This window comes from Antechinus flavipes, chromosome 4 (assembly GCF_016432865.1).
Source record: "Antechinus flavipes isolate AdamAnt ecotype Samford, QLD, Australia chromosome 4, AdamAnt_v2, whole genome shotgun sequence".
Taxonomy (NCBI): domain Eukaryota; kingdom Metazoa; phylum Chordata; class Mammalia; order Dasyuromorphia; family Dasyuridae; genus Antechinus; species Antechinus flavipes.
Window position 1 is genome coordinate 461,405,934 of NC_067401.1, and position 280,733 is coordinate 461,686,666.

Below are 280,733 nucleotides of genomic sequence, written 5' to 3' on the forward strand. Positions count from 1 at the left end.
ACTCTTCTTACTCAGGTTCAGATCCAGCCTCAGACACTCCCTAGCTCTGTGATCCTAGGCAAGGTATTTAACCCTGTTGGCTCAGTTTTCTCATTTATAAAATGAGCCAGAGAAGGGAATGGAAAACTGCTCCAGTATCTTTGCCAAGAAAAGCCCAGATGGGGTCATGAAGAGTTGGACATGGCCACAAGGCCTGAACAACACGTGCCAGGTACTATATTAACTGTGGGTCAAAGTAACACCTCGTGGGGGCTGGCTGAGTGACTATGTTTTTACCACCTTGCCAATATTTCATTGCAGAGGAGGAGGAGCCCTCTAAAGTCACCTAGGACAACTCATCCCTGGCAAAGAAGCCCTTCTTTGTTCCTTAGACTTGGAGACCTCCCATGAAAGGCAGGTCACTACATTTTGAGACAGACTGTGCCATTTTGGGGTCACTCTAATCCTTGGAAATTTTCCCCTTACATCAAACCTAAAGGACTCTTTCTGCAGAGCTTAATTCCAAAATGTCCCAAAGTGTAGCCAAGCAAAGAGATTCTAATCTCTCTTCTGCCTAATAGAAGCAATCTCTATTCAGATGTTTTAATTCAGTGATGGTGAAGGCCCTACCTCTTTTCTCCATCAGTCCAATAGAGCATCCTAGAGCATGTGACCAAATAATAGGTCTTCACCATCCTGGCTGCTTTCCTCTAGATGTTTTTTCAATATATATGTCTTTCCTAAAATGAAAAAACTGTCCCAAATATGTTAGAACATTAGAGGAAATTGAGGGAATATTTTCTTTTGCTTACCCTCTGAAAGCTGCAAAGTGTTGTACCTATTTGAGTATACAGTCAAAGAATAATTCTATTTATTTCTCTTTTCACTTGCACATTTTTTTTCTTGTTTAATATATTTGCTATTTAATCTGTGTCTTGTATAATTTACAAATCGAGAGATTTGCATTCTGGGATCTTGAGCCTAATTGTAGGTCCAAAGCATCCATAGTGAACCCATAACATGTACCAAGGGGATCCAGATTCCAAATTCAAAGAAACATCAGAGACTCTGCTGTTAAACCAGCATATGAAAATCTGAAGCAAAGAAAGACAATGGATTCTGCTGTATTGAAGGCTCCATGACAAATAGAATGCTTTCCTAAGGTATTCCAAAGTGGTTCAATTTTTTAAAGTGCATTATTTGTGGATAAAATAGAGATGGACTAGACAAAGGTCCCCTTAGGTGGAGTTTGAACAGATTGACTAGACAGACCAAAAGAAGAGTAATTAATGGTTTGATATCAACTTGGACAAAGATGTCTAGATCAAATGAGAGCATATTTGTAAAGTACTCAGCACAGCGCCTTCATAAATGCTTTTTCCTTTTCTCTCTTTAGGGGAATGACTTAGAAATCCAGGCTGTTTAACATTTTTATTAATGACTTGGATAAAAGTAGAGATAATATGTTTATGTTTATTAAACTTGCAGATGGCACAAAGCTGGTTGGGACACTAGATGACAGATTCGGAATCCAAAAACATTGTACAGGCCAAAACACTCACTAGGTCTACGTAAATATAATGAAATTTAATAGGGATAAATGCAAAATCTTATACTTGGGTTCAAAAACATCAACTTCAAAAGTATAAAATGGGGACAGCATGGATAGAGAGAAGTCTGACAGAGATCAATTGGAATCTTTATTCTAACTTTTAATATGTCACTTATCCCTCCCAATTTTGTACCATCTGCTGATTTTCTAAGGATAGCTCATGATAAAATGTGGCTTAGCAAGGGTCAAAGACAAAGCCTTTCACATTTCTCTCTATGGACACTTTTCCCGTTTCGTTGTAAGTGACCCTAAAGCTTCTCTTTCATATATACTGTTCTCTCCCAGACTGTGTGATTTCTCCTCATTTTTCTTTGCTGATCATCATCTATCCAAAGGCTATGAACTGGGACTTTGTCTTCTTTCTCTACATTTTCTCTTTTGACAATCACATTTGCTTCCATAGGTTTAACCACCATTTCTACATAGATGGTTCCCATATCTATATACATAGATATCACCTATGATTCTATTTCATAGATAGACAATTATTATTCCAAATGGCACTATCAACTGCTTGGTGGACACCTCTACCTGGATGTCCCATTAGCATCTCCAATTCAATGTATCCAAAATGAAACTCACCATCATCTCAAACCTGTTTCCATCCAGAAAACTTGTGATTGTTCATTGTTCCAGAATGGGAAAGGAAGGGGAAAATGGGAACAAAGCTATAACATGGTTGGCAACAGACTACGCAATGAAGGGAAGCAGAGGTTGAACTTTCCTGCAATGGTGGTCCCAGACAGTGGCTACCATACAGAACAGCAGGAAAACTAGAAGGGACTTGGGATCATGTAGTCCAACACCTTCATTTTACAGGTGAGGAAGCCAAGACTGCCATATATTAATTGACTTAAGCATGTCACACAGCTAGTAAATGATAGAGATGGAATTTGTACCCAGATCTTCTGACTCCAAATCAGTATTTAAGCCACTTAGTTGTCTCTGAGTCAAAAAAGAAAGAAATCCACCCATCAATCCATCCATTCTTTGTGTTGCATCCCAATACCAGGGATACATGTGATCTGGATCCAGTTGTTTAATGAGGATTACAACTGTCTCCCATTACAAAGATCTAAGTTTGTTTTCTAGCCAGTGCCTCAAACTTTAAAAGGAGTAGGAAGGGAAAAGAGGGGAGAAATATTGGGAGAACTACTAGGGATAAAAGGAAGGGAGATGAGCTAAGCCCAAGAGAAATCAAAGGAAGTAGAGATAAGGAGACCAGATGGGATTCAAGGTCACGGTGACCTAAAAAGACTTTGAGACAAAAATGTGAAAAAGACAAAGTGATCATCTGCTCTCCAGATGAACAAGGAGGGATGGTCTAAGAGAATCCAAGGGTCAAGCTAACAATTTTAATGACTAGCAATTGTCCTGTTATACATGTAAGTCGGCATGGAAACCTATTATCAGAGACCTTAGCAGCATCAGAGACTTCAAGCTACAGGTGAGGACTCAGGAGCACATAAGGTTGGGCACAAAAAGGTCACACAGTTGGCAAGTCTACTTCCAAGCCTAAGGTAGGACTTCCTGACTTCCAGTTCAGCTTTCATGCCATCCATCTAACTGCCTCAGTATTAGTAATTAGCAAAGACACTGTCCAAGGGATCCTGTGGCAATTAGAAGCTAAAGAGAAAATGGAATCTCACACATTTGTTTCTAATTACCAAAGTGAACATAGCTGAAGACAAAACAACTAAAAGGATCCTTTCTCTATCTCTGTAAGGTTTGCAAACAACCCTCCTCACCACAATCCAGTAATAAAGACAATGGTGTCCATTTTTATTATTTCCCTATTAGAGATGAAAAAAAATTAAGGCGTGGATAGCTTATTTAAGTTTCTTGGGACACCCATCCAATGGGCAATGAGTCCAGGATTTGAACAATAAATATAATGCAAGGTAAGAAGTAAAATAGAGACAAAGGAAAGATTAGGTAAAGTATTGAGAAAGATGAGAATATATTTTCCATTGGAGAATTAGAGTCTCATCTGAAGAAATACCGCCCCCTTCACACATGCACACGCTCGTGCGCACACACACACGCACACACACACACACACACACACACACACACAAACACAAACACACTTCTAACAGAAGGTCATTTGGCCTTTTTCTGGAAGATTTCCAGGGAAGATGAATTAGACCTAAGTGGTGTCTACATTTTCATTCACCTACCCAGGATGGATTATCAGAGTTTTACTAATGATCGGGTCCTTCTTGAGCTAGTTTTCTTTTAAGGGGCAATATGATCACACTTACCATTGTCCTGAACTTTCTAAACTCAGGCTTCTGAGAGTTTGGGTAATGTTACTATTCCTACTACACCTCTCTGAGTACAGTTATGATTACCTCTCAATTTCCTGAATGTGAAGCAATGGAAAATTTAAAACTGGAGTTAGGGGATCTTGTCAAATCCCAAATCTATTTGTTCATGAGCCAGGAATTTAGCCTTCTTTGACTTTAGTGTCTTTATCTGTGAAATGGGGACAATCATATTGTACTACCATCTGTCTTAAAAGACTTCTGTGAGAAAAGTGAATTGTAAATTTTAAAGCACTATAGAAATATTGTGTTCCAATAGCCATATTTTGCTGACCACATGGTCAGAATAATAACCACTATAGTAATTCTCTTTTTTTGTTTTCTCTACAAAAAAAGACAATAATTTAATTGTTAAAATCAATGGGGAAACTGAGGCCCAGGAAATTTAGACAACTTAATAGTAACAAGATACCAGTAGTAACATAACCAAGATTTGAAAGTAGGTCTTCTAACTCCAAATGCAGTACTCTTCCCAATGTATGAGTCATTAAGGTAAGTCAAAAAAGTCGTCAGATTCTGAAGTGAAACTTACATCAATCAGTCAACAAACTTAGGTGCTTATTATATGCCAGGTATCCAATTAAGCACTGGAGATACAAAAAAAGCAAACAAAAGCCAGTCCCTTCCCTCAAGGAACTCATTTGCAGATGTTCCAATAGTTGACAGCCCTAGGTCTAGTACATGTGCCAGTTTGTAGATTTTTTTTCCCTTAGAATGACATCATCCATCTTTTTCATACGACTGGGTCACCTTCATTCAGAATCTGTCCTCTGTGATGTCATTTCCTTTTTGTTCCTTTTTTCTTGCATCTTCATCTAAAGACCATACTTTCACCCTCAGGATCATTGACTTAATTCTTGACATTAAATAACATAAACGGGCTACACCTTCCCATCCATATCCATTTCTTTTGAGCAAGATAGACCCTTTCATCAGTCATGAGTACCCCCATGAAATCCCATTAGAGCTTCTTTTAGGAAGGAACTGTCTTTTACCTTCCCCAGCACTTATCACAGTTCCTAGTACATGGTGGTACATAATAAATGTTTATGACTGACTGGGTGCTCTTGCACCAAGCTGTACCTATAAATATGTACTTACCTCTTGGAAGCACAATTGCAGTTTTACTTTATTACCCATCCTCTGTGCATTGGTGTAAGTAATAATTCTTTGAGTGTTTACCCCTTCCCTACTAAGAGAGTGAATGCTATTACAGAAAATCCTCTTCTTTGGCTTCATTTGGCACTAAGATGATCCATTAGCTTTTAAACTATCAGCCCACTGGCAAATTAATTATTTGTTAACTAATGCCCCAACCCACCTATTAAAAAAAAACTACTAATTGGCTCAATCTTTTGCTTTATTTTTTGGATCAGACTCCACAGTGGAATATTTATTCACAAAGAAAAAAAAGTTTTACTATGTTATTAAATTTCATAACAAAATCTGGGATGGTTGTGCAGGCAGAATTTCAAACAGATGCTAAGACCAAATCTGACATCAAGAGTTTGGAAAGCTTTTTGATATTTTACTGAGAATTTTGGGAGATGAAATGTTCTTATTTGTATCTCTCCCTTGAAAGTCTTTTTGGACGTCCTATAATTGATGACATTTTCTCATTTTCTAAGCTCATTGACTATTAAAGGATTATTTCCACATCAAAACTGAAAAGTATCCCAATACAATTTGACAATCCAATTCAACACACATGTCTTATGTATCATTTCTGTGTCAGGAATTGTGCGAGGTGTTGGGGTTATGGAGACAAAAATAAAATAATCTTTGATCTCAAGGAGTATCTGGTCTGTAGAAAGGCTGGCAAATAGTATGTGTTTAATAAATGTTTGGTACTTGTGTAGAGGATAGATTACAAGGGGGTAAAGCACTAGTCCAGAGAAGAGGTTATGAGGGCTTGATCTTGGGTGGTGACAATGTGACTGGTGAGAAGGAATTGTATATAACAGAGGTTGTAGAGGTAGGAATGACAAGATTGGGTGGCCAGTTGGGGTGAGTATTCCACAAGGCAGAGTGTATTAAAGAGATACAGATGAAATGTTCTGGGAAAATTCATATTCAAGTCATATTGATACTCAAATTATATCAGATATTATTGTTCCTATGATTTAAAGCTGAGAAAAGTGTTGAATTTTGAACACTGCGATATTCCTTCCAAAAACTCTATTTTCCCACTACATTTAATTTTGGCTTTATGTTGGCATTTTGTTTGTGCACTGATCTTTTAAAAACAGGATTCTGTTTATCTATCAATGACTTGACCAAAGTTCTTTCCTAAAGTTTATCAAACACAGATCCTCTTTAGGAGATCAGGAGGCAAAGGTATTCATTCACAAAGTTCATTCCAGAGGGACAAAGGTTATATAGGTTCTATTCTGGCCTCATCCAAATAATCCCAACCTGTGCACAAGAGTTATTTCTAAATACCCAATCCATATATACCCTAATAATCGGGGAACCCCAATGTTTTTGTAAGTAAGCAAAGCTTTTATATATATATATATACACATATATGTTATATATGGATCTATATGCAAATTATTGAGATACCCAAATAAATATTCCAGTATCACAGTAACAAAAAGATTATGTGATGATCAACTATGATGGACTTGGTGATACTGTGATTCAAGACAAGTCTGATAGATTTGGGATGAAAAATGCCATCTGCATCTAGAGAAGGAATTGTAGACTAAATGCAGAATGAAAGATAGTATTTTCACCTTTTTTGTTTGTTTGTTTTCTTGTGTCATTTTTTCTCTTTTGATCTTATTTTTCTTACATGACAAATACAAAAATAGGTTTAAAAGGAATGTGCATATTGAAATTATATCAGATTACTTCCCGTCTTGGGGAGAATGGAGATAGGGGAGAAAAAAAATTGGAATATAAAGTTTTACAAAAGATGAATGTTGACAGCTATCTTTACATATATTGGGAAAATAGAATACTATTGAGAAAAAACTAATAATTTTTTATTATAACTTTTTATTGACAGAACATATGCCTGGGTAATTTTTTACATTATCCCTGGCACTCACTTCTGTTCCGACTTTTGCCTTCCCTCCCTCCACTCCCTCCTCTAGATGGCAAGCAGTCTTATACATGTTAAATATATTATAGTATATCCTAGACACAATATATATGTGCAGAACCAAACAGTTCTCTTGTTACACAGGGAGAAATAGATTCAGAAGGTAAAAATAACCTGGGAAGAAAAACAAAAATGCAGTTTACACTCATTTAAACTAATAATATTTTAAATAAATAAATATTTCCATACTTCGAGGAGCTATGATCTCTGTTCAATTTGATAAGATAAACATCTGTGATACATCTACCAGTTCTGGCTACTGTATGTTTGGAAGTACATTGACAAAGATTCAGCAAAGCATTAATCTTATGATGAAGGAACAAGAAACCAAATACATGAAAATCCATATCCCCAATACCTGGCATGATCCCTGACACAGAAATGTTGTGCATTGGAAAGAGCATTCACACTAAAAGCAGACAATCTGAGGTTAAATCCCAAGTCTAATGTTACATTAGGTTTAGAACTTTGAACAAGTCATTATTTTTCTACACCTGAGATTCCTAATCTACAAAATGAGGAAACTGAACTAAACGACCTCTGAGATTTCTTTTACCTCTAGTTTATGTTTGAACTTACTCTTTCTCCCCTTTCACTTAAGTAGCGCTACCTTAGAAGCTCACTGCCATCTAGAAATGAGGCTTTTTCACTTTCTGAGAGAATATTCTCTCTTCTCCTTTGGAGGAATTGCTTTTTTTGCAAAGGCTGATGCAGCAAAAAGCTGCCACCAAGAAGATAACAAGGAAAGAAAAGAGCTTTGTTTTGTTCTTTTTGTGGCATACTATACTTACCTGCTTCCAATTGGATTTCAAGATTTTTATGGATACTGATCACTGCCAGGCTTGAAACAGTTCAATACTGATCACCCACTTTGCCAAACTATCCTGAATAAGTTCCATTTTCTGACAGCAATGGTTATATGTGTACACTTCTACTGATACCACGCTGATTTAGAATATCTGACCTTGACCGATTAAAATCTAATTAACTGGATTTTGCAATTTTTACTGGTTGTCTTTCCAATGAGTCCTGGATAGCTATCATACATAATGTTTCATTGCTCTCCTTTATTTTGTTTTTAACTTCAAATTTTTAAAAATGGATTTTACAGAAAAGTGGGGGGAAAGTACAGCTCTTAAAGGGCATACTTCAATGTTTTTTTTACAGATAATGCAATAACATTTCCTTGGTGCAAGGAAATCAAAGGTTCCAAAAATCATTTAAGTTTCCAGTTTTTAAAAAAATGATAAATCAAAACAAAACACAGAGAAATGAGTCTTTAAAAAAAACTGTGCCAAGAACTGGCCAACTAATGCTGCAGAACAATCTAATTAATCCACAGAAAATGACCATCTCCACTAAGGACATAAGAGCTAGTGGGGCTATTATTGATTCCTCTACAATGCAGCATAGGGTCCTTGAACTTAGAATAATGGCAAAGACAAGGGGAAAAAAACTGTTAACCATTTCTAAGAAGAAAAATACACTTGCTATGGACAATGCAATTCAAAGACTAGAGTACTGAATTTTGGGAGGAAAAAGTCATTCATATTGATGAAACTCACTTTTTCAAGATAATACTATTGTCATAAAAGGACCAGGTGAGCTTATAAAATATGGATATCTTTCTCAAACTGGAAAACTTCAATTTTCAAAAATGCTTAATATTTTACTACTAATGCATCTGGGGCCTTGTTTCCATTAAGGGAACAAACTAATAAATGTATTAAAAAACTGAAAAGCAGAGTTATTAAAGAGTTTCAGATATTTTCCACATAGAACTAGAATAAACTATTCATATACCCTGGCAAGATGACATGAAAGATTCAAAACTTACCTAAGAGACAGAAATAAATATGCTTTAGTGACCCGGGAACTCATCAGATATAAACCATATTGAAAACTTATTGGCCATAATCACAACTAGATTTGAAAAGATGAATTGCTCATCAAGGGCACATTTAACATTCAGTGTGATTTGTGATTTCATGATATTTTTAAATATGTATCAAAATCTTATGAGCTCAATTACAAATCTTATAAAACAAATGATTGGAACAAAAGGACATAATGAATTTTTAATTCCGTAAATGTGAGTGTATGGAATAATTTTATGCATATACGTATGTATATACATACACATATGGTTGGTTGTTGTCCTTTATTCTCAAAGAGTATTAAAATGTCATTGTTATGTTAGAGTTGAGTTTCAGTGTGTCTGAATATGTTCAGAACAATATGAACTTGAATGTTCTGCCCCAAGTCAGACACAAATAGTCCCTGTGAACGTTTGGGTTGGACTCTAATTTTGCACATCTCATGTTTCTTCTGCTTTGCTCATCATAGAGCCCAGCACTTTCTCTGATGAGGGCCTGCCATGTTGGGTGGCACTGGGCCAAGGTTTCCGATATCATACCATCGATTCTTAAGTTCTTAAGAGAGATTGTGGAGTGTCCTTGTATCACTGTTCCTGATCACCCTATGAGTGCTTGTCCTGAGTGAGTTCTCCATAAAAGAGTCTTTTTGGCAATCATACATTTGGTATTCCAACGATGTGGCCAGCCCAATGGAGTTACGCTCTTTGCAGTAGAGTTGGAATGCTTGGAAATTTAGTTCAAGAAAGGACCTCAGTATCTGATGGTGATCTTCAGGATCTTCCTAAGACAATTCAAATGGAAGAGATGCAGTTTCTTGGCATGGCATTGGTGGAATGTCTTGGGTTCACAGATATATGATGATGCGGTCAGCACCACGGCTCTGTCGACCTTCAGTTTGATAGTGGGTCTAATACCTACCTTCTCCCATGCTTTCTTCTGGAGCCTGTCAAACATTGAGCCAGCTCTGAAAATGCGTGTGTGTGAACTTCATCATCAATGTGGACATCCCTGGAAAGTACATTGCTAAGGTAAGCGAACTCATCCACAGCTGGCTGATGGAGGACCTGGGTTTTCTTGGTATTTATTATTCGCATAAGCAGCAGAGAACTGATCCCCACTTTGAAGTATCTCACCTGCAGAAGCTACATTGAGCGCACAATGATCTGCAAACCAACAATCAGCCATCGAAGCTCCTTCTGCTTTCACTTTGGCTCGTAGCATTTTCAAGTTGGAGAATTTACCATCAGTGCAGTAGCTGACTTTGATTCCAAGTTTGTCTTCACTAACTTTAACATCATGGCTATGTATGATATGCACACACACACATACTTACTTACACCCATTTGTGTCCAATGGTAACCATCTCTAGAGCAGGAAGAAGAAAGAAGAATGAACAAAGAACTTCCCAAGATAATTTTGTTGTGTTTTTGACATGAATCATGAGTTGTCCATAGTAGACTTGAACTTCCCTGTAATTTCATCCTTTTTATTGTGCTGTTATGAAAATGCTGTTTTATTCCATAAATTACAATAAAATAAAAAGAATGGAAGACAACAACAAAAAACAAACTGACCAGTTTATTATGTGAATCATTTTATTTGATGTTTTACCCTGTTCCCAAATAATTTGGACATCTTTATACAGGCAAGAATAAAAGAATGGAGGGAGGGAGGATGGGAAGAAAAACATAGATGATAATTAGATGCATAGGCAGATTGACAGAGAAAGATATTTATGTACATACTTTTTGTTGCTGATGTTATTGTTTAGTCGTGTTCTATTCCTTGTGACCCTATTTGGGGTTTCTTTGCCAAGACAATGGAATGGTTCACCCATTTCCTTCTCCATTGAATTTTACAAATTAGGAAACTGAATCAAAAAGATAAGGTGACCTACTCAGCATCACACAGCTAGTAATTGTCCAAGGCTGGATTTGAACTCAGGTCTTCCTGATTCCAGAACTGGTGCTCTATCCACTGTGACACCTGCCTACACCTTGTATATATTATCTGTAATATTATCTGTCAAAGTCCTTATCCATGGTAGGGATATGATCCTGGACTGTTGATGGCTATACCAGAGAAGTATAACATTTACATGGGACATCAGAGAATAGACTTTTCTATTCTAAAGAAAGAAAGAGCAGGGGCTGACTACTAAGTGATTATTTATTTAGCTATAGAAATTCTAGAAGTTAGTCTTTTAAAACCTAAAGGGATTATACTTGCCTTGGTGGAATAAATATCCATATTTAAGAAAAAAATCATAGATTCTTAATATTACAATAAGGAATGAGGCGGTCAATAGGATAATGCAATGAGTTGGTAATGGTTTCATGTCTGATAAGCTATTCAGTGTATGGGCCAGGAGAATCTCTAACCAGGATTTCTCTTTCTAATTGTGGTCTAGCCAGTGGCAAGGCAGTGTGGCTCTGTGGAAGCAGTCCTGGAAATGGTGTGAGAAGGTGTGAGCCTCAAGATTCTGCTACTGTTTTTTATGTGATCTTGGAATTCAGTTCTTTGACCCTTAGGTCCTTTATCCTTAAAATAAGGGGCTTGAAATGATCTATAACTATACACTATACGTTTTTCCTTTTTATGTTTTGCTGATATCTTTTATTTTGCTAATCAACATTTTCACGTAGGGTTCAAAGTTTCAGATTCTATCCCTCCTCTTCCCACTCTGTGAAATGATAAGCAATTAGATATAAATTGTACTTGTGTTAATATGTAAAAATTTCCATATTAATCATTTTATACAAGAAGACTCAAAATAAAAATGAATAAAAAATGAAAAAAAAAACATCATCTTTTAATCTGTATTCAATCAATATTTGTTCTTCCTCTGGAGGCAGATAGTATGCCTCATCATTAACCTTTTGGAACTATCCTGGATCATTATATTGATAGCTAAGTTTTTCACAGTTCCTCATTGCTGTTACTGTGTACAATATTCTCCTGGTTCTGTTCACTTCACTTTGAATCAGTTCATCCAAGTCTTTCCAGGTTTTTCTGAAATCATCTTGTTTGTCATTTCTTATAACACAATAATATTCCATTATGATAATAAATCACAGCTTGTTTAGCTATTCCCCAATTGATGGGCAACCCTTTGATTTCCAATGGTATCTTTTAATTTTTTATCACAAATATTTCCTAAGGAGTCTTCTCCTTACTTCTTCCCCACCCCATAACATGCACATGTGTGTGCGCGCGCGCACACACACACACACACACACACACACACACACTCTTCCTATTTTTGCAAGTAAAATGAGCATATTGATAGAATCTGATGGTGTTTGTCCTATTCCACACCCAAAGTCCCCAGGACTTTTCCAGGACCAATATCTCCATCAGTTCTAGGTTTATGTTGTTCATGGTTGAGTCATAAAGGGATTCCCACAAACCCTATAAACTATATCCTCAAGCCTTGCCAAGTCTCTCGTTTGTGACCTCCCTGCACAGCTGCTCCAATTTCTCTTGGCCTGAAAAACCTCCAAACACAAGTCTCAAGAACCTAAAGTATGCAGCATTTGTTTAGGGGAGGAGACTCAATGAGACCAGAAACAATGAAATTTCTGGGTGGGCTAAAGTAAAGTGCTGACTGTCACCCAAAGCAAAAGGCCAGCTAAGGATAGCTGAGGAGAGGGGGATCACGGCCCTCCCAAGTGGAGCCTAAAATGTGGGGTTACTCCATAAGTGTATGGGTGTGTGTAGTGAGGGAACCATTCTCCCATAGGGATGTGCTTCCTTTTGTCCTTGTACTGAGGGCAGAAGAATTCTCTGGTTTGTCTAAGCTACTTTCCCAGAACAGGCACAGTTCAGTTTCTCAATCTATATACCCTGGGATCTTTGAAATAAACCCTTGGGAGTAAATAAGTCTCTAGAAAAGAGTTTATAAGATAATCACAGACAAGTTTTATAGAATTGGTGAGCTTGAATGGGAAGGGAAAAAAATCTTTATTTTCACTAAAAGCATTTTTTACTAGTTTTACTAACTGAAATTTGAGATTTCCTTCCCTTTTAAAAAATATTATTCTAAGAAGGGACCCATAAATTTCCTCAAGCTGCCAAGGGCATCCAAGATACACACAGACCCAAAAAAGATTAACAATCCTTGCTCTAAGACATAAATGAGAAGAAAGAATGCCAGGTTTGCTTGGGTTTGTAAAGTTAGGGAATATTTGCTGAAGGCCCATATGGCCTTTGTTGGCAACAATCCAGAAAAACAGAGCATAGCCTATGATGTTAGGCCATAGAATCACAGGATTTTAGCATTGAAAGGTACCTCATATCATATTGCTTGCTTTTTTCAATGTGCAAGGCAAAGGGCTAGAAGGAGAGAGAGAATTTGGAACTAAAAAATTAATGTTTAACAAAATAAATTGTATATTTGGAAAGAAAAAAAGATAAGTAGAAACAGAGAGAGTAAGAGAGAAAAAAAAGAGATAGAGACAGAGAGACAGAAACAGAGCCTTAGCCTGCCCAAAAGCCCTCTCCCATTCACTCCAACATATGTACCCAGGCTGCTCTCTTCCACTGCCCAAATAGTGAGTTAGAAAGATCATTGGACTGGGAGTAAGGATCTGAATTCTAAACTTCCCTCTTCTTATTTACTACCTAAATTATCTTGAACCAAGAGGGGTAAATGACATAAGTTTCTCAGTGATCCCAGGCAATTCTCTAAGACTAGAAATTGTGTGTGGATCCGTTTTGATGGAGGGTATTTCCTCGAGGCCAATTGTCAATCATAGGCCTAGTGCCTTAAGGAAATAAAAATAAAATAAAACTATGGGCCAATCACTTCAACTCTTTAGGCTTAAGTTTTCTTACCTGTAAAGATCACTTTGAGCTTCAAAGCCTAAACTACTTCAGTTTAAATAATAGCCTGAAACATTATGCAAAATGTCTTATAAAAGAGGAGATGCTATCTTGTCAAATGAATGGGGATGGAAACTCAAAATCTATTGAGTTCCAGAGCTGTCTGTGCCCTTTATGTTAAAACACCAACTCTCTTACATTAGGAATATATATATATATATATATATATGCATGAATAAATGAAACAATGAATGAAATATTAAGTACTTACTGTGTGCAATAGTAAAATGAGCTGGAAAAGAAAATGGCAAAGCATGTCAATATCTTAGCCAAGAAAACCCCAATAGAATCACAAAGAATCAGATAGAGCCGAAATGACTAAACAACGAAACTATGGGCTTCGCACTGTGCTAAGTGCTAAGAATCAAAAGGAAGAAGTTAGATCGTCCCTGCTCATATTCTAGTGAGGGAAAGAACGCATATGGAAGATTTCATCTGCAAGTCGGAGAAAAAAGTCTCATGATCCTTCGGGCACAACAGCAAAGAAGAATTTTAATGTCATTCCCTATGATAAAGTCATATTGACTCCTGATATTTAAGTATTTGATATTGCCAAAGACTTTGGTGGCAAAAACTTCCCTTTCTGTGTCTTCAGGACATAGGAAGGTATAGTCCACGTAACTTCTCCTTGGTCAAACCAAATATGGAACATTGAGTTCTGGACACCATATTTTAAGAATGAAATTAACCGCCTTTTAAAGGAGAGACCCCAGGAAAGTCAGAGAGTTTAGAAACCAAGCTATTTGAATATCCATTGAAAAAAAAAAAAAACAAGGTGTCTCTAGCCTGAAGAAAAGGAAATTTAATTACTTCAAAGGTTATAACATTGAAAAGCAATCATAGATGCATATACATCTAGAAGAGACCTTAAAAACCATTTAGCACAACTCATTCATTTTATAGGTAAATAAGCTGAGGTATAAGGAACTTAAATGTCCAAGGTCACACAGATGGTCAAAGTCACATCAACATTCAAATCTAGTTCCACTAACTTCAAATCCAGAGCTCTTTCTAATATACTATATTTCCTTTGATTCTGGGCACCATGGCTTAGGAAGAATATTAGTAACCTTTCAGAAGAAAAGTCCCAGAGTCAATCTAGAAACTAATTACTTGAACTAGGATTCTTTCATCTGAAGAAAAGGAGATTGAATTGAGACCTAAAATTTTAGTTCCTTAATATTGATGAGCCCTCATTAGTGTGTTTCCAATACCATTTAACCAGCTATCATCTCTCCAGTATCAATTAGCTTTTAAAAGGATTATTTACTGAGAAGCCATAGCAAAGATCAAAGTAGAACAATGTTCCCCCAAATAGGAGTTGCATTCTCCTTTCTATATATTTACCAAGTCTCTAGAGAAAGGGCACTCAAAGTTAAAGTGGTTGCTACCAAGTCACTCCCTTACTGGCCAATCTGAGAAGTCCCTGGTCCTTTGACTCTTTTTCTGCTTTTTAGAGGTCCCATCAAGTTTACTTCTGAGAGTAAGATAGCCAGTATTTGAGTTGGTCCTTTTTTTTAGCTGAGCTGGTTCCTTGTTAGGCTAAGTCAAGAAGGATCCTGCTCAGTCTCCTCACTGGACTCAGCTACAGTTGCATTAGCTCCAGAGATCTGGCTATTAATTTGGATCTTAGATGGGATTGGTGGACCATGAAATCATTCTGGTCACTTATGTACTCTCCCTGAGGGATCCCCTGAATTCACTGGTTGCTTGACCACTATGATCCTAGAATTTTCATTAGCCTAAGATCAGTCAAGAAAAGTATGCTAAGAAAGGATATACCATGGTTCATGGGCACATGACAGCTGGGTAGGGAGACAAAGCAGCCAAGTTTTCTTCCTCTTCTGCCCAGTAATGCAACAATTTCTTTCTCTCAAAAGCCATAAGGGAAGAATTAAACTGACAACCAACCGAGGAAAGAACATTTCAATTCTTTTCATAAGAACCCAGTTCCAGCTCAGCAAGCAATTAAAAGACTTTCAGGGATTACGTAGAAAGCTGGCAAGAAACAGTTAGAGGATGGCTGAGTGTGCTCCAAAGTTTGGGGGGAAGCTCCCTCCACTTGTGAGAAGCTTCTCTAAGTCTTCACATGGATTAGAGGAAGTAGAGTAATACTGCACTTGCTCAAAGGGTGGGACCCTCACTCACAAATTCAAGAAGTAAGAATCATGAATGAAAAATGCTCTCCCAGCTCATCCTCACTTCAGGGGCCCTTTTATATCACGGGCAGTAACTAGAATAGAACCGAACATAACATGTTGAGTCAGAGCACACCTCTGACCCTCGAGTCCCTGTCGCATCAAGGAAATCCACAGGAGAAAACCCTGACAATGGAAGGAAATTGCAATCACTCCTACACAGGATGGAGGAGGAAGCTTAAGACTATCCCTAGAACATAAGCTCCCCTATAGACCTTGTCCCAAGCTTTCTGAAAAGATAAACCCACTGCCAGCATCCAAAACAATCAGTCTCTGAGAAGAAGCTTGATTGAAAAATAGGGCTGTGGCAATTCTAATAGTCTTGTGATGGAGAAAGTCCCACATCCAGACAGAGGATTATGGAGACTAAATGTGAAAAACAGCATTGTCTTTTCACTTTTTTGTTGTTGTTCTATTTGCTTGCTTGTTTTTTTCTTTCTTATTTCCCCCTTTTCATCTGATTTTTCTTGAGCAGTATAATAAATGTGAAAATGTTTAGAAGAATTGCACATGTTTAACCTATATTGAATTACTTGCAGTCTAGGGCTGAAGGTAGGTGAGAAGGGAGGGATAAAAATTTGGAACACAAGATTTTCCAAGGGTCCATGTTAAAAACTATCTTTGCATGTATTTTGAAAAATAAAAAGCTATTATTATTTGGAAGGAAGGAAGGAAGGTAAGAAGGAAGGTAGGAAGGAAGGAAGGAAGGAAGGAAGGAAGGAAGGAAGGAAGGAAGGAAGGAAGGAAGGAAGGAAGGAAGGTAGGAAGGAAGATAGAAAGGAAGGAAGGAAGGAAGGAAGGAAGGAGGAAGGAAGGAAGGAAGGAAGGAAGGAAGGAAGAAGGAAGGAAGGAAGGAAGGAAGGAAGGAAGGAAGGAAGGAAGGAAGGAAGGAAGGAAGGAAGGAAGGAAGGAAGGAAGGTAGGAAGGAAGGAGGGAAGGAAGGTAGGTAGGAAGGAAGGAAGGAAGGAAGAAAAAAGAAGAAACAAAGAAAGAGAGATAGGAGAAGGAGACAGGAACAGGGAGAGGGAGAGGGAAAAAAGAAGAGAGTCATGGAAAGGCAGAAAGAAAGAATGAGTGAATTTCACCCTAGATTAGCATTCAGAAAGACTAGAGTGCAAATCTCACTTCATATACTTACTAGTCTAATATCTCTGAGCCTCAGTTTCCTCATTTGTAAAATGGGGCTTAATAATGGGCCTTACATCACCTGAGTGTTGCGAGCATTAAATAAGAAGTTAGATACAAACTCTAAAGGACTACATTAGTGTTCATTATTTTTATCATGCTTCAGAAGTATTTGAGTCAGTCTGATAATCATTAGCATTAGACCTGGATCAGTAATTGCCTTACAGAACTCAGTCCTTAGTGTTAATGATAGGGAGTAATTAACAATAACTGCCAGCACTTGAACACCCATTCCAGGACACTAGCCTTTCAATGGTTCTTTGTACATCGGGGTTTCCAGTTTGCCAGTTGAATTACTCTCTATTGGGTAGTGTTATGTTCTCATGAATAACAAGCAGGCGAATACTGTGTGCACTTTACATTACCCCCAATCCCCTTTGCACTTGTCCTGTCTATTATCTCCAAGGGATGGCTTCCCTTTTCATCACTCCCACCATTCCTCCTTGCCTTCCTCTCTTGGTAAGATTCCTCACAGAACCTCTGAACAACTATCTACTAATGTCTCTTTTGGTCACTGGTAATAGGAATAAAATAAGCCCAAAGCCCTTTCTCCATCTTTTCTCCCTTTAGTATAACTTCAATACAAATACATTCTGTCCTAACAAATCAGAAACTTTTGCCCAAAATCTGAGGGAAAAAAAAAAAACACTCTCCAGATAATGTGATTACAGAAGGTGCTTCAAGAAAACAGGCATTGATTGGTCTTGATAATGAGTTTACCCTGAGACTTCCTCATTACCTCCACATTATAAGAGACCTTAAAAAGGAGAATAAAATAAGAGTCAATAAAGTCTAATGCCTTATACCACACTTAGTGTGGACATGAGCAACAAAATATATTAGGGACCAGGAGAGCAAATGGAAGAGAGACAGTAGCCCATGGGGTCACTTTGAACCCACCAAGATCTCAAAGGCAAATAAGAATTTATCAGTGGGGGAGGGAGAGTTTAACCTTGGACAGCAAGGAGAAAGTTTAACTGAGAATTAGTACATAACCTATGGATGAGTTCAAAACTGTGCATCTTTTTTTTTTCATTTTCTTTGCTTCTCTGGCACCTATCAGTATATCTCACACATAGCACATGCTGAATTGGTTTCTTGAATTGAAACAAAGCAAAAGCAATAAAGCTTCAGTTATCTCTGTAATATTCTGTCTTCAAATTGCTTTGTACAGCTGTATAGAATATAGGCTCCTGAGGGAAGAAGCTGCTTAGTTTTACTCTTTATGTCTCAGTACCTAGATTGGTTCCATCCACAAATGTGAATAGATCTGTGATGGCATCAGGACGAGCAGATATTTCTTTCAATGATCTAGTTACCAACCAATCCAACTCAACTGCCCCAAATGAAGCTCTTCCATAACAGATGGGTCAGATTTTGGCCTGAATCAAGCCAGTCCTTGGTAGTTTTGAAGTGAGTTGTGGTCCCTTTAAGAAACTAGTCCTTTCAGATTGATTTATTCCTTTCTGATTCCCAACCCCCTTAGCTGATGCATTATCAGTTCAAGAAGCTAGCACCTTTGATTTACAAATCCTGGTCAAAAGCACCCCTTTTTAATTCCAATAGGAGATCTGGGACTATCCCAGCCCCCACCAGATCTGAGCCAACTTGAGACTCCACCCACAGGTCCTTTTAGCTAAATCTTCTATTATAAAAGAGCCAAGCTGGAGTCCTCTTTTGGCAGAGGGTCGAAACATGCCAGCACCATGCCTGGCACCAAGGACTCTCTGCCCACTGGAATACTGTTTCCGGTGTCCTCTTCTCTTTACTTAACACCTTTTACTAACTAGACTTGAACCTTACTTCTAATCCCCATCATAAACCTCTCTTATCAATCTAGGTTTTTGGGTCTGTAAATTCCTTTACAGAGGACTCTCGCGCTGCTTAGACCTCATTTAACTCCCTATCCTTGCGCCGAATCCAAAAGGGTTGCAGGGGAGCTCTATTTGACTCCCTGTACCCCAGACCTGCCATTAGACCTCATTTTCATTTGGGTACCCCAAATCTAGACTCAGCAGTTTCAGTCTAAAAATGGATTCAAATGAGGCTGTCATAAGCCATCTAATATGAGGATCCTCAGGGTTTTTGGTGTAATGGGCTCCTGTAGCAGTATAGCTACAGACCCTTTCTCAGAATCATGTTTTTTTTTTTAATTTATAATTGAAAGAAATATTCAATTTCAATTTGTGGTGAATGAAAATAATGATGGAATTTTTTTTCTCCCCCCAAATTCACAAATCCCCTTGAAATCAATAAATGGAATCTATAGAGACCTATTGATTCCAACCCAAGAAACCTTACTCTCACTGATAACAAAAAGAGGTTTACCTAAGGGCAGGAAGAAAAGGATGTTCAAAGTTGAGAAAGGAACTGAGGCAGAATAAGGCATTTATTCAGTGGGGCACAGCTTCCCAACCTTGTTTGTACCAAGGTTTTACGGTCCATAGCTTCAGGGTAGGTGCTGGCCCTTCCTGATCTGGGTCTTTTTTACTCTAGTATTTAGGAAATTATATCAATGGGCAGAGCTTTAACTCAATAGAACCAATCAAATGTCAAGAGCAGATTCAATTCTTTTAAGGAAACAACAATTTGCTTACTGAGAGGAAGGAGATTAGGATATAATTCTTAAACTGACTCACCATACAATATCTCTTAGGGTTACTCTGAAACCTCATATGACCATATGCACCCAGACAGCTGAATGGGAATCCCAGACACTATGTGTGGCTATTTACATCTAAGTAGGTTAATTAAATGACTTTACCAGAATCACACAGATATCAAGCATTAGAGGTATAATTTGAACTCATATCTTCTGACTCTAGAGGAAGCTCTAATTCCACTATATTATGCTTTTGGTCATTGTGAAGAGAATGCTGGAGTAATGAGGAACTGAGTTTGAATTCTCTCTCAGAAACTTATTTGAAGCATAATCCTGGACAAGACATTTCATCTCTGATTGCCTCCATTGCCTACAAAATGGGATTAATAATAGTACCTGCCTCCAGGGTTGTTGTACAGATCAAATGGGTTAATATATACAAAATGCTTTGCAAACAAACCTTAAAGCCTTATTTTAATGTTCATTACCCTTATAATGAAGCTAGTGATGAATCTTTTTGCACTTAGAGAGGCTGGTTCTTGGACAAAGACTTAAGCTTCCTCCAACTTGGTAAAATATGCCAAGCTTGCATTATGTTTAACTGTAGAAAGTTTCTATAGTGAGAGAGAAGATCAATTATAAACTTAAGACAATAGTTACTATATGGGAAGGCTCAAAGAAAAATATAATTTAGTCTTAGATCCAAAAGAATTCCTTGAAGAGTTCTTTTATTAAAAATAATTTTAAAAAGCAAATTAGAGAAGTAGAAGAAAAATTGTGAAAAGAAATGAGAGTAGAGCAAGAGAATCATGAAAAAGAGTCAATGGCATAGGAAAATTACACAAAAATTTACTAAGGAAAGTAACACCTTAAAAATAGAATTGACCAAATGGGAAAAAAATGCAAAAATATACCAAAGAAAACAATTCCTTAAAAATTAGAATTAAACAAGTGAAATTATTGACTCTGAAACATCAACATACATAAAAAATTAAAAAGTTAAAAAAACCAGAAGAAAATGTGAAATTTCATAGGTAAAAACAATTGACTTAGAAAATAGATGCAGGAGAGATATTATAAGAATTACTGTACTACCATGATCAAAAATAAATAAATAAAAGCCTGGACAACATCTTTCAAGAAATTATCAAACTGCCTGAATATAGTAGAGCAAAGGGAAAAATAGATATTGAAATAATCCATTGATCACTATCTGAAAGTAATTTTCACCAAAGTGAAAATTCCCAGAACAATAAATTCCAGACTTCACAGATCAAGGAGAAAGTTTTGCATGCAAGCAAAAAAAGAAACAATTCAAGTATTACAGAGCTTTACTTAGGATTACACAGTATTCAGCCACTTCCACATTAAAGAAACACAGAGCTTAGAATATGATATATCAGAAGGCAAAGTAGTTAGGATTACAACCCCAGATCAATTATCCAGTAAAACTGAATACAATCTTTCAGGGGAAAATGAAGATTTAATGAAATAAATGACTTTCCAATTTCTAATAAATGACATTTCTAATTAAAAGATCAGAGATTAATAAAAAAAAATTGACTTCCAATTACAAGACTCAAAAGAAACATTAAAAAGGCCAAAAAGAAATAAGGAGAAAAAAAATAAGAAATTTAATAAGGTGAAACTATGTTTCTAAATGGCAAGAAAATATTTGTGACTCTTGACATCTTTATTAATTTAAGAACAATTAGAATACACATAAATAAAGGATATAGGTGTGGCATGAATACGATGGAATAATATCCAAATAAATAAATAAGGGATGAGAAAATTGCACTGGAAGAATAGTGTTGGGGGCGGGGATTGAATTGAATAAATTTTCCCACATAAAAGTAGCATGAAATAATTATTATAAAGAAGTAAAATTTAGGTTGGGAGAGTGGTGGGAAAAACTTAAACCTTAGTCTGATCAAAACTGTTTCAAAGAGTGAATAATGTACACATTCATTGAATATAAAAATCTATCTTAGAAGTAAACAAATGAAAAAATAGCATGGAGAGAAATACACAATTAGTTATCACAAGTATAACTATGAATGGGATGAATTCACCCATAAAATAGAAGTGGATAGCAGAATGGATTAAAAATCAGAATCTTACAATATGTTGTTGATAAGAAGTTTATAAGAAACACATTTGAAGCAAAAAGATATATAAAAGGTAAAGATAAGGGATTGGAACAGGATCAATTATGCTTCATTTGAAGCAAAGAAAGCATGGTTAGCAATCATGATCTCAAACAAAGCAAAAACAAAAATTAGATGTAATTAAAACAGGTAAAGAAGGGGAAATTAGGTGGTATAGTGGATAGAGCACTAGTCCTGAAGTCAGGAGGACCTGTGAGTTCAAATCTGGTCTCAGACACTTAACACTTCCTAGTTGTGTGACCCTGGGCAAGTCACTTGACCCCAATTGCCTCAGGAAAAAAATTATAAAAGAGGTAAAGAAGGAAACAATACCTTTCTGAAAGGTATCATAAACAATGAAGTTATATCAATATTAAATATATGTATAGATAGTATGGCATCTAAATTTTTGAAGAAGTTGAATGAATTATAGGAGGAAATAGATAATAAAACTATGCTAACGGGGCATCTCAGAATTATATGGCTCTAACCAAAAAATAAATAGCAAAAATAATAATCTAATCCAAAAAACAAATGGGTCAAAGAAAAAAGTCATAGAAATAATCATTCCATTAAAGAAAATGACAACAATGAGAAAACGTAACAAAATTTATAGGTTGCAACTAAAACAGAATTTAGAGGAAAATTCATATTTCTAATTGCTTGCATAAATAAAATAGAGGAAAAAGCAAATCAATGAATTATAATGCAACTAAAACAACTAAAAAAGGAACAAATTAAAAATCCACAATTAAACACCCAAATTCTGAAAAAATCGAAGGAGAGATTAATAAAATTGAAAATAAGAAAACCATTGAGCTAATAAATAAAAGTAGAAGCTGGTTTTATGAAAAAACAGTAAAATATATAAGCCATTCATTAATTTGATTTTTCAAAGGAAAGAAGAAAATAAAATTACTAATATCAAAAATAAAAGGATGAATTCACCAACAATGAAGAGAAAATTAAAACAAATGTTAGTTGCTAATATATTAATAAATTTAACAATCTAAAGGAAATGGATTAATATCCACAAAAACATAAATTACCTAGATTAACAGAAGAAATAAAATGCTAACAAAACTCAATCTTAGAAAAAGAAATCAAACAAGCTATCAATAAATTTCCTAAGAAAAAATCCTCAGGAACAGATTGGTTCACAAGCATATTTTACACAAATGTTTAAAGAACAGTTAATCCTAATGCAATATAAACTATTACGGAAAATAGGCAAAGAAAGTATCCTACCAAATTCCTTTTATGATATAAATATGGTGCTGATAGCCAAATCAGAAAGATCCAAAACAGAGAAAGAAATTCCCTAATGAGTATTGATATAAAAATTTTAAATAAAATATCATCAAAGAGATTACAGTTAATATATCACTATGACTAAATGGGATTTATACAGGGAATGCAGGACAGGTTCAGAATTATGAAAATTATCATTGCAATTGAACATAAAAATAACAAAACCAACCGAAATCATATGATTATCTCAATAGATGAACAAAAAACCTTTAACAAAATACCATACTCATTCCTATTAAAAAAAAAAAAAAAAAAACCTAGGGAGCATAGGAATGCTTAAATGCTTAAAATAATAAGTAAAATATATGTATCTAAAAACTATCAGCAATCATCATATGAAATGGGGATAAGCTAGTAGCTTTCCCAATACAATTAGCAAGAATTCCCATTATCACCTCTATCATTTAATATTGTATTAGAAATGTTAGTTATAGCAGTAAGGGAAAAAATTAAAAGAATTAGAATAGGTAATAAGAAACAAAACTATCAAATAAGATGTTATATTTAAAATCCTAGAGAATCAATAAAAATATAGAAATATTCAAGATTTATGTGGGTTTATTTTGTATTTGCAATTTTGCAAAAGTTGTTAATTTCAAAGAGATTTTCACTGATTCTCTAGGATTTGATAAATTTTTGATCTTTTGGCATAGTAGAAAAAGAACAAAAAAATCAATTTAAAATAACTGTAGAAAAAAAATTTTTAAATGCTTGAAAGTTAACATACCTATGTGGCTATAAAACATTTTTCACACAAATGAGATTAAGATCTAAACACCTGGAAAATAGTAATTGATCAGGGGTATTCAAGTAAATATAATAAAAATGACAATTCTACCTAAATCAATCTATTTATTTAATGCCATGCCAAATGATCAAAAATGTCTTATATAGCTGGGAAAAAATAATAACAAAATTCATCTAGAAGAACAAAAGTTCAAGGATATCAAAGGAATCAATGAGAAAAAAAATGCTAAAGATGTGTTCTAGCTATACTAGATCTCAAATTGTATTATAAGGAAGTAATTATCAAAAACAATCTGGAACTGCCTAAGAAATGGAATGGTGGATCAGTGGAATAAATTAGGTCCAAATTATATTATAGAAAATTATCATAGTAATCTAGTATATGGTAAACCCAAAGATCTAAGTTTTTGGAACAAAAACTCATTATTCAACAAAAACTGAAAAAAACTGAAAACAGTATGATAGAAACTAGATATAGACTCAGGAGTGTATGAAGTAAGCTGGTTTATTTACGATTCTTATAAAAATAGCATATCAACCTGGAGCAGTCCCTGGGCAGATAGGTAATTTTAGACTGGAAAATGAGTTTTATTTCTCATCTGAAGTGTAAGTTGTTTCAATCATCCATTCCCCCTAGTCCCAATTGACTGGGACTGATGAAATTAACAGATTTCTTGATTGTCCCATTGCATGTTCCTCCTTGACATGTACCCCCCTCCCTCATTTTATAAACCATGTTCAAAAATGACAAACTCCTCTTCTGGGGAAAAGTTAATGTTAATTAACTCATTAAGTATGCACACTCAGTACTTGCAGTTACCTTTAACCCATTTTTTTTTGTTTTGGGGTGATTTTTATTAGTTTATCAATTCAGCAGCTCAATATTTTGTTTTGTACAACTAACTTAGTCAGCTGAATGACCTTTCTCTAAATCCTTTTCTTTATATGAAATATAATTCTGTGGGTTGCTCACTCTGAACCTGAAACAAAGGATGCTTACAAGTTACTAAGTGGAGTTGAGGAGACTACAGGCCAGAACTCTGAACTTGAAACAAAGGATGCTTACAAGGTACTAAGTGGAATTGATAGAGACAATAGTTATTTAATTTAGCATCATTCAGTATGATTGATTTAATCCTACAACAAATAATGGTTTCCTAGTAATATAATATTTGGTGTACACTCAGTACAGAGCATATAGGCTAAGAGCCTCAGCTAGGTAGATTCAGAGACATTCGGAGAGAAGGAGAAGTGCTGGCGGCAGGAGCTTAAGCTCTCGGAACCAAGGGTAGAAATTCAATTCCATCTTTGATCTTCCTGGTGGCTGCCCTGGACTCATGCACTTCCTCCACTAAGACCAAGGCCACACTGAAAGGGTCTCCAGAAAGCTGCCCAGACCTAGGAATGAGATAACAAGGGATCTGGACTATAAGAAAACTAACCAAGCCGCAGGAAAGGAGACAAGACTTGGAAAGAGACAATAAAGGATTTGGGTCTTAAGCCCTGGCTGCACTTGTGGTGATTACTGAACTGAAACAAAGGCTGCTCTCAGAAATCCCAAGAAAACCTCAACAGAGAACATTACATTTTAGAGAGAACATTACAGCTCACAATAAGCCAGATGATTTCAAAAAATCCTGGAAAGACTTACATAAATTGAGGCCTCAGGATGTGAACAAAACCAGAAGAATGTTGTATATGGGAACAATACTATTCAATGAAGAATTGTGAACTATTTAGCTATTCTCAGCAATACGATGATCCAAAACACTGCCAATGGATTCTAACTCCAAAAAAAGAATCGATATTGATTGACTACAGATTGAAGTATGCCATTTTTCACTTTATTTCTTTACTTTCTCTTATTTGTCTTCTTATACAAAAATTTTAATATGGAATTTTTTTTACATCATTGCATATGTATAATCTATATTTGATAGTTTATCTCAGGGATGGGGGACTAGAAGAAGGAAAGGATAAAATTTGAAACTAAAAAAAAATTTAAATACAAATGTTTTTAAAAATACAAAAAATAGATGCTTGTCTATTTGCCATTAAAATTTTCTCCCACTACCATCATTGAACAAATTTCATTGGCTCACTATTATATTTAGATCAAATATAAACACTTTAACATTTAAAGCTTGTCCCTTTCCATCTTTCCAGTCTTTTGATATATTATTCTTTCCCCTCACTCTGGTCCAGTCAAATTGATCTACTTGTTTTCCTCACATAGGTGTCTCAAATGAACTGTCCACTAGGACTGACACACCTTCCCCTCATCTCTGACTTTTGGAATCCTTTGTTCCCCTCCACAGCTCAATTCATGTACCATTACATACATCCAAATTGCCTTCTCCTTAACACAAGCTCCTTGGGGATAGGGTCTATTTAATCTTTGTCTTTGTGTCCCTAGAATCAAGCCCAGTGCCTAGGATAGCACTTAGTAGGTTTATTGATTAATTGATTCCAATAATTGATTAATTTCATGGTTTCCTGTGAGAGGTATGCTGGAGAGAATAGTGGGCTCAGACTCAAGGTTCAATTCTTTCTGTGGTACATTTTTAATATTTGATCTTAGGTAAGTCACTTGGCTGCTCCCTGGTCCCAGGTAGTTCTCCAAGAGGTCAGTTTGCTGATGAATCACTGATCTACATTGGCAGAGTCCCAGCACCAATGAAATCACAGATTCAGATTGCCTTCCTTTACACACACACACACACACACACACACACACACACACACACACACGGGGGGGGGGGGGGGGGGGGGCGGGGGGCAGAGAGAGAGAGAAAGAGAGAGAGAGCACTCCAAAAAGGCATACCTAAGTTCTATTTCTAAAGAGTTTTACTATTGAGAATAGTAATTTCCACAATGTCCTTTATGTAAATAAGGCCTTCCTAGAATGACAATTTCTGAAATCAGAGCCACCCTCCCTCCTTTTCCTTCCTCCTTTCCTCCCTTCCACTCTGCCACCTTTCTTCCCTCCCATTCTCTCTTCCTTTCTTCCTTCTTTCCTTCCTCCCTCCCTCTCCCCATGTTTCTTTTTCTTTCTTTCTTTTTCCCTTCCTTCCTCCCTCTCTCCCTTCCTCCCTCCTTTTCTTCATTTTTCTTTTTTTTTAATAACTGGTTCTTTTTTTTTCTTTCACTCCAAAGGAAGAACAACTTTATTCAGCTCATGAAAGAATCATTGATTACAGTATTCTTTTTCTAGAGAGAACTGGGGTAACCTTGAAAACAATTTGCAGAATGATTTGATAATAAGCAAACACTTCTTGAGTGCAAAACATAGTAATCAGCAAGACAAGTTTAATTAAAGGCAACTCTCCCCAGCCTGTTCACAACCTCTAGTCGAAGTCTACAGTCCCCATTAAATGCAACTCAGGTTCTTTAGAGCAGGGCACAGGTGTAGCTCGCATACATATGCTCACGTACTACAGCCTGTCAAATCCAAATCCCTCTCATCTGTGGCTCCCATGAAGCACATACTTTATCCAGCTGCATTTTTTAATTAGCTGGAAAGAAACAGGTAGCTTAAAGTCCTGATGGAGTTACATTCTCAAATTTAAGAATTATTTTCTTCTTATTAATAAATTTAATTCCTAATTTCCTCCAAGTCTCAACTAAGCTATAACATTCTTTGGGAAATTCATCTTGATTCCCTTGATTATTGGAGTTTTCTCCCTCCTCAAGTCATCTGGTAGTCACTTCTGTGTGGTTGTTATTGGATTTTCCCCAGTGGTTTGTAAGCTCCCAGAGGCTCAAATTGCCTCACTGGGAATTTTAAATGAAAAGTTTTAGCAAGTTCCTGGCAAACAGTAGCCACTTAAAACATCTTTTTAATTCACTTTTCAAATCCAAATGATAATGCTTTGCAGTGATCAGATTTAAAAAATTGCTTGCTGAAATTACTAAAAAAGGCTGTGGGCTTAGAATCTGTAGCAAAGAATTCATACTAACACCTTGAACCTAAAGCTACTTCTCTGAAACTTCTGTCCCTTTTTCCTTGTTCTACTTTCTTGGGCTGAATGGAATCCACTTAAACCAATTTCCACATGATAGTCCTTAAATACTTGAGTCAGTCAACATACCCAACAACACTACCTTTCTTCAGTTCAAACATTCTCATTTTCTTCCTTTGCTCTTCAAGGAATTCTAGGTGGGCGTTTAGAAACTGCAGCCAATTGCTGAGGTAAAGACTCCCTGCCAGGAGATCAGATCTGGCCAAAAAGGACACTTTCCATCTTTTGTGGTAATCCATGAAACCATCAGCTTGATGTTTTTAAAGCATAATTCTGACCACGTCCCTCCACTGCTCATGAAATGTCAATGGCTCCCTCTTGTCTCTGAGGTAAATGATAAACTATTTTGTTTAGCTCATAAAGTTTCTTACAATCTGACTCCTTATCATGTTTATTTCATTTGATGTTCTAGTCAAGCTAGCTCATATGCCGTTTTCTCAAACTCTCCATTTTAATGCCCTTGCCCAGTCTGAGCCTTATCACCCCATGAAGGCTCTTCCTCCTGATTTTCATGTCATTGAATCCCAACTTCCCTCCAAGTAAAGTCCAGATGCCATCTCCTATATAAAGAGTTTCTGGATCTTTCAGTAGTCAGTGCTTCCTGCCCTCCCAAAATTATTTTGTATTTTACTCAGTATATTCATTCTTTCTAAAGGCAACAAAGTGCAATGGCCAGACAGCTGGGCTCAGAATTAAGCTTATGTGTTCAAGCCTGTCTCTAACATGCTGGAAGATGATGCTTGAATAGACATTTAACGTTCTTTTTAATTTTTTTCCAATTACATATAAAGATAGTTTTCCAAATTAATTTTTTATAAAATTTTGAGTTTTGTTTTCCCTTCCTCTTATCTCCTTTCTCCAAGACAGCAAGCAATCTGATAGCATTTTACATGTGTGCAATCATATAAACTTATTTCCACATTAATCATGTTCTGAAAGGAAAAAAAAAGAACAAAAGTGAAAACCCACAAAGAAACTTGAAAATAGTCTATTTCTATCTGCATTCAGACCCCATACTTCTTTCTCTGAATATGGATAGCACTTTCAACCATGAGTCTTTTAGAATTGTCTTAATCATTGCATTGCTGAGAAAAGCTAAGTCCATTATAATTGATCATCACATAGTTTTATTGTTACTGTGTACAATGTTCTCCTGGTTCTGCTCACTTCACTTAGCATCAGTTCATCTAAGTCTTTCCAGGCTTTTCTGAAATCTGCCTGCTCATCATTTCTTATAGCATAGTCATATTCCTTTACATTCAAATAGCATAAGTTTTCAGGTATTCCTCAATTGATGAACATCTCTTAATTTCCAATTCTTTGCCACTACAGAAAGAACTGCTATAATATATATTTATATATTTATTATATATATATTATATATTTATATATATATATATATTTATTATATATAAAATATATTACATATATTATATAATATATAATAATATAGATCCTTTCCCATTTTTTATGATTTCTTTCAGATATAAACCTAGATCAAAAGCTATACACAGTTTGATTGCCTTTTGGGTATAGTTCCAATTTTCTCTCCAGAATGTTTGATTCAGTCTACAAGTCCACCACCAATGCATTAGTATTCCAATTTCCCCATCTTCTCCAGCATTTATTAGTTTCTTTTTCTGTCATATTAGCCAATCTGAAAGGTGGGAGGTGGTACCTCAGATTTGTTTTAATTTGCATTTCTCTAATCAAAAGTGATTTAAAGCATTTTTTTAATATGGCTATAGATAGTTAAATTTCTTCATCTGAAATCTGCTTTCATATTCTTTAACAATTTATCAGTTAGGGAATGACTTGTATTCTTATAAATTTAACTCAGTTCTCAATATATTTGAGAAATGATGCCTTTATCAGATATAGTTGCTATAAAAATTATTTTCCATCTTCCTTTTTTCTTTCTAAATTCATTTTGTTTGTGTAAAAAAAATTAATTTAACATAATCAAAATTACCCATTTCGCATTTCACAAGTTTCTTATTTGGTTATAAATTCTTCCCTTCTCCATAGGAGACCAGGAAAACTATTCCTTACTCTTCTAATTTGATCATGGTATCACTCTGTGTATCTAAATCACATATCCATTTTTGATCTTATCTTGGTATATGATGTGAGATGCTGAAGACATTTGACTTTTCAATAATTCAGGCAACACGAATATAAAAAAAAAAGTTTCAGGAAACATACCAGTCTATACTGATAGGTGTCTCTCCTTGGAATGACTTGTGGTTATAAAATCAGAGGGCCAGTTTAAAAAACAACAATTACAATCACCTCCCATCCTCCATTCATATCTTTCTTTGTTGGTTGTCTTTCATTCTAAAAGAAAGATCAAAATGACATCACTATGTTAGACTAGAGTACAGTGTGTCCAGATGTGGCTGATCAGACTAATAGGAGTTCAGAATACTCTGCTCGAGTTGGGCACAAATAGTTCTAAGAACTTTTGGGGTGGATTCTCTAACTTTGTGCATCTTGTGATTCTTCTGAGCTAATTCAATTCTGCTGTGCTCATAGTGAACAGCACCTACTCTGATGAGGACATATCATGCTGGATAGTCCTGTGCCAGTGTTACCCCATAATTATCTATCTATCTAATCATCTACCCATCCATTCATTTCCTTATCTATCCTTCTATTGTTTTATTCATTCATCTGGCTATTATCCATCCATCCATTTATCTAGCTAGTTAACTTACCTATGTAGAGGCTACTCAGCCCTATGAGAATATAAACTCCCTGAGGGTAGAGGTTATTTTCATTAACTTGTAATTCCAGTGACTAGCACAATAATTTGTCCATAGTAGATGCTCAGTAAATATTTCAAATCATTTATTTTGAATTGCATTGCATTGAATTTTTCCTTCTCAATGCTCCCATTCAAGTGGAATTACCAGCCAAGGACATGGGTTCCCAAAGATGCCCATTATTGAAAATTACTTTGGCTTTTTCACATCACACGTTTCACAGGTTGCTGAAAACATGTTTTTATGAAGGAAAACTGAGCATGAGCTAAATTTATCTGTGCGGAGTTTAAAAACATAGACTAATTAATTAGGGATCTGGTCATTTCCTGAGTCCTTCTGTTCAGCAATGACTCTACAGCTTGGTGAGTCAGCCCCATTAGCATCAGTCACCCAGGCCAAATATTGTTCTAAAGCCCAGCCCTGTACTAGCACCATTTGTTTCTCCTTTTCCTGGGTTCGACTTCTGTTTTCTTCATCCATGTTATGTAAACGTTAAGCATTTGTCTATTTTTGGTCCCAACCTCTGATTTCATCCTTCTGGATAACTCTAAATGTGGAAACTTTCTCTACCAAGGCATGAAGGAAGTTGTTCTGTAATCTACAACCTTGAAAAGGTACCTGGAGAAATTCAGATATTAAGTTTCCATTTGAACTCAGGTCTTCCTAAGTTCAAAGATAGCTCTTTATCCATTATGTCAACCGTATCTTATTTAATACTATATAATAACACAGGGATAGAAAGTAGGTAGGAATAGAACTTGTGTTTAGATTGGTGTAGAGAACCTTTAAGTGATATACCAATATAGTATGGTACCTTCTTTGTAACTTAGTGTTTTTTATTTTATTTTTTTTTGTTAAATTTTGAATTTCCAGTTTTCTCCCTCTCTTTCCTAACTCCACATTAGAAAAGACTAACATTTGATGTAGAAATATATGTGAAACCATACAATACAAATTTTTATATATCAATCAGTTCTTTCTCTGGAGATGAATAGCATCTTTTTTCTTAAGTCCTTGGTAGTTGATTTGAATGTTCACATGACTCAGAATAGTTTAGTCTCACAATTACTCTTCAAACAATATTGCTGTTACTATATACAACATTCTCTTGGTTTTGCTTATTTCATTCTTTATTATTTTATGCAAGTCTTTCCATGTATATTTGTTTTTCTAAAAATCAACCTGCTCATCATTTTTTACACCGAATTAGTATACCATCACAATCATATGCTCCAACACATTCAGTCAATTCCCAATTAATAGGTATTCTATACTTTCTAATTTTTAACCATCCAAAAGAGAGCTTTTATAAGTATTTTATAATTTATAGGGTTTTTTCCCTTTTTCCCTGAACAACTTGGGAAACAGATCTAACAGTGATGTTGCTAGATCAGAGGATATAAATAGTTTTATTACTTTGGGGATAATTCAAAATGTTCTCCAGAATGGTTCGATCAGTTCACAATTGCACCAAGTGTCCCAGTTTTTCTATATTCTCTTCAACATTTGTTTCCCTTTTTATAATTTTAGCCAAACTGATAGATAAGAGTTGGTACTTCAGAGTTGTTTTAATTTGCTTTTCTTTAATCAATGATAATTTAGAACATTTTTCATTATTATATATAGCTTTGATTTGTTTTTTAAAAGATACCTGTTCATATCCTTTAACCATTTATCAATTAGGGAATGACATATTTTTTTTTTTATAAATTTGACTTGGTTCTCCATATATTTGAGATATGAGGCCTTTATCTGAGAAACTGGGGCCCACCATTTTTCCCCTTCTTTCTAATATTGGTGACTTTGGTTTTATTTGTACAAATACTTTTTTAAAAATTGACATTATTGAAATTATCCATTATATATTCTACAATACTCACTCTTACTTATTCATAAATTCTTACTTTATCCATAAATCTGGTAGATAATATATTATATTCCCCATTATATCTTGGCCATGTGTCCCCTTGGAGCTTATCTTGGCAAATGGCATAACATGTTGGCCTATATTCTGCCAGACTGCTTTTTGGTTTTCTCAGCAATTTTTACGAAAGAGTGAATTCTTATCCCAAAAGTTGAGGTCTTTGTCCTTATTAAATATAAGGTAATTATAGTAATTTACTATAGTAATCTTGAAACTGTATTCTCTGTCTACTTTACTCCACCAATCCTCCATTCTATTTCTTAACTAATACCAGGTAGTTTTGATCATTACCATCCTATAGTAATGTTTAAGATCTGGTACTTCTAGACCTCTCTCCTTTACATTTTTTGTGTTTTTTTGGGGAGGTGATTTTCTTTTTATTATTATTATAGCTTTTTATTTACACATATATGCATAGATAATTTTTCAGCATTGACAGTTGCAAATCCTTTTATTCCAACTTTTTCCCTCCTTCCCCTTACCCCTCACCCCAGATGGCAGGTTGACCAATACATGTTAAATATGTTAAAGTATAAGTTAAATACAATATATGTATACATTTCCATACAGTTATTTTGCTGTATAAAAAGAGTTGGACTTTGAAATAGTGTACAAATTAGCCTGTGAAGGAAATAAAAAATGGAGGCAGACAAAAATAGAGGGATTGGGAATTCTATATCGTGGTTCATATTCATTTCCCAGAGTTCTTTCCCTGGGTGTAGCTGGTATATTTTTGTTAATTAGTTCTTTTGATATGTTTGATCTTTTGTTCTGCCAAAAGAATTTTGTTATTACTTTTTCTATATCAATAAAATAAAAATTTGATAGATTAATTGGGATGTCATTGAATTAGTAAATTAGCAAATTAGTTTAGATTAAATTGTCATTTTTTTTGTTATATTGGCTTGGCCCACCCATAGGCAATTAATATTTCTCCAATTATTTAAATCTGACTTTATTTGTAGGAAAAAATATTTTGCAATTATATTCACATAATTCCTAGGATTGTTTTGGCAGGTATACTCCCAGGTATTTTACACTGTCTGCAATTGTTTTAAAAGAAAATATCTCTTACTATCTCTTTTTGCAGGCCTTTTTGGTGACATGAAGAAACCCTAATGATTTATTTGGGTTTATTTTACATCCTGCTACTTTGCTAAAATTACTAATTGTTTCAACTAATTTTTCAGCTGAATTGCTAGGATTTTCCAAATATACCATCATATCATATGTAAATAGCATTAGTTTTTTTTTTTCTTCACTGTCCATTCTCATTCCTTCAATTTCTTTTTCTTCTCTTTTTGCTATCACTAGTATTTTTAGTATTACATCAAATAATATTGGTGATAATAGGCATGCTTGCTTCACTCAGTCTTATTGTGAATACTTTTAGCTTATGCTCATTATGGATAATGCTCACTGATAATGTTTTCAAAATGTTTTTCATCCATTCTAAAGAAAAATCCATTTTGCTTCTGTTTTCATATGTTTTTAATAGAAATGAGTGCTCTATTTTGTCAAAAGCTTTTTTCTGCACTTATGAATAATCATGGTTTTTTTTAGTTTTGTTATTGATAAAATCAATGAATAGTTTTCCTTATACTGAATCAGTCCTGAATTTCCTGCCTCATTTCATTTGACCGTAATGTATCATCATTGTCCTATATTGCTATAACCTCTGGGCTAGTGTTTTAGTTAATATTTTCACATCAATATTCATTGGTGAAATTGCCTATAATCTTCTTTCTCTGCTCTTCTTGATTTAGGTATCTGTGCCATATTCATTTCATAAAAAGAATTTTGTAGGACTCCACCTGTTATTCCAAATAATATATTTAATATAGGAATTAATTGATCTTTAAATATTTGTCAGAATTCCCTTGTAAATCCATCTGATTCTGATGCTTTTTCCTTAGGAAGCTCATTTATAGCCTGTTCAATTTTATTTTTTTCTAAAATAGATTTGTCTAGATATTTTATTTCCTCTTCTATTAATCTGGGTAAATCTTTTTTTTTGTAAATATCCTTCCATTTCACTTAAATTGTTCAATTTATTAGCAGGTTACTGGGCAAAATAATACCTAATAATTATTTAATTCTATCTTCAATAGCAATATATTCAGCTGTCTTCATTTTTAATACTAGGGTCTGGGTTAACCAATTCATCTATGTTATTGGTTTTCTTACAAAACCAATTCTTATATTATTGTTCTGTAAGGAATGACCAGCAGGATGAATACAGAGAGGACTGGAGAGACCTACATGAACTGATGCTAAGTGAAATGAGCAGAACCAGGAGATCATTATATACCTCAACAATGATATTGTTTGAGGATGTATTCTGATGGAAGTGGATCGCTTCGATAAAAAGAGCTAATTCAGTTTCAATTGATCAAAGATGGGCAGAAGCAGCTATACCCAAAGAAAGAACACTGGGAGATGAATATAAACTGCTTGCATTTTTGTTTTTCTTCCCGGATTATTTATACTTTCTAAATTCAATTCTCCCTGTGCAACAAGAAAACTGTTCAGTTCTGCACACATATATTGTATCCAGGATATACTGTAACCTATTCAACATGTAAAGGATTGCTTGCCATCTGGGGAGGGGAGGGAGGGAGGGAGGGGAAAAATCAGAACAGAAGTGAATACAAGGGATAATGCTGTAAAAAATTACCCTAGCATGAGTTCTATCAATAAAAAGTTATTTTAAAAAATTCTTAGTTTCATTTATTAATTAAATGATTTTCTTTTATCCACTTTTATTAATCTCATCTTTAATTTTCAGGATTTCAAATTTGGTGTTTAATTGAGGGTTTAAATTTATTCTTTTGGGAAGTTTTCTAAGTAGCGTACCCAATTCATTAATCTGCTTTTTCTTTATTTTATTGATGTAAGCATTTGAAGATACACTTTTTTTCTCTGTTACTGTTTTTGCTGTATCTCATAGTTTTGGGCATGTTGTGTCATTATAATCATTCCCTTGAATAAAATTATTATTTCCATGATTTGTTCTTTGACTGACTTATTCTTTAAGATTAGATTATTTAGTTCCCAATTAATTTAATCCGTTTTCATGGTCTTCTATTAAATCTTATTTTTCTTTCATTATGATTTGAAAGTAATACATTTACTATTTCTGTTTTTCTGCACTTGACTACAAAATTGAATACCTCAATATATGACCAGTTTTTGTTAAGATATACTGTGCCTCTGGGGGAATATCACCTTGGAGATTCAAGTTTGGTTCCAGACCACCACAACAAAGGAAATATCACAAATAAATCAGGTCACATGATTTTTTTGTTATAAAAGTGCATATAAAAGTTATGGTTATACAATACTATAGTCAGTTAAGTGTGCAATAGTGTTATGTCTCAAAAATGTATTGTTTAGTAATTTTCAGTTATGTTAGACTTTCTTCATGACCCCGTTTGGAGTTTTCTTAGCAAAAAAAAAAAAAAATGGAGTGGGTTGCCAGTTTTCTCCAGCTTATGTTACAGATGAGAAAACAGACAAACAAGGCTACATGAATTACCCATCTAGTAAATGTCTGGGGCAGATTTGAACTAAGAAACAGAGGTCTTCCTAACTCCAGGCCCAATATTTTATCCATTGTATAACCTAGCTGGCCCCTCTCTAAAAATGTGGATACCTTAATTAAAAACATATATTGCTAAAAATGCAAACCACCATTGAGTTTTAAAAGGTTAAACTCTTTTTGACTTTGACAAGACCCAAGAAAAAAGGTCTTGCCTTGAGGTTTCTGGTTGCTGTCTGATCAGGGTAGTGATTGCTGAAAGTTGAGGTGGCTACAGTAATTTCTTAAAATAATACAAGTATCCCGTCTTATGTGTAACATCAAAGACCAATGACCACAGATTGCCATAAGATACAATAATAATGAAAAAGTTTGAAACATTGTAAGAATTACCACAATGTGACACAAAGACACGATGTGAACATCTTCTGTTGGAAAAATAGTACCAATAAACTTACTTGACACAGGGCTGCAATCAACCTTTAATTTAAAAAAAAAAAAGGATTATGTATGAAGTGTAATAAAGTAAAACAAAATAAAACAAGGCATTCCTTTCTATTCCCATTAAATTCTCTCCAGATATCTGTCATGTCTAGTTTATCTAAGATTCTATTCATCTCCTTGACTTCTTTTTTTAAATTTTTTTTAGTTAGGTTTATCTAGTTCTGAAAGGGGTAAATTGAAATATCTGATTATTTCTAATTTTGTTATTTTGTTATCAGTTTCCACCTGCAATTCATTTAGAATTTTTTGTAATATATTTAGTATTGATTTTATATCATTATCTATGGTATCTTTTGATAAAGTATAATTTTCTTGTATACTTTTAATTGGTGTATTTTAATTTTAAACTTTGTTTGAGATCATGATTGCTACCCTTGCCTTTTTATATCAGGTGAAGCATAATAAATTTTATTCCAACACTCTTGTTTTTATTCTGTTTCTCATTTAATTTTTTTTTAAAAAAAACAATACATTGTCAGGTTTAGGGTTTTTATCCATTCTGCTAGTTCCACTATATGGATGAGATCATCCCATTCATTTTTAGAGTTATAATTACTAGTTCTATATTTCCCTTTATACTATATTCCATTAACTATTTATCCTTCTCTCTCACTTCTTATCTCTCAGAAATCTAAAGTACTTCTGATTACTGTCTAATTCAGAAGTCCTTCTAAAAGTCCTTTCTTATTCTATCTCTTTGCTCTCTTATTTCTCTGAAGTTTAGAAAACTTTTATGCCCAACTAAATATATGGCTATTCCCTCTTTAATCCATTTCTAATAAAAATAAGGTTCTTACCCTATCCACTCCCACCCCATTCTTTCCTCCATTGTAAAAACATTCAATTCAACCATCAAGAGATGTATGAGAATTTCCTTCGTTTTACCTCTCCCTACCCAATTTTAATTTTTAGGAACATTTCATCATCATCAAGTCAATCCCAAACTCTCTGTATACTTTTTCTAACTCCCTCATAATGATAACATCCTCATGAGGTACAATATAAATTTCTTTTATAAATAGTAAACAGTTCAACCTTTATAAATCCTTTATGATTAGTCTTTCATGTTCACTTTCTTATGTTTCTCCTGATTCTTTTATTAAACATGAAATTTTCTGTTCAATGCTTATCTTTTCCTCAAGAGTGTCTGAAAGTCTAAGAGATACAGAGCAAAGTCTGGAGCAGAATATATTATATTTCAGCTGAAGTTATTAAAAAACTAGGGTAACAAACACAATCTCAGACAAAACAAAAATAGATCTAATTAGAAGAGTTAAGTAAGGAAATGGCATCTTGCTGAAAAATACCACATACAATGAAGTAATGTAAATATTAAATATATATGTACCAAATGGTATAGCATCCAATCTCTAAAAAAGTTAAATGATTTCTAGGAGGACAAGACAACAAAATATACCAGTGGGGCCCTTAACTTTCTCCTCTCAGATCTAGGATAAATCTAACCACAAAATAAACAGAAAAGAGGTTAAGAAGGTGAATAGAATTTTAGAAAAGTTAGACATAATATACCTCTGGAGAAAAATGAATGAGGATAATGTTTAATTGAAATTGAGCACTTTTTTCCATTATGAATCTAGGCAGCAAACCACAGTAGTTTTCTAAGTACCTATGATTTATGTGACCAGAAATCACGAATCTTTTCACTTCACATTAGTCATGATAGATAGCTTGATATTGCATTTATAATAATCAGGACTGCAAAATTACAGTAATCACATGTAAAAAGGCTTCCTCTCTACACTCTGTATTTTAATATATTTATTTCTTTTGTAATCTTATGCATGTAAAAACATCATTCTGAAGAGTCCATAGGCCTTACCATATTGGCAAAAGGATCTGTAATACAAGCAAGGTCTCAGGTAAACAGGCAAAAAAGTAGACAACAGGACTAGATAATCTTGAAAGTCCCTTCAGCCCTAGAGCTTTAATTTCATGATTTTATTATTTTCTAGTCTATCCATATATTATATTTATTTCTTCTAACCTCTCCAGATCTCTTCCCAATAGAGTAATTTTTAAACTGTTTGCAGGTAGTTTATTCATAGCCAGTCATTAATCAATGGAAATAGCAAAATGTTAGACCCACAATCCAAAAGGCTTCAGTTCAAATCTAGTCTCAGATACTGACAACCAAATTCTCTGCTACCTCAGTTTTCTTCTCTGTAAAATGAAGATAATAACAGCACATAACAGCACATACCTCTTAGGATTGTTGGGAGACAAAGCACTCAGCAAGTCTTAAAGTACTTAAAGCATTACATAAATAGAATAATAATTATTAGCTCATGTTATGTTCATCACAAACTGCGTGATTCCTGCTACCTTAGACCACTCATATACCATCTTCTGCAGTTCCCTGGGTGCGTCTTTAGGTTGAGTGAACTTTAGTAATTAGTATCAAGAAGAAAGTATATATCTAGCCTATCCAGATGTCGTATCCTTTAAAATGTTAAAGACCATTCCTAAGTCAAATAGAAGAGATTTGCAGATCATCTTGCTGCCTTCTTCACCATAGCATGGTTGGTGGAAAGTTGCCCATAATTCTTGGAAAATGTACTTGTTATGGGACAGTACTTGAAACAAGTTCTAAGTCAGTGGAATTGATAGAGACAATGGTTATTTAGTTGGATGCTTAACAGTTCCCTAGTTCAGTACATGTACTTAGTACTTACTATAGTTCTACAAGATTCATACCTTTGATAAGAGAGCATATAAGCTGAGAGCAAACTCAGCCAGAAGGAGAACTAAGGAAGACAGAAAAGTGGTGGCAGGCTCTCCTCCTTCGCTTCTCCATTGAAACCAAGACTCCGGAAGGCCTCCAGAAAAACTAGCCAAGCCCCAGGAAAAGAGACAAGACTTTGAAGGAGACAATAAAGAATTTGGACTTTAACCCCTGGCTACTTGTGTGATGATTACTGAACTGACATGAAGGCTGCTCCCAGAGACCCTAAGAAAACCTCAATAGAGAACATTACATTTTAGAGATAATACTACATGTACTCCAGAGATTTTGCAAATGGCAAACCATCCAAGGCAGAACATTGATAGAATCTTGGAACGATCAACGCAGGGATCCACATCACACAATGGTGAGGAATCACAGGGACAACATTCCCTAGTCATGACCTGATAAGCCCGCTTGGAAACCAGTGAATAGTTAGAATTATTTCTTGGCAAAGTAATAGGAGGTGTGTGACTCTCAGGAGTGCGTAACTGGCAGATCTTCCACCAAAATTATATGATAACAGTAATGTCATATTCCCAAACAAATTCAAGCTAATTGGTTTTTCCTAAGGATTGTTGGCTGGATGAGACCTAAAAGTTCATCCTGTCCAGCTCCAACATGTCAGAGGAGTCAGCAAAGGAGGCTTGATCAAATTCACACAAGTCAATAGGTCAGAGGATTCAAAGTGAGGAACAATGATGGTGAATTTTATTACATATTGGACAATGTTCATCGTAGTGGACCTTGAGAAGGATTGAATGATAGCAGTCTTCATATAGATAGATGTAGATATAGCCATGAATAATAATTTAGATAGAGATATATGATAGAATGATTGAGATCAATATAATATATACATATATTACATCGATACTGTAGTTTGGAATGCATGTAAATACATACAAACATATTATATATATATATATATATATATATATATATATATATATATATATATATATATATGTGTGTGTGTGTGTGTGTGTGTGTGTATATATATATATATATATGGTGTGTATGTATGTTATTCCAAAAGCAAAGAATATATATAGTAGAGTGATTGGGACTTTCACACATGTGCACAAACACACGTTTGTGTACACATACACACATACGTATCTATACATACCTGTCAAAATGTATGTGTATGTTCAAACAGGCAGACTTTCAGAAACTATGTATGCTGTATATAGAAACATATATGTATGTATAGATGAGGTTTATGTAGATATACAGGAGAATGGGATTTTTCTAACTATAGTATATAATACAATGATTGGGGTCTTCCTATGTGTGTCTATGAAGATGCTAAGTTAATTTATATATGTGAATATTGCATGTTTGTATTCATGCATATATGTACATGTGTGTATGTACATTCACATATATTTACCTTTTACAAATGGGATATGCTTATTATATTAATAATATAAGCTCCTTAAAAACAAGAATTTTTTGGGTTGTCTTTTTATTCTAGTGTCTTGCACATAGTAGGTGCTTAACAAATTCATATTAGATTGAATTCCACCCCAAGAAATCAATGAGTAATGAAAGTCCAGAAGACCAAATTGAATGTTCAACTTACAAGCAGTTTTTACTTTACAAATAGCACACATTTATGTAGTTCCTTGAGCTCTCTCTCCCAATCTCCACTTATACTGGCAGCTCAGGACTCTGGTGTGAGACTTACTATTCTTCTCCTTAGGATTCCAAGGGAAACACAGAAAGGTTGAGATTTCCAATATTATTGTACATAGATCTCCATCTGCTGTGATCCTCCCAATATTGATCAATTATGTTTGATATTGATATTGATATTTGATATTATATTGATATCAGTTGTTATCAATTAGTTTTCCCAAAAGGACATTTACCAAGAAAGCATAGCAAGGAAAGGTTTGTTTTGTGGCTGTTGTTGCCAATTCTCCAACTCTCCTCTTGGGAGAGCAGGCTCAAATTCAAAGCCCAAAGAGCTTTGAGAGGTATATGCTGCCTTCTGGTTCCAAATGCCCTTTTTTACATTCTATGAGTTCCCACCAAATTCATTTTGGGATATAGTGTCTCCCCTCGTGGCTCAATACACTCCTGGACCAAGGAAGAGAGGGAGATGACCAAGCTTTTACATGCACACTGAGGGCCAGCTTTTCAGAGAAAAGATTCTTATTTCTATAGTATCAGCCTTACTTATTCATGGCCAGAAATAGGCTCCATCCATTGCACTGAAACCAGTCAGGAAATCTAGTGCTTACTGTGTGTGACCCACAAGGAAAGACAAATCTATATGTATTCTAAGGGCCACGGCACCATTGGCCATACCAAAAGTTGTCCCTCACCCTACTTTCACTATTCCCCAGTTCTCATCCCTAATCAACCTTGAGATCTCACTATTACATGAACACTATAATTCTTTGGGGGAAAGCAAAACATCATGTTTTGTGAGCATCTCTGCGTTCAGAAACAGAGGAAGAGAAGAACCTATGAAAAACTGGAACACCTGCTCACCCATCTGCCTAAATCCCTGACCAAAAATGTCTTTTCCCTACTCTATTTGAAAGGTTGTTTTTGGAGGGGTCACATTTTTATGTGGCCTAATGAATAAAGACCCTTCCATAAAATTGCAAATTGTGCAAATACCTTGTATTAATGATTTCCTAATTGTCAAACCTGATGGCCTTTCTCAATCCTCATTCTTTTTTGCGTTTTCTGCAGCTTTTGAAACTGTTAATTACCCTTTCCTTCCTGAAATTCTCCTCTCCATTTTCAGGACACTGATTTCTCCTGATTCTCCCTTCCTACCTTTCTGATTATTCCTTTTCAAACTCTTTAGTTGGAACACCGACAAACAGCTCCTTGGAAATTTTACCTGGAGTCGGTCCTATGATGAGAAGGGGAGAGAAATGCTGTTCCTCTTCTTCTGTTCACCAGAATTTGGACCAGTGCTATTTATACTGTGATCCGATTATCCAAGAACAGCATTCCATGGGCTAGCCTGGGAATCTACACCTTATCTGTAACAAGGTCCCTTCCCTCATTCCCTTATCTCCACATCACTGATCTCCTCAAGTTCTGTCCCTGATTATTACCACCACCTGTCTCCTCTGCTCCTCCTCGTGCTGGTGAATGAGGCTATACTGACCAGGGCCAACCCTCACCTCAATCAGGCTACTCATTATTTCACTGTGTTTGATTTCTTACCCTGTTCTGAACAGCTAATCTTTCTGTCCTTCAGTCTCTTATCCCTTCCTTTCCCTCTATTCTCTCAATTGAAACCTTGCCTTTTTTTAACTGACAAAATTGGAGCCATTCCCTGTGAACTTTCACTTTTCATCTCAGAATCCCCTGTCATCATTCCTCTTCCTTTCCTCCAGACTCCATAGTATGGCCCCTCTCCCAAACAAGGCCAGCCCTCCACGCACACTTGGATCCTTGAGCCATGGCCTGTCTATCTTTTTCAGCAAATTGCTTCATTTTCCCCTAATTATCAAACTGCCTCCATCTATTGGTCCCCAAACCTTCTCTAGACCCTATCATCCCTTAAGCTATCATCCTCTATCCATCCTCTCCTCAGCCTCCTGCACTCATCATTTCCACTTTCTCTCTGCTCCCTCTATTCTTAAGCCTCTTCAGTCTGCCTTCCAACTACATTTATGAGCTAAACCTGTTTTCTCCAAAGAGCCAATAATCTCTTAAAGGGGATGGTCTTTTCTCAAACCCTATTTCCTTGAACTCTACACTTTTGACAACTGTCTCTTCCTACTTACTCATTCCCCCTCATTTATAAATTGAAATTATATTAATATCTTTGGTTTTTATATCCCTTATATTATCCTTATCCTACCATTTCCATAGCTTATGATAGACAGAAAAAGGAATTTAAAAAAGATTCAGCAAAACTAACCAACAAATTGAAAAATCTATTGTCTGCAGATTGCCACACCCATCGTTCTTAACGATGAACATGAAGTTTATATTTTTTATGCTCATATGGATCTAACCTTTGTAATTATAATGTTGAAGTTCAGTTTTGATTATGTTCTTCCTGTTTACTTTGTTAATTTTTATGTGTATTATTTTCCTCCTTCAGCTTAACTTACTTTGTATTAATTCATGTCTTCCCATGCTTCTCTGAATTTATCATTTTAATAACCATTTATGACACAATAACATTTCATTAAATCATGCTCAACTTCCTTAGTCATTTCTAAATTAATGGGCATATAATTTGTTTCCAATTCTTTGATTGCATAAAAACATCCTGCTATAAGTATTTTTGTATTTAGGGGACGTTCTCTTTGTCATTGATCTTCTTGGGCTACGATGTGAAAACGATATAAATGTTCACCCCGTGAGACAAATGAAAACATTTAGATCAAACTCTCCTTAGTGGGACAGCTAGGTGGCGCAGTGGATAGAGCACCACTCCTGAAGTCAGGGGGACCTGAGTTGAAATCTGACCTTGGACATTTAACACTTCCTAGCTGTGACCCTGGGCAAGTCATTTAATGAATGAGGCTATACTGACCAGGGCCAACCTTTACCTCAGTCAGGCTCCCCATTATTTCACTGTGCTTGATTTCTTATCCTGTTCTGAACAGCTAATCTTTCTGTCCTTCAGTCTCTTACCCCTTCCTTTCCCTCTACTCTCTCAACTGAGAGAAATTGCCTCAGCAAAAAAAAAAGAAAAAAAGAAAGAAAAAGAAAGAAAAGAAAAGAAAAGAAAAAGGAAGGAAGGAAGGAAAAGAAAAAGGAAAAGGAAAAGGAAAAGGAAAAGGAAAAGGAAAAGGAAAGGAAAGGAAAGGAAAGGAAAGGAAAATATATTTCAAACTCTTCAATTATTGACTCTATGAAATGATTGTTAGTATGTATAGCATAAGGAGTTCTAAAAATCAGAAGCAACTATTTCACTGTTCATTCAAATATAGTTGGGGGAATAAGAGAAAGTGGCTTATAGCTCTCCTCAAAGTTTTGGGTGGAGTAGAACAGATCAATTCTTTTCTTAGGCAAAAATAACCTAAGAAAAAGCACAATCTCCAGTCTCAGAAATATTAGTCCTGTGTGTTTAGAGCCCCAAACATATGGTTTTCAAGTATGTCTTTTGCCAAGCAGAAAAGGTGCAACTTACGGACTCGAACATCTCTGAGTATTAAGCCAATAAGATCATTCAGAGCTCTTGGAGGGCTTCCTACTCACCCAGAGGCACCCATGATGCCATCCTTCATTTAGAATTCTGTAGCTATAACAGGGATGTGTTTGGCTTCCTTAAAAAGGTGAGGCCTTTAAGGCTTGACAGCAATCTGTTACAAATTCCTGTCCACATCAAAGCATGAGGCTGTATTACCCCAGGGACGACAGCGCTCCCCCTGCCAGAGTGCCACATCTGGATGCATATCTCAAAGGCTGCATCCATACTATCACTGGGGAATATCCTAAGTCTGCCCTTTTCAGAGGCAGGTGACTGACATTGTGACACAGTCAGCCTCCAAACAAACCCATCTCAATAGCGAGTTTTATGAGCACATTTTCTTGGGAAAACATCATGAAATGTGTATGCTATGATTAAAGGGCAAATATTTAAATATTAAACATGACAACGTGCTTGTACATACCATGTTCTAAAAAAAAAAGCTATTTTGCTGTTGATTTAAATACACTGAAAACAAAGTAGAAAATTATATACCATTACACAGAGAGACCTCTACCTTCAAAGTTAGCCATTAAAAAAGGTAGGACTTTTGTGTCCAGTGCTGGCATCTTGTTGGAATCTAAAAGTTATGTGATGCTTTTTAGGAATTATGAATCGTAATATGGAGATTTTAGTGTATAAGGTAAAGTCAGTTAACACACGTCAATAAGGTTTTTTAAAAAAAATGCTTATATTTCATTCAGAATGATATACATACAAAGAAAAATAAGTCAGTTGATTATATCAAAAATATCATATTTTACAGGAATTGATAAAGGTGTCATTTCCACAGACAGATTTTACAAAGCACAAAGGCTGTTCAAGTCCAACAGGCACTTTGGTGAAATGAAGAAGCAATTTGTCCAGCCAGACTCAGACCTCCTTTTCCTCACTGTTCTACTGGAGAAAGGGACAAGGTGTGGAGGAATAATTAGAAAGAAGAAGATGATCACAAAAGGAAAAGTTGTAGGAAAGAAAGAATCCCTGCTTAACTCCGCCCAATAACCCTGCTCACAAGGGAAAACCAAGACAAGTAGTCAGAAGAAAATGGAAGAATTGTAGTTGATCAGAATCCCTGCTCAATTCTGCCCAATGACCCTGCTAATAATAAGGGAGGACAAGAGACAAAAGGGGAGTGAGAGGAAGAAAAGAAGAGTCATTCTCCAGCACCGGGACTCACTCCAGACTGCTTCTCATGGCTCCATGATGACCCTGGTGGGTTCTAACCTGTGTCCTCACAGCCTCTACCATGGCTTGTGTGAGAATGATCGATGTTCCTAAGGTATAGATTAGAGACTTAAAGCTGGAAGAAGTCTTAAAGGTCATGTAATCTGACACCTTCATCTTTACAGAGAAGAAAACTGAGGCATAAGGGAGAGGGAATGATCTGCATGAGGTCATGCAAGGAGGATAAAAGAGCTCATATTAGATCCAAGGTGTAATGACTGAGGGAAGGAGGGGAAACTGGGAACTTCCTTTACCAAGAGTAACATGGGAGTCAAAAATCATCACAAATCATAGATCCGGAAGGAATCCCATGAGAAGCACACGGTTTGCTGCCTGCTATAGAAGCATTAGCCCCACTTCACAGGGAATCCAATTGAGAACCCAAGTCACCTGCTTCCCAGTACCATCCTTTAAACAATTTTGTGGGGGTATCCCACAACCTTGAGAAAAGTACCCAGTGAAATTTCCTTCTACTGATACAAATGCAATTTACCTCCAAATTGTTTTCAAGAGAATTGCCAGGGTGAAGGCTGAGAAGTGAAGAGATCTACTCAGGGTCCCCCAGCTAGATTGTATCCAGAAAGACCAGAGCCCAGGTTCCTCAACACAAAGCCTGCTCCATGATCTACTTCACTCCACTGTCTTTCTAAAGCAGGGCTTCTCAACCCCATTGTCATGGGCCTTACTCTCTGCCATCTGGCAAAGCCTTGGGATCCTTTCTCAGAATCAAATAAAATACATCAAGTTACAAAGAAAATCAAAGAAGGTTAGTGGGAATGAAGACCCATTTTTTTTTCCATCTACGTTCCCAGATCCCCCAAAATCTATCTTCAGCCTTTTGTGGACACAGGTTAAATACCCCTGCTCTAAAGAATTTGCCACCTCCATATTTCATGCCTGGACAGGACAAATGACTTTAGCGATTTAATTGATAGTGATAAAGCACCTATTATGCGGCAAGGATTTTACTCTGGAAGAGCCAACTCCCATCATTCCACTCCACCAATATGGCGCTCCCAAGCAGCTTCTGTCTTTGACTCAAGGGTCAACTGCAATGTCCCTAGATGTACATGTTCAGTACATGGTGAGTAGTAATGGACTGCAAAGTTGTCTTAAGTAATTACACACACACACACGTGCACAACCAAGCTTGGAAAATAGTGGAAACAAAAGGAAGCTAAACAGTATAACTCATAAATATGAATATGCGGACAGAACTATCTGCTGATAATGGAATCGTTACTCTAAGTGCTGGTACTTTCCCTTAATAAAATGTATGACACAGAAACAATGCGGGAAGGTGACACAACATCACCTCACACGCTTCCACCAAGAGGAACTCATGGAGTCTGAGTGATCAGGACAAAGTCCAAAGTGGCGGCCCACTGACGTCCTGCCCCTGCTACCAGCTGAAGTCGTCCCCTCTACCAAATACAAAGAAGGCGGCTTGAAAGGTGACAAAAATGACCACGTTGCCCGCTAACATCAGGCCACAGGCTCCCCACTTGATCTGAAATACAAGAGAAGAAAGACCATTACGTCAGCCTTGATTATCTTCGCAGGCCATTATTTACAAAATCTTTATGATTTTTACTCATTAAGAATGCCAAACAAAATACCACACGCAGATGCTAAAAGGCTTAATAAGGCAATCGGCTGAAGTCGGGAGCCGTTAGACTAATTACTGCGGGAATAGCTGCTAATTAAGCCCGATACCAGCCTCGATGTTTTCCCCATTAGGCACATTACTCTGATCTACTTTTCTCCCCCACTGGAGAGGATTGGACTGACTTAACAAAATGCAACAAAAAAACAATAAATGAGGCTGTCACCGAGCTCTGTACTCAAAGCTCTGAACAGGGCCAGGGATTTTGCAAGAAACCATGTCATCAAGACTCATTTGTTACAGGCAAATGGCTTTCTGGAATTGGGGAGTCTTAGACCTTAGATGGAGACAGATTGTCTCATCCCAAGGCACACAGAGAGATGGGAGAGCCCTCTAGTGGACAGCGGTGTTTTAGCCACTAGAGTGATGAAGGCTATGGCTTCAGGATGCTCTTCATCAGTTACTCCATCTCTCTCTCCAATCCCCCTTTTCCTACTTCCATTATTATGCTGCCTTTCCCTTTCTCCATTAGATTATAAACTCCTAAGGGTAGTGCTCCTTCCTTTTATTAATTGTATCCCTCTTCTCAGAATCTTATTCCTAAATGCATTAAAAAATAAAATTCAGAGGTTTGCAAAGAAAGCCAAGTATGATGAAATATAGATAACAAAAAAAAAAAATGTTCAGTTCTTGCACACCAAGTTAAAGATCCCTTCCTTAGAGACATGGATAATTTGTCTCCGAGGCAATCAATGCAATTTAAAGATAGAGGAAAGCTCTGAGGCTCTGAGGCTCCAGGCAGTTCATTCAACAAACATATATTAAGCACCTGCTGCATGCCAGGCACAATTATAAGCACTGTATATGCAAGGGGAAAAAAAACACAGATTGTTTTCTGTCCTCAAGGGATTTGTATTTTGTGCACGTCCCATTTTGTTGTTATTTTTAGTCAGGTCTCGCTCTTCATGACCCCATTTGGAGTCTTCTTGGCAAAGATACTCAAGTGCTTTGCCATGTCCTTCTCCAACTCATTTTACAGATGAGGAAACTGAGAAAAACAGGGTGAAGTGATTTGCCTGGGGTTACATGGTCGGTAAGTGTTTGAAGTCAGATTTGAACTCTGGAAAGTGAGTCTTCCTGACTTAAAGCCCAGCACTATGGTCACTGCCACAGATGAGTGGCACATAACACATGATACTCAGAGACCTCTCCACCTGATTTTCTCAAAGTCACACACACAGTAAATCATAGAAATGGGACTCTGACTCCAAATCTAAAGGTCTTTCCCCCATACCATACTAAAGATCACAAGACATAATACAGTGTTCACTGTAAGAAGATGGAAAAGGGAAATTTAAGAAAAGGTGATAATGGCTTCCTCTTCACTAAAGCTCCTTAAGAACACTGACCGGCTATTATTTATTAAGGATGATACCCTCCTCTGCGGATTTCAACTCCGAGAATCAAGATATCTCTCCCAGGTTAAGCTCATCAATTCCAATCTCAGCATCAATATCTTCCGTTGTTTTTATTTTTTTGTTGTTATCACCTAGGGGGATGTCTGGACTCATGCGTGGATTGGATTAAAGTGAGGGAGAGTGGTACAAAGTCAGCCTCACTCTCTTCCAAGGTCATCCAAGACCAGTAAGAAGCCAAAAAATCAAGACAACCAATGATGGCCTGGGATGCAGGGCATGACCGTGGCATCTTCCTTGTCTGATCAAGCTCTGAGGACTCCATAGAAACTACTTTAGTTCATTCTGCCAAGGGGAAGTCTCTGCATGCTTGGGGCAGACTCCCAACTCACTGATGAGTGTGAGGTCCATCAGTTACCCTCAACATAGTTTACTCCAGCTGTTGAGATGGTTTCCTGCTCATGCTACAGCTTCTTGGAGCCACAGGTGAGCGCTGCCTGACAGGTAGATGCTGCCAGATGAACTGCAGCTTGGAAGAAGGCTTGGCAAGCCCTTACACAAGAGGTTCCAGGGCTCCCACACTCAACTCAATACACAATATAACTCAGTCTCCTCTTTTTTCTTATTGAAGAGCTAGAGTTCTAACTCCTTCCAATGCCTTCCTTTATAGAGGGCAGGAACTGGACTCTCAGATCACTCCAGTCTGCATCTACTGTTTGACCTGGCTTTAGGATGCCTCTTTATCAGGTACCCCTCACTCCAACTCCCCCTTTTCCTATTCCTTTACTATGTTGTTTTTCTCCCTACCCATCAGATTATAAACTCCCTGAGAACTGGGTTGGTCTTTCTTTTTATTGTCTCCCTAGAATTTAGCATAGTAACTGACACACAAAAAGGTGCTTAATAAATGTCTCTTGGATTGGCTTGGTGTCTATGCTGTCTTAGAAAGGAATGGATTGATTCTATGATTATCTCTTTTCTAAGATAAAGAGAATCCTTGTTGTACTAGATCCCTCAATAGTTTGTGATCAATTTTACAAAAAATTATTTATTAAGATAGATTGTTTAACTCAGGAGCCCAGAGTTCTAGAGCAGGGAGGGTTCTCAGCAGATATCAAGTCCAATCCATAGCAAGAAGGAATGCCTACAGTGAAGGGGAAGAGAAAAAAGAAACGGAGAAACAAAGAAATGGAGCAAATGGGTAATCACTTGTCAAATTTAAAATGTGCTGGGGGAAGAGAGGAGGAAAAGCCTGGATGCTGATCCCAGGATCAGAAATTCAGAGTCAGAAGGAATCCAAAAGCCCTGAAGGCCAACTCCTTCATTTACAGATGAGGAAACTGAGGCCCAAGTGGCAAAACAACAGTTTAGACCCTTTTGCAAATTTCTTTTTTTATTCTTTGTATTTTAAAATGTTTTCGTTTATTGTTGACTACATTAACAATTAAAAAGAAAATTTAAAACTATGTATTTTATAAGAAAGCCACTTAACCTTTTGGTCTGCTTCAAAGGTTTTACCTCCAAAATGAGGCTAACTATAGAGAGTTGGGAGAATAAATGGGAGAAGGTTTATAAAGCAGTATGTAATCTCTAAAGAACTCTACAGATATGATCTAGGATTTCCTTATTGCGGTACAGTGGAAATGGGGCTAGATCTGAAATCAGGCGACCTGAGTTCAAATCTTGATTCTTGATGCTTAATTCCCTTTGTGATCTTGGGGAGGTTACCCTTGGCCTCAGTTTCCTTACCTGTAAATGAGGAGTTGACCTAGATGACCTCTGAGATTCCTTCCTCTTCTAAATTTATGATCCTACAATCTGTCTACTATTATTTTTTAAATTCAAATAGGAAATAATGTGGAATAACTAAAAACTACAAGAGAAGCAAGGTTAAGGTCAAGTAGCATTCTGGGGGTGTCTTGGATAGGCTGAGTTACAAAGAATAAGGAATAAACTATGGATGAATGGGGAGATAGACTCAACAGATATGGAGAGAAAGACGGATGGATGGATGGATGGATGGATGGAGAAATGTTTATCAATAGATGAAAGCACGCAAATAGACTGGATGGATATGGAAAGAGAGAGAGAAGAGAGACAGACACAGACTGATGGATGGTTTTGGATATGGATAGATTAATGGATGGATGGAAGGACAGAGGGATGGATAAATGCATATCAACAGAGAGAAAGAGGTAGACAGATAGATTGGATGGATATGAAGAGAAAGAGAGAGAGAGAGAGACAGAGAGACAGAGACAGAGACTAATGGATGGTTTGGGATATGGATGGATGGATGGATAGATGGATGTATGGAAGGATAAAGGGACAGACAAATATGTATATCAATAGATAGTGGTACACAGATAGGTTGGATGGATATGAAGAGAAAAGTAGAGACAGAGACTGGTGGATGATTTTGGATAGGGATAGACTCATGGATGGATAGATGGATAGATGAATGGAGGGAGAGGTGGATAGATAGATGAATGGAGGGATGTATGGATAGATAAATGCAAATTAATAGATGAAGGTACACAGATAAACTAGATGGTTATGGAGAGAGAGACAGAGAAAGAAACTGATAAAAGGATATGAATATGGATAGACTGATGGAGAGATTCATGGAGGGAAGGAAAGAGAGAGTGATGGATGGATGGATGGATGGATGCATATCAATAATAGATGGATGTACAAGAATAGATACGCAGACAGACAGACAGATACATCTGGTTCTAAGAATTAAAGCAAAGACCCAAATGAAGGACTGAAAATGAAGTTCATGGATGACATATTCACGGACCTATGGTTAGCCATCCCCGAGGCCTTTTGATCCAACTTTCTCATGCTACAGATGAGAACCTTGGCAAGGTCTTTTTATTTTATACATGGGTTTAAGTGGCAGAATTGCACCCTGGCTCCCCTTACACCAATCTCCCAGTCCCAGGCTGGGTACAAGCTCCCACATAGCCAAGCTATTTCTTACCAGAGAAACCCGTGCAAGGACGATGGGAAGGGCGAAGGCGGACACAACGATCCCTGTGGTGAAAAAGTACGCCAGCTCCTGGCAGGCGCTGGTCGAGGCGTCCGGGTCATCCAAGAGTCTCTTGGCAATGAAGAAAGGGATGGGGCAGAGCACGTAGAATATCAGCACCAACAGAGACCAGTAGGTTCTGTCAGGGAAGGCAGAAGGAGAACAACAGTCACGACTGGCGCTGAGGAAACCAGCGGTGTCCCAGATCCTCAGTATGTCTCAACGGGGGGGGGAGGATCTTGCCAGATAAAATGGTGAAGAGGAGGCCAAGTTAGTGGAAGGCAGCCCAGACTTGGTCTTAGCTCTCAAATTAATTAGTTCTTTGAGAAGCTCCCTTCTCTGACAGGAAGCCTTCACTACTTTCTGGCCTCTTCCTACTTATGCCAGCCCAGGGAAGTTATTTAACCTTCATCTGCCTCAGTTTCCTCTTCTGGGATAACAACATCATCCTCATGGGGTGTTGTGAATGCAAATGAAATACTGCATGGAGAGCACTGAACAAATGGTTACGGGCTCCACAAATATGAGACCTTTCCAAAGCGATCACCCAAGACGTGTGACCATGTTACTCCAAACTTAATAAACTCAAGGGCTGCCAATTTCCTTTAGGATCCAAGGCAGCCTCCTCTGTCTAACCCTGTGTTTCAGCCTTCATTTTTATATTGTCTTCCCCTATTAAAGTATAAGCTCCTTGAGGGCAGGACTGCCTTTTTTATCCCCCAGGGCTTAGCACAGCACATAGTAGGCCCTTAATGGAGGTTTATTGAATTGAGTAACATCACATACGACTGGAAAGGAAGGCTGAAGGCTGATTATACAGGAGCTCTTCATGAGCAAGCCCTAGCCGCCTCCACTCATTTAACAATGAGTTTTCTCATACACGATAGGTCATCTCCCACCTCCATGGTCGTTAATAGCTGGGAGACTCTCCCAGCCTTTGCTTCGTAAAACCCCAACTTCCCATCAAAGCTTTTCCCAGGCTCGGAGATCTCTGGGCGTCCTTTCCGATCCCCTCCAGTTCCTGCAGAAATGACCTCACGGATTCTGTGGGAACTTAGCCGGGCACCCGAGGTCTCCTTTGTCGGCATGTTAACTGTTTCCCTTTTGTCTCTGTGTCCTCGGGAACTGGGACAGCCTCTGCCTGTTCTTAAAAGGCAACAAGGTTCCATTCCCCATGTTGTTACTTCAGTAACAATGACTCTTCAATCTATCGTTTATTAAGCTACTTTGTAGAAAACCCCAAGTTCTAGGGAGCAAAACATGAAATAAGTCCTGCCTTCTGGAACGGAGATTCTCCTGGAGGCTAAACCCTATTGGGATAAGTAAAGACAAAGAACTCCAAAAAGGGAGCAGGTATTAACTGCTGAAAGAATACAGAAAGACTTCAAGGTTTGAGCAGCCGAAATTTCACCATAGAGCACAATGACCCCTCTGGATGCTCTACAGCCTTCTCAGCTGCCTCTGATTGAAGGAGTGAGAGACCACAAGAGACTCCACTGAAACCTTCCTTTATGCAATCAGGCCACATTTGAACTCAGGTCCTCCCAATTTCAGGGCACAAGCCTAGATACTGTCTTGAATGTAAGTTGCCTGAGGGCAGAGGTCTGTATTTCTTTGATATTTGTTTCTCCAGCACACTGCACAGCAAATCCGCAATAAATCTGTCATTCATTCATTTTCACTCATTCATTCATTCATTAATTCCTGTCCGCAAAGCCTGCTCTCTAGCCCTGACAGCATGCTGCCTTAACAATTATTAATTAATTGCAATAATTATATATAATTATAATAATAATTAAATATGTTAATATAATTATAAGGTGTAATAGAATACACTACAAACCACTCCCCAAACCTCAAGCATTCTTCCTAAGTGAGGACTGCACTCTGAATCAGACGCAGAAAGTCCATTTTAAGAAGCAGTGACGGCTTATCTTTGGTACCCAGTTTTTATTTACTAGGGTGGGGGGGCTGCAATGCTCAGGGCACCCCATGAGGTCCCTTGACTATCAATCTTTTGTGAGACGGCGTCTCTGGCTCAGGAGGCCTGCAAGCAGCAGATCGCTGTGGCCTTTCCCCTGAGGGACTGAACGGCTACCCCCTCCTCCTCTCATGTGGCAGACAGAATCAAACTTTCTCTTATGGGAAGCTAACAGGCCTGGGTGAAGTCGTACACACACTCAGACACACACTCACACAGACACACACACACACATACATAGAGACACAGATACAGACATAGACACACACAGACACACACACTCACACAAGCAGACACACACATAAACACACACAGACATAGACATACACACTCAGACACACACTCACACAGACACACACGCTCACACACACACACACACACACACACACACACACACACACACTCTCACACACACCCATGGATGATGAGCAGGAGCAATAGTGTGAGTTAGAGCCAGAGGACCAGAAGCAGTTCCAAGTCTGACCCTCATGGAGCCTGACCTACATGGAGCATTGCACATAAAAGCCCGTCTCAGGCCCGACCTTTGCACTGCCTGCCACCCAGGGCTGGAAATCTTCTCTCCTGACCTCCAAGCGTCGGTTTTCTTCCAACCCACCTCTTGCAGGCAGCCTTTCCTGGGCCCCGGCTTGATGCGTCTCCCTCGGACAACCTTCCACCTAGTGTGGGTATATTTTCTTTATACTGAGTTATTCACATGTTACTTTCCTCACAGCTCCTTGAAGAAAGAGTCTGGTATATAGTAAACACTTAATAAATGCTTATTTGATAACTAACTAACCTCCAATGTCTTCCATTACCAGTGAGCAGAGGGAGGGAGAACAGGCTGAATCCTGGGATCCCCTTGACTCTAAAGTCCAAGATCTTAGACACAAACGGTAGTCATAACCTTGGTCAATTGGGCAACTGAGAGTGGTCTGGAGAACAGATGAGAAAGCTTTCTGATGGACAGAGACAACTTACCCATCAGCCTGCAGGGCACATCCCGACACGAGCAAAATCAGTCCGATGACTGCACTGAAGGACAAAACAAGTATAGCTGTAGGGAGAGCAAGGGGTCAGAGGTAAGTTTGCAAGGCTCTAAGTGATTTTGTGTTTCATTATTTTAGGATTTTCTATTCAAAACTATCCTATTTGCTGTTTCTTATCAACAGCATAGGTTTCTAACACTGATCTAGAACTGGGCAGAAACTCAACAGCCATTTAGTCCAATCCTTTCTCTTGACAGATGGGGAAAATGAGGATGCAGGTTCAGCCAATTGCCCCAAGATTTCCCCATTCATAGAAAACTCTCCTTCCTTATAAACACCCAAGAGCTATCTAAAAATGAAACAGAGTCCTATAGGATCAGTTCGCCATCCCTGGAGGTCTTCCCCAGCTAGGGAGGTTGCAGGAGGATGCACCAACACCGCCTTTGCTTCTGAGCTATGTATTTCTTAATAGATTTTCTAAGCTATCACCTCTCGGTCTTTCTAGCTGTAAAATGGGAATAATATTTCTACTACCTGACAGGTGGGCATGAGGATCGCATATAGAGACAGAATGAGTCTACTTCTCATTGAGGTCTTGGTCAGACTGGAGGATGACCTTTAAAAGCTCTACATTTCCATGTCTTGGTTTCCCTGACCGTAAAATGAGGGGCTGACTGATGTAATGGAGAGATGCTGAATTTTATGAGTCCTGGTTTAGTCAGTCACTCACTAGCTGTGATCCTGGGCAAACATTTCTCCTTTTACAAATCTGCTTCCTCATCTGTAAAATGGGAATAGCTACTTCCTCCCAGGATTATCAAGAGGATCAAAAAAAAAAAAAAAAAAAAAAAAAACTAGTTCCTGCAAAAAGCTCTGCCAACTCTAAAGAGCTAGCTAATCCTAGCTCTTCTTATTAGATCCTTTTTAGCTCTAGATCAATGATCCCAGGGTATACTGATTACAGCAAGTGAATTAGATAGATGCAGGATCTCCACGACCTCTCCTCTTCATCTCCCGCCCAAAAGTGACCCTGGCTAGTCTCACTCCACCCCCTAGTCTCTCCTATGATTCTCTGTATACACCAATTATCGAGCCAGCACAGAATAGTGGGAAGGGCCATTTTCCAAGCTTATGCTTACAGAGTATTGGCCAATTGGTAATTAGCCTTAAGTGCTCGGCTATCCAGCCTCAGTGCATCAACTCAAGAGTGTTAGCCCTTTACAGACAATGATTTGAGAATGATTAATTTATCAGTTAGGTTAGCAGTAACGAATACATCGAATCAATTGTTGTCATTTTAATCATGGCCAACTCTTTGTGACGCCATCCAAGGTTTTCTTGGTAAAGATAAGAGAGTGGCTTGCCATTTTCTTCTCCAAAAACTGACTTAACAGTCTCTCTCAATGACTAAAAACCCTAAGGTAGAATTCCCAGAATTCACAGTTTTAGAAGTCCAAGAGAATCAAGAACAGGAGGTTATATGAACGCGAATGGTTACAAAGTCCAAAGGATCACAGATAATGGAAAACAATATGATTGGATGGAAGTCAAGAACATAGAACTAGCAACACTCCCTCTTTCTATCTCTTTGCTAGGCAAAGCTCATTCACGGGTTCACCACGTGGATAACATCCCCAACTTTTTGAATACAGAAAGTCTTGCAGAGAAAGTCCTGGTATCCACCTGCACCTTGCAAGGCTTGTTGGTGAGACAGGTCACTCTTCAATGTGCATAGATAATAAGACGTACAGGGATAAAATATTACCTTGAATTGGGGTGGTTTATGAGACAATTTAACTCAGAGAGGAAAGCTGAACTTCTGAAATTAACTCATAGGCAACGAAACATGGCTTGGGCAAATTTTCAAAATCTAGCGGGTGATCCAGAATAGAATCAATTCCAAAATGGAATCAGAATCAACAGGATTTTCTCACTAGCATCAGATAAGTAGTGTAGGGGCAAAGAGGATGGCAATCTTGTCTCCAAGAACAGCCCTCTTTTACCACATCATGTCTATCTCTATATTTTCATATTCTGAGGCTCTCTGACTCTCTCTATTTGGGAGCCACCTGTAGGCCTCTGAAGGTTCAGAACCCCCGATGCTCTAACAATTCTGGTGGCTAAAACTCAACCCAAACAAAATTCCCCCATGGCCAATGTTGGCCAAGATGCTTAATTTAACTCGGCTAGTCTTTCAGTGGCCACCATTAGCATGGTCCAATAGAAATCATGCTGGATTCAAAGTCAGACTTGGGTTTAAACCCAGTTCAAAATCAATGATCTGGTCAGTACAGATGAGAAGCCATCTTGGTTTTAACTTCACAGAGAAATGGAGGCCATCTCCCTGTCCTAATCCTAAGAATTAGAAATGGGAAGAGCCCAAAGAGATACCCTCGTTCAGCCCTCTCATTTCATAGATGAGAACACCAAGGCTAAAAACTCTGTTCTGTGAATAACCTTAGAGTTCCTGTTTCTGGTTATTTTTAGATCTGGTTATTAGGAATTTTGGATTATTATTTCTAGTCAAAGAAGCTGGGTAGAAAAAGACAGACTTGGTGCAGATTCTCTTCTCCATCTTATAGGGAAGCCTCCACTAGCTTAGACTTCAGCTCCTACCAAGGCATTGAGATTAACAGATCTCTTCAACTCTACCAAGATCAGATCAAAATAACTCCAGGGAAACATCTCTCTAGGACACTATGATTAACAAGTTACATCAATGTTAAGACATTCTCTTCCCCCCCCCAACAAATTACCAGGCATCCTGTTCTTTTTTATTACTCAATCACCTAAATCTGGAAAGTGGTCAAGAAACCTCACCCAACCAGCTCATTGCTTCTTGTCCCAAAGTTGTGAAAACCCTAATAATATAATTCTTCCTTTTGTTCTAGAGTGTTCCAAACCATCAGTCAACTCCTAACTTTTAGACTTGTCTTTTCCCAACCCCCTTAATCCCAGTGATTTTCCTTCTTAATGATTTCCTATTTATCCCACATATAACTTACTTTGCATATATTTGCTAGCATGTCATTGTCTCCCCTGTTAGATTATAGCTTCCTGGAGAGCAGGAATTGTCCTTTGCTTCTTCTGGCATTCCCAACACTTGGCATGAAGCTTGGAACACACTAAGTGTCTAATAAATGCTCACTGACTAACCATATGATCCCCCAGAGAAAGGGCCTTCGGGAGGAATTACTCTCCAGGAGGATCTTGGCTCCTCTGGGTTGAGAAATTCCCCCCAAAATTCAACCCTCTCATTTCTTAGATGAGTCTAAACCCAGCAGGTCTGATTCTAAGCCATCGGCTTCTCCTACTACTCCATGTTGCTGATCACATGTTCTCACCAATGTCATTTAAGGCTTAAAGTGCCCATTAAATGGTTTTAAAAATTGACAATAAAGGGTATAGTCACAATATAACAAAGTGTGTTGTGTGTGTTTCAAAATAAAAATCAAGGAAAAGACTCTCAAAGAACTATCTAGAAAGTCACTGAAGACTATTATCAATCAACAAATATTTGCCTACTGAGTGCCAGACACTGTATGCCCATTTAAAACAAACAAGGGGGCGGCATATTAACCCAATAGTCTTCAAATGTGGAGCCCCCTACAAACACATTGAGTGAAGAGGGGAAAGTTCCCAGCAGATGAAAACCCAGATCTAGGTTCCCCCAGAGAGAAGACGGAGCTTGAGTTCTAAATCAATGTCACAGCTAGTAATGATACACATGTTACTTTCCACTGATAAGCAATGGTACAGCGGGAAGTACACAAGCTCAGGAGTTCAAGGGCTAGGATTCAAATGCTACTCGATTGTTACTTTTGAGCCGTGGGACCCTGGACGAGTCACCCCTGGTTCAAATCTATGATCCCTACCGTCTATTCCCTCTAGGACCTCTTTGGGATTCAAATTTCTAATCTGTAAAATGAGAGACTTAGACTAGATGGTCCCCTCAGCTCCAGACGTAAGAGCCAATGGCAGGAAGGCACAATTTACACAGAAGGACAAGTGCCCCTTCTCATGGCTCATCTTTTTGTGGCTCTCCCACCTTCAGGAAACCTTTCCCAGTCGAACCACTCCCGAGACTTGTCAAGCCTCCTTCTCCTTTCTTCCCACTGCCCACTAGGATTGATGGCTCTTCCTGTTCCCGAGCTCCCTGGACATCCATGATTAAGAGCTCCACAGCTAGAAGGGAAGGAGCTGGAACAAGATTCTTATTTCTGTGGCAGTTAATTCTGGCTCACATTTGACACTGAAAGCAGTCCAAGAACACAATGCTGATAAACTGATATTAAAAATGAAAAACAACCCAGAAGATGCTGTTTTCTAGTGGAACCCAACCCAAAGGCTGCTGCCTAAGGACAAGCAGGCTTCATGGGTAAGCAAAACCTTCATTTTCTATCTCCTTTCAGTTCAAACAGTCCCTCCACCAGCCCAGATAGCAGGTCTCACCTGTTGTGAGAGCTATAGTGCCAAAACTCATTGCCCTGCAGTAAGCTTGGTGGTAAGCTTCTCGGAACTTAGCTCAGGGGGTCTGTGGACAGCGGCCCATGGCCCATTAACAGTCTCATATTGATGATAATGTGTGTAAAGTTTATATAAATCTAAAATGCCATGTAAAAAGAGTTGTCAATATTATCATATTGTGCAATTTTGTGTTTAGGAGTCGGATGTGGCCTCAAGTTCCATCAAAAAACTGTGGTTGAGTCTTCAATTGGGTCCAACTCTTCACCATTCCATTGGGAGTTTTCTTGTCAAAGATACAGGAGTGGTAGTTTGCTATTTCTTCTCCAACTCATTCTACAGATGAGGAAACTGAGGTAAGCCGACTTGCCCAGGCTTACACTGCCTGTAATCGGCTGGATTTGACCTCAGGAAGAGGGGTCCTTCTGGCATCAGGTCTGGCTTTCTATCCACTGAGCCCCCCCCCAACCCCACAAAGACCTGAGTTCATACCCAGTCCCAGATACTGTGTGACCAAATAGGTCACTTAATACTGTTTGCCTCAGTCTCCTCAACAGTAAAATGAGCTGGAGAAGTAAATGGCAAATCACTCCAGTAATCTTTGCCAAGAAATCCCCAAACAGGGTCAAGAAGAGTGGCCCGTGACAAGACGGCTGAAGCAAAGTTTGTGGCCACCTACCCGGCACCTCTAAGCGCTCCCTAAAACTGCAAATAGGCAAGCGGGTGAGTTTCTGCATTAGTGAAGGGGTTTTTGCTTAGCAAGAGCTCCTTCTATCAGGGAAACCCCAGGTCCGGGCCCTAACCCATAGAACCACAGGCAGCCAACCAACTGGAGGTGACCTTAGAAGCTATACCGTCTAATCCCTCTTTTACAGACAAGGGAACTGAGGCCGTGGGAAGTGGCCTGCACGCTCGAGGTCCCACGGGCTCTAGCAAGCGGAGCCGGGGACGGAACCCAGGTGCTCTAGCTCCCAATCCAGCTAGCGTTCCCGCACCACCCCCAGGAGGCTGAGGCTAGGGGCACCGAGCATCTTGCCCAGCGTCACGGACTCCCTAGCTCCTCTGGTTCCCCTCCTTCCCAGGTTTTCTCCCCCGCACCTCTCCAGGGCTCTCGGGGAAGGAGTTGCCCGGCTAGCGGAATGTGTCCCGGTGGCAGGACGTGGAAAAGAAAAGAATGGGGGGGGGGGGGGCGGAGAGGAAGGGGAAAGGAAGGAAGGACCCTCCGCGGGGGCGAGAAGCAGAAGTGTCTGGTCCCGCGGCTCAGGGAAGGCTCCCCCGGCCAGACGCCCCCTCGACTGGCCCGATGCCCCCAGCCGCTGAGTCCGGCCCCAGCAGGGATGGTCCTGGGGAGGGGGGAGTACCTTTAATCCCGGCCATATCTGGGAGCGGGAGCCCGAGCTTCCGGCTTCCTGCTGCAGTCCAGGGCCGTCCCGCCTCGTCTGAACTAGTGCCTGGCCCGGCCAGCCCGGCCCGCCCCGCTCGGGCTCCCCCGCTCAGCCCCGAGAGAGCCAGATCCCGCCCCCAAGCCGAATCCCGCGCTCTCCGATCCCCTTCTCCCCCATGTCCTAGAAGGGCCCCGCCCTCCGACCCGCTAACTGCCCGGCCACGCCACGCAGCAGCCCCACACAAGCACTTCCCCTTCCAGTAAGGGGCCCATGGCCCCCCAGCGCCGCCAAACCCTCACTTCTGTGGAGGAGGACCCCGGCCCAAGGAAGGAACGTCCCTCATTTCGAAGCCTCCTTACTCCCCCCTCCCAATCTGGCCACGCCCGGCAGCATCCCGAACAAAACTTCGCCAGCTTCCCCCTCTGCCCCCCAAGCCAGCAATTGCCCCAATCTCCCAGAGACCCGCCTGGCCACACCCCTTCCCCCCATTTCATTTGGGGCGAAGTTCCCCGCCAGCTCCAGAGCCAGCCCCTCCCATCCTCGGTGGGCCGCCTTCAGCCTGACCACACCCCGCAGCATCCCTCTGAGGGCAACATTCACTCCACAGCCCACCTAGCACCCCGACCGGGAGTCTCCTCGGGGTCGCCCTCCATACTCCCAGCGCCAGCTACCCCAACTCCTCCATCTCGACTCCAGCGCCGCCCGGGGGGCAGCGGCCGCCCACCAGAGCCTCCATCCTGACCCGCCTTGCTTCCAGCACGGAACCCTCCTCTTCCGCCCACCCCTCCCTCTCCTCGGCCAGTAAGCCCAAGCAATCGCCAAGCCCAGGTCTCCACCACCCCCATCTTCTGGCCCCTCAGAACTTGCTTAATACCTGCTCAGACCCCCGAGCCCTCCGCTGAGCCCCGCTGTCAGCGCCCGGGCCTTCATCCTCCTTCCTCATACTGCAGCTCGCCCACTCCCCACCTCATCTGAGCCCCCTAGAGAGCCAGGAGCCAGGAGCAGGCCCCAGCTTCTGCCGGCCGCACGGAACCGAGCCACCCCCCTCCCCAAAGCCATCCCACTGTGGGCTCCCCATCCCTAGGCGGCCCAATCAGAGCCCAGCCTTGCCTGTAAGCCTCCTCCCCACCCCAGCCCACCCCCGACCCGGGCCGGGAAGGGAAGATTGGGAGCGGGCTCGGACCCTGCTGTGGGGAGCGGAACGACCAGATACTCAAAGATGGGACCCCCCTCCCCCCAGGAAAAAATAACGGATTTGTGGCTGAGAAAGGAAAGTACAGCAGCGAACTTTGGGCTGCTCCTTAGCCACGCCCCCACGCATCTTTCTTGACCACTGAGTCCGGCCCGTGTAATGGAGAGCGGACTCGCAGTGGCCAAGAGAACGGGGCTTGCGCTCCCCCTCCCACACTCCCCGGGCGAGAGGTTTAAACTTCCCGGGATCTTGGCCCCAGCTCGGGAGGGGGGCGGATCGGCGTCGGGGGAAGCGTTCCAGCACTGGGAGCTCTCTACGGTTACAATCTCATCACAACTCAGGGAAGCCCGACTCCAAATTCATTCCATGGGATCGCGGATCTAGAAGATGAAGAAATGGGGTCACAAAGAACTGGACAGATTTGCCTAGGATCATGGAACTCATGATAGGCAGAGGCAGCATTTGAACTCAGAACCTAGTACCCAGGGGTCAGCGGCAGCTTTTCCTCAGGCCGCCTTTCTATGCCCTTCCCAGAACACTCTGCAGTTTGTCACTGGGGTCGATGAAAAGAGCTGGGGGAAACCAATTCTTTTGAGCTTTTGGGGGGCAGAGGCTTTTCTCTGAGCTCTACGCAGCCCTTTCAGCACCAGAACACAAGTTTTCTTCAAAATAAAAGACTGGCTCGTCTTCCACTTCATAACTTTCTTCTTATTTCCTCTCTCCCTCCCTCCCTTTTCCTTTTTTCTCCCCTTCCCTCCTCTCTGTCTCTCTCTGCGTGTCTCTCTCTCCTTCCCTCTCTCTTTCTCCCCCTCCCCCCTCTCTGTCTCTCTCTGTGTCTCTCTGACTCTGTCTCCCTCTCTCCATTTGCAAGTAACCCCAATCATGTCGTGTAAACTTTCATCGAAGACCCTTGGAATCTTCTAAACACTTGTTGAGTCGTGCCCTACTCTTTCTGATCCCATTTGGCAATTTTTTTTCTTGGCAAAAATACTGGAATGGACTGCAATTTTCTTTTCCAGTTCGCTTTACATGTGAGGAAACTGAGGCAGAATTAAGTGATTTGCCCAGGGTCAAACTGTTGAGTGTTTTGGACTAGGTCTTTCCAATTCCAGGCCTAGAAAACTCTACCCACTGAACCCTTTAGCTGCCCCAAGGCATTTTGTCCCTTGGGATTCCCTCGGGAGCCAAGAAATTCCCTAAACCCAAAGGCTCTGGTAAAAAGCTTTATTGTTAAAGAAACACCAAGAGGGATTCTCTTGGCCTGCACATCATTCTAAAGAAAGAAGAGATCTGCAAAGAGTCATTTCTGAAGACTCATTTTATGCATGGGTCTAAGGGAAATCTCAGGTGAAAGTGAAACCTTGCCTGGAGTTGTGACTTCCCCCAAGAAAGCTTATCTTGCTTGGAGAGGATGCAAGACCATTTGGGTCTGCAAATCAAAGGAGACATTTTGTGGGTGATTTGACATAGTTTTGCAGGGCTCACTCAGGTCAAACGGAGTTTTACTCTCATCGCTAGTATATTGAATTTGTCAGGCTTTAACTTGGGTGGATTTGTGCCCTCATGAATGAAGGGGCCCTCTCCCCATCTCTGCCAATGGAAGTCCAACCGTGTCTTCCCATTCTTCTTGATTCAAATCCATGTTTTCTGGAAGATTTCTTGCTCCTTGTGGGTGCCCCAGAAAGGAGCTACCCAAAATACTTCCTCCATGATTTTACATTTCCTAGGCACCAGTGAAGCATTCTGGGTTTTCCTCCCTTTGTTCTTTGCTCTGGCTATACCTCCTTTACCACTTGAACTTATACTTAATGATAACAGATAGTAAGACAACTTATCTGGGGAGAAGTGATGGAAAAAAGCAACTGGGGGTGTGTCTGAATAGATATAAGAGTTGAGCCCAGGAGACCAAAAGAGATCACTAAGAGAAAAAGTAAGGAGAAAAAAGGGGGATTCAGGATACAGCCCGGGGCTATAAAATTCCTGAGGATGTTGATCTAGCAAAGGACATTAACCAGGTAACAACAAAACAAGCAACCAGCAGTCGGGAAAATCTGAGGATGAAGGAATATCCCGGATGTAAGGGCGAACAACTGTTGAATGCTAAATACTCACTGAGAAAGGGTGGGCTGAGAACACGTGGGTCGGTTTGGTCATTATGAGCTGAGTGACAAGACCGGCAGTTAGTCACATTGCTAGATAATGAAAAGGGAAAGGAGAACGTGGGAGTTCGTTTCTAGTTTCTAGTCTGGAGGGGATGGGAGAAATAGGAGGATAGCTTGAGGATCTGGTATTTTGAGGTATCTTTGTATCCTAGCACTTTGCACTTAGTTACACATAGTAAGAGCTTAATAAATGCTTGTTGGTTGGAGCACAGAGGAGATTGCCCAGTTGGACAGTAAGGTCAAGACTGAAAAAGGAGAAAGGTAAATCCAAAGCTAGGGGAATGGTGTCTGGTGAGAACTATCAAGGGACCAAGGGGAGACCAAGATTGAGGAAGAATGAAGCACAAGGAGAGGCGGATCTCATTGATTGTCAGTGTCTGGCCCAGACTTGTTCAGTTATATTTGTTGACTCTTCTCATCCAAGGGACAATAGGCGCTCTGATGGCCCATCTTTCCTTGCAGCATTAGTCACAATTTCCAGAGTCGCTTCTTCTAAAACAAGAGCTTTCTCTCTTTGATTGCCCCAAGCAAAAAAAAAAAAAAAAAAAAAAAAAACCCTGCTCCTATCGTTCTGAAATTGATAATCCTACAGTAGTGCCCCGTTGCCTCAAGCACTGGGTAGTTAAGGCTTCTGTCCATGGTCATAGAGCCAGCAGATGGCAGAGGATGGGGTCTGCACCCAAGTCTTCATGACTCTGAAGCTGGCTAGCTACCCACTAAGCAAGACTGCCTTTCTGCTTCATGGTCCCTTATGCTCAGTGGTCCTTCTTTTCTTCCTTGTCTATGTGACATTCTCCCAGTCTCTGTATCTTTTTTACTTCCTACACAGACGGACACCCCACCCCCATCTAGGAAGCACTCCTACCATTCTCCTTGGGAAAATCCACAATTTCTCCAGAGCATCCCTCAGGGGCCACCTCCTCCCAGAGATCTCTGCAGATCTCAGCTATTGTTACTCCTCTCCTTTATGTTAATTCGCACTACTTTATATATTCTATAAACATTTAACAAGTATTCTCTCAATCCAATTGAATCCTCACTCTGCCAGCTTTTTAGAAGACAAGATTTACTTCTGCCTTCAGTGCCTTCAGTGCCTATCAAATAAGAGTTCAATCGCTAATCCTGGCCTTCTCCACTATCTGGTGGCAACTAACTCCCCCAACTCCCCTACATTCTTGTCAGATGAGACTTCTCACCATTCCATTTTCAACTTGTCTTAGACCAATCTCGTGCCTTTGGAAAAGGGAAGACAAGCGACAAACCATTAATATGAGCCTTTAAATATAAAGCACTTTACAAATACTACCTCCTTTAGCCTTCACAACTACCTTGAGGGGTAGGCAAGTGTTCTTAGTATCCCATTTTATAGCCGAGGAAACAGGTGAAGGATATGACAAATGTTATCTTAAGTATATATATCTACCTGTCTCTGTGTCTTCAGGATCATAGTCATTAAGTGAGGGATTCTCCTGAGAAAAAGGTGATTTGCAGTTTCCCTTCAATGACACTGCTGTCTCCCCGGGCTTTGCCCAGGCTGTCCCCTTCACCTGGCGTGTACTCCCCCTCACCTGGGTCCGCTAGAATTCCAACTTCCTTTTTGGAGGTGCCAGTGTTGGAGTGTGTTTTGCTTGCCCATAAAGATTTGCTACAATCTTTTTTTCTTCTTAGGGATGGGAGGGGACGAAGGAGAGGGAAGTGAAAGGGATTTTTCAAAATTCTCATTAATCGAAAATCATTTTTAAAAACTCACTTCAAATGCTACCTCCAAGAAAAGGTCTGTTCTGATCCTTTCAGTGCCTCCTCTGTTCTCTCTCCCTCCAGAAATCATCTTGTTTTCAAAATGCTCAGTTTCAGCCAGAATGGAATTCAGAGGCCATCAAGTCCAACTCATTTTACAAATGAGGGAAACTAAAGCTTGTGACGTACATGTCGTTCCACCCAATACAAGATCAGCATTTTCAAGGTAAAGAAGATTCTGGCTTTTCTTTCTGAATCCCCCGTAGTTAATACAGGGTCCGTCACATAGTAATGAAGATTGATAAATGTTTGTTATATGAATAGTTGACAGCATTAGTTTGGCACCCAACATTTGATGGGGTCACCGATAATGTCTTTAAAAGAAACTACAGCAGGAGATCCCATCATTCATTGGGTGCCATGCCAACTCACAAAGGGGCCCAGAAATCATCTTCGTCCAACTTCTGTCATCTCACAAGGGAACAGACTGGGGTCTGAAGAGGAAAAATGTCCCAACATTATTACTTCAAAGGCTCACTCCATTACATCATTAACTGTCCAGTAAATCTCCTACTTCCTAGATGAAGGGGATGCAGTTTCATGACTTGTCCAGAGCATACCATGATCCAAAGGCCCAGAGGTGCCAGCTAATGTTCCCAATGCTCCAATATAGGGAATGTTATTTTTAAATCTCTGAGACAGGGGTTCTTGACCTTTTGCGGCATCTATACTTTATTAGTGATCAGTTTGCTGAAGTCCATAGACTCCTTCTCAGAATCCTTTTGTTAAGTGTATAAATTAAATGCATAGTATAACAAGTAGCACTAATTAAACTGAAATGTAAATGTAATTTTTCCTTATCCAAATTTATGGGGTTTCTGAAATCCATCCAACTAAACTCCTAGAGGTCTGTGGACCCCAATATAAGACCTCCTTCCTTAATTCTATCTGCTATTGACTCTGTACATGTAGCTATTTCTCCCAGAGGGCATTGCATTTGCCTTTTCTTTGTATACTCAATGCTTAGCACAATGTCTGATACAATTAACCAATCATTTTTCATTATGTGATCTCCTTTGGGGTTTTCTCAGCAAGGATACCGGAGTATTTTGTCACTTCTTTTTCTAGTTCATTTTACAGATGAGGAAACCAAGGTCAAGGGACTTGCTGAGAGTCACACAGTTTGTATCTGAAGCCTCATCTGATTCTGGGCTCAGCTCTCTATCCACTGCACCACTTACCCGCCCATATCTGATTTAGAGATAGAATTTAATAAATGCTTATCCACTGACAATTTACCTGGAGTGAACGTACCTGTCCTGGGTGGAAGGGGAAGACTTGACAAACTCAAGGATCCCATAAAAGGTCCCATTTTTTTTTTTGTATAAACAGGTCTCCTCCCCCTCATTTTTCCAACGGAGCTCCAGCCAGCTCTAACTAGCTTTCATCCCTTCACCTCCACAAGCACAAAACATACTTTGAGTTTATAACAAATACTGTTTGAGCTTTTTAATAGATATATATTACAAACGTCTGAGACCAATCACACATTTCATTGTGTAGAGTATATTTACAAAAAAATATATATTACAATATTTTTTTCCTTAGTGAACAGTTGACCTGAACATCAGCAAGCTGTCGCTACCAAATGTTTAAAAGGAATGCAAAAACCTCTTGTTCCATGTAAGTTAAGAGTTTCGAGATCAGCCGGGGGTCCAAAATCTTAATGCATCCAGGAAGCAAACATGGCGGCGGGGAACCCAAACGTTTCAGGTCGGGAAAGAGCCTCTCTCTCTTTGCTGAGTACATAAAGGTAATGGAGCTATGGACACTGGTGGGTTATCCCATACATGATACAAAGCTAATAGACTTCTATCATTTCAAAATGTACATTACATCCACAGGAGATCCTTTTTCTTTTATTAGTAGTAATATTATATAGGCGTCGGTCACACGATATCTACAAGATGGGGATGAGAACAAAACAATTCACAGGACCGTGGCTCACATTTCAGTTTCAAAGAGGACAAGCACAGATTAGACCAAAACATTATTTCTGAATGGGTTAATAAATAACATCCAGTTGGTTATGGTTACCCCGGATGCTTTATGTTTGTATAGAAGGGAAGGTGGGAATAACATCATGTGCAGGTTTCACATCATCAGTCAATGGCAGTAAATAAATATGGACCCTATACACCAGAAGGAGGAAGGGGAGGGAACCCACTGATGAAGAGGAAGAAGAGGAAGAGCGATGTTCTATCAAACAGGATGTATTTCGACATGCTGCTTTTTCAGTATTTTGAGTGCTGGAAGGAAATTAAAAATGGGCAAAGAAATGATTGTCTTTAAAAACACCAACTTGAGAAATATTTTCATGATCTTTGAGATGGAATTTTCCCTACAAACCGATCCCAAAAATCTTCTTGTCTGTCTGCTGGACTTACTTTATCAATGAAGTAAAGAAAGAGGAGGTGAGACTGGGTTGACCCAGGACTTTTTTGTTTGTTTGTTTGTTCTGTTTTTTTCTGAGAAAACCAACTGTTCTTAATGCTGTGCTGAACTCCAGCTGGAGGGAGGGCGAGGCAGCTTCTGTGGGTTGCTTTCCTGTGCAAAAGCACATGAACGTTCCTGTTTTGGAGCATCCTATTCTTTTCGTACCAATTAATCCTCTGGAAGGAGCTATGGAGGGGAAGGGTCTAGATTCTCCCCAGGTGAATAAGAAGCAAGGAAACACTGACAAGTCATTTGACTTGGTCTGGAAGTAAACTAAAATTTTCTAAGTAATGCTTGGTAAGTACTGACCCTTCACATCCTTTATTTCCCAGACCCTTAAGGACCTATCAGAGGCAGAGTTTCTTCTGAATGCAAATTCTGATAATTAGGAGACAAGGCCAATTCCTTCAGAAGCTATTTCTAGCCAAGGACAACATATGTGTCTGGGGGAAAAATGATTAGAATAAAAAACTGGCAGTAGACCAGCCCACCACCATTACCACCCCAGTTTAAATGAGAAAGTTCCTCTTAATCTGGCATTAAATTAGTCAACTGTAGGCTTCTCAAACGATTATTAACCACAGCTTAAACAAAAGAAATGAAGCTGAAGACTCTAAGCCTCTTTATAGGTACAGGAACCTTTGAGGTGTTGTTCTTTTACTTTAATTTGCCCAGTCAAATCAAGTGACAGTCGGGTGCTATTAGAAGGGAGCTAAATCTTTTCCCCAAGTTTTCCATTAAATTTCAAGTAGGCCACAAAAGGCTTATGGGCCATTATAACTATAAAGAATGATGCTCTAGGCAGAAGTAGATATCCAAACTGTTTTGTTCTAAGTCTGTCTGACCCAGTGATATGGAAGACAATTTGTGAGGCGATCTAAAAACCAAACTCTGACAAAATCCAATATTCCATCTTACCCAATATTTGCTCCTTATCCCTAACGTGTAAAAATTCTATCCCTAATTATCGAGCATAGAGATGAAGGTCATACCTGGTTGGGTAGATATCATCTCCTTTCCCCACCACCTCCCCCTACATCAAAACTCTCTGTTCAATATAGAGGACTTCAGTTTTCATAGGGCGATAGAGTATGGTCATTGGATCTCCAATGTCACTCACACGCCAATAACATTCGAGAAGGTTTACGGTGATACCATCTAGAATCCTAGCCTCCTTTTTCTTTATTCATCAGGGAAGGGACGGGCAGAGGATTTAACTGTTTGCTGTTGGGGGATATCTCATTTGGGTTCATCTGTGAAAATCTCCATCGGGACAAGAGAAAGAAGCATTAGCCTGGGTCTGTAGTGGAGACTGAGGAAAGAGCAGCTTAATACAAAGGCTTTTGGCCTTGATTTTCAAATTCTGACCAGGCATCATTCAGCTCCATGAAGATCATCTTGGCGTATTGTTCATACGGCTGCCCAGTAGCCTGGAAGGACAGAAGAGAAGTAGACAGTTGATTATAAACCAAGGATCTCAGGTCAGTTTCTGAGAAAACTTGTGTTCTCAATAAGGGAGCTTTTAAGGAAGAAAAACTGCTAAATTTCCTCATGAAACCTTTGCTTTCTTTTTTTGAAAAGCAGCTGGGTAGGTAAAAAGATATGAGTTCAAATCCTAATCCCCACAGTAGCTGTTGTGATACCAATAATATTATATGGCCTCTCTTAGCCCCAGCTTCTTCATTTGTAAAATGGGAGTGATAAAAACATCTGTCACACAGGGTTGTTGAGAGAATCAGATGAAGTGAGGATGGGAGAAAAAAGAAATTTACATGATAACTTCATTGTATATTTAAAAGGAATAGCAAGTAGATAGTAGATGTGCTATGTACAATCATCTTTGTTATTTTACTATGTTATAGAAATGCTTGTTTTATTCCATGAATTAAAAAAAAACTTTAAAGGGCAGTATAATTATCAGCATTATTGTTGAGATAATATATTATTGATGCTAATATTGATTCCTAAACCTAAATGTGCATCCCTTTAGAAGAATTCCCAACTATAGAGAATAATAGGACAAAGATAACTTTAGAGTTTTGATCTTCATATTCAGGGCAATTCAATTCAATTCAATTCAATTCAATTTATTCAATTGAAGTAGTCAGTACTTAAGCCTGCCAGAAATTATGCTTGGTATTAGAGATACAAAGAAAAAAAAATCCCAAAGCCCCCGCCTTCATTGTGCTTACCCTCTTGTTGAGAGGGGTGCAAGCAACATTAAGAATTAAGAAACATTTATTTCACTGGGGGTGTGAGGAGAATAGAATCCCCAGAACATCATAACGGTGTTCCTGGAGAGATTGTAAGAATGGGATGGGATGTTGGAGAAGCTGGGGAGTAGAGGGAGGGGAAGAAGAAGCATCTGAATTGGAAGCAACCACTCTCAAGGAGTGGGGAAGATGCTGCTTGGTACTTTCTATTTTTTCTAAATTTATTTCCAATTCGTGATTCTCTCACTCTAGGGATCTAATGCAGACAGAATTGCCTTGAACACGAAGGGATGGAGTGATCTGCCCAGAATTACAAAGACAATAAATATCAGAGGCAGAACTTAGAACCAAGTTTTCCTACCTGCAAGACTCCATCCATCATGTCCTACTACTTCAGCAGCAGTTTGCTGTTACAAATTATCTTTATTAACTAGGCACAACATACAGTAGTTGGCGTGTTACCGTGGAACTGGAAGTGTTTTTCCATACTCCTTGAAATTTTGGTGAACTAGACTCAAAGCCCTGGTCTTTCCCTTTCTCCCCATTACAACCACAAAGAAAGCAAATTTGGTCATAATAGAAAACTGATCAATTCCCTCCTATTTCCACCCCACCCTCTGGTTTCTAAAAAACAGTATGTCACCTTCCTGACATCATGAACTACTCCTGTGTTTCTATTTCCAGTGTATCTCCAGCGCTTGGTACATAATAAATACTTAATCAATGTTCCTTGATCGGTTGATTCATTAATAAAGAAGTGGGTATCCACCAAAAAAGATTCATGGTACCTTCTTTCTCCCTAATCACTCATGGTTTCCAATTCCCATATTCCCTTTTCTAAAGAGCATTCTCAATTTTTCATAACAGTGAGAGAAAAATCGTTCAATAATCATCTCTCAAGCTTTTTATACTTAACAATGAGCTTCTCAGAAGACAAGATTCAGAACCTGCTTTTCCTGACTAAAAGTTTCCATTCATCGTGTCATACAGCTTCCTGGTAGCTTCTTCTTATAACTAATTATCCTGACTAATTAGGAGCTACAAGAAGTAGCTTGTAGGCAGATTGAAAGCAGATAGCAGTGGATAGCATCCTGGACTTGGAGAGTCAGTAAAATTTGAATTCAGATTCAATGCTTTTTCAGGCAACTCTCTGAGACGAGAAGATGCAGACTCCATTTGAATCCTGGGTCAATCCATTTTCCCATATCTGAACATATTTCCAGATCCCTATATCTGAACAAGGCAGCTGTCAACATGCACATGTGGACAAATCAATGAGAAGCTGACCTTTGTAAGCCTTTTGAGTTCTGCTTTGCCCATTGCCCAATGCAGCAGCTTGCACATGGTAGGTCTTTGAGAAATGTTGGTTGACTGAATGACAATTATTTTTCAATTATTAAAGTCTTTTTTTTAAGTTATGAATTTGATTTCACTATAATTTGGAGAAGTCAATCAATTCATGTTGATTAAACACGAGCCAGTTACTAGATGTTGTGATAGATGCTAAGGGTATAAAGGAAAAACAATACAGCCCCTGCCCTCTTACATTCTCCAGAAAAATACATGATATATACACTTGAATACATACGAAATATAAGCAAGATACCAGGTGCTGCGGGAAGGGAGGAAAAGGGAAGGAATATGAATTTATTAAGTACTTAACTGAGTGCCAGGCACTGTGCTAAGCAACTTACAAATAACATCTCATAGATAAGATTATGGAGCCTATCTTCTTTGGCTCTGTCTTCTATTCTTCCATATTAGAGAATGTACTATGGAAGATTTAACCCTTTCAGCTCTGGAGCTCATTCCTTGGAGCTCGTGCTACCTTGGCTGATAATCAGTCTTTTTTGACTCTATCCCAGTCAGCCCACTCCCCCATATCTAGGCGTCATCTATTATATTATAAGCTCCATAAGGACAGGAACTGATTTATTTTTGTATTTTTATCTCTAGACTTGGTATACGGTAAACATTTAATAATGTTTTTTTGATTTCTTTATTTATTCATTATGTCATTCTTTCTTTTATTAATCAAAATGTACAGGGTAGAGTATTAGAGACCATGAGACAATGAGAAAACCTGTGGTTTATGACAACAAAAATGCATGAGGGTACAAAGCCAGCTAGGACATGGGCACATTCTTGGAATAGCGGGCAACCCGTTTCCAGCATCCTCCAGTTCTACTCACTTTGTCTGGATGTACCACGAGCACGGCCCGCCTGTAGACCTTCTTCACCTGCTCAGGAGTGACCAGGTCAGCCATACCCACGGGCTTCCATTTGGTCTCCCCTGCCCACAGCACCGTGTGCATGGTGGATAGCAATGCCCTAATGTTCCTCTCCTTTCCTTCTATCCATTCCAGGATCTGTGAATGAAGAAAAAGAAATCAGCACCCATCCATTCAACAACCAGGATCATTGGACTACACAGGACGGAGCTAAGTGTCAGCATAATATATATATTAGACCTATATAGAATTACTGTAGCGAGATATACATTAAACATATATAAAATTAATATATAAAACTATATTAGATATAAATATAGAGATTATATGGATACATATATAATACACATGTTATATAGATACATATTATAGATATATACATAGATACATATAAATCTATATATAAATACATATATTTAAACACACATATAGAATTAATATATAGATTCATATATTATATATAGAATATCTATAGATCAAGTAAATTGCTCAAGGCCATACAGGCAGAATATATCAGAGATGGACCTGAACCCAGACTCTTGACTCTAGAGCTGGGTTTATTTCCACAATATCATACCGCTATAATCAGCGTAAGTCACAGAATCAGACCAAGAACAACTTCAGGGGTCATGAATCTAATCCATATTCCATTCCAAACTCTTGATAGGCGGCCACCCAGCCTTTCCTTGAAGCATTCTAAACTAACTAGCTCATTCCACTCTGGGAACAGACACTCTACCAATGCTGCTATATTCTGTGAGTCAGGGAGCAAAACCATCTCTGAGAAATTACAAGTGGTAAATATTGCTTAGAGAGCAATCTGTAGTGGGTGTGAATTCATTACAACATCCTACAAATAAGAAACTACAAGACACTGGAATAAGGGATGAAAAGAAATGGATGCTCGAAAAAAGATGGGTTGGCCATAAGATGAGTATGAGGATATAATGGATCATCAGCTTAAGTTCTCCATCAAGCTCCTTCTCTCATCAAGAACGAGAATGATAGGTCCCTGGCACATCAGATGGACTCCCCAGTGGAGGATTCATGGAGGAAAATGGCTGAGAATTCCAGGAGATGGACTGTGAGCTCCATGCCTGAGGGGACTATCCAAAGAATCCATTTGAAGAGCAGAGTTTTTTCTCATTTAATTCTAGTTCTCACTTCTGGAACCTAGAAGACCAAGGAGAGCTCCACTATGATGGGAAGATACCAGAGCTTGCAGGGGTGAAATCCCAGGGCAAAGTAGAATTGAGGGGCTTTTTGTCTTGCTCTCCTCACTATCTGCATGATATCAAAATCATTTTCTCAAGACTTTGCAATCTCTTTCTCTTAAGTGACCTGGAAGCATGAGATGCTTGTCACTCATTCACAGTGTCACCCTTGCAAATCATTTAATCTTCTAAGACCTTCAATTTCTCCCTCTGTCAAGAGAAGATTATAGTCCTTGTGCGTTTGATAACTGAGCTAAGAGTCCGTAATCAAAGGGTAATATTCCCAGGGCAGAATTAGCCTTTTCCTGAGCAATTTTCCTCGCTGAAACCCAAAATTGAGCTGTCACCTCTCACCATGGCCTAAGCGGGAAAAGAGGGAAGTTAGAATCTGAGACTTACAGCCAAAGAACATGGGAATCTGGTTACAGGTAAATCAGAAGGATTTCGAATAAAATTCTCCCAACATTTCTCTCCAAACAAATTTAAAATAAGACCTCAAATAGGAATTTGGAGCAATGGAACCAACAAAAGACCGGGGTGAGATGTATTTCCAACGTAAGACAAATTAGGAGGTCGGCAGGAAAGGTCTGTGACGTTAGGGTGGGAGCTAGTCTGGAGTACACATGGAGTAGGCCTTGGCAATGATCACTATAGCAGGCAGTAAGATATAGCAGTGTCGGGAGCTTCCAGACCAGAGAGATTGTCAGAGAGACTAGAAGGGACCTATTGCTGGCACTGGGTGTACCTGGTGCTGATGGACAGCTCTACTGACAAAACACTTGTCTGGGTCACAGTTCTAGGATGGAGAGGAACAATGGGGATCAGGCACAAAGAAGCAGGGGCCCTAGTCCCATTCTAAGGCAAAGAACTAATAATTACAACTGCAGCAAAGCATTGGAACCTGGGTAAAGACTAGAACACAGATGCAGAAAGGATTATGACCTCTTCCCAGGCACACCAGTTTGGAAGCACCATAAAGTTGCAGGTCCCAGAACTAGCTGTGAAACAGAAGCACAAAAAGGCCTGAAACTTAGGACAATGTTTCCTCTCCCACAGGTGAACACACCCAACTTTAATGTAAAGTTCAAAGTTAAGATATAGTCTGGGAAAATGAGCAAACAAAAAAATTGACCATGTTGACATGGAAGATGAAGATACAAACTCAGAAGACAATAATATGAAACTAGCCACAACCAAAGCCTTAGAGGAAAATGCAGATTAAATCTAAGACCAACAAGAATTCCTAGAAGAATTACAAAATCAAATAAGAAGAGGTGGGGGGAGGAATAAGGAAAGAAATGAGAGAGATTTAAGAAAACTATGAAAAGAGAATTAATCAACATGGTAAAAGAGCAAAAAGAAAAATACTGAAGAAAATAACACCTAAAGAAAACACCAGAATTTGTCTAACGATAAAAGTAGCACAAAATTCCACACCAAAAAAAAATTCCTCAAAAAGCACCATACGGCAAATGAAAAAAGAGGTGTAGAATCTCATTGAAGAAGATAAGCATGGAGTACTGGAAGCTAATGCCTCCATGAGATATCAACAAACAATAAAACAAAAACAAAATAAAAAAAAAGAAAAGAAAAGGAAAGGAAAAGAAAAGGTGAAGTATCTCACTGGGAAGATTGCTGACCTAAAAAATAGATTGAGAAGAGATAATTTAAGAATTATCAGACTACTTGAAAGCCATGACCAAAAGGAATCTAAACAGCAAGAAATTATCACAAAAAAAAAGAAAAAAATTGGAAGCAAGCAATCCAATATAGATTAAATGTGCAATTTTTCTAGGCATATTTTCATATTCATCATGCAAAAAAAAAAAAATCAGATCAAAAGGTGAAAGGAAAAAATGAGGAAAAACAAGCAAGCAGCAACAACAACAAAAAGTAAAAATACTGTGATCAGATTCACATTCAGTTTCCGTAACTCTGTCTCTGGATACGGATGGTTTTTTTTTGTTTTTTTTTTTTCCCAATCACAAATCTATTGGGATCTCTCTGAATCACATTATTGTTGAAAAGAGCCAAATCGATCACAGTTGATCACCATCACATAATCTTCTTGTTGCTGTGTTCAATGTTTTCTTGGTTCTACTCACTTCACTTAGTATTGATCCATGCAAGTCTTTCCAGGACTTTTTGAAATCAGCCTGCTAATCATTTCTTATAAAACAAAAATATTCTTTTACATTCATATACCATAGTTTGTTCAGCCATTCCTCTACTGAGGGGCATCCACTCAGTGTCCAGTTCCTTGCCACTTCAAAAAGGCTGCCACAAATATTTTTGCACATGTGGGTCCTTTTCCTTTTTTAATGATCTCCTTGGGATAAAGACCTACTAGAAACACTGCTGGGTCAAAGGGTATGGAGCATCTTACTTCTCCATGAACCAGTTATAAGCAGTGAGATAGTATTGGACAGTGGTATCAGATTCAAATGGAAACTGATTCCTGCTAGCTGCATATTGACTCGAAAATCACAAAATAACACTATCTATGTTGGGATGTATTCTTATTTCTTTTGATAAATATCACCCAATTATATTTTAATTCATGACAATGGAGAGAAAGACACCTCTGGTGTTGGGTGTAGAGTTCTGAACATGGAATCAGGAAGATCTGAGTTCAAATTCTGCTGGAGATACTGACTGACCTTTAGAGAATCACTTGATTACTCTCAGACTCAATATCCTTATCTGTCAAACAAGAATAATAATAGCACCTTTCACACTTCACAGAATTGTCATGAGACTCACATGAAATAACAGGCAAACTACTTCATAAGTAAGAGTAAAATACTCTTACTATATAAACATTAATTCATAGTAATGGTGATAGTGGCAATAGTAGGAATATTAGCAATAATAAAAACAGAGATAACATCTCTAGCCTGTCCCACAGAGTAACAGAGACTTGAATTCATGCCCTTTCTTCTCCAAATCGAGTTACTTTTTTTTTTTAATACTAACTCACACTGGCAACTTTAGGCTTGATAGACATATGGGGGGCAAGATGCAACTACCCAATAATTTTTAGCTACATCCTCACCTTCAGTTTCTCAGGGTCCATTTCTTTTGCCATTTCTTCCTTTCTCATTTCAGCGATTGTTCTGGGACCCTTTTTATCTTTGTGAGCATTGAAACCTTGACTGGACAGAAGGTCTTCAAAATCAGCTGCTTTTGATTTCCCCTCTATGAAATAAGAAAGTGATAATTCAAATTCAATTATTTCCATCATTGCAGCATTCCCTAACTAAGAAACACACATACATTCACAAAGAATATTCTTTCTAAATTAGGGATTTTGATATATTTTGTATAAGGCACAAAACAACTATACCTACACAAGATGAGATTGTTATTATGTCTTAATCTTATGTCTCAGAATCATGGAATTGACATTCTCTCAAGCTAATGTTTATATCTTTTCCTCTCCTTAGCTAAGCTCCATTTTTCATTGTTTTCTGTTTTCATTGCCTCTCCTTCCATATTGCCTATTCACTTCTCATCAAGAATGCTTGAAAATACTATATTTAATTAAAGATCTTAGTCATTAGCTTTTATTTGGTAAATTCTGATTTTGGTAAGTTTTTTCTTAAGTACCTCTTCTTCCAAGATATCCTCTTTTCACATCTTTCTTCCATAACTTTCCATTGGTTTTCAAAATCATTTTGCTCTTAAAAAAACCCAAAAACTTGTACTTAACTTTTCCAAGAATTCTAGTTGGACTTGCATCTAAACTGCGTTTTTCTTTTAGACTTTACTTATAAATATTTGTTAGTCATTCTCTTCTTCCGAGTTTATGCTTCCAGCTTCCCTGTCATCATAAAAGCTCTTTATGATAGCATCCTTCCTTTGTTTGTTTGTGGATTCTTCTATTCTACTTCTGGACTTTGGACAATATGTTAACCATGAGTTCTGGGCACTTAAGGAAAGAATGTCTGGCCCAAGTACCTGTCTTTCTGCTGCTTTCACGATTCAGGATGAAAGCTTGCAGAATTTCATTGCTCCCAAAATGATGGGATCCTGAAAAATTCAGGCTGCTGCTCTCCTGGTCTAAGTTTGCAAGTTCTTAATTGATATTTGAGGCTTACAAAGTGTTTTCTGTGTACTGCCTCATTTGTTCCTCACAATAACCCTGAGAGATAGGTGATCCTGGTATTAGTTTATAGATCTGAATCCCTTTCTTTCTGACTCTATAATATTTAGCATGCTATCTACATTATGATATAACTATTTTGATATCCCCTCCTTTCATACTTCATTGGGAGTTATCTGAGTTCCTATATTGGGCCATTTTGATCTACAGTTGCAGGTCCATTTATATGCTTTCAAATGCCTATTGTATCATTTTAAGAAACTTTCCAAAGGCCCCCAATAGACCTCAATATCGAAAGATAAAAATGGCCAAAAGAAAAGACATACATGGACTTTTAATTCAGAAACAAATCCACATTATTTTGAAGTCCCCAACTCTCTCAAGTCTCTGTCTTCCCAAAAGAATAATCAAGTGATCCTTAAAAGCACAGAAATTAAATAACTTTCTTTTTGCTGTTTTTTCCCAATTTCTCATCCTTAACACTTTCTCCTCTGTCTCTCCTTTCTCCCCTTTTCCCTCAAGCAATTCCTACACACATTCATTTTGAACACTAGAACACAACACATGCACTCTAACATCAAGTCCATTTGAATGATTTTACCCAAATTAGAAGGTCCTTTTCCACGGTCGTTCTGACCACTTGGCATTGATGAGAAGCTTACATTGTAGTTCGGTCTGTTCTGGGGAGAGGCATGGGGCATGCTGGGCTGTGACTTGGATTGAGTTTGTTGCCATGAGTAGCCAGACCCCTGCTGCCATCCCCCACCCATTGGCTGGGGAGATGGCTTCTGTGGTGAGCTAAGAGGGGGGAATCCTCCACCTAACCCAGTTGGCGTGGTGGGCTTGCTGGCAAATGAAGAACTACCTGCAACAAAAAGAAAATGCGTACATTTTGGCCATCTCTTGACTATTTTTGCAACTCACCTATTCATATCAAGTCACAATTTTAGTGGTGATTATCTTGGTTAAAGGAGGTTCAAAGAGGGAAAAATAGGAAATCTGTTCCTGTATCCCACTTAAACTTGTTATCATAGAAAATTGTAGAATTATAGAATGAGAGGAAATTTAGAATCTGTCTGGTCTACCCCTTATTTTATACATAAGGAATGAAACCAAGAAATATATTAACAATGTCTCCAAGTCACACGAAGCATGTGGTATTGTGGGGATTTGAACCCTGATTCTATCTCCAAATCCATAATTTAATAGTACTTGTTCATTTCTTTTCAATGAATACAAACTAATCCCATTTGTATCCTTGAATCAATGAAATCTTTTAAATATGTGAATTACATGCTTGTGAGTAAAAATATCAATGTGAAGATTGTCCTTAGGAGTCATGTTTTTCATACAGTTACATCAATTCGTAGAACAGCTTTCTTGATTCCCAAGTGGCTCTTGATATGATATTTTATTTATTTTCTGTGTATGTTCTCTCTCTCTCTCTCTCTCTCTCTCTCTCTGTGTGTGTGTGTGTGTGTGTATGTACATCTGGGTTGTCTCTTTTCACAGAATATAAACCGTCAAGGGGAGGGATTGTCTTAGCACCCCATTCTATCTTTGCATCCCCAGGAGAGTGCCTGGCTCAGATATAAAGTCTGAGTGCCATCAGTTCTCAATCAATGGAGTACCAACTGGACACTAGGGTGGATACAGTAAGGACTCAAAGGCAGCCAATATTCAAAGTCATCTAACCCAATCACTACTTCTAAAATGAACAAAGTGAGAAGCTAAAAGAGGTTTGTTAATGGCAGAGAGAGGATTTGAACACAGATCAATTGATTCCCAATTTAGCCTCTTGTTTTCAGTCCTCTCTCCCCACCCCCATCACATCAGACCTTTTATTTATATTCTCATGTTATCATAGCAATAACCAGAAGGATGAGGGAGGAAGCCTCCTTGTCATACATAGGCCCAACAAATTCCCACCTACTTCTCCTTACCTTCAAACCCAAGATAGGCAACTGGGCAACAATGATAGAGAGCCAGACCTCAAACCAGAAGGGCATGGATTCAACTGGTTCACTTAACCTCTAAAGGCCTTCGGTAGATCTCAGAGAATTACTGCTCAGATAGGGGAAGTTTCTCTATCAACAAAATCATAGTCCCTCACCGTCTCCTTCCAAATGATCTTTCAGGGTTAATTTGACCCATCAAATCACTGGCTAGATGCTTTCTAAAAAAGTCCACCTGATTTGCAAACAATACAAATCAGAGGCCTGTAAAAGATTTATCAACCTATTCTTTCTCAAGAAGAAATGAAGGGGGTATTTTTCCTAAATAAACTCCCACTTCTCAGTAGCAAAGATTGTGGGGCTAGAAGTTTTTTTATGAAGTTTTTTTATGACTGGGAATCTCTCCTCAAAAGCCTCAGGCATTATGCCCTGGAAATACACAAATTTCTGCTCTTACATAATGTAAGACACACTTTTCATCCATAAAAAGTGATTATTTTGACCTTAACCTGCTAAATTTGCCCCAAGTGTGCCAAGGTCAGCAAACGGGTCCAGAGACTGTGGTTTGTTCTGATGCGTTGGGGTGTTGTGCATCGAGCCCGTGGGACTGGTGGCCGCAGACTTGCTTCCCATTCCAAATCCACCTGAAGAGGAAAGTAGAGACATCAAACTTAACCACGCAACAGTTGGGATTTGCAGTCTCAAGCCCCACAGAGTACCTCTGTCCCCAAGAAGTGTAGTCATCCCCATGACCTTGTAGGAGAATCACAAATGTGATTCGATGACCTCGTAGAAGGTCACTGAACAAACACGTTGAATGATTTTCTTAAGTGAGTTGTTAAATTGCCTTTCTGTCTTTCCGGCATGTGGAGAAAGGGGGAAGGAATATTCTCCCATGTTTTCCTCCAGATTTTTCAGACAGATGCACGTGGCCTAATCTCTAGTTGCCATGACCCAATTTATCAATATTCTTTCAAATATACAGTAGCTAGAACTGAATTCAATAACTTTTCTGCTAATGGAGAATACAGTGAGCTTGTAACATCCCTAGTCATGGACATTATGCATTTCTTGCTTCAATCTATAGTCATTTCTTAGTTTTTTCTTAGTTCCACTGTCAAACTGTTGACTCGTATAAAGTTTAAGGAACTCTACGATCACCATTCTATCTCATGGACTATTGTGCAACCACATGTTTCTCCTATATGTTGGTGCAGCTGATTTTTGGAACTCAATTGCAAGACTTTACATTTGCCTCCATTGAACATTACATAATTAGATTCATCTGACCATTCTATCTTATATCTATCTAATTCACTAGATCAATCCTGACTGTCATGCATGGTGGTATCTACTGATCCCAAGCTGGTATGCTTCAGAGAAAATTCAGCTCGATCTATCTATAAGGGCCCATTTTTACACATTAGAAGCACTTCCTTTCTCTTTTGGACATCATTTCAAAAATCAAACAGGAACCGACTGCTAAATCTGGGGATGATCACCTGGTTTACTGGGCCAGTCCCAACCTCCTGAAACATCTGGCTGGATGGAGACAGTGGGAGTGCTGGAAGCTGCCAAGTGAAACAACACAACACATCATTATTCCCTTATCTAACATGTTTAAAAGTCCATGATCAGTACAAGAACTAAAAATTTATCAATTCACTCCGCCTTCCTTTGCCTTAAGAAATGGGCCAGGCCCATGAGCACATGAGACTCCAGGTGTTGGTTTAGCCTTAAGCATGATTGAACCAGGGCCCGGCTCAGGTGCCAAGCCTTTGAAACAGACGCACCCAGAGGAGTAAAGAAAAGAGGTCCAAAAGAAGATCCACAATATGGATAAGGCCTAAAACTGTTTAAATGAAGACAACTTAAAATGGCAGCAAAAATCAGATCAAAAGGTCCATCCATGAGCATCGAACTAACTCATTAAAGATAAAGGAGACTTTGAGGAGAAAACTACTCTAGTGTAAGACTGCCTCCATTCCTCATGAGTTCATACATATAAAGTCAATATAGAATCAAGGTTTATAAAATGCACATTAATGTACGTAAAGTATTCTATAACTTAATAGGTGATATTACTCCTATTGCTATCATCAATTTTGTGGTGTTTAGTTTAATTATTTTGAGGATTATATTTCAGGAAGGATTTTAATGATGATGATAATAATATGGGTATTACATTTTATGGAAAGTTTTAATGATGATAATAATAATATGAGTATTATAATTTATGGAGGATTTTAGTAACAACAATAATGAGGATTATATCTTATAGAGGGTTTTAGTGATAATAATGATGATAATAAAATAGTAATACCAATAACATCAAGTCTTATCTACATACTACTTTCTGATTTTTCCAAACATTTTCTACAAATCATCTCATTTGATCCTTACAACAACCCTGTGAGGTATAAGTATTATAACTGTTCTCATTTAGAAGAAGTAATTGAGGCAGAAAAGTGATTTGCCCAGGATGTTGATGATGATGAATATAATGATGATATTAATTTGGCATTTAAAAGCTCTGCAAAGTGCTTTACATGTGATTTCATCTGATCTTCACTACCACCTTAGGAGGTAACATTTTACAGATGAGGAGACTGAGGTCTAGATGGATTAAATTCTTGGTCCCCAGTCACAAAGGCAAGATTGTAACCTAGCTCTTTTTGAGTCCACATTCATTATGTATTTTATCACACTGTCTCTCCACATTTGGGTGTGCATGTGGTGAAACACAATTTAATAAACAGACAAACAGAGATGGATAAATATATAGATAGACAGGATAGATAGAGATGACAGATAGATGGATAGACACACAGGGTAGAGAGATAGGTAGATAGAGAGATAGATTATCCATTTCAACATGGAACAGAGCATTTTAACAAAGAATATTGCCCTCCCCCCCCCCGTTCCACCTGTGGAACTGGGCTGAAACAGCCCTCCCGACAATGTGGGGCATCTTTAATTTTCAAAATATTCTTATTTCTTTGAGAACATTTTAGGGAAAATCTTTTTCTGGCTCAGCTTGGGGTTGTGACTTCACTTCATTGTCTAGACTCTTTCCTCAATAGTGACCTTGGTTTGCTCTTGTATTACTCTGGAGCTATTTTTACACACACACACACACACACACACACACACACACACACACACACACACACTGTCTCTATCCAATGTCTCTCCTTAACAAACTGGGCTTTTGATGTTTACTTGTGGATCTGTAGCTCCTGGCACACAGCAGGTGCTTAATAAATATGAGATTAATTAATTGGAAAATAAAAACATTTAAGACCTATGTGACTTTAAAGATTGTTTTCCTTCTCTAACTCATCAAGATCCTCATACTGTAATACACTTTAATATAAACATGGCCACATCTCTTCTTTAACTCCATCATATCCATCATATTAAAAACATTTATTAAGCACCTACTATGTGTCAAATGCTCTGCAGAGAACAAAACAAAAGTGAAACAGTATCAGCCTCAAGAAGCTTAGCAAGGGAAGATGATATGTCCATACATTGTTATACCAAACGAATACAATGTAATGGGGAGCAATAAAGAGTGGTACTATTGAGTGCTCCTGAAACTTCCCCGATCAATAGATGGAGCCAAAGACTTATCTTCCTAAGTTCAAATCCAGCCTCAGACATTTACTAGCCATGTGATGCTGAGGAAGTCATTTTACCCTATTTACCTCTGTTTCCTCATCTGTAAAATGGGTTAGAGAAGGAAATGATAAACCATTCTAGTGTCTTTGCCAAGAAACCCCCAAATGGAGTCACAAAGTCAGACTGAACAACAAGAAAACAATTACCTGTAGAAGCTGCTTTCTCTTTCTTTTGGGGTAGCGGCAATGGCTCACGGTTTTTATGGCCAAAGGCTTGCAAATTGCTTTACACAAATGGCCTCATTTGAGTCTTATAAGGCAGACCACAGATGATGAGAAACTGAGGCTCAGAAATGAATCGACTTATTCACAAGCTACGTTACTAATACATAACTGCCGATTAATTTTTCTATGGGTGCCTTTCCCAGTTCAAGGATATAGAGTTGGTGAGGACCTTAGAGACCCACTGAATCCTTTTCTCTTTACTTTGCAGATGAGGAAACTGAGCCACAGTGAGGTTAAGTGAATTGTTCTGGAGCTTACGAAAGTGAGCAACCCAGGTGGGGTTTGTGTTACATCCTATCCACTCTACCATCTTCTACTCCCTCTGGGAGGCTAATCATCATCGATAATACACTGCAAGCTATCGTATGTCTCTCAACTGATAAATAAAGATAAATTCAAATTAAAATCTTGAAAGGCTCTGATGGGCCTGGAGGTCCCTAGCAACAACAATTCCCATCAGAATTTTTGTGAGAAATGAAAACAATGATTAATAAAATGCTTAGAGAGCTGGAAAGGCCACGGAAACGTTCATCATGGTGGCTTGAACTACAACAGTGATTATGTGGGAGGAGATCCATGAACTCTTGCGTACTCTGGTCATTGAGATACCAATCCCCACTTTAGAAAAGAAGACGTCCCTGGCATAGTTATCTCAGGAAAGAAATAAACCCCATTTAGGAACAGGAAAGAGAAATAAGATAGGAAAGAGAATAGGCTTGAAGTCAGAACACTCTGGTTGAAAACCTTCTTTGCTAATTCTTTCTTTAAAGCATCAATCAAGTCACTCAAGTTCTCAGCCTCAGTTTCCCCCAAGTACAATGAAGGCTTTGGACTACATGACCTTCAAGGTCAAGGTCACTTCCAGTGCCATCATTTAGCTTAGCTGGGAGGAAGGAGGTACAACGGACAGAAGAGTAGTAGCAGTAAGAATCTGGGAATAATTCAAGCTGGCCAGCAGGTCATGGGCCCCACTGCCTCCTGGATGTCTTCAGGTGAAGGCGGCTTAAGCACTTCACCAGAAGGGGAGGTCCGTTTTGTCAGCTCTTCTTTGTAATCAACATTCTATGTTCTGATATTCTATGTGCTAGGTCTCAAGGTTCCACCCAGATCCAATATTTTATGTCCCAAGATGCTGGCTCTCAAAGATTCCTCCCAATTCTAATGTTCTATTCAAACATGCTAGTTCTCAAGATTCCCTCCAAGCTCCCACATTTCTATATCCTAATATGCTAGGTCTCAATGTTCCTCCCAGTTCTAATATTCTATACTCTTTTTTTTTTTTTACTTTTTTATTTTCAAAACATATGCATGGACAACTTTCCAGCATTGACCCTTGTAAAACCTTGTGTTCCAAATTTTCCTTCTTTCCTCCCATCCCCTCCCCTAAATGGCAAGTAATCCAATATATAACATTCTATGTTCAAACATAATAGGATCAAGATTCTCTCCCAGCTCTAATGTTCTGTGACCTAACATGCTAGATCTCAAGGTTCCTCCCAACGCTAACGTTCTATTCAAACATGGTAGTGAAGTGCCCATGTGAGAGAAAATACAGGACAGCCAAAATAATGAAAAATTAAGAGCGTTTATTGCTAGCTAGCGACTGAACCCCACCAGTCAGCGAATGAGGGTCTCAGGGCCACATGTTTATAGAAAGAAGAGGGAGACATCAAAATGTTTCTTGATACATCTGTCATAATAAAAGGAATTTCTATTCTAGACAGAAGGTAAAGGTTATCACACACAGGGCACCATTCCCAGACGGCAAGAAGACAGTATTTCTTTATGTTTATCAAGTTGTCAAGGTCAGGGTTTTTTTAGGGCAGCACGTCTGGGGGTGTAAAAAATACTATCTGCATTAGGGCGTGAAGAGCTAGTAACAAACTCCTAACTACAGAGTTTCAAGATTATGTTTCTCACGGCCCCATCTGGGCTGCTTTTCCACTTCATTAGGTCTCAAGATTCCCTCTAACCTTTTCACCTTCTATGTTCTAACATGCTAGGTGTCAAGGTTCCTCCCAGCTCTAACATTCTATGTTTTTTTTTTATTTTTATTAGAGCTTTTAGTTTTCAAAAATGTACATGGATAATTTTCCAACATTGACCCCTGCAAAACCTTGTATTCCAAATTTTCCTCTCCTTCCCCCTCATCCCATCCCCTAGATGACAAGATGAACATTCTATGTTCAAATATGCTAGGTCGCAAGGTTCCTCCCAGCTTTAATGTTCTATGGCCTAACATGCTGGGTCTCAAGGTTCTGCCCAGCTTTATGTTCTATGCCTAATAAGCTGGGTCTCAAGGTTCCGCCCAGCTTTATGTTCTATGCCTAATAGCTGGGTCTCAAGGTTCCTCCCAGCTTTATGTTCTATGGCCTAACATGCTGGGTCTCAAAGTCACTTCCAGCTCTCACGTTCTTTTCTCTATCTCAAAATCATCCTACAAAAGAACTCCAACTACACATTTGCCTTCCTTCTACTTCTTAAAACTCTTATGCTTGAAAGAAAACGGAGAGAAAAAAAACACGATCTCTTCTATCTCAATGATTTTCTCTGCAGAAATAATTGTGCAACTTCCCCAACCAAACATGTCTGACTATCGTTAAAGAGCTTGTCAAGCTTTCCGAGTCACTGGATCAGCGAGCGTGACAACGTAAAATGCAAGGGGGTGTCGGGACTGCGTTTATGTGAAAATTTACAGATGTTGAGGATGTCATGCTGGGATACGATAAATTTCAGAAATGGTCAGTTGGTGCTTCTGCTTAATCAGCAGAAAAATCTCCCATCAACTTGCAGCACTCAGGTCCTTATTAGCTCTCCCTCTCCTGAAAAAAGGGCATTATAAACGTGTAAACTGATCCCCTTGATCAGGGTTTTAATAGAGTCATTTTATTAGATGCTGAAAACCCCTCTATTGGCCTTTGGATCTTAAGACTAAGGAACTAGGGCAGCTGCTGATAAAAAGAGCAAAGATAACTATATTATTACATACTTGCCATGTGAGAAACTGGACTTAGATTTCAATTCAGCCAGTTTCTTAAACTATAGGTCATGACCCCATATAGGGTCTCATAGCTAAACGTGACAGTCATAAAATTATGAGTTATGATCATTAAATGTTTGATTTGCAGACTTATTTTATATACCTAGGATTCATGTACAAATTTCTCAGGAAAAAAAAAGGAATTGTGAGGAGAAAAAGCTTAAGGAACCCTGCAATAGAGTCTGCCACTTGAGATGCATGAGATGGAGAGAAAATAGATTGAATGTTATAAATGATAATAATTTCTCACATTTTTATGGACTTATTTGATAGGATCATAGCTCAAAGTGCATCTCATTCAACCTGCATTTCAACGAGACTTGCCTTTAGGGCAGCCCTGAAAAGCAGTCATCCATGCTCTGCTTGAAGGCCTCCATTAATGAAGGACCACGGCCTCCAAACTACATCACCAGCTAATTTGTAATAGCCTCAAATGTTGGGAAATTTTTTAAGAAGTCTACAAATCGGTCTCTAACTTGAACTCTGTGGTCTTCGGCTTGTCCCCTGGAGTTTGGTGGAAGAAACCTAATCCAGCTTCCTTACCACAGCCCTTCAAAGAGCTGAGCTCAATCTCCACATCTTCTCTTCTTCAGACTAAATCTCCCCTCTTGTTTCAACCAACCTTCTTATGACCTGAATGTCAGTCTCTCCATCCTCCTCCTCACTCACCTGTATATGCTCTATTTTGGCAACATCCCCCCCGCCCCAACGGAGTCTAGTGTCCAGAAGGAAGACACTAAAAATCCAGAGGGAGCCTGCCTAAGGCCCAGGACCAAAGCTCCTTCATCCATCTAAATTAGCTTAAGGTCCACAGATTTTTAAAACAATTCTGGTAATGAAATCAACCTAACCTGTTTCATTTCTAATCTTCTCTGATTTATTTTACTCATTTACAATCATTATTATTAGAAGGAGTTCATAGATTTCTCCAAATTACCAAAGGGGTTCCCAATACAAGAACAATTTTATGAATTCCTCCTCTTGACAGTGCATTTTATTATGGAGCCACTAGGTGGCGCGATGTAGAGCATGAATTCTGGATTGTGGAAGTTGTTATTGAGTCATTTTTCAGTGGTCTGCAACTCTCCATGGCTCCATGAAGTTTTCTTGTGGAAGATAATGGAGTGATTTGTCATTTCTTTCTCCTGTCCATTTTACAGATAAGGAAACTGAGGCAAGCAGGATAAAGTGATTTGCCCAGTGTCACACAGCTAACAATTGTCTGAAGTCATATTTGAACTCAGGAATATTGAATCTCATTACAAGCCTGGTGGTTCAAATAGCTGTGTGATCCTGGGCAAGTCACTTACCTGCTGTCTGCCTCAGTTTTCTCATCTGTAAAGCAGTCAATAATAGCACCTCCCTTCTAGGATTATTGTGAGGCTCAAATGAAATAACTGCAAAGCACTTAGCACAGGGCTTGGCATATAGTAAGTGCAATATAAATGTTAGCTATTATTTTAATTCATTTTCCCTAAAAAAGCCTTTTTTTTCTGAACTCCTGCCCTTGAAATGAGCAACAAGATGGAAATGCCATTAGGTTCTATAAACTTTTATTTACTTTTTGTTTTGTTTTGTTAAGGACTTTTTAACCCACACAAAGCCTTTTAAAATGATGGAAACTTCTTGCAGAGTAGAACTTGTAAATATATTATATATATATATGTAAATATATAAATGTATATTATTATTCCCATTTTATAGACAAGGAAACTGAGGTTCTGAGATATTTACTAACTTGCTAGTATTACCAAAAAATGAACCAGTTCCAAAGATTCTATATAAGTGAATGAATAATATTAGATAGACATGTAGACAACCCCGATTCCATGAGGACAATTCCCTTTTACCAACTATGCTGGTGTTCCACATTTGACTATTAGCTTCATTTTCCCCAAATACTGAGCAAACATCCTCAGCTCTAGGGTTAGTTCTACTGCAGGAAAGCAGAAGAGTGAGACATCCATGTTTTAACACTCTCTGGTTTAGAAATTTAACAGAAAAAGTTGGGGAAAGAATGAAAAAAAAATAACATCTGGATGATTTACTTTAAACTGAAAGATAGATGAGATACTAATTAGTATCTGGGTTCAAAATCAAAATCAAAATCAAAACTTGACCTTCAGCATCTCAACCTATTTGAATCTATTGTTGCTGTTTTCAGCTTTTACAGAATCTTCCAGATAGTAGATACTTTATAAATGTTCTTTAAATTTAATTGGATGAATGATGATTCAATCTCTGATGTTGGTCTAGTGATTTAGCACCATGATCAGCACCATGTTCTAGTCTCCTGATCCCAGAGTCATTAAGCTCAGCCCACAGATGTACTCTCTAAACTCATGCCCACAGGAAAAAGCTATGTGGATGGAAAAGGAGTCAAAGCAATTCCTAAAGACTCTTGATAGAAAATGGCATCCACATCCAGAAAAGATAATAATGGCGTCTGAATGCGGATCAAAGCAGACGATTTTCATTTTCTTTGCTTCTTTTTCATGGTTTTCCCCATTTATTTTTCTTTCACAACATGATTAATGGGGAGCTACGTCTAGGATGATTGCACCTGTCTAACCCATTTCAGTTTGCTTGCCATCTTGGGGAGGGAAATGGGAAGAAGGAAGGGAGAAAAATTTGGAACACAAAATCTTATAAAAAGCAAATGTTGAAAAAAAAAAGTACGCAAGGATATGAAAAGGCAGTTTTCGATTGAAGGAAGGCAAGCGATCAAAGCATAAAGTAATAAGAATTTAAAGAGAGCTCTAAGGTTTTACCTCATACCAAATTGACAAGGAGGATAAAAGGGGGAAGAGGACATGTTGGAGGGGCTGTGGGAAGGAAGGCATGTGGGAAACTGATGGTGGGGCTCAGAATTAGTCCATCCTTCCTGGAGAACAACTGGAAACTACACTCCAGAAATCACAAAACTTCATAACTAATGAGATTACTATTATATCAGACTTATACTTCAAAATAGTCCAAGAAAGGGAAAACATTCATACATAAAAAAGTATTTCCAGCCTCATTCTACTGCTGCAAAGAACTAGAAACAAAGTTTACGTCCAACAACTAAGGAATAGTTGAATGCAAAGTGTCATGGGATTATAAATGAATATTATGAATAAGAGATTTAAAGATGTCTCAAAGATTTGCATTTCTGTCCCTATGTTTTCCATTTGTAACTAAGACCATCAGAGGCAGTGATGCAGTGAATCGATAGCTGCCCACAGAATTGTGAAGACCTATATTTGATTCCTGCCTGTGGTACATCCTGTGTTATCAAAAGCAAGATACCTGACAAGCTTCTCTCTAGAACTCTTGAGTTGCTTAAAGAGCACATTATTTGCATGTAATTTAGGCTGGGTGCTCACTTTAGGAAGCCCTTTTATACAGGTAGAGTCTTTGGTGAGAGTTCACTTAGCAGCCAGACACAGTTTCCAGTGAATCTTGTGTGTACTGTCCAACAAATTCAGCTTAAGGCATTTCCCTCTACATTTTTATTAAGACTTTTGATTGCTTTTTTTTTTCTTGAATACCATAGTTAATTGTTATAATATCATCCCCATAGTGAATATTCACGGGCACCAGAGAAAAATAGTTAAATAAAAGTCAATTGAGTCAATTAGTGTATTACATTCCACAATTATAATGCCCAATCATGGGGATGTATGTAATATCCTTTATTCTCAGGAACCAAGAAGGATCATTAATCCGAGTCCAGTTGCCTTTTGGAATCGTCTTAATTTATGTTATGATGAATATTATATTTATCGTTCTTTTGATTCTGCTTTCCTCACTCATTCCAATGCTTCTCTGAATTGTTAAAACTCAACATTTCTTATATAGTATATATATAATATATATATGTATATACATATAAAGCATATATTCTATATACATGTATATAGAATATAGCTATATTCAATTATAATCAGTTTAGTTATCCCCCAGTGGATGAGTACCTACTTCATTTCAGATTTCTTGTTTTGTGTTTTTTGCCATGGAAACTACTGTGCTGAATAGTTCATAATATAACTAACTTTTCTTTGTAAAGATAAGAAAAGAAAATGGTCCCAACAATAATGATGATTGCTCATCTAATGGCCTTCCGGCCACCCACTTCCAGCTCTATTCTGTTAAGTCAGTGTCCTATTTGCAGTATACATCCATTTATAAGATCACTGAGTCAATGGAAATGAATTCATCAGTGGTTTTTCTTGCATAGTTACAAATTATTTTTCAGAATCATTGATCCAATTCACAGATTGACCAACACTATATTAGGCCTTTCCAATATACATCAGAATAGAAATCATAGTCAAAAATTCATAAAGGTAGGGTAGTTGTTAGTTACTTTACAACTCTCCCAATGTTCCTTTGTTAATGACCTACCATTAGACAAGGAAAATTCAGATATAATCTTACTCATCCAGTTGGTATAAGCTTCTCTTAATGAAATCACCAAAGTCAATATAATATAGAACATTTATAATGGGGCATCAAAATCATGAGTGAGGTACCATGCTCTAGTGGAGAAAAGTGTTTTAGTGTAAAAGGTATTCTCCCCTTTCCAGCAGAAAGCTCTGGTTTTAAATGGTGTTGAACAAATATATATATATATTTCATAAATGCAAATGGAGAAGATCCCCAATCTTCTCACTCAATATTCAAAAAGAAGTAGAAAAATGCTTTATTTCTTACCTAAATTAAAGGGGTCGCTATGAACTGTGGGTGAAGGACTTCTGGCCTGAAGAAAGGGATCACTAGCGGCATTTGATGTGCTCAGAAAAGAACCCAGTAAATCTGGACCAGATGGTTTGGAAGGAGCTCCAAATGGGTCAAAGGTTGCAGCTGGAAGGGAAAAAAGAAAAGATAATTGGCTTTTTTTGTGGAATAAGATCATTTTTTTCTTCCAATGTTGGTGACAACATATAATAGAGCAGAGGCAAGACCCACAAATCTGATATCTTGAGCAAAAACTACATATGAACTTTGGATGAGTGAATCTGGAGACAGAATCAAGATTAATAAAGTACATCGAGAAAGACCCCAGGATTATCCTCCAAGGTGACAGAAAGACAGAGACTTGGGAACCTGATCCCTGTGGAGAACAGAGAGGAAAATAGTCTCACTGAGGAAAATCCCAAGACACCATGAAATTACTGTTGTCAAGGCTACTACTGGAGTCAGGGCTGTGAGAATTGGAGGACATGGAAAAAACAGGGTAAGACCAACTCAAAAACCAGAGAGGAAATCCCCCTCTGGTTACTTTCTCTTTTAGTTAGTTATTCTCAGTAAATTAGATGTTAAACTAATTGTTTCTACCTGCTGGAGGAGTTAAAGACTGTCAGTAGCTACACCATTTTGGCCCACCCTTCTTGAGTAAAGATCAAATTGTGTATAGGGGAAGAATGACTTGGTGCAATGGAAAATGTGCTACATATAGTTAGAGGACCCAGGTTCAAATTCTGTTTCTCCCCTTCACTACACTCATGGGACTTTGGGAGTTACTTATAAGCCTCAGGTTCATCATCTACAAAATAAGATCACTCAGTCAACAAAGAACTTCTATTTCCATTGGTAAGATAAGATTGGCTCATGCCCATGAACCCCAGCTTCTGGGCTGACTTTGCTTTAGCATCATTGATTTCAAACTGCATAGAATCTTTGGAGTTTATCTAATCTGAGGTTTTTGTAACCTGAGAACAGGGAACTATTCATTCACTCACCCTTTCACTCATCAATTATTGATCATTGCTTTTCCACATACCGGACTCTCTTCATAATCTGGTGATTTTATTTTATGAAGTTTAAAAACATGATTCTAAGCTGCCCAAGGGATCCAGGATATACACCCACAAAAAGTTAAGAAACACAGATCTAGTACATCCTTTCATTTTACAGATGAAGAAACTGAGGCCCTGAGAAGGTAAATGTCTTCACTAAAGTCAAACAGCAATTAAATAGCAGAGCTGTAAGAGGAATCCAGACTGTGCTCAAAAAGTTATCAAACTGTGCATACCCTTTTGATCCAGCAGTGTTTCTACTGGCTTATACCCCAAAGAGATACGAAAGAAGGGAAAGGGACCTGTATGTGCCAAAATGTTTGTGGCAGCCCTGTTTGTGGTGGCTAGAAGCTGGAAAATGAATGGATGCCCATCAATTGGAGAATGGTTGAGTAAATTGTGGTCTATGAATGTTATGGAATATTATTGTTCTGTAAGAAATGACCAGCGGGATGAATACAGAGAGGACTGGCGAGACTTACATGAACTGATGCTGAGTGAAATGAGCAGAACCAGGAAATCATTATATACCTCAACAATGATACTGTTTGAGGATGTATTCTGATGGAAGTGGATTGCTTCAATAAAGAGAACTAATTCAGTTTCAATTGATCAAGGATGGACAGAAGCAGCGACACCCAAAGAAAGAACACTGAGAAATGAATATAAACTGCTTGCATTTTTGTTTTTCTTCCCGGGTTATTTCTACCTTCTGAATCCAATTCTCCCTGTGCAACAAGAGAACTGTTCGGTTCTGCAAACATATATTGTATCCAGGATATACTGTAACCTATTTAACATATAAAGGACTGCTTGCCATCTGGGGGAAGGGGTGGAGGAAGGGAGGGGAAAAATCGGAACAGAAGTGAGTACAAGGGATAATGCTGTAAAAAATTACCTTAGCATGGGTTCTATCAATAAAAAGTTATTTAAAAAAAAAAAAGAATTAGAGTGAAAAGTTTAAAAAAAAAAAAAAGGAATCCAGGTTTTTCAGACTCCAAGTCAGGTTTCTTTCTAACATAACTCAGTGACTTTCTATATTGGGGGAAAACAGAAAAGAAAAAAGAAAATAGAATGATCAGATTTTTTTGAATGATCTCCATCCTATCCCTTATTGATGTACATAGATAGAATAATTTATAGATAAAATAGGAAATACAATTCCTATCAAGAGAAAACTTGCTATCTCAAAGCACTTGGGCACCTTCCTTTAAAAAATGCTATAAAATACAGGAGCCCAAGGTAAGGAAACTTTTCTAGGATTTTATATTGATTTTTCTTGTTGAAGTTGATCTATCTATTCTTGACATCTTCTAGTTAGAGAATTCCTGGTGTATAAATTCCCTTCACTCATGCAAATCAGGAACTATAACTTAACAAGTTTACAAAGTAGCACAGGACTCAGGTTGAAAACTGGCCTTGTTAGTATGTATCTACCACACCATACTGCCTCCTCCAAGTCCAAAGACAGAACTAGAACAGATCTTCGAGACCATTTACTGTAATTTCCTCATTTTACAGATAATGAAACAATAATGAAAATATCTCTAGCTCATATGGACAAGACACTTTAACCTTTTTAGAGCCCTTTACATGCCCTGTATTATTTGATCCTTGTGAGCACCCTCAAAAAGGTGGGTACCCTTATCCCCATTTTGCAAATAAGAACTTGAGGCTGATGGATATTACGAGGTTTGCCCAACGATCATCCAGCAAGGAAGTGACAAAGACCAGATTTGAACCCAGATTTCATCCAGAGAGTCCCTCACTCATCCCATTACCCGTGTGGTACCTCTAAAGGCAATCTGTTCCTAAAGAGACCCAAAGGTCCCACACACAGTAGGTACAAGTGTTGGGATGTGAACCCAGGCCTCCAACTGCAAATCCACCACTCTTCCATCACCCCATCGTCCCTCCTTCTAATTGTTTCAAAAGACAAAGGGATCAACTATGATAATGAAACAGAAAGTAGATGGGTATGACTGTGCAATATGGCGGAAAACTCCCTGGAGCAGGACTAGACAGTCAGGTTCTCTAATCTAAACTTGAGCTCTACTGACTAAATGAATGAGCTTGGGTAAGAACTTTTACCATTCACTTCCTTCACTTCTTTGTCAGCACAATAATGGAACTGAATTGGATCTCTAGAAAAGGTTCTACCATTAGGAAAGAAAGATGCTGGATTTTGAGTCTGAAGACTTGTGTCCAAATCTCAGATCATCGTCATTTTCTGACTTTGGGACATTAAATAAGTTATCTAACTTTGGAGCGGGGCTCAACTTCCATATATAAAATGAGGAGTAAAGTTTTAAATGGTCCAGCTCAAGCTTATAATCAAAGATACAACCAGCTGTAACTTTGGTGAAGCTATAAATCCTTTCCTCTGGTACGATCCCTTCCAAACATAGCTCAGTTACAAAGTCCTTTGCTAGCTCTTTCCTGATCTCCCAGAACATTACCATTCTTTCCTTCTGAAATTGCTTTGTAGTTATTTATGTGTATACATGTTGCATTCCCTTGATAGAATGTAAGCTCATTGAGGACATGGTCTATTTGATTTTTATGTGCCTAACACAGTGTTTTATACATAATGGGGCTTAAGTATTTATTAAGTGGAATTTAATATTTTGGGCATTAAGTTTTTCAATTGTACAGTGAAAGACCGAGTCTGAGTGATCTTAAGGTTCAAGTTGGAATGGATCAAGCACTGAGAAGGGATTTGTTCCAACTGAGTCACAACATAAAACTTAATTTCTACGTCCAAGGAGGGCAAAGAACACACTTTCTGAGATTAAACATTACCTATTCCTGTTTGTATAATCGTACAATGAGTTAAAGCCATTTGAGATTATGTGAGCATCAAGACCATATAACAGGTGCCATCCTAACACTAGAACTTAGAAACTTTTCTGCAAAGAAGTTACTTTATCTCGGTGAGCTGAAGCTGGCTAGCATGGGAGTGGGAGGCAGTCTGGCAGAGCATCCAATACCTTGTCTTGGAGTTAAAAGACCTTGCTTTAAATCTCAGGACTAGCTCTGCTTCTTACAGGCTGTGTGACCTTAGTGCAGATTTGAATTACATCCCTACTAAGTTTCCTTCTATCTTTAAAAGCATAAAATTCTGCCACTCCAAGGCTCACTTTGTGCTCTGATTGTTGTCAGACTGAGCTGCTCTGGACCAAGGTCTAGCCCATAACAGTTCATCAGCCATGCTATAAATGTTAGAGGGAAGAAGATGGCTTGGGTGATTAAACAGCTCATATAACTCAAGCAGTAGTCATGTCAGCAAGCCACTATGCTTACAAGGCTATTTTCAAGGATTGTAAGCCTTGGATTTGGCATTAATTTATTGATAAAATCAATATAAAACAAGGCTCACAGCTCTAGATCAAAACTGCAGACATTTGGAGAGTGTGATTCATGCTCATGATTAGTGCTGGAAACTTGAATGAGGAACAACTGGAAGCATTGTGATATCATGGAAGAGCATTCAATGACCAAGAGACCCAATCATGAGCACTAACCAGCAATGTGACTTAAAGCAAATCCTTGACTCGTCTCTAGTTTCACCCTTAAAACAAAGGGGTTGGACCAACAAACCTGGTCCAGCTCACATTGTTTACTCTTCTCCGTTTCTCCTTGATTTTACCTGTGTGTGCACTTTCCCCTTGTCTGACTGGTTTTCTTCCTTCCTTCCTTCTTTCCTTCCTTTTTCTCTTCCTTCCTTCCTTCTTTCCTTTTTCTTTCTTCCTTCCCTCCTTCCTTCCTTCTTTCCTTTTTCTTTTTCTTTCTTCCCTCCTTCCTTCCTTCCCTCCTTCCCTCCCTCTTTTCTTCCTTCCTTGCTTTGTTCTTTCTTTCTTCCTTACTTACTTCCTTCCTCCCTCCCTCTATCTCTTTCTTCCTTTTTTCTATCTTTCTTGCTTTTTTTCGTATCTCTTTCTTTTTCTATGTTTCTTGCTTTTTCTGTCTTTCTTGCTTGCTTTTTCTTTCTTTCTTCCTTCTTCCTTTTCTCCTTCCCTCCTCCCTTCCTTCCTCTCTCTCTCTCTCTCTCTTTTTCTTTCCCCCCCATGTCTTTTTAATCATCTATTCTGGAAGTTCTCCATAAATCTAAGACAAGAATTCACTATCTATAGTTTGCAGATAGTTCTGCTCTCATTTCTTTTCTGATATTTCCCCCTCTCTAGGCCTGTAATCCATGAGCCTTCAAAAATCTTTGAAAGGTATCATGTCTGCCAGTTCTCTCAGTAACTGAGAATGGAGCTCATCCTTTTCTTCAATTTTAGAATCTGGTTTCTTCAAAACATCAATTATGGGAAGATAACAGAAAGAGGATGAGTTGTCAGAGTCTCCTAAATCCTGAATCACTTGTCATTGGAATAATCTTTGGCTTCCCATTTTCTTGTATCTACTTTACACTGACCTATTTGTGTATATGCTCTCTTACCCTTCAATAGAAGGGACTCTCCTTGGGGGCAAGATCTGTTTAATTTTGGTCTTTATATTACCAGAATCTGTCAGTACCAGACATACAATAGGTGCTTAATAAATGTCTGACAATGGATTTGCCTATTCCTACAGATGCCACAGATCAGGGAAGAAGAAAGCCTGTTGGATTTAGAGTAAAAAGACCTGGATTTAAATCTCAGCCTTGATCCTTATTAAGACTGAGCCTGTGAAAGTCATTTTTATATTTGTATCTTAGTTTTCCTTCTCTTTAAAATGGAGATTACAATACTTCACTACCTGCCTGAGGGGGTTATGGTAAGAAAAGTATTGTGCAAATAGGACTACACTGTGATAATCTAAGTTATGATTGCTGTTGCTGTTATTATCAGCAGCAATAGCTAAAGAAGTCAGGCTGTTACATTCTGGAAGGAAAAAAAGCATGGTGAATGAAAGCATTCATGTCTCCCATGCTGTGTGTGTCTTGAAAAATGACCCCCCACTAATTACTCTTTCTAGGACCTCTTGGGATGTTAGCCTCCAAATCATGAAAACAGTACAACTGGGTCAGGACCAGCACCATGGATCTGCCTTAAGCTGGAGGATGCTACATAGAGAGAGTTACCTTCTCCCACTCTCGAGGAGGGGGACGGCGAGCCAGAAGCGGCGGATCGTCGGGGCGTTGAGTGGGCTGATCCCGGGCCGCTCGGATGGAACACATCCTCCACCCCTGGAGGTCCAGCCTGAGTGGGCGCTGTTGTGCCTCCGCCCCCAAACAGGTCACTCAACAAGTCTGAATTGGTGGGGGGAGCCATAGGCTGTGAAGAGAAAGTCTTGCTGGGACTTCCCTCGAGCCCCAGAAGGTCCACATCTTCAGGGGGCGGAGGGGGAGGCGCCTCCTGCGGCTTCTTATGTTTCGATGCAGCAGGAGGTTTGTCCCCACTGGCGTTACTGTGCTGGCTTGAGAGAGAGAGGAGCTCATCGTCTGATTGTTCGCTCTCCTCGTGAACGAGGGCCGCCCGGTCTTCGGAGGTGGGGTGGCTGCTGGCCTTGTCAGATTTCTGATCTGAGGAATTCCAAATAACTAGTTAGTTTCTTGGCTAAAGAAACACAATTTTCAACATTTGAGTCAGAAGAGACAGAGCGGCCATCTCGTACAATCATCCTCGGACCAACCTTCTACCACTTCTAATGAGTGACCATTCAGTCTTAGCTTGACAGTCTCCAGAGAAGGAGAAGGGGAGCCCACCCCCTCCTGAAGCAGCCCTCTCCACTTCTGGCAGCTCCAATTCATTGATGGGAAGTTTTTTTCTGATATCTAACCTCTCTCTCTTTTTGCAATTTCTACCCTTTAAGAGGATTCTACCTACTAGGATCGAGAATCTCATCTACTCACTCTTCCAAGTGATAAACTGGGATATTTGAAAATATCTACCCAAGTTCCCTTTGAGTCTTCCTTCCCCAAGACTACTCCCAGATCTTTCAATGATCTTCCTATGCCCTGAGCTCCAAGCCCTTCACTTTGCTGGCTAGTCACCTTCCAAAGCAACTTGGAGTTTTTAACACTCTCAAGCACAAATAATTCCAGGAGAGAAGAGGGAGCCAGGCACTGAGGGGACTGGATTAAGCAGAACAGCCTGTTCTTTACTGACATCCCTCACTAGTGGTCCTCAAGGGAGGCTTTTGAAAAGAAAACCCTAAATCATCTTTCCAGCCGTGGGGAAGAAGAAACCAGGAAACGGGGAGAGCTCAGAGGAAGCTTGTGTTCTGTGTTAGCCTGGGAGGCCAGCGGGCTTTCTCTCAGATGGAAAGGGAAGGAAGGAAACCTCTCAAATAGGGAATCGACAGGATCCACATCAGCCCCAAGTCGGCAAAGGCCATCCTTTTGTTTCACATCAGACACAACTACCAGTTAATTTCAAGAATGAAAAGGGATCCAGTGCCAAAAAAAGAGCAAGTAATGTAATGCTCCTCAGTCCCTCCTAGGATTAAAAGCAGCCATCTCCAGGATGGTGACGCAGGAAAGGTCCCTTCTTCTGAATGCTTCCTACCTCTGCTAACTAATCTTGGAAAACCCTACTCTGGAAGCAAATTCAAAAACACTGAGATTGGTACATATAGTTCAAAAATATCTCGAGACAACAATTAAATTGTGGATAGCGAGCATCCTGGCTCTGGAAACATTAGCTCTGATCTCACCTCTGATGCTTTACATCTTGAACAAGTCACTTTTCTGACCTCAGTTTCCTCATCTGTAAAATGAAGGGCTTGGACTTGACGGTCCCTCTTATTGCCTCCATCTTTCCATACATAATAATAATTAAAACCATGGCTCGCTTTAGTGGAGTAACTCCCTTTATATATGAGACTTCCCCTGGTTCTGGACCCCCACCCCAGTGGCTACTGCCATTCTTTCCCCAAATTAACTTGTTTTTATTTTCCATCTGTTTTCAATTGACTTACCTATGTGCATTTTGTTTCACATAATAGAATGAACGCAGGCTCTCTGTAAGCTGAGGCTGATTTGCTTTTGATACTGTATCTTCAATGCCTAATATAATGTCTCATACAATAGGTGCCTAATAAATGTTTTGGATGAATGTGTGAAGTAACTTTTCTTTTTTTTTAATAAGATGGGAGAGAGAAGAGACTGAAAATAGATTCCTGTTTGATTTCATTTTTTTAGAGAATTAGGGGATGTTGAATGTTATATATACTTTCAAATGAGGTCACTGAATTATTCATTTTATTTAACTTTTCCCTGTTATAAAAGACGTCTCACAAAGTGAGAATAATATTTAAATATTTATTATATGAAAACAGAAGACATCAATAAAACTTAAAAAGAAAAAAGGAAAAAAAGTAATGAACATATGCAAAAAAATAAATGGAAACAACTCCAAGTGCTGACTACTAAGTTGGCTGCCAAGGTCTCTACCAGAAGATCTTTGAGATTGTACCAAACCAAGGCTCAACAGGTATGGACAAACCAGTGTCCCTGGGAGTGGCAACCTTTGCAAGGTGAGAAATCTCATTTCCCTACACAGTGCTCAAGAAGGTTAAACTGTCCTGATGGCAGCACCAAGTCACAGGAAGAAAAGCTAGAAAGGATCTTCCTCTCCTCACTTCTTTACAAAGATGGCGGACTATGGGTGAGGAACTTCACATATACTGTCTTTGGGGATGTGTTTTGTTAAATTGGTGGCCCTATCCTCACCCCCTTTCTTATTCTTTGCGATGAGGGATTGTTCTTTGAAATGAAGGGGGATATTGGGGAACATACAATGTTAAATGTTAAAAACAAACCAAAACCCACTATATTTAAATTGCAAAAGCTATAATAAAAAATGAGAGTACCTTGCCAGTTGAGAGATGAAAAGAAAGCCCCTTGACCAGCATGCTTTGGGTTGTCTTGAGAAACATCCGCCGAGGCTCTACCTACAACATGAAGATAGGAGTGTTTGCCCACAACTGGAAGCTCCCCTCTGCTCATTTAGGCTGCATGCACTCACTAGCCCTATGAAAGCCCAGCTTAGGGGCTGCCTCCTACCTGAGATTTTGCTCATTTATTCCCCCGGGCAGGAGAGCTCCTCCCAAAACGTTTTGTGTTTCTTATATTAACCTTTCTTTGGATACATGGTTGCCCCTCAGTTCTCAAGGGCAGACCTGGTTTATTTTTTTGCCCTTGTATATCCAGCACCTCCGGGAAGGGCATGAAGTGAATGGGGGAATCTTACCTGCTGAGGCCAGAGTGTCCTGCTGCTCCTGGTGAGAGGAGAAGAGGATGCTGGGACTAATGTCTTTTGTGGAGAAATTTTCCCAGGGGGGAGTTAAATCTGTCTGTCTGTCATTAGGTTCAATTTCGATCTCCAAGATCACATGGAACAGCTGGGGGTATTTTTCTGGAGAGTCACACGCGTCCAGCTCAGGCCTAGACAGAGAGGTTGGGGGTTTGGAGTTATTTTTCAGAGGGCGATGGGAAAGCCATGACTATTTTGCTTAAAACAAATCCGCAAAGCTACAGGCTGGCCCCAGCTAAGGCTCCTCCCTAGAGATTCTGGTATTTTCATAAAGGGGGAAATATCTTCAAGGAAGTCCCAGAGATAGACTCAAAAATAAACATTAGGAGAAAAAACTGAAAACAAAATTAAGTATTTGAAGAGCAGTCATAGGGAAAGGGATTATGGTCTCCAAATGAAGAAACTGCTGCTGCCGATAGAGGAGCAAAGGAAAACTTTCTAATTATTACAGCTTGGCCAAAGTGGACCACGCTGCCTCAAGAGGTGGGGAATCTTCCATCATTTGAATTTTTAAAAAGTCTGAAAGACATCACCCAGGAGGATATAGTGTAAAGAGAAATGGCTTTGGAGTTGGGGACACGAGTTTGAAATCTGGCTCAGTCACTTGCTGATGATGTGACTATAGGTAAGTGATTTAAGTTTTCTAGGCCTCAGTTTCCTTATCTGTAAAAAGAGAGGGTTGGACAAGATGATCTCTAAATCCCTTTTAGTTCTCTGACCCTACATTCAGCTTACTCATCTGTAAAATGAGGAATCAAGCAAGGTCAGGAGAACCGGAGTTCAGATATAGTCTCTGATATTTCTTAAATGTGTGACCACGGGCAAGTCACTTCATCTTGTCTGCCTCAGTTTCCTCATCTAGCTGGAGAAGGAAATGGCTCTCCAGAATCTCTATCAAGAAAATCCCAAATGGAATCATTTGGGCAGGACTGAAAAATGACTCAACAACCAAACCTGAGGCATTGGGCTCCATGGTCTCTGACATCCCTTCTCATGGGCTCAGGGCGACAATGTATCGTAATCCCTAACCATCACATGTAGACTGCATCCTGAAAATGGCCCCCAAGGCTGGGCTCTTCAGACTCACGTCATACTTACTTGGTGAATTTCAACACTGTTGTGCCCAGGGGTACAAATCCCGTGTGGAACTGAATCTGGAATATCTGAGTATTGGTCATCTAATGGGAAAAGAGAAACAAATGTAATATGCTTCTGGATGAAGGGTTTGACTGATTCCCCAAAGCAGAGCCAGAAAGTCACCTTTCCTAGCTTTCTGTGACAGTGTGGATGACCCCAAGGTCTTCTTGTACTCTCATCAGCCTTCCACTTAAAACAACTGTGATCCCTGTTCTGCTAATGGTTAACTCTATGATCATGGCCAAGTCATTGACTTTCTCTGAGGTTCAGTCTCTTCATCTATAAAATGGGCGTTGTGATGGAGAGTCCCCTCCCTACATCGTGGGGCTATTGATGTTGGGGATCAAACAAAGCGATGATGGAAAATTCATCACTGATGGAAATTTCTATCCAGACTTGGGTCTACAAAGGGTACTTCTTATAGATTGGAGCTCAGTTCTGGAGGGTTCCTTTGATGCCATCTCCCATTCTGCGCTAATACGCTGAGGAACACAACAGCAGTGGAGGCAAAGGAGTGAAGTGTTCTGCCTGGGACGTCAAGGCAAGAACAAGCAATACAAGATGAGAGGCAGCAGACGCAGGAGCACAACAGAAAAGATGGATGAATTGGAAGTTGGGAAGAACTGGGTCAAACGATCCCATACTGATCCTGAGGGGCTGAGCTTTAAAATGGGTATAACAACAACCTCAGGATCAGTCTCTCAGAATTCTGATAAGCAACAAGGGAGATCATGGCCAGGAAGCACCTTGCCAGTTTCTAATGCTATGTAACTGTCAATCATCATCATGATAAAAAGTTATCAAGAAGGCTCTGTGTACATTCCAACTAAGGAATAGCGGCAGCCAATCCAGAGTCTCTTAAAGGAAGTTTCCTGATCCTCCAGAACTAGGTTGAATCATCCTATTACACTCAACTAACTTCATTTTACCTATCTAGGAAAAGTCCCAGATCTAGGATCAGAGGACTTAGATTTTAGGAGATTATTTAACTGACTATTCAACCATAACCGAGTAATCTAAACTATCTTGCTTCAGTTTCCCCATTTATAAAATGACAAGGTAGATTGGACGATCTCCAAGGTGTCTTCTAAGCCTAAATCTATGACTCTGTATCTGTCTCCTAGATTTCTGGAACAGAAGGAGATGGGAAGAATAATCTCTAATGAGCTTCAAGAAACTCAGCCATGAATTGATGATTTCTATCTAGCCTATATGTTTTAATAAACAAATGAAATAATATCTGTATTATTCTTGGCCAATGATGAAGTTTACAGATCAAATAAAGATCAACTCTGACTGTCACAAGTATTATCACCCCAGGATTGTTGTTTGGTTCCAGTGGCCAAAGGTGGGTCTGGAATCAAGAAGACTCATAGAGGTTCAGTTTCCTCACCTCTAAAATGGGGATAATAGTGGCACCCACCTCCCCAGACTGTTGTGAGAACCAAATGAGGTAATATATGGAAAGTGCTCTGCAAATCCTCAAATGCTGCATGAGTGTTAGCTATTATTATTAGTGTTGCCATACTATAAGGTCTTATGGAGATAACTACTCTCGGGCTCCATTAGCAGCATGGAAACACTCAGATAGGATAGAGGAGAGACCATCCCTTCCCTTCCTTCTGCCCAAGCCCATACTTTAGCCTGCAACCGTCCCCCGATGGTCGATCTCATGTGGTAAACCGACACCACCACGTCACCGTGAGCCGTGACCCCCAGTGGAATGACAACCTTCCCTTCCTGGACCCGAAATTCTCTTTAAAGAAAGAAGACAAACACAGAGAGAGGGAAGGAGGGAGGGAAAGATGGAGAGAGGAAGGGAGAGATGGAAGGAAAAAAGAGAGGAAGGGAGGGAGGGGAAGAAAAAAGAAGGGAGGGAAGGAGAGGAAGGGGGAAGAGAGAGAAAGGGAAAAAGAAAGAGAGAAAGAGAGAGAGAAGGGAGAGGGAGGAAAGAAAAGAGAGAGGAGGGGGAGGAGGGAAAAGGAGACGGGAATGAGGGAGGGAGGGAGTGTGTTAATTAAGTTAATGATACCAGTTGCCACACCATTTTAACCTTTACAGGGATACTGAAAGCAGGAACAACCAAGGGGAACACGGGGGCTCTGACCCAGCGAATGGCTTGGTCCGGCCTCAGCTCGAACCTCCAATCCCATTGTTCTGCCCTCCTCCTGCCAGAACAATGTCTGGTTTTCAGCCAGCACTGGCAAGAACAAGCTGGTGCCACAAGGCAAGGACACCGCCACAGACATGGGGACACTGTGCTAGTGCCAGACCTCCTCCCCATCCATCTGTCTCAGCAAATAACACGGCTCATCCCCGCTCTACAGAGCTGTTCATTTTCTCAGATGTTTATCAGCAACCTCAATAATCTATTGGACTGCTCTGCTTCCTTAAGATAATCATTTAAAATTAAATTGTGTTGTTTTTTCTTGCACTTAAAAAGAAAGTCCAACTATGTAGTTTGTATATTGTAGCAAACAATGGGCTCAAAGCAGGAAGATCTGAATTTGAAGCTGAGCCCTGAGCCCTCTTGGGGTACAGGGTACAGAATGCTCTTTTTGGACTCAGGAAATCTCATCTGCATTCAAGTCTGCTCTCAGATAGTCACTGAGCTGTGGGATGCTGGGTTTGCCTCGGCTTCCTCATCTGAAAAACGAGCTGGAGAAGGAAATATCAAACCCCTCTGGCCTCTTTGCCAAAAAGGCCCCATATGGCATCGCAGAGAGTCAGACATGACTGAAAAACAGCAATTCTGCCCTCTTACTGTATGGCCTTGGGTAGTTATGGTGCAGTGGAAAAGGGTTTCAAGTGCATAACAAATTAATGCAAAAGGCATGTAGGTGCGGGCTACGTAGGGGACAGAGAGCGGCCCTTATTGGCCCTCTAACTGTGTAGCTCTGGGAAAGCCACTTAATCTCTCATGGTCAAAAGAAACTCTCTAAGACCCCTGAAGACAGGTAATTCTCTTCACAAATGAAAGCCCAGGTCCAATAAAAACAAGCAAACCAAACAAGATGGAACCCATCTCTCGTGCCTCTGATTCTATAATTAAGTAGCAATAGAGAGATCCATGGTGAATCTCCTACATGGAAATTCTGACTCAACTGGGAAGAGGAACAAGTGAAAAGGGGGAAAGAACCAGAACTCACTTCATTCTTTCATAATCCAAGGAAGTTGTGAATATTTTGGTTTCTCCAATGAGTACGTCACAAAATGGACGGCATCCATTCCTCTGTTTGTTGAAACAAGGGACAGGACTGAGAGTGACTGACTTAACTGTGAGAGGTTTGCAGTGGGGAATGACGGGTTTGTCAGCTATGAGATCACAAATATATCCTATGTATCTGAAACAGAAGAAAAGGACTCTATCGGTTTTCATCATACCACGGAAAGCCATTCTTTTATTCCCCCTAAGAATCCCAGACATGTAAAATGAAATCCAGCTCATTCAGCTTCCCTAATAGAGCTTCATAATCAATAATTCAAGGCTCTGAAATTAGGAATCTCTGGATATTCCCTCCAACAGTGCAGAAAGTGTGCTCTCCGGGGCTTTGGAAATTACGGGGGCTGAAAGATTCATTATTTCTGGCCAATCTGGTTTCGAGTCTTCCCCAATTCAGCTTGGCCAGGTCTTAGGCAAGAGACAAACAATCTATCAGTGGGCCCTTACTCAGAGCCTTTGCAGTCTGATAGACTTGTGTGCCATTGGCCTAGCCAAGGTCAATTCTAAACTAAAATGGCGCACTGAAGGAGGAGATACCAATGAGCCTAAAGAAATGAAGGCAGAAAACCACTTAACTGCTTAACCTGCTGTATATCTCCCCAAACTCCTGCCAACCTGTGACCTTGCTGATGTAATGTACCCACCAAGCAATAAAGCCTTTATTAAATGCTTACTCTTGAGCACGGATTATGCTAAGTGGTGAGAATACAAAGAAAAGGCAAAAACCCAGCCCTACGCTCAAATGCTTAAGTTCTAACAAGGAATTATACAGAATTATACATGTTAAATCGAATCTTTCCTCATCCCCATATTGGAGTGATATGCAAAAACCTATTGAAGATTTTGCTCTTCTACTTGTGGCCGGGCAGTATCTTCCATTGGTGGGGTCCCAACCAACAGTATGACCAATTACAAGCATCATCGTCTACACTGGGGCAATTTCATTCCCACTCGTTGTTCACTGGATGTTCCGAAGACACCCCATGCCCAGAACTTTAATTAACACAGAACTGTGCCTCCCGGAGCCCAAGCCAGCTCTCTGGGACCAATTCGAACCAGGAAAGGCCCAAGGGCTGGTAGTTTCAAACAGCGCACAAGACAAGTTACCACGTTCTAGCCAAGCTCGTAACCGGCATACTCTACCTCCTATGGGACGGCCAAAGTCCGATTCCAGGTCGCTTTGCATTTAGCAACTGAATAGCAGGGACTGGATTAGAGAAGAGGTGACAGAAACAAAACATTGCACTAACCAGAACTGCCGACGCGGCACGTCCATCCTGCCAAACAAAAGGCAAAAACGAGTCGTCAGTGAACAGGGCTGGACCAACTCCCCGCCTCATTAACACCTTGTCTGGCATTTTGTCCTGAAATGCTGAGACTGTGACATGGGTACTAGAAGCCAAACTCTCAGTGGTAGTATTGCCTAGTGGGTAGGGGGCTGCTCTTGGGAGCCTTGAAGGCTGGTTTTCAAAACCTTCCTCTGACACTTCTCAGCTATAAGATTATGGACAAATCGTTTAATTTTTCCGAGTCTGCTCCCTTAGCTTAAAACGGGATGGTCACAATGTATGTCAAGATCTTGGAAAACTTGGAAATATCATCACTATCATCCTCATCATTATTTTATTTCATCCTTAAAAGGCGGTCTACCAACCTAGGCTTGAATCCTTCTGAATGAAAAGGAGCTCACTCTCTACAAGAGCAGACCATTTTTTAGACAGCCCCGGTTACAAGTTCTTTAATACATAACTTAAACATACTGGTCTTTGTCCTGACCTCTGGAACATCACACAGTAACACTTAATGCCCTCTCAGTGTCTTTCACCTCCCTCATTCTGGGCAATATTAGGAGAAATTAAGCATAAGGGGGCATTTTTGTATCCTCATTGTGCTAACCAACCAATACTTAATGAGTGCCAGGCACTATGCTAAGTTTTGGGAGTTAAAAACAAAAGGAGGCAAAAGCCAGCGCTTGCCCTAAGAAAGCTCACAATTTAATGAATTGAAGGTTAAATTAATGGATTGTAAATCAATTTTTTAATGTTGTTTCTCTCTCCCAAATAAACTAGGATCCAGACCCTTCTCATCTTTACTTTTCCAGTTGTTTTTTTGGGGGGGATTTAAGAGGTAGCTCCTGATAAGTTCAGTATTGTTAAAGGGCCCCGGGGCGTGCCAGAGCGCACAGAGTGCTCAGCCTAGTGTCAGAAAATGTGAGTTCAAATCTGACTCAATGGAATCTTGATCCATTAACCCAAATCTTCATGTAGAGTCTCTCCATTGACTATGAGTTCAGCTACCCACACTGCCGTCACAGGCAGATCTCTTCATTTTCTCCCCACGGATATGAGAGTATCTGTCAGCTCTCCTGCTATCTCCAAATAGGGATGGCTAATTCCCCTGGTCAACTGTTATGATTAGAAGTCAATATCTAAGCACTCGTAGGCACCCAAGACTTAGAAGTGGCAGAGAAATGCATGATGGAGTTTCCCATAATTATGGACCTCTCCATCATCAACAAGATTTAGGGTTAGTTTGGGCTTAGCTTATTAGCAAACCCCTAATGGTCACATATGGCTTTACTAAGTGATTATAATTCGTCTACTTCTGATCTGTCCTGAAGGTTTGTTGGGGATCAACAGCCAATTCACTGGTAACTAGGGATTTGTGCATCCTGAACAAACAGAAGGCTGGTGTGGGATGAGACAAAGACCAGGAAACACCAGCATGATGTCTTTGCTTTTGTGGCAGGTATGGAGAGAAAGATGGAAAACAGAACAGAGAACGGAAGGAGCTCACCTTGCAAAGGCAATCAGAACCTTGTAAATTTGGCACCCTGGAATAACACCCCATCTTCCTACCTTAGTTAAAGCTTGGATCAGAATATAAGTTCATGTCTATTCTCTAAAACTCATTTTCCTTTGGATTCTTCCAAGGGATCGATGGTCATTTTAGAATCACATCTGCCAGTTATTTCAGGATGATGGGATATATAACTCATCTGGGTCTAGAGCCTTAAGCTGGTTCTCTCTTAATGCTCTTCTCATCTGACTCAGTTGAGAATCATATTTAGGAGACAGTGTGACACAGTGATGTCGCCCTCCTTCCATTTTAAGCAACAACATTTGTGTTCATTAAGGGATCTAGGATAAAATCCGCAAGGATGTGGGTGGATTAAGACTCAGAAGAATTGGCTTCAAATTCTGGTCCTGCCACTTAGTACCTGCTGGCAATGAGCAGGCTACCTCCTCCTTAGGGACTTCTCAAACCACTCTGCCTTTATCTCATGCCTTTAAGATGGAACATTGTGCCATTCAGCTAATTTCTATTTGTATCTAGGTGATATACTGAATACAGTGCTGGAACTGAATTCAAATCTAGCTTCAGACACTTAGTATCTGTGTTATCCCAGGCAAGTCAATAACTGCTTCCTGCCTCAGTTTCCTAATCTGTAAAATGGAAATGATAGCACCTCCCTTGCAGGGCTGACAGGTAAAGATCAAATGCTCTAATTAAACACTTTGCAAAACACTATGTTAGTTATTATAATAATTTCCCATCTTGACTATAATCTCCATAAAGAAAGGAAACATGTTTCATCTAATAAATTATATAGCTCTTTCAGATTTGACATGATCTCATTTTTTTCTTATAGCAAACCTAGAAGGTAGCTGCTATTATTATCCTCATTTATAAAATTTATAAAATAAAAATTTATAAAAATCCTCATTTATTAAAATATATATATTATCCCCATTTTATAAATGAGGAAACTGGGGAAGAAAGAGACTAAGTCATTTGCCCAGGGTCACACAGCAAGTAAGTGTCTGAGGCAGAATTTGAACTCTGGTCTCCTTACTCCAACCCTAATACTCAACCCTTAACCCACCTGACTGCCTTCATGATAATAAGAGGAAAGAAAAAGGCTCAAGATGACAAATTTGAGTGAACAGAAGGATGATCATGTCCCTTTCAAGAAAAAAAAGGAATTTAGAAGGGAAACTATAATCAATTCTATTTAATTCTTTCCAGAGGCAGTTGATAACTGGCATTGGGAATTCAGGAGTGGTACCGGGGAGCTGGATACACAGATCTGGCAGCCATGGGCAAACAGATGTTAATTAACTCAGGGTCTTGTCACTCTTCAGGATTTGCCTGTGGCTAACCGGTCCTTCTTTGATCTTGTGGATTTGCTCTTTGTAAACACATCCTTGTCAGAGAGTACCCCAAGCTCAAGCTCCTCTTATTGTATAATTCCCTTTTATTTCCTCACTAGACTTTCTAAAAAGAAAGATGATTCTAGAGAGGTGAAAGGCTCTCAAATATGAAAGTCAGTCAGATTTTGAAGTATAATAGGTTGGGAAATAATTTTCAGATCTGATGAATTTTTCCATTTAGCCCCTAAAGACGAGCTCTTGAGACGTACAAACTAGTCTTTCTAAGGAAGCAAACTCCTTTGGATTTTATCATTGAGACCTAATGAAATGTCAAATGCTGTTGCTTTAATAATGGGAGTTTTGAAAAGTGAGAGAGAGGGAGATACAAGAGCAAATATTCTTTTTTTTTCTCCTATTCCAGTTACCAAAACCTATATCTCATCTCCTCCCCTGTCCAAAGTGTTAAGTAGAATAATGATGAACTTACTTCAAAATAATCTAGCTGATTTTGCTATAGCACTGTCAGTGTTACAAAATGCAAGATCATGTGGGCCTTGAAATATTCTTGTTTTCCAGAGAAGGAAATTTCAAAGTTTCTTTGACCAATAAAAGCATAAATCTATTTTTAAAAGAGAATTTCTTTTCTAATAAGAGTAAATTAAGATTCTGACCAGGACACAGTCAATATTCCAGGTCTAGCTGAACCAGGATGGAGCCCCATGGAATCAGGGCTTGGAATAGATTAAGCTTCTCTCAAGACTGAATTCTCACTTTTCAGGTGCCAGGATCATTCAGTAACAAAGCCAAGACTTGAACCCAAGGCTCAGTAATGAGCTTCCCCTCAGACGTGGCAACACACTTTGTTTTACAACTCACTACTGAACTTTTTATGAGATAAAACATTAAAGTGCTTGTGTCTGTTGGCAGCTAGAGGATACAGTGGATAGAGCACTGGACCAAGAATCAAGAAGACCTGAGTTCAAATTCATGTCCAAGTACCCCATTCTATAGTGAAAGAAATGGAAGATTAGAGAGATTTACCTCCAAGATGCTGAGGTTGCAAGGGACAGAATTGAGATTGGAACTAAGATTTACTAGATAAGCAGAAAAAATAGTGAATCTGGAGTCTAAGGCTCTGAGTTCAAATCCTATGTTTGTAACTTACTTCCTGTGTGACTTTCAGCAAGACAATTAACCTCTCTGGGTCTCAGGTTCCTGATCTGTAAATATCCATAGATTGAATGAGGTGAACTTTTAAAGGTCCCCCTCACCAGGTTTAAAATCTGTGGTCCATCTGAATTGTTTGGATTTCATTAAATCTCAAAAATATTATGCTCAAATTAATTTGTAATTTAATAACATCACTGTCTCTGAAGAGTATTGTTGACTGATTCTATTCCCTAGTATTAATAATAACTGGTTCTACTCTCTAGTATTACTAACAATTGGTTCTAATCCTTAGTATTAATAACTGGTTCTATTTCCCAGTATTAATAACAACTGGTTCTATTCCCTAGTATTAATAACCGGATCTATTCTCTAGTATTAATAACAACTGATTCTATTCCCTAGTATTAATAACTGGATCTAATCCCTAGTATTAATAACAATTGGTTTTATTCCTTAGTATTAATAACTGGATCTAATCCCTAGTATTAATAACAACTGGTTCTATTTCCCAGTATTAATAACAACTGGTTCTATTCCCTGGCCTTAATAACTAGTTCAATTCCCTAGTATTAACAACAACTGGTTCTATTCCCTAGTATTAATAACAATTGGTTTTATTCCTTAGTATTAATAACTGGATCTAATCCCTAGTATTAATAACAACTGGTTCTATTCCCTAGTATTAATAACTGATTCTGCCCATTGGGGAGAGGGAGAGAGAGCGAAGGAAAACTCCAGTAACCTCTGCACACCCGTGAGCACCTGCCGACACGGTTCTCCGCCATGTTAGGGAGTTGTGACTTTAGAAATCCCTAAGGACGGGCATCCGGGCCAGCTGGAGGTGGGAAGCCCAAAGACAAGGGAGGCTGGGTCAGATCTAGCCATCGATAAGCACTAATGAACTGCTTACTCCACGCATCCTTCTAAGCACTGCAGGTGCAAAGTGGGAGGGAGGGGCAGTCTGGGTACCCAGAGAAGTGTCAAGGGTGCCCAGAGTGAAGGAGCGGGGAGGCCCCAAGGCTGGGGACCCAGGCTGAGCTTCTTCCAGAGGGCCCCAGAGAAGCTCTCACTTCCGGGGCTCACTTACCATGCAGTGGATGACGCAAACGTTCTTGGGGTTCTGCTGAAGCCAGTTGTGCATGTTCTTGCACACAGCATAGAGATTGTGCAGGCTCGGGGCTTGTCGCATGGGCCAGCTGCACTCGGAGACCTGGGGACCACGACAAAGACATAAGTGTTGCTCCTGGCTCGATGGCCTGCTCAGAGGGACACGGGGGCGGGGGGTGCTACACACACAAGTACTTCTTCTAATAGTCAAGAGAAGGGGATCAGAGGAAATAAAAAATAACGAAAAGAGGGATGTAAGAATGAGGGGGAGGGAAGAGGACAGGAAAAGACAGGGGAAAGGGAGGGGAAGGAGAGAGAGCTGGGGGATCGTTCTCTTCCGTGCTAATTGTGGACAGCATAGTACATAGAGCTATGAAGGAAGATAAAGCGCTTATTCAGTGCCTACTATATGCCAGGCACTGCACCCCAGAAGGGCAAAATCATGGTGTTGGGGCTTGTTTTGAACCCAAGCCTTCTTCGCTCTAAACTCACCACTTATACCATGAATGTATATTACCTTATTCTAACAACATCTTTTTTTCTAACAGCATCTCATTCAATTTTCTTTTTACATGTTTTATGAATGCTTTTTTTTCTTTTCAAAACATACGTCTGGATAAATTTTCAACCTTGACCTTTACAAAACCTTGCGTTCCAAATTTCCCCTCCTTCCCCTACCCCCTCCCTGAATGGCAAGTAATCCAATATATGTTAAACATGTTCAGATATGTGGTTTTCAATTAAGATCGACCAATTGAGAGTTCCCCAAATAAGCTGTAATGGAGGCGGTATTCTCGCAAATCAAATCGTCATTCAAAAATCGGGTGGATCTTGCAGGGACCCACAGGAGTTCCAGAATGTTCTTCCCTAACAATCATCATACTATCTCTAATATCCAGAGTACATGGAACGAAACATCCTCAAAATACAGACACTGAGCAGATGAAAGAGAAGTCATCTGAGCGTAGGGTGCAGCGCCTCTCATGTCCATCCTCCTGGCACCGGACCTGTCCTGAAAGGGCTTCTGGGAAGCTGGACCCCAGTACTTTGATTCAATAACAAAAAGCAATTCTTTTTCTCCAGGTTCCATTGTTCCCAGATACCTATGAGCAATATAGAAGAGAAGGGCAGCGGGATGGCCACTGGTCCCAGGCGTCTCTAGAAGGAAAAAGCTGAGAAGGCAATGAAGACGATAAGAACTGATGTGTAGAAGGTCTTTTCAAGTGTCCGCCCAGGCTTTGAGGAGAAAGAGACAACGCATCTGTAGGTGTGTCCAGGGGCTGCAAACAAAGCGTGCTGATGACAGGCAAATGTGTTCAGAGCAATTGTTCCGCTTCAACTTCCAGCTCATATAAGGGAGGAAGGAATACGGTGGGGACCGCTGGCTGAAAAGCTTCCAGATTTCAGGGAAGAAGGCCTGGGTTCCAGTCTCAGCTCTGCTACTGACTAGCACAGAAGGTGCTTGTATCTCCTAAATGAGACCAATAATAACACGGAATCACCACCCCCAGGCTCTGGTGTGGAAACCTAGAGTTCAATGGCCAAAACGCTATTGCAAGGTTTCCTTCTCGGACAACAAAGATGAGGATGAAGGTAACTAACATTATTTATTATCATCGCTTTTTATTGACAAAACATATGCAAGGGTAATTTTTCAACACTGACCCTTGCAAAAACTTCTGTCCCAACTTTTCTCCTCCTTCCTCCCACCCCCCCCCCAGATGTCAGGCAGTCCAATACATGTTAAATATGTTAAAGGATATGAATATGGATAACTAGCATTAATATAGTCTCCTCTGATGTGAGTCACTGTGGCTCCCCGCTGCCCAGGACAATTAGGAACTGGTTTTAATCAGAATCCTTTCCTCCCCCTACAGCTGGAGGTCAGCGATGGCCTTTATCCCACAAGGCACAAATACATCTTATTGGCCAGGTAAAGCACCTTTAGCGAAGGGAGGTTTGCCATCAAAAATAGCAGGCGTCGTCCAACCGGATGTTACCGATTCTTCATGCTTGCTCAAGCGATCCAAGACCGCCTTACGATGTGCCCTAACTGCGCTATGGAGGGTTCATACGCTGGGACCTTGCGTTCTCTCGGTGCTAATGGACAGTGCAGGTAACTCACTACTTGTTAAAGAACAAATGCTCTGAGAGTTTCCTAAGGAAGCAAGACTAGATCATTCATTGTGTGTGTTTAATTTAGACTGGAGCAGGGAGCGGGGCGAGGGGGGCATATTAAACCGCAAACGCTTTCCGGCTGGAAGGGACCTGTTTTTGTCGTATGGTTCCTTTCTCGAATGGTATCCGTTCTGGGAAAAAGATACCCTAGAGATAAAAAATGGAAAAGATCTCTAAAGATTTTTATGATGTTCTTTTCGCCATAAAAGACAGTGGAATGACCCATTCTGTCGTAGTACTCAATACTGTGGGAACTACCCAGAGGCAATGAGATAGCAGAGTGGATAGAACTTGGCCTGGAAGTCAAGAAAATCTGAGTTCAAATCTGGCCCTGGACATTTACTGTATGACCTAGGACAGTTCCTAAACTTCAATCTGACTTCATATTTTCGCTGTAAAACAGAAATCATAACAGTGCCTACCCCAAAGGATTGTTGTGGAGATGACACAAGAACATATCTGTTAAGCTCTTAGCACTGAGCCCAGCACATAGCAGGAACTTTAGAAATGCCTATTCTCTCCCTTGCCCCCACCCCCAATTTTGAATTCTGACATCATCGTACTAGATGTGGTTTTTGATAAAGTCAGGAAAATAAAGATGGGAAATAATGACCAGACCAAATACGGAGAAACTCTGCCCCTTGCTATCAGCTCTCCCAAAAGGAACCATAAAAATAGCAAATACCTTCCTCTCCATGCAAATCCAAGAGACCTGGGATTCTCCAGTTTTAAGTTTTTTTTCCCACTGTGCTTTGCTAAATTGTGTACAGGTGAGAGAGAAAGGGATTGTGACAAAGACATAGGGAGACACTTTAAAAATAACTAAAATTTGTTTTCCTCATAATTTTTATTGAAATATCCATGATTAGCAAGAAAGAAAAAAAAAAAAAAACATTCCACTGAGGAAGAGAGGATTTGGGCCGGGGGACTAGCTCTGTCACTAATTAACAATCTGAACCTGAACAAGTGATTCCCCCTCTCTGGGATTTAGTTTCCTCCTTTACAAAAATAGGGATTTAGCCTAAGTAGCTATTAAGGTTTCTTCTAGCTCTGATATCTTTCATTTTATTTCACTCCTCCAAAAAATAGCTTGAAGGGCCTTCAGCTGCAATGCCCAACTGATAAATGATCTCGGGGCCAAAAATTGGGCAAGTCATGCTTGGTTAAATATACTAACAGCTCCCAAGTCACTAATTTAATCAAGTAAACAATAAGCACTTCAAGTCATCTATAATTATATATTTACTTGACGCATAATTACATACCATTAAATAAACATGTAATTAGGAATTTTTAAGCATGCATATAATCTAAAAAAATACCATAAAGGCATTGCTAAAAGGGAAATTTCAATCAAAGGAAGCTATTTTTGTTCGCTAGGGTTTTCAACTCCACACAATAAATGTTTCCGCATAAGACTTCACAGTAACTTCTCTAATATCCTTACCCAGCTCTGATAAGGATCTGCTCATCAAGATTTAAAGGGAAGTATCAAAAATATGGAAAATTAAGAAGGGAATTCTCTAATGGGATAAGTATTGGGTAGACGTAAAAAGTTCAGGAAAACCGCAAATCACTAAAACTCTATGAAATAATGCTCCAAAATGGTAGGAACAAGAGAAATACTTTTTAAAAAAAGTATGGTTGTGCTAACGCCAAGAAAATTGTGAAAAATGTATATATGAGAGACAGAGATGGAGAGAGAAAAAAGAGTTGATATGGAAGGGGCTTGTTAGGAAAAATAAAAGCACACTAATGCATTGTTGGTATGTAACGTTTGGGCTGGCTTTCTGGAGGTCCTTCGGATGGGCCTTGGGCTCAGCAGTATAGTCACCACGAGAATGGTCAAGAACAGAGTCTAGAGTCTTCATTCTGGCCCAGTTTTGCTCTTAGTGCAGGAGGCAGGAGAGTTACCACGAGGCTGGTCAAAGATGGAAGATCTCTCTTCCAGTCCTTCTTAGCCCTTATATACCTTATTGTAATTACAGCACACTGAGCATGTGTGAACTAGAGAACCATGGCATCACCATGCTAAGTTCTAAGTATATCTGGGAACTAGAGAACCATTGTCTCATCAGTTCCACCGAGTTAACACCTTGTGGCAAGTAGACTTCTCCAGAGTTCCGGCCCTTTACATGGGTAGACCTGAATATCGATCCAAACATACTGGAAGGCAATTCGGAATGAAGATAGGAGAGTGACAAACATGGCTGGAAAGAACAACAAAACTGAATCCTTCCTGCCTGATTTTATCCACCCTGCTCAGACCTAAGGAAAAGATAAGAAAATCTACCTGTTTTGTTTTTTTTTTTGTTTTTTTTGCAGAGGTGGGGGACTCCAGGTATAAGAAATTGCCAAAACCATCATACTCAGTTGATATGTTAATGACTTTTGCTCAAATGCTCCACCCCCTCTATATCTTTTTTTTTTAATTCTGAGTTGTAAGGGATGACTGGTTGAATTGAGGAAGGAAAAGAATATATTTGAAAATAATAATAACAGAAAAACAAAAAAATCAATCAAAATGAAAAAAGAAAACAGCAATAAAAAAAGCCATTTTTGTAACTCTTTGGAGTTCTCAGTCCCACCAAATAAACAGAAACATTAAGTCTAGGACTGTCCAGTGCTTTCCCCAGGCCCTGGGCCACACCCTGTTAACTCCAGGTCATAAAACATGGTGCTGATGAGTCAAATTCATATTCTCATCCCAGAGCAAGGGGACAGAACGTTACTTGGGCTCGATCCAATGTCGCCCTCTCCTCTCCTTCTTCCCCAAGAACAAGGTGTCCCAGATGGGTTGCAGAACTTCATTTGCTGAGGGTAGTAGCAAAAGCTGCTAAAGTCAGAAGAAAACTGAGATGCTTTTTCCCAATGTCCTAAAGTTCTCCAGGTCCCGAGAGGGAAGGGTTTGGCTGCCTAGTCAGTGGTTTTCTTCAGTCATTATGGTTGTGTCTGAGTCTCTTTGACCCCTTTTTTTTTTGTTTTCTTGGCAAAGATACAGGAATGCTTTGCCATTTCATTCTCCAGCCCATTTTATAAATGAGGAAACTGAGGCAGTCAAGTGACTTGTCCAGGGTCACACGGGAAGAAACCCAGAGTCTTGTGCTATGACAAAGCTTCTTAAACTGTGGGTTGCAACCTCATGGGGGGGAGGGGGGTATCATAATTGAATATAGAGTCACAAAAGTATTTGGCAACAGTTTCTGAATGCAACAACTGAGAATTAATTGCAAATTCTCTGGGTGACGAATCCTAGGTGTTTCCGGCTGCGCTTGCCCACCAGCCTGAGCTCCGGTCACACAACGTGCGCACGAGCACGCACAAACGCAGCAGAAGTAAAAACTTCTCGGGCAAAAAGGGACTGGGAGAGGAAACAGGTTGGTCACCCCTGCCTTGTGGCCCCACGGTGCCATCTAGCTGCCAACTCACCAGCTAAACTTGGGCATCTTTTCTGGAATTACTAGTCATGTACTTAAGTCAATTAAGCTAACAGCAATAGCAATTACAATAACTACAGAATAATATAATTCCTATGAAGAAAGGATGTGCGATATAGTGGATAGGGTTCGAGTCCTGCCTCTTACTGACATACAAACTTGGACAAGTCACCTAACTTCCCATGGCCCAGGTAACTTTCTAACTACAACTACAGTTATATAAACTATACATTATTAACTATATTAAACTGTATATTATGTCCATCCTATATATAATATATAGTTATGGTTTCCTAACTTTATAACTGCAGAGGAGGCGTTGAACAGGATTGGTGGAGGGAATTCTCTTACGTGGGAGTTCCCGTTGCCAGTGAAATCAGAGATCTGGAAATCGATCTTCGCACTCACAAGCAGCGTCATTAACGTGAGATTCCCCAGAATCTCACATCATCGGCCTGAATCCTCACGGGGACCCAGAGGGGGAGTGAGTGTTATTGTTAAGACGAGGCTCAGAGAGCCCCAGTTATGGGGAGTCTACGTTATGCAAAGCCCCGTGCTGGGGAGCTGGGGACAAGATGGCCCCACTCGGGGGGCAGCTGGGCAACAGCCTCATCGCAATAAGGGGACAGCCTCCGGCTCTGGAATCTCATCCGTACGGGGATCTCCGAAGAGTTGGGGTGATCTCGGAGCTTCTGGAGGGCAGGGACCGTCTTTTGTCCCTTTCTGTATCCCCAGGGTAGCACAATGCCCGGCACTTGATAGGTGGTTGGTTTTTTATTGGGTTTTTAATTGATTGATTGTCTTAGAAGATCACGTCTCAGGGGATCCAATGACTCCTGCAGGTTTTGAAATCCTGTAACATCTCATGAGCAGTTTTTGTTGTTCGTTGGCACATGTCAACAGAGACGGAAGCATCTTGGGTCTTTTCCTTTGTTTCAAGGGTCTCCTCCGTCTCTCTCCGATGGACAAGGCCAATGTGTTCTAGTAAGTGCTAGGGAGCTGTCTGATAAAAGAATGGATCCTCCGGCCTTCAAGAAAAGCACCGTGTCTAGCACCCCCCCCACTAGTGTTCAGAGGCTGAAATATAGAAAATAAAAAGTGAAGAATGAAAGGTCCGATTGGACCCATTCCAGGAGGGCTTTGCCAATCAGAAGCCTCAAAGCTCTCAGAAGAGGGAGGGGCTAGATTGACTTTGCAACAGATTGCGGGAGCCGCAATGTCGGAGACAGATCACAGAGGGTCTAGACGAGGCCGAAAGGTGGATTCTGTCGGACCGGAGCAGGAGAGAAGAGCTGAGGGCTTGAATTTCGGCTCTTACGCTGGACGGGAGCATCCAGAGACCAGGCACACGGCCAAGACAAAATGCTGGCGCTCCTTCGTTGGATGAACATCAAGGCCATGAGCTTCGGCAACCAGGAGGAGACAGGGACCGGTAACAGAAAGCCTGAGAAAAGGGGAGGAGCTCTGGAAACTCTCACCCTTGGTATACGATGACCTGGCAGGTGGGAACATGGGACCGATGCTCCGGGCAGAAGTCCAGGGGTGGAGGAAAGAATATCGAGCATCGTTTGCGGAGGCGTGATCCCTGAAGTCCCAGGAGCGGATGAGAAGCCGTGAGGGCCAATTCTGTTTTAAAAGGACTTTGACAATGAAGAGAAGGCTAATATTTTGGGGGAATATCAGGATCAAGGAAAGCTGTTTTTTTCTTCCAGATATTAGAAACCTGAGTATGTTTATAAACTGGAATAAAGGGCCTAGTAGAGGAAGAGAAAGTCAGGAGGTGTTTCAGGTCACAAATAGCTTTGCATTGATAGTTTCCTAAGGTAAATACAATCCCATTTTCCAGATGAGAAAACTGATGCTCATAAAAGGCATGTGAGCAGCCCAGAGTCCCAGGGCTACTCAGGAGGAGGAGTTTCCCTGGATTTCAGGATCCACGCTCTTCCCATCATGCTCCACACTTTATACGGGGAGGTGATAAGTGGTTTCCCACAGGCAGGAAAAGGTTAAGACTCACGTCAAGGGCCCCTGCTTGGGGATGGAAACAGAAGGAACAGTCGCCCTCCAAAGAGGCTCTCGGGCACCCCTGGGACCCTGCGGTACCGCAGCCACACCCACGAGCGACTGAGGTTCTCGGCACGAGGTCCCGGAGTTTGCCAAACAGAGTTCTGACGCAAGAATCAGCTTCCCCCGAAGCGCAGGGAAGGGGGCCCAGGGCAGGCTTTGTTCTGCCTTTAAAGTCCCTTTCTGGAGGCTGGAGGCAGCGGCCCGGGCTCACGGGGTCTGAAACGGAGGCTTGTCTATTTTACAGAGGACACGGAGACCCAGAAGGGAAGCTCCCACGGTCACACTAAGCAACTAAGTCACAGAATCAGGACTTGAACCCAGACCTTCATTCTCCCAACTCTACAAAATGGCCCTGGGTTATCCCAGAAATGCCCCACGGGCTCAGACTCATCGTCTGCCGCCTTCCACTCCCACCCTGACGGAGGCACCACAGGATGATCTGTTGTGTCCTACGGGCAGCGGCCAGACCACCGGACCTGCGGTCAGGACCTGAGTTCAAATCTAGCCTCGGATACGTGGGAGCTGTGGGACCCTAGCAAGTCACTTAACCCTGATACACTTAATCCCCTGCAGAAGACAAGCAGGGACTGAGGGTGCCTCCAATTACAAGCCCAGCGCTGTCTCCGCTGTGTCACCTCCCGGGAGAAAGTCTCAGCCTTAGGGAACATGAGTGCTGGAAGGGACCGCCAACGTGCGCTAAGCCGAGTCCGGAGCCCCTGGCAGCCGTGGGGAGCCCAGGAACCGCTTCTCCCGGTGCTGGTCATGTGTCTAACGCCTACTCAAAGGAAACGGCCGCCTCTGAGGCAGAGGCTCCTGGAAATAGAGCTGCGGGATTGTTCGCCCCCTCCCCAGCCCTCCAAACCACCAACGGCCAGCTGACCTCGCGTTCAAAATCTAGCTCTAATCCAAACTCCTCGTCCCCATTTCCAAGATGAGAAAATGGAGGCTCACTGGAAAAGGATTTGACGTGGTTTTTAAACGCTCCCACAGAGCCATACCTAGGAGTTTCGCACCTGGGCCAAGCGGGGCAAGTATTACGAACCAGGTTCTCCCTTGACTTGTAACTGGGGAAAGGGACGGGACTCCGGGCCTGTGCACAAGGTCACAGCTGAGGGAGAGGGGAGAGAGGTAGGGGACAGGCTCCCCCACCACCAGATGGTGGCTTCCTATTTTTACTAATCTTGCTAATGAAGCGCTAAGCTCTGGGTTTCTACGCTGAAGAAGGAGGACGGATGCAGGGAACGTCCTCTAAGTCTGGGGCCTTTCCACGCCCAGGACCCGGGACCAGATGGATGGCTCGGTCCGTCCTCAGGCGGATTCACCGCCGTTTTCTCCTGCCCAAGCCCCGGGGTGCCCCGGAGCCCACAATCTCACCGGATGGGAGGGAGAAAGGGGACGTGGAACGTTCCGTGGACTGAAGCCGTGATATTCTTACCGAAGGTGACGTAGCTGAACTCTGGGTGTGACAGATACAGAAACACAGAGACAGACCAACGAGACTAAACCAGCCAGAGACAGAGAGAAACACAGAATCACAGAAGGGAGAGGAGGACAGAAGAGGGAAAGAGGGGAGGGGAAGGAAGGCTAAGGGAACACAGAGGAGAGAAGGCAAAAAGAAGGAAGGGAGGAGAGGAAAGGAGTGGGGAAGACAGGGGAATGGAGGAGAGGAAAGGGAAGGGGAGAGAAGGGGAGAAAAGAGAAAGAGGGGAGAAAGGAGGGGAAGGGAGGAGAAGAGAAGAAAGGGAAGAGGAAGAGAAAGGAGGGAAGGAGAGGAGAGCTGAGGAGAAAGGAAGAAGAGGGGAAAAAAGGGAGGGGAAAGGAAGACAGGGGAAGGGAGGAGGGGAGAAGCGAATGAAGAAAAGGGAGAAAAAGTAAAAAAGAGAGGAGGAGAGGGGAGAGAAAAGGGGAAAGAAGGAGAAAAGAAGACAGGGGAGAGGAGGAAAATAGAGGGAAGGGAAAAGGAAGGGAGGGGAGGGAAGAAGAGAAAAAGAGAGGGGAGAAGAAAGGAAGAGGAGGGAAAAAGAAAGGAAGGGAAGAGAAGGGAGGGGAGAGGAGGGTTCATGAGGGGAGTGTTGGAGAAAAGAGAAAGAGAAGATTAAAGAGGATCAAAGCATAAGATCATAGCTCTAGAGTTTAAAGAATCTGAGGCCTTTTAGTGCAGCCACCTCGTTTTACAGAAAAGAAAACTGAGGCACAAGGCAGTTAAAATACTTATCCAGGGTTGTCTAAGTAATCCATGATAGAGGAGGAATTTGCATGGAAGCTGGGGATGGGAAGCCGGAAGGGGCCTTGGCCAAGGTCACACAGGCCGTAAATGACCCTGATGGGATGAAGACTCAGTTTCTTTGCTTCCAGTCCCTGGTCCCACCAGCACAGCTGCTCAGCTCAGCCCGAATCACGGCAGCCGCCAAGGGCCTGCACATTAACTCGCTCCCAAACACTCGGCTACATCATTATCTCATGGAGCCCCTGCCAGACCACGTGGTCTCTCAGCATAATTAAATCCTAATGAAGTCACCCATTAAAAACCAGCAGCAGGAGAAAACTCTTCAGGGAAGTCATTTCTAAGCAGGAGCTAAAGCAAGTCTGAGTCCAGAGTGTAAAGCGAACGCCTGGCTGGGCGCCTCTCGACACAGATTCCCCACTTCAGCTAACCCGCACAAGTCTGGGCCCGTGTTCCCGGGCACCTGCGGTTCCCCAGCCCGGAACGCCCTCACTCAGTGCTGAATTCCCACCGGTTTCCAAAGACCAGCCAATGCCAGGGCCTTCGCTGGGAGAATTGGGTGATCCACTGGTCTCGCCTCTGTGGGGAGAACTGGACCGAGAGGCTCAGACGTGGTGACTGGGAGCTTCCCATGAGCAAACAGAAGGCTACAAAATCTGGTGGTCAGTCTGTCGGTTGTCCCTCCGACCTATATTGGGCACCCTGGACCAGGGCTGGGCACTGGGCATGAAAAGTATGGCTTTTCCCCTTCGTTAGTTTAAAATTAGAATGGGAAAGAAAATACACATGGGGTGAGCAGAAAAGCATGCTGGGTCAACAAAGGAGGTGGTGGGATAACATGAAAAATAACATTTGGGGTATTGATTAAGCAGCCAATAACGCCAGGCACTGCAGTGGGTATCAGAGGCACAAATGCCAAAGTGACACAATTTCCCTCAAGAAACTTATGTTTTATTAATGGAAACATGTTCACAGACACATAGTGAATATATGGTCCAAATAGGTCAAAATAAAAATGAAATGTCTAGGAGGAGACATTACTACAGAACTTTTTATCCAGAGTTCTTAGCACAGGGATTTGCATACAGCAAGCGCTCATTAAATGAGCACTTGTTCATTTAAATGTTCACATGTTCATTAAATGATTGAAAAAGAAGTGATATCTATACTAATCATGCATTTGGAAAGACACGGAGAGTGACAGTCTAGATTAGGGCACCAAAGTTGAATCAGGAAGACTTTGGCTCAAATTTCACCCAGGATTCTTATGACCTTTGTGACTCATTTAACCTGGATAGACCTAAATGTCCTCATTCATAAAATCTGGCTGTTGGACTCAATCACTTCCAAAGTCCCTTTTTCAGCTCTAAATCAATGAGTCTCTGATCCTATAGTTTGATATCTGATGTGGTAACACTATACTAATGTAAAGGAAAGAACCCTGGGTTTGAAATCAAAAAAACCTGGGGCAGACTTCATGTGATCTTTGTAAAATAGGGATATCGATGCTCACCCAGTTTGCTCAGTAGGTATGTTGTAAGGTAAGAGGAGAACGCGCCCATAAAGTGAGTGCTAGAATGTCAGCCATTGTTATTGTTAACAAAAGGAGGAAGAATGCCGAGTGTAAACAAACATATTTGTGTGTGTGAGTGTGTGTGTGTGTGAGTGTGTGAGTGTGAGTGTGTGAGTGTGTATGTGCGAGTGTGAGTGTGTGTGTGTGTGAGTGTGTGAGTGTGAGTGTGTGTGTGTGTGAGTGTGTGTGTGCGAGTGTGTGTGTGCGAGTGTGAGTGTGTGTGTGTGTGTGAGTGTGAGTGTGTGTGTGTGTGTGAGTGTGAGTGTGTGTGTGTGAGTGTGTGTGTGTGTGAGTGTGTGTGTGTGAGTGTGTGAGTGTGAGTGTGTGAGTGTGTGAGTGTGTGTGTGTGAGTGTGAGTGTGTGTGTGTGTGAGTGTGTGAGTGTGAGTGTGTGTGTGTGAGTGTGTGTGTGTGAGTGTGAGTGTGTGTGTGCGAGTGTGAGTGTGTGTGTGTGAGTGTGTATGTGAGTGTGAGTGTGAGTGCGAGTGTGAGTGTGTGTGAGTGTGTGAGTGCGAGTGTGAGTGTGTGTGTGTGTGAGTGTGTGTGAGTGTGTGTGTGAGTGTGTGTGAACTGGGTGACGCCTGATAAAGCAATCCAGCCACTGCTAGAAGGGGTGCTCTCAGACAGCTCCTGCAGAGGCTGGGAAAGAGACCGCACTGACCACGTTTGTGACATGAATGCCGGCGACAATAATGAAGCTGTCGCATTTTCGGTGGAGATGGACATCACCCCGGTCCCTTCTCTTTGTCTCCTCCCCTCCTATCCACGTCCCCCGCAGCCAGCAAGACTCAGCTGTCCTCCCTCCCTGGCTATTCCAGACCGCACTGCCCTCTACCAGCCCAGAAACCACATAACATTTATTCTCCGTGAGTCCCCAGCACTTAACACTTCCTCAGGGCTCGCTGGTGGGCTCTGGGTAATTTTGGTCATCTTCGGATCGATTCAATGTGACCACTGCCGTTAATATTAAGAGCAGGATTATTTGGAAAGTACCCTAACATCAACCTCAATTGCTCGTGTCTTTGTTCCTCCCTATTCCCCAAACACCTTCCATTCATTGTTTGCTGTTCAAGTCATTTTCATCACATCCGATTCTTGGAGACCCTATATGGAGTTTTCTTGGCAAAAATCCTGGAATGGTTTGCCATTTCCTTCTTCAGCTCATTTTATAGATGAGGAAACAGAAACAAATGGGTGAAGTGACTTGCCCAGGATCACCCAGCTAACAAGGGTCTGAGGCTGGATTTGAGCTCAGGAAAACGAGGACTCCTGATTCCAGGTCTAGCATAGTCTGCACAGTGCTCACTTAGCCTTCACTAGGACCACACTCTAATTATTTGCATTTGTTCGCTTTTATTTTATCTATCTATATTTCAACAGATAATTATCTCTCCCGGTAGAACGTGAACCCTGTGAGTATAAATAGTGTTTCATTCTTTACTTTTGTATTCCTGTAGCCTCACACAAAATCTGACCCAAAGGAAAAGCTTGATGAATGTGTAGGGGTCAAAATCCCTGAGACCCAAGGCTCATCACCCTAAACAGCTTTAGTACGAAGACTAAAAACATGGCCAAGAAGGAACAATCCAGCTGATCTATCTGGCTGCTTCCTAAGACAGGATAAACAGGCAAAAATTGGCTAACTACTCTTGCAATAGTCGTCATCTCATTGATCAACATCAAAACCCCAAAACATACTATATGGTTCATGAAATGTAACCAGAAAGTCATTGACTTCCAGATAATGCCCATAAAACAGCTGTTTCTCAGAAAGGATCTCATCCAGTGTCATAATTGCAAGAGATAAATTCTATTGTTATACTTCCTTTACAGATGTGACCCTAGGAAAGGGTCACATAACTACTAAGTGCCTGAGTCAGAATTCAAACCCAGGGCTTTTCTGACTCCAAGCCAGATGCTCTCCTATATCAAATTATACCAAATTCCTACTATGTGCAAAGCAGTAAGTATTGGGAATATACACACACACACACACACACAAAGAAAAGAATAAATAAATAAATGAGCAAACAAACAAATAGATAAAAAGAGAAATAAATAAATGGATGAATGAATGAATAAACAAATAAATAAATAAATAGCCCCTGCCTCCAAAGGGAGGGAAGAGTTTGTGACTTAGGAAACTTAGATATAAATCCAAAACATATTCAAAGTAATTTCAGAAGGGAAGAGAGAGAACAAAAGCACCTGGGAGTGAAAGCGGTCCGGATGGGGGGATCAGGGACCCCCTATGGAAGGACTGCTTAACCCAAGCTCAATCTTACAGAAGCTGTTCTCAAACCCCGCAGGCTCAGAGCCTCTTTATACTCTTGAAAATCCCCAAGGACTCCCCAAACACCTTTGGTTTATATGGATTTTATCGATCTGCATTTATGAAAAACATCCTAGTATTATGACAGTACCTACTGCCACGCTATCTCCCAAATAACAAATCAGAAATGGAAAGCAGTTCCTAAACTTTTCTGTGTGGTCTAAACTTCTAGGCCTACGGAAGCCATCTCAGAATGGTGAGTTGTTTGTTTCTCAATTTATACTTAAAGGAAATGCTAAGTTTCATTTAGATTTCAGGCAAAATAAAGAAATCATTTTTTTTCCTTTCTAAATCAGAGATTTCCTGAAATCTGCTCTTAGACCCTGGTTAAGACCCAAGTCCTGTCTCCCCACAAAAGACCAGGCAGGATGGTTCTCAGAGAAAGCATCAAACATAAAAGGGCAGTTTGAAAGGTTTATTTATACCAACCGTTTTTAACCTGGAGTCTGGGAACTTATTTTGAGAATTGTATTTCAATTTAACTGGTTTCCTGTAATGACTGTGTATTTAAAATCAGCCAGAGTCAGGAATTCAGGTTAAGGGAAAAATCTTCAATATTTATTGAAGTGAAGAGGTGAATAAAGATTGTGATAGCAAATATAGGCAAGAAAGGTTGAGATAGCAATATGGACAGTTGTGACAGGAAGCCAGCTAACAGAGAGAGATGTGAGCTGAGCAAACCGTGGCAAGGCAATCCCAAAAGTCTCTCCTTCCCCTTCCTTTTCCACTCCCCTGCCTCCACCCACCAAAATCGTCATTTCCTATATAACACATCAGGACTTGCACAAAGAGTGGGCGGGGCCATTCTTTCTCCAAGCTTATATATAAATAGAATATGGTCCAATTACTATTTAGCCTCATGTGCTTGGGACCTCAGTGCATCAACTCAAGCCTCAGCCCATTACAATTTCCTTCAAAATTTTTTAATTTTAAGCATTCCGACAAGGGGGCCATAGACTTTACCGGATGATTGAAAAATGGATCCAATCCATGACCCCAAAATGGCTTACAGCTCCTGGTTAACATCATACTTTGGTTTTGGGATTTTTTAAGTGAAAAAAAGCATCATCCAGCTCATTTTCAGGATGGTGTTATTCACATGCCTTAGATCTAATAATAAAGGTAACAGAAGCATCAAAAAAAAATATTTTACTTGGTGGGTTATTCAAATGGCTACATTTTAATGTCATTTAAAAAAAATTTTTTAATGTACTCTGGCAAGTGCTACCTATTTCTTGTTCCCGGAGGATCCAGATGCTAGTATGAAGAACTTTGACAGGAGAGAATTCATTGCTTCCTGGGTGATTTCATGAGCCCAGAGATCATCATCATAATAAATAACATTTATAAAGCATTGTAAGATTGACAAAATATTTGCAAATTTCCCTTCACAACAGATGCTATTATCATGCTCATTTTACAGATGAGAAAAGTAAGACTGAAGGAGCGTCACACAGCTAGTAAGAGTCTGAAACTAGATTTGAACTGTCCAGCACTGTGGACAGAGCATTGGGCTGGAGTCAGGAGTCAGGAAGAGCCGAGTTCAAATCCTGTCTCAGACACTTTATCAGCCATATGATCTTGAGCAAATCCCTCAACCTCTTTTTCAGTTCCCTCATCTACAAAATAGGGGTAGTAGTAGCACTTAATTCCAGGGTTGTTGGGAGGATAAAATGTAATAGAATACATAAGGACTTAGCACAGGACCTGACACAGAACAGACACTTAAGAAAGGATTGTTTCCTTCCTTCCAGATAGAATAAATCTATTCCTTCTTCCACAGGACGCTTCAAATGGACACAGTTATCAGGGACTCCGAGTTATTTCTTTACTTCCATTTTATCATTTGGAAAATGAGGGGATAGAACAAGATAGTTTGCCTTTCTTCGTAGCCCTGGAACTTGGCAAATATGAAACACACGGTAAATGTTTTTTGACTTGACTGAATTGAGTGAACAAATGAATGAATAAAGGAATGAATTCTCAAGTCTCTTCTTGTTCTGAACCTCTAATTCCTATAGAATCCGACTGGCCTCTTTGGGATGAGAACCTTCGACGTGGCCTTCGTTAACATTAGCCCACTGAGCTAACCAACCACGGAATATTTTTCACCCTAAATTAAAAAGTGTGAATGTCAATGCAATTATGGTGACAGCTGATTCCTTCCTGCATATATTTTCACCCACGAAACTTTTCAGGATCTCTGAAAAACACCTAATAAATGCTGAATGAGATAAATCCTCCAAAGGTGACATCCTTCATGCCTTCTGCATCCAGAGGAAAAGGCATCCGAAACAGCCCCTGAGCTAGATCCCAGCTGTGACCCCAGATCAAGAAGCACTCACCCTGTTGTGAAACTTGGCACTGCGATAGGATTTGGGTGACAGATTGAACACTGTGTAATGGTCAGGATGCCTGGAATCCAAGAAGGTTCGGACATCTTCGATCTGATTCCTGAATCCTAGCTCAACTCCTTCTGCGGGGAAGGACATCACTAAGAGGGAAGAAGAAAAAATTCTGATAAACAGGACCATCCATCACGACTGGCAGCAGGTCAAAGCTACGTCCTTGCGGTCATAGGAAAATGAGAAACTCACCGATGATTCTGGAGGTAATGTAGGAAATGTCTAGTTCTCCCTTAGTATAACTAAGGACAAGAAAGAGAAAGATACCGTTAATAACTGGTCCAAAATTCACTAAAATAATCCACTTAGATTCTGCCTTCAAATCATTTGTCTCTGATAAAAGAATATCGAAAACAATCCCGAGAGACCCACTACACTTCCTTTCAACCTGCAGATGGATTTTGACCACCTTGACACATTTTCTCCGCCAAAGGAATCGTCCTTCTGCTGTCAACATCGATTCACTGAATAATCCTTTTTCCATAAGTGTCCCATCTACAATGCCCCAAAGCTAGCTCCTCATTTCCCTTTTAGATGTCACTCCACAAACACGTGATATTCCAGAAGAGAGAAGAGTTGAATACTCATTAGGAACCATGTTCCAGTCTCACAATCTGGACAGAAATAACTCAAGATGGCGAGCCCCGAGAAATGGCAGACTTGGAACAGAAAGGTACATTTGGACCTAATGGCAAGTACACTCGACTCCAGTCGTGTCAAAAGAGCTGTACTATCTCCCTCCCACCTGCCTTCAACTCTCCCCACTCACATCCCTCCACATTCCCTAACAGGGCTGCATGGCTCCACACAGGGGCAGCTAGCTTACAGAGTCCCATCCCTTTTGTTCAGGGCGGTTATTTCTGTTTCTATCCCCTCCCTCTCCCAACCGAACTTGAAGTTCGATTTTTGGGTGGGGAAGGATCGTGGCTTCAATTTCCTGTGAAGATACACAAATCAACCCCAATAGCTCTGTGAGTGTTAATAAGTCATTTGACTCATCTGGACTTGATTTCCTCATCTATGAAATGAAGAGCTTATAAAATTCAATGGTCTCAGAGGTCTCCTTCCAGCCTGACACACCAAAAGGACTGGGAGTGTGCCAAATGAGGAAACTTTCCACCAATCTGGGTCATCATTTTCTCTGTAACTGATCATCTCAGAGAGTTTTTATGATGTGTTTTTCATCACTAACTTTTTTTGTTATTTGAGTTGCTTTTATTATAAAGTATTTAAACAAAATAAGTTTTTTTTTGTGTTGTTTGTTTGTTTTGGCTTTTATTTTTTTTGACACTAACTTATTTACAAGGCACTTAAGCTAAGCCCTGGAAATACAAAGAAAAAGTCAAAACCAGTTCTTTCCCTCAAGGAGCTTTCACGCTAATGGTAAAAATCACATATATATTAACTAAATGCATACAAGATACACAGAGAGTAGAAAAAGGAACCTCATGGAGGCAGCTACCAGCAAGAAAAGACCCAAAGACAGGCCTGAATAGAACAGACACTATTTAACCTGCCAAGATTAAGCCTGGTCCACTCTTACTTCACTTTTACTCCTGAGTTCTCTAGCTCTCTGACACGGTCCATCAGTCTTTTCGCAGTAAGTTTCTCCCAGACGGAGCCACATGTTATCTCATTTTCTCTGCCCCAACAATGGCGCCCTTCGATCTTGTTTGGGAAGTTTCTACTTTGTATTCAGTCTACTCAGCGGCGATGGTCTTCACACTTCAGTCTTCCCCTTTGATGTTTTCCCCAAAGAGATACTGCCCATGCTTATCTATCTGATCATTATCTTATTTCTTTCTTTTTTCCACAGACATCATTTCAAATCTCGATCTCTATTTCCTCCTCATGAGGCTCACATTTCCCACTGCCTAATAAGTCTGTTTTACTTTCCCATCAAGTTCAAGGAACTTCCCATCAAGATTCTCTTCCAATATGAGGATTTTTTAAAAATTACCTCATTGACAACAAAGCTCATTCTTCCATACCAAAGTTTCTTAAACTATGAGTTTTGACCCCACGTGGGATTATATAACTGAATGTTGGAGTCACAAAAATGTGGCAATGGTAAAAGATATCCCATATTCCACCAAGATTTAATTCTTTATGTAAATACAAAAAAAGCCTATCTATCTCATTAGTATGTAAATTTGATTTCATCTTTAAAATAAATGATAAAATTATATGTATACCAAAGAATTGTTTTAAAATCAATTTCTTTATGACTCGTTATCAGTAGATATTTGATTTGCTTACCTATTTTATGTATCTATATAGCTGAGGTCCAGTAAAAATGTTTCAGGTGAAAAGGGATCAGGAGTGGAAAAAATTTAAGAAGTCCTGCTCTAAACAATTCTGATAAGTCTTTTTCGTTGTTCAATCATTTCAGTCACGTTAGCTCTTTGATGGCCTTTGGGGATTTGTTGGCAAAGGCATTGGAGTGGTTCCTTTTCCAGCTCATTTTACAAATGAGGTAATGGAGACAAATAGGACTAAGTGACTTGCTCGGGGTCACACGGCTAATAAATGTCTCAGACCCTATTTGAACTCAGTTCTTTCTGACTCCAGGTGATGTTCTATCCACTATGTTGCCCCTGGGGAGTCATCAAGTCTATCCAAACTATCAGTACTTGAGCTTTACTTTTTAACAAAAAGATCCCATTAAGCATCTAGTATGATTTCTTAACATAATTCCATATGTGCTTATGGACTGAGTGCATGATGAAAATCACAGAATAATGGATAGGATGCTGGTCTTGGAGTTAAGGAGACTAGGAATAAAATTCCACTACAGGAATTTCTTAGCTGTGTGACCCTGGGCAAGTCACTTAAAATATTTCTGAAGTTTTTATTTACTTATCTGTAAAGTGGGGAGCTTAGAGTCAATAATCTCTAAGGTCCCTTTTGAGCCCGGCACACAGAAGGGATAGGGACAAGTTCTGGGATTTCACTGGCATATGAAATTCCCTGGGGAAGAAAATCCCTTCATTTCCTTCAATGTAACTTGGAATCTTAGAGCATTATCTAGAACCCAGCTTCTTAAGCTGTGGGTTGTTATCTCATATGGGGGTCTTGTCATTAAAGGTGGGGTTGTGAAATTACAATTTGTTATTAGTAAATGTTTGTTTTGTATACCTATGTTATATGCCTACGTAAAAATTTCTTGGGTGAAAAGGGATTGTGTATGGAAAAAGTTTAAGAAGCCTTGGTCTATTTGCCAGAAACAGCCCTCAGTCTGTTCTCAATAAATGCTTGTTGTTTCATCAAAAACTACCTCCAAATGCCAAAGCCCAGATCTCCCCTGCTGTTCCTAATAATGTCTGTTACTGCTCTAGAGAAAAATGTCGCTAAAAATCACTAACAAATGAAATGAGTTTGCCTTCGAACCAAAAAGTGGCTAAAACTCCCCTACGGAAAAGGATCAAGAAGGCATAATGGCAAAAAACCAAGAAGGGGAACATAAGCCAGGTCCACCTCAAATAGAACTGGAGACCCCAACAATTGCTCACTGACTTAGCCAATCACAGATTAACATTATCTAGTCTTATTTGGGGAAATTTTGGGGGGAAACTGTTATTTTGGGAAATATTTCCCAAGTCGATTTTAATTGAATTTGGCACTCGGGAGTCTCACAAGCCCTCTAGTCGATGTTTCAGATTTGATACTGTTAAAGTAGACAATGGGGAAAACTACAAAGAATGCTCATTCCTTCCTTCCTTCATTCATTTATTTATCTATTTGTCTGTCTGTGTGTTTATTTGTTTGTTTGTTTGTTTAGCTAAGACAACTGGGGTAAGTGACTTTCTGGGGATCACACAGCTAGGAAGTGTTCAATGTCTGAGGGAAGATTTGAATTCAGGTCCTCCTGACTTCAGGGTTGATGCTCTAATCACTGAGCCACCCAGCTGCCCCAAGAATGCTCCTTCTTATTCTGCAGAAGAACATGTCAGTCAGTGACTTTCTTCCCCTTTGTCCAAACCTAAAAATTCATCGAATATGATCTAACGCAGTGAGGAAATTCCCTATGACAATGTGGATTTGGAGACTTAGAGTCTTGGAGAGCCAGTGGAGACACCAAGAATTTCAACGAGATGACCAGGCACTTGGAGCCAGGTCTTCCCGAGTCTCCCTCGGGGTATCCAGTCACGTTGCCATTTCAAACCTGACATCACTCAGCAGGAAAGGTTCTTGGCCACTGATCCCTTGTAACCGTACCATAAATGCAGCTGTCTTTGAGCAAAACAAACGCTAAGAGGTTTTGTTTTAGTTACCCGCCTCACGACCCAGAAAGGTTTGTTTAAGTACAGAAAAGACAAGGTTCGTACCTGGCAACGGACTGCATGACTTTGGAAGACGTGTCCTTGATGGTGTCTTTGAGGTTGTCCTTTAGGTTGCTAAAGAGTCGTCCCGCACCTCCTTTGACCATGTCAAGCAGACCTCCACCATAATTGGATTCCATGTCTGGAGATGAGGCACCTGGGAAAGGGAAAACAGAAAAGGAAATCAAATTGAGTTCAAAACAAGACAAAACCAAGCCAGACATTCAGATTGGGACTCCGTCTTCTTTGTTTCAGGAAGAACCTATTACAGCTGACCCTATAAGAAGCATGCTTAAAGATATAGCACCAGGAGGATATCCTAGCGACTGCTGCACTAAGTGTCCCTATCGAGTGCCAAACCACGCACTCCACTGCTATATGTTGCTGGAGACATTGCTCCTGCCAGAAGCCTCCAGTGGGTTTAAAGAGGGACTGGAGATCATGGGAAAGTACAAAGGACAGTATTGCTCTAGCACTGATCCCACCAGGTGCTCACGCCCTTACCCTAGTTATAAGGACAGAACTACTTCTTCCCTGAAATAGCAACTTCCAGCACCCACAGTCTGCTTTCAGTCAGTCCTAGAAAGAACAAGAATAAAAGTCCCCACTCACACTATTCTCCTAACCTTTTTTCACCTCATTGCACTGAGCTGGGGTTTTTCCGATGTCTCCACCAAACCCCCAAAATCTAATTCCTGGAAAATCTTCTTCATCCTTCAAGATCACCTGTGATCTATCACTAGCCTCTCTCCCTCTCATTGGAAAATGGGACCACCAGCCCCCAATCTCTATAAAGGAAGGAGTTCAACTCAGATATCTTCTCATTTCTTACTTGAATGTCCTGCTCTGGGATTTCTCTGACTTCTCCCACCATGCAAAGTCAGATTGTCTTTGAAGATAGGGGTTTGCCTTTTGGTGGAGGGGGAGGACGCTATTAGTATCCCCGGCACAATACCTTGCACATAGTAAGTGCTTAATAAATGTTTATTGACTGAGAGACTATTACCCTGACTGCTACCCAACACTCCCCACTCATCCCTTCTCATTTATTGCTCTCTTCCACTGTTACCATAGAAAGACGCACTCATAAATCATGTTCACAGATCCCAGCCATCATTAGATTCAATAGGTAGCCAAGCCCAGGTTCATAGAGTCACCCTCCCTTCACAACTCTGATTAAACTATCATAAAACCGGTGTGAGAAAGTGCAAGAGGATATAAATAGGTTTAGCTCAATAAGAGTGGAGAGAATGATTCCGAGATTTGTTCTCATGGGATGTGATATATTGCTATAATCGTGTCAAAATTATTCCCAAGTCGGAAGGCAAATTTGGTCATCATTTCTAATATGGTGATTACTAAATCTGGGCATGGGGAGGGGAAACAGGGAGAGCTATTTTGCACTTGCTCATCTCCAACAAAAGTCCCATTTCCAATTAGGACTCCCTCCCCAATAGCATTGTTCTAAAGCTGACACCAGATTGATGATCTAGGGTGCTTTCCTCTTCTCTATTACATTTCAGAATAGAATTTTAAGGCAGAGAACTATTAAAAGACATAAATATCTCCGGTGATCTATAAATCAAATGCTTGCATCCCTCAAACTGAACTGAGGCCATTAGAGCTCCTGTTGGATTTGAAATGACCACCAGAATCCATTTGTTATCTTGATATGGTCGAATTATAGAAAATGGATTAGGACACAAAGTATAATAAGAATGTTGTTATATTTTTGAACTAATGTTTTTTTTTAAAATGGGCACGCATACTGTTCCAGATCAGATCCATGAAAAGAAAAACAGCTAGAAGTGTGTGTTTTAAAGCCAGTCTTGCTGTGCAAATAGAGTGAGGAAAAATTTTTTTAAATAATAGATTTTAATTTTCAAAAACATACTTTTCAACATTCGCCCTTGTAAAACTTTGTACTCCAAAATTTTCTCCCTCCTTTCCCCCCACTCCCTCCCCAAGACAGCAAATAATCCAATATATGCTAAACATGTGCAATTCTTCTATACATATTTCCACATTTACCATGCTGCACAAGAAAAATCACATCAAAAAGAAAAAAAATTGAGAAAGAAAGAAAGACAAATTTCCATAAAGGGATACAGAATTTTTAAAATACATGTAAGTAAAAACAAGAACTGTGTTCTCAGTTTGCCTGGGAAAAGCTTCGCCTAAACTGGTAGAGGCTGTATTTTCATGTAAATATATTTACTTCCTAAATGCTTTGACAAAGCTAAATCAGACCTGCAGTAGTGCTGAGAATGTGGAATGATCAATATGCTCACTAGATACACTCCTTTTCCCATCATGAGTTTGAATTAATACAGGGCAAAAGGCACAAATAGGTCACTTTCCAAAGAAGAGATGCAACCCATCAACAACCATATAAAAATGATCTACATCACTGCCCATAAAAATGCTAATTACAACTTTGAGGTATATCCTCTCATCATCAGATTGAAAAAAGATGAGAAAACAGGAGAGTGGCAATTATTGAAAAGACAGGTATGCTAATATCCTGGATCTGTTTTGTTTTTTCTGGCTAATTTGTTACAGGTAATGAGGGCTTCTATTAGGGAGGGAGAGTTGGGGAAGGAGAATGGATGAATGATAATAGTGATATTAAAAAAATAAGAGAGAGAAAGAGAGTCAGTCATGAAACATTCTGAAATGTACACAAGACAAGAGGAGGCAGTTCAGAATGGGAGAGAACCAAGCACGGTAGTAATGCTGTTACTACCATGTTCAATAATAAGAACTTTGGGGGGAAAAAACCTGCCTATGATAAACACTGTCAATTTCATTTATAATCCCGGGTTTTTGGTATCCTTTGTATATTGAAATGTTTATTTTTATTTTTATTTTTAAAAAGAAAATGCTTACTGGTGGAGTTGTGAAATGATCTGACCAATTTGGAGAGGAATTTGGAGCTATGCCCAAAGGACTATCAAGCTGTACACCCTTTGATCCAGCAGTGTCTCTACTGGATCTGTATCCCAAAGGGATCAGAAAAAAGGGAGAAGGTCCTATGTGTGCAGAAATGCTTGTAGCGGCCTTTTTGTTGTAGTAAGGAACTGGAAACTCAGTTGGAGAATGGCTAAGTTATGGTATATGAATGTTGTGGAATATTGTTGTTCTTTAAGAAATGACAAGCTGGCTGATTTCAGAAAAGCCTGAAAAGACTTACAGGAACTGATACTAAGTGAAGTGAGCAGAACCAAGAGAACATCATACACAGTAACAACCTTATGTGATGATCAACTGTGGTGGGCGTGGCTCTTCTCAACAATTCAGTGATTCAAGGCAATTCCTATAGATTCAGGATAGAAATATCATCTATATGCAGAGAGAGAGAACTATGGAGACTGAACATGGATCAAACTATAATATTTGCACCTTTGTTTGTTTCCTTCTTTCTCGTGTTTTTTTTTCCTTTTTGATCTGATTTTTCTTGCACAATATGACAAATATGAAAATGTTTAAAAGAACTGTACCTATTTATCCTTTATCAGATTGCTTGCTGTCTTAGGGAAGGAGGAGGTAGGGGAGAGAGGAAGAAAAATTTGCAACACAGTCTTACAAAAATCAATGTTGAAAATTAGATGTATTTGGAAAAATAAAATATTATTAATTTTTTTTAAAAAGAAAATATTAATGAGGGGGAAAATAGATGTTCTAAATATCTACAATGAAGAAAGTTCAGTGACATTATCCCTTAAGGCAAATATCTGTATCCCTTGTCAACTAATCTTATCAATTTGAGTTCTAAGACAGAAGAGAGCAATTTCAGAAAGCTGTCCCAGACATTTACCCCCATTAACTAAAGGTTCCCTCATATCCTTGTTTTCCTCTAACGAGAAAATATCTCACCCCTTTGTTTCCCCTGCAACTGGAACTCCAGAAGACTGAAAGGCAGTATACATATCAAACACAGGACACTGAATTCTGAGTATGAAGGATCTAAATTACAAGGTCCTGATCCGATGTCTTGACCTCTCTGAATTTCAGTATCCTCATTTGTAAGATGTAAAGATTAAAGTTGGTGACTTTTTAAGATTCCATCTCTAGACCAATAACTTTATAATTTCCTTCATCCCTTGTTCAGTTCATCTAAATGTCCATCCAGCCCCAGATGATAGATCAATCAATAAGTATTTGTTACGGTCTTAGGACATTAAGTGCTGGGGATACAAAGAAAGGCAAAACTTGGTTGCTGCCTTTAAAGAGTTTACATTCTAATAATTTGCAAATAATTAGGGATATACAAGACAATGTCAGAGGACATTAGAAAGGTGGGGAGGAATGACCTTCTGGAAAGTGGATTTACGCTGAATCTTGAAGCCAGGGTACTAAGAGGTAGAGGTGAAGAAGTGAAGTATTCCAAGCTGGCATAAAGACACAGAGATGAGAGACAGGATGCCAGAACAGCAGGGAAGGCAGTGCAGCTGGATCATATAATATGTGAAAAAGTGCAAAATATATTGAAAAAGTAGAGGAAGAACTTTAAGAGCCAAACTGAGACATTTATATTTGATCTTGGAGAAAATAAAGAGTCCTTTTTTGTCATATTAGCCACACTGATAGGCTTGAATTGGTTTCTCAGGGTTATTTTAATTTGTATTTTCTCTGAGCAAGAATAAGTTAGAATTTTTTATATGACTATAGATAACTTTGATTTCTTTGAAAACAAGTTGTTCATATCCTTTGATCATTCCTTTCAATTTTCCGCTTTCATTGTAATTTTGGTTGCATTGTTTTGTTGGTGAAAAAATTTTAAATTTTATATAATCAAAATCATTTATTTTATAATGCCCTCTAGATATTCTTTGGTCTTAATTCTTGCCTTATCCATTAATTGAAAGGTAAACTATTCCATGCGCTCTTAATTTGCTGATGGTGTCATTATTTATGGATAAATAATACACTCATTTTGACCTTAACTTGGTATATGATAAGGTGTTGGTCAGACCTACATTTTAAAAAAATTACATTGACAGTTGAGTGGAGATGGAATTAGACTGAGAAGAGATTTAATAGAGAGAGAAGGGTTAAAGAGTCCAATAAGAGGTGATTGAGGTCTGGACTATTTTTGTGTGAGTGAAAAATTGTGAATACATAAGAAAGAAATCATAAAGGCAAAAAGAACAAAATTTTGCCTTATAGATGATGTGTAGTTTAATGTGACTGAGTAGAGGAGACTTGAGACTATAAATCCAAGTGACTAGGAGAACGTAGGTACCCTGGACAGCAACAGGACACTTGAAAGCAGGAGAGTAGGATGGAAAAGATGAGCTCTGTTTTGAGGATTTTTATTTTGAGCTGCTCACAGGGCAACATTTTTTGAGAAGTATAAAAGACAGTTGATAATGTACATCTGGAGTTCATAAAGGAGTCAGGGCTGAATATACAGATGTGGGAATCATCTCCATAGATAACTAAATCCTTGGGAGCTGATGAGATCACCAAGAAAGGGGGGGGAGGGGAAAGGCAGTCTAGGAAAGAGTCATGAGGAACCCCCACAGTTCCTGAAAAGCCCACAAATAGAACCCAGAAAGCGTATCCTAATGGATAAAAACAAACAGGGGAGAGCAATGTCATAAAAACCTAAAATGGAACGAGAATTCAGGAGGAGATAGTAATCATCAATGTCATAGTCTGCAAGGAGGTCAAGATGGATGAAGACTGTGAAAAGAACATTAGGTTAACAATGAGGAGAACACTGTGGACTTTGGAGAGGGAAATTTCAATTGAATGATGAGGACAGAAGCCCAGCTGCAGAGGAATCAGAAGCAAGTAAGAGATGAAGAAATGAATGCATCAATTGTAGACATCTTTCCCAAAGATTTTTGCCGAGAAGAAGAAAACAATTTGACTACAGCTAACAGGGACAATCAGATCAGGCAAAAATTTTTTCAAAGCATGGAGGAGAAGAGGAAGGTAGGTAAGTAGCAAGGAAGAAATCCATAGAAAGGGAGAGATTAAAAATTAGAAAGAGCAGAGATAATAAGAGAAATCTGTTGGAGTGGATGGAATGAAGTGAGACCGAGGATATTTGTAGAGAGATTTACTGTGACAAAGAGAAGGACAACCTCTTAATCAAAGGCCAAGAGGAGGTCAAGATGGAGTGTAAATATGGCTGAGTAACATGAAATGAAAAGAGGAGAAGTTTTAGGCAAATGGACTTCATTTGGGGGGAAGAAGGTAAAAGATGAGGCAAGACTCTTAGCTGGAGGGTGAGGAGAGAATGCTGGAGGAAGCATGAGGGAAAAAAATGGTTGAAATAGCTATAATGGTGAGATAAATAATATATTCATTAGGGAAGGGTAAAAAAGATTACTTGGGTGTAATGAACTTAAATTTGTACTGAACCCAAATGGTGCAATTTCATGATTTTCTATAAATCATACAGGTTTTACCTTCATGCAATCAATTAGAAGGCATGACTTCGATCCCCTTCTCAGAAGAAGCAACCCCTTAAAGTCAAGCCCACTGAAGTATGGGGTGGGAGAGACTAATGAGAAAAATAGAAGGAAAGGATAAGAGAGACATAACCATAATGGCTCTTCAAGAACTGCCTTTGAAAACAAAAACTGCCTTTGAGAGCACTTGCTTACTTGGTATTTTCTCTGGTCCAGTTTCAACCTTCCCCTAGCCCCATTGCCAAAATCACCTCTACCTTCCCTTACCATGAGAACGTTTGCTTTGTGATTGGTTCATTTCAGCCCCATACTCTCCATTTACCAAATCTATTCTTTGTCCATTGGTCTAACCAGCTGTAATTAGCTAGTTTACTTCTACCTGTCAGCTAGGGGGCTCTAACATGTCAAGGCAAAGTCAATCTACCCTAAGTAACTGCTGATTTAAAAATAAACAGCCTACACTCACACTATACATTTAGTGTCTAAAAGCATCAGCCTAAGGTCCCCAGATCAGAGATGATTTTTATCTGTACTTTGAAAGAGATGATTTCCATGCTTGGAATGTTCTTCATCACCTCCACCTCCAGGTTTCCTCCAAGCCTCAGCTCACATCCCACCTTCTTTCCCAGTACTGACTTGTTTACTCCCCAACCAGATTGCGAGCAGCACGAGGACAACCTTTGCCTTTCTTTGGATATACCTCCATGCTTAGTACAAAACACTTAAAAATGCTTTTTGAATGACTGACATCCAGAGGAGCAAAAAAATTGGTATATATCAGAAAAGAAATCTGATCTCGAGCTTGGTAGGATAAACATCAATAGCCTTTTTGGAGCTCTTTTTAAGTGCTGTCTAATGCAATGACTTTCCATCTTAATACAGCTTAGAAATTGTTCTTTGTCCAATGAACTTCTGATCTGACCTTAACTGGACTCATATGACTAGGCTGGGACAAATTAGATTGGCTCCATTTCAAATAGATCACCATCAGCTTTTATGTCTACAGAACTTCAGTAAGCAATATAGGGGAAATAAACAAACAAAAAAGGGATAACACATTATTGCCCCTGATCTCTTCTCACAGATATAGGTCCCTCAATCAGGAAGTAATTATGAAGCGCCTACTATGGCTTAGGCACTGTGCCTCAGTTCCTGACCACTCAGACAATACATAAAAATAATATACAAGGATAAATATAGTGAGAGGGAATCATAGGTATATTTAAAGTATCATTCAATGACTTAGGAATAGTTCTTTTGAGACAGAACTTTCAGAATCAGAAAGGATCTCAATACAAAGTAGATTTTTAAAAAGCATCATTACAACTTTAACATATTTAACATATATTGGTCTGCCTGCCATCTGGGGGAGAAGGTGGGGCAAAGGAGGGGAAAAATTGGATCAAAAGGTTTTACAATTGTCAACGCTGAAAAATTACCCATCATATATCTTGTAAATAAAAAGCTATAATAAAAAAGCATCATTGCATAAGAAGCATGATATGAAGGAAAGAGCACTGACCGAGAGAAGACTGGGTTCAGATATAATCTCTGATATATCTGTGACCCCTGACAATCACCTACTCAGGACTCAGTTCCCTCATTTGTAAAACTGAGAATGAGTAAAGAGATGGGACCCGAGGTCTCTTTTCAACTGTCAATCTATGATTTATGATGTTCTATCCTACAATATAATACAATATAATGTGATATGATATAAACTTTATTTGAGGGTTTCCATTGAAAGGAAATTCACAATGTAAGGAAGCAAATCACTCTATTTTAGGGCAGCTCTTATTGTCAGAAAGTTTTTTCTTAAATCAAGTCTTAATTTGTCTCTTTACCATTTCCATAGATTGCTTCTAGATCTGGAATAAGAAAAGCTCCTCTAACCTATTTTTCAAATGATAGTCCTTCAAATTCTCACCAACATCAAGTTCTAGTGCCTCAATTCTCCTTTAAGATAGATATCTCTCTGAGTCCACATGTTCTCCAGATTCTCCTAACCTTCTTGAAATGCAGCACGACTTAGAGAATAACAGCATCCCCCAAAAAGCAGACTAAACAAAGAGGACTTAAATATTGTGCTTTCCCTTGACCCAGCATTCACTAACTTCTGGTTTCCTTGGCTCCAGACTTGCTATGACATGGATTCACAGAGTGACTTTTCCATCATAGCCTGCAGAGAGTAATTAAGCCCTTCCCAAAAGCCCTCTGAAAGTAGGGCTTTCTTTCTTTTCCATTTAACAGTTAGAAGAGGGCCAAGAGCTTTCCAGGAACATTGTTCAATATCTTAGTGTACTTAAGGGATGTGTGACATGGTTTTGTGACAATACCAAATGAGGCTCGTCTCTGATGTAATTACCTAGGAGGATTGAGTATGTGAAATACCTGGAAGAGATGAGAGCAGGTGACTCTTTTTATAGTGTGAGCCGAAGCCATAACAAAAATATCTGTTATCTCCAGGGGGTAGCTCCTCCTCTACCCTCAAAGAAACAGATCCACAGGGCATCCTATTGACTCATGCCACTTGTCATTGTGAGTTATAGTTCCATAGGACTCAAGATGGGCCAGTTTGGGGAATGATTAATGAACCAAACTTGAGCAAAACAATAGAGTGAGTCCAATTAATATTCTCTACCACTCCAAGGCCATTTGCTCTTTTTCCTTTTAAAACCAAGCAGCTAACAAGTCTCTTCCTGGATTGTACCAGAATGAGGGGCCCAAGACCACAAATGCCAATCAGGTCCTTACGTGTTGCCCAATGTCCCCCGATGCTTCCTTGGCTACAGGACAAAAGGTGTCGGGGTGAAAACTAGCATTTTGGGACAGAAGGGATAATCACGAAGAATTATAGAATGCTCTTGATCTTTATTCTTCTCAATAATTAGAGAAATGACTTACAATAACCTATCATGATAATTTAGCTTGGCTTAAAATTAAGTACTATTGAAAGCACTTTGCAAGGCTTAAAGTGCTTAAATAAATGTAGTAGTAGTAGTAGTAGTAAACAGTAGTAGTTGTTGTTGTTATAATGTAGGGGCAATATAATGCACTTTAAGGTCTGTGTGATTCTGTACCCTGCATCTTTAGGAAGCGTATTTTACATGAAAGGTTATGAGTTCAATCACAATTGCTTTGAACCCCCACTTAGGAAAAAGTGGGCTGTAAGTAGAAATTGGGCTCAGTTAATCTCTGATCACATGTGTGATGGGCAAAATTCAGTTACTGAAAATGCTTGGAAAATGAAATCAGATTAGATTAGACTATAGTGTTTGTGTATAAACAGACATGAGTTGGTTCTTTAAGGAAAAAGCAAAGCTTTTCAGGTCTACATTAGTCTACATGCTAATGGGAGAGAAGACATATATGGAAAGCTTATTTGGAAGGCCACATGGTCCTTTGGGACAAAGCAAAGTAGATGCTGGTGCTTCATCTTTGATGTCATTTTCACGTCTTGGATGTTGAGACACGGGACAAAGCCCAAGACTTTAGTGGTAAGAATTTTCTGTTCTAGGTCTTTATTAGGTGTGAATATAGCACCTGCAGGAGCAGTTCCCGGGCTACATCTACACAGGGGCTGCTTCCCAGGATGATGACGAAGGGCACTGGGATGGAAACACGACCGTTCCCAAGCTTCCTGAGTTCAAGGTTCTGGACTGTGTCTATTGTGATCCGAGGGGAGATAGTGATCAAGGTGATAGATGATTTGAGCAGCCTGGCACATACTGCCTACTGTCTCTCCCTCAGGGCCCTTGGCTACTTCAGCCAAGTTGGGATGCCTTCTCTGTGAATGGCAGTCCATTGGCAGTCAGTGTGGATGCCTGGCCCTTTCCCCACAAGAATTGCTTCTCCGGATAAAAACTATGAGAGTTGGGTTACAAGCCAGACTGATGATCTAGGGCGGGGGACTCTTATGATTATCCATCCGCTAGTGGCAGTTGGTCAGTAATTGTCACTTGTGTAATGAGGAAAGAGCCCCTTCTCCTCATGATCTCTATCCTCAATGATGGTTACAGAAGCTGAGCTAGAACAAGACCAGTATCTGGGGTGAGTGGAGGAGCTGTAACTGCCATTCAAAGGCTCTTGGCTTCCCAGTTCTAGACAGTCCCCATCAAGGTGACGGTGCTTTGTCTTGCTTGATACATGCTGTCTCCTCTGTCTCCCTCGGGACATGTTCACAATCAGTTCTGAGTAATTGATTCAGCACAGAAGTATTCTAACCTAATGAAGTGGTTACTTTTAAGTAGATGAGATAATCAATACAAGTCTATCTTCATTTCCATATGGGAATAATATCCAGAAATAATGTGAAAAAAAACCCTTAACTACTTTTGGATGTGAGAAACAGGCAATGTGAGATGGGCGTGTGGAGTAATAGTTGCTCACCCTCACCCTAAATGGAGGCCCACCATTGTCAAAGTCATAACCGGCAAATTATTTATTGTTTTGTGAATGGCAAGTAATACAAAAAATCTACTGGGGAAGAAGAGTGTAATAGAGATCCTAGCAGATCACAAAACATTATGACTGGGATCAGGATGGGGCAGGAAAGGACTTCCTTATCCTAAATAATTATTCTTTTCTTTCCTAGATCATCTCCTCAGGTGTTTCTACATGGCAAAAAGAATGATTACGTAAGGTTCAAGACCATGAAGTCTTGATTTCTAGGAGTCCAAAACTGAGTAGAGAAAAATGGGAAAGTAAACTGGCACAAACCAAGGTCCAATGAGACTGATACGGGTATGCTGGGAAGGAGTTTCTGCTTCAGATCCAGGGTTAACACAATGACTGTTCAGATTCTTTGATTCTATAATTCTGTGAATCACACAATCTAGAAACATTTAGTACATATCTACTCTGTTCCAGACACTATGGCGGACAAGGGGCTTCCAAGTAAAAGCACGAAACAATCCTAGTTTGTAAATAGCTTACGTTCTAACGGGAGAATGTGAACTGTGAATTTCTCATTCTCATCCATTCCTATCACCCTAAGGTGCTATCACCCTATTACCACATGGACTGTTTCCCCTAAGAAGCGATGAAACATGTCAAAAATCTTCACAGAAAAGAAACACATCTCCTAACCTCTTCCTTCACTTGCCCTTGTCCTCAATTGAGGAACATAGAACTCTCTCTGCATTCACTGAGGGAAGTCAGAGATTCTGGTGGTCTCCAGAATGTCATACATCATCTCTTTATCATCTAGGAATATGGAAAGAAGAAAGTTCCACGTGGGGCCAAAGATTTATAACCGAACACAGAACACAGCTCACCAATGCAAAGTGAGGAAAACAATGTGTACAAAATGCAATGGCATGAAACTTCAGCTCCTCTGAGTTGGAAAGGTCATCCAGTCTAGTCTGAAGCTGGCTCTAAGATTTTTTTTTCTCCTTTCTTTGTTTTCATTAGGGAGGGAAGGGAGAAAAAATGATTTTGTCAATTTTTAAAATAAATTTCATTTCAAAGAAAGAACTAATGAGTGGTTTGCAATGTTTGCTTAAAGCCTTCTAGTTATAGGAACTTCACTAACTCCTGAGAACACTCTTCTGCTTTGGGAGGGATGGGTGGAAATATTAAAAGGGGATTCTTTTCCTCAAATTGAAATCTGTTTTTCTACCCTTGGTTCCTACTTCTTCTCTCTGGCACCTCAGAAAGAAATCTAATCTATGAACAGACAATTTTCAGATGAAGCAATTAAAACCATTTATAGTCACATAGAAAAATGCTCAATCATTATTGATCAGAGAAATGCAATTTAGACAACTCTGAGATTGACTAAGATGACAGGAAAAGATAATGACGAATGTTAGAGGGGATGTGCGAAAACTGGGACATTGATACATTGTTGGTGGAATTGTGAACGGATCCAACCATTCTGGAGAGCAATTTGGAATGATGCCCAAAGGGCTATCGAACTGTGCATAACCTTTGACCCAACAGTGCTTTTACTGGGCTTGTATCCCAAAGAGATCATAAAGGAAGGAAAGGACCCACATGTGCCAAAATGTTTGTGGCAGCCCTTTTTGTAGTGGCAAGAATTGGAAAGTGAGTGGATGCCCATCAGATGGGGAATGGCTCAATAAATCATGATATATGAATGTTATGGAATATTACTGTTCTATAAGAAACAATCCACAGGATGATTTCAGAGAGGTCCAGAGAGACATACATGAACTGATGCTAAGGGAAATGAGCAGAACCAGGAGACCATTGTACACATCAACTGCAAGATTATACCAATTACTTTCCCAAGTGTCTCATTCTACTTATGGAGACTTGGAATTGTTAGATTTGTTCCCAACAAAAATATGAAATCTTTGGAAACTTGCCCCCAGACCTGCTTGTTCTATTCTCTGTAGCCAAGTAAAACAAAGCTCATCCTGCACCCACATGCTAGCTATCTTAGAACATCATGTTTTCCTAATGAGTCTTCTCTTCTCCAGTCTACACATCCACACTTTCTTCAGCAGATTTCCCTAAACCAGGATATCCAGGACCATCATTCTTGTAACTGCCCTGCTCTAATTAATCCAGATCTTTACTACAAAGGCATCTAGGTATCAGAATGAATGGAGTACTGGACCTGGAATCAGGAGGACCTGAGTTTAAATATGACCTCAGAGACCAGCTGCATGAACTTAGACACCTTTATCCACCTTAGTCTCCTCATCTGCAAAATGGTGATAATAATAGCACCTCTTTTACAGGATTGTTTTGAGAATAAAATGAGATGATATTTATAAAGTGTTTTGCAAACTTTAAAGCATTACAAATGTTAAGTGTCATTATTATTATGATTATGATTATGTGGCACCCAGGTCTGAACACAATTCTTCAGTTAGGGCTTAATCAAGACATGACCTTACATTAGAACTATGGCCTCCCTAATCCTGAACACTGTGCCTCTCTCAATGCAGTCCAATATTGAGTTACCATTTGGGGATACCCCAAATCACATACACATCATGGTTCGTTAATAATCTGAGGACTTCGTCAGACCAATTGCTATCCGGCCCTCATTTTTGACTTGAAAATGTTGAGAGTTTTTAGGGGGAAGGAGTTATTTGTTTTTTAAACTCAAGTATCAAGACTTTACTTTTAACCAAATTGAGTTTGTTCTTAATAGATTTAGCCCAACATTCCATCCTGTCTAGATCTTTGGGGGGTCTTGACCATCTCATCTAATATATTACTTTCTCTCTCCTAGTTCTGGGTCCCTTGCAAATTTAGTAACTATTCCATGTGTTCCTGATTCTAGGAATTAATCAAGATATGAAATAGTAGTGGGTTAAGGACAGATCTATGGGGAAAAGGGCTTTCCAAGAGATATAAAACGACTGATGACTACTCTGTCTTCGGCTGCTCATTGTCTAGCTAGGTCACGTCTTTCTATCTTCATCAAAGATTAATATGAGACCTTAACAAATGCTTTGCTAAAGTCTCAAAAATTATACACCTAGAACACTCCCTTGAATTATTTATTTAACTCCATCAAAAAATAAAACAAGGTTAGTCTGGCAAGACCTCTTCTTGATGAAGCCATCTTGACTCTTTTTCCTTACTGTTTCAGTTCAAGCAGACAAGCTCCTACTATGTGCCAGGCACTGTGTGATTTAGGCACTGGGAATATGAGACATAAACAAAAATCTTGGCTTATATTCCACTAAAAAGAGATTATTGCTGTTCAATCATTTTTTCAATTGTGTTCAATTCTTTGTGTCTCCATTTGGGGTTTTCTCAGCAAAGATACTGGAGTGATTTGCCATTTACTTCTCCAGGAAAGACAAGATAAGGAAACTGAGGCAATCAGGGTTCAGTGACTCGCCTACAGGTAGTAAATAGTTGAGATCAGATTTAAAATCAGATTCTTGGTTCGGATTTGTCAGATTCCTGCCCCTAAGATCCAGTGCTCCGGCTACTGCATCACCTAACTAAGGAGAGAGCAATCAATCATCAAGAATTTATTAAGCACTTAACCATCTCCCAGACAACTGTAGTACTGAGAATATTAGCATCCTGGAAAGACAACATGAAATATAGTCCCTGTCTTCAAGGGTTTTTCCTCCTTTTGTAGGCTTTTGCTTGTTTTTTCTTTAATAAAATATTCCAGAATTTTTCTCTGAATTAATTTCAAGCTCACAGATCTATAATCAACAGACTTGTCTCTCCTCCTTTGCAAAATGGAGAGATTTGTCCTTCTGTTCTAACTCTCCCCTCCTCCAGGATCTTGCAAAGGGCATTAACAGCAGCTGAGCAACACCAGCCAGTTCTTGAAGTCTTCTTGGCAGAAGGATTTTTGAGCTGGTGACTTCCACTCAAGTAAGGGCGGCTAAGTGCCGGGTTACCATCTCCTTGCGTAGCTTGAGTTTCAACTCCCCATTAGCCATTTTTATTCTGACCTTTCAAGCACAGAGAGCACATCCGTGGCAGAGAAAGAATAAATAGAAAAAGGTCTTCATTCTGCGTTCTTTCTGTTCTGGAGTACTGGAGCCAGCCCTAAGCAATGGTCTTAGCCTGTACCATGCCTCCATTATAGCTAAAATTGGAGGAATTGTCACCCTTCAATTTCTTTATGAGATTCAGCTCCCTCTTACCTTTAACACTCCCAAAATGTCTCTCCTAAGGCAATGCCGACTCCTGCATTCATTTTTGCTCACGATGTTACCTTCTCCAAATGCCTTTCAAACATCTCTGTGGTTGATGTTAGCTGTGTGCTCAAATCAGCCTCATCAAACAAAGCTTTCCCTTTTCTTCCTTATTGCAAATATTTTTCTTTGTACTTTCAGAATCTTAGGGGCTCCTTTACTTATCTAATTTTCCTTCCAAGAAGGCAGCATGATAGTGCATAGGGCACTGGATCAGGTATCAGGTAGTTTTGAGTTCAAATCCTGCCACAGACATCTGCGGGCCTCAACAAGTCATCTAATCTCTGTAGGACTCAGTTTCCTCATCTGTAAAATAAGGAGTTTAGCCTCAGCCTCTCACTTTCTCTCTGATCTAAATTTGTTAGCCTATAAATTATAACTTCTAGCATCCTACTTCTAATCTTTTACCAAGGCCTTTGAATGGCTGGTACCTTTCTTCCCTGTAACAAAATAAGTTACAATATAACAATATAAGTTATTTATATTTTATAAATAGAAAATAAATATTTATTCTGGATATAATTATACATGTATATCTTCCCTGGTAAAAATGGACATTTCTTGCAAGAAGTGATTATAGTATTTTTTTGTATTTGCATCCCCAATGTCTGGCACGTGGCATTTGATATGAGTTTATTATTTGAATCTGACCTATATAGTGGGAAAGAGAAGAAGGAAGGAAGGGATGAAGAGAGGAAGAATGGAGGAAGAAGAGGGAAGGAAGAAGGGATATTATCTTATTTGACTGCGGTCATGGTAGAAAGGCAAATATTTGTACTCTCTGAAGTGGTAAATTCTCATTGTTCTCTGTGACTATTAGAAACAAATTCTCCGGCCCTTTATCGCTATTACAGGTAAGTCTGGTTTTAAAACATGAACAGGACTCCATTGGGGACTTGCCTCCCAATTATCTACTAATCACCATTCAGGGAACTGCCAGTTCTGGGCCTCTATCATTATCCTATCAGAGTTCTGCTCCCATCCCCTATTTTATTCCCAAAGAGAGATCAGACTTTGTCAGACGCCCCGATGAAACCCAGGTATAATATTGCTTACGGCATCCCTTCGTCTAGCAGAGTAACCCTGTCAAAAAAAGGCAATGAGGTTAGGCTGGCAAGATTTGTTCTGAACAAGCCCATGCTGACACGTAGCAATTGCCACTTGCTTCCAAAGGCTAAAAACTCATCTCTTGAATGATGTGTTATACAAGTTTGGCCCTGGAGCAAAGCAGAGGAGCCAGAGCCCCTCCCATCCCTGACAGAGGTGGAATATCACTTATCAGCACTGTTGTATTGAGGGCTGGTGCTGGCTGGCCTTTTCCCCTATTTCTTTTTTAATCTTTGCAACAAGGAAAGGCTTGCTCAGTAGGAAAGAAAGAGAAATCTCTCCAGAAATGAAGATAATGCTCAAACAAAAGTCACCAAAATATAGATGCTAGAATTCTTCCAGGAACTGTAAACAAGCTCACAAGCCTATGGTCTGAACAATGGCCCTTCCTCTCCTTTTTGAAACCCTGATAACATCTGCCTGCTTCCAGGTCTTCAGACTCTTCCCAGCTCACTAGGATTTTTTTTTCAAAGATCACAGATAGTGACACATACCTTTCAAGTTCTTCCAGGGCCCTGGGATGGAGCTTATTGGGACCTGATGCCCTGAACTTGTTGAGGGCAACTAGATTCTCTCATGGGTTTTCTTTTTATTATTTAATTCAATTTTATTTTGTTACATTTTAAGTCCTGAACTCTCTTCCTGTCACTCTTCACATTTGACAAAGTTCTCTGTTTTTTGAGATTTTAAACCTTTATTGAAATTGTTTACAAAATCCCCCCCAATTTTGTTTTCCTTCTAATCTTGTCTTCGTTTTCATTTTTTTTGCACAAATTTTTTGCACTTTATATTAAATTTAAAAAGGTTTTGTGCAAATAATCAAAATTACCCATATTACATCCCACAATGGATCTGCCTCTTATTAATTCTTCTCCTACCCATCAGTTTAATAGGTAACATATTCCACGTTCTTTTATTTTCTTATATCTCTCTTTATATCTAGGTGACATACCCGTTTTGACCTTATCTTGGTAAATGATATAAGATATTTCCAGACTGATGTATAGTTTTCTCAGCATTTTTTTTTACCAAATATTGATTTCTTATCCCAAAAGCTTAAATCCTTACATGTATTAAGCATGATTTTTTTCTGCAGTTCTCTTGCACTCATTTCTCAATATTTCCCCTGCTTGAACATGATTTTTCTAGACACTTACCAACCACTGCTTTAAGGACTCATGTCAAGAATCCAAGTAAAGCTCACTGGCCTATCGTTTTCAGACTGTTTTCTTCCCATTTGTGAACATCAGGATAACACGAGACTTTCTTCACTTTAATGGTCCCTCTCCTGCATCTCTCAAGTGGTACTGATAATGCCTCAGTAATCACGTCTGCCAGTTCTTACATTACTGAGAGTATATTAACTGGAGCCAAGTGACTTCTTTGAGGGCATCTCAATTCTCCCTTACAATCTCCTTCCATATCTCAGGAATCAATCCTAGGAAGATTGGTCAGAGGAGCTGAGGAATAAATAGCCTGGAGAAAAATGGACTGTGGGAGGATTATTATCAGTCTTTAAATATTTGGAGGGCTATCATGGGGGAGAGAGATTAGACATGTTCTATTTGTCCTCTAGGGCAAAACCAGAAGAAATAGGTGGAAGTTGGAACCAGTCAGTCAATAAGCATTTATTAAGTACCTACTGTGTGCCAGGCTCCGTGCTAAGTGCTGGGGAAGCAAAGAAAGGCAAAAGGCAGTCCCTGCTCTCAAAGAGTTCACCGTCTAATGGGAAGACAATCACAATTATATACAAACAAGACATGGAGAGGATAAATTAAAGATAATTCCAACTAGTAAGGGCTTGGTATTAAGGGGGATCAATTACAAGTCAGTCACTTTGAGCTCAGTGTCTAAGCTTTGGAACAATGAAGGCTCCCCATCAATAAGACTTATTGTCTAAGGAGGTCGCGGGTCCACCCAAGTTAGAGTTCTTACCTAGAGCTGTATTGTGGGTAGAATTGCAAACTGGTTCAACCATTCTATAGAGCATTTTGGAGCTGTGGCCAAAGGGCTAGAACATCACATATAACCCTTCACCTAACAATATCACTCCAAGGCATAAATCCCAAAAGAGATGAATCAAAAACATTTACAAAAGGAAAAGGACCCCATGTACAAAGAATGTTTATAGCAGCTTTTTTCTGGGAATAAAAAAATGGAAACCGAGGGGATACCCACAGTGGGGGATGGCGCCATAAATTGTGCCACATGATTATGAGGAAATACTATTGTGCTGTAAGAAATGATGGGCAGGATGCTCTCAGAAAAACCTGGAAAGTCCTTCACGCATTGAAGCACTGCAATGTACTGTGTAGAAAATAATAGCAATGTTGTGGGATGACCAGCCATGAATGACTTTGCTATTCTCAGCAGTACAATGAAGGATTTATGATGAAAAATGCCATCCAGATCCAGAGAAAGAACTGATTGTGTCTGAATCCAGATTAACACATTTTTTTTTTACTTTATCTTTCTTGAGGTTATTTTTTGTTTGGGTTTTTTTTTTATTTTTTCTGGGAGTAGTGGGAGGAGATCGATGTTTTCTTTTGCCACATGACTTTTATGAAAATGTTTTGCATCACTTCCCATGTGCCTTCTCAACTGGGAGGCAGGAAGAAAGGGAGAGAAACTGGAACTCAAGAGTTTTCAAAACAAATGTTAAAACTTGTTTATTATGTGTAGTGGGAAAAGGAAGAAGGAAGGGAGGAAGAAGAGGGAAGGAAAAGGGAATATTATCTTATTTGAATGAGTTTACATAATACCTACTTGGTTATGATAGGTAAATATTAGTACTTTCTGAAGTAGTAAAATTCTCATTGTTCTCCGTGACTTTTAGGAACAAATTCTCCAGCCCTTTATCACTATTACAAGTAAGTCTGGTTTTAAACCATGTTCAGGATGGAGTCAAGGGGAGAATCCTGGGGAACTCCACTAGGGATTGGGAGAAAATATTAACAAGTCAAAAAAAAAAAAAAAAAAAAAAAGCTAGAGCTGAATGACTTCTTGGTAGACAGTAAGGATTCTCTTGACGCACAGATTGGCTGAGATGGTCCCTAAGGTCCTTTCCAGCTCTTTGGCCACCATTCCGTGAGAGAGAGAATAGAATTTCCTACAATTCAATAAGCAGACTTATAGAGAGGGTAATATGAGTCCATTAAGAAAATCCCATGTTACTGATAAAGATGAACTAATAAAGTATCAAAAAGTAGCTTTAAAAAGATTAATATTTCAGAAAGGAGTGAAATGGGTAGAAAATTGGAAAACTGGCTCTCAAGATAAAGGAGGCTGGGGATCACAATTCAACATCCCTAGAATTTAAAATAATCCACCTGCTAATTTAGATCCTTTTCAAGATCAAAGAGAAATACAATGAGCAACTGTCCAAATCAACGAGACACACATTTATTAAGTATCCGGGCAAGCAAGGAACCATATGCTCAGTGCCGGGACACCAAAATGACACAAATCCAACCCCTTTCTTCAAGGAACTTACAATCTAAAAGCCAGAACAATAATAACAGGGGTATTACTAATGGAGAGCTATGGTCGAGGAAAGAGAGACCCGGCCTTGGAGTCAGAATGAGCTGGATTCAAAAGCATTGCCTCTAATGCATTCTTGCTGTGTGACTATGGGAGAACAATTTAATGTCTCCGTGGCCCAAGTATCTCTGTAGAAGACCTGTATCGAACGAGGGAATGCCCTCACTCTGAGTCATTTCTGCTGAGGAGATCACACACTCTGTTTTCCTTATCGTGTGGATATCAGTCTAATTCCTGGCAACTGAATGATAAAGAAATCTCCTTTTAAAAGGAGTAAATAAGAAATTCAGAAAACTCTGGAATATAAATCCGCGTACTTAAATGTTCTCTCTCCCAAATTATCACCCCAGATGGCCAGATTGGTGGATCATTGGTTTATTCTCATTTGACAGTTGGGCTCACTGAGGTTCAGCCACTTGAAATTATCTACCCCAAGTCTTAAACCCACACATTTTTGTCTCTCCCTTCGCCATTCTATCTCTCGTACCATGGTGCTTCTCAGGACTTTTCAGAGCAAGCCTACAAATTTTTATTAAAGCACCTACTATGTACTAAACATTAAATGCAGAGGATTCAAAGATCACATGAAAAGAGTCCCTTCATTCAAAAAACGTTAATGAGGAGAACAAACGGCATACAAAGAAGCAAGCACAAGAGACTCACCAAATTAAGACAAAGGGAATTTTGCTTCTGACTGAGTTCAAAGGCAGAGGGATGCCCTAAGATTGCTTATGAGAGATCCCGAGAGGGCAGAGCCAAGAACAAATTGCAGAAAGGTAGATCCAGACTTGATGCCAGGAAAGTCTTCCTACAAATGATAATGATCCCAGAGAAAATAGGAAATAGGGGATCTGCATCAACCGGAGGTCTCCATTTACTTTCTTATTTACTTACTTTATTTTATTTTTTGTAAGTAAAGCCCGATTATCCAAGTGTCAGGGATCACAGGAGCAGACTGAAAGCCAAATGGGAGATTGGACACCACCAAGTCCCATGCCCACTTTACGTCTAAGAAAACTGAGGCACAGAGCAATTAAGTGTCTTGCACAACACTTAATAAGTACCTAAGGCACGATTTGAACCCAGAACTTATCTAGAAGACAAGATTCCCTCTGCAAAACTGAGAACCTAGGAGGGATGTTGACAAGGGAATTATGGTTCAGAGACAGGGAAGGGAGAGATGTATTTATAAAATGCCTACTACGTGCCACTTATTGTGGGAGGTGCTTTTAATAAGTATTATTTTATTTGATCCTCAAAACAACCCTGGAAAGTGAACACTGTGGTGATTCTGATTTTATAGTTGAGAACTGAAACAAATAAAGGTAAACAGCCTTCCTGGGATATTCCTGACTCCCGACCCAGTGATCTATCCCTTCCACCTCCAACTACATCCAGCAAATACAGTTGAGGTAGATTTTGTTACTCAGAATATGCCCTACAAAATGAAAGACATCTTCGGGGCGGGGGTGGGGGACTATAATAGGAAGGCTAAAAGCTGATGATGATGATAACCCTTAAGATCCTAAGATCCAAGACCCAGAATTGGAGGCACCCTTAGGTGATTGAGTCTAACACCCTCCTTTTGAAATGAGCAAGTTGAGACCCAAATCAAATCAATGAGCATTTATTTCACACCTACTATATTTCAGGCGATAGTCTAAGAGCTGCGGATATAAATGAAGGCAAAATTTCTAAATATTAAATAAAATACCCCTAGGGAATAAGTGGCAAAGCTGAAATTCTTATTGCTGCTCTTCCATATCAGTCCAGAGGGAGGGAATGGCAAAGCTGAAATCCTTATCGACATTCTCTGCTCTCCCAGAATTTAAAGAGGTCCAGGCTGTGGGCCCTTCTCTCTGTCCAAGCCCATCCACCAAGGAACCCGAGTTGTTATCAGATTGACAAGATCACTCCCAGTTGTGCAACAGTATTGGGAGGACTGGAGCACATTTCCCTAAGGATTGGACGACCTTTGGGCTACATTTTTCAAAAGCAGGTATTTGGTCCCTAGGCACTGGGAGGAAATTTCAAGACCTCAAATTATTCCCGATTATTCACTTGATTCTCTGATGGAAACTTTTCAGGAGCATCATGCATAAAAATAAGCCTTAGACCTGAAGGGAGTCCTGGCCACATCATTACCCGAGGCAGAAAGAGCCCAACCAGCTTGAGACTAAATGGGTGGGAGCCTTTAACTTAGTGACTTTGTTCTCATGGGGCAAAGGAGAAAAAGACAAAAACCAGGTCTCGGGCTATTCTAGAGTATCCAATAAATTAGAGTCAAAACACTGCCCACAGCTCCCCAAAAGGCAGAATATCTGTTAGAAGCAAAGCAGCAAAGTAAAAAGAACTAGCCATGACAGAGCTTGTGAAGCCTCAGCTGGATCAGAGATTGGAAAAAGGGGGTAGAAGGGGGCTAGATTAGCCCCAAGATCTGTCAGTTTTAAGTCCCTGTCTCCTGATAGCAGCCTTTTTTGTTAGCCCAAGCTTCAGAAGCGGTTGATTACTCGCCGTCTTACTGCATCCCAGTGTGGGTCCCAGAATGAATAAGAAGACATCCCCGTTGGATCAGCCCCACAGAAATGGGACGCCATCTTCCTCCTATGAGCCGGACTCAGAAGTGGTCCGGGAGGGGCCAGTGCCAAGGACTTAGGAGACTGAAAGGGGCCCATGGGGAAGGTCACACTTGACGTGAACCCGAAATGGAGCTTGGGATCCCGAGAGGCTGAGGTAAAGCACAGAAAGCCTTCCAGGACAGGAGAGAGCCTGAGCTACTGGGAGAACAGCAAAGAATGGGAAATCATGGGGATGTCCATTAATCGAGGAATGGTATATGTACGATTGGATGAAACGCTATTGGTTCAAGCAGAATCTTGGTGATGGTGAGGGGGTGGGCTCATAAAAACCCGTCTAGAAGAAGAAGTCTAGAAGAATTATGCGAACTGATGCAAAGTGAAATGAACAGAACCAGGAGAACATTGTACGTGGCAACAGCAATATTACAACAAGGATCAACTCTGAAAGACTGAGGTACTCGATCAATACAGTGAGCCAAGACAACTGCAGATGATTTAGGATGGAAAAAAACTCTATCAGCTTCCAGAGAGAGAACTGATCAACTCGGAATTCAGATTGGAGAATGATTTTCTCTCTTGCTTTTTTTTCTTTTTTGCAACAAGGTTAATATGGAAATATTATGGAAATTATGACTTCACATTTACAATTGATACATGACTTGCCTTTTCAATGGGTGGAGTAGGAGCTGAATGGAGGGAGAGAATTCAGAACTCAAAAATGTTTCAATGAATGTTAAAAATAAATAATAAATGAGGGGAGGGGTGATTAGAAAAAAAAAAAGGAGTAGAAAATGGATTAGATCTGTGTGGATTATCCTTACAAATAGGAACGATGGATGAAGTTCAAGGAGCCATAGTAGATCTACCTGAAGTCTAAAGCTCCTTAGCAATTCAAATGAACAAACAGTTTTGAAAGACCTACTATGTGCCAGGTACTGCGCTAAGCTCTCAGAACACAAAGAAAGGTGAATATGGGCCCTTCCCTCAAGAAGCTCATGTCTAACACCAAAGGTATTTAAGCAGAGGCTGGATAATCATTTTTTGGGAACTATGGAGAATCATGTTTCAGGCAAAGATCAAGGAAGCTAATGTCCTTTTATCAAGCAAGTACTATGTGCCAAGGGCATCCAAGTGGCGGAATGTATAGAGCAATAGACCTGGAATCAGGAAGACTCGGGCTCAGACACATAATAACTGTGTGACCCTGAGCAAGTCACTTTACCCGGTTTGTCTCAGTTACCTCATCTGTAAATTAAACTGGAAAAGGAAATGGCAACCACTCCAGTATCTTTACCAAGAAACCCCAGATCATGAAGAGTTGGACACGACTGAAAAAACTGAACAGCTATACACACATGGACTAAAGTGTGAGGACGTAAAGCCAACATCCAATCCAATCAGCATTATTAAAGTGTGTGCTGGGCACTGCGAGATGCTGGGCACACAAGGAAACTGGTTAGCTGCTGCCTTCAAGGAACTGAGAGAATCCAACATGGATGAAGATAATTATATGTGCAGGCAAAGGAGCTGGAAGGACGTTCTAAGGTCATTTAGTCCAACCTCCTCATTTTCCAAATAATGAAATGAAAGCCCGGGGTGAATTGCCAAGGTTCCCCAGAGAAACTCAGTGGCAGAGCCAGGATCCTCCAACACTGGATTCAGCCTTCTTCCAATCTAGTCTCTTTTTCATTCTCCTCTAGAAGCCGAGATTCACAGCACGGAATCAATTCGCCCCAGATGAAAAAGGGGCAAAGTGGTTGGGACAAGACTCAAACTTAAGTTCTGTGATTGCAAATATCTCTTTCTCCCTCTCCCCCTCGCTCTCCCTCCCTCTTCCTTCCCTCCTTCCCTCTCTTTCCCTCCCTTCCTTCCCTCCCTTCCTTCCTCCTCCTCCTCCTCTTCCTCCTTCTCTTCCTCCTTCTCCTTCTCCTTCTTCTTCTCTCCCTCCCTCCCTCCCTCCTTTTCCCTCCCTTCTTTTCTTCTTTCCCTTTCCCTTCTTTCTACCCCCCCACCCTGTCTCTGTCTTTCTCTCTTTCTTGCTTATCCATAGCTAAAAATGTGAAAGAAGAAAAAGACTGAATCACAAAGAAAATCAGAAATGGCTGATGGGAGAAAGTAAAGGAGAAGAGAAGTAGAAGTCCATGGCAAATTCTATAGTATCCTATCTATCTTCCCTCCCTCCATTTTGTTTTGACTAAACGAGTGTAGAGCACTGAAACAGGCCTGAAGAAGACGTACACATATGTGTCTGTCTGTCCACGTGTATGAAAGCATCATCGTGATGGGAGCCCCCAAGAGCCGCTTCCTCGGCGGCTCCTCAGAGTCCGTGGCCCGGCCAGCCCAGGGGCCCGGGGAAGCAATCACTCCCTGGTGTCCCCATTACCCAGCAAGGCTTGCAGCCTTTTCATTGAATTCTGCCGGAGCGGCCCTGACGAGAGCACTGTTCACTGTAAACTGCGAAGTATGTCAGTGGGAATCCTAAAATAAAAATAAGATTAATGACTTGATCTCGGCCCTGGCATGATGTTCCATTAATTTGAAATCACAGGCTTAATTGAAAACGAGCTCTAACAGCGGCAGCTGGATGCTGCTGGCCAGGACCGGGTGCTTCGCCCACATGGAGCCAGCCCGTGAGACGCTGCCGCATCAGCTGCCGTCAGGAAGGATGGGCAGAGCACAGAGCGGCTGACGGGCAAATATGACCGCGAGCCGTCAAAGTGATGGCGAGCTGCTCCAAAGGCCATTCCTTTGTGGCTCCCTTCTGCCTGAGCAAAAATGGAGGCACAAAGCTCTTAGGGGGGCAGAGTAGTGAGATGCCCATCCCTGCGGGCAGAAATGTCAGAGCTACTGAGATCCCTAGAGGTTCCACCACATCTGCCCATTTTTGCATCAGGGCAAGTTTACAGACTCACTGCTGCAGGGAGACCCCCGTGGGTAGAAGCAAAGCCTGGGAAAATACTTCCCTGGTGTTCTACCATGGGAAGAAGTAGGGAAGAGGAAGATCTTTAAACAAAAAATGGAATGATTTGGGATATGAGTTGAAGTAGATAGCTACTGAGGTCCCTTCCAACTCTCAAAATTGGAAGGAAGCTTTTTAAGACAAAACTTCCTTCTAATTTTGATGCCCAGGGACAAAGGTACAGTTGCCCTATTCTTGTTATAGCTCTACGATCCCAGGAATAATCCACATTAAGCCTTGACAGCTAGGTGTTCCTGTGGATGGAGTGCTGGGCCTGGAGTCAGGAAGACCTGAATTCAAATCTAGCCTTGAATATAATACTATCTGTGTGACCCTGGGTAGGTCCCTTAAGCTATCTGCCTCAGTTTCCTGAATTGTAAACTAATGATAGCACCTCATTGTAGCACCTAGTACATCGTGCTGTCCAGAGAACCAATTAAGATAACATTTGTAAAGCACTTAGCCCAATGCCTGGCATGTTGTAATTGCTTATCAAATACTTGTTCCCTTCCCCCTTTTCTTGTAATCATCAAGAACTGAGAGAACAAAGACTCCGTAAATGAGCTGGGAATCCTGAACACTTTTCTCTCTAGTATCATTTCCTCCAAATCTGAATTAGGAGATCTGCTGAGAAGAAAGATGATGTCTTATTTTTGAAGCATTGTTATTAAAAGCACAGAATGTAGAGGGAGAGTCAATCCACAAAGCATTAGCTGAGGATGAAGTGCACGGGCCTAGCGCTGGCTACTGAGCTTTGTGGGATCTGTGGAACACCAGAAAAAACTCATCAGCTCCGATGGAACCATTAAAAAATCCCTCTCAGACCACAGTGGCCAAAGCGATCCAGGGAATGTCCAGTTTTAATTAAACTCTTCCTCTCGCAAAAAGGAAGACATAGCAAGGCATGGATGGGAGGCAACAAAACTTGGCAAAGTCCCAAGCAGGCTCTGATTTGGGTGAGTGACTGGGCAATGAAAGAAAGGAGTCATATTCCCGAGCAGAGGATTCTGGGAACAACAAGAACCGTGATATTAGCTCTACACAGCCAAGCTTTGGGGCCCTGCATGGCTCAGCTGAAGTATTATCTCCTACATGAGACCTTTCTTCACATGAAGGTGATCAATAAACATTTATTAAGCACCTATTATGTACCAGATACTGTGCTAAAAACCAGGGATATAAAAAGAGGAAAAAGGTAGCCCTACCCTCATGAACTCATAGTATCATAGGGGAGACAACAAGCAAACAAATATCCCCAAGCAAGCTCTAGATGGGACAAATGGGAAATAATTAAAAGAAGGAAGGCGTGGAATTAAGAAGCTTGGGAAAGGCATTTTGTAGGAGAGGAGATTTTAGTGGGGACTTGGAGGAAGTCAGCGCGAGGGAAGCCCCGACAGACGATTCTATCCAACACTCCCCTCCAATTGTTGGATGTTATCTTGGATTGCCTTTAGTTAGAAGTGTGTGTAATGTTTTCTGCACAAGAGAAGCTCTTTGAGGGCAGGGACTTTTCACTTCTATCCCGGGATGTCGAGGGTCCAGCACAGACCTGGCACATAATAAGCACTTTATAAAAGCTTGGTGATTCATTTGTTTTAAATGTCTTCTGCATTTACCCTCTATATGTAAGCCATGGCTTCCCCTAGTGCTAAGGGAATGGAAGCTTCTTGAGGAACACACCATTTTACTTTTTACTTTGTGACCCCTTCGCTAGAACTTGGCACATAGTAGGTCTATGTAATGCACATTCATTGAATTGAATTGAATTGAAAAGAAGCATTAGAGAAAAGAACCAAAATTATCTTTACAGTTAGGGGATTTATTCTAATCTGCTTCCCTCTCCCCCACAAAGAAGCACTTCTTTCCTGCTTCTAAAACCAGGGATCTCTGGGATTTCTTTGATATAATAAAATGACAAAAATATAAATGGCAATCTGGAGGGCAGATCCTGCCAAAGGACGGATGGAAGCTAATGAGCTGAGCGGACACAGCTTGTCTTATTCTGGGTGCCCTGGGGAGGCTGGGAGAGAGCTGATCATTGGCTCATGGCAGGAAGGCTTAAGGATTTCTAAAGCCAAGAAATCAGCAAATAGGAAGCAAACCCAGGCCAAGGGAGGAGCCCAGTGTGGCTGAAAGCAGGTGTCCTTCAGTACCAAGCAACATGTCTCCTTTGGGGCTTTTCCGGAAATTGCTCCTTCTCCTTCTCCTTCTCCTTCTCCTTCTCCTCCTCCTCCTTCTCCTCTTCTTCCTCTTCCTTCTCCTCCTCCTCCTTCTTTTCCTCCTTCTCTTCCTCCTCCTCCTCCTCAGTTCTATTTCTGTTCACCATTCCCACAGGAAAAACCTCAGGCATCTCTTTCTACTTCCTTGTATTTCACAGGAAACAGTAAAGTGTTTGGAAAGACACTGACTCAAGTCAGAGGACCCAGAGGAAAGTCATCTCTACTTTCCAAGCCTCAGTTTCTCCACCTATAAAATCAGGCTGGCCTAGATGGAGTATAAGACATTTATAAGACTTTAGGGCAGGCACATTTTTTCATTTTTTTTTTTTGTATTTGTATATCCAGAGGCCAGCCCTCCATGGCTCAGCTGAAGTACCACCTCTCAAATGAGACCTTTTTTCACATTGAGGCAATCAATAAACATTTATTAAGCACCTACTATGTACCAGGTATTGTGCTAAGACCAGGGGTTATAAAAAGAGGCAAAAGGTAATCCCTACCCTCATGAGACTCACAATATAATGGGGGAGACAACAAGCAAACACATATCCCCAGACAAGCTCTAGATGGCATAAATAGGAAATAATTAAAAGAAGGAAGATGTTGGATTGCTTAAAAATGCTTGCTAAATGGTTCATATGTATACACACTCACACACAGGGACATGCAAATATATTGCATAAAATATACATAAAATGCATACATATTGCATAAGCATAACACATTATATTATATATAATATATAATACATCATATTATACTTGCAAATCCCATTTTGGAAAAATTGTTCCTCCTCCCCACCCACCCCCAAAGGACTCCTGAAATCCTCCTCCCAGTCTATAAATGGCACAGTCCAATCAGGTAAGAAGCACTGTCCATTGTGCTCTCCCATGTTTTTCTCTCTTCTCATAGAAAATGTTTGCTTTTATGTAGAGTTTAAAGGTTTGCAAAGTGCTTGCAAATATTATCTCATTTTAGCCTCACAACAGCATGTAAACTAGATGCTATTATTATTCCCATTTCATGGATGATGAAACTGAGTTCAGAAAGGAAAAATAATTCCATCGGGACCACACAGGTAGTGTCTGAGGTAGTATTGAAAGCAATTATTTGTGAGTCCAGGACTCTACCTCCTAGACCATGCTGTCTACACCTGACTCGCATCCCTAGCATCATGGTCTCTCAAGCTTCCTGGGCTTCCTTCAGGTCTTGGCTGAAGCCCTACTGTGTGCTTGAGCCTTTCCCAGTCTTCCTTAATCTCAGTGCCTTCCTACCAAGCCTCCCCTGCTCCCCCCGATTGATCTTGCATCCATCTTATTTGGGCAAAATCAATCTTGCTATTTGGACATGATCCCTCACATGCTCCTTCAGAACAGGAACTCTGATCTAATTTGTTTTAGTCTTTCTTTGTATTCTTGGAGTTTATTAACACTGAGCTTGACACATAGTAGGTGCTTAAGAAATGCTAACCAAATGACTAGTATTTCCCACCTACATTATTGGAAATCTCCTAATTAATCTCTCTGTCTCCCATCTCCATCATCCAAAGAACTGCTAAAATCATCTTCCTGAAAGTATAGGTCATGCCCCAGTTCAAAAGTAATCCCATGCTTCTTTGGCTCCCTAATATTTAGAAGAGAGAAAAATAAACTCCTTAACCTGGCCCTTGGAGTCTTACAAATCTGCCCCCCCTTCCATTCAAGCCCCCTTTTCACCTCATTTCCCACCATGCCTCTGTGTTCCAACAATAGGGACATCTGGCTGTTCCCTGCAGTCTGCATCCATTTGTACTGTACCAGAGCCCATCCCTCCATCCTGGAAAAAAATTCCCCAGTGGAAGCCAAACGGCCATGATTCTTATTCAGGTACCAGTTTGGATTCTATGAATGTTTAGTCTGGAGAAGAGAACACTTGGGCTGTCCCAGAATGCCAGAAGGGTTAGCACACGGGAGAGGTGTTGGGTTTGTTCTGCTTGGCCCCAGGTTTGGGGGGGGGGGGAGGTAGAAGCAATAAGTGGAGGGTTTGGGGACTGACTGAGGCCAGGGAGGAAAGAAAAGCACCCCAACATCTAAAGCCATCCCAATGGGAAATGGGCTACCTCTGACAGTGCTAGGTTCCCCCCCCCCTCCATTAGAGACAGATAAGAAATGGTGATTGTATCAGGAAGCAGGAATTTGGGAGCCCTGAGCAAGCATTTTCCATTTCTCCAGACCAGAAGTCCAAACTGGCCCATCCATCAACCACCCCTCGTTCTGCTCTCATTGGCCAGCGAATCAGGCTTTTAAATCTTGAAGGCAGCCATCGGTTCTGTCCCTGGTCCATCCCCCTCACCCCTAGCCATGTCTTCTCTAGGCTAAACATTTTCAATCCCTACAACTAATGATATGGGCTCAGGGCTTTCGCCATTCTTTTTATCATGGTTTATAAATCATGGTGCCCCAGAACCAAAGACAACAGTCAGAGAGGATCTGACCAGGGCAGAGGGCAGCAGGTTTTGGCCACCCAGTTCCTGGAAGCTGTCTTTCTCTTAATGCAGCCCAAGATCACATGGGCTGAATCATATCGAGCTTGGGGTCCACCAAGACACTCAGATCTTTTTGCGGATGAACCACTGCATGGCCATTCCTTCCCTAGGTTGTACTTATTTTTTGACCCCAAGACCATACTTATCTAAAATCCATTTTAGAAACAACTAAGTGGAACAGCAGACAGAGCACTAAGCCAGGAATCAGAAAGTTCTGAATTGAAATCCAGCCTGAAATGCTTACTAGAGTGATCATGGACAAAGCCATTTACCCTGTATCTGCCTCAGTTCCCTCATCTGTAAAATAAGGAAAATAACAACATCTACTTCCCAGAGCTGTTTCAAGAATCAAATAAAATACAATTTATAAAGTGCTTTGTATATTTTAAAGTGTCATCTCAACATTAGCTATTGTTAGTCCCTCCATTTCATTGATGAGAAAACTAAGAGAGGGGAAGAGGCTTGAGGAGGGCTACAATACTCCATTGTCTCTGCTGTCCATCACAGCAGGATGTCCCTAATGGGGCCTGGGACATCGGGGACACTCTAGTAACGAGCACTGGACAGTCAGACAGCAGCTCTGGCTTTTAGACTCGACTGTCACCCACATTGTGTAACCTTAAACAAGTCATAAAATTGACAGTCAGAGGAGAACTGTGAGAAGCTTCAGTCCAGCTCTACGAGTCCTCCAAGCAGAAATCAAGGTCCAGAGAGAGAGAGCAGGATTCTATCCCTAAGGTCGCTTCTAGCCCTAAAATGAGGGGGAGGTTCTTTCAGCTGAGATAATGACAATGATAAAGATAACATTTTATAGGGCACTCAAAGAACCTTATATAGTCTCATTTGGTAGTCTCAAAAGCTGGCTAGGCTATATGCTATGAGTATTATGATTATATTTATTATATAAATAATTATCCAAATATATAAATAAATAATTATTTATCTGAATTAAAATATAATTAATATAATATACATTATTATAATTACATGTAATATATAATAATGTACATTATATTATTTATATATAATTAACATAATATAAAGTAATATAATTATATTATTAATGTAATATTTAATATATGATAATTGCATTATTATAATATTAAAGATGGAGAAACAGAAAAGTTAAGAATTATATAATTAGAATGAAAAGGGGCAGAAAGCTCATTTATTTCAACTCTCCCATTTTACAGATTCAATACCCGAGTCCCAGAGAGCTCCAGTGGCCTCCCTTGGATGAAAATGGTATCTAGTATTTTGTGGCGTGTCCTCAACCTCCAAATCCACCAAATCACATGTCGTTTGACATTAAGACTGAGGTAGGATGCAAATCCAGACATTGTCGGCCCAACTCCACAAACAACAGTCTACCCAGCACCTCAAGATACCTCTAGCTAGGTACACATTGGAATTAATCAAGCAGGACCTGTGATCAGTCCTTAGCTGAAGCGCTTTGACTAAGTCGCCACAGCGGATGGGGAGGACCCCATCTCCATTTCTGCGAGGTCACCGAAGGATAATTTAGTGACAGGGAGGAAGCAGGAGAGCCATTTCTCCAGGATGCCCATTTCTTGCAGCAGCTCTTAGACAGGGAAAGGCAACAGTAACCACCACTAAGTAAATATATTAATACGATGTATCAGGCAGGATGCAGATCAGCCCACGGACAGAGAGTGATGGCAGGGGGCCTGAAGAGCATCCCTACAGCAAAGAAACAAGCTGCCCATTAGCAGGAAGCAGGAGGATGTCACAGCCGCCCTGATCTCCAGAAAAACAGCCGCCTCACCGAGACAGGCCACGGGAGATGGGCAGCCATTTTCAGAGCAGTGAAGAGCAAGGGCCAGGAGAGTCTGGGTGTCTTGTCCAAGTCGCCCAGGAAGCGCCCGGGCAGAATTGAAGCCCTGCTCTCCAAAGCTGGCTTGTTGCTGCTGCTGACTTTCTGCAAGTGTTCTAGAGCTGATTTCTTAGTGTTCTAGAACACTAGGGCTGTGTTCCTGAAAGCCACAGGAAAGCTTTCCGCTTTCAGGAACACAGAGGAAGACGTGCCCCTCTTCTCCGTCCATTATGGTTCTGGGACATTCGCCTGGAGTCTGACTAAAGAAGGCAGGGGAGCCCTGGGAAGCTGCGACATTCATCTCCAATATCCCAGCTTAGGTCTCAAGCTCAGGATGTTAGAAATAAGCTCAACCATTTATTTTATAGATCATCAGACCGAAGCCAACAGAGACAAGGGGACTCATCAATCACTCCCTGACGCACAAGGCTTGGAAATCACATCCTGATATCCAACTGTAAAGGGTTCAGAAGCCAAGCTTTGCCTTGGAGCTCATAGGCACATGATCAGAGCCAGAATGGAAACAGGAAGTGGCTCTGGCCCATTTATTCATTCAAGAAACATTTAAAGATTCCTCTGGCCTCCCAATACAGGCCACAGGAGGCCAGCTAGAACACGATGGGGGGTCGGGGGAACCTGTTGGGTCTGGTGAAATTATCAACAGGAATCTGCCCCGGGGAAACCTGCCTGTTAGCGGCCGCTCATTTCTGGATAACCTGGTTTGCAGTAATTATCTACCTCTGGAATCATCTTACAAGCTCAACACCTGTCCACTTCTTTCCCTCTTCTCACCCCCCTCCACATTTTCGGTCTCTTCTTATTTTCACACTTAGAGATTTCTTGGACCCGATATTCCTGTAGTTATAAACTAAACATGGATGATTTGACTTGAGCAGCCTTGCAAGGACCCCAGAACGGAAGTCAGTGGCTCAGTTCAACAACCCTGTGCTTCTCTGCAAGCCTCCCCCCTCCCACTGCCTGCTTTTTTTTTGCTTTTTGTGGAACGGTACATCCCCCCACTTGCCGTTCTCCCAGCAATAAACAAGACCCCCCGCCCTGGTCTGTTTTCTCCCACAGGGTCTTGGAGTTTTCGTGTATTCTCTGGTTCTGAGATGCGAGGGGGAGTCCCTGGATAACACAACTGTACCGGCAATGGGCGCACTGCTGAGAAAATGCTGAAGCCTCAGAAAGCCCACTTCCCATCATTCCCAGCATGTGTTGGCAGGCACACAAGCTGACTCTGGTCAGAGCTTGTCAGTCTGGACGCCCGCTGGAGTCCATGGGAAGCAGCTCCAACACACAATTGAACTCCCCAGACACATATTGGGCCAATGGTAAAAAACAAACAAACAAACAAACAAAAAAAAAAAAACCCTAATCTGTGTCTTCCAAAAGGAGAGCCCTGGGAAAGATCCTTTCAAGGCAAGGTCTTCACTAGGTAGCCAGGGCCCTCGGGCACATGACCCATGCTCACCCGTGTCCACATAAAGTATGGACAGCCCATGAACAGTCAGCGATAGAATTATAAACATTTACGAGGAGAGGCGGTTAGGTGAGTGGTAGATAGAGGGATTATGATAAAACAGCTCATAAACTGGAGGCCCAGAGTTCCCACTCAAATCTCTGAATTCAAATTCAGTATGTTTGCCATTTAATTTCCAGTCTCCCCTCAGTTAACCATAGAAAGCTTCTAGAGGGAGAATTTTCATCATGACAACTGGCGGCTTCAACCAGAACCATTCAGAAGTTCCGAAGGCTCCCAATTCTAGAACCGTTGTCTAGCTGCCCCATGAGGCAGCCATGTGTCATCAGGGTCAAGAGTGGGCTCTAGCAGGGCTCTGTACTAGAGAACTCCAGGCCAAAGATGCTGTGATTCCAATAACAAACTTCTAGGACATCTTCCTTGTAACTCACAGCTGAGATCAGAATGGGTTTCCAAAGGAAGTGCTGAACTCATTCAGAGATTCACAAAAAGGTGGGGCTCCAAGGGGGATCAGCTAGTACTCTGGATCTCTTCTTAACTTTTGGGGTGTCCTAGACCATGTCTTTTTAAATTTCTTCTACTTGTAACTCCTTTTTGCCCGAGATATTTTTACACAATCCCAGGTTATAGGTATGGAAAACAGGTATACAAATCAGACACTTACTGACAATAAATCATACTTTCCCAACCCCCATATTCAGTTACCTAACCCAATACGGGGTCACAACCTACAGTTTAAGAAGCTTTGTCCTAGACATCCTGGAAAATTTCCGGAGTTCTTCCTAAAAACTATGGTTTTAGATAATTAAAGGAAATGCTGTATTTCAGCCAGAGGAAGAGGAAGAACTACTGAAGAGGAAGAAAACAATTTTCCCCACCTAAGTTCAGAGATGCCCTGAAATCTATTCACTTAGAGACGAGAGATGACTGATCTAATCAAATTGTGGTGAAGAAAAGACTTGGGGTACAAGACAGTGGGGAAGGGCGTAAAAGGAATCTTCAAGCATTTGAAGAGCTATCCCCCAAAAAAGAGATTGCTTTTTTTTTTTTGCTTGGTGTCAGAGGACAGAAACAGGAGCAGCAGTGGAAATGCAAAGAGAAGAATTGGGTACACTGCCAGAAGCCTACTTTCTAACCATGAAAGCCATCCCAAAGTGGATGCACTGCCATCAAAGGGAGTGGATCCTCCATCACTGGATGCCGGCAGGTAAGACCACCGGTCTGGGATGCTGTAAGGACTGCTACTCGGGGTTCCTGAAGGTCTCTTCCAACTCTGAGATTCTAGGATTCTGTGAAGTCAATCAACAAGCATTTCTTTTGTTGTTGTTGTGTTGCTTCAGTCATGTGATTCTCCATGATCTCAGCTGAGGTTTCCTTGGCTAAGTCTGCCATTTCCTTCTCTAGCTTTGTTTACAGATCAGGAAACTGAGACAAAAAGGATTAAGTGATTCAACTAATAATTAAATGGCTGAGGTGAAATTTGAAATCGTGATGAGAAATTTCCTGCCTCCAAACCTAGTGCTCTAAGGGCCCAAGCATTTTTTAATTCCCTATTATTTGTTTTAGTTGAGCCCTGGGGATAAAAATCTATACAAACAATCCATATTCCCAAAGAGGGACATCCTAAAGATTAATTAGTCCAATGATCATATTTTAAATAAAGTGATTTGTTCCTAAAATCAAAGAGCTGAACTAGGATTTCGACTTAGATCTCCAGACTTCTACCTTCTGAGCAGGAAAACTATTTATTATCATTATTTATTATTTCGTTTTTATTGATTTTTTCTTAGTCCAAACTCCTAACACTTAAAATCAGTCAACTAGATGGCTCAGTACATAGAGTGAGCGTCGGGTCTAGAATCAGGAAGAGCTGAATTCCCCTCAGACACTTCCTGGCTGTGTGACCCTGCATCATTTAGCCTCGGTTTGCCTTAATCCACTGGAGAAGGAAACTCCAGCATCTTTGCCAAGAAAACCCCATGGGCCGGGAGAATTGGGTCGCAGAGCTTCAAGTATGGCTGAACAACTGAACAACAGTAACGTTATCTGCCATATATCCTGGAACAAAGAGCAAAATAAAAGTCTTTCGCTCAAGGACCTGCTACTCTATCGGGGGAATATTGAAAGGGGGAGGATAAATGTCATTTTCTCCCCAGCCTCTGTTACCTCATCTATAAAATGGACATGATAATGCTTGTTCATCTGTCTGTTGTGTATTTATGTATGTGCGATACACACATTTACACAAACCTACATGCAAAGTAAATATATTTAAGGGGACTCTACATTCAGGAGGGGGGAAGATAGGAACCACCTCCTGAAAAAAAGGAGAAAAGAATATGACACTGAAGGAAATGGGGATCTTGGGATCCTTCCATAGTCAAAAAACCAAGCACTGATGACTCTAGAACACTACAGCACACATTTCTGTAATATTTTTTACATTTAAAATAGGTTTCCTCTAAATAAACCATGCAGACAGGTAATGCAATGAATAGAATGCCCAAACTGGAATCAAAAAGTATCTTCTCAAGTTTAGATGATAACTAGCTTTGTGACCCTGAGCAAGTCATTTCACTCTGTCTGCCTCAGTTTCCTCATCTGTAAAATGAGCCAGAAAAGAAAAAGGCAAATTGCTTCAGGGTCTTTACCAAGGAAACCCCAACAACTCAATGACAAAAAGAGCCCATGGAGATAGGTCCATGGATATTCCTCCCATTTTATAAAGGTGGAAAATGAGTCTCAGAGAAAGAAGAAAGTGGATTATGGTCCCAGTACCAAGCAAAGAATAAACCAGGACTTTGGTATCTGACACTAATGCTCTTCCCGTCACTTGGTAAAATGGAGAATCTTGATGATCCATGTGATAATCAAAAGAGGCGAAGGACTCGAATCAATAAACAATTGACCTCTATTCCGGAAGGCCCCGGCTACGTTCATTCTGTCAGATAGCAGATACACACTTAGGTGTAAACAAAATAGGTACAGAGGCGATTTTAAGGGGACGGCAGAGGGGCGGATAGGGAAACAAGGCAATCAGAGAAAAGGGTTTTAGGAATCTGGAAAGGCAACGGGGGATGAGGTCGGCAGCCACTGCAGACCAGGGGAAAGACGTGCAATAAGTCACGGGGAAGGGCGGCTGGCCACCTCCCCGTGACTTACCACCACGAAGACCGAAAGTCCAGAACATGCGGAACGCCGGACTCTTCCCTGTCAGGGAGAGATCATTAACATAAGAACCCGGCTAGGAATAAAAAGTGCTGAAGATGCAGCGACGAGCGTATGAGGATATAAAACGCCACCTAAGCACTCCCAAGAAAACCCCCAGATCCACGTGCCCACGGCCCAGAGAAAGGCCAGAGCAAACACTGCTCTCTCCCATTTATCATTGTTTAAAATGTCGCCCTCGAAGCGCAGTCACATGGGAGGCGCTCCGGACAGCTGAAGGACCGAAAGGCCGGAGGCCGGGGAGTTGTTCTCGCGGGCAACGCTGCTCTGGACAAAATTTCCTTTACAGCTTCTAAGCAGAAACGTCCTTGGCTGTCGGGAGGGACGTGGAAGTCGGGGGGTTCCTGGGCCTTAATCAGAAAGGGAGCATTTGCCTGGATGGGATGGCTCAAGTGGAACCTGAAGTGACGTGTCACGGTCTGTACTGCACATACACACACACACACACACACACACACACACACACACAATACACATCCCTGTACAAATATACTACACACATGTACACACACACATACACACACACACACAATACACATCCCTGTACAAATATACTACACACATACACACACAGATGAAAATGAAGGCAGCCGTGGAGATTTTCCGTAGTTCCTAACCTAGCCCACAGACCCCAAATCAAAATCCTTCCTGAGGTCTGGGAGAGACAAGGGGAGAAGAATAGGAAGAAAGAGCAGGGTTCGGGTCTGGCCCCTGACACACACGGACCATGCGACATTGGGCAAATCCATCAGCTCTTCGGCCTCCCAATAATCTTTCTCAATTGATTTCAATCAGCTGCAGAACAGCCCATCCCTGAATGGATAGAGGGTCCCGTCACTATTCCAGTGAACCCCAGGCCTGCTTCTGTATGTTTTTGGAGAGAGGTCCACACTGGTATCTTATTTCCCAGAAGGAAGCCAAGGACCTGGGGTGAAGACCATGAAGGTCGGCTGGAGGGCTTGGAGGCGTTTAGGCCGGAGAAGGCCCAACTAGGGGCTCAGGCGGCTTCATGTACTGGCAGGGCTGTCATGGGGGGAAGGACGAGGCTTGTTCTGTTGGCCACAGAGGGCAGGACCGGAAGCTGTTGCCTTAAGGCCTAAGGCCAAAGATTTCCTCAACAATTAACTCGGTCATAAGCCCTAGAGAGGAAAGGGTCTCCCCTCCCTGGACATTCTTCTAAGCAGAAGCTGGATGGCCACTTGCTGGGCACATAACCACTGGGTCTCCTTGTGGTAGGACTGGCCAGAGGGGCCGAGGTTCTCTCCAGTACGCCTTGTCCAGGTCTGACCCTGGCTCTTACTCTGTGACTTGGAGCTGCCCGCTTTGGCCCTCCGTGATCTCAACGTGAGGTGTAAAAGCCTCTAAAGCTTGGATCAGAGTCCTCTCCTCCCCCAGGTGAGATCCCCCATTGGAGGAAGGGCCCACGCCAGCTCCCAGCTCACCAGCCCTTCTCCCAGTGTGGAGAACCTCTCCCCCTGACACCCGCTCACTGAGGAGGGGAGAAAAGGCAGCTTTTCATTTCCAAGTCCAGCAGCTTCTGAACACATAAAAGGTTTGTTGGCGTGTAACTGGCCCGCTGGACTTCATAAAGTGTAATAATGATAGGAATCCCGGACTCTTCCTCAACAACAGGGCCTGGGTCTGACCCAAATGTTCCCAAGTACAGTAACTGGCTACTTAGCATAGGAGGGGAGGGAGTTAGACACAAAATCTCATTGGTTTAGGTGACCCCCCAGTGAAGAAGTTCCTTCTCCCAAAGCCCATCAGCATCTCCTGGGTAACAACTAGCGTTAGAGAGTTAACGGCGGTATTGAGAAGTTAAGGGACTTATCCAGGAACATCCAAAGGCAGACTTGAACCCAGCACTCTCTATCTACTGAGCCACATAGCATATAATCGATATCTGTTTAATAAAATAAAGAGCTCTACCAGCTCTTACTGATCATATAATGAGAATTATCTAACAGGTAAAACATTTTGCAAACCCCAACATGCTCTATAAATCCAGCTGTTATTATTATTATTTGTTATTATTTTTCATTGCTTTTATCTTTTATTTGAGATTGTGTCAAGCTCAGAGAACAGACGAAGCATTTATTAAATACTTCACTATGTAGCGGGCGCTAAGTGAAAGATTAAAGAGACTCCATCTTTCCAGGACTGCACTTGATTAATCTCTTAATCAACAATGATTAGCTGTTAATTGTTTTGTTACTATGGTATCCTCCTTTAGCTTGTCTCTAAAAAAAAAAAATCCTGGCTATTCTTCTGACAGAGTGGACAGTCCTTTTAAGACAGGGCTTAATTATCAGCATTAAGAAATGTTCAAGGACACTTGAACAACCGGTTTAATTGGACTCTGAAAAAAATCAAACTCTCACCTTGAGTAGGCCCCAGTAAGTAAGACCAAAGAGGCTTCAATTTGGAGCCGGAAGGCAGGAGGCCGTGCTATTAAGCAGCCGTATATTGTACCCAATTTGGAGCATCCAATTTTAGGAAAGATTTTGGAAAGCCTATAAAATGGGGCGAGCCGGATGGGGAAAGATCTCAGGATCGGGATCAAAAATCTTAGGGCAGCTTTCAACTTATTAGGATATTTTCAAGCCTAAATGACATTAAGGTTGCTAATAATTAATAATTATTATTAATTAGTTTATTATTTGAAATATAATTAATGATAATCAATTTTTAATTAATAATAATACTACCTAAATTTACATAGCACTTTAAGGTCTACTAAGCCCTTTGCAAATGTTATTTCATATATTCTCATAACAACCCTTGGATGTCCGTGTTATTATTATCCCCATTTCACGGATGAGGAAATTGAAAGAATCAAAAAAAATTTTTGAATTCAGGCCTTTCTGAAACTAAGTCCAGGAGGTTTCTTTCCAGAAACCACCTAAGCTGGCTACACAAGTAATTGTGCATCTCGTATTGGTAAGGGTTTCAAGAAACTAACAACAATATGGCCAAGGGCTTAGGCTTTGCTCTGCTTGATCCCTGGGGATAGAACAAGGAGGAATAATGGGTGAAAGTAGTAATCAAGTAGATTTGGTCTCAATTTAAAGAAAAATTCCCTACATTGAGCCTATACTTAAGTGGAATGGGCCACCTGGGAAGGGGTGGGGAGCTCCCACCTGGAGATCATCAAAGCAGACTGACCTCTCCTTGGGTATGTTGGAGGGAAAATCCTTGCTCGGGAATGGTTGCACACGATGGCCACTGTCGTCCTTTCTGATGATTAGATCCCATGTGATCTTGCCCAAAACACTTAACTGGACCCTTGATTTCATGATCTATGAAATCAGGATGAGAGTACCTGACTCGTGGGGTTGTGGTGCAGATGAATGGGACCCCCAGATCTCAGTGTTGGAGAGGAATGGAGGAGTCACAGAGTCCCATCTGTAGATCTCCAAGAGGTGGGGAGCCAATCCCTCCTTAAGGAGTTCCAAGGACGTATGGGGAGGAACCCTGTACAACTTCACTAGCAGTCTAGCAGTACAAGGAAGGGAGAGAGCCTTGGCTCGGGATTCAGGAAGACCCGACTTCAGATCCTGTCTTTGACATCTCACCTGCTTTGCCCTGGACAATTCATCTGAAAACTGAGGGTAAAATATTGTAAAGATAATTGACTTTGAAAGACTCAGGACCTCTCATCAACACAACGACCAACTGTGATTCCAAAGTCCTCATGATGAAATAAGCTCTCCTCCTCCAGAGAGAGAAATGATGGACTCAGAATGTAAATTAAAGCAGATTTTCCTTCCTTTTCTCTCTAATAAGGTTCATTCAGGAATTTGCCTTTCATGATTATAAATACTTGTAATGGGTTTTGGTTTTCTTGCCTTTTCGATGTCTAGAAGAAGGAGAACAAAGAAATAAAAATAAATTTAAATTTCAAAAATGTAACAAAAACATTTTAAAATAAAAAAACCAAAATGGGAGATATTAATATCACCTGCCTCCTAGGGTTTGGGGAAGATCAAATGAGATAATATTCATAAAGTGCAAGATAAATGCAAGTCAGATTATTACCCTAACTCCAGGCAGCCCTTCCAACTTTAGGACTTCTCTACTAAGAAATGTATCCTCCTATTAGGCTGTAACCTGCTTCTCATAATTTTCACCCACAATGCCTTGTTCTTCCTCTGGGGCCAAGCAGAACAAACTAATCCCTCTTCCATAAGACAGTTCTTTAAATGCTAGAGGACAACTAATATGTTTCCCCCAAGACAAAGATTCCCCTCGATAAACACAGTTTCTTCACCTAGCTTACATATGGTCTGATTTCCTAAACACTATTTCCCACGTGAGGCCTTTTGTGATCCCCTTAGTTACCACTCAAAAAAAGAAATTACATTTTTGGGAGAATAATCCTATGATTCCATTGATATAAAGAACTCCTGAAAAGGAACGTCCCTCTTCCAACACAAATAAATAATTTTTCTATATTTTATTATCTTTCTTTTCTGGTTTTTTTAATTGAAGTTTTTATTTTCAAAAAATAGGCAATGGGGGCAGCTAGGTGATGCAGTGGATAGCGCATGAGCCCTGAAGTCAGGAGGACCTGAGTTCAAATCTGATCTCAGACACTTAACACGCAGTAGCTGTGTGACCTTGGGCAAGTCACTTGACTCCAATTGCCTCAGCAAAAAAGTAAAAAAACACATAGGCAAGGATAACTTTTTAAACAGTGACCCCCCAAAAAAAAAACATTGTGTTTCAATCATCTCCCTCTTACTTCCACCCCCTCCCCTAGATGGCATGTAATCCATATATTTTATTATCTTTAGAGAGTTCCATGTTGACAATGTCTTGCTGAGGATCAAACGACCAACATGTGGCAGAAAAGGGACTTGAACCCAGGTCTTCCTGATGCTGAGGGCAGCACTATCCACTTTACCACACTGCCCTCTTACATTCTCCCTCTGCACAGCTTTTATATAGATTTTCTGTGCCCATATTGTTCCCTCCATAAAAGATGAGCTCTGTGAGGGCAGGGACTATTTCTCTTTTCCCTTTGTCTGTCCAGCACCTAGGAGAGGTGCTTAATAAATACCTATGGATTAATTGATCGACTTTCTCCCAATAGATTTCAATTGATTAATTCCCTATAAATAGGATAACATTTACAGGAGGACTGTTTGCCCAGTCCCATGGAACTGCAGAAGAGAGCTGGGCTCCTTCCCGTGCCCTCCTCTGAAACTCTCCGCCTCGGACCCATCCTTGTCGATAAACAGCCATCTATAAACGTGAGCAAACCTCATTTCCACCATCACCTCCCCAAGTGTCGCTCTAAATTATCTCTGCCGTTGGCTTTGTGATTTTCCAGTCTATCACTTCAATTAAACCAACACCATCGAACCTCCTGACCTGGCACGAGTTTCCCCTCAATCAGCACAAAGTCTCCACAATGAAAATCCGACGTTGGAGCTAAAAGTGCAATCGTGTGGACCACAAATTGCTTCCAGAGCTTACGGAGGGTCCTGGAAATAAAAGGCCGCGGGCTGGAGAGAGCACAATCGTCCACAGGCCCTTTTATTGTGCTTGGGCCAGCCTCTGGTCGTGAGGAACCGCTCAGCTCACGGGATTCAGCCCAGAAGGAACTCTGGGGGATCATCTGTTACCATCCACTCATTTTAGAGGTAAGGCAGACGTGGTCACTGGATTGGTCGTCATGCATTTATTAAGTGCCTACTGTGTGCCAGGCACTGTGCCAAGTGCCGGGATACAAAAACAACAAAGGACACTGAGGAGCTCACGGTATAATCAGAGACAACATAGAGACAATTCTGCACATGGGATAAAGTGAAACTGCTCCGGCCCGGTTTGGGCTGGATTTGGGGGAAAAACCCCCAATCAGTCTGGAATGGGCTGTCTTCCTAGGTGGGAGGTTATTTTTCAATGGAATTCTTGCCGGAAAGCCTTCCCAATCCTTGGTCTGATGTGGTGTTGGGGAAATTCTTTGTCAGGTACCATTCTAATCCTCCTCCATGGAATTGTCAAAAGCCCAGATCAATAAATTTCTGTGGCTCCCTATTACTTCTGGGTCCAATTAGAAAGCCCTTCTGGGTCCAATTAGAATGCCCTAAGGTAGGAATTCAAAGTACTTTAGAACATTTTGTCCTGGACTCCCCCCTCTAAGAACCCCGTGTCCGTAGCACCCACCTGCAATGGTCTATCTTCTCTCTGCAGAATCCCCCAGGTGTTTGTACCTCCCTGTACCTGTTGTGTATTTCTCTGGCAGATAACTTGTTATCTCTCCTATTTTAATGAGAGCTCCGTCTGGCAGGAAGGGATCCACTTGTGCCTTTATGTCCCTAACACACAGTAGGCACTTAAGAGGAAAGGTGGAGAAGAAAGGAAAGATCTCAGCTGATTTTCAAAACAAGAGGGAAAACAAGACCCTCTCTTTGAATTCCTGTCTCCCTAAACCGAGCTTCAAACCGCCTCCACTCGGGGTTTTGTAAACAACGACACAACTACAGAGCCTTCTTTCTGGAAATAGGCTCACTCACAAAAGAAGCCATTGTGTCCCAGCTGCCCCTCTGGGTGCCAGGGAGGCGCGTAATGGAGATGTCTCTCTGAGGACCCCCGAGAGACAAAGGCAGAGCTGGCGGGCAGCAGTTTCACTGGGTACACGTCCACGGGCACACTGGGTATATGTCCCTGTGCTCGGAAAGCACTCGAACCCATTTCCCCAGTAGTGCTTATGCCTTAGCCTGGATTTGGAGATTCTTTTCCCTTTCTTCCAACTCCTCATAAAAAATGACAGGATCGCGGCTTTAGAGCCAGGCAGGACATTAATGGCCCCTGGTTTCACAGATAAGGAAACTGAGGTCCTGGGTGCTGTGTTTAACACTTTACATTCTTTCGATTATCCAGAATAATTTCTGTCTCGCCCAGGATCACATTTATTGTTAAGAATTGGGTCCGGTGGCTCTCTTCAACAACGAAATGATTCGGACCCGTTCCAATGATCTTGTGATGAAGAGATCCATCTACACCCAGAGAGAGGACTATGGGGAGTGAATGTGGATCACAACATAACATTCTCGCTCTTTTTGTGGTTGTTTGCTTGAATTTTATTTTCTTTCTCATTTTTTCCAGTTTGATTTGATTTTTCTTGTGCAGCAAAATAATTGTATAAATGTGTATTTCTACCATGTTTAGCATATATCGGATTACTTGTCATCTGGAGGGAAGGAAGGGGGGAAATTGGGACACAAGGTTTTGCAAGGGTTAATGTTGAGAAAGTATCCATGTATATGTTTTGAAAATAAAAAGCTTGAATAATAAAAAAAGAAATTGGGTCCAACCTTCATCCATTTCTTTAAGAAGGTGTTTTTGCTCTTCACCTGCCATTTTTGCCTTTCCTAAGAGCTTTTCTAAAGTTTTTGGAACAGAGAATGTTTCTTAATATTTTCAGCTTCCCTATAAAGGTTTTTAATATTCTTCCACAGAGGCTAAGGGGCACGAAAGACCTGGAATCAGGACGACCTGAGTTCAAATAAAGCCTCAAATACTTATTAGCTGTGTGATCTTGGTCAAGTTATTTAACCTTTGCCTCAATTTTCTCATCTATAATATGGGGGTGATAATAGCATTTACCTTTCAGAGTTGTTCTGAGAATCAAATGAAATAACGTTTGTAAAGTGTTTGTGAAGCACCTGGCTCGAGGGATTTTTCCAGGATTACATTTAAGGGTAGCTAAGTGATGCCATAGTGCATAGAGCACCAGGCATGGAGTGGGAAAGTCATGAGTTCAAATCCTTTCTCAGACATTTACTAGCTATATGAGCCTGGGCAAGTCACTTAGCCCCATTTGCCTCCGTTTCCTCATCTATAAGGTGAACTAGAAAAATGATAAATAATTCGAGTATTGTTGCCAAAAACCTCCCACAAGGGGTTACACAGAGTTGGACAAAACAGAAACACGGCAACGGATGGAGGAAAGACTATAAATTGTCGACTGGTAAAGGGAGTTTCCCTAACAAAAAATTCCCTATATCAATGACAGATCCAGTTCCAATGCCTGAGGATTTCTAAAGAAACTTGGGAGAAGAGGACAATTTGCAGAGTCCTAGGATACAAGTCTTAAGAGTTTGAAGGGACCTTGGGAAGAACTTGCTCCAACCTCGTTTTACAGAAGAAGAAACTGGGTCCAGAGGTGGGAAGTAGAGTGCCCAAAGACTCATGGGTACTGAGCAGCAGGGCTAGATTCCAATGCAGGAGCTGATTCTAAACCCAGCTTGTTCTTTGCATTTCTATCCCTAAAGGCATATTAGAGATTATAGACTCTAAATCCTCCCCCAAATCTTTCTTCTTCAACATAGCATTTCTGAGCAGTGGATCATTTCACCTTAGCTCGCTGCTTTCAGATAAAACTAGACACCATTTGTGGACCCTGGACAAAACTAAAACAGTTTAAAATTTTATCCAATTCCCATTGAACATTGAACAAAACCAACTGACAAAACTGGAGAACAGCTCGGCACAAACTGGGTTGAGACTGACCTCTTATGCCACATACCACAATATACTCAAAATGAATATATAACCCAAATATAAATAATCTAAAAAACATTCATATATACACAAAAGTCAGTTCCCCCCCAAGAATATAAAAAGGCATTCAAAGAGAACTAGCTTAGATATATTTTATAGCTTTGGCTAGGAAGTGAGTTCTTAAACAAGGGATAGAGTCTATCAAAAGAATAAAACATAATTTCTTTCTTTCTTTTTTTTTGCTGAGGCAATTGGGGTAAAGTGACTTGCCCAGAGTCACACAGCTAGGATGTTAAAACATAATTTTTATTATGTACACCTAAAACACTTAAGCACATGCAAAATCCATACAACTAGAATAAGAATAACTAATATGTATATAGTACTTGAAGGTTTGCAAAGTGACTTACAAGTATTAGCCCATTTGATTCTCACAGCAATCTGAATGGTTGGTTATATTATTATCCCTATTTTACAGATAAGGAAACTGAGGCAGATAGAAGTTAACATGACCTGTCACATAACTAGTAAAGGTTTGAGGCAGGATTTGAACTGGTTAACTGTCAAATGGGGGAAATCTTTGCAGCAAATATTTCTCATAAGGGATGAAAATATCTGGGATAGTTAATGCAACTATAGAAAACTGAGGGTCATTTCTTAATTGATAAAGAACTGAAAGGATATCAAACAGTTCTCAAAAGAATTAAAAACTACCCACAATCCTGTGAAAACTAATATTAAAAGACATATGAAGCAAATAATTCTAAAATTTTATTTCATACCCAGCAAAGAGGCAAAAGGAACACAAGATGGGAACAGCCAATATTGGCGGGGTGGCAAAAAGACAGGCACCCCGGTGTACTGTTGGTAGCTCTGTGGTTTGCTGCAATCATTCTAGAAAGCAATTCAGAATTTGGCTTTTTAGAAGTTGCTGAAATGTCCATGGGTTTAATCCAGGTGTCCTACTACTAGGCCCAAGCTGCCCAAAGAGAAAGAAAAGTCTCATCTCCACCAAAATATTCACAGCAACACTCTGGTGGGGGCAGAAAAATAGGATGGCAAATATCCGTTACAGAACGGATAAACGATGCGTTACAAAACCATAATAAATGGGAAGAAAGGAGGGCCGTCTATAAAGGGATGAAAAGTGAAGGTATAAATATAAGGAGAGCAATATTCTCACTACAACAATGTAAATGGGAAGAATGGGAAGGTGGGAAATGGAAATGCAACACTGTAAATTTGATGCTGAAAAGACATGAAAAAACGTGTTTTCCTCCCTTCCTTGCAGAGGTGGGCGAATGCCATATGTACCGTCAGGCTCCGTTGATGTACTGGTTAATTCTGGTGGCTACTTCCCCACCCCCTTTCTTTTCCAGTCATTATTGTAAGGAATGCTTGGCTGTAGCGTTAGAAATGCAGATGATTTTAAAACAAAAGCTATCGATACTTTTAAAATATATATATATGAAATTTCACCCTGCACTTTAAAAAACCTGAGCCACTGGCACCTAGCAGCTTTTACACCTTCACTACACATGGCAATACAAAATAAATAGCAACATGGCACGAAGATTATGGCATTAACAGTAAATGCATTGATAAAAACTAATATTTTAGAGGTCCCTTGGGACACACTTTTCACTCTCCGTGGCTTGTCAGATGCTATTGGCCGGATGCTATTTTGTTTTTGACCCCTCCTCTCAGCTCTGCTCTCAAGTAACAGGGAATTTACAAGATCTATACCCTTCCAAGCTAATTTCCCATCATTCACTCTCACACATTCACCTTTACCAGAAAATTGGCCCATAGCTGGGCCCTGTAAAGGACATCCTTTCTCCTGCTCTGTGCCATCTACTATGGAAAACCAGAAGCGAGGCCAGTTCTGTTCTCAAGGGATCGTGGGACTTATGACCATGGTGGCCATCGCTCATAAGTCGGCCATGGCTAGAGCACATCCTTTCCTCCCCTCTGCCCCTTAGCTCTTGTGCCATCCTCTGCAGCTATTGCTTCATTTCTGACTCTGCAACCCCACTGCCCAACCCAGAGCCTCTCCCAGAGCATTGAACTGTTGAATCAGTAGAGAGCCAGTGCCATCTTCCATCAGATCTGGTTGTATTTTGAAGTTGTTTATAGTGGGCTGACATACGATTCCCTGTATCTTCCCAACATTCTCACAGTCCAGCCTCGGAAGCCAGAGAAGCATCCTGTACCTCTCCTCCAAGTAACATCTCATCACCCTTGCAAGTCAATGGGAACAATCACGAAGCTGACTTGGTTTCCCCACCCGTGTCCCTACTCCACAAAGGGAGGCCGGAGCCCGGGAAAAATAGCTCAGCTAGGAACTAGCGACACCTGAGACAGCCTCGTTCCAACTAGATGCAGAGACAAGGAAAAGAAAAGAAAAGAAAAGGAAAAAAAGGAAAGATTCCTTTCTCCCTCCCTCCCACCCACTGCTGCAGCAACAGCTTCCTCCTCCTCACCTTCAGCGATGCTAAGATCACACCTCTGACTCAAAGGCCCTGGCCAGCCCATTTTGGCTAATTGAAACAGCAGGTGAAATTTTAAATAGGCCAAATGCAATTACCCAAATTGGAATCTGACACCGAGGCTCACACCTAGACGGCCACAGCAGGCCTGTTGGAAGTCACGTCCGTGGAAATGCACCTCCCGGGGCAGCGGGCTGCACTTCCCGAAAATGATGCTGACTCACGGGCTTCAGACGAGGACGGGGAGCTGGCCCCTGCTGACGCTCCTGCCAGGATCAAGTGGTCCACATCCTGACACCAGGGGGGAGGACTTACGTTCAGGACCATGATTTGTTTCTATAGCAACTTGGAAAGTACCACCTGATTCAGCTCTATACTTCCAGTATTAACAAGCAGAGAGGAGTCGTTTTCTAGGTTACTCTAATCTAGAGGTTCTGAACTTTTTGTGTCTGTCTATCTCATGAGGCCTACGGAGCCCCATCACAACAATATTTTAAATACATGAAATAAAATACATAACGTTACAAAGGAAACCAGTTCTATGGAAATACAATTATAATAATATTAAAATAAGATTAGGGCTTTTGTTATTTCTTAGTCATTTCAGTCTCTTCATGATCCATTTTGGATTTTCTTCTCAATGAGGGTGGAGTAGTTTGCCATTTTCTTCTCCAGCTCATTTTACAGAGGAGGAAACTAAAACAAATAGGGTTAAATGACTTGTCGAGGGTCATACCACAATTAAGTATTTAAGGCCTTATTGGAACTCAGGTCTTCCTAACTCCAGGTCCAGCACTCTCTCCACCTAGCTGTCCCAAGGTTAAGATTAGACCCAGGTTAAGAACTCCTTTTCTAGTCTATATCATATGTGATCATCATTTGTTATAAAGAATCCCAGAGCTGGGCAGTTGCTCAGGCTTTGTTCTAGTCCAACGCAAGCCTAAATCACAATCAGTTGTCTATCTAGTGGTCATCCCCTCTCAGAGACATTCATCTCCAGAGGGATAGCCCATTTCACCTGAAGAAAGTTGGGAAATTTGCCTTTCTATCTTCTCAGCCCCATTTCTCAGTGAGTGACTTACTCCTTTCTGGGGGTCTGAAGAATTAATGGGATCCTTCTTCCCCAAACTCCCCCAAACCTTCTGTAGATCAAATACCCCTCCTTCCTTCAACTGTTCTTCTTGGTCATGGGCTTTAGAGTCTTTAACACCATCTTTTGAACTTTCTCAAGGTCATTATGTTGTTTGATTTTTTCCCCTAACCTATGAGTTCATCAGGGTTGAGAGATCCTGGTAAAGGGGTTACCTTCACACCTACACATCAGCAATTTATACTGGTAGAAAGCTGCCTAACTAACCTGTCCAGGATTAGTAAGTGTCAGAGGCAAAAATTCAAATCATGTCTTTCTGTAAAGTCCTTAGCACATCACTGCACACATAGTAGGTGCTTAATAAATGGTTGCTCCCTTCTCTTCTTCTGATTCCCAGGCTTGCCCTCTCTATTCACTAGGCTATACTGCCTCCAAAATGTGGCCCCCAGAATGGAACACAATATACTCCTAGTAGAACCTATACTCCTCACAGAGAAGCATGTCTTGGCTGTTTGTCTCTCTTCCCCCAGAGCCTAAAACATAGAACACTACATGTAGGAGTAGAATAAGTCCTTAGGGTTACATGTCATTTCTCATCACTCCTACCTGTTCCCCTGACCCAGCCACCATTGGTCCCCACATTTTCCTCGTCATATTATTATAAAATCAAAATGCCATAGGGGATAATATAGCAGGTTCAAATCCTACTTCAATACTTCCTAGGTGTGGGACCAAGAGCACATCACTCTTTCAGCCTCAGATGTCAGAAACCCTACCACACAAAGTCACTTTGAGGCAAAAAGACGATAAAGTACTCCAAATATTTTAAACTGCATAAATGAGACACTGAGGCATGGTTATGGAGGGGCGGGGTTAGGGAGGAGAGTGACTAGCTAGGAGATTTCAGCCATGCAGAGAAATTCCAGCAAGAAAGCTCTGTCCCTCCGTGCAATCGCTTCTGGGCATTTTAGCGTCAAAGAACCTTGCCACCACACACTGGGAGGTCAAGAAATTTGCTCAGGCTCCTCCAGCCAGTATGTGTGAGAGGCCAGTCTGGAACTCGGGCCTTTTTGATACTAAAACCCACCCTCTACCCACTGTGCAGTCACATAAAAATCTCCGTTGTTGTTATTAATATCTAAATATTTATCCTTGTAACATAATAATAGCAGTCCAATGGTAAGACTCTTCCCCAAATCTTTTCACTGTCTGTCACACGGATGAAAAGCCTGAAGTCAGAGTCCTGACGCCATGGGCCACATCCTCCGGTTTTAACAGTCACCACCCAAAAGCCCCATGCTGCCTACAGCCTGAGTTATTTTAGGCCTAACCTCATTTCTTCCAAACCCCAGCTCTATGTGAATTTCCATGGTTCTACATGCATCTTCCTATGACAGGCGGCCAGGAGAGCCACAACCCTGCAATCGGGAGGGTCCAGCATTTAAGCTCCAGCCTTGTCCCTTATTATCCTCCTCTGAACCTAGAGGAGGAAGGCCAAGAATATTTCCAAATTTTCTTGTTTAAATCCCATCATCCCATGAGAAATATATTACCTGATAACTTTTAATGAAGAAGGAATTATTTCATAAAGTGGCTTAAGTTTCAGTAAAACGATGGCTCGAAGCACTGAATCTCCTTAAAAGCCTAAATTGAAAGCTGGAATAGGCATTCAAGGTTATGGAACTGCGGGATCGTAGGGCCATATAATGTAGAAGGGAGCTCGGAAGCCTTCTTAGCCCAAACTCCTAACTTTACAAATGAAGAAACTGAGGTCAGAAATGTGAAGTGCCTTGTCCAAAGTCACCCAAGTAGTATATAGCAGGGCTAAATCTTTCCCATAGTATCTCAATAACTTATTCAGTATCGTATATGATTTATTGCCTTTGACCTGAGCTTTTTCCCAAGCTGTCAACTTCTAAAGCTTCAGGATAGTGTGCAGTTGCCCTTGGTTCCTGTTAAAGACTCCAAAGCACATTCTCTAAGAAAGCACTCCTGGGTTGGGAAGGCTTAGATACAGCCTTGGGAACAAACATACCCTATGCTTGCCACCCACAGGCAGGTCTAACGAAGTTCCAACATGTTTCTCACCACAGGGCTGGCCATCGAATGACGAATCTGTTGACCACAGCAAATCGCGTATCCTTCTGCTAAGGTGAAGAAGGTTTTAAAGCTATACTAATAAAGAAGGCTCCCATATTAATGGAATCATGGATGCTTGAAATGACATCAGTCAGCATGAAACTCTGCTTTCACAGCAGCTAAAATGAGTGTTGTTGGTTTTCTACATTAAAACGGATACCTTCCAACATCAGTCATTCTCTCTTCCTAAGGTTTCCATCCCCAATCCTTGCAGCAGAAATACCCATGGAGACTTCATTTGTTTTCCAATGATGATTTACCTAATTCTCAAAAAATAGTTCTTCTTTCTCATTAAGTTCTAGTATGTATTAGATATAGTAGAAACCCCACGGTCCTGGCTGTGTGATGCACAAGGCACTTTGCTTTCCAATTATGCCCCTCTGTAAAATAAGAATAAAAATACCTATAGGAAATGCTTGCAGAGCTATAATGGGGCTCAAATGAGAGAATGGCTGTACAATGTATTCTCAATTTAGAGTGGAAGAGGATCTCACAGTTGTGGGCTCTTAACTTTTCTGTGTTCCAAGACTCCTTTGGCAGGTGGGCAAGACCCTAGGAATCCTTCTCAGAATCATGTTTTTTAAAATGAATAAAATAAAATACACCAAGTTAGAAAGGAAACAGCATGTATCAAAAAAGATTTTAAAAACAAGTTAAGAGACCGTGTATTAAGAAGCCTTAACTTCCAATCTTTTCATTTTTTTCAAGAAGAAAAGAAAGAACAGATGTGTCATAGGATCATAAATCCAGATCTGGAAGGAACCTGTGAGGCTACCCAGTTCAACCTCTTCATTTTACAGATGAGAAAACTGAGGCCTCAAAATAAAAATAATTCATCTAAGGCCCATAGGAAATAAGTCAGGACTTGAAACCAGGTCTTCTCCTTCCTGAGCCAGTACTTTCCATTTTATCAATCAATTAAGTCATTTATTAGTGCATTAATTAAGCACCTCTTTTATTTCAAGCACTAGGAATACAAAACAAAGCAGTCTCTGCTCTAAAAGTTCCCAGTCTAAGCGAGTGCATGCAACCACTGAATAGGAATAAGATATAGGCAAGACAAATTGAAGGTAGTCTCAGAGGGAAGATTGAAAATTGTGGAGGTCTGGCAAAGGCATCTTGCAGAAGCTATCAACTAGCTGAGACTTGGAGGAAGCCAGAGAAGCAGAAGCTATCAACTAGCTGAGACTTGGAGGAAGCCAGAGAAGCTCAGAGGTAGCCATGAGTAGGGAGAGAGCCCCAGGCCGGGAAAATGCTGAGACTAGGGAAAGGAAGTGCTTGATGAGAGTCCCACTCTAAGTAAATGTTATTCTTGCCTGATTCCACGTCATTTCATCTGGGAATCGTACTTTCCACTCTTCCAAAATGGGCATGAAAGTACCTATAGAACCTCTAAAGCCAGGGCTATAATGAAACTCAGGTGAGCTAATGAATAGAAGTGCTGGAGAAAATAGCAGTTTTTATCAAGCAGTTGGGGACCCAAGGGTTGCCCTGGGACCAAACTTTTCTATTTCATCCCAGATTATTTTATTCCCAGAATCTGCTTCAAGATATCTGGATCAAAATGTGATAGTGTTTGCTTTAAAAATGATTGCATTTACTAGCTATCCAACTAGGACAAGCCTATTTAAATTTTCCGAGCCTTAGTTCCATACTCTGCAACCTGGGAATAACTGTCACATCCACCTCACAAGAGCATTGGAAGGATCAAAGGGGAGTTCATATGTAAATATATGTATATGAATGCAAGTCTATATATATATGTGTGTATATAATTAAGTACCCACAAATATTAATATTAACATATAAAGATAAACAGCTACCATTTATACAGCAGTCTCCGTTTTGCAAAGAGCTTTACAAATATCTCATTCCATCCTTACAACAACACTGGGAAGTAGATGCTATGATTAATCCCCCATTTAACAGATTAGGAAACTGAAATGGACAGAGGTGAAGTGACTTGCCCACTGAGACACTGCTACTAAGTGTCCAAAGCCTGATTTGAACTCATGTCTTCCTGATTCTAGGCCCAGCACTCTATTCATTTAATCTAGCTGCCTAATTTAATCTATTTAAATGTATAAATAATTTCTATTATGTTATATATCCCATTTTAATATATTTCATATTTACAGTTATCATTTATATGCAAGTGCTTTTAATTCCTAAAGTACTATGTTAATCTAGCTATATTATAACAAAAAATGAAGAATTATGCTTTATTCTTTAAAAATGTTGGAACCGTCTACTAAACTCTTTGAACAGGAAGACAAAGGTGTCAGGAAAAAGACTTCCCATTGGGAGCAGGGTGAGCCAGCTTTTTAAGAGTAGATTCTATTATTAATTTTCTATGTGACTCCACTCAGCAGTCAGAGGACATTAAGACTAGAAAGGAAATTAGCAGGAGGCCTCAGTTTCCTCATCTGTAAAGTGCAGGGCTTTGCCGATCACTATCAGCTAAGTTGTAAGGGGGGGGAAGAGGAGGGTTGCTTTTTCTTCTGGGTAGGACTTGATGGCTGCTAAGCCAACAACTCTCAAACTCTGCTCTTCTGTAATTAAATGATCCCTTGTTCTAAAATTCTATGATTCGAACCTCGGACAGGAGCGTGGTACAAGAGCAATTGAGATTTATGTGATACTTTCAGATTTGCAAAGAACCTTCTTCATCATGTGAATCTCACAACAAACCTCTACTGCAAGTAGAAAGAACTTGGACTAAAGGGTCAAGTGAACTCTGGTTTCAGTTTTCCATCTGAGACCCAACAAAAAGCTATAGGATCCATTCTTACCCACCACCCACAATACCTGACTCACAAGATCACTGTGAGAAACAAACACTATGTCAGAAAACTACTTTGCAACCTTACTTCTATAAATAAATATTGGCTAATTATTATCGCCGATATTAATATACTATTATTATTGCTATATTCAAAAGCTTTTTGCCTTAAGTCAAGGATAGAAGGATAGCACAAACACAAGCTGTGTGACCGAGCAAGTCACAGCTTCTCGATGGCAGAATCAACTCTCTCAGACCAAATTCAGGGAGGCCCAGAGAAGGCAGTGGCTGTCCCTTAGTCAAACAGCTAAAAAGTAGCATCAGAGAAGCTTCAAGTCCAAGTGATTTGATTCTTCAGTTCCACCAAGGTCAAATTCTAAGTGCTTTATTTACTATTTCTGTAACTTTGGGCCAACTTCCCATCTCTCAGGGCCTCACTTTCCTGAACCTATATAGATGTTGGAATAAATACTCTCTCAAATCCTTTCTAGCTCGAAATTTGCCCAAGGTTAGACAGGTCACATCTGGAGGAATTGTAAAATTGACTATGCTAAAGCCTAACTTGGGGCAGTATCTTTTAAACATAATTTTTACATTTTATTCTTCTGTCTGCTTCTCATCACACTTCAATTATCACAAAAAGTGTTGTTTCAAGACTTGTTGCAAAAATTCAAAGTTTCTATTTGCTTTTCCCCTGAAAACAATCTCTTAAGTAGGAATTTTAGGAGCTGAGCATCTGAACCCAAAGACAGAATATTTCAGGGAATAAAGCTCATCTTGTCAATTTGGCTCCCAGGCACACCCCGCCTAACAAGAGCCATCATCTGATTCACATCTCAAGCTCAGACCCAAAAAATGGGACAGTTGTGTTGCTTAAAACATCAGCTGCCTTCTTTGCAAAACACTGTTTTTAAAATCTGCCTTTATCTAGAATCAAACAAGCAGAAAGCAGTCTTTGGACATTTACTATAGCCGAGCACCGAGAAGAAGCAAAAACAACCCCTGCCTTTAGGGAGCTTGTATTCTAAAAGAGAGACAAATAGATATATTCAAGTTACTGTCAGAGCTGATGGAAGATAACCTCAGAAATCAAGATAACCTTAGGGAGAAAAGCATAACACGCATCAGATCCTCTACAATTCCAGGAAGTAGATGCCATGATTATTCTCCTTTTACAAATAGGGAAACTAAGGATGGGAGAGGGTAAGTGACCTGCTTAAGGTCACACAGTGGTAAGTTTCTAAGGCAAGAGTCAGAATCAGATGGAGCAGATTCTGAGGCCAGAGCTTTATCCATGACACTCTTCCTTTGACAGAGTGCCATGTAGAGCATTGTAAGGGAGCAATGTCAGATAGAATAATAGCCCCTGACACTAACATCCCGTGTTAGCACTTTATAGCTCACTTTCCTATGGTGCTTCCCAGTAACCCAGTGAGGGAAGCAGGGCAGTCATTGCCCTACCCATATCATAGATCAAGGCAAGGCAATAACATTTCCTAAATGCTCACCACATGCTAAACACTACACTAAGCAATGGGGATACAAATAGTAACCCTTCTTCATAAGATCCTAGATTTAGAGCTAAACAGAGACCTTAGAGAGCAATGCTCTCATTTCACAGAGGAGGAAACTGAGGCACAGTGAAGTGATTTGGTTTCAAATCAACATCAGTGAGAAGGACCTGAGCTGAGACTTTATCACTTTATCTTTGTTTCCAAAGCTTCCCAGCACTGTATCTGGCAGCAAGTAATTATTTGAAATTGTTGATTGAGTGGTAAACCCCAGTCATCCTGTTCTCTCTCCAAAACCAAGAACCAAATCATATTAGAAGTACAATGGGCATTACAGCATCTTTAATTCGAATGGTTTGCCTTAGGTCATGAACTTGTCAAAACAATGCATTCTTTTCTCTCTGGACTCGTGGAGGATCCCTGATTTGTCGATAATAAGCACCCTCAAACTTTTAGGTAGCCACAGTTTTATAATATCTTCAGTGGCTACTAACCCCTAGGTTGGAGGTCCTTAACCTAGAGTCCATAAACTTTTTTTTTAAGTATTTGATAGTTTTATTTCACCATAATTGGTTTCCTTTGCTTTATGCATTTAAAAACATTGCTCTTTAATTTTAACTTAAAAACATTGAAGTCCCAAGACTTGACCAGATTGCCAAATGTGGACCACAAAATAAAAAGGTTAAGAACCTCTAGGCAGGGTACGTGTAAAAGAGGCCAGGTTTCAAGTTTCTTATTTATCTAGCAGAGCTTCTCCATTCTCATGACTGCCATCAAAAATGAGTGAGACTTTCAGCTACCATGAATCTAGAACATACGAACTGCATTTTTACACTATCGATAACTCACCTGGGAGCCACCTATGGCTTCAAGGGTGATCTCTGCCTTTTAAAAGTGAGACTTCAAGAAGACAATTTTGTCTATGCAAGTAAAACTCTACAGGTAAGATTTTTACAACAAAGCAGTTTAAAGAAAAAAGGGAGAGGGGGACTGAGAATGGGGTAATGGACTGAGATAATGAGTTCCCAGGGAGATTCGCAACTGGTTAAAACAAATAATTACTTCCACATGCAATATGCCCAAATTTAATTCAGCTCTATTTCAAAACAAGCCAAGCAATAATCTACCCAAGGAACTCCTCAGCCTTCCTGTATTCAAGTTCCCAATACCAACATAAGCTGGAAGGCCTTCTCGAATCATTCACCCTGGTAAAAAAAACAAGCTTCCAACCTCTGTGGCTCGCAAACTTAAACAACTGCCTCCTAGCCAGAGTCTCGCCATTCGTCGCGGTGGGTTTAAATTTACATTTAACTAAGGACACAACTTTAGCTAGAAAGATACGGCTCCACACTACCGCTTTTCAAGATGCTTAAACGACAAGCTGGATATGTAATCCCTTGGCCTTTCAATCTCGCCTCCATTTAAAGGTCTTTAAAAAAAAAAAAACCGTATGCAAGGTAAAGGAATACAAACATAAAAAGGGCAAGCGCAAGAACGGGAAAGTAAACGTCGTTTTACAAACACTCAAAAGCTCTTCATAAAGATGCATCCATCTCGGAGGTACTCTCGAAAGGTTATTGCAGAGAGCCCGAATATGGCCCTACTCTACGTGATTGCAAAGAAAAACCATTAGCTTCGATAACAGCCAAAAGCTTACAAAAACAAGCGAGATACTTACTCTCTCCCCTCTTCTCGTGCACTGGCCAGACAGAGTTAAGGCAGCGGCTGCTCCCCGCCCTTCTGCCACCCTTCCAGCCGGCCCGCCCTCCCCTTCCCCCTCCCAGCTGGTGTATTCACCAACCCGGAGATTAAGAGGCGCAATTTCCAGGCTGCGGGGCCCCCGGCCACATCTAACGTTTCTTCGCTCCCTGAGCCGGAGAAACCGGAGACGGGGCGGCCTGGTATTAGATCTGCCGGAGTCCCATCCCAGCGGCCAGAGCTGGGGCAAAGGCAAGAGCGAGGCCGGGCCTCTCAGGTGGGTCGGTAAGGCGATGCCCTGCAGGGCCGCACGTTCCATCCTCCCCCCTCCCCCCAGTCCACTCGGCTCCCCGCCCAACTCCCCCGCGGGCCCAGCACCTGAGCTGTCCATGGTGCTGACTCCGGTCGGTGGGCGCCGCGCGGGACTTTTAGCTGCTGCCGCTGCTGCCGCCGCCGCTCCCGGGGTCACTCCGAGCCTGACGCCGCCGCTGCTCTCGCCGCCGCTCCCGCCGCTGCCAGCGCCCGAGTCACCGCTGCTGTCCACCAGCTGCAAAGATTCGTACCCATCATTGTTGGTCTTTTTCCGGTAGCTCCCGAGAAGGCTCATGGGCAAGGCGAGTGGGGAGCGGATAAATAGACAAGAAAGGAGAGGCAGGGGGCAGAGGAAGGGAAAGAAGAAGGGGGGGTTTCGGGGGGGGGAGAATCACAGGTGCATGACCTTCTTGGGGGAGGGGAAGAGGTTGGGGAGCAAAAGAAAGAAGAAGAAGAGGAGGAAGGGCCCCCGGCACCCTCGGGCGCGTGCAGGGGCGTGCGGCTCCTCCCCACGCCCTAGGAGACGGTTTGCACTCGGGCTACGCCAAGCCTCCGCCCTGGGCTGAGCGCGGATCCCCGGGCAATGGAACCGCCTGAGCTGGAGCGCACGGGACGCCTGGTGGGCGGGCCAGGGAGAGAGGGAGGGAGGCCGGGAGGGAGGGAGCGAGAGCTCGTGTTGGCTGCCGGGGCCGCCACCGCTGCTGCTTCTGCTCCTGCCAGAACCACCGCCCGCCTCCCCAGCCCAGTTTCCCGCGGAGCAGCCCCGGCCCTTCCAGGCTATTGGCCCCGGGCCAGCTGCCCTCGGCTCCGGAGGGCCCGGAAGCAATCCCGGAGGTGTCGGCGGCGGGGCTGCTGCGGCTTCTCCGGGAGCTACACGGGGCGGGAACGGGAAAGCTAACGGGAACGGTGGCTCTGGGAGGAGGGAGGGGAGGGGGGGAAGAGGGAAGAGGGAGAAGGGGGAGGAATGGAGAAGGGCGTGCGGGTGCTGGAAGCAGGTACGTGCGGGGGCCTGCGGACTTAGTTCTCTTCCACCACACCGGCAAACCGGAGGGCCGAGGCTCCCAGAACGTTTTCTTAGCAAATTCGGACACTACAATTGCTTAGTGCTTCAAAAGGGGAAAATTAAGCTGCCTGGTGACTCTACTAAGGGAATAGATAGAGATTATTCTGGGAATATTAGTTTATACATCGGAAGGGAAAGCACGGAATTGGCATCCTTTAAAAAAAAAAAAATGAACTCAAATGCGCCCCAGGATCCGAGCCTTGGTTCATGCAGTTAGAAGGAAGGGTCTTCAGGGGCCACTTAGAGAAGTCTCTCAATTTACCGATGAGGAAATTGAGAGCCAGGGAGCTTGCGGTTGGCTCACGATCACATGGCCACTAAGAATGGAGGAGGGGAGGGTGAACCCAGCTCGGACCTGAGAGAGCACTCGTCAGCCCCTTAGCATCCGACTGCCCCATCACGCACCGGAAGATTCCTAATCCAGCACTATAGTAAACATAACAACAAGCCCTTGCTACTTGGTGAGCAGAGTAAATGGATGTGTAATTGTCAGGGTGCTAGTAGGAGAATCCTTTCCTCCCCCTCCCCCCATCCATTACCTGGTTTCTGATAGGAGAGTCCCTTCCCTCCCCTTATCCTATCCCAAACCCACCGGTTTAAGTTCCTTCTAACTTTCAAATTATGTGATTCTAATTAGGAGCAAATCAGAGACGAAGAAGAGCAAGTGAGTTTATCTGCTCGGACTCCAGGCAACTTTTGAGGGCTGTTTGGAAAGCAGACTGGAGTTATCCCTTTGCTCGGCCTGTCTGACCTGAGCAGCTCATCAGCAGAGATTTACTTATTCTCTAGTCATTCCAGAATGCAGATGAGGAAAACTGAGGCCTAGGAAAAGACTTTTTTGAGGTTTTTGAAAGGAGTCACTTCAAAGTCATCCTCCAGGATTACTGGCTTTGGTCCATGAATCTTTTAAAGGTAAGAGATTATCTTTAAAGAAAGTCAGAACTAAGAAGAAAGATGTGAGATTTCATATCCAATAGAACTAGAAAAACAGTAACTCACATTTAATAAGGCACCCTAATGTTTAAAATGGGGTTTATCCAGAACTCTATGGAGCCAGTAAGTCTTTGAGGCAATTTTTAATATCCCCATCTTATAGATGGAAATGTTAGGGCTGCATTCAGATGGAGGTCTGCTAACTCCAGATCCAGGACTCAAAGAACATGAAGATATCCAGCAAGCATAGGGTTCAAGGGGAAAGCCACGAGTTCAAATCCAGCTTGAGATACTAAATGACTGGGCAAGTAAGTCATTTAATCTCTACCTCAGTTTTCTTATCTGTAAAATGGGAGTAATAATAGCATCTCCCTCTCAGAGCAAATAAGATAATATTTGTAAAGCATTTAGGACAGTAGTTGGCCCATAATAAGCAAGATATAAAGGGTAGCGGCTATTATTATTGTGATAACTCTCATGAACATGGCTTTGAGGTGAGAAAAGGGCATCATATATAAGAAAGGGGAATATAATGGACTTTGTGATGCCAAATCCACCTTGAACAAAGGCACTACTTTGCCCTACTATTACAACTGAGCAATTACAAAAAACTCAACCATTAAAACTGCTCATCTTTTCTGGATGTTCTCGAAGAAACAAATGCGGTTTACCCATCACCAGCAGTTCGGCATTCTAACACAGAATGCAAAAACCTTGCCACAAATTTTGGGAAGTCGTTCAGCACCCCGCTTCTACAACACTGGCATTTGGATGAAGAACTTGGATCAGCCCCTTTCCGGATTCCTATCTTCCCTCACTGCTACCACCCAGAAGCACATAAGAAGATGCCACCTGCCATTGGAGAGCACAGTATCCATCCAGACAGGGCGTCTCCATTAGCCAACTGAAGAGAATTCTCTGGTTCATTTCGCCCACTTAGATACTCAGTCCAGATTTCTGTTGGCCCCTGCAGCAGCTGAGTGCTCGATTGGCTGGCTCTATGAGGCAAATGTACCAAAGGGATGATAATTAAACTTGGATGGCATTCAGAGCTTCTAGAACTTAGTTGGGGCAGGAAAAGAAACTATAAGAGACACAAAAAAATCTGTTTTCTTAAAGTCAGAGCTATTTTTCATCTATGAAAAGGCTCAACAAACATCAAGGGGTAAAGGAGGCTTCTTTCTCTGTAACTCTTATCTATGTTCTTCTGTAAATCAACATTCTAGAGGACTTCTTCAACATTTCTTGTTAATCTGATGGATAGTAAGAAGCACATAGACTGTCTGGACATCCCCCGTTCTTTCTCTATGACTGGCCCCCTTCCTTTTCCAAATATACAGCACTCTGATGGAAGTATACACATATCACACATGCATATGCAGCCATGTGCTCATATGCATACACAAGCACATGTGCCAAGGATCTTCATCAATGCAAGGAACTCTCATTGGATTTTTTTTTTCTCAATAGTATTCCATCTTTCCAGATGCAGATTGCAGAGCAAGCAATCTATTATAAGCTATACCTTTACAATTCTCTTAAACATATTTCCATATTCATTGTATTGAGAAAGAAAAATCAAAAGGAAAAGGGGAAAAATAGGAGAAAGAAAAAGTATGCAAATAAACAGATGAAAATACTACATCTGGATCCACATTCAATCTCCATAATTCTCTCTCTGGATGTGGATCGTATTTTCCATGGTAGATCTCTTGGTATTGTCTTGAATAATTATTGCTGAGAAAAGCTAAGTCTATCATAGTTGATCTGTATTGTTAAGAAAAGCTAAGTCTATCATAGTTGATCATCACATAATCTTGTTATTGCTGTGGACAATGTTCTCTGGTTCTTCTCACTTCACTTACATCAGTTCATGTAAGTCTTTCCAGGCTTTTCTGAAATCAGTCTGCTCATGATTTCTTATAGAACAATAATATCCCAATACATTCATATACCCTAACTTATTCAGCCATGCCCCCATTGATGGGCATTCATCTAATTTCTAATTCTCTGGCATTACAAAAAGAGCTGCTACAAACATTTTTGGATATGTGAGTCCTTCTTCCTCTTTTATGATCTCTTTGGGTCCTGCAGTAACACTGCAGGATCAAAGAGTATGCATAGTGTTATAACTCTTTGGGCACAGGAAAGCTCATCGTCTAAAAAAACAAAACCAAACCAAAAAAACTCATCTGTCAATGCTGATTAATACCAGCCTTTGCCTTGTCTAAGTTCAAGTAAATTGCCTGAAGTATCCCAGTTTCATAAAGTAATAATAAGTACAACATGAGGGATCTGAATCTAGATACCAGAATTTTCTCCAATGTGAATCACTGCTTCACACACATACAAACGTGCAATTTCTTCTAATATTCTCTATATTTAATTCATGCTTCATCCACTGGGAAAGCCCCCGATTTTGCTGTTGCATATAAAATAACCCAGATCAGGATAACTTAATCATAAAGAAACCTTGTAAAAAATTAAAATCCCTTTCTTAAAAAGATATCAATACAAAACGCTTTCACCAAGATGTTTTCAGATAGGAAGCTGAGCTGTAAACCTACTGTTCTGGGAATTCTGCAGATAAAAATAGGTCTCTGTGCTTTCTAGCTCCCAAATTTTGGAATAAAAGTTGAAGGTACAAGCCAGCTTTGGTTTTATTTTTCAACATGACTTAATATAAAATAAAATCAATTAGAATAACTTGTGAAACTTTTGATAATATTCCCCAAATAAAGAGAATATTTAATGTAGACTTAAAAAAAGACATATATAATCCCTATCTATATAAAGGCCTTTATCAGGAGAGAATTTGAGTCTTAACATATCAAATCTGATATGAAAGTAATTTTACCCTAAAGATCATATTAAGAAGAAGCTCTGAAAATATTTAATTTGGACAAGAAAGTTAGTTTATTTTTCACTGAAAGGGTATATATTTCCTGGCTATATTAAATTTTCAATTTTATGTCTTGAATGATTCACTTGTAGAATATTAAATTCTACAATTTTTTTAGGTTACCTTGGGAACTATGAAGGTCCATGTTAGAAGCATATGCATTTTCTGGACACATTTTTGCAAAACTAGACTCTGCTTAAAAAGTCTTGATTGTTTATAAGCACAATATGCTGTGCATAGCATTTTAAACCAGCCATTATTTGGTTTAACTACTTTTTTAAAGAGAGTGGAAAAGGAAACACAAGCTGAGTTTTATTCTGAACCTTATGCATCAATAGCCCCATCTCTGCCTTCCAACTTCAAGTTCTTCTGCAGAGAATCATAGGTTTAGAACTAGCGGAGACCTCAAAGATCATCTGGATTGCAACCTTATCATTTTACAGATGAGGACACTGAGGCTCAGAAAGGAGAAATTACTTACTCAAGATAACACAGGCAGTAATGGTAGCCCCCAAACTTAGATTCCCCCATTCCAGATACATAATTCATTTCCCTGAAATCCCAGTTTGCTGCCTGTGGATAAATATTTACCAGAGGAAGTAAGAATCAGCACAGACCATCCAAAGTCACACAAAGCCAAAAAACCTATAGATGAACATCCTCTCTCCCCCAAGACAAAGAAAACTCTCAGAGTATCCTAAGGGGGAAGAGTTACTTAAGACATCATAGTCACAGAACTTCTGAGTCAGCCTTGCTCCTACAACATCCAGAACACGGGAGACAGTTATTGGAACCATATTTTAAAAGGGACATTGACAAGCTCTGATTTGTTCAAGAGAGGCAGCCCTGGATGGTGAGAAGACTGAAGACAATATCATAAGGTTTGGTTGAAGGAACTGGGGATATCTGTCCTTGAGAAGAGAAAATAAGTTGTCACATAGGATTCAACTTACTCTGCTTGGATGAAAAACAAAGAACTAAGACAAATAAGTAAAAGTCACATGGAAACAGAGTTCCATTCAATATCATGAAAAATCCCCTAACAATTAGAGCTAACAACAACAAAAAAAAAATGTTATCAATCAATCAACATTTATTAATTTATTAATCCCTCGAGGGGAATAGGGAATTATAGTAGATAAGAAGGTTGGAGGGAAATAGGAGTTTCTTTTTTGGACCCTGGACTTGTCGAGTGTGAAATGCCTATGGGACCTTGGAGATAACCAAGCCAAGTGTGGGAGATTTCATTTCCCGTGACAGAGAAGGGATCAGACATTAAGGAGTGGATGACCTTGGGCAAGCCCCTTTACCTACACGAGCAGAATTTCTGCATCTGCAAATTAGAAGACATGGTCCAGCTCAAGCCCTAGGCTCCTTTCTATGGTTTTCTCCGATCCGGGGTTTATCGCTCTAGTATCGACTGATCCTCTGCGAGTTTTTATTATCAGAGTAGGTCCTGCTGATCCCATCTCCTTCTGAGCTGACCTAGGAAAATGTCAGCAAAAACACAAAGCCAGTCACCCCGGGGGAGCCAGGTGTGGGGAGCTAGAAGCCACCAGCTGAAAAAGCAATATGGAGAGCCACCTTCTGGGAGCTTCAGGGAAATGCAGAGACTCACTTAGGAGTCCTCAGCAAAGAAGGCGGAAGACAAGGCTTGTGGGAGGCCCGGCCAGGAAGCCCCCACACTTGGGACTGATTTCCCTTGGATGTGGCAGTGATGGTTGCTCACATGGAGATCTCTGCTTTTCTCTTGATAATATTCTTTTTGAGTCTCCAGTCCCGCACTGTCACCTGCTCTCTGTGTGATTCAGTCTGTGCTAAGGGATGAGGATACAAAGAAAGGTGAACACACACTCACACACTCACACACACACCCCCAATACCACCACCAACAACAACCATCCAGTCCTGACTCTCAAGAAGTTCACTTGGTCAAGTCACTTAACCCCGAAAGTCTCAGCTTCCAAAGGAGGGAATTAGATTAGAGAGAACTTCTAAGATGCTATTGAGACCTAAATTTCTAATCCTTCAAAGACAGGAAAAAAGTAAATTTGGTGTGGATGGAGCATCAGCCCTGAAGTCAGGAGGATCTGAGTTCAAATCTGTTCTCAGACACTTAACACTTTCTAGATGTGTGATCCTGGGCAAGTCACTTCACCCCAATTGCCTCAGGAGGAAAAAAAAAGTGAATTTGGGAAGATAGAACTAAATAAGTTTCTTATGCTCCTTCTGACATGTTGTACAAGTACATAAAATAAACTCTGGTCAATTGGTGATTCTATTTGGTTGGTCGCCATCTAGTACAAGTTTTCCTTTATCAATAAGAACACAATGATTTATTTAAAAATGATTTATTTATTTAGAGTGGAGTTTACAATTTCTGCATCCTCAAAAGGATCACTTTTTTTTTCCTTTTAAGTACACACACACTCACACTTACACATATACACAAACACACTCACACTTACACACTTAAACACACTCACACACATACAAGGAGTCGCCTATTGATCCTACTCATAGATACAAGGCAGCTTCATGTCTGAAACATTGACCAGAAGTCCAGAGTGAAAACTAACTTAGTTCCTATACGTACATGGCAAGGACGGGAGCCTGGCTCAGCCAAGGTAAGAGCTAAGCTGCCCACTTAGGCCGGGCTGGCTCCATGGAACTTGGCTTGGGTGTGGATGTGTTTGGCCCTTTGCTGTGCTGACGTTCCAGAATGTGCTGCCTCAAGCTCCAGCCCTGGAGATAACAGCCTAGCAAAGAGATAACAAAAGGCTGTTGCAGCTCTGGCAATTTTAGAGGCAGGTTCCAAGAGCCCAGCCTCAGGCTGTAACTGCAGGCCCCATTTCTAGGGAATGTATGACAAACTTGCCAAGTTAGCCATGGAATAAGCTTCACTAGCCACTCCCCACCTTCTTTAACCTCTTCAACTAATTCACACATTTTGCTCCGAGAATCAAAAAACTCAAATTCAACATTTGGTAAGAAAGGCAACCAAAGTACCCCATTTCTCCATCAATTAAAGCCCTGGGAAAAACAAAACAAAACCAAGAAGGGGATGGGGAGTGGGGGACAGGCCTAGGAGATGGACAAGGGCAGCCAAGCTTTCTCTGGGTAATGTCTGGAGTTTTCCTCCCTGGATATCTCCTGAGCCTGCCTTCCAGCTGTAGGCACATATGCAGCAACAGCTGGAGAGACCCCTGGCGGAATGGCCCAGGTTTATCCCACGTTCTGCAGCTCCATCCATTGTGCACCCACTTCCTCTATGTGTGGCAAACCTAGTAACTATTAATATATTTATTACAAAATCCCACCTCCAGAAGATCCAAGGCCAGCGGACTCCACCCCTCAGCATTTCATTCCAAGATACATGGCTTCAGACAGGTTAAGTTTGTAAATGACCTTTCTTTTATCTTCTCTCCTTTAGCTGCAGGGTAGGAAATCTTCCTCTTAGACAGCCTTTGCTGCTAACTGCTGGGGAAAAGTGCAGAAGAGCTTGAATATTTTTTATCCTCCCTAAATACCCTCAATCTCCTAATCCAGACCTAGAGCTTTAAGTCATAAATGTTAGTTGGAAGGGATCTCAGAGGCCTTCTACTCCAACTTTGTCTTTTTAGAGATGAGGAAACTAAGGTTCAGGAAAAATTATAGTGATTTATCCAAAGTTTCACAGCTAATAAGCATCAGAGGAGGGATTCGAATCCAGTTTTCTGGTTCTTTTGAACTGTACCACAAATCTCCCCTTAAGAGAAACCCCACATAAACTTTAGCAAAGTGATAAATATTAAATAAGATCATGAATGTGGAAGGACTTTGGACTATGAAATCCTCTACAAATTTAAGGATTATTATTGTCAGTATTATCTCATTGTCATTTGGAGGGTGGATTTCAGCAAGAAATAAGCTAAGGACAAATCAGTCTCCTTTTATTTTTCTTTTATATTTTGAGGTTAGCCCATAGGTGTATAAAAAATAAATGCTTTTGTAATTGAAGAAACTTTTTGGGATATAACCTCATCTCCTAAGGACTCACTGAAAGCATATTTGGAACAATTTCAGTGGCAGATAAACTAATAGGGTTGCCATGTATTTTTTTTTTTCCTGTTGCCAAAAGATTTCAATTATTTCTTCTAGGTCTTTATATTTTGAAAATTGCTCATTCCGTGCAGTTAGGAAGTAATAAGTATTCAGTAGGAAGACATCTGTCTATTTTAAATGTTTTTAAGTTGTTATGGAGCTAAATTATTTTGGGTTTGCTGTAAGGAATAAATTCCATATATGATGATGCTCCATTACTCCAGTACTGTTCGCTCATTGAACTTCCAGGATATTTTGGAGTTTACGTTTGTGGAAAGGAGTTTGTTGTCCATAGGACCCTTACAGATAAATTCTAAGTCTCTGATCATGTCTTTCTAAGTATGTCTTCTCTCTACTACAGTTTTTTTTCCCAACTGCAACAATTTGTTGTATGATTTCTACTATTTCTTTGTATAATCAACTTCAGTCAATAAGTCTAGATAAGCTTAGATAGAATCTTTTTTTTCAATTTCTAGGTTCCATAAACTGAGATGAGATGGCTATCCTACTAAACCACTCAAACAAATCAACTGGTCTCAGCTACTTTTGACACTCTTATTATACAGAATGCTACTGGCTGAGTTCATATAGATGTATCCCATGATACACCTGTTGAAATCCCTTTTGGATCTCACTCTTTTCATAGGTTTGGTATACAGTTAATGCTTTTTTGATTACCTTCATCAAATCCAGAGGTGTCAAACTATTAATAATGTTTTACTATATGTAAAGTCCAAGAGTTTCAGCCCTTTATAACTATGTATTTATTTATAAAATGAAGACTCTGTTCCAAAAAGATTTCTGTACATTTTCTAAGCATGTATTCTAAGAACATCTATTAATCCATTTGCTTTTTTTAAAAAAACAAGGGTGTATTTGTTCGTCTTTCTCTAGCTGCTTTGGGGCAATGAGCCCTGACTTTCATTTATATTGTTCAGGTTTTTGGTCAGATACTCTCTAGGGCAGGTATTCTTAATATGTGTCTTGGAGATCCTTTGGGAGTCTAAAGATGACAATGGAACTCTTCTCCGGATAATGGTCTTAAATATATAAAATAAAATATCTAGCATCACAATAGAAATCACTTTTATTAAAATAGTTCTCAATTTTTTTTCAAGTTAAGAGCCCCTGCAAATGATGTCATCCATTTGACCTTGCCAGAAATCACTATTAAGACTGGCATTGTGTTAGTTGTAATTGTTCTAAATGTCTTGCCCAATTAAGACATCAGAAGATCCAGCCAAGTACTAACATACACAGCCATCTTGCCTTTGATGAATGTTGCCTGGAAATCATCAGTGTATTCTTACCTCCATCTGTTGGTCCAATTGACCACACGATTCAAGCGCAAAGTCTTCGATCACTATTCTTCCTTATCATACATTACCAATTTTATTTCATTCTACTCCAAATGACATTTTGGGATCATTGAGAAATGTCCATGACAGGATACTTTTCAGGGGAAATCTAAAATTGTAGGTCATCCATGCACATCAAAGGATCGATCCATGGTACAACTTGTTCGACTCAAAAACTACACTCAGTTGTATTAATAAATAACACTAATGGATGTGATGTAAGAAAGAATCAAAACAGGATTATACCGATTTTGTGGGAAATGCCACGTTTTATGTCAGTTCTAAGCTATTGTTTTTCTTGTCCATTTAAGGTCAGAAGTACAGTGGGATCTGGAGTGAAGAAGACTCAAACGTGCCTCAGATACTTATTAGTTGTGGGACTCTGCACAAATGATTTCACCTCTGCCTCTATTTCCTCATCTGTAAAATGGAGATGCTAATAGCACTCACCTCACAGGGTAAGGCTCGAATGCAATTGTAAAGTCCTTCATATCTAAAGTGCTATGTAAATGCTATGTCCTTCATTAGAGAACAATTTTCCATGAGAACATCAATAATAATCGTAATTATTCTTGTTTCACGTTTTGCATTTTTGTTACCATTGCTGCTAATATGAGAGAAGGGGATGCTGAGAGCTCTTCGCTCTGACAGAAGAGGTAAGCACTCCTACGATATTCAAGCCACACAGACTTTTATTATTCCTGTGACTACAGAGAGACAGCAAGACAGGGAATGCGGACGGGCAGTTGGTGCTGCCAGCTGCCAAATATGCATTCTGAAGATAAGCTCATTTCAAGGAATGAGGCAAGTTTTAATGATCAGAGCAAGGTGAGGAGCCAGCTTGGCCAGTCAGAGAGAGACGTGAAAGAACGAGGGTCAGGGCTGGCTGAATACAAAGACCAGAAGGCAAAGCCAGGTAAGGCAGCCAAAGTTCGGCTAAGGAGAAAGCCGGTATTGTAGAGGAATGGAAGAAGGGCAAATAGAAGAGCAAAGAGATTCAGAGGCTCACAGAGAGCTGGCATACTAGCTGATGGATGTAAAGCCCTGGGCTAGGCTTCAAGGACTACTTTCTGTGAGCTGATACTTGTTGCTTCCACCAGGGAACTCTGTGCTTCCAGGAAAGTAGATGCAACAAACATGGCAGCCTCAATGGGAGGAATGAACAGCGCTCTTCCCAACCTTTCCAATTCAACAAGTTTTTATTAAGCACATGCTATACGCTGCCGTTCTCCAAGAAGACCATGATGTCAGGGAGGTGATGCCGTCCAACTAAACTGGATTTAAGTGAGGGAGGGACCACAGAGTCACCAGTTCAACCTCTGATCATACAAAGAAAACAGTCATGTGCTTAGATAAGTAAATAGAAAATTCGAAGAAAATAAATACAAAGTAACTTTGAGGGGTGGGGACCACCACCTAGGAGATCAAGATCTTATTTAAGCTATGGAGAGTGAGCCAGGAATCATGAAGACCGGACAGACACGTCCCAATCAGGGATCCTGTGCTCTGTTCTTCTGACGTTAAGTTCAAGGCTCTTTCCCTTCCTCCCTCTGCCTGGATATCCATGACTGTGCACAGGGATAGGCAATTGTGTATGTGGGCCTGAAAAGTAGGAAGCCCGAGTTCCCCCCCAGCTCCAGAACTTCCCAACTATATGAGGCCGGGCAAACTGATTAATCTTTCCAGACCTCAGTCTCCTGATCTGTAAAATGACAATGAATAATAATACTCATTCTTTATTTTTGTCCGACTTTAAGAATGACATGGTTCTTTCCTAAAATAGTTGGAGGGATCGCAGAGTGCTCATTAAATGGAAACTTTCCCTCCACGACTCCAGACCAACAGGTCCAGCAGGCTCTCCCCCTGCTGGACCTCAGAAGGTCACATTCCTGGGAACAAAAAGGAGGACCTGAAGCCCAAGAAGCTGGGGGAATGGCCCAACTCACAGAGGGGCAGAAATCCCCACCAGGTCCCCTGCCTCTGGACTCAGCACACTTGCCACTGTCCCCCCCGATTCCCACCATCGCTGATCCTCCCCTTTATAGACTGCGTTACAGTTTCCTAAGTTGTAAAAAAGGATTTACTAGAAACAATAATAAACATTCAAACAACCAGTTAAATTTGTTTTGTAATTGTCTAAATGTCAATAAGTGGATTTTAGGACACAAATTGTGGAGCCTTTTCAGGCCTTCCCTCCAAACCACCCTCAGAATGCTTTGTCTATCCAGGCCTCTTCTTTCAGCCATTGTTCCCGTGTATTCCCTTCGGATTGGCCTTTTGAAAATGTCTATTTTCTCATGAGGATCTTTCCAGATTTCTTCTGGGCCCCTGGATTCAGAGTCAGGAAGACGTGAGTTCAAATGCCTCCGCCAATGTTTGCTCTCGAGGCTCAGGCAAGATCCTATTTCTCTGTGAACCTCAGTTTCTTCTTCATCTGTGAAATGGGGTTGGTTGAACTTGAAGATCTCATTCCTTTTGAAATATCATTTCCCTGAGAATCCCCTGATCCGTGGGCATTTGGGAAGCTTGCAGAGCTTGGGGGATTTCTGTTTTGTTTTCAACAAGGAATGGGGATATCTGGGAGCTTTAGTCATTCCCAATGCTTATGTCCAATTGCCATGATAAACTCACCAGTGATTCAGAGAGATAGAGACTTAGAAACAGAGAGAGACAGAGAGAAAAAGACAGACAGAGGGGGACAGAGAGACAGACACAGAGACAGAAATAGAGAGACAAAGACTGAGAGACAAAAGAGACAGAGACAGAGAGACAGAATCAGAAAGAGACAAAGAGAGACAGAAACAGAATAAGAGAAATAGAGATAGAGAGAGACACACAGGGAGACAGAGAGTCACAGAGAGACACACACACACACAGACAGAAACAGAGAGGCAGAAATAGAGAGACAAAGACAGAGACAGAAACAGAAAGAAAAGGAGACAGAAAAAAAAGGTAGAGAGAGACAGAAAGAAATAGGTAGAGAGAGAGAGAGGCAAAGAAAGGATAGAGAGAGAGAAAGAGAGAGAGAGAGAGAGAGAGAGATAGTGTACTTCTAAACCAGACTGATTCAACAAGGAAACATCTGGGTCTGTGACTCATGTTCCACTCAGGCTGTGGAGAAAGCAGGAAAAGATCGATGGCCACCGTGGGCCAAGCTTCTGCCCTTCAAACAGACCTGACGTGGAGCAAGGGGCCTTCTCTCTTGGTTTCAGATCAGTCACGTCTTTGGAAAGCTGGTAAAAAGAGCAGGTTCTCACGCTTTGTACTTTTTACTTACTTCTTCTGGGAAATGGAATCATCTAGATTTCCTCCTTACTGTCCCAACAGAGCCAGGATTCCAATGAAGTCCTTCTGATTTCTAATACATGGCTCTGAAGTGCAGGCAACAATACGCTGAGCTCTAAAGCTAAGTTTCCTGCTTGAACAAGTGACTTATCTCAGGCTGGGAGGGAACTTCTCAGAAAGTGAGTAAAGGCAGAGAAATATGATAGAGACTTGGAGTCAGGAATGGATGAATGAATGGATGGATGGATGGATGAGTGGGTTAATGGACAAATGAATGAACAAGCATTTATTTAGCACTTAAAATGTACTGGGGACTGTGCAAAATTCTGGAGATACAAAACCAAGGGAGACGGTTTCTGCCCTCAAAGAGCTTACATTCTAATGGGGGATGAATAGTCCAGGGGAAAGAGACTGGAGCTGGGTAATCAAAGCGATGGAAAGGTGAAGAATAGACAAATATGGAGCGTGATCTTGGGCCAATTGACATAGTGACTTAAATGAGTAACTGTGTCACTCCCCAATCAGCTTAGCTCAAGCCAAGCTCAAATCCTGCATGCAAATACACACACACACACACACACACACACACACACAAAATCGTATCTTGCCCATTTTACAGATGGGAATGTCAAATGGCTAGTATATGATATATTATGGAAAGCATTCGCTTCGTGCTGATATATCATGCTATGACCAGTTTTGCCTTCCTTCTCCCCCCCTTTTTTTTTAACATATCTGATTTTGTTTTAGTTTTGATTGCGATCACCCTATGTAGGGGTGAGAAAGCTGACAGACAGGGAAGGAGGATGATTTGCCCAAGTCACACAGTCACCTTGCATGAGCACACTGTATCTGAGGGCGTCGTGCTGCCTTGACATCAGCTCTCCAATAATGTCTATATCCTGACCCTGGTTCGCTAACTCAGGTTAGCGGGTGGTACATCTGGAAAAAAATCTCACTCAGAGGTCTAGGCCACCTGCCTTATTCTACAGAAGAAGCTGAGACCAAGGAGTCTCAAGTGGGCACAGACTTGGGGGCTCACTCTTGAGCTAGAGAGAAGCCTCAGAAATAATCTTAGAAAGAAACTGAGGGTTGAAGACTGAGCGACTTGCCCAAGATCACCCGGGTCTTAAGGAGCAGTGTCAGGATTTCAACTCAGGGCCTAGATCAAAGCTATAGCACGGGTGGGACCCCTGTAGAGTGTAAAGGCTTGGACCATATGGACTGGATCTTTCTGTTTGCATCCCCCGCACCCAGCCCAAGGTCAAGAATAAATGAGTGTTGAATGAATGACCGAAGGGCACCTTGGTCTGACATCCTCATTTCACAACTGAGAGAGCCGAAGCACGTGCCCAAAATAGCAAGCGGCAGAGGTAGGATTTGGATCCCGATCCACCGGCTCCAAATGCAGTATTTTTCCCACCATGCCCAAGATGCTACAGTGAATGTAATTGCTAATATTTCCTTATTTGTATGGATTAGCTTCACCCCCACTTCCTGCCTAAATTCCTCCTAGTCAGCATTGGCTGGAGCCAGAGTCACTGCGGTGCTTCCTCTCTCTGTCTCTCTGCTCCCACCACCAGCCCCCCAGCCTTGCCAACAAGCCGGATTGTTGTCGCGCTGGAACGGAATTTGCGTGGCCCAGATCCCACACTGTTCATCTGCCTGGGTTCTGTCTTCCAGCCTCCGGCTCGGATCTCTCACTGTCCCATTAACACCTGCCCTTCGGAGAGCAGCAGGCCCATCTTCCCTTTCAAAGCAGGCCGTTACTCCGACCTTCCCTGGATTCGAGATGTACACCATTAGGAAAAACAGCCCAGCCCCCCGAATGGTCCTCCTGACTCCGGGCAAGCCATCCATCAGCACGTGCCTCTGCCAAGCAGCCTCCCAAAGCATCGGCTCAAGAAATGTCCTCTCCTGGCGTTCATATTGTGTACAGAAGCAGAGACAGCTAGAATTTAAATCAGCGTTTCTTCCTGAACAGTTCCCCTTCACTGATTAGGCTGGGAAGAGGGAAACAAGTGTTACTTATATATCTTTGTAATTAGAATTCCCGGGCTACCTTCTCATACAGCAGCCACCACTTTGCTTTTCCAATGTCACAGTAAATGGAGATGTTCATTTGGGGGGATGGCAGAATGTCAACTCTGCAAGTTTAATAAGAAACTCGCTTGGGTTCCCAGCAGTAACTGAATATTTCATTGGAGCCTTCTCAGCCTCATCCCTCTCACGTATGTCTTACTACTATTCTTAGCGTTGTCTTGTCTTCCGAAACGCTTTTTTTTCCCCTGAATTAAGAATTTTCCTGCTTTCAAGGACTGAGTGGGCCAATTAGCACATCCCATCTCATTACGCCTCTCTCTAGCTTTTTACTTTTTGGTCAAACGTGGCCATAGGTCAGCAAAATCACTAGTCTTGTTTCTGAAGGTTGTTCCCTGCAATCCGAGGGATTGGATTGATCTCGCTTGGCCATAAAAGATAGGGCTGGAAGCAATGGGTGAAAGTTGCCAAGGGGCAAATTTGGTTTGATGTCAAGAAAAACTCCCTACTAATTAGGGCTGTCCCAAAGGGGAATGGACTGCTGAAGGAAGCAATGGCCGTTCCGTCACCGCAAGAAAAGTCTGAGCTCGTTGGGGCTGTGTTAGAAAGGATTCCTTTGCAGGCATGGAATGGACTAAATACCTTCCAATCTTCTTCCAACTCTGAGGAAGAATTGATGTCGTTACAACCGTTACCAAGGTCACAGAACAGGGTAGACTAGAAACTCCCTGGGGGCCTTTTCCTTTTGTCTCGGATCCCCACAGCCTGGCACAACATTTTGTACATCAAACTACAAAGCAGTGATACAAAATGGTGAAAACCATTTACAGACCTTGCTTACCAACAACAACGATTTTAAGAAGGGAATGAAATTACAGGAAGTGCTAAATAAACCAATAAACAAACAAAGATACGAATGAATGAATAATTAAATAAATAAATAGATGAATTAATGAATAAATAAATAAGCAAGCAAACAAATGAATGAATGAATGAATGAATAAGCAAATAAATAAATGAGCAGATAAATAAATGAGTAAATAAGTAAATAATAAATGAATGAATGAACAGACAGATAAATAAATAAACAAACAAACAAACAAACAAATAAATAAAAAGCTCAGATGAAGCCTCCATATTTAACCACCAAGGGGCACTGATAGGTATTTACCTGATGCTGCTCAGGAAAATATTCAGCTCTGGGTAGCTAAATGGCAAGTGAATAAAAGCACTGGCCCTGGAGTCAGGAGGACCTGAGTTCAAATCCAACCTCAGAGAGAGAGAGAATAATCCTGGACATGTCGCTCACTCTCTGTCAGCCTCAGTTTCCTCATGATAATAGCACTTCCTTCCCAGGATTGTTATGAAAATAAAATGAGATCATATATGCAAAAATGCTTTGCAAATCTGAAAGGATTATAGAGATTCTGACTAATAATGATTTGTTATGAAAGCTGTATGTAGATTTCTTGACATAATCAAGACCACTATAAAGTTCCCATCTTACTAACAAAATCTGCCTCTTCCTTGAACTGATAATCTTTCAGGGAGTCCTAGACATATAGACATGGCCTAATGGAGTTAATTTTCCATAGGTACATAGAACAACAAAACCGACAAAGAATACAGGATAAAATATCTATTGAGTATCTCCTCACCCATAGCCATTGTTGCATTCCTGACAATCTTCCAACTCGGAGCTAATCCAAACCCAGGAGTTCTGGGAAATGGACATTTTCCATTTGTTGCTTAGTTTGCCTCGACCACTTTGTGTACACACCAAAGAGTGATGCTCAGTTATGCTTTGGGGGGGGGGGCAAGGGGTAGAGGTGGGGATACTGACCCTCTAACCTTAGATCTCAGCTATTCCAAGAACATGGAACTTACAAGTTTTATAAGGGAGTTCATGATGCTAGATACTTTCCTTAAACCCAGTTGTCTGGTAGCTGACAGGAACTCCTTATGGCTCTGGGTCCCCCTAACTTGTAGGAGAACAGGGGGAGCAGGCTTAGTCTCAGTGAGAAGCAGTGACATCCTACTAACTTTACTGGGGCATCCCTGAGTGGGAGCCATTTCTTCTTGGAGCCATTTCCTTTCCTATCTCCCAACTGAGTCATAGCCCTGATGCTCCTGGGAAGTGGAAAAGAAGAGACAGACAGAATGGAAGGGGTATTACATCTATGGTAAATACTATTGGCTTGAGTTGGGTTGGCTGATTAATGGTTGGGTACATTCTAGAGAATTATTTTCTCCAATTATGGGTTGAACTCGAAAGTTTTTGAGCTCCCTTCCATGTCCGAGAGTCTGTGATTCCCCTTTTGATGAAAAGAATGTTCAATTAAGTCACCAATTAATAGCAAGCTCCATATATTATGAGCACACAGACATACATAATGGTCAGAATAAAAGGTTCTGATGCAATCTAAAATCTATAGTGTAAATGCACAATGTATATGTATGTGTGTTGTATGTACATGTGATTGACAAATGTTCTAGCTTTTCTTCCATTTATCCAGCACCATTTGGGCTTTTCATTTGGCCACAGACTATGAGTTCCTTAAAAGCACTGAGGTTAAAAAAAAAAAAAAAGCTTTTCTTTGTATCCTCAGGGCTTACAACAATATCTGGTACATAGTAGGTTCTTAACCAATGCCTTTCAACTTGATTGCATATAGTACAATGGAAACTGAAGTCACAGAACCTGGGTTCATATTCCATTTTTGATCCTAAAGTCCCTTAAGGTTCCTAGACCTCAGTTCCTTCCCCTATAAAGGGCAGGGGTTGACCAAAACGGCCTCTCAGGTTTCTTCTAGATTTCAGTTTATGATTCTATAGGGCCATCTTTACTTTTACTTTCTTTATATTGGAAGCTTTTTCGCTTCCTTCTCTCTCGAAGCATCAGCCTTTTTTAAGGCTTCCCTTCTCCTTCCTTTCTCTCTTATCTTTTCACTGGTCTCACTCCATCGGAGCAACCTCCAACAATCTCTTTCTAACCTGGTCCAATTTCCCTCTCCAGCTCCAAGATGGCTTCAGAATCATTGGCATTCAAAGCACGAAAGGTGAAATGCAATCCAAACAAGTTATACAGAATTAAAGGCCATTCCCAAAGGCCAGGGGACATGAAATGAAGGAAAGAATGGCAATCTCACTACTTAGCAGAGAGACCATTTGTCAGGAAGGAGAGAGGAGGCTGACAGAGCATGTGTAGAACAAACCTCCCTCAGCGGCTGCTGCCACAGTATCTGGGAAGGGAATCTTACAGACAGACCCAGAAAAGCTGTTTCATTTTGAGAATTGTGGTTGGTGCCCAGCCCTGCCCGATCTCCAGGATTCACTTAACCTGATCTGAAAAAGAGGCTTCTAAATGTAAATACCCTCACTGTTCCCAAGAGAATGTAAGCTCCTTGAGGGCAGGCTCTATTTTTTCTTTATATTCCCTACATCTTGCAGAAACTCCCTGAATCATGATATTTTATTTTAAAATACACATTGAATTGAATCATCCCTATGTAAGTGACTTTATTTCTTATTTTCTGGCTTATTTCTTCTACAAAACCTCATCAATGAATAAACCAAATTTTCTTATTAGTGCAAATCTTCCTTCTGGGATACCAGAGAAACCAATGGGAAATCCTTAAAGTTACCCTTTCTCTGGAGTCCAGAAGACAGAAGTCACAAGACCTCAACAGTCTAGATACAGTCTAGATCAGGGGTAAGCAACTTTTCTTCTACGACTGACTTTTGTACGTATTTTTGAGGTGAAGCCATTTTCTGGGACACTTGGAAGAATCTTTTTGGAATGGCCATATTAAAAGCACACTTCACGGTTCACTCTAGCAAGCCACAGAATGTGGTCTAGGGTGATAAAAGAGGAGAAGAGAGAACAGAGGAGGAGAACTCGTCTCCTAACAGTATCAGCTTTTACCAGATCTTGGATCTTGGAGCTGATAGCAGGCTGTTGGTGCCGAATGCAGATAGAAGACGCAAGTCAGCTCAATAAATGTTCAAAGTGCACAAAGAAGGAAGGAACAAAGCATTTATCAAGCACCTATAATATCACCAGGCACTGTGATAAACACTTTACAAATATTATCTCAATCGACCCTCACAACCCTGGAAGGGAAGTGCTGTTATTATTTCTATTTTGTAGATGAGGAAACTGAGGCAGAAGGAGGTTCAGTGATTTGCCTACCATCACTCAGCTACAAATGTGTGGATTGGACTTCCTGACTCCAAGTTGTGCCATGTAAAACAAAGAATCATATAAGGTCCACAGTGGGAGATGGCAGAGCATGGAAGGTTATACCTTTCCGATTGGTTCACTACAAAGTCTGGATCTGGTTCCTCATCTAGCCTGTCATTCTGTGGCTTTTTGTGAATTGTTCTGTGACTGCTAATCAATATAAATATTCACTTATTAATGAAACAAATAATTTTACAGAATTATGATGTCCGGATTGGAAGAGACTTTAGAAGTCAGCTAGTCCAATCATTTAATGAAATATGAATGCCTTCTACACTAAAACTCTACCCCTCGGGAGTAAGCCAAGAAGTCCAACTTCCTTTTTTTTAATTAATTTTTATTTTCAAAACAGAAGCATCAATAATTTTTCAACATTAACCCTTGCAAAACCTTGTGTTCCAATTTTTCCTCACCCCCTTGCCTAGGTGGCAAGTAATCCAATATATGTTAAATATGATAGAAATATATGTTAAATCCAATATATGCCTATATTTATATAATTATCTTACTGCACAAGAAAAATTAAATCAAACAGGAAAAATGAGAAAGAAAATAAAATGCAAGCAAAAAACAACAAAAAGAGTGAGAATGTTATGTTGTGCTTCCCACTCAGCTCCCACAGTCCTCTCTCTGGGTGCAGATGGCTCTTTCCATCACAAGATCATTGGAATCACCCTGGATCATCTCCTTGTTGAAAAGAACCACATCCATCAGAATTGATCATCATATAATCTCACTGCTGTGTACAATGATCTGATTCTGCTCATTTCACTCAGCATCAGTTCATGTCAGTCTCTCCAGACCTTTTTGAAATCATCCTGCTGATCATTTCTTGCAGAACAATAATATTCCATAACATTCATATACCATAATTTATTTAGCCATCTCCCAGCTGATGGGTATCCACTCCGTTTCCAATTTCCTGCCACTACAAGCCGGACTGCCACAAACATTTTTGCACAGGTGGATCCCTTTTCCTCCTTTAAGATCTCTTTGGGATACAATCCCAGTAGAAACAAGCAGTCCAGCTTCCAACCAAATCCCTAAAGTGACAGGAAACCCCTTACTTTACAAGACGAGTATTGTGAAACTTTGTCTTATTAAGACATCCAGTCTCATCTTGAGCCCTTGTGATTCCCAAGTCTTAGCTCTGCCCTAAAGAGCCATACTCAATACTACAGGGCAAACTCTCTTAGTTCTCCTTAAAAAGCCACGCTAATAATATAGGGGAAAGTCCTAGAGAGAACTAAAAGCCCAAGAATTGGGAGACCAAGGCTGAAGTCGAGACTCCCCAAGTTGGGTGACCTCGCCCAAGGCATCTAATCTTCTGGCCTTAATTTCTTCAGGTGCAAAAGAGACAACATAGTCTCATACAAAGAGGCTTAGAATCAAAACAGCACACAGAGAACTCTCTACCAAACTTGGATCCAAAAGAAAACAAATTTCCTCTTGACCCATCTTTAGCCACAGGCTTTGGATTTGAAAAGTCTGTTCTTCCATCTTCAGAGTCAAAAAGTCTCTGTTCGGGCTCGGAGACACAGAGGATCTATTGATTTCCTGGCAGAAATGAGCTCTTTGAAGTGTGTGCATCCCTAAGTGAAGACAGCTGTACAGTTTGTTAGTGAGGACGGGCATGGTGCAACGATGTCCGTTCCATCTAAGGGAGACGAGGGTTCCAGTTTATAAATGCGCTGGGCTGGCAACCTCGTTACAGAAAAGAAAAAAGCCATAAAGCATTCCCAGGAGAGAATTTGCTCTTCGATCCATGAAGCTTTAATGAAAATGCCCTTTAGGTTGACCCAGAGATCAGAAGCGTAGAATGAATGAAAGAAAATCCAACAGAATCATGGTCTAATTAACCTGTGTAGGATTGCCTAGGGGCTGCTGCAGGGGGGAAAGGAGAGAGATTTGAGAGGTGCTTTCAAAGCCGTTCAGGCCCCCACAAAATGATTTAAGAACTCTGGGCCCGGCTCCCCTTCATGAGCCAAGAAAAAGGCAAAAGCCAAGGAAAAAGTCAATTCAACAAGAATTCATATTTACATAGTGCAGCAGAACAGCTTATTATTTTGTCAATTAAGCATTTATTAAACACTTACTGTATTCCAGATACACTGCTATGGATGGGGATCAAAGAAAGGCCAAAACTTCTCCTCCCCCGTCCTTAAGGAGCATTCATTCCAGGTGGGAGTAGAACCAGCAGTACAGGCGTGCCCTCAAGGAGCCTGCTTTCTGCTGTGGGTACGGCGTGTACACCGACAAAACCAAAATACAACCGAAGTAATAATAGTGGGGGTGGCAGGGGACGGAAAGGGCTCTTGAGGAATCTATTGCAAGAAGCCTCGAAAAGAGCTTGGGATTCTAAAAGGCAGAGGTGAGGGAGAAGAGCACCTCAGGCAAGGGACACAGCAGCCAAACGCAGGACAGTCTGGATGGAGCCATCGAGGACACAGAGGAAATAAGGTGACTCCAAGCTGGCGAGTTAGGGGAGAGCTTCGGAACTTTAGGGGTGCCATGGATCCCTTTGGACAGGCTGCTGAAACCTTTAGTTCTCTTCTCAGAATAACCCCTTTAAATATATATAGCAAGATGCAGAGGATTACAAACGAGATCGAGTTTATTAAAATACAGTTATCCATGTGGATAAAAAAAATCAAGTTCTTAGACCCCCAGGTTAAAAATCCTACATACAGCCAGATTGTTAAGGGCTTTAAATGTCAAGCAGAGGGATTTATATATTATCCTAGGGTAATAGGGATCCCCTGATGTTTCTTGAGCAATGAAACAATGACTTAGCCAGTCTGAGTTTTAGACAAATCACTTCAGCAAGTGCACAAAAGACGTCTTGGAAAGGGGAGAAATGAGATGCAGGGAGACCAATTATGTTGCTGCTGATAAACCAAATCAGTTCTCTCCGCTTCCCCCCACCACACGTCTTCATGAATATTTAGGTTGTTAGATGGTTTCCAGCCAAGATGCGCACCCGCTCTGAATTTGCTAAGCCATTTGTCCCTTTCTTTGTTCATCATCCTCCAACAAAGCCCTTCACTTGATGCTGATACTTGTCAGAGTGGGAGGATTCATGCCTGCATTATGACAGTATCTGAAGTTTTATTTCCAGCAGAAATTAATAATTTATTTAGGTGTTTAATTTTTTAAAATCACATAATACCTCACTAGTCTCATCAGAAAGAGCGCCTTCTTGCTATCTATTCTGATATGTTTTCCTGTAGTAACTGAGGGTCTAGGGCTTGAAAAGTTTCCCTCAAAGCCTGACATCTTAACTTGAATTGGTACTGTTGAAATATTCAGTTGAAAGCCTACAATAATTAATCAACCAAAGTTCACTGGATAGTTATTGGTATTCCGTGCTAGGCAAAAAGGAGCTTATTAGCAGAATTCGGTGAGCCAGTCAATATTGGCACTTTTTAGTCCCCTCCACACAATAGAAAGTACTTAACTGGAGATTTTGGGGTGGAGGTAAAGGCTGGGGCAGCAGGGTACACATCCTGTCAATCAACAAGCATTTATTATGCACTAGCTGCGTGCTGGACACTATCATGAGTTCTGGAGATATAAAGATAAAATGAAACATTCCCTCCCCTCAAGGAGCTTACAGAGTAACAGGAGAAACAATATATATATATATATATATATATATATATATATATATATATATATAGTATATACAAATTAGATACAAAGAGACTTTTGGTAGGGAAGGAATTAGAACTCAGAGCTAGAAGATAGGATTAGTAAAGATGCTGCACCTCCAAACTGAATATATTGTGACGTTAATCTCCTGCCCCTTTGCCCAGGTTCAATAGGTGGTATTCATCTGAATCATCACTGTTCCATCTATCGAGGAAGCTCCAGAAGCTGAGAAGGGCCAGATGTTTGATGACCTGTGGGATCTTGGGGTCCATGTTAAGTAGGTCAGATGGATGGATTTCTCACATCTGAAGTCCCAGGTAAGAGATGGGGACAGAACCCTGCAGCTGAGACACTGGATGACTCTAACCTGGCAGGTTCGAGCACAGACTCCTCACAATTGGGAGGTGGGATCCGGAAAAGGTGGCAGGGAAGGAGAAGGCAGCATGGTTACAGTGATGACAATGATAGGGACACTAAGAATTATCAGAGAGAAAAGCTGAATGAGCCAAACAATCAAGCTCCTCCTTCAAAAAAGTCCAGTGACTTCATGTGGCTTTCAGGACCAAATAAAAACTCCTCTGTTTGCAGTGGAAAGCTCTTCGTACCCTGGATCCTTCCTGCCTTTTTAACCTTGGCTTCCCTTTCATTCTCCCAGCCAGGCAGCCCTATTGGGACAGTTACTGTTACACACAGAGAGACACATGTACACACACTTATATGTACCAGACACACAGAGAGACATACACACACCCCCACAGACACATCCCACTCCGTTCTGAATCTCTGTGCCTGGAAAGTGCCTCCTCCTCCCCTTTACCAGCATCCCTGGTGCCCCTTATACACGAAGCCTTTCTCCATCCTGCCAATTCCTGGCACCCTCCCTCCACTGCCTCGTATTCATTTAACACATGTTCTGTCAGAATGGGAGCTCCCTGAGCACAGAGACGGTCCCTCTCTCCAGCATTTCGCACCGTATTGGCAAAGTACTTAATAAATGTTCGTTGGCTGGCTGACATCTGTCAAGTATCTTTCACCAATCAATTGATTAATATTAATAACTGCCTACTATGTGCCAGGAACTGTGCTTATGGGGCTAAGTTTGATATCTCAATAGTCTCTTTCAAGGAATATAGAATTTTAGTAGTTAGGTATGATAGACCTTTGGGAGAAAATTGAATGAGACAGAAAAGAATATACTTTTTCTCAGAGGTACACAGAACCTATACAAACATTGATTGTGTATTTACTAGGGCATAAAACCCTCAAAATCAAATGCAGAAAGACAAATAATAAATGCATCTTTTTTCAGATCATGATATAATAAAAATTACATGTAATAAAGGACCAGGGAAAAACAGATTAAAAATTAATTGGAATTAAATAATCTCATCCTAAAGAACAATTGGGTGAAACAACAAATCAAAGAAACAATCAATTACATCCAAGAGAATGACAATAATGAGACAACATACCAAAATTTATGGGATGCAGCCAAAGTAGCTATTAGGGGAAATTTTATATTTCTAGATGCTTACTTGAATAAAATAGAGAAAGAAAAGATCAATGAATTGGGCTTGCAATTAAAAAAAAAAGCTAGAAAAAGAACAAATGAAAAACCCCCAAATAATACCAAATTTGAAATTCTGAAAATAAAATAGGAGATTAATAAAATTGAAAGTAAGAAAACTATTGAACAATAAGCAAAACTAATAGTTGGTTTTATGGGGAAAATAACAAAATAGATAAATCTGTTAATTTGTTAATTTGATAAGAAAAAGGAAAGAAGAAAATCATTTACTAGTATCAAAAATAAAAGAGGTAAACTTTCAGCAATGAAAAGGAAATTAGAGCAATAATTAGGAGCTATTTTGCTCATCTGTATGCCAATAAATCTGATAATCTAAATGAAATGAATGAATACTTACAGAAATATAGATTGCCCAGATTAACAGAGGATTATTTTCTTAAATAATCCCATTTTAGAAAAAGAAATTGAACAAACTTTAATCAAGTCCCTAAGAAAAAATCTCCAGGACCAGATGAATTTACAAGTGAATTCTACCAAACATTTCAAGACCAATTAATTTCCATATTATGAAAACTATTTGGAAAAATAGGGAAAGAAGGAGTCCTGTCAAGTTCCTTTTATGACACAAATATGGTGCTGATATCTCAACCAGGTAGAGTCAAAACAGATAAAGAAAATTATAGACCAATTTCCCTAGTGAATATTGATGCAAAAATCTTAAATAAAGTATTACCAAGAGATTGTGACAAGTTATCCCCTAGATAATACACCATGACCCAGGAGGATTTCTATCAGGAATGCAGAGCTGGTTAATGATTAGGAAAACTATTAGTATAATTGACAATATCAGTAATCACATTAACAGAAACCATATGATTATCTCAATAAATGGAGAAAAAGCTTTTGACAAAATCCAACACCCATTTCTATCGAAAACAATAGAAAACATAGGAATAAATGGAGTTTTCCTTAAAATGATCAGTAACATCTATCTAAAACCATCAGCAAGCATTAAATGTAATGGGGATAAACTAGAAGCATTCCCAGTAAGATCAGGAGTGAAACAAAGCTATCCACCATCACCATTAGTATTCAATATTGTATTAGAAATGTTAGCTTTAGCAATAACAGAAGAAAAAGAAATTAAAGGAATTGGAATAGGTAATGAGGAAATCAATTATCCCTCTTTGCAGATGATATGATGGTATACTTAAAAGAATCCTAGAAAATCAACTAAAAAAACTATTAGAAACAATTAACAACTTTAGCAAAATTGGAACAGGTAATGAGAAAAACAAATTATCCCTCTTTGCAGATGATATGATAGTATACTTAAAGAATCCTAGAGAATCACCTAAAAAAATAGCAAAGTTTCAGGATACAAAATAGATCCACACATCAGAATTTCTGTACGTCACTAATAAAGCTTAGCAGCAAAAGATACAAAGAGAAATTCCATTTAAAATAACTCTAGATAATATAAAATATTTGGGAGTCTACCTGCCAAGAAAAAGTTCATCTGGAAGAACAAAAGGTCAAGAATTTCAAGAGAATTAATGAAAAAATGTAAATGAAGGTGGTGCAGCAGCTGTTATCAAAATCATTTGGTACTGGCTAAGAAATAGAGTAGTCGATGAGTGGAATAAATTAGTTTCACAAGATACATTAGTCAGTGACTATCATAATCTAGTATTTGATAAAGCCAAAGACTCCAGCTTCAAGGATAAGAACCCACTATTTGACAAAAATTGCTGGGTAAATTGGGAAATAGTATGACAGAAACTAGGCATTGATCAACACCTATACCAACGTAAACGGTCAGAATGGATTCATGATTTAGACATAAAGAGTGATAAGCAAATTTATCTACCTCTCATATCTGTGGAGAAGGAAGGAATTTATGGACAAAGAAGAACTAGAGTACAGTATAAAATATAAAATGGATAATTTTAATTATATTGAATTAAAAAAGCTTTTGTACAAACAAAACAAATACAAACAAGATTAAAAGGGAAGGAGAAAACTGGAGAAAAATCTTTACATCCAAGGATTCTAATAAAGGCCTCATTTCTAAATATGTAGAAAATTGACTCAAATTTATAAGAATATGAGCCATTCTCCGGTTGATAAAAGGTCAAAGGATATGAACAATTTTCAGATGAAGAAAATAAAACTATTTCTAGTCATATTAAAAAATGCTCTAAATCATTATTGATCAGGGAAATGCAAATTAAGACAGTTCTGAGTTACCACTACACACCTCTCAGATTGGCTAAGATGAAAGAAAAAAATAATGATAAAAGTTGGAGGGGATGTGGGAAGACTGGGACACTAATAGATTGTTGACAGAGTTGTGAACTGATCCCACCATTCTGGAGAGCAAGCTGGAAGGAACTATGCCCAAAGGGCTATCAAACTGTGCATACTCTTTGATCCAGCAGTGTCTCTATTGGGCCTGTACCCCCAAAGAGATCATAAAAAAGGGGAAAGGACCTACATGTGCTAAAATGTTGGCAGCAGCCCTTTTCAACACCTTAAATGGACTGATGCTGAGTGAAGTGAGTAGAACTAAGGGAACATTATACATAGCAACAACAAGATTATATGATGATCAGTTGTGATAGACGTGGTTCTCTTCAACAATGAGCCAATTCCAGTGGACTTGTGATGGAGAGAGCCATTCAAATACTTAACACAGTCATCACACCCATGTTATGCTCCACCCCACCCCATGCTTCTGTTCTCCAGGCAAAATTACACCCCCCTTCCCCAGTTCTTCAAACAATTCTCTTTGAACATAGTGTCTACACCCTTTTCCATCTGCTTTGTTGTTACCCCTGGCAGCTAAAGAGCCTTTCCACTGGACTTGAAGCTGAAAAGGGTATCCCTCCCTATGGGACTGGGAGCTCCTTGTCCTCCTTTTCAGTTTGTAGACCTTGGATTATCACAGAGCTAGCACCACTAAGTGCTTTCCAAGTATTTCTTTTCATCCATTCATTCATCCTTCCTTGCCCTCTCTTTGTTCATGTTGGTGAACAGTAGCAATAAGTTTGAATGGGAAAGGCAGAAGCAGTTGGTGCCAGACCTTGAACTCCAAGCAGAGGCTGGCCAGTGGGAAATCACTTTGAGATCCTACACACAATCCTTACAAAAGGGCTGCCTACTCTTCAAGTCATGAGCAAACGCCTACATTCCCTGGGGAAAGGGGTAGTCCAGCCCTGCTCCGGACCCACTGTGGCAGCCTGACATTTTCCTTGCCCAGAGTCCAGACTCACTCTCCTGAAGGGGCCACATCCAACATCTGGTCGGGATTTTTACTGCCTGCTTACAGCTCACCAAGACCAAGATTATAAATCTTTCATTTCTCTCTTCACTGGTAGCCACCCAGTCTTTAACAGCCTCTTTTACTCTATACAGTGGGATTTGTAAAAGGCAATTGCGCAATTGTGCATTATTCTGGTACTTTCCTCATTAGGGGGCTGCTGGCTACAGGAAGAACGCTTTCCACCACAAGACTCCCCATCCGGCAGCTGACAAACTGATTTGCAATTTCCTTCAAAAGCATAAAATGTGGCTATTTCTGGAGTATCTTGGATTTCTCTCATTTGTGCCTTGTCTCCACCACTAGATTGTGAGCTCCTTTAAGAAATGGATGGTCTTTCACCTTTCTTCATATCCTCAGCCCTTTGTATAATACCTGACATATAGTAGGAACTCAATAAATGTTTATTATAGGACTCAGGTAGATCTGGAGTCAGGAAGACCTGAATTGAAATCTAACATCAGACAATAAAAGTTGTATGGCCTTAGAAATGGCACAGCCAACATTTACCTCAGTTTCCTTGTCTGCTAAATGGGGATGATCACTTTACCTATCTCCCAGGTTGTTGTGAGGAACAAAAGAGAGATATTTATGAGGTCCCTGGCATCTAGTAGATACTATATAAATATTAGCTATCATTATAAAGGTAGCTCAGTGACATAGAGAATAGAATCCTGGGCCTAGAGTTAGGATCTGAGTTCAAATCCAATCTTAGTCACTTATTGATTATATGGAAAAAATCATTTAACCTCTGTTTGCCACAGTTTCCTCAACAGCAAAATGGGCTTAACAATACCGCTCACTTCTCGGGTCTCTCTTATATCTCACCTGAACCAATCAGAAACTCCCTAACTTTCACTGCCTCTAATTTCTCCTCCATTCCATCTGTCCTACATTCTGAAGAGTCGTGGAGAACATGACACAGATCACATCCCTCCCCTGTGCACATTCAATGGCTTCTGTCACCTACAAAGTTAAAAAGGGAATAACCAGGATTGGAGCCTATGGAGAAAATCTACTGGTGTCCATTCTCCTGTAGTCCCTTCAACTTATGACATGGTCTTCAGTCCTCTCCCCAGCTTGGTCACGCTCTTCTGGCTGAGCTCCAATTGTGCTTGTCCACCCAATTCAATTCAACTCAAAAAAGATTTATTAAATGTCATCTGTGGATAAGGAGTTGTCTTTGTACTTCCTGACACTAAGACCTAAGTATAATTCTGCTGTTATGGTCCAAAGGAAACAGCAGGATGAGCGCCATCTTGGATCATGTGGTCACCATGATTGCCTCACTTCCCCAGCTCAAAATCATATTAGCTTGCTTTTTGCATTCACGTGCCAGGAACTCATTGAATTCCAGTCCCCCAAAATACTCAGATTTCTAGTCCCACATTTCTAGTCCTTTTCTCCCACAATGTTGCCTTTTTGAACCTTCATGTAGAATTTCACTTTTATCCCCATTAAGTTGCAGAGCACTTAATGATTAGCCAAATGTTTTCATATATATTTTTCTCTCCATTTTAATAGCCCCTTGGGGATCAACAGGGAAGGGATTTCTCACCCTGTTTTATAAATGTTGAAGGAATTGAGATTCCGAATCATTCGGCCAATACGAGGCAGAAGCGAGGCTCAAAGATGGTTTGTTGAATTCCCAAGTATTATCCTTTTTTACAAACCAGGTAGATTTTCCATTGTCCAAGGGGACTCAAACACTCTAGGGACTACCAGTGGATAGTTCCAACTACACTCTTCTCCCACAAAGACCCCAGAACAATCCCAGGCAGCTTCCAGATGAACAAAGCCAACTCGCTCAAGAACGTGTCTCGTGGTCAAATTTAAGAGAAAAAACGAACAGCTGGCATCGGGGATTTGTTCCAAGCTGGGAAAAGTATTCTGTATTTTTAAAAGTTATAAAGACTAAAAATGGATCAGAAAGGGGGCCAAGCATACCTTGTTAGAATTCACAGGCACGACATAGCATCTTTTTTAAGTACACAGGTCAACTGATCCAAATAGCAATGAACAAAAAACATCAGTTTTGCCTTCATGTGAGATAAAAAGTCTCTGAATAGTCTTAAAAGACAAAAAAAAAAAAAAAAAGAATAGAAGGGAGGGAGGAAAAGCTGAAATTTAGCTGATAACTGATCTATTGTGAGTTCTGATTTCCTCAGCAGTGATCTTGGGCTCGATTCTGACTCATACTAGATACTTGATCTAAAAAAGTGACAAATTCTCCAAGTCTGTTTCGTCATCAGTAAAATAGGAACAATTAATATCTATAGATAACTTATCACACAGAGCTATTAAGAGAAAAATATTTTGTAACCCGTCCACAAAGTGCTATGATAGAGAAGAGCTTTGATGTGAGTCCTCTGATGGAGATCAGGCTTTGGAGGGCTTAACCCTTTCACCTCTGGAATTCTCATTCCCTAATTCTTGCCTGGGGCCTTACGTGACTTATCTCGAAGCGATTGCTAGCCATGCTTAATTTGTATCCCTGGCAACTTCTTTCACGCCCTCTTCCTCCGGGAATGGTCCTGTCAATGCTTCCTTTCTTGTCATAGCTGAACAATGATCCCCCACCTCCATATCCTCATGAAGAAAAAGCGTCCCCTTTTTATTCTCCCATTTCCAAAAGATGTGGGTCAGGTCTTTCCAACTCCCTCCTTCAAGAGTGGTTTTGGTCATTGATGTCATTTCAATGAGCAAGAAGTCCCCAACTATCATCTATAAGATGGAGAACCACTCTGCCTTACCAACTGTGTCCTACCATTGAGACCTAAGGACTACCAAGACTTTTCTTCCCTGGCAATAAATCCATCTTGATGTATTATCTGCTCTAATTAGAATATGGTCTCCTTGGGAGTAGAGGCTGTCTTATTTTTCTTGTTGCATTATAGAATTTTTTTTTAATTTATCTTTATTTTTGCTGAGGCAATTGGGGTTAAGTGGCGTGCTCAGGGTCACAGAGCTAGGAAGTGTTAAGAGTCTGAGACTAAATTTGAACTCAAGTCCTCCTGACTTCAGGGCCAGTGCTCTATCCACTATGCCACCTAGCTGTCCCTGTATCAAAGAATTTGATCGATAATAAGTAATACTTTAAAAGTTTTTTTTTCCCCATTCATTCAGCTTAGCTAAATGTGGCTAGGAAATATAGTAGCAATAAATGAAAATATTTTGTCCCTATTTACCCATGAAACATATATACTGGAAGTAAGAGCTATGATAAGGTGAAAACAACACTAAATCTTAGTCCAAACCTCCTAGGAGATGTTGGTGAGACGTTTCTCTGGCAAATTCTTTCCACATATACAAGCAGAGGAGTAAGGGCTAGACAACAGTTTGTATGAAAAAGATGTGGAAGTTTTAATGTACTACAATCTCACTATAAGTCAACAGAGCAATATGGTGGCCAAGAACGATGCCATCTTAGGCTCTGTGAAAAGAGATGTCCCTTGCAGGAAGATGGATATAGTAGTTCCATTGTACTCTGCCTTGTTCAGGTCGAATGGGGAACAGTTTTCAGTCTGGAACAACATATTTTAGAAAAAGCGTCCATAAGCTAGAAAGCTCCCAGATCAGGACCATCATGATGGCCAAGCCTTTGAGTTCATGACATGTTGATGGGTTGGAAGAATTGGGTGTATTTACCCTAGAGAAGAGAAAATTAGGAGTATTAAGGAAAGGAGAAGAGGCTTCATATGTTATCTAACTTCAAATATTGGAAATGTCATCCCTTGGAAGTTATGAATCATTTGACCCCAGGGAGAAAACTAGTAACATTTGAGTAGAACCAAATTTAGATGTGACATCAGGAAAACTTTCCTAGTTAAAAAAAAAAAAAATTGTCCAAAAGTGAAATGGGCCACCTTGGCGTAGATTGGGATACCCCTCCTTAAAGAAACTAAAAAACAAGGCTGTAGGCTTCACTATTGGGCATGTTGAAGAAGGGAAAAGAGGACTCAAGTTGGCTAAGAAGGCGTTCAGTCTTTTCCAACTCTGAATTCTGTAATTGTGTGATTTTAACGAATTACATTGGGCTTCAGTTTCATCATCAGTATATATAAGAAAGGCATCAGATCTGTAAGAAGCTTTCTGGATTTAAAAATCCATGATTCTGCTAAAGCTGTGTCTATAAATATGTGGGAAGGAGACTTGAGTTATCAATTCAAATAATTCAGTCCAAAAAAATAAGATGGAAAATTTCTAGAAGATTTGAAACCCAGCAAATTTTTAAAACTGTTAGGATATGGGCACCATACCAAGCGGGCCTCCAAGAACTGTTAACTATTGTTATTATTAAAAGGAAGAAATACTAAAGGCACTTAGAAACATAAAAAAATGAGTAATGTGTAACTTTGTATTTTTAATAGCAACAAATATTTATAAGTCACCTGTGTGCTAAATGTTGTGACTAAAAAGTCCAAATCTGTAGTTTAGTCTCCCTTTCTTTGGAAAATGACTGGATGAAGTCTAGATAGATGATGAAAGAAAGAGAGAGAGAGAGAGAGAGAGAGAGAGAGAGAGAGAGAGAGAGAGGAGGAAGGGAGGGAGGGGGAAAGGGGAGGAAGAAGGGAGGAAGAGAGAAAGAAAGGAAGAGAGGAAGGAAGAGAGGAAGGAAGGAAGGAAGGAAGGAAGGAAGGAAGGAAGGAAGGAAGGAAGGAAGGAAGGAAGGAGGGAGGGAAAGTAAAGAGGGAGGGAGGTAAGGAAGGGAAGGACGGAGGAAGGGAAGAAGGAAGGAAGGGAGAGAGGGAGGGAGGAGGAGGGAGAGAGGGAGGGAGGGAAGGAGGGAGAAAGGAAAGAAGGAAGGAAGAGAGGGAGGGAGGGAAGAAGGTAATGAGGGATGGAGGAAGGTAATGGGGAAGGGAGGTAAGGAGGAAAGGTAAAGCAGGAAAGAGAAAGGGAAGAAGATAGGGAAGGAGGAAGGGAAGAAGAAAGGAAGGAAAGACCAAAATCATCCTCATTCTCAAGAAGTTTGGATTCTATTAAGAATCTGAGAAGTTTAAAGAGGATAATTTCAGGAGGAAAAGGCACTAAATTGAACTGGGAAGGCTTCCTGTAGGGGGTCGCTCCCAAGCTGAACCTTAAAGGACACTAAGATCACTAATAATAAAGAGGCAGTTGAGTCCAGGTGTGGGAGACAGCCTGTGCCATGACCATGGACACAGGAAATGAAGTCTTGAATTCAGGGGACAGATTGCAAGGCAGCTTGACGATGATCTCAAAATGCATGAAGTCGATTCATATCAAACGTTTAAAAACCTAGGATTGGAATTTGACTGTGAAAGACCTTAAATGCCAGAGGCTGAGGGGTTGATATTTTGTCCCACAGAGAAGAGGGATCCAAGGGAGCTATTTTTGAGCTGGAAAACAACATTGTCAGACCGGTTCCTTAAGAAAATCATTCTGGCAGACATACGAAAGACAGGAAAGAATGGGAAGCACGGAAGTCATGTCCTAATTAACATTTATTAAGATGATTCAAGCTTTACAGAGCACTTTGTGCACGTTATCTTATTTCATTCTCATAGAAACTCTGGAAGATGATGCTATCATGATTCCATTTTACAAATGAGGAAGTTGAAGTCAAAAGAAGTGAAGCAATTTGCGCGGCTAATAAGTTGCTGGGGCAGGATTCAAACTAATTATTCCTCTCTCTCTGAACTGTGTCATTGGGCTGCTTCCTTTGAAGACTTTTTCGTTTTTGTTTGTTTGTGAGGAAATTGGGGTTAAGTGACTTGCCTAAGATCGCACAGCTAGGAAGTGTTAAGTATCTGAGGCTGGATTTGAACTCCGGTTCAATTCTGGTGCTCTATCCATTGTGCCATCTAGCTTTCCCCCTTGGAAAATTTTGTAATAGTTCAGATGAGTAATGATGAGGGCTGCTGGTCGATTAGTGATCAGATATGGTAGATAATTGAGGTTGTAAACCCGGGAAACTAGAAAGATAACTTGTAAAAAGTTTGGTTTACAGCTCATGTGATCTAAAAAATATGGAGACATTTATTAGAAAAAAATCCTAAACAATAAAAAAGTCAAAAATGGAATGGGTCACCATGGGAGGAGGGAACAAGGCATGGAGTTCCTGTCCCTGGAGATCCCCAAGGGAAGGTTGGATGGTTATCTCTTCTTAATATTTACAAGAGATCATCTCAGTCCTTCAAAATGAAGTTTCAGGATTTAAAATTCTTAGTGGGGAAACAGAGAACTTTCTTCTTTATGTTTTTTTCTCTCTCTCTGGCTTTCTCTTCCTCCCTCATCAGGTTTGTGACACAAATGCATCTGGATATACCACTGTGCAAGACATCTGGATAACTGAGATGAAACCTTGATTTAAGCAGCATACTCAAGAGTCTGGTATATGTGCCATCTGAGGAAGTCCCGAAAACCCTAAAGATCTTTAAACTTGGAAAAGAGAAGGGTTAAAGAGCTTTCTCCAAGTATCTGAAAGATTATCCCATGGAAGAAATATTAGAAATTGTTCTGCTTAGCCTTGGGAAGCAGTGTGGCTTAGTGGATAGAGAGTTGGTCTTGGATCCAGGATCACTTATTTTCAAGTCCCATTTCTGACCCAGACAGATTGTGTGATCCTAGATAAGTCCCATAATTTTTCAATGCTCTAGGCAGCTTTCACAAGTTGCAGAAAAGTTCCATCATGAATAGAGTTCCCTTCATCGATGAAATCCCAGATTTAATCCTTAAATCCTGCTCAGTCCCAGAAGCCAGAACCAAAAGTAAAGGGTAGAAATTGTAAAAATGTAAATTTAACTTTAATGTCAGGAAAAATCCCTAAGAAGTATGCTGTCCCAAGTTGGGCTGATCTACTTTGGGAGAAAATTGGGTCCCCCAGTGGAGGTCTTCCAGCAAGTCTCTGGCTCTTTATTGGGCATGTTGGAGAAAATATTGTTTGGGGCCAATGAGATGGACTAGGTGGTCACTGGGGACTCTTCCAATTTTAGACTGCTCTGATTCTGTGAAATGGGATTTCTACCTTAAACATCCCCCAAAGTTCCCACTTTCTACTTGCCGCACATAAGAGAAGACATTCTTTGTTTTCCAAAGCTCCTATTTCCCAAAGAATGCCTAAATTCTCAACTTTTAATGGCTAACAGCAAAAGCTATGTTGACCCAAGTTTCTACATTTCCTATCACTATTTACCTTTCTTATCTCTGTACATAATAGAAGACACTCTCGCCTCTCCTATCTGGTCATTTCTGGCTTTCAAATAGTTCAACCATTCCTTTTTCCGTGTATCATATTTATTTTGTCTGTGGCAGAAGCATTTTGAGACAAACCATCAGATTATAGCGCGCAGTGTTGAATTTTAGGAGCCTCACTATGGATTCTTAGGATTTGCCCATACATAAAAGGAGCACGCGTATGCAGAAAGACATCATGACAGCGGGGAGGAAATTTATTAAATCATGATTCAACATTTACCAATCATCAAAAGCAGTAAATGTTTGCTGATGACTTCATGGGAAACTTAATATGATTTCAGCACCCTGGATTTCTGCCTTCCCCCATCCTTCCCACCCCACCAAATGATGCATTTAGATTTCCAATATTTCTCATTTTTAGAATCCAGGAATAATAGTTGACACTTGAATATTTCACAAAGGTTTGACAAAGCCAACAACTGTCCTGGTATATGGAGAGTTTCCAGAGCCATAGATTGATGTGTAGCCCTCTAAGCCTCATGTTAGTTTCTTTCCCTTTGCCCCATTCCGAGGTCTTTCCTAAACATGGTACCCAGAAGTGAGCATAATACTCCCAATGCGATCTGACCGGAGTCAAGTGCAGGGACACCATCACTTCTTTCTCCCTATATGCTCTGGTACTTTTGACTGGTACCTGGCTGACTCAAATAGACTTTACTTGTATTTCCGGTGGAAATGTCCTGGGAATTGAAGGGGGTGGAGCCAGTGCTTTCATTTTCCAAGGGCAGGTCACTATAAGCATTTTTCCCTTTCTCCACCTCCCATTCTTCCCAACCTCCCTGGCAGCCTCCCTAAAGCAAATGGGGTTTTGCTCCCACCAGAAGTCATAAAGGCTTCTGGGAAACAGTTTGGTCCATCATGCTGCAGACTTATATAATTCATCACTAAGGAGCTCTAAAATGTGGAAATTCCTTCTACCAAGGCAAATTAGCAATCATTCTGCATCAGAGTGTTCAACACTGAGAGTCGACTGACTTGCCCTGCATCACACAGCCTCTATGTGTCCAAGGCAAGATTTGAACTCATGAGATCTTGATTCTAATCACTAAGTTGAGTATTAGAAAAAATGAAAATGAACTCTCTTCCAAACAAAAAAGTGGTGGGGAGAGGGTAGGGATTCTTGAAGGGAGAGAGTTGCTGCAGTGGATAGAGCACTGAATTCAAAATCAAGAAGACCTGAGTTCAAATCTAGTCTCAGACTTTTATTAGTTGTGGAAACCTGGACAAGTCACTTACCCTGTAAAATGAAGATTAAAATAGCCCCTATCTGCCAGAAGCACTTAGAACAGTGCCTAGAACATAGTAGGTGCTTAATAAATGCTTGTTTCCTTCTTTCCTTCCTTTTTGTTGTCTATCCAAAGTGAAAAAGGACTGTGGTAGAAACTTCAAATTTTAGCCATCAAAAAGCATTTATTTTTTTTCCCACTACTCTCTCTCTAAGCATGACTAGGCAAATTAAAAGAATGCTTTACATGATGAGATAGCTTTGTCCTGACTAATACTCCACATAAATCCACAAGAGAACTGAAATAAAGTAAACACAATAAATTTGGAGTGATAAGGCATAAATGTGAGTGGGACTCCACCACTTCCTAGCTGGGTGACCTTTGCCAAGTCAGTATTTCTCATCTGACAAATGGGAATAATAATGCCATCATCACTCCTCTCAGAGTATTTTCACACAATCATGAAATATTAAAGTGGAAGGAACCTCACCAGTCACCTAGTCCAACTTATATGTCAACAAGAAATCTCTACAGCACAGCCAAAAAGTAGTTATTCCAACATTTGTTGGAAGGCCTTCAATAGGGGGAGGCAACTCACACAAATGTTTGGTGATGAAATTTTTCCTGATATCAAGTCTAGATTTGAGCCTCAAAAGCTCCTACTTTTTGCTTCTTATTCTGCCTTCTGGATCAAACAGAACAAGTTGAACCATTTCCCATCTGCCAGCCCTTCAAATATTTGGTGACTGTGATCTGCCCCAGTCTTCCCTGAACTAAACATCCCTCGAGCTTTCAAATAATCTACACACGCCTCTTCATTATCTTAGTTGCCTCCTCTGGTTACTCTCCATGTCCTTCCTGACTCCCAGACTAGTGCTCCATCCAGGGTGCCACCTAGCTGTCCTTACCAGGGCAGTTTACAGTGGAACTATCACCTCTCTAGACCCAGGTGCCATGATTGTTTCTCCTAATGCCATTCAAAACCACATTCACTTCTTTAACTAAGTTTGCACTTGCTAAGACTGAGTTTGCATTTTACTAAAACCCCTCAATTTTTTTCTAATAAGCCTCTACTCACACCTTCCTACTTTATGCTTGTGATATTGATTTTTTGAACCCAGTTGTTACTTTGCATTTATGAGCATCAAATAGAAAAATGTTATTAAAAATAAGCTACCCTTTGAGTGTCACCCATATTATTCTGCCTCCATCCACTAGGCTATTCTGTTCCCTGATTCTAGATAATGAAAGATAAAAAAGTAAAAAATATATTTCCCTTCCCAGTCAAGGTGAGGGTTGGAGTATCCTAGATTAAAAAGAAGTCTTATACAACTCTGAGGGGCCACTTCACAGCTCTCAGATTAGCTAAAATAACAAGAAAAGATAATGATAAATGTTGGAGGGGACACCAAAACTGGGACACTAATGCATTGTTGGTGAAGTTGTGAAATGATCCAAACACGCTGGAGAGCAATTTAGAACTATGTCTAAAGAGCTATAAAACCATGTATACCCCTTGATCCAGCAGTATCTCAGAACACTGTCCTGTGTCTTGCCACCAAAAAGGAATGAACTTCTCAGCTTCTGCAATTAATGGAGTCCCACTTTGTCATATTATTAGCCCCAAGCATGATTAAAGATCACCAAATAAATATTTAATGACTCAATGTGGAACTGCTGTTAAGCATCTGAGTCTGTATCCCAAAAAGATCATAGAAGAGGGAAAAGACGCCATTTGTGCAAAAATGTTTGTGGCAGCCCTTTTTGTAGTGGCAAGGAATTGGAACAGGGTGGCTGCCCATCCGTTGGAGAATGGCTGAATAAGTTATAGGATATAAACGCGATGGAATTATTGCTCTATAAGAAATGGTGAATGGACTGATTTCAGAAAAGTCTGAAAAGACTTACATGAACAGACGCTAAGTGAAGTGAACAGAACCTGGAGAACATTGCACATGGCAACAAGGTCATATAATGATCAACTCTGGTGGACGTGGCTCTTTTCAACAGTGAGGTGATTCAAGGAAATTTCAATAGACTTGGAATGGAAAGTGCCATCTGAATTCAAAGAGAAAACTATAGGAATTAAATGTGGATCAAAGCAAGGCAGTTTCACCTTTGTTGTTGTTGTTTGGTTGTTTCCTTGTTTTGTTTTGTTTTTCCCCTTCCTCTTGTGCTGAGCTGGGAACTCCTGCGAATATTTCTGCATCAAGCTCATGATTCCCATGAGGATTTAGTGTTAGGTTTTAACTAGTTTATTGGGAAAGGGTTGAATGATGGGAGTTGTAGTCATCATCTCTGTACATGGCAAGAGAAGCATTGTGGAACACACCAGAAAAATGGACTTTGATCAGGGAACTGTGGATTGGGAAATCCATCCTGCTCAAAATGAAGAAACATTCATGTAATGTGCCCTATGGGTCTGGCACCGTGCATGGGGGGAATATGAGATGATGGGGCAATCCCTGCCTGCAGAGTTTACATTCAATAGGTAGGGATACAATACATAAGAGATGCAATGAATGGCTAGCATTTATAGGCTGCTTTGGGGTCTACTGTGTTATTTTATTTGATTACACACACACACACATACATGCCTTTTAGAGGCTTAGTTGACAGAATGCTGGGGAGGGGGAAGGGAGTGATGGAGTGAGGAGAGATCATGTGGTCCGTGAACACATCACATCGATTTGAAATGAGAAGACCTTGGTTTAAATCTCAGCTTTGCTCCTCACATGATTCATGCTTAATATACATTTGCAGGCTGACTAATTAAATAACCAAAGGCTTCGATTCTGGCTTGTGGAACATGAAGTATCACCTCTCGGCTTAAACAGCACCTCTTCCCGGAAGCCTGTCCTGATTATTCCAAACAGAAATGAGCTGTCCCTCCTTCAGCCTGGGTAGCATTAGGTCTGGCCCTCCCAGGTTTTGTTTGGCAATAAAATCGTTGCTGAGCAGAGAAGCAGCGGAACTGTGGGAAGCAGGGATGGAAAGGATGGCTCAGGGAGCGACAGGGAACCAAAGGGAGAAAGGAGGGATGGGGAGGAGCCCCGAGAGAGAACCTGGAGCAAGGAGAGAGGAGGGAGGAGTAAGGAATGGGGGTCTAGAGGAGAAAATCAGGACGCTGGAGCAAGGAGGGGAGAAACAGCAGGAAGGAAAGGGGCGTGAGGAGGAGGGGAAAGAGGAAGAGGAGGAGGAGGGAGGAAAAGAGGAAGGCAAGGGGAGAGAAGTGGAGGAGAGCCCCGGGGCCAGGCTGCAGAGACAAGCGCAGCCAGCCTCAAACTGAGCAGCCGGAAGATCCCCTCCTGGAGCCTGGCCCCGGATTAGGGCAGAGGATGGCGCTCGGAGCCCGGCGGGAGCATTGCCAGCCCCCACGGTTCAAGGGCAGCCCCGGCGCCTCCTGGAAACCAGCCGCCAGCCCTCTCCAGCGCCAGGGCCAAGGGGCCACGACCCGCGCGGGCTCCGTCACCCGGGCGTCCCCGGGAACACGCGGGGGGGCACGCCGAGCCAACCCCAGCCTGAGCGGTGGCCGGCATCCGTCTGGGAGCGAAGTGGAGCAGATCCCTCCCCCAGAGGAGAGAAGGCAGAAGGAACGCCCAGGGGGAAGCTGAGGACGGGGAGGGGGCGGAGAGAACACGGAGGCCCACCCCCAATTCAGCGGCCTTTGAAAATCGCTTTGAATCAGCCGCTTCCTGCCCCCCACCCCCCACCTTGCTGCAACCCAAACATGAATCATGGCAAATGTGGAGGGAGAGAGGGAGGGAGGGAGCGAGGATGAGAGAGGGAGAAGGAAGGAGGAAGGAGATCTTCCTGTTTGGGTCTAGGCGAGAAGCAAGTGCAGCATCCTGGGAGGGCAGCGCCAAGGAGCCCCCCGCGGCGCAGCCCGGCCCGGCCCCATTGGAGGGGCCCGCGCCGGGGGAAAGGAAGGTCCCCAGCCCCCTCGAAAGGCCAAAGCTAACCTGGGCTGCCCCCCTTCCGTCCCCCTCCATCCCCCCTCCTCCACCCTCACTTCCAGAACCCAGGGTTTCTTTGCGCCTTTTCCGGTTAAATATCTGCAACCTCCCGGGTCCTGAAGGTCGCTAGCCGGCCCCGGCTCGGAGGGGATTAATAGTCACTGCGAGGGATTCCCCCGCGTCTCCCAGACCCTGAAATCCCCAGCCCGGAAGAGCCAGGAGCCCGGGGCTTCTGCCTAATGAAGCAGCGCGTCACCTGCAAGCTTCCTGCTAATTAGGATCCGCAGTCATTTGTTATTTTCTCCCCCCGCCCCCCCCCATTCCCCCAAGTTGGGGTTCTCTCCCTGTCTCCATCCCTCTCTGGCCGCTGAGCGCGGTGCAAATAGAGACGTGAAGTCATCCAGGATGAAAACGCAAACCCCCTCCCGTTCCCCCCCAGAGAAGCCGTTCGCCTCCTCCAGCGCCCCCGCTCCCAGGGCCACGGCAGGGCTCGGAGGTCGGACCCGGCTTCTGGGGGCCGCAGAAGCCCGCCCGCCGTGGTGCTTACATAACTGCAATGGTGCGGCTGGCCCCGAGCCGCCTTCTCCCCCCCGCGGCGACGGCTCCTCCGCGTCCCGGCCGGGTCTCCCGTCCCTCCCGGGCCCGGCGGCCGCCCCAGGTGCAGGCTGCCCTTACCTTTCCTTTCAGATTCGCTCATCCTCTCCTTCCTCCTCCTCCGGGAGATGCGGATGAGCAGGAAACCCAGCTGCCGACTGGTCCCACACCGACTTTTGATTTGTTATTCCCCGGCTGTCAAAGGTCACGAGGCAAGGAGGCTAGCCTCCCTCAAGCTGGGGCACCCCGAGGGAGCGACGGAGCGGTGATAATTGCATGCAACTGGATATGGCTGGGTCCTACTTAATCGTGATTATGCAGGACCCCAGAAGGGATGGGGATCCAGGCAGATATAAACACGGAGCACAAAACGTGGCCTGGAGTCGGATCTGGAGCTGCCAGGGATTTGTCCTTCACCGCTGTACTCTTCAGTTCAGTTCGTCTTCGTCTCTGGCCGGAGCTGTTGAGGGATGAGGGAGGGAGAGAGTCAGCGTCACGCAGAGAGAAAGGGGGGGAGGGGCACTGGAGACCCCAGAGTTAACATTGGGTCCTAGGGCATTGTCTTAGAACCAACCTTTGCATAACCATAATGACTAGGCTTGCAATGATTTTGTAAGAGTTGCAAAACACTTTATAAGAATGATCTCATTTACTCCTCACAGCAAGGGGGAAGGGAAGGTGCTATTGTTTGGTCCACTTTACAGATGAGGAAACTGAGACCAAAGAAGTGACTAGAGGCTCACCCCTGGGAGGACCAAAGCAGGATTTGCACTTGGGCTTTGCTGACTCTATGCCCAAAATCTACCCACTGTGCCATCCAGCTGCATGGAGAAAGGACATGGGGGCCATTGCATGAATGTGTCAGCCGGCAAGCGATAAGCATTTCTGCTTGAATGCCAAGGGAGCAGAGAGAATTGTGGGTTTGGACCGGAAGGGTCAAATCCCAGCATTAGCTTTCTATCTATGACATATCCATCTGTATCTATTACAGTATGTACTACATATATGATGTGTGTATGTTTCATATGTTATATGACTCTATGTATTCATATATCTTGTTTGTACATAGTTGTTTCTCTTTCTCCCCCACTAGACCATGAGCTCCTCTGGAGCAGGGACGGTTTTGCCTTTCTTTGTACCCCCAGCACTCATTAAAGTGCCTGGAACATCCTAGGTGCTTAATAAGTGCTTGTGGATGACTTGACTTTATGACTTACGTGACCTCAGCCCATTTTCTTGTGTTTTGTCTCAGTTTCCTCTTCTCTAACAGGAAAGGGTTGGACCAGAACAACCCAGATCAGAAGTCATTTATTGGATTTTTTTAACGTTTCCGGGTGATGGGGAGACAAAGGTAAAAATGAAATAGCCCCTCCCTCAAAGAGCTTCCGTTCTACTGGGAGGAAACAATGGGCATACATGTAAGTAGATACAAAACTTATAAACAAATACAATATTAATAAATATAATAAAAAGAAATACCCTGTTGCAGTACAATTGAAATAAATACAAGATGCGATGGAGGTCAATAGTTCTGAATCTGGAAAGCAAGGAGTTTGGCCTGGGAGATTTTTAAAACCTCTTCCAGCTCTTGTCCTAAGCCACTCAAGAGTCAGTGGCTGAGTCATAAGCAACCACAAGGTAGGCAAGACCATGGGACTTTTTAAAAGAGAAATCAGGAATAATCAAGAAAGAAAAGCCTTGAATACTTTTCCTCTTCAGGCATTAAGTTCCCTGGGTCATCTATTCTGATTTTTTAATTTTTAGAAGGAGGGAAAAAGTGGCCCAGAAAAGTTATTCTGGATTGGACAGAGGTCCCCTATCTGCAAAGCCTTCTTCTTTCCTAATATCAAGGATATTTTCTTCCCCACCAGTGGAGAAATAAACCTGTTCAGGTGAAGGCTGCTCTATCAAGATCAATAGCATCTTTCCCCCTGAGATTGCATTGTATTTGTTTCCCATTGTGCTGATGGGTAAACTGATAAATCTTTGGGGTAATTGAAGGGTCAAAAGCAAAAGATAAAGAATAGAAAAGAAAACAATTCATTTCTTCTAGTCAGGAAGGTCTCTGGATCATAGATTTACAGATGAAAAAGGAACTCGGAGGTCATTATATCCAACACCTTTCCTCATTTTACAGATGAAGAAACTGAAGTTCAAAGGAGGCAAAGGGAGTTTCCCAAGGACTAAGTAACAGCATCTGGATGTAAATCCTGCTCTTCTCTTTCCAAACACCAGCATTAGTATTTCTGGTGCTTTGGAAAAATCCTATCTGCCCTCAAGTGGTAGGAATATACAGAAGCAATGGCTGAAACAAAGCAGTTGATTTTGGAACCTCTGAGGGGGCAAATATGGCGGCAGAACCTAAGTGGATTTGGCCAGGTGTTTGAGTTGGGGAGCAAGGTGGAGAGCTAACGTGTATGGCTTCTTTCTGTTGACTTTGAACATCTCTAAGAAAATAAGGGAATTTTAAAGATAAATGCCCATCTTTTCTTGACTCCAGACTTAATTGACTTCTGAATTTTTGTGGCTCTTGAAAGACAGATGAACAAAGCTACCTTGGGAGAGATTAACTGCCAAATGCCCTCTCACTGTGAGGAAAGAGAAGTCTCCAGCTCCAAGGACTGTGGATTCATGGGAGGGAGATTGCTTCTGAAGTGAGCAATGGAACCAAGATGCAAGCTCACTGTTTCTCACTCCTAGTCCAGAGGATTTTGCCAATACATTTTCCCTCCTGGCTCTTGGTACAAGACTCAATATTTCTCCTCTTCTGCCGGCATTTTAGTACTTTCTCCACCATGGTTATCTGCTTCTTACAGATCTTGTATATACCTGGAAATGGCATTTCTTTCTCCCTCCAATGTAAGCACCTTAAGGGCAGGAATTGTTTTCACTTCTGCATTTTTATTCCCAATATCTGGCCCAGTGCCTAGTATTCAGTAGGTGTTTAATAAATGTTTGTTCAGAGTGATTCATTTCTTTCTGAAATGCATTGAATCTGGAGTTCCAGGGTTAAATTTGGAGGATGAGGGTAGCAAAAGGATCAAGGCTTTGAATCATCTCTTTTGAAAAGTGGGAAGAAAGAGCATTGAATGTGGGGAACAGAGAGCTCTGAGCTTGAACTATTCTTATCTTTCTTTGTATCATAAGAGGCAGGCACTTAGAACATGCTTGATTATTACTTTCCTCCTTTCTCATGAGCCTCAGTTTTCTCATCTGTCAAGTGATGAGCAGTTCTAGATGCCCTTTGAGATCCTTCCCAGCCCTCATTCTGTGAGCTTATGATCTTAGTGCAAGGTAATTCAGAATTTTTGTTAAAAAAAGAAAAAGAAAACAAAAGCAAAATTGGGAAGGATTTTTTTGTGCCATCGCCTTCAAGTCCTAAACTAAAGCAAGGACTCTTTTTCCTTTATCTGATAAACTCTTTTTAAAAACCGCTTGGCCATATCTGAGTAGGATCATAAATGGAGAACTTCAAGGGACCCTGGAAATCAGCAGTTTCAACCCATTTATTTTGCAAAAAGGGAAAGTGAGGCTCAGAAAAACTAAGTGAATCACTCATTGTCACACAACTAGGGGATCTAGTGAGTATGGTCTCCTTCTATGAGAAGGCGAGGCTGGATTTGGCCCCAGGTTATCCTAATTCCCAAGCCAGTATTCTACATATTAATTCCCTTCCTCCTTGTATATTATACAAACTCATCCAATCCTAATCATGGATGGAGAGCTGGGAGGAGTCTTGAAAGCCATCAAGTCCAGACTTCTCATTTTAAAGATGAGGAAACTGAGGCAAGAGTGTCTTGTCCGGGGTCGGTCAGCTAGAAAGTAGCGATGAAGGCAAGGGATGAATTTGGATCTATTGTGACTCCAAGGCCAGGTTCTGACCACTCTGCAACCCAGCTTCCTTCTCAGCTACCTCCATAGATGTCCCAGGAGTCCCTCCAACACAATGAGTTCCACAAAGACCATCCAAGCCAGTCTCCTGCTCTCCAGGAACAATAGAATCCTCTGAGCTTCCCCCACAACGGGGCTTCCCTGGACCACAGCAATGACTCACACATACCAGCAGGGCTTAATTAAGTTGATATCAAGAACAATTTAAAACACGTAATTATGAAAATATGCTCCAATTTAAGGATTCAACAAAAATTATTTCTCCACCTCTGCTGCAAGGCAAAAGCTTCTGTGCCCAGAGCCGGGCCCACAAGGGATGCTCTTGTCCCCGGGGCTGCCCAGCTCGGCTCACAGTCCCAGCTTTGTCACTCAATTGTTCTGAGTCATTTTTCCAGTGACTCATGCCGGGCAAACTGGGCTGTTCTGGAAGCACCATCAAGGTCATCCGGATCTGGAATATAACCCAATTCAAAATGAATAAAGCTGCCTTGTTTTGCAGGATTTTTTTTTTAAAAAGCAGCTATAATCTGCTGGGTTATTCTTATATCCTGCTGAATTTTATCTGGGGAATATATAAATATATATATTTTTTTACCTAAAAGTCTTTTCATCTCTCTTGGAACTTTTCCTATTTATCTATTCTCCAGAGAACAAAAGGAGAAATTACACATTACACTAAAACCTAAGGCCAAATGAGGAGGATGGGGCATCAATCTCACCGCTTCCCTCCAACTGCCACCTTCAAGGTCCCACTACATAGCACCTCTCTCCAGCTACTTTGCCACCATTCTCATCGGTACCATTATGAATTGAAACACACGAATTACAATAAGAAATGTAGCCAACATTTTGATTAGGTTTTACGATGTGCAAAGGGCATTACAAACATTATGTAATTTCATACTCACAATACCCCTGCAAGGTAGGGACTATTATTGTCCCCATTTTACAGATGAAGAAACCAAGGCAAATGTGTTAAATGTTAAATGACTTGCCCAAAGTCACACGGCCATTAAGTGTCTGAGGCTACATTCACACTCAGCTCTTCCTGACTTCAGGGCCTGGGCTCTATGGACTATACCACCCAACTGCCTATGAATGATTATTTATAAATATTATCAATTTTCATTTGTAGATAGGAAGTTTAAGTTCCAAGAGATTAAATGCTTTAGCCAAAGTAAGTATTGGATTTAAACTTTAATCTCTTGACTCCTTAATCCAGAATTCTCTAAGACCTTGGATTCATGGTTCTAGAGGAAAGAGACCCAAGAAACCACCAAAGTCTAGCGTTTCATAGTCCTTTTAGCAGCCTGGACAGCCTGTGAGAGTCTGGTAAGACTTAGGGAGTCCTTCTTAGAATCCTATTTTTTAACACACAAAATAAAATCCATAGGATTAAAAGGAAAACAATCATCCTGAAATATAGTTACCAAAAACCCAAGCTCATCCCTGAACTATGGCAAAGACTTCCTTTTATAGGGGAAAGAAACAGGCCCAGAGAACTGTCTACTCCACCACCACAGTATATCCCCTATCTGAGCCTCCTCTCCATGCATGTTGCCATTGCTCCTTTGCCACCCCTCGAGATAATTGGGGTATCCTTCTTTTGAGTTCTCCCGATGCTGCTCTCTGCCCTTGCCAAGGTGCCCTTCATACCATTGCCAGGTGGCAGAGGAGGTAGCAGGCTGCCTTAGTTTAGGGAGTTAGTGAAGTCATAGCCCCATTCCTATTCTTCTCTGTATATACGGGTATCATTATACTACTTTAACTCCTCTGCTCAATAATCTCCAATGGCTACCCATTTTCTGAGCAAAATTTCTATTTCTTGACCTAATATTCAAGGGCCCCACTCCCTGGTGTCCCGCTTTTCCAACCTTCTCTCAAATTGTCTCTCTCCCTGGTCTTTCTATTCCATCAAAATAAAATAAACCTCTGAACTTCCATCTTTCCCATCGGTTCATACCACGGGGCATCCCCATGGGCCGAGGAAAGGCTCGGCAGGGGGTCATGGCCCAAATCCAAGACGCAGTCACTCACATTAAGCCAAGGGAGCAAGCTGGGATCCTGTTTTGAGAAGCACTGACTCATCATTTGTCACCAATCTGACATATAACAATCGAAACCATACTCCTTCCCAATTTGCTGCCCACAGATAGCACCCTTCCATTCTCCAATATCATCCCAACCACAACCAAAATCTCTGTTTCTGGAGCTGATGCTTCCTTTCTAGAGCTGCCATTCTTGGAGTCTCTCACTCACTCAAGCATGCATTTATTAGGCACCTATTAATAAAAGAAGAAGCCTGGCACATTGGAAAGTGCTGGATTTGTAATCAGAGGACTTGGGTTTGAATGCTATTTGAGTCATTTACTTTTGAGTAAGAATACATCACTCGCTTACCATATCCCAGCCTCAGTTCTCCATTTGAAAAAGTGAAGGGATTAGACAAGAGGCCTCTGAAGCCTTTTCAGTTCTGGATCTATGATCCCACCTCCCAGAGTTACCATGAAGACAAACCGAGATCATATTTGTAAACTGAAGTACTACATAAATGTCAACTGCCGCTGTGGTGGCTCTCGTTATCCTGCTAGTGAGAAGGGCTTGAGTCACATCTTCTCTGAGACGTTCAGCTCCTCATCTATCAAACGCAGGGACCGGACTAGATTGCTGGGAAGAACTTTTGAGCTGGAGATCTCGGCTTCTATAACATGCCTGACCCCAGAGGGGAAACAACATCCACCCATTCATTCAGTAAACTATTTTAAGCACTTACTATGTGCCAGGCACTGTGCTATACAGAAATACAGACATACATACATATATAGGAACCGACAACATTCAAACAAAAGGAGTCAACTGGTTTAACAGCCAGGGGGTGAGGGGGGTGATATTCACATACACTTTTACTTTTACATTTTTATTTTACTTTTTACATCTTTTATTTTTATATTTTTACTTTTAATTTTTTTTTACATTTTTATATTTACTTTTTTAATCTTCATTTTTACATTTAATCTTCATTATTAACATTTTCCCAAACATTTTCCTACATCTAGACAATTAACAGAACAGAAAGAGCCAACTTCCCATCTGCAGCATTTGTCCGTTTCCAAGATATAATTATTTACCTTGAAAATTTAACAGTTAACTTTTACCAAGCCAGAATCATTTCCAGCACACTTCTGGATATAAGGTAATTTGATCAGAGGAGTAACTAGAAGCTGAGAGGCCTTGAAAGGACTCTGACCGAGGCCTACTTTGAGATGAGCCTTAAAAGAAACCAGACACTCCAAGAAGCCAAGGTGAGGAAGGAGAGGCCACTGGACAAGCCCGAAACCACTGGCCCCAGCTTGGAAGTTACTTCCTAAGGCTATCATAGCCTCCCATGAAATTGCAGAAACTTGCTTCCATTTCCCCAGAGCAAAGCTGACCCAGTTTGTCCCATTAACCCCCACAGGGTCTCCGGCTCCATGACCAGATTGACCACAGAAATTCACGGGCTTATAACTGCAAGGGATATTGGAGATGAAAAGAACATAAGAACATAGAGAAATGGGGGGGATTTAAGAGGCGATCTGGTTCTTGCTTTGCCCATGACAAGACTGAGATCCAGAGAGTGACTTGTCCAGTGTCATATAGTAATCTAATCTGGCAGATAGTAGATACTTGATAAATGCCTTATTGATTAATTGAGGGAGAAGAGAATCCTACTGATCTGTTACAAATGTGCTATTTGTGGACAACTAGTTGGCGTATAGGACAGAGCGCCAGCCCTGAAGTCAGGAGGACCCGAGTTCAAATCTAGTCTCAGACACTTAACACTTCCTAGCTGTGCGACCCTGGGCAAGTCACTTAACCCCAATTGCCTCAGCAATAAATAAATAAATATATAGAAATAAATGTGCTGTGTGTTTTAATTTATGTTTGGGACTACGATAAAGTATGACTATGTTACTTAATATCTGGGCTGACAGGAGCTCTTTAGTAAGAAAGTAACTAACCTTCCACACTAGGCTTAAAGCACTATAAAACTATGTATACCCTTTGATCCTATAATAGGTCTGTGTTCCAAAGAAATCACAAAGGAGAGAAAGGGACTTATGTGTGCAAGAATGTTTGTGGCAGCCCTTTGTGAAGCGGCAAGGAACTGGAAGGAACTGGTCATGGGGGGAGGGAATGGGGGAAAGGAGGGGAAAAATTGGAACAAAAGGTTTGGCAATTGTCAGTGCTGTAAAATTATCCATGCGTATAACTTGTAATAAAAAGCTATAAAACAAACAAACAAACAATGAGGTGATTCAAGGCAATTCCAATAAACTTGTGATACCCAGAGACAGGACTATGAGACTGAATGGGGATTAAAGCATACATGGTATTTTCACCTTTTTGTTGGTGTTTGTTTCTTTTTTTCTTCCTCCTTTTTTTCCTCTTTTGATCAGATTTTCCTTGCACAACATGACGAATATAGAAATATTTGGAAGAATCGTACCTGGTTAAGCTACATCACAATGGGGAGGTTGGAGGGAAAAGAGAGCGAGAAAAACTTGGAACACAAGGTTTTGCAAAAGTGAATGTTGGAAACTATCTTTGCGTGTATTGGGGAAAATAAAATACCATTTTAAAAGAAAAGAAAGAAAGAAAGAAAGAAAGAAAGAAAGAAAGAAAGAAAGAAAGAAAGAAAGAAAGAAAGAAAGAAAGAAAGAAAGAAAGAAAGAAAGAAAGAAAGAAAAGAAAGAAAGAAAGAAAGAAAGAAAGAAAGAAAGAAAGAAAGAAAGAAAGAAAGAAGAAAGAAAGAAAGAAAGAAAGAAAGAAAGAAAGAAAGAAAGAAAGAAAGAAAGAAAGAAAGAAAGAAATCTTCCACCAATTCAAAGTAACCTTCACCAACTTATTTATTTTCAACTAGCATATGGAGTTGTAATAAGGAACGTTCCCACTAGGTGGTGCTGTGCCTCAGCCACTGGTCCAGGTAGGTCTAAACCACGGGATACAAGCTCTCTCCCCCCTCTCCCTCCCACTCCCCACTCCAAATAACCCTGGTTCTCATGGAAAGGCCTCACGATGGGAGTAAGTAAGGGTTTGGATCCTAGCTCTGTCATTTCCCAGCTGTGTGATCTATCAGGAGTCTTACCCTCTCTGGGTCTCCATTTCTTTATTTGTCAAATGAGAGGATTGGGGCAATAGCTTGTGAAGGCCCTCTCAGATCTAAAATCTTCCATTCGACCGATCGTCTATATTTATATTAGTAAGACACGTCCCCAGTGCAGCCACATAAATTATAGTGCAAGGACAAGGAAAAGGACAGTACTTAGCATGGGGCGCTCACATCAATCGTGCCCTTTGGTCTTCCCAGTCACTCTCATCGTTCCCAGGAGACCCAGGGAGAAGCCCCAATCCTAGCACAGGCAAGTGGTACAAGGGATTATGGTGTGGATAACAGAGATGGGAAAGCAAGGACATGGGTGGGGGGGAGAAAGTCTGTGTCCCCCATCCCTGCTGTCCCCAGTACTCTAGAATTCATCTTGGCTACAAATGTTCCTTGCAATCTCAGCCTAAGCCTATAACTCCACTCCAAGGCTGGCCCTGCCTCTGCTCTCCCACAGCCAGTTCCCAAGGAGAGCCATCCATCAGTGGAACAGATAGGTGCACAAAATGCAGACTCAGACGAATCTGCCGTCTTAGTACTTAATGACACGAAGATTCCAGTTACTGGGATAAGGGCTCACTACTTGACAAAAACTGCTGGGAACATTGGACAGCAATATGGAAGAAACTAATTGTACCTTAACACTTCACATCTTATTGAAAGATAAGCTCCAAATGGGTACTGAGCGATAAATGAGACATCATACATAAATCAGAAGAAAAAACCATGAAAAAACTGACCTATCAGATGTATGGATAGGAGGGAAGTTCGTGACTAAACAAGGAATAGTGAATATCACAGAAGATAAAATGAACAATCTGATGCCTTTTTTTATACACACAAGTCTGATAAAGTCCAGGTTAAAAAGAAAACAACTGAGGTAAAACTTTTGCAACAACTTTTTTTTAACATATTGATATCTCATTTCTAAGATACACAAGGAACTGATTCAAATGTATAAGAATAAGAACTATCCCTAATCATTAAATAGTCTAAGAATAGGAAGTTAGTTCTCAAGAGTCAAAACCCAGAAAATCCAAAGCCATATGAAAAAAATGCTCCAAATCACTACTAACTAAAGTGATTCTGTATCTCTGTCTGATATCCATTAGATTGGCAAAGGTGATAAATAAGGAAAATGATCAGTGTTGGCGGGGCTGTGGCCGAAAAGGCACAGCGATGCATTGTTGTTAGAGCTTGGATGGATATAAACACTTGATCCAAGAAAAAGAAAAAAGATCCTTTCTAAAAAATATTTGTAACAGATCTTTTTTGTGATGGTTTAAAAAAACACCTGGAAACGAAAGGGGTGTCTATTAATTGAAGTGGTACATGAATGTGATGGAGGACAGAATGAGTAAACAGATAACTTCAAAAAGACATGGAAAGACTTGTTTGAGTTAATACAAAGTAAAATAAGCAAAACTAGGATAATTTGTACTATAGTATCAATATAATAAAGATGAATAATTTCAAAAAGACAAACTAATGTAGAATGAATTGAGCAGAAGAACTTAGAGAACTTGATAGAGACCTAAGTTTCAATTGATAAATGATGGACAGAAGCAACTACACCCAGAGAAAGAACACTGGGAAACGAATGTGAACTATTTGCATTTTTGTTTTTCTTCCCGGGTTATTTCTACCTTCTGAATCCAATTCTCCCTGTGCAACAAGAGAACTGCTCGGTTCTGCAAACATTTATTGTATCTAGGATATACTGCAACATATCTAACATATATAGGACTGCTTGCCATCTAGGGGAGGGGGTGGAGGGAGGGAGGGAAAAAAATCGGAACAGAAGTGAGTGCAAGGGATAATGTTGTAAAAAAATTACCCTGGCATGAGTTCTGTCAATATAAAGTTATTATTAAATAAAATAAAATAAAATATTTTTTAAAAAAAAAGAACTTAGAGAACAATTCACACAATTAAAAAAACATGGTAAAGGCAATCGATTTTGAAAGCTATAAGAACTATGATCAATAAATGGCCATGCATGAATCTAGAGGACTAATAATGAAGCATGTTACCCATGACAGAAAGGGGACAGATTGTAGAGGGCCGGAACTCTGGAGAAGGATACTTGCAACAGGGTGTTAACTCAGTGGAATTGATGAGATGATGGTTTTTTAGTTCACATATACTTATTACTTAGATGGTGATATCATGGTTCTCTAGTTCACACATACTCAGTGTACCATAATGATGAGGACTGGAAATGAGACATTTCATCTTTGACCATCCTTCTGTTGGCTCTCCTGCCTCCTGCCCTCCTCCACTACGATCAAGATTGGGTCAGACTGTCACAGACACAGATTGTGAAGGAGACAGACTGTGAGAATAAAGACTTTAGACTCTATTCCTGACTTTCCTTATGATGACTATCCTGCTGAGACCAAGGCTCGTCCAGAAGACCTCCAGAAAGCTAGCCCGGACGTTACGACAGATTTAAAGGGCAGAATGGAACATTTACATTTTGTGTGGAACATTTTACATTGCAGAGATTGTGCAATCTCTGAAGGAATTAATTTTGTTTGATCATAAATATTTACTACAGGAATTTGTCTTTTTTTTCCCCCATTGGGAAGGAGGAGAAAATAGAAAATTCGCTTTTGTTTTTTGTTTTTAAATAGAGAGATAGGAGATGCTACAGAGGTGGAATATCGTATGTGCTTTCAGTTGAAGCCACTATATAAAGAGTTTTATTATTTTTCTTTCCTGCAGGAGACAATTGGAAGCAATCTGTAAATGTTTGCAATAGCTAACTAAAACATGAATAAAACTAGCAGGGCCAGATCTCACAGATCTTGCAATTTCTAGCATAGCCTCATCCCTACTTCACGGTGCTTCCAGTGTCTCAATAAATCAATATTTAGGTCATAAATCCAGAGTTGGAAGCCTGAAAGTCTAATCCCTTCATTTTACTGATGAGATAACAGACCTGTTAGCACAGGCTAACACAGTTGTAAGTTGTCGGAGGCAGGTTTGAATTCTAGTTTTCCCGACCTTAAATTCAGCCCTAGAAGCCAAGTCTTGTTGACTCAGTTTTTCCCATTGTAGATCTTTGGCCCAACCCCCAGCCCCCACAGAGATGAAGAATGAAACCTGACTATCTCTCAAAAATAAAGAGTTGCATTCTGGGAGCTAAAATTCTATGGGCCCCAATGGCTTGCCAGGTTCTTCTCTGGAAAGATATCCAGAGTTAGTCTTTATCTCAGTGGGAGCTGAACAATGCCCCAGAGCTTCACCCAGGGGAAATGGAGTTATCAAGAATGTGAAGAACCAAGAGACTCTGTTCCAGCCCATAAAACTTCAATTCGAAGGATGCGTTTCTCCATGTCTGAGAGATATCCAGGGTTACAAACATGTTCTTCGTGATAAAAATAAAAAAGGGTTTTGCTCTATGAAATCACTGCTTCTGGGCCACCAGCTGTCAGTTTCTAAGTGACAATTGCTTCCCTTAGGGAGGAATAGAGAATAGACAAGGAAGGAGATACCTTCTTGAAATCTACTCCAGATGAGACCTAAGAAAGCTGAGAAATGGAGGATATTTTATTATTTTATTTTTAAGGAAGTAGAATAACATTAGACTAAAATGTTCTGCTGGTTGGAACAATAAGGTAACAAAGAGGAATTTTCAGTTTTATGTGCAGTTCATTTTAGTCCTAGAAAGAGAAGAAACCCAGATTGAATCAGTGAGCCCTCTCCTCCAAATTAGATGAGCACTCCCTAATTTAAAGAATAAGTACCAATCAGCTAAGTCACTGTCCATGGAGTTTCCAACCATCCCAACCATTCTGAAAAACAATTTGAGATACTACAATTTAAAAAATCTTTCTGTAAGAAATGACCAGCAGGATGATTTCAGAAAGGCCTGGAGAGACTTACACGAACTGATGCTGAGGGAAGTGAGCAGAACCAGGAGATCATTATATACTTCAACAACAATACTATATGAGGATCAATTCTGATGGACGTGGCATCTTCAGCAATGAGATGAACCAAATCAGTTCCAATAGAGCAGTAATGAACTGAACCAGCTACACCCAGTGAAAGAACTCTGGGAAATGACTATGAACCACTACATAGAATTCCCAATCCCTCTATTTTTGTCGCCTGCATTTTTGATTTCCCTCACAGATTAATCGTACACTATTTCAAAGTCTGATTCTTCTTGTACAACAAAATAACTCTGTGGACATGTATACTTATATTGTATTTAATTTATACTTTAACATATTTAACATGTATTGGTCATCCTGCCATCTGGGGGAAAGAGTGAGGGGAAGGAGGGGAAAAGTTGGAACAAAAGATTTTGCAATTGTCAATGCTGAAAAATTACCCATGCATATATCCTGTAAATAAAAAACTATAATAAAAAATAAAATAAATAAATAAACATCTTAAACTGTTTATGCAGGAATCTCACTGCCAAATTTTTAAGTCCATAGTCAATAACAGAAGACCCTAGATTAGCTAAAACGTTCATAGTAACCCATAGACAACACAAAACTAGAAACCCATATGTGCACATCAGTCGGGGGATGGCTGACCTAATTGTCTTTAGGATTGTAATGGCATACTACTATATCATAAGGAATGATAGTTAGAAAGAAGATCAAAAATCGGGAAGACTAGAATGAACTGATACCAGGTGAAGAAAGCCAACCCGGAAGAACACAGACAATGATTACAACGCAACTAGATCCTGATTGTGTAAATAATGATTTAGCCCTGTGAAGTGGCTGTGTGTATCCAAATCCACACTATTTGATGTTCTAATTATATAAGATGTGACCATCGATTCCAATTCAATAGAAAAATGTAGTACTATGGAAACCGCTTCAGAGGACTCATTATTTATTCCAATTAGAAATTAGCAGTACCGTAACTGATAACAGAAAAGACAACAAAACCATATCATAAATAAATAAAAATAATATTATAAACGAAATATTATAAAACAAAACTACCAAGACAATGTTGATTCTAAACAATTGAAATTAAAATGCACATTCTTTCTTTTTCTTAAATGGTAAACTACAAAAATGGAAAGTGATATGTAGTATCAGTTATAATCACACATTAGGTAGTTTTGCTCAACGGCATGGTGTTTTGTTTTGCTTTAAGGAGAACACTTGATGGGGGAAGGTCTTGCTTGCTTGAAAGTGACTAATATATAAAAACAATGTATAGATATCAAAGGAATAAATGCTAATAAAATATGGATTAAATATTTTATCTTAGGACATTTTCCTTTTTTAATCCATTTCTTTTTGAAACAAATGTTTATTGGTATCTTTTTATGTACTACTTTTATTTTCCATTGTATCACTTCCAGAGTTTAGTTAGTAGTTAGTAGTAGTTAGTAGTTAGTTAGTTAGTAGTTATAAAACAAAGTCATCTAAAATCCATAGACTTCAATTCCCCTTATCTGTAAAGCAAAGGAACTGCACTAAAAATTCGTCAAGGTCCCTCCCAGCACTACATCCAAAATCTTATGAAAAAATTCTCATCAATAAAATAAAGGGGTCACCATTAGGCAGTGCTGTCACATTCAAATCCTGTCTCACATGTTTACTTGCTGTGTGACTCTGGTCAAGTCATTTAACAAGTTTAACCTTGGTGTCCTCATCTATACCACTTCTAGCTCTAAATTTATGGTTCCCTGGTGGATTTTAGGATAATAAAAAAAGATGATTGGTTCAAGCAAGTCTCAACAAATGTTTTATTTCAGGTGTCTTCAAAAATGGAGGCCAGATGACCCTTAGGCATATTCTAGAGAAAATTCCTGTTCAGATATGGATAGGCTACATGACCTCTGAGGTCCTGTTCAACTCTGCCATTCTTGGACATCATTTTTTTTTCATTCATCGGATCATTCAATTTAACATAAAACAACAGAATTGAATAAATAGCTGGAGAAACTAAAACAAAAATACTTATTATGTCTTCTAAATGAGACAACTGAACACCATACTTGTTTCCAATATCACAAGAAACTATTACAGAAGGTAACCATATGTTAGAGCACAAAGCAATTACAAATAGATGTAAAAAGGCAGACATATCCTTTATAGACCATAATGCATAGCATTATCTCAATCAGTTCAGGGAACACAAACAAGATATAGACCCCAAAACAACTTAATAATGAAATCCTAAATAATAAGTGGATCAATTATAGAAGCAATAATGAAGCAAAAGAAAATCATCATGAAACAACATATCAAAATTCCCAGGATCCAGCATCAATCCTTAGGGGAAAATTACATTCATAAAACATACAGAAACAGAGACACGCAAAATAAAAAAAGAAGAGGATTCATGAACTGAATGTGCATTTTTAAAATTAGCTAACAGGACCTCATATTTTCAACCCAAACCCCAAACTATGGAGACATATATTCATCAAGGGCATTTGCCACTGTGGTAGAGAATGCTCAGCTCAGAGTCCAAAGGAAAAAGGAGGTCTCTAAAGAAAGTGAAATCCTTCAGAGAATCTTATTTCCATATTATATTGCACTGATTACATCAACCCCCAGAATACTGCAGAGGGGAAAAAAGGACTGAGAGAATTTATTTCCAGCTAGAACTATCTTGCAAAGAAGCATGAAGAGACTTTAATTGGCATGCAGAGAAAACTAAATGATGGAAAATAATTCAGTTCAGAAGTTGTAGTAATGGTTAAAAGTGATTTGGTTATGATTTTTCTCATAGAAGATTGTGAATTAGAAGTGAATACTTTTTTGATAAGCTACATATGATAACTATCTGGAAAGAATTGAATGGAACTAGAAAGGAATAGACATTTTTCTCAGTGGTTCATGGTCCCTTTATGAAGATTGACCATATATTAATACAGATTATAAATAATTCTTTATGGTTTTATGTTGTCATTTATCACACTATGGATAAATAATATAGCTGAATATTTAAGTCTACAACAGCGGAAGGAGGGAAAGAATGAGAGAGAGATAGAGACAGAAAGACAGAAACAGAGAGAGGCAGAGAGACATAACAAAAGAAAAGCAGTTTCTTTAGTTTATTAAATCTGCATATGAACATATTGTTTTCCCCCAGTGAAATGTAAGCTTTTTGAAGGGATAAATTTGGTTTTCTCTCTTTATTCTCATCACCTAGTCCAATACCAGATACATGTTAGGTGACAAAGAAAAATTTATTGGATGACTAATGAACGAATAAAGGTCAGCTATATTTAAGATTGTGCTTTTATTTTATAAGGTTTCTGTTCTAGGAGTTAGAGGAGACACGCCAGTGAGCCAAAATTTCTAAGGAACATATGTGAAGGACAAAGAGAACAAACGAACTGGGAAACAAAGTAATAGGCAACAGGAAACAAAGACCAGGCAAACTGGAACTAGGTGAAAGGAAGGTGTGGTTCCTAAGCCAAAGCACTTCCCTTGATTTTGAAACCATAAAAATTCAATTCTTCCTTTCATAACCTACTACATCAATAACACCTACTATTCTTCATTCCCCAACCCCCATGTACCTAGTAGAGTGACAGATACTAGGAAAGCACACAGAGCATAATTATTGATAGATCCATATATCGATCTCCCAAAGACCCACAGTGCTAGCCAACTGATACATGATGTCCAGAAGGACAGGAAATGACATTTCTGTTTCTATTCTTATCCCCAGTTTCTAGTCCAATGCCTTTCATGGAGAAGGCTGCCATATGTTTGTGAATAAATACGTGGTACATAATTATAGTAGAATATATTGCATCTGAAATAATTAGTATGACAGATTCAGAGAAGATGGAGAGATTTGTATGAACTGGTGCAAAGGGAAGCAGGCAGAACCAGGACAACAATATGCACAGCTACTCGGACAATGGAAAGAGAATAAACAAAAGAGGGAAACAAAGCTGCATAATTAAATGACCAAGAAGCTAGGTTCTAGAGAATAGATTAAAATCTCCCTATCTATCTATCATCTATCCTTCTTTCTTTCTATCTTTTCCTTCTTTGCAGAAGTGAGAAGACAGTGAGTGTGGAATCATCAGATTCAGTTGGTGTGCTGGTTTGTTTTGCTGAAATGTCATAGAGATGTTTAGATTCTAGATTGGAGCTGGAAGGGAACACGGGGTCACTTCATGCAACCCTCTTGTTTTACAGGTGAGGAAACTGAGGCTCTTTCATTTTTTGTTATTTGTTATAAGAGATGGTTTGCTGAGTAGGAAAAGGAAAAGGATATAGTCAGACAATAAAAGTGATATAAAAATACCTCAATATTATTAATAAAACATTAACAAAATAAAAATGAAATTATCATTAAAAAAAAAAAAAACCAGGGTGGCTACTCCACAGATCTTTCACAAGCGTGAAAGGAAAAGATAACATTAAATTGTAATGATTCTATGCTTTTAATTTTTAAAAAAATTTTTAAATATGTTTATGTAATATTTTCCCCAGTTATATTTCAAATGTTTTTTATATTTGTTTTTAAAACTTTTGAGTTCCAGGTTCTCTCTGTTATCCCCACTACCAATTAAGAAACTACATGTGAAGTTATGCAAAACACTGTCATAAAAGTCATGTTGTGAAAGAAAACATGACTGGTGAAAAAAATAAGATCAATCTAGAAAGAGAGAGAGAGAGAGAGAGAGAGAATGCTTCAATCCGTATTCTGTATTCAGACACAATCAGTTCTTTCTCTGGATGTAGACAGAATTTTTCATCATAATAAGTACTTCAAAGTAGTCATGAATCATTGAAGTACTGAGAATGGCAAAGTCATTTACAGCTGGTTATCCCAGAACATTGTTATTACACTTTGCTTGAATTCAAGGAGAACTTTCCAGTTTTTGTTTTTTTCTGAGAGCATCCTGCTCATCATTTCCCATAAAACGATAACATTCCATCACAAATACATACCATAATTTATTCAACCATTCCTCAATTGATGGGCATCCCTTCAATTTCCAATATTTTGCATATTTATCAATTGGGGGCATGGCTTTTTAAAAATGAATGTAACTCAGTTTCCTCTATGCTTGAGAAATGAAGCCTTATCAGAGAAATTTGCTTTAAAAATCTTTTTACAATTACTATTGCTAACTGTATTTACCCCCATTTATTCTCTCTTCTTTCACCCTGTCCCTCCTCAAAAGGTTTTTGTTACTTATCACTTTCCTTCCACAATATACTCTCTCTTTTATCAGACTCTGCCCTTCCCTATCTCATTCCCCTCCTATTTTCCTGCAGTATAAGAGATTTCTACATCCATACTGAGTGTATATATATATGTTATTTCCTCTTTGAGCTGATTCTGATGAGAGTAAGGTTCAACAACTCCCCTTCTCCTCTTTCTTCCCCTCCATTGTAAAAGCTTTTTCTTACTTCTTTTTTATGACAGATAATTTGCATTATTCCACTTCTCCTTTCCCTTTCTCCCAATATATTCCTCTGTCATCTCTTCTTTTAATCATTTTTTATATTATATCTTCATATTCAACTGATACTTGTGTCCTCTGTCCTCCTTGTGTCCTCCCTCTAACTACCATAATAATGTAAAAGTTCTAATGGGTATTTCCCAAGGGAAAAATAATTAGACAAGGTAATAAGATAAAGATGTAATGTAAAAGTTTTCTAAATAAGTGGGATAGAAAATTTTGAAAAAGCAAGAGGACTAGGCTACTTTCTCAAGAACTATTTGCAGATATATATGACTGGCTTATCTATTATGGAAATTCAAACTTTGAATATATGTTAATAATAAGTTTTGGTAATAAATCCTCAATTGGATTAAGGATTTATTCATTAAGGATTACATATAAATTGTACTGACAAAGGTAAAGAGGATCCGATTATTTCCCCATTACTAAAGTATCTGATCATTTTAAAGGGAAGAAGAATTAATCTTATGGTTGAACCCTCCTCAATTTTAAAAAAGATTCTTATATCAGATACAGAATTTAGGTAAGGATAGGAACAGCAAATGGTATATGAAATTCTTTGAAGTTCCAAAATTGGGGAACCAAATTTAAGTTTTAAGCGATTGTACTAAACTATATTAAGTAAAAGATATTTAGGGACCAGATAACTCTGTGAGACATCTGTGACTCAAAATGAGCTGGTTAAGTGGATATTGAGAATGGGTTACTAAGATACAAGGAGACTAGATGTTAATGAATATAATTGATGTATTGTTTTGATATTTTATTCCAAGATGTTTATGTTTAAGTTGTCTTGGTTACCTCGGAGATATGTAAATCTCCCTTCTCATAATCAGTCAAAAGTAGTTAGATCTGAACCTGACGTAATAGAATTGTATCTTACATGGGAATTGTATCTTCCATGGGAATTGTGTGGACAAACTTACTACATTGTTTGAACCCAGTCCTGTGTGGCTGGGTAACTGAACCATGTCTATAAGCTACTGAAGGATCTATGGTAGGCTGACCAGAAACTCAGATCCAAAGATTGATGCAAGTTTTCTCACAACTTTAGAATCTCAGGTAAACCATATATCTTATCTGAAAATGGACAATCAGCCCCTTCAGATACTCCCACAGCTGTCAAAATTATGGATGTGTAGTTATGTACCCAACCACCAAGGCCTCGATTCAGTGTTTCTTCCCTACCTTCTTGCCCCCCCTCTCCTGCTGGCAAGGATATCTGGGACACATTTCCCCAGTAGGTCCCCTGCAGGAATTAACTCCCAGGCAGCATCTCGTCCTGGCCCACCAGCGCTCAACTAAGGGAGCTCCTTCTATTTCCCAGGGACTTGAGAGCCAGAAGCAAGTGATCCATCATGCTCTCAATCCCTGTTTCTTGTAAGTGACCTGAACCAGGTACTGCCCACCACACTAACTCTGGTTCTGTCCGCCGCTGGGAGACACAGCTTGGAGACTGTTCCACGCTGTCCACGCAGGAGCCCATCGTGAGAACTGCTCATCCAGATGTAAGAATGACTACGTCATGGTCTGACCCATTTGGGTTTGCTATGTATATAAAGCCCTGGCTTTGGTCCAGCGTGTTAAGCCCTCTCCTTCAGGAGGACTTCTGCTTGCAAGTGTTTCTCTCACTTGGAAATGAATGAAACTTCTGTTTGACTTCCCTGTCTGTAGCCTGCTCTGTCCCACAAGTCAGAAGTTGATTCTGGTCTATTTATCAAATGTTTAAAAAAAAAAATAATGATCTGTTTTTGAAAATAGCAATGTCCTCGAGGGCAGGGCCTATATATTTTTTTTTGCTTGTATTTATAATCCCAATGTTTAGGTCGGTGTCTGGCACACAGTAAACATTTCAACAGTCTATCTCTCTCTTATCTACCTATTTATTATCTATGTCATTTTTTTTAATAATAACTTTTTATTTTCAAAACACATATTATATATATATATATATAGAGAGAGAGAGAGAGAGAGAGAGAGAGAGAGAGAGAGAAAGATCATTTTCAACATTCACTCTTGCAAAACCTTGTATTCCAAATCTTTTTCCCTTCCTTCTCCCCACCACCTTCCCATATGGCAAGTAACCCAATATATGCTAAACATGTGCACTTCTTCTATACATATTTCTACAAATATCATGCTGCACAAGAAAAATCAGATCAAAAAGAAAAAAAAATGAGAAAGAATAAAAAAGCAAGCAAACAACAACAAAAAAAGTGAAAATGCTACATTGTGATTCACCCTCAGTTCCCACAGTCCTTTCCCTGGGTGCAGTGGTCTCCATCATAAGACCATTGGAACTGGCTTGAATCATCTCATTGTTTGAAAAGAATCACATCCATCAGAATTGATCATGGCATAATCTTCCTGTTGCCGTGTACAATGATCTCCTGGTTCTGCTTATTTCACTGGGTATCAGTTCCTGTAAGTGTCCCCAGGACTCTCTGAAATCCTCCTGCTGGTTGTTTCTTACAGAACAATAATATCCCATCACATTCATATCCCTTAACTTACTCAGCCATTCCCCAATAATGGGCAGCCCCTCAGCTTCCGGTTCCTTGCCACTATACAAAGGGCTGCCACAAACATCTTTGCACATGTGGGGCCCTTTCCCTCCTTTGTGACCAGACACAGTAGAGACACTGTGGGATCAAAGGGCATGCACAGTTTATTGGCCCTGTGGGCTTCTGTCTACTTTTCTATCATCTACCCATCCCCTCTTCTATCCTTTTACCTGCCTATCTAGTAATCTAGTTACCCTTCTATCATTTAGCTAGCTACCTTTTGGCTATCCACCTTTCTACTTTCTATCTACTTTTCTATTGCCCGTCTAGCCATTTTTTTCTCACCTATTTACCTCCTCACCCTATTTGCTGCCTTCCCATCTACCTTTGCATCACGTCTTTCCACCATCTCTCTACCTACTTACTTTTCTATCACCTATTTATCCATCTGTCTGCTTTCCTTTCTTTTATCTATCCATTTGTCTGCCTTCCTTTTTTCATCTCTTTATCCATTTATCTTTCTTCCTTTCCTTCACCCATTTATCCATCTGTCCGCCTTCCTTTCTTTCACCTTTTTATCTACCTACTTCTCTACTTTTCGCCCACGTATGTACCGACATATTTGTCCATCCATCCCCTCCCAGAAGCCTGCCGTGCTGTTTCAGCAGAGCCACACACGAGGGCGCTTTGAGTGGCCAGAACTAGGGAACGGCTTCCTTTGGCTGTGGACACGCAGAAACCCCGATGAGAGCTCGGATCAATGGCCCTGCTGCCTCTGGGTCCTGCCTGGCCAGTCTCGGGGCAGAAGCGAGGGGCTCCAGTTGAGGGAGTTCATGCAAAGGGCAGGCTCCTGGTGGAACATCTGCCCTGATCACGGGCCCATGGCCGGGGGTGGGGGGAGGCACAGACTGGAGGTCACTGCTCCTGGACCCCCGTTCCCCCGTGGGCAGAGAACGTAGGCCCATTGTTCCAGCTCCAGGAATGGGTAAATATCTTTAATCGCTGGTAGCCAAGCAAAGGAAGCATGCTCTCCTTGGGAATGCTGGGAATATTCTGATTTCCACCTGTTCCTTCCCGGTCCTACTCCTCAGCTCCAGCCCCCAAGCAATAACTAGCATGGGGCAAACGGAGCTTTGTCACTGGGTGCTAATGGGCAGGAGCTTCCACCTGCCAGCACCCGTGGCACCTTCCCCACGTGGCTTCCTTCAGAGAATCCCCTCGTGGGCCCCCCCTTCTTTCCTAGAATCCCCAGGACAAAGATGGAGCTAGCCGGGCCCTTGGGGCCGTTTGGTCCGTGAAGGATCACCTCATGCGGGACTGACTGTCCGCTGGCCTCCCCAAAACCTCCCCAGCTCTTTTTGCCCCTAGGAGCGTATTCCCGGCCCTGCCTCCACTCAATCATCCCCGAGGTTCACATAGCAGGATTAGGGGAAGCCGAGTAAGGCCGTGTCTGGAGTGGAGGACCTGAGTGCGAGTCTTGTCTCCTACGCTTTCCAGCTGTGTAACTGAGTGAGCTTCTGGACTTCTGACTGCCTCAGTTTACCGGTCTATAAAACGGAACTATGAAGAGCTTCTACTTCCCAGAGCTGTTGTGAGGCATTTGTAGAGTGCTTTGTACAACCTGCAATACCCAAGTGAAATTACTCGGCGGCGCCGCGTTAGGTGCTTGGGTGGCTCCGGGCCAGTGATAAGCAAGGAGCCCGGCGGGCGCTCTCCTTGCCCCGTATCTCCCGCCCAAGGGAAGCTGCTTCCTCCAACTGGCCCTGGGCAGGAGGATCGGGCACCAAAAGGTTAACACAATGTTTTTTCAGCAGGATGAAAGCATGCCATTTGGCAGCTGCCCGAGAGCACCAGTTAAATGTCAGAGCCAGAGCCCCGGTCTCCCAGAGGGCCGAGCTCCTTCCCAGCACGGCCCACGTCAGAGCCGGGCGACCCTGCGGGAGGGGGTCGGGGAGCAAGCGGAGGGAATCTGAGGTCACACAAACCCTGTAAGACTCCGCACCCGGTTCTGGGGACGTCACTGCCCGTCCTTGCGGGGCTTCTGGTTTTGTAGAGTGTGGGACGCTGGGCTGGCGACTGAGCAAAGCTACACTGAGGAAGGTTTCTGCCCATCGAGACCTTGTTCTGCCACCAAGGAGCCGTCTTTCCCAGCGCCCCTTGGAGACTGCTTCAGACCCCGTGTGGAAGAACCAGTGTGGACCAGGAGGCGGGAGAACGCCATCTGAGCCACGGCGCCGTCTTGTCAGTCTCAGCAAGGCGCTTCCTTTCCGAGTTTAAGCTTCCTCTGCAGAATGAGCCCGTTAGATCCGATGACTTTGAGGGTCCCTGCTCAGCTCTTGGCTTCCGTATCATTACAAGGGACAACCTTGGGAGAGCGTGGAAGTGGGAGGCATCCCGGAAGCTACCGAGCAGGAGCTGCCGGGGCTCCTGGGGCAAATGGCCTCGGTTCTCAAGGACTCAGTTTCTTCATCTGTAAAATGACACTGAACCAGGGAAATCCCAGGGTCCCATTCTCTCATTTTACAGAAGAAGAAACTGAGTCCTTGAGAATCCAGGGCCCCGGCTCCATGCAAAGGCATTATAAAGCGTGGGCAAGCTCCTGGAGCAACGGGACTTTGTTTTTGTCTTCACAGCCCTGCCTGACACTGAGTAGGAGCTTAATAAAGGAGGTAATGAATGAGTTGAATTGGAAAGTCTCTTAGGAAAATAATCCTGCCTGGTTTTGTAACCCATGGGGGCGACAACATGAATTAGCATTTGCAAAGCCCTTTGAGGTTTGCATAACACACAGACATACACACACACACACACACACACACACACACACACACACATATATATCCTCTCATTTGATCCTTCCCACAATCCTGTGCTAGATGCTACTTTTGCCTATTTTACAGTTGAAGAAATTGAGGTGGAGAGGAAGAATAGCCTGCCCGGGGTCACACAGCTAGTAAGTGTCTAAGGCAGGATTTGAACTCAGCTTCCCCAACTCCAAGTCCAACGCTCTAGACTTTGCACCATTTAGCTTTCACAAACTATGGGCGTGATCCCATTTTAAGGATGAGGAAAAGAAAGCCCAAGAATGACTTGCCCTGACACAGATAATGTCCGAGGGAGCGACGGAGATATAAATCCTATAAATCCATAATCCTCCACGTAAAAATGCCTTTTGAAAGCCAAAAAAATCCAAACCAAAATCGAGAACTCCTCCTGCCAGAGGAGCTGAAAATGCCGCCGAGGCCTCCGAGACCAGACAAAACCCCAGCCAGCGGGGAAGTCGCCCTCGTCGTCCAGTAACCCAGAGACCTCCGGGCTCTGGCCGTCACCAGTGGGACACTCACCTCTTCCCTTCTGCCTCGCGCTGCCAGTTCCGGGAATGACCGCTCCCGGGCGGTCAGCTGCCCTTTCTCGGCCCTCATTGGCCAGGGCTCTTTGCCCCTGCTTCTGACGGGCACATTCTTCAGGCCGTCCTTCGACCTCCACGCCCCACGCTCACTCTGGCCAGGCCCCAAGTTGGAGCAAGCCCAAAATGGCTCCAGCTCTTAAAAAACCTCCTTGGTTTCCTCCTTGCAAGAAAGAGGGTCTTGCTGTGATGACCCCCAACCGTGCAACAGGACATCGTGCCCGGATGCCCGCTGCCAGAAAGGCACACGGGGGAATCAGGCATTGGCAAAGAGCCCCGGGGACCCCGCTCACTCACGTTAGCACCCACGACATTACATTAAAAAGTTGTTTTCAGAAAGAGCAAAGGGACGAGCCGTCCCTTTGGGGATCTGGGTCCCCAGAAAAGAGGGAAACAAAATAAGACAAAACCAAACTCGGTGGGTCTGGCTAAATTATCTCTGTGATGGCCACAAATGTGAAGATTATAAGCCTGGGGTCAGCAGTCACTCCTCCGTGCTGAGACCACGGGGCAGGTTCATCTTCTTGGGTGGAGAGAGTGAGGGGAAGGGCTGTGTGCATGGGGGGCTCACCGGGCTTTGGACCTGCCTTGGACCAAAGCAGTCCCTCATTCCTCGTGTTTTCCCTGCTGTCTCACCCTCTGGGAGCGAGCGGCCCCAATTGTTCCTTACTTTGCATTTATTCTCCTTCTTAGGGCCCTGAACATTCTGTTTAGACAACTGCGTGGTGGGTCCCCAGCATATTTGACCCATTCGAGTAAATCAGGGTTTGCCGCTGGGTCACATTACAGCCGCTGAACGCCAAGGCCAGGAGAGTCCTATTAATAGCTTCCCTTAGGCAGACAGAGAACTGCGATGAACTCACTTCAGTCCTGCTTTTCATACAGATAGAGAAGTAAGTGACTTTAAAGGGCGTCTAATCCAATTTCTTCACTTTACAGACAGAGAAACTGAGGCACAGAAAGATGTCATTCAGGTCAGGATTTGAACCCAGATCCTCTGACTTCTGATCTAGTGTACTTCTCACTGTTCCATTAGCCCACCATCCCCCTCCACAGCTTGTACGTAAGCAGGGCCGTATCCCGGGAAACATGGGCTTTGCTGTCCATCCTGCTTGTTAGCAGTTATGTAATCTGGCTCAGTACTGAAGGACTCGGGTGTTTGAGGATGGTGAATCAACCTTCTTATTCATCAGTTCCTTAGTCTTGCAACAGAAGTGAGAAGGAGCTTCCAGCTTGCTCCATCTTCTCTCCTGTGGCTCAACTTTTTGTGAGAGATGGTAAAAAGATAGGTGCGTGCCCTAACTCGGGCAGTTTAGTGACTGCTCTCAATCTAAAACCAAGAACAAGCACTGCGTCTCAAACTCTACCATGGAGTGGTCATCCTCAACACAGTCCGGCTAGATGAGAAATGGGGTGGTGATCAGTGGAGTATAGTAATTCCACAATATTCAGAAGCAAATGAGCACAGTAACTTAATGTTTGGCAAACCCAAAGATCTCATTTCAGAATAAAATATCATGAATAAAGCTATCACGAAAACAGAAAACTATTTGGGAGAAATTAGGCATAAACCATCATCTCGTACCGTATAGCAATTTAAATTCAACACAGGTATATGCAACAGACATCAAGTGCCATATCATAAGGCAAGTAGTAAAGCGCAGATGAGTGGGAAGAGTTCATGGCCAAACAAGAGATGCAAAAGGTTCAGATGAGGGGAAATAAATGATTTTGATAAGACTAAAAAGGTTCTGCATAAACAAAATCAATGCAGCTAAAAGTAGAAGAAAAGCAAGAATTTGGGAGGGAAATTCTTTGTTGGATGTTTCTCTAATAAAGGTCTCCAAAATATAAAGGGAAGTGAGTGAAAATTTTCAAAATTTTTTTAAATGATAACTGGTCAGAGGAGAAGAGAGAAGGAAAGAGTAGGAAGGGGAAGGAAGGGGAGGGGAGGGGAGGAGAAGAAAGGCACTGTGCTTCACAAATATTATCTCACAATAGTCCTGGGAGGGAGGTGCTTTTATAATTTCCATTTTACTGATAAAGGAACTGAAACTGATAAAGGTTGTCTGGGATTGGATTTGAATTCAGATGCTCCTAACCATAGGCTAACTGTGCCACCTAAATGCACAATTCAGGCCTTAAGCAAAGGGTCTAGAAAGTGATCTGGAACTATTTTTCTTTCTCAGAAAGTTATTCAAGGCAAGGACTAGGGGGGGTGGGGGGGAGCAGCCCCTATTTCCCCACAATAAAGAAGCTAAGGCTACCAACAAGCTGATCTTGACAGTTTGTGCAGAAACAGAAGTCAGAAATCAGCAAGCATACATTAAGTGCCTACTGTGTGTCAGATACTGGGTTAAACACTGAGAATTTAAAGAAACTCAAAAAGAGTCTCTGCCTTCAAAGAACTCACAATCCAGGTGGCAGGAACCAAGAGTGAGTGACCCAGAATAGAGAAGAACTTAAGGCTAAAAGGCCAGGTTGTTGTTCAATCAAGTCCAACCCTTTGCGATCCATTTGAGGTTTTCTTGCCAGGGAATCTAGAGTGATTGACCCTTTCTTTCTCCATCCCATTTTACAGCTGAGGAAACTGAGGCAAACAGAGTGAAGTAACTTGCCCAGGTTCACAAAGCTTACAAGTTTCTGAGGCTGGATTTGAGCTCGGGAACACGAGTTCTAGAACCAGTGCTCTGGGCACCATGGCCCCCATGGCTGCTCTATAGAAATGACAAGACTTGGCAACTGATTCAACGAAGGAGGTAAAATCAAGGAATGGAGGCTCGGAGCAGGGTGACTGTGGATAGTGGTATCCTTGAAAATAATGGAGCTGGAGAAGGAAGTGGCAACCCATCCAGTATCCTTACCACGGGCACAGAGTCAGAGGCTCTACATTTCAGTTTCTTTGCCTGTATAATAACAAGGGGATCGGAGGAGATGGCCCGAGTTACCTTCAATACAGAACTCAATGCTAGGTGCCCCAGACACTTATTAGCACGGGCCCCTGTTCCCCTTTGTCTGTCCCAGTTTCCTCATCTATAAAATGAAGATAATAGTTGCACTGACCTCACAGGGATGTCACAGGAAGCAAATGAAATAACAAGCAAAGCACGTTGCAAACCATAACGTGCCATATAAATGTAAGCTCTTATGGGTAAAAATTGAACACATGATCGAGAAGCTCTCTAGAGATAGAGACTGTGGAGGGAGAACGACATATTTAAGACACAAAAATTTGAAGATGGAGGGAAAACTAGACCTTTCCAATCACCTAAGACATTGCACCAATGAAAACATGCGAGCAAACGAGGAAAACCGGCTTGCTCACACTGAAAAAGGATCTTCAACAGCTTCATGTCATTGATTCTGAAGTCTTCTGACTAGAAGGGAGCTCAAGAAAGTGGCTGATTGGGTTTCCTGCCTTCATGTAGCCATGTTACGGGGTTATGTTCTCATTTTGTAGATTTTATCCCCTTTTACATAGTGGGAATGAATCTGTTGAGCTCTGAGGCAAAAAAAAAAAAAAAAAGTAATAGAATGAAGAACTTAATCTGTAATGAGTTACTGAAATTAACTGTGAAAAACTCCGAGCCTCAAGTGGTCCCCAAGAGGCCCCGCTGACTGAGAACATCTATTCCTATTTCTACAGAAAGTTAGGATTTACAAGGCACTTTCTTCCTAACAAGCCTGTCAGGCCAAAAAAGTCCAATTTGCAGATAAGGACTCTGCAGTTTCAACACTAACCTTTGGAGAGTAACAGTACAGTGGCAGTAAAAGGCCATTCAGGATTTAAACTGAAGTCCTTTATTCTTGTCATTATTTCATGCACACAGCCTTTTAAGACAAATTGAAAATCACATGATCTTTAATGAGAATTTCCAGCATATAGGACTCCAACAAGTCCTCAGAAGGCCGGAGAATCCCTCTTGAGGAACAAGGATTCTTCCATTAGGAAGGGCAGACCCTTGGCAATGGCTACAGGAGGCCTCCTGACCTTTGGGGCAGGGGGAGTTTAAGGGCTATCCTGCTTGATAGCTTATATTCTGCTATTTCATTGATCTGCATTTCTTTAGTGTGTTTACTCCTCCGCTAACAGAGATGGCAACAATCTGCAATAAATGGGCACTAGCTGTTGTTACTGAAACACAACTGCTCATGATCAATCTTCCGTTGATGAGATTATCCAGTCTCACCCAAGCTGATCCTTAACCACACACACATCCCTCCTTTGACTCTCCTAGCTGCTCTCTGTCCCGTTCTGTCTGTGTCTGTCTCCTCACCAAGCCATCTTACATAGTTTCCGAGCCTTTTTCCAAAAAGTTCCCCAAGAAGGCCATTCTGGCAAATTCCCCGTGATTACTTGTGCTCCGATCCAAGGGTCCCCACGGGCCTATCTCGCCATCTCGGTGCTGGATGAGCCTCAGTGAGTTTCTAGGAGCCCTGCCAATCAATGCTGGGAAGCCCAAGGTCCCTCTCGCCCCGTTTCCTCCTCCGAGCTCAGCCGTGGCCCAGATAATCCCAGCATGCCGTGGCCCTGTGCTCTGCTGGGATGCTTCGCACCCATCATAGTTAACTCTGGTGTCTCTTCTGCACTAATATTCCAGACCAAAGGCTGAGTACTTCCTCCTGGGGATGGGAGACACCCCGTAGAGCCTCACTCTTTCAGGGGCTCCCCTTAGAAAGGGTCCCATCCGGGCTCCACCCGGCCCAGACTGCTGGCCAAGGGCAGCTCAGCGTTGTTAGTCAAGCTAAGTTTAGTAACAGTCAGGGGGGAGTGGGAGGATAGTCGGGGAGGAGGAGGAGGGGGGTGAGGGCTGGCCGAGATGCCCAGAAGCCACGCTGGGACACTCACCTGTTCTAAGGAACCCGGCTGCTGTCTCATCACTCAGCCAGCAGCAAACACTGGCTCTGCTCCTCTTCCTCCCCCTCCTGGTCCACGGCCTCCGTCTAGTTGGAGAACGAAGTGGGTTCTGGGCGTGGGTCGTGACCAGGGAGCATATTTCCAAGGCGGAAGCTTAAAATGACTTGTTTAAAAGCATCTAGAGGGTGGGAGACACCCAGCCGGGCCGCACAGGCGGCAGGAGCAGGAAGAGACCCGGGCCTTGGCAGGGTGGGGAAGGAGGGGCTGTCTCCACCCGCCCACCCCTTGCTGGGACACATCCAGACTGAAAGTTTACCCTCCTTCTGGCAAGGGCTTCTCAGGCTGTGGAGCCGGGCAGGGCTCCCCCGGCCGTTCAGAAACAACTGGCATCTGTTTCCTGGGTGTGGGAAGGAATCCCTTTGTTGGAGGCAGGCTTGGCATTTTCTTGCCCATAGGCTGGTGCCGGGGAGGGTGAAGGGAAGGATCTCGGTCCCCGACAGTCAAAGAGACGCAGATCCAGAGCTGAAGGGACCTTAGATCCCAGGTCACAGTCTAGGTGAGAAACTGAGGCTCAGAAAAGACATCATGAACATCGTGTTCCATCTGGCTGCCCCACGTGCCGGCTTCTCTCGTTAGAACGTAAGCTCTTCGGGGGCCGAGAGCCTCTTATTTTGTTTGTGTTTGGAAGCACTTCAGAAATAGCTTTTCTGACTCTGTGTCTGTGTCTTTGTAGCAGAGTCAGGAACTAAATCTAGATCTTCCTCATTGCAAGAACAGCACTGGTCTATGGGTTTCATATGTATATGTATGTGCATATATATAAACATACATATAATGTGTGTACATAGGTGTGTGCTCAAAAACTGCAGTTTTAGGCTTTCAGAACTTCAGTCAACAAGCATTTATGATGTACCTACGAAGAGCCAGGTTCTGCGCTAAGCACTGAGGATACAATCTGCCCTCAAAGAGTTCTACCAGCAGAGCCAACAAGCAAAAGGATATGTATAAACATGCTCTGTGCAGAATAAATTAAAAATAATTACAAGAGGGAAGAAACGAAAATTAACAGAGGACCTTCCCAGGGGGCTCTGGATCAGCTCCAGATCCAGTTTTCTGCCCGATGTTCTCCTGACCAAACTCCCCCAGACCACGATGCTTTTGTGAGCTGGGCCTCCTGATTTTCACAGGACACAAATTATCACCTACTGGGACGCTGTAGCTCCAGGGAGAGTCTAATCACCTGCGGTCTCTAGCCACAGGTTCATCCGGTCTGGATTCCCTTCCCAGTGGTTCCCACTCGTCGGCAGCTAAGTGGCCCCACAGCACAGAGAGATGGGCTTGGAGTTAGTTAAGCTCTGAATTCAAATCCAGTCTTACACACGTTGCACTTGTGTGATCCTGGCAAGTCACTTAATCGGTTCGCCTCAGTTTCCTCATTTGTAATATGGGAATAACCTACTTCCCTCACACGGTTGTTGTGAGGATCAAATGAGATACTGTTCTTAGCAGGGTATCTAGCATATTGTAGATGCCATATAAATGTGATTTCTTTCTGAGTCCCAATGACCCCTTTCCTCTCCCCCATTCCCCTCAACCCTATTCCCAAAATATTTACTCCAGACCAACCAGATCAACCTGCTCCAAAATGAACACACTTGCTTTCATCTTAATCCTCCTTTCTCATTTGTCTGCCCACTCCCCCTCACTGAGACAAGGCTCTCTCCTAATGACAAATCCTTCTTGGCTTCCCTTTCCAGCACTGGCCACGTGCTTAGCCACGTCCCTGACACACTGGTTGTGGTCGAGGCGTTGGTAAACCCCTTACTCCCCACTGCTGCTCTCCCAATACCACCCTGAACTCCAGTCCCTCTCCCCTTCATTCTGTTTCAGGCTATCAGAAGTTTCCCACCCATCCCTTGGTGAATCATTTTTATTCTATATTTTAATGCCTTGTCTTATTGTGATCATGACTTGCCAAACCCCAGCCTTGGATTGTACCCAGAACGTGTTGGTTTTACTCCTATTCGTGTGCTGCTGAACAGATTGGAGAAAATAATGAAAGCAAGCTGTCTGGGTCCACTACAAGTTTATGTTACATAATCTCAACGGAGCCCTCCCTGCAACAAGACAATCCTTTTATCCTTCCTTAGCCGATTCACTTTTTCCACTCCCCATGGAAACTATTCTAAACCACTGAATTCTTGTTCGAGCCTTCTGTGGTCCCTCTTCTTTCCACCCTCCCATATAACGACCTTAGGTCAGGCTCCTTTTATATTTATTTTTTTAAATTAATGAACACCTGCCTCACTCTCTTACTTTTCTCATTTCCATTGCAAAATAAATAAATGAAAACTTTGTAGCAAATATATATTGTCCAAAAAACAAGTTTCTACATTGCCCATTTAAAAAGAGTTTCCATCTGCTCTATGAATCCATAATTTCTCTGTCAGGAAAGTGGTATGTTTTATTATGAGTGTGCTGGAATTGTGCTTGGTCATTGCATTGATCACCGTTCTTAAATCTCTCAAAGTTGTTTGTCTTTACGATAATATTGCTATTGGACGAGTTATTCTCCCAATTCTGTTCACTTCACTCTGCATCAGTTTCTACAAATCTTCCCAAGTTTCTCTGAAATTGTCTGATTCGGCATTTCCTACAGAACAATGGGATTCCATCATATTCCATCCAAATCCAACCATTTGTTCAACAGTTCCCCAACTGAAGAACACTTCCTTGCCACCATAAAGTTACTATAGTTCTTTTTTGTGAGGGGGCATGTGGGTTCTTTTCCTTTTTCATTGATCTCTTTAGAGAATAAATGTTGCAGTGGTATCAATGAATTAAAAGAATATAGAGTTAGGAAGTTTGGGGGGAATAAAATTGTTCCAGATTGGCTGGACTCGTCCACAATTATACCAATAGTGCATTAATATACTTGTTTTCCTAAAGTCCCACCAGAATTTGTCATTTTTTTTCTTTTTTGTCAACTTTGACAACTGATGGATGTGAGATCATACATCAGAGTTGTTTCAATTTGCATTTCCCTAATTATTAGTGATTTAAAGAATTTTTTCCACAATTGGTAGGTTAAGTTTCCTCTGAAAACTGGATCTTCATATTCTTTGACCATTTATCAATTGATGAATAAATTTTTCATATAAATTTTAATTATGCCCAATATTCTTTTTTGAATTGTTTACATTCTCTTTTTTATTATTAAAGCTTTTTATTTTTAAAACATATGCACAAATAATTTTCAGCATTGATCCTTGCATAGCCTTTGTTCCAGATTTCCCCTTCTTCCCCCACCTCTCTCCTAGATGACAAGTAATCTATATTGTACATGTTAAAATATGTTACATCCAATATATGTAAACATATTTGTACAATTATCTTTCTTCACAAGAAAGATCAAATCAAAAAGTAAAGAAAATGAGTAAGAAAACAAAATGTAAATGAACTACAACAAAAAGAGTGAGAATGGTATGTTGGGATCTACCCTTAATTCCCACAGTCCTCTCTCTAGGGATAGATGGGCTCTTTTCATCATAAGATCATTGGAACTGGCCTGAATTATCTCATCATTGAGAAGAGCCACATCAGTCTCTGTCTTGAAGTCTGTCTCAGTCCGGGAGCTTGTGCTCCAGCCTCCAGCCACCACAAAGCTGGGAGATGAAATGACTCCATCTGGCTGAGTTTGTCCCAGCTTATATGCTCTATTACAATTACATCATTACAGTATACCGAGTATAAACCAATCACTATCACTAGGGAACCATTATTTGTTGTAAGATTAATTTAATCATACTAAACTAGAGAACTATTAATCACTGTGTTAAACTGGATAACCATTGTCTCATCAATTCCACTGACTTAACATCTTGCAAGAATCCTAGTTTTAAGTACAGAGTTCAGGCCCATAACATACAATGATCTCCTGGTTCTGCTCACTTCCCTCAGCATCAGTTCCTGTAAGTCTCTCTAGGTCTCTCTGAAATCATCCTGCTGGTCGTTTCTTACAGAACAATAATATTCTATAACATCCATATCCCATCACTTATTCAGCCATTTTCCATCCGCTCAATTTCCAGTTCCTTGTTACCACAAAAAGGGCCGCCACAAACACTTTTGCACATGTGATACCCAATATTTCTTAAAAAATGAGACCCTTATCAGAGAAACTTGTAGCAAAGAGCCTAAGTGGGACGAAAGACGAGATGAACTATTTAGCAGCTTATGCTAAAAGCATCATTCAACTAAAATCAGTTTTTGGTACATGTAATGATTTGTTTTTCCTTGATGTGGACACTCCTTTCACTGACATAGATTGTAATCTTTGAGCCAAAGTACTCATTAAAATATAAGACTTAACAGTGAAGTATGTACCTGCAGTGATATCACTCAAAAAATTATTATTATGATTATTTATAGCAATGCAAGAATTGCATCCAAATAAAGAAAGCAATACCTCCATTGTGTGATCAGATTGGTGATTACAATAGAAAAGAGGAGAAATAAAGGTGGAGGAAAGTGAGACATTGAGTATGGTATCACCTCTCCTCTGATCACCTTATTCAATTCAATAAGCACTGACTACATAACTGAGTGCCAAAGATCCAAAAACCAGCTGCAAAGACAGAAATTAAATAGCCCTTGCCCTCAAAAGGTTTGTGTTCCACTTGTGATACAACATGAATATAGATAAGTAAACAGAGGAACACTGACAGCTAGAAAAAACACTTGGGGAACAGAAAGGTCTTCATAGAGGAGACCTAAACCTAAAAGGAGAGTTTAAGGAAAACAAGCCCTTGTCTAGTCTACAGGCTGCCCTGCTGGAATTCACAGTTTGCCAACTTGTACCACTCACTGACCTTTCCAAGCCGTTGTAGTTTACTTCAGTTCATTCATAGGAAAATATGGATTCTTACATTCATTTGTTCATCAAACCCCCACCAAGAATTCCAGAGACAATGACACTTATAACTCCTGAAAATTGTACAAGAGATAGGGAGGTCCTAAGAATAAAAGAATCCAGAATAATTAGAGTAGGATTCGGTCATTTATGTTCCCTCCTAGATCACAGTCGCGTCGGGTAGCGCAAGGAAGCCATGAGCTCTGCCATGCAGAGTTACCCAAGATGGATAGGTCACAGTAGAGAGCTCTGATGAGAGGTGACCCATTAGAGAAGAGGCAACTCATTCAAGTGTCCTGCCAAGAAAATCCCATGGACAGCATTAAAATGATAAAAGATAGGACGCCAGACGATGAGCTCCTCGGGTCACCAGGTATCCAGTACCCTGGCGACAAACAGAGGTCAGTTACAGGTAGTCCCAGTACTAAGGAAGTGGCTGGGCCAGAGCCCAAAGGAAGCTCTGTCTGGTGACAAAAAGGGAAGTCTGGCGCTAGAAAGATCAATATTGCATAGAAATCCAGAATTTAAGATTTACGAACCAAGGTAACAGGAGATGGAACGATTAAACACCAACCTCTTAGGTGAAATTAAATGGACGGGGATAGGAGAATTGAATTCAGGTGATCATTACAGCGACATCCGTTGGCAAAAATCCCTTGGAAGAAATGGAATAGCTCTCATAGGGCGGGAAAAGCAATATGTGGCTATAATATTAAAAATAACCTAATGATATCTGTTCGCATCCAAAACTGGCTGTTTAACATCACAGTAATTATTCTATGCTCCAACCATCAATGCAAAAAAAGACTAAAGCTGATCAGTTCAAAGAAGATCTAAAAAAAATTCTAGAAATAACACCAAAAAAGATGTTTCCCAGGGGATTCTAATGCTAAAGCAGAAAATAAAAAGATAGTTTGAATAACGAGCAAGTTTCACCTCAGAATATAAAATGAAGCAGGACAGAAACTAATAGAATAACTCATTGATCATAGCAAACAATTTCTCAACAATCCAGAAAGCAACTCTATACATGGATATCTCCAAATGGTCAAATAGAAATCAGATTGATTATATACTTTGCAGCTAAAATAAGATCTGGTGTTGACTGTGGCTCAATTATGGACTTTCTTATTGAAATATTCAGATTTAAATAGAAAAAAGTATGGAAAATCATCAAATTGTAAACTATTACTTGGTAACATTAGGAATATGAAAATGAAATGATGAAAGATTTAAAGGATTAAATCTGGTAGATAAAATGCCTGAAAAACTAAGGGCAGGGCTTCACAATATTTTATAGGAGGCAGAAAAAAGAATTCCAAAAAAAAAGAAGAAGAGCAAGAAAACAAAATGGCCATCTGGTTGATAGGACTTTACAAATGGCTGAAGAAAGGAGAGAGAAAAAAGAAAAGCAAAGATATGCCAAAGTGAATGGATAATTTCAGAGAATAATAAGGAGAGGGAAAGTTTTTTAAATGAGTAATGTAAAGAAATAGAAGAAAGCAATAAAATGGGAAAGAGAAGAGATCTCTTCAAGAAAGAGATCTCAAAGGAACTTTTTTCATGGAAAAATAAGCTTGGTAAAAGACAGAAATGGTAGGGGCTTAATGGAAGCAGAAGAAATTAAAAGATGGCAAGAATAAACAGAAGAAAAACAAGAAAACAAGAAAAACTACCACGATGGTAGGACTCCTAATCTAGAGTCAGACATCTTGGAGAAGGAAGTCAAGTGGACCTTGGGAAGCATTGCTAATAATCAAGCAAATGGAGATTATGGGATGTCAGCGGAGCTATTTAAAAAGACGATAATGTTAAAACTCGAGATGTCCACCAATCTGGAAACTTCAGCAGTGGCCGCTGGGTGGAAAAGAGCACTCGGTTGTAGGCTTTTCACACAGCACGCGGGGCTCCAGCAATATGCGAACCGAGAATTAGCAGAAGCACTGGGAGACTGGTTCCCAAGAGACCGAGGAACCAGAAACTGAATCTCTGTTGTTTTCTACATTGTAAAGGAAGCGATGGAGTTCCAGAAAAGTCTCTGTTTCTGCTTCTTTGACTACATGAAAGGCTTCGGCCGTGTGGGTCACAAGTGTGGCGAGTCCTCGGAGAGCCGAGAGCCCCAGGTCGTCTCCGGAGGAGCCGGCATGGGGGCCCAGAAGCGACAGTTAGACCCAAGCTCGGGACACGTGAGCGCTGTAAGATTGGGAAAGGAGCAGCCGAGGCTGCGACGTTGCCTCCTTATTTATCTGACTTGGACACAGCCAGGAGAGTACGACGCTGGATGGACCAAAAGCTGGAGTGAAGGCTGCTGGGAGGAAGATCAGCGATCCTGGAGATGCAGCTGATACCTCGCTGGGGACAGAAAGGGAAGAACAAAACCATTCTCTTCTTATAGCCAGTCTCCTGCGTCATCAGCTCCTCTGGTCCAAAAGCCAAGGAGGGGGCTCTCAGTGGTGAGTGATTCATGGGGGAAAGCCAGCTCCGAGAGCTCCCCCGGGTCTGTCGGAAGCCAGGGAAAGATGGCTGCCCATTCTGGGGTCCGGGCGGGAGGGGGCGAGGGAACTGGGTAGACTTGTACCCTGTGAGCGTGAAGTGGGAGTGTGTTCCCGGCGTGGATAATGCCCCGTAAAGACCCGAGACAGGCCAGTGAATCTCAAGGTCAAGGACGTCAAAAAGGGGCATTTTGGCTGCAGTGTCCGACAGCTGCGACAATCTTGCCTGGCTCAAGTTTTCCTCGGGTTTTGCTGGCTCCACATTCTTCTCCCGTGCTTGTCAGCACCACCCAACGGAGAGCTGGTGGGACCTCAGTAACCCAACTAATCCCACTGATTCCCCAAAGAACCTTCCCCATAACAGGCCCGATGGGCAATCATCCGCCCTCCGCTGGAAGGAAGACTGACCTCCGTAGGCTGCCCATCCCACCGTGAGACTGCCCCTAGTGCAGAAAGGTTTTTTCCATGACATGGTGTATTTCTCTCTGCTAGACTGTCAGCTCCTTGGGTCAAGGTGTTCACATCTCTGTAGACAGACTGACAGATATATGTAAATATCCATATATACATACCCATACCCCCACCCAGGCCCAGAAAGTGCCCTGCGCATAGTAGGCACTTACTATATTGAAGTGAACGGCCCCCAGGGCAGGAGGGCAAGGGAATCAGCCCCCTGCTTAGGCACATTTTATAGAAGGAGAACCCTGAGGGCCTGAGGAGGGAGGACTCCCAGCAGGAAAGTGAGAGGACCCACAGAATGAGACATCTTCTCTGTCCTGGTCTGGTGGCCCTCCCTGCAGGCTGCAGCTGGCCCTGGTCCTGAGCAGGCCAGAGGGAGCATCCCCGCTTCCCCACTCCTGCCCCTTTCTTGCTGACTCCCCAGTGCCTTCTCAAACACATACGGAGCCTTCTCTGTCTGGTGACCAAGCTGCCACTCCCAGACACGAGAGGTTATGGGAAGCATGGGATTTGCAACCCTCGGCCAGATGCAGGATGAGGATACCAGAGCACCCACAGAGCTCCCATTTGTAAGCGTTCCTTGTGATCCATGGCACTCCTCTGATGACAAAGAGCTTCCCTTAAGAAAAAACCAGCTGGGAGGGAGTTACGTGAGTCTCATTGTCCTTTTCTTGTTGTTTAGTCGATTTGTTGTCTGACCCTTCATGACCCTGTTGAGGTTTCCTTGGCAGAGACCCTGGAGGGCTTGGCCACGTCCTTCTCCAGCTCATTTTACAGATGAGGAAACTGAGGCAAACCAAAGTGACCTGCCCGGGATCACCGAGCTCTCTGGGGCCCGGGGCCAGGTCTGAACTTCAGGCTGGCCCCCTGTGCCCCACGGCGCCCCTCGCTGCCCATTCTTCTCTCTAGTTAAGCTCCGCGACCTGCCCCGGCTTTCACGTTAATGGAACGTCCGTGTTATTGCCAGGATGATGCTCATTCAAGCTGGCCCAACCAGAATTCTAAATGGATAATGTCAAGTCTCTGGGCTCAGGAGAGAAAACCAGACACAAATAGAAAAGTAGGGACAACAACAATGGCGTAGCCTGTTAAGGAAGTTGGTGCTCTGGGGGTGGGAGGGAAGGGGGAAGGGGGAGGGGGTCCTTGACTTCTTAACATATTTAAATGACTTAAATTGCAGTTGAGTAGAATTTTCACTGAAGGAGGTCTCTTCCGAATCTGTAGCTATGGGTTCTAATCTCTTCCCCACAAAACTTATTGATTGAGTCATCTTGGGTAAATCTGTTCATTTCTCTAGGAAGTCATTTTCTGTTAAATGAAGAGGTTGCACCAGATAAACTTGGATTTGAGGAGGTGGGATCGGACTTTAAGCTTGGATTTGGAAAGATGGAATTAACTAGTATCCTGGAGGCTAAAATGGACAATAAAGATCATCTTTAATCTGAAGATCGGAAATAGAGAATTGAAATGGCAAGTAATGGGGTATAGTGGAAAAAACAATATTTGGAACCATAAAACAGTGAAAAGATATTGACTCAGGACCCAGGTTCGTATCCCATCTCTGTTGCCTACTACCTGTGTGACTTCTGGATAACCTTCTTAAATTCCCTAGGACTCAGTTTCCTCGTCTGTCAAGTGAGACCTCCGAGATCTCTTTCCTCTCTCCGTCTGTGTTCCAGGTTTGAATCTCCACTTCACCATTTGCCCTGTGTGACCCGGGTCATCATTTCAGCTCTCTCAGTCTCAGTTTCCTTGTCTGTAAAATACTGAATTTGGAGCAGGTGATCTCTAGGGCATCTTCCCCTTCTTAATCCAGGATCCCACGATCCTAAATTCATTAAGTGTGTTTTTAGGCAGAACGCCAGTAAAAAACGTCCTGTGTGCTGAGGACTTCCTAAGGCTGAACGCCTCCTGCTGGAGATGAGCCCGGACGCCACTTGTCATGAAAATCTAGGGATGGACTTGGAGTCAGAAAGACCCCCGTGGAAATCCTCTCAGGCTGTGTCCCCTGAGCCAGCCACTTACCCTTTTTTGACTCAGTTTCCTCATTTGTACAAAATGAAGCTAAAGTGCCGTACCATGTGTCGCGAGATAATTCACATAAAGTGCCCTGCAGATCTGGGGGCTGTGACAAAAGGGACACGCTTCTTCAGAGGGGGATTGGATTGGACGGGGTGCTACGGTCCCTTTCCTAAGCCTTTGACTCTGTGATCCTATGAGAGTCCACAAGACATCATGCGGCTATCTCACAATTCTGCAGCTTGTTAAGTTTTACAAAGCGTTTCCTCATAACAAGGCAGAGAGGCTGCAGTTTTGTGGGGTTTTCCATCTTCTAGGGAAGAAAACTGAAATAAAATCAATTCAACTTTATGAAAATACATAACTATATATGCTATCATATCATGTATAATATGTAATCCTATTCCATTGGGAATATAGAATATTCTATAATCAGGGGTCCTCAAACTAGGGCCCGTGGGCCAGATGCAGCAGTTGAGGACTTTTATCCCCCTCCCCCAGGGCTATGAAGTTTCTTTATTTAAAGGCCCACAAAATAAAGTTTTTGTTTTTCCTATAGTCCGGCCCTCCAAAAGTCTGAGGGACAGTGAACTGGCCCCCTATTTAAAAGTTTGAGGACCCCAGCATATGCTCTAATACATAACCATATTCTACTCATACATATGTAATCATAATCCCACACATAAGCATTATGAAAAGCAGAACAGTGTCTGCTCTGGGGAAGTGGTCAACATTGCCATCTCCCCTCTCCGTGCTTTTGCCCAGCCTGACCTCATGCCTGGAACCCCGCACTCTCCCTTCATTCCTGCCCCTCTTAATCCCAAATTTCCTTCACACCTTCCTATGGACTAAGTCCTTCTATGAGGTCTTTCCTGATCCTTGCTCATCTGCTCAAGCCTGCACCCTAAATAAATATTGATTTAGTAGATATTTATACAGATGTGTTATATGACATAGTAGCTGGAGAGCTTGACTTGGAGGCAGAAAGACCCAAATTCAAATTCTTCCTTAGATCCTTAATATCAGAGCAAGTCCTTTCATTTCTCTGTACCTCAGTTTCCCCATCTGTCGAATGAGGGAATTGGATTCCATGATGGCGGAGGTCCCTGCCACTCTAAATGGATGGTCCTGTGCTGCCTCTTTCAGGAAAGTGGGAGCTCATTAAGAATAGGGACAATTTCTTTTTTTATTTATATCCCCCAAATGTAGCAGGCACTTAATAAATGCTTGTTGATGGACTGATCATTAAGCGTCCTTCTGGACGATTTGCTCAGTCGCCCAGTTAGTGAACAAGCTGGGATTCAAACCTCGATTTCCTGATCCCAAGCCTGGCGTTCTTTCGACTGTCATGCTGCCTTTAGAGTTGGCTCCAGAAAGAAAAACACACAATTTTCCACAGCAATATAGGACAATAAATAGCTCCATTCGTGCGCAGGAAAAGAACTCAGGGATCTTCGTGAGTGACAAGCTGCAGATGACTCAGTGGTGGAACAAGTGAGAGGGAGGGAGGAGAAGAGAAAAACACTTGCAGGAAGGGGAACGATTTTACAGGAAAGTGCCCGCCCCTCCGGGGCACTCTTCGAGTGGCCGGTTGGCAAAGGCTAGTGCTTCATGCCCCCAAATTTCTTGGGTACCATTTCATGTGGGAGATTTTGAATGTGACATAATTTTAGCGTGTTTTCTAAATACTCAGTTGCTCATTCACTGGAAATGGGAATAACTAATATTGTCGAGGTCTTTTAAAGCTTAAAAAGCATTTACTTATCTTATTTGGATCTCAGTACAACTCTTATCAGGTAGGGGCTACAGACAGCAGTAGCTCTATTTTGTAGATGAGGAAACTGAGGCAGTGACTTGCTCAGGGTCACACAACTAGTAGGTTTAGAAGTAGGACTCAAGACCAGCCTTCTGTCCATTATACAATACTGCCCAATTAGAAGAGTGACCCCCCATTCTCTCTCCCTTGCCTCCTCCTTGATCAAGGATGCTCTGTGACCCCAGTCTTCTTGCCTTTTGCTCCCCAATCTCACTTGCACCAGAAGGGTTATATTTGTCCATCCTGCTGGCTGGCCATCTTGATTCCTCTCCTCCTCTGTATTCAAGACAAGCAATGGTAAGGAACTAAGTGATTCCCTCTCTGTCTCTTACCAGACTTACCCACAACATCCTCCTCCTGTTGGAAAGAGAGAGGAAGAAAGGAAGGGAGGAAAGGAGGGACAAAGGGAGGGAGGAATGAAGGGGTAAAGGAAGAAAAAAAGGAAAAAAGGGAGGAAGGAAGGATTTGTTAAGTTCCTATCATGTGCCAGGCACTATGCTGTGTGCTAGGGATAGAAAGAAGGGCAAAGGCAGATGCTGCTCTTGGGAAGCATCCAATGGGGAGACAACTTTCAAACAACCCCGTACGAACAGGAGGAGCCCAAAGTCTGCTGAAAGAAGGGTTGGTGCGGAAGGAAGCCAGCCGTCACCCAAACCCTGGCAGCAGACTGGCAGGATGGATGTGGCATTTAGGAAAAACTGACCAGAGCGGTTTTACTAAGGCTGATGTGGCTCAGGGGAAAGAATACTAGTGCTGGAGTCGGAGAACTCAGGTTCAAATCCTACCTCTGATGTTTACTTATTGCCTGTAAGACTCTGAACAACGTATTTAAACTCTCTAGGCCTTGGGGTCCATATCTGCAAAAGGAGCGAGTTAAAATTGACACCCTCCAGGTCAGTCCTGGAGGGAAGATGTCTCCAGTCCAAACTAATGATCCATTTTCCCATCTTATCTATTTTCTCCTTCTGCCCAGGCGGCCTGTAGTAAGTGGTACTCTAAGAGCAACTGATCTTCATTCAAACATTTCCTACTATGCTTCTGTCCTTGGGAACCCAGTGTATTTTCCAACTATACAGTGCTAGTCTTCTCGGTCCCCTGTTACTTAAAGCCTTCACTTGAATTTTGGCTTTTCTGGGAGATGGCTGTGGGGTGAAAAGCAGAAGAGAAGGATTTGAGCTGAATAAGGAGAAGGCAGCTGTGCAGGTGCCGAAGAAGGGTTTGGATTAGGGGATCAGAGCAGAGGTTAACTTTGGGGAGGAGAAATCTGGCAACATTTGGAAGGACAACATCCACATCCTAATTCTGGATCAGATTCAGCTTCCAGGTTATAAGAGAAATATGAGTTGCTCATCACATTTGCAGAGGACATCAACCTGGGAGAGATAATAAACGTATGGACGTGAGAGGTGGGATCCAAAAGGACCCCGGCCGCCAACCCACTGGGCTGAATTTAGGAAGATGGAATCCCATTAGGATAAAGGTAAAGTCTTGCCCTTGGGCCAAGAACAACATGGAAGGAGCATAAAGAGACAACAATTGTTCTGAAAGAGATCTGGGTGATGAATGGACCACACACATAATAAGAGTTACTATGATGACGAAGGCAGTAGGAGTGATGGGAAGTTGGGCTATAATAAGAGAGTCTCACACCTGGGTTTAGTTGAGGAAGGAAAAATCACCTTCCGTTGGGAGGGCTGAGGGGATGGTTCTGGAGGCCTTTGGGGAAGGGGGATTTCAGCAGAAAATGTTGAGGAAGACGATAGATTAAAGGGTCAGGGTTAGAAGTGTAGTTGGCTACAAGGAAGGCATGGAGATGAATGAATAATAACAGCATTTTTAGGATTTAGGGTTTTTTTTAGGGTTCCAAAGCACATCCCTTCCATTCTCATTTGACTGGGTCATTTTTCCAGTGAGTATTCACCACATGGGTGAAACTCGCGGAGCCATAGACAGCTGGGGAAGGATCTCACTCCAAGCTAAGATTCAGAATGAGTCAGTTCTACTCAAGTTTAAGGCTAAAATAAGCCGTGTGATTGACAAAAATAAGACGAGGGAGGAAAGTATCTAATTGTTAAAAGGTCTTTGTATTTCTTTGTCTTGTTATAAATTGTTTCTTATTTAAATATAGTAATTTGCAATAGTAATTGATGGTTCCATGTAACTGTTTTTAATAAAGAGTTCTATTTCTTTTTTTTTTTTCTTTTTTTTTTTTTAGAAATTCTAAAAGAGGATGCTGGGTAAGGGACCTTCTTGCATTCGAGGCATCATGATACAAGAGAAAATACACTGGATTTAGTGGCAGAGGGCCTGGGTTTCATAGCTAATTCTGCTACTATGCTCTTGGGCAAGTCCCTTATCTTTCTGGACCTCAGTTTCCTCATCTGCAATGGGCCTCCAGCTCCCTTTCAGCTCTAAATCGTGTACTGTCAGCTAACTACAATGGATCACTTGGCAATAAGGTGACCTTGTGCAAAGTTCCCAGTTAAAATTCTTAGACACTTATACCTGCTGTGTTATCCAGGACAAGTCACTTACCTTATAAGTGTTCATAAAAGCCTAATAATAATAAGGATAATAATAGCAGAGCTGTTTGGGAGACTCAAATGAGTTAAAATGTCCTGTAAGTTCTAGCTTTCAACCCTACCACCATCAATAAATACTGCTCAGAAGCATGGTCAGGTCAACAGCCACGAGCCGAGTTACCAGCTTAGTGAATGGCCTTTTTGTGAGATCACCTTTGTGCTTTCTCATAGCAATAATTGGGGAGATCAGTTTCTGGAGACCATGGAGGTTTGGGACGGTGACCATAACTAGTGGCTTTCTCTAGAAAACTGAAGACTTTCTTCAGGTAGTTCCCCGTCGCCTAAAGAAAGCACAACTTTTTGGCTACAAACTTGAAATGGCCTTATCATTCTTTGTTCAAATCCCTTGATGTTCATGGAGCAGCTGAAAAGCTTATGTTAACAGCCTGGCTTCTCCCCGAGCACCTTCCCATGTTAAATATCCTCTGCTCTTACTTACAGCATCTCTGCCTTTATCACCCACATTTTAAAAGTTTGGAAATAAAATGAGCTTGGAGATAGAGAACCATTTCCATTAGCTGTGGAAGAGTCTCCAAAATAATTCCTGCAAAAAAATTTCAAAGTAGAACCTTGTTTCCTTTTCCAAATAACAGATTCCAGACCCTGGATGGCTTCTTCACTATCTATTACTCTCCAGCCCAGAAGCTCTTACCATTTTGTATGTGTGCACGTCATGGACCCCGGTGGCAAGCAGTCTCCCGAAGCCTCGGATCCCTTCTCAGAATCAGGTTTTTAAATGCATAAAAGAAAATGTACAAGATTTAAAAGAAAACCAATAATACTGAAATGCAATTATCAAGTTTTTTTTTTTTTTTAAGTTGATGAAGAGACGGTTCTATAATGTATAAGGGAAGCTTTTCATGAGAAGGGGTTATTTACTTGTAGTTTATATCGACTCAGGCCCCATGCCACGTTTGGTATACTGCAGGTGCCTAATGTGTGCTTGTTGGGTGAAGTAAAATATAATTACGAAAGTTAGCCTAGCAAGAGTGAGAAGGATTATTATGAAGTCTTTCTGAAGGGTGAGAGGAGAGAATGGAACTGGGCTGAGCGATGACAGACTTGACCTGTTTAGCATCACTCCCCGAGCAGAGTTCCATTAAGAGTCATAATTCCATGACTTCCTGAATTGGAATGATTTGAACACTGACTTTGCCAAAGAGCTGGTGCAAGTTGGCCCCTTTGGGCCTCTTTGCTTGTCTACAAAACAAAGAGACTGGCCTAGAAGCTTTATATGGCTCTGATGTAGCTCTGGATCCAAAGGAGAGGACCTTTTAGCTCTTACAAGGAGGAGGCAGCCTCCCACAGGGGAAAGCTCTGGCTTCCAAGTCAGTTCAAACTTCTGTCTTCTGCTCACAAGCCGGGTGCCCTTGCACAAGTCGCTTTTCCTCCTGCGTCCTCCATCTCTAACGTGAGGAGCTAGTCTAGCTGCCTCCAAGGTGCCTTCTAGCTCCAGTGGTATGATCTTAGAACCCCAAAACTTTCTGCTTAGGTTTTTGGTTTTCCCATTTCATGAGTGTCTATGGCAGGGGTCCTCAAACTTTTTAAATAGGAGGCCAGTTCACTGCCTGTCAGACTGTTGGAGGGCTGGACTACGGTAAAAACAAAAACTTTGTTTTGTGGGCCTTTAAATAAAGAAACTTCATAGCCCTGGGGGAGGGGGAATAAATGTCCTCAGCTGCTGAATCTGGCCCGCGGACCAGAGTTTGAGGACCCCTGAAAGGCCTTGTCTCTCAGAAGTTAAAATAAATGACAGGTGTACTTTTTTAGGGAGAAGTTGGCAAGAATTATGTGATCCAGCAAAAGCTGGCTAAATGGCAGCCCGATTTCCCAGTCTGCTCCTCTCACTGTCTCCTCTTTTGGATGCGAGTATCAACTAGAAAGCATTTCCAAGCTGGTTTTGTCCTAGTCTGGACAAAATGGTGCATGTGGAACACTGGGGGAGGTTCAGTGGGGGAAGGGAAGGGAACATTTATTGAGCATTTACTATGTGCCGTGCACTGTATTAGTGCTTTATGAATATCATTATATGTGAATCAGGCAGTTACTTTTTCTTAAAAAGAAACCGTATCTCTCCTTGGGAACATCTAAGCTCCATTCAATAACCTTAGAGGAAAAGTAGTCCCCATGGTTGCTCAGTTGAGGCAGCTGGAGATACGGTGGATGGAATGCTGGGTCTGATCAGTTGTGTGACCCTGGGCAAGTCATTTGACCCTGTTTATCTCCTTTTCCTGGAAAATGGGAATATGGTGTCCTGGAAGAAACATGAGCTTGAACAGACTTCAGGAGATGGTGAAGTCTGCGCTCTATGATGTCAGAGTTGGACACAATTGAACAACAACAAAATAAGGGGATAATAACAGCAGCTTGTGGTTGTGCAGGTCGTCGTGAGACAGCTGTACAAAGTACTAAGCACTGTTCCTGGCACGCAGCAGGTGTTTTATAAATGTTCCCCCCTTCCCTTCTCCTTCAGCTGCGTCTGAAGAACTTCTAAAGGGCAGGAGGAATCCTTATGTTCTCTCCAGAAGCCTCGTTCCTCTAGACGTCCATCAATTAGTATTTCTTAACTCTTACCAGGTGCCAGGCGTTGTGCTAAGTGCTGGGGGTACCAAGAAAGACCCCCCAAATGGTCCCTACTTCAAGAAGCTCAGCCCCATGAGAAAAACTGCAAACCCTTGTAAGTCGTAAAACACGGTACAATCACTGTTCTCGATCCGAGCCGGACCGGACGGCTGGCTTTGTCCCTCGTTCTTGAAGAGCGCCAAAATGGCATCACGGCGACAGTTAGGGCCAGCCGGTCTGCCTGTGGCCGATGGGACCAAGCTGAGCGTCCTCTCCCGGATCGGCCACCGACGCTCCATCTGGCGGGAATCTCCGATGGGCATCTCGGAAGGGAAGGCATTGTGAGGGAGAGCGCGGGCAAGGCGGAAGGGTCAAGGAAACCAGAGGCGAGACCAGTGAAGGGAGAGCTCCCGACACAGGGATGACTAGTGGGAAGACAGAGATGGGATGCAAGGCCATATTTGAGGAAGTGGAAGACACCTCAGTAGCTGGACTATGGAGCCCTGAAAGGGGAATAAAGCATAGGAAGCCTAGAAAAGGAGCCACCGGCCATATCTGGGAGGACTTTGAAGTCGAGCAGGATCCCAAACTTGATCCTGGAGGAAACAGGGAGTCACTGAATCGGAGGGAGGAGAGGGACATGGTCAGACTGATTTTTCTGTGCTCCAGATCAGCCACTAGGGGTCAGCTTCCCACCGGCTCATTCCCGCTACTCGGAGTCGGAGGTCCAGTCAGGGCTGTGGCTCTGTTCCACTCCTGGCCCAGCCAACCAGCGCAGAAAGACATTTTTGAAAGTGTTCCTTGGATGAAATCCTGTTTCCCAGCCTCCTAACATCTGGATCCTGCACAGTCAGTATTTCCAAGTTCATTTGAGAAGAGTTCTGAGGACACGGAGAGGGCCAGGACTGATGACTTTACCACATTCCCCTCTGAAATGGAAGTCTTCCTCCCCGGGGCTGCTTCTCACAACGAGCGGACTCCCATGTCTCAGATCCAAGAGACAATCAGTGGAACGCTCCCTGGCTCTGGAGCCCCTGATGCTTCCCCACTGAGCATCCTTGGAGAGGATGGAGAGGACCCTGAGAGATCTTCCTGCTTTAGCTCTAGGACTTTGCCTTAGGGAATCACCAAACTGGGAGATCAGGAAGGGATTTAGAACTGGAAGGGGCTCCCCAGGCCATCCCACCCAAAACCCCATTTCTGGGAGTGACTTGCCCAAGAAAACACAGCTCGTGTCACAGAGGGGCTTTGAACCCGTCGCCATTCCCACTTTTAAAGGGAAACGCTGTTTAAAGGGCAGCGTCTGCCTCAGAGACAGGGTGTGGAGCAGCTGAGAGGGAAGGGACAAAATGTCCAATGGCCCAGAATGAATTGCTCCAAATTCCACGTGGGTGGAAAGGCAGTTTGGGCCGCCCAGTTCTGCTGCGTTTTCCCTCTCTCAGCACCAGAGGGCAGCACCCGGATGGCTAAAGCTGAGAGTGGAAATCAGGTCAACTGTGAATTATAAGGAGCTGGAAGCAGGAGGGAGATCCTGAAACTGCTGTCCCTGAACTTCCCTGATCAGCCTGAAGTGAACTTGAAACCAGAGGAAATGCACGTCTCGTGAAGGAACCTTTGCCTGTGGACCGTTTCCCCTTAAGTCGCCCATTCCCGATTTAGCCAGTTACTGGTGTCCAGGAGTGAGACGGCAGCAGCAAGCGCAGCCAGAACCCGGGCTCAGTTCTAAGCCCCACGGCTGGTTCTGATGGACTCTGACAAGTGGGGAGTGTTCGGAAGGCAAGCGGGATGAGGATGGTGCGAGGGAAGAAAATAGGGAAGGAGACTTCACACTGGAAGGACTGTTACGGGTTATCGCTAAACATGAGGACCAATGGGTACAGGATTCCAAGAACCAGCTTTTGTTGCAATTGTTAGAACTGTTTTTTGGTTTTTTTTTTTTATAATGGCATGAGTTTTTTTAATGAAATGAGATCTCCATCACTCAAGGTATCCAAGCAAAAAAAAATGAATGGCTCTTGGGGGTCAGTGGAAGAGAACCAGTGGTATCCAAGAAACAGAAACTTGCTTTCTTTTATTCTGTGTCTACACTTAGTAGATGCTTAATAAGGGAGCACTGGCTCTGCATTCGGGCCCTCGTTTACTGCCTGTGGGACCATGAGTCTGAGTTGACTTATCTTTGGTCTCTAAGGTTCTGTCCAGCTCTAGATTTATGAATTGGGCTTGAAAGACTGGATTTTCTCCCCTCTTTTTGTATATTAAGTCCATCAGAAATAAGACAACTTCATGGTTACCTGCCCTTCTGGGCAGGCAGAGGGGTTGGCTGCAACCCTTGGAGAGGGAGCATGAAGCAGTGGCTAGCGGAGAACCTAATATTGGGAAAAATAAGGCTTGGGCCCGACCTCTGACAGTGGCCACGGACCCGTCTCCTTTTAAGGTAGCTTAAGTGTAAGAATATAATGTATGGGATAGGATTAGGAAAATCTTGTCAGAACCCAAAACCAGGGACTGGATTTCTTGTGCCCCATATAACGGACCCCCTGAGTAATGGATTTGTGCTCCCGGCTCATTTTGAACTGGGAAATGCTATCGTCCGTCTCATGCTTTTTGAGGCAAGTGCTGTTTCCTCCAGGGGCCCGAGACCCCGAGTCCGGCCTTTGTGGCTTCTCCAGGCATCCGGTCACGGTCTCCCAGAGCAACTCTCCATCTGCGGAGGCTGCCCTCGGAGTAAGTGGTTTCGGGGGAAAGCTGCCACGGAGAGCTCCAAGTTCTTGGTGCTTCTTCAAGGACACACTTAAGACCCAGATGGAGAGTCTGGGGCTGCACAGGGAAGGCCTTGCTCCTTGGGTCACGGAAAGAACATTCAATCGGGAGGTTGGGGATCGACGTTCAAATCCCATTGTTGCCACCGGCCTGCCTTGACATCAGGAACTCCGTCAGAGGACAGGGAAGCTAGAAACCAGAGTGGGCCCCCATTCCCGGCACACCCCATTCACAAGTCATTTCACTTTGTCTTCACAGCAGCTCTGACATGTTCCATTTCCCACCTCCACTGTTCCCATCCACCAACTTATGGGCTTTGTACTGGCCCTTATCTTCAAACCTCCACCTGTCAAATGACTATTTGCTCATCGTTGATGTGAGTGCATCACCCTCTGCAGAAGGGAGGCTCTTTGTGACTTAGGACACAATAGGGCTTAATGTTTGCTGAAACGTCCCATGGGATACAGACCTAGCTAGCCTTTTCTTCCTTTTTTCCTGTTAAGACTATTCCCCTCAACCCGGCTACGGTCAGAGCTGCAGAGATTTTGAATCCTCATTTCACGGGGAGAATGCCGAGGCTCAATGGGGTCACCCAGCACGATGGAAGCCAGCCCCCCGGCCCCAGATTCAGAGCTCCCTTCGCCACTCTCCCCGGGGTTCTTTAAGTCAAAGACTATGGACGTGAGGAGCAGCGCTACAAGGAAAGGGAGAGACCCTGAATGCAGCGGTGGTGCTGGACAGCTCCACCTTCGGGAGCCTGGGCACCAATGCCCCGGGACTGGAGGTGGCCCGAGACTGAACAATCAGGGCTGGACGGCGGCTGGCTCTGGAGCATCTCTTCTCAGAGACATCGCTATAGAGATAAAGGACAAACGTAACAAAGAAAAATAAACTTTCCACGACCATATTTAAATAGGTGAAGCTTGGGTTCTTCCCCTGAAAACGAGAGAATCCTTCGCAATCCCTCGTATCGGTCACCTGTGAAAGCATTCGCCGAGGACCTCTGGGTACCGAGCGTGACAGGGGCCGGGCAGGCGGACCAAAGG

General features: G+C 41.2%; 2 protein-coding genes and 1 long non-coding RNA gene across 6 annotated transcripts; 1 reads left to right on the forward strand and 2 right to left on the reverse strand.

The window, feature by feature from the left end:
• Nucleotides 1-45,332: 45,332 nt before the first annotated feature.
• Nucleotides 45,333-60,860, reverse strand: LEPROT (leptin receptor overlapping transcript). Its single transcript, XM_051999491.1, has 4 exons — nt 60,743-60,860; nt 54,910-54,985; nt 51,900-52,086; nt 45,333-47,402 (listed from the first exon to the last, which is right to left on the reverse strand). Exons 1-4 carry the CDS (start codon nt 60,756-60,758, stop codon nt 47,295-47,297), a joined length of 387 nt encoding a protein of 128 aa, XP_051855451.1. The 5' UTR covers nt 60,759-60,860; the 3' UTR covers nt 45,333-47,294.
• Nucleotides 60,861-67,351: 6,491 nt separating this feature from the next.
• Nucleotides 67,352-231,281, reverse strand: DNAJC6 (DnaJ heat shock protein family (Hsp40) member C6). Of its 3 annotated transcripts, XM_051999494.1 has the most exons (20): nt 230,935-231,281; nt 189,518-189,686; nt 132,380-132,530; nt 128,244-128,293; nt 127,992-128,140; nt 111,817-111,939; nt 106,549-106,682; nt 105,332-105,526; nt 103,821-103,938; nt 102,144-102,223; nt 100,983-101,176; nt 100,603-100,683; nt 97,871-98,311; nt 91,718-91,867; nt 81,574-81,642; nt 80,581-80,715; nt 78,718-78,981; nt 77,067-77,209; nt 72,759-72,935; nt 67,352-69,783 (listed from the first exon to the last, which is right to left on the reverse strand). In XM_051999494.1, exons 2-20 carry the CDS (start codon nt 189,528-189,530, stop codon nt 69,682-69,684), a joined length of 2,769 nt encoding a protein of 922 aa, XP_051855454.1. In that variant the 5' UTR covers nt 189,531-189,686; nt 230,935-231,281; the 3' UTR covers nt 67,352-69,681. The 3 variants fall into 3 exon arrangements, with proteins under 3 accessions (XP_051855454.1, XP_051855452.1, XP_051855453.1); XM_051999492.1 differs by lacking the exon at nt 230,935-231,281 and having other exon boundaries at nt 189,518-189,761; XM_051999493.1 differs by lacking the exons at nt 81,574-81,642; nt 230,935-231,281 and having other exon boundaries at nt 189,518-189,761.
• On the forward strand, nt 189,234-201,910 carry LOC127563194 (uncharacterized). 2 transcript variants are annotated; one of them, XR_007953918.1, is made up of 3 exons: nt 189,234-189,416; nt 200,102-200,248; nt 200,413-201,910. It is a non-coding gene; the product is annotated as an uncharacterized LOC127563194 (long non-coding RNA). The 2 variants fall into 2 exon arrangements; XR_007953917.1 differs by lacking the exon at nt 189,234-189,416 and adding an exon at nt 190,424-191,426.
• Nucleotides 231,282-280,733: the final 49,452 nt, after the last annotated feature.

Bases quoted from the DNA above. Each gene is read 5' to 3' on its own strand.
- LEPROT (XM_051999491.1), bottom strand. The intron at 52,087-54,909 runs GTAAGTTGTCTC...CTTCCCTGACAG, and splicing joins TGTGCCCTGCAGGCTGATGG to AACCTACTGGTCTCTGTTGG. The intron at 47,403-51,899 runs GTAAGAAATAGC...CTTGTATTTCAG, and splicing joins TCCTTGCACGGGTTTCTCTG to ATCAAGTGGGGAGCCTGTGG.
- DNAJC6 (XM_051999492.1), bottom strand. From the start codon at position 189,746: ATGAGCCTTCTCGGGAGCTACCGGAAAAAGACCAACAATGATGGGTAC. The intron at 111,940-127,991 runs GTGAGTGCTTCT...CGTGGTCCCCAG, and splicing joins GTGCCAAGTTTCACAACAGG to GTCTCCGAGTGCAGCTGGCC. The intron at 103,939-105,331 runs GTGAGTTCTGGT...CTTTCTTTAAAG, and splicing joins TTGGATTATGAAAGAATGAA to AGAATTTCGGGTCCAGGAAG.